This window comes from Melanostigma gelatinosum (assembly GCF_949748355.1).
Source record: "Melanostigma gelatinosum genome assembly, chromosome: 17".
Lineage (NCBI taxonomy): Eukaryota > Metazoa > Chordata > Actinopteri > Perciformes > Zoarcidae > Melanostigma > Melanostigma gelatinosum.
Genome location: NC_136650.1, coordinates 6,243,098 through 6,510,614, shown reverse-complemented (window position 1 = coordinate 6,510,614; position 267,517 = coordinate 6,243,098). Strand labels below are relative to the sequence as shown.

Below are 267,517 nucleotides of genomic sequence, written 5' to 3'. Positions count from 1 at the left end.
ACGCCATTAGAGACAGTGACAGCGAGGAGGAGGCCGCTGCGGAGAACAGCACCCACATGGCCGAAGCGCTGGTCTTATCCGCTTCCAGCGGGGAGGAGGGAGAGAAGGATGAGAGGAAAGAGAGTGGGGCGCCGAAGAAGATCAAGAGAATAAGCCGCGCTCCCATTGACAGCGACGACAGCGAGCCGGAGCAAAGTGGAGGCATTAAGGAGCAACAGGAGGAGGAGGTGAGGAAGGAGGTGAAATCGATGAAGGAACCGAAGAAGAGAGAGAAGAGCCAGAGGCACCGGGAGAAGAAGGAGAAGCGGAGCAAAGCTGTGGAAAAACTGAAGAAGAAGGAGAGGTTCTCTGACATGAATGAGGTGAGTGAAGCTCAACCTTTTTCTCTCAGTGGTGTTTTCTTCTTCTTATTATTATTATTATTATTATTATTATTATTATTATTATTATTATTATTATTATTGTTGTTATATTCTCGTCTGGAAATGTGTGGAGAAAAAAAGTGGAGACACTTTAACTCATGAGTTTAGAAACTGCACATACACCATGTCTTACATTATCTATTTATTTTTATATATATATATATATATATATATATATACACACACACACACATAATTACATACTGCTGTACATTTTTCTGCATATTTCACATTCTAATATTTGTATCTATTGGAATTATTCTTTGTGAAAATGGTGATATGGCAATGTGCGTTTAATATTGAAGTGGAGAACCCAAATTATCAAATCAAAAACTTAACATCGACACAAAGGAAATTAAATGTTAAACTAAGCAGAATCAAATAATTGTTAAAGAATAATAATCCTTGACGTGGATCATATTTAAAAAAAACAACAACAACATTTCCCCAGGACACGCCTCTCCCTCGGGCTCTGAATGACAGTGGGTGTCTGCTGGGCGACACAGACCTGTTTGACACCGGTCTGGGCGATGAGGAGGAGGAAGAGTCTCTGGAGGCCATCCGAGCTGCTGTCAAACAAAAGATGAACAAACACAAGGTACAAAAATAGATCACTGTTTGCAATATTAAGGGTCAGAACAAGCCCTTTGTTTATATGTAAAAGCTTTCAGCAGGAATGTGTAATCAGTGTTTTTAAATGTTGCTGCAGGATCCTTTCCTGGATGAGGAAGAAGAGGAAGATGCAACAGAGAAACCCCAGCGTGTGGTATGCAGCGACAAAATGCTTACATTTATTCTTTCACGTGAACCAAGAAAAAGCTGTTTGATTCTCAACGTGTGCTGTTTTCAGGAGAGGAAAGCTGCGCGCGCCAGCAAAGAGGCAATGAAGCAGCTCCACAGTGAGTCTCAGAGGCTGGTCAGAGGTCAGTTTACAACAAACTTTACAACTTATATTGATTCAACGTGTGAACTGTTTTTCTGATGACTATTCATAATTTGATACCTGCGATTCAGACTGTAAAAGGGGAGTCTCATGTCTTCCGTTGCTACTGAGACGCCATCTTTGACACGTCCGTCTGTCTTTGTCTTAGACTCCACACTTGGCCTGCCCTACCACGTCCCTGAGCCGAAGACCATCGACCAGTTCTTTAGGAAGAGAGCCAGGCCGAAGGTTCCTGCCATGGCACTGTTGAAGTAAAGACAAACGCAACGGATAACGCACGCACATGCGTCAGAGCAACAGTTAGCCACATTGGCCAAACATTTCCATCTGTAGTCACAATTTTACCTGAAAAAAAATCTGATTTTATAAAAGACAGGTGAACAACCGAAGTCACTATTTAATTGCTGGACATGTTTAATTTCACATTTAATTAAGTTAACGTTGAGTTTCCTGTCATATATGCACATAATCAACATTCTCAATCAAGTTTCAAGGCTGCCTTAATAAACAAATGAATAAATAAAGATGAATGATTATCTTATTTCCTTCAGATCCACAAAGTATTCAGCCATGATGTTGGAGACGCCGTCGGCTCCTCCTCCTCGACCCAGTGAGCCTCTGCAGCCATCCGCAGAGCAGGACTCTTCTCCCTCTCTAGATCTGTCTTCGACTCAGCTCCAGCCCCTACCTCACCCCGCCGCCACCTCGTCCCCGCAGCAGGAGAACCTCAGCCAGGCCAGAGAGGCAACAGCGAGCCCAGATCCCGACCAGGAATCGGGACCGATGCTTTACCTCTCCGAAAGTCTGCAGGAGTCCAACACAGCAGACGGAGGGTTGAAACCTGCTTCTGATTCTGGAGTGGAAAAGCCTCCTGCACCCTCGGAGCAAAACCAGACTGCTGTGTTGTCTGACTCTGAAGCCCTGCCGAAAGAGCCCGTGTCCGATCCGGCCGCAGCAGAGCCTGCAACACAGCGACCCACCAAACCCAGGGAGGACAAATTGGCCAGACTGAAGAGGCTCGGGCTGGACCCCCCGCCTGTCGCTAAATTGTGTTCAGATGACGGAGCCTTTGTTGAGCTCGAGCCTCCGCCGCTCAACCCAGGTGAGCGCCGATTCTTTTAGGATTTCAGCCGAGTTAGAGGATACTAAGCGGAGTAAATCAGAATTAACCCGTCTACGGTCACATTTATCGCCTCTCTTCTTCAACCAGGTGTGGAGGCCCTAAAGGAGCGTTACCTCCGTCACGTCAAGGCACCCGCACGCCCTCGGGGAGAGCGGACCATGCAGCTCAACATCGTCCGCAAAGACAGCGCCCCGTCTGGCCAGGAGGAGCTGCGCGCCGAGTCAATCACCGTCACCGTTAAAGACGGAGCAGAGGAGCCCGCGGCATCCAAACCAGGTGTGGATGCACTCGGGAGACTCGGGGAGACCAGATTGTTGACCTCTGTTAGCGGCATCGCTAACCTCCTCTGTCTCCCCGTTTCACAGGAGAGAAGCTGCTGACTCTGAAGCAGCGCCTGCAGCTGGCCATGGCCCAAAGGAGGCAGGAGGAGAGGGTGCGCAGGGCCGAGCTGAATCGCCTCGACAACGAAGACTGTGGGGAGGAGGAAGAGGAGGACGAGATGACCGATGAGTCTGAGGAGGAAGAGGTAGGGGGAGGTTTCCTGCTTTGGAGGAATCAAATTGCTTTGTACATTGTTCTCACGTCAAGCCCGATCTTCTCTTCCCTTCTTTTTTTTTTTTTAAACCAGAATTTAGATGACTTACTGGGAGGTGATGATGGTGAGGAAGAAGAGAAGGAGCATGAAGATGAGGAAGGCAGTGTCGCCCCGAGTATGAGGAGTCCTTCTCCCGTGGCACTGAACGAACCCTCTGACCTAATTAATACAGACAGTACACTCATGCTGTTCCCCAGCAACTCCTGCTCTCGTACCGGGTAAGTGCAGTTTGAGTTTATAATCGTGTGTGTGTGTCTTTTATGGTTTTCACATTGTATCTTTGTAAGTGACTAGAGAATGCACTAGAGAGCGGCCTTAAATTAGTTGACAAATGGTGAATTAGTGTCACTTACTTAAGCATTGCCGTATTGTCCTGTTTAGGGGGGGGAGGGACTGCTCGTAAAATACCTGAAATAGTGACGTATTGGCGTTTCTCAGCCACAAAAAAAACGTAACTATTTATAATTCTTGTAGTTTCATGTTTGTATGCACTGTATATCCATGCAGTAAAGCTTCACTTGCACTGTTCTCCTTCTCAGTGATGGCGTAAGGAGGTCTGGTCCTTCTGGACAGGACAGCAGCAGCAATAAGATGGGTGGGTAGAGTGAGACTGAAGCATAGTTACCATGAGTTATTCATGAGAGGTGATGCTTTAAATGGAGTGACAACAATAGTTTTGAATCCGCCTGAAAATGCTCCTCCTGTGGTCTTTTCTCACTCTCTCGTCGTCCCCGTCTCCAGAAGACGATGACTCTCTGTACCTGGTGAAGGACAACAGCCACAACAGCAGCTTTGAGCTGGCAGGATCCATGATAACCTCCTACCAGCCCGTCAGTCATCAGCGCTCCGCAGGGAGGAGCATCTCCAACTCATCCATTTTCCGCTCCCCCTCTCCCTGCCTCTTCAGGCCCAGCTTCCTCGGCTCTGCCTCCAAGGTAAGATATAGAAATGTAACACTTAGAGTACCCAAATGTTATCAGTAAGGGTTTGAGTTCTCATAAACTTCTTAAATCCACGTATGTGTCCACTTTTACTGTCACAATTTCATGTATTTATTTGTCTGTTCATTAAAAATGCAAGATGTGCACTCATAGACATTCTTGTAAGTGTACAGTCACACTTACACCGACTTATATTCACATTTGCGTGACTTAAAAAAAAGACGAGAGCCTGTGCAGGAACGGTAGGAAGCTATAAGTTTATAGAATAACTCATGGCAACATAAAATGCATGAAAAACAACTACAGAAATCTTTCTCCATTTAGACCAGGGGTCTCAAACTCATTTCACATCAGCATCACGGTTTCCCTCAAAGGGCCGGTTGTAACTGTAAGACTGTGTAAATGTAACTACTAACATATTGGGATATAACTGTCTCTGCATTTGATTGTTGTTTATTCAAGTGTTAAAATATTGTACATGCAGTTATATAAATGTAAAACTATATTTAAGCACATTTCTGTTATAACTTAAATCCTTTTAATTTGGGGTTAAGAAACCCACATTACTCTATCAAAGATCAAACTATGAAAGAAAATATCAAAGACAAGTTCATACAATAACTTTGTTCAATGCTTAAAATCCTTTCAAGGGTGTGTTTGCACAATCCCACATAAAGTATTTCATGTGTTTTTAAAGCCACGTTTAAAGTAGTCTTCAATGTACTCACAATAATATTTCCATTTCATGTGTACAGTAACTAGCCAAAGAGCTGCTTTTTTGTTTTGTGTTTAAGTATCTCATCATTATGACTTTCTATCTCAGAATTATGACTTTCTATCATAGTTATGACTTTTTATCTCATAACTTCGACTTTCTATCTCATAATTTCGACTATGGGGATATTTCCATTATCAAGTCTAACTTTAAAAAAGAAAAAAAAAATCTTTTTTTTTTGCTGGCGGGTTCGCGGGCCACATAAAATGACGTGGCGTGCCGGATTTGGCCCGCGGGCCGGGAGTTTGAGGCCCCTGATTTAGACAGTATGTTGTCATACAGTAACCCGTCATCTCTTTTCCCTCCATCAGAGCTCAGGCAAACTCTCCGAGCCGTCTCTCTGCCTCCCCGTCGAGGACTCCCAAGACCTGTATGCGCCTCCGTCCCCAGGAGCAGATTCGGGGCCCCTGGGCGGAGCGGCCTCCCAAGGTCGCTTCTCCCTGGAGTACGACACCCACTCGCAGCTACTGGACGCGGACGGCTTCCTGAACGTGGGGCCACGGTCCAGTGCGCCTCGCTCCCACAAGAGACAGCTGATCCTGGACAGCCTGGACGAGAATGCCATGGATGCCAACATGGGGGAGCTGTTTGGGCTGTGCTCGGGGGTTTTCGGGACAGCGGAGAGCGGCTCCGGCGGGGCGGGGCGAGGGGCCCTCGGAGCGTCGCAGGAGGACGAGCTGCTCGGGTTGTGCTCCGGAGCGTTTCCGCCGACACGGGCGGGAGGCGAGCGGAAGGAGACGGACAAGAGGGAGGGGAGAGGACGGGACGAGGAGTCTGATGATGCCATCGATCAGCTGCTGGGCCTGTGTTCAGGGAAGTTTCCGAGTCCAGGTAAACAACTGTTCGCTGCTCCACCTGTACACTGTATTTTATTTTAAATCACCTGCAGTGTAGAAAAGTAGATCTTATTGTGAAGGGAAACTATAGCTCCTCAATAAGAGCCTGATAAACTATGAGGAACTTGCATCGTAGGACCTACAGAGGTTTCCCATGAATGCAGAACGCAACATTCAACCAAACAACAAAAGCGTATTACAAACATATATCACTGTTTTTCCACTCTGTGGCGAAACATTCACATTTTGAGGTTTGAAAATGTTTTGACTTCCAGTTTCACAACATTAATATTTGTCTCCTTTGCTGTCAATTTTAGGTTTTGCTCACACAGCCTCGTCGGCACAAGACAGGTACAGTTCAGACCTGAAAGAACCCAAATCGGAGAGATTTATATTAATTTTGTTGTAAATGATAACTTATTTATTACTTCAGTCCCTTCTGATAAAGGATGAAGTGAATATTAATTGTAATATCAACATGCAACGTGTGGTTCTCATAGTGGTTTCTCTGTATAAAGTAAAAAGAAGCCGGAGGAAGAAGAGCAACAGGAGGAAGAGGACTGCGAATTCCGGCTTCTATCAGATGTGGAAAGTCTGAGTGAACAGGTAAGGTTGTCTCTGTAGTATAAATAACACGCTGGATGTATGTCTTTGTGATGGAAATGACAAGTGGATTGTGGGGTTTGTAGGAGGACGATGATGATGGTGAGGATGGTGCAGCGGGAAACGAGGAGGAGGAGGAGGAGGAGGCTGGTTCGGACGGAGACAATGACGTAGAAGAGGAGGAGATGCAGGGTGTCTTCGCATCTCAGCGGGTCAAGAAGAAGAAGAGGAAAATGTAAGTGTAGAATTAAACCTAGCACGTATGTAGCAACACACGCACACAAAGCTAATGTTTCACACGCTTCTCTTGGTGTTTGACAACATAGGAAAATCATTTTCATCACATAATCCACGCTGTAGCACAGATGTTAGCAGTTTTCTTGTCTGCTGCTCACAGGCGTTTGACCGACTACATGGAGTCGGAGGCTGAGCTGTCCGGCAGCGACCTGGGCAGCGACGACGAGGACGGCGACGATGAGAACGAGTACGAGGAGGAGGAGCTTCTCGAGGAGCTTCCCGCTGATGAAGAGCTGCAGGACCAGGTCAACAAGATCCACATGTGAGTGCAGCGTCCCGAGCTCCAGCCGCCTGAATGAAGGGTTGCTCCGATCGTATTGGGAAATACACTGTCGTAATAATGCCTCAGAAATCAAACGGAGGGATGAAAATGTCCCACCGGCGTTGTTCCTACAGGAAGCAGATCATGGACGATGACAAGCGAGCGCTGAGGTTCTACCAGGAGCGCTACCTCGCTGACGGAGACCTGCACTCTGACGGCCCGGGACGCGCTCGCCGCTTCCGTTGGAAAAACATCGGTGAGTTTGTGTCATAAACTGGTGATTTAAACTAGAATGTGATGGGGTTTTAGACAGTAATTGTTAAAAGAAGACGTAGCCCAAGTGTGTGAACACCAGGATTCATAGTTTTAGTTATTTTAATTAAATTCAGTCCACCGAGATCAACAGAAACGCACAAAGAGAATGTTTATAGTTCATGGAAAAGTTCATAAAATCTTCTGTTTTTAAATTCTACAAACTTAACGAAGCTTCCTTCAAAGTCGCTCCAACAAGCCATTTCATTTCTTTTTGTGTTCTTCCTCCCAGATGATGGTTTTAACGCGGACGGGACGGGAGCGGAGGGCGAGCAAGAGGACGATGAAGAGGTGGACCTGTCCGAGGTCCAGAGGAGGAAAGAGAGGCTGGAGAGAGAACAGTGGCTCAGAGAACAGGTAGCTTTAGAGTCCTTGCTCACAGGTAATAGTGAGGAGCCATTCACAAGAATACCTTTTGGAGTATCGACTGATTTCAGAATTCACCTTTTTGTAAATTCAGCGCAGTAAATGCACAAAAGGGAATGTTGTCATTCATACCTTTCGCTCTCTCTGCGTCTCCTCTCACAGTCTGAGCAGAAAGCCAAGAAAGGGGAAGATTTGGATGCGGAGGACGAGAAGATCGGAGAGGAAGACAGTCGCTTTATGAAGCTGGCCAAGAAGCTGACCGCCAAGACTCTGCAGAGAAAAGGTCGGTTTGAAGCGAGGCCTCGCAGGAAGACTCTGCGACCTCAAATAAAACACCCAGGCCTGCTGTTGTCCGATGATAACCACAGTCATAGGCTTCTGTAGTAAACAGATAGACGACACAATCACCAGATGGATGGTTGATGATCGTCGAAGGTGTGATTAACAGTTTCCTGATTTATTTAGCAAAGAGAAAACGTCGAATCTTAGTCTCAGTGAGGCGATTTTTGATCTGCTCAGCGAGTTGAAAAGACTGTCTAACTTCACCTGATGTGCTTTAGAGATGAAGTAGAAACACACACACACACACGTCTCCCAGCAAACTAAACTAACCCTGACAGAGGGGAAGCTGCTGCCGACACTGTCGTGGCTAAATGTCGACTTACTTCAGAACGTTCATTTCAATGTGGCATTCTTGAGTTCCTGGAAAAAAATAAATGTGACTCAAACTGAGTTTGTAATACAGTAATTATGAGATTGTGTGACTGGCCACTCTAGCTCAGATCCAAATGACAAGAATATATAAACAGGATATCAGTCTGATATACGTAAAGGTTATTCAGTCAACTGAAGACATCAATTAGCTTCTTTCTTTTTTACACAAAGCACAGTTCTAAAGTCTTTTCCATCGCTGTATCATGATGAAAACCTTTGAGGAATCTGAATATTTCGCTGTCTAACTTTCCCACTTTTCATACCAGAGCCCCCTGTGGCACCACAGCCAGAGAAGAAGACACCGGCTCTCAACCCCTTCCAGCCCTCGCAGCCCTCACAGGTAGACCACCGTCAGAATAGTCACTCTTGGTTTCATTTCATTTTCGTTTTGTGCAGATTGGATCTGTTCAGAGGTAGAGGTGTAAGTGGATGTCGGCGATGAGCCTTAAACATTAGTTTTCTTTCCACTTATGTCTGTCAAAGATCGATGTGAGACTTGTGTTTTATTGATCCGCCTCCAGGTGAGGAGAGGGTCACTGCTGAGTCAGCCTCAGTCCGTCCTCCAGAAGCTGGCTTCCATCTCAGACGGGAATCCTCTGGCGCCCAGAAACAGCAGAGGCTTCCTGTTCCAAACTCTGTCCCCCGAGAAGGACAAGTCCAAGTCGGACGCTCCCAAGAAGCAGGTGAGTCCTCGCACCCGTGCAGGTGTTGGAGCTGGGACAGAAGGATGCTCCACATGCTCTGGCACGCTCGTGCATGGATCCAAAGGATGACGAATGCTTTGTTTGTTTGATTGGATAAATGTTTCAAAATGAGTAAAAGGATAAATGATGATGTGTTTTTGCAAAACGGGTGAAACGTGGCCACAGGACAACAATTTTCCCCACTGCTGATCTTGAAAACAACGGGCTCATACAACTCTTCTCTGCTCTTTAAAAAGTCTGTTTTTCATGGAAATGCCACTTTGGTAGCTAATTTTAATAAATTCGGTGTCATATTTTCCAGCCGTTTCTTTTGAATGAAAAGAGTAATTTACTGCCCCTGACCATCACCCACTTTGATCTTCCCGATCCGTTCTGGTTTAGTGTTTTGATCTCGCTGTTCTAAAATCAGCCCAAAAACAATACTTTCCATAGATCGTGGCCAGAGATTGCTCAGTGTGAGTCATATGAGCGTGGTGGGGGAATTTATAGATTTGCATGTCTTCTGGATTCAGGACACTAGGTGGAGCCAAAGGCCACGGTTTCTTTTTGATCCTATTGAGCGCAATGCTTTTTCCAAGCATGTTTTACCACAAGATTCATCAATAACTACACTTTATTTAGTTGTTTTTATTTACAATTCACCTTTTGGCTGTGTTTGATCCTCAGACGGCGAAGAAGAGGGGGCCGGTGGAAGCGGCGAACCCAGCAGCAAAGAGGGTGTGCCGGGAGAACAGACCCACAGGACAGACGAAAGGCCCCCAGAGGAGCATCTTCAACTTCCTGGACCACTGAGGACGCGACACTACCGGCTGAATGATAATCTTCATCAGCAGACGAAAGGCCAGAATGGACAGGCCATATCCAGTATTTCACAAGCCAGCAAGACCTCAAAGATGAAGTAGGTGGTGAAAGGACGGTTGCGTGCCGAGGTGCCCGGTAGACGTCCTCTGCGTCGCTTGTGAAGCACGAATACAGATGTGTGTTTACATGTTTACATTGCCTTACAATGGCGAGCTAAAGCACACCACTGAGGCCCCTCTTCTTCCTCACTCTCACTTCTCTAGTTGGGCTTGTGGTTACGCCAACACACTCATTCATCCGTCACACCTTACTTGACTTAATCTGGATGTTTTGACGGAGGTCCATTTAAAAATGTTTTATCATGTGAATAGGATTGATTTGGTTTTTAATGGTTGGGGAGGGTTTTTTTTGTACGATGATTTAAATGAATTTGTTTTACATTGTAAATAAAAGTGTATTTTAAGACATTGCTTTTGTCTTCTGTTGTTGGACCGGAGGCAAAGTGCGTGTGTGTAACAGGTGTGATGTCCAACTCCTTGAGGGGCTGACATTAAATTTGGCCCAGATGTCCATGATCAGGATGACTTGTAATAAATGAGTTGATCCTCTTGACGTGTCATCCAGCGCCTCCATCCCATCAAAAATGTAACTTCATCCAATACTTTGGTTTATGATTTAATTGCTGCAAAACCAATAACATTCCCATCAGGCTCAGCTGTACTTATTATCAAATGTTAGCATGCTAATATGCTAGTAGAGGCTCACAGCAGCTAGCATGGCTGTAGACTCGGTCTTGCTTGTCATTCTCTCCTGCATTGTGTAAACGTGAACAATATAAACATGGTCCCTGTGTAAAGACAGTTTTCCGTGTGTTTGGGACTCGATAGGTTGTTACTATAATTTGAGGGTTTTCCTTTCGATCATTTTCACAGGGAAATGATCTATTTGTTTAAAACGACAGTAGTCCATGTTCTAAAGACTGCATGCCAAAAGCCACTGGTGACCAGTGTGAAAGACGAATTGAGATCATAATGCACAGAAGAAAACGGACAAACAGTTCCACGGCGTTCGTTCCTTATCGTCGGTGGGAGAACATCAAGGTTTTGACTGACGAGGGTCGCAGAGCTCCACTTCTCCACCTGCCCTTTGCTGTAAATCTTTCACTCTCTTTCACTTTGTCTTCCAGCTTTAAAGCATAATCGCAGTTTAGAGACTAATGATTTGGTAAGTGGCTAATAATAGGCCGGCATGAGAGGGAGGGTCCTCTAACGAGCCCTTTCATGTCTCTCCATCTCATTAGTAACCACGGTGATTAGGAGGAGGTCCCGGGGTTAGGAATGGGCGCAGGAGGCCCCTTTACACATCATTAGGGGCCAATGCCACGAGGCTCTGGGATGAACCCCGTGGTGGGCCCCGCCCACAGCGGGCATCTGTACCTGCAGGCAGGCCGGCTTAATCCCGGTGTTGTCAAAGGTCTACCTTTGACAACGTGTGTCCGCCTCGGCTCTGGTTGTTTGTTCCGAGTCGAAAAAGTCCCAGGAGCTTTGGGCAAATGAGTGATATGATTTGGTGTGGCGCTGCTTCGGTCTTTATTTTTGAGCCATTACAATGCAATTAACCAAGATAAAGACGTGATTCCAAATCCTGAGGGCCTGTTTGCCGGGTCAAGAAATCAATCCTAATTAGAATTTCATAGGAATAGTGTCTGCAAGTTTTTTATTTTAATTCCCTCTTCTTTTTCTCTTTACCCACTTCTCCAAACTCAATTCCACAACTTTGTCTAACCCCGGAGAGGAAATTATGAGGTCAACGCAGTAAAGCCAAGCCCACCCCCCCCTGAACTCCCTACTCTCCCCACTTGAAAGAGGAAGGTTACATGTTTTGGCACCGAGGCCCAGCTTCTAAATATCTAGAGGATACGGATCTGGCTTTATTCAGATTATGAGGAGGGCAGAGGGTGGAATAATTGAAGAGAAACATGAGCCGTAGCACCTTAGGGGCGTGTGTGTGTGTGTGTGTGTGTGTATGTGTGCGCGTGCAGCTTTGTGTCGTGACGTATGCACTGTACGCGTGTGTCTGCTCACATCTATGCCTCAAATAAAAGTGTATAATTAGTCCGCAAAGCCAACCGTGTGCTGGACTGGCGGTTGAATTTAGCGCGTCTCGGCTGATTTGGGTGATTGTTTTATTTATTTTGGTCGCTGTTGTTGTTGTGAGCTGGAGGTCCGGCAGGCCTTTTCTCTTTACAGTCTCTGTGCATCTCACTGGGGATCTGACAGCGTGGCCCGTGGGTGCTGCCGGCCGCCCTCGGCCGCTGTCACAGCCGGGTCTGGTGCCGGAGCAGATGTGGAGCTGAACTGAGGGAAGTGGGTCAGGGTGCTGCAGGCTGTGTACATTCCAAACAAGGTCTTATTATGCACAAGGTAAGTCATGCTCCCTGTTTTTTTTTTTTTTACTCTTTCGTGTGTGTGTGTGTGTGTGTGAGTGAAAGGGGGGGGAAGATGTGGTTAGTGTTAACATTACAATAATCTGTCTCCCCCCGTCCCCAGGAGGCCTCACAGGCGACCCTCAGTCCTCCGAGTTCAGTCTATCTCGCCTCCTATCAGTGTCCTCTGTAGTTGTCTTTTGTAACTTGGGTTTTTTCTTTTTAAGAGAGAGATGGAGGGAGAGATGATTTTGCGTGTGACGAGGCCTTGGGCGGACGGCTGTGTTTGATGTATTTTTTATGTGCTTAGGCTACTGGTGAATGATGGGGGGGGGGGGAGAGGGGGATAGGGAGGGAGGAAGGATGCCTGGAGCTGATGCACTTGAATGGGGATGTTGTTGAAGGAGGGGGGGGCGGTAGATAGGGATAGAAGTGTGTGTGTGTGTGTGTGTGTGTGTGTGTGTGTGTGTGTGTGTGTGTGTGTGTGTGTGTGTGTGTGTGTGTGTGTGTGTGTGTGTGTGTGTGTGTGTGTGTGTGTGTGTGTGTGTGCGCGCGCGCGCCCGTGGAAAAGAAGGACGCAAGTTTTTTTTTTCTCTGCCGCCAGCGACGACATGTCAGGGGGATGAGAGCAGGGTTGAGGGAGACAGTGAACACTTGTTAAGTCTGTCTGATGTAGCCCCCTCTATACCACACACACACACACACACACACACACACACACACACACACACACACACCTCTAGAAAACACACTCGCCTACCGTGCCCTTACAGCTGAGATTGACAACCACAAAAGCAATCAGGCACCGCCAGTTCGGAGAAACACCGCAACAGCCCTCGCAGATGTGACGTTGCCCCGTCAGTGTTGCATTGTGGGTAGCCGTTTCAAAGCCTCATACACAGCTGTGCTTGTAGATATATTGCGATAAGGTTTATAAAAGGAAAAAAACATCCCCCGACCGACACTGAGCTTGATGTCGATATATACTCAACGCCTACCAGAAAGTGTTGACATTTACTGTGATCTGTTAACCTCGAAGTCTCCTCCATTTCCCAGAATGCTGTTCGACGACCACCAGAGGACTGGCATGGCCTCGCTCGCCTTGTTGAGATCAATAAGAAGATGGTGGAGAGAGAAACGTTCATGGTATGAGCCCAGTAAAAAACAACAGATGGGGAGAGTGAGTTTCATCCCTACAAGTCGACTGAAGCTTGAAAACCTTTCACTGTTTCCTCTCGTATGATTGTTGGACGCTCCCATTGCAGACTGACTGCGTTACATAATGCACATCTCTACTATCTCCCCATGCACATATTGTACATAATAGTTCATTCATGCTGTGAATGTTTTGCGCATGCCCGGATCAGTATTTTTCGCTCATTCCTGCACAAAACCCCCCACTTTTAATAATGTTACTGTTGTAAATGTTTCCATTTCATATTATGTGTCCTGACTTTTGCACTGTGTGTTCAAACCTACTGGGCAGTTAACCTGATTCTGATGCTCGTCAGACTCCAACGTCTTCAACTGAGCTGGAAGCATCTGAATATATTACTTCATGTAAAAAGAATGATCAAACAACAAAAAGAAGCTGCCATCGCTAACCACATCTACTTTTAAAGTTGTTGTTTTTCTCCAAATAACTGCAATCCTCTGTGCATGTGGAAATGCAGCGGGATGTGTTTTACTTCTTGTTACTCCTCTTGAATGATGAATGTGCAGAGCTTGACACCAGAAGGCTTTTTCTCCACCGTCAGTATGTATGAGTATACATTTATGACAACACAACTATAGATCGGAAGCCAATCACGGTCCAATATGTATCTGAACAACATGAACTTATTAATATATTCTGAGGGAGAAGAATTTATAATTTGTTAATTGAACTATCATGTCGGAAAAAGCTTATCAGCCACACATTTCTATTTTAAGCACATGTTTGTTTGTATGTGTCTGGAAGGGATCGTTACCCTTTCAGACCCTTTGGGGACACTTGACTTGTAATGTGAAACACACAATTCATGCAGACTCGAACATACGATAAATAAAACAAATTCAAATACAGAAATCATGGAACAGAACACATGCTGAACATGTGCTAAAACCCACCACGCATGCTCACATAAAATACAAGTGACTATCACAAAACCCAGTTTAAAACTGGATTAAGGTTGAAAGTTAGTTATAAAACGCATAACTATTGGTGTAACATTTCAACCAATATTTTAACATGTATCTTGGGCTATACTTCAGATAGTTACTTAAAATCCCATTAAAACAAAGGCTATAACCTATAAATATGCTATGTAGCATTTTTAACGAGTTTGTCACAACTATAATCCCCACACTGTTAATACATGCTAAAAGGGAAGGAGTTACCACCCTCCAAAACAACTTGTCAACCATTTTTCTTTTGGTGTTCGTTGTCATAACACACAGGCTATAAACACTAAAAAGCTCAATTTAGAAGTGTTATACAACTGCCTGTGGGGTTTTTGCCACAGGGCTGAAGTATAGAACAAGACCTCACTGTAACTTTGCAATCAGGTCATCAGCATGATATCATGTGGCTGTTAGGGTTGTGACAGAGATATATATATATATCGTCAAACCTAGATGTGAAACAAGAAACCCCCTCACAGTGTCATGACAGCCATCTCTGTCCTCACATTGTTTCTATTCTCCACGGCTTCCTCTTTCCCGCAGCCCCAGCCCAGTGGAGGAAGTGCCATTAACCAGCCACTCCTGTGTTTTTCTTTTTTTTCTCCCCAGAATCGCATAGGCAGTGAGAGGATGGGAGGAGGAAGAGGAAAATAAACATCACATAGGAGGGTCGGAGGAGGAGGGGCAGCGTCCAGCTTCTCCACCGAAAAGCAAACCGGCAGAGAAAAGGTAAGAATGAAGCAGAACGCGGTGCTAATGTAGTCACACGGCTGTGTGTCGCTCATTTGACTTCAGCAGATGTGAGGAGGTTGTTTTTTTAAATATTTTTTGAGCCGCGCGAGGAGACAGCACTGATATGGGGTGAGCGTTACATAACGCCCAACGCACATCAAATATTCCTGTTTTTCTCTGCGTTTTCATCTCATTTGTATCAGGTTAAGAGGAGATACAGAGTCGTTTTTTTAGAACCACTATCGTGTTTCGTGTGTGTTTTTTTAAGCCTTACATTCATCACTAAGCCGTGAACATGCAGCCACTGAACGCCATTGGTCGCCTTTTCTGTGTTTTCTTCCGTCGTCCGTGCAAAGACGGGCACCTTTTAGCGCAGATAAGAAACACCCATCCGGCAGCAGGACGCCTTTGGTATTCATTTTCTCCTCTTTCTCATCGCGTGCTGAGGTTGTTGTTGTTGTGTAAAATACAGATATATTAAAGAAAATATTTTCCCAAACAGACTACGCATTCTTTTTTACCACATTATTGATTCATTTACATTTCAAATCCAGCTCTGTGCCGATGACAATGTTTTATTTTGTATACACGGAGAATCAGCTTTTTTTATCCGCGTGACCGGAAAGCATCAGTCGCTGTCCTTCAGCACCACGTGAACGCGCGTTCATAGAGCAGAGGAGAAGAGGGGGGATTGATTGACAGCAGCCTGAAGTCAGGATTAGAGTAATTTCCATTCGGAGGAGACATGTAAATATTTGATGCTAATAGAAGTGGAGTGTGCAGACCGGCCTGTATTTCTCGAAGTTATAAACAAGGAGTTTGGGGCGACCTATGTTTTATTGTTGTTTCGGCTCATCCATTTATGTCCAACGTTTTTTTTAATGCAGCTTTTTTTAGCAATTACTACATTTTCCAAACGTGTGTCATAGCTTTTTGGGGGGGGGGGGGGGCTGCCGATGATACGTTTGCGTATCTTCTATGCAGCTGCTGGTTTTGACTCATGCTTGTACACAAAATCAACTTCACTTTATCGTTGGCTGATTGTGCGGCGGAAGGCTTGGCTTGTTTTGGGAAGTCTTGAGATTTCCGAAAGTGCCGTCATCCCAGAGTTTACTCTGCAACGGTATTAGAAGAAAGATTACTTTATTCGTCCCACAGTGGGGAAATTATTCTCTGCATTGGACCCATCCCTGTATATAGGGAACAGTGGGCTGCCAATGAAAGGGCCGGGGAGCAGTTAGGGGTTCAGTGTCTTGCTCAGGGACACTTAGACACAGGACACGGTGCAGCCGAGGATCGAACCCGTGACCTTTCGGTTGGCGGACATCCCTCTCTACCCAGTAAGCCACGGTCGCCACGTATTAGTATCATAAGCTGTGTTTTGTCTGGATATTACACTTGTGAGACAAACAACAGCAAGACTTGAGATATCATTGGTTGTCTGGGCAACATTGGACATTGTTTGATACCTGAGTGACCTGATCAAAATCTTTATTTTTGACAAAAAAAAAACTTTTTTATACAACAAAACAAGCCAAACTTCTGCCAAACAAGCTAAGATGCAAGAACTTGTATAACAAAAAGTGAATCTGTGGTTCTTTAAGTGCTTTAATGTTCTGTCCCATGTCGTTCCAGCGAGGCTCAGTCGAGGTCAGCGATGCTTCACCATCGGGACCAACCTCTAAACTCGGCCTACGGAGGCAAAGGAGGCTCCGGCAATGGCTCCTCCTCCTCGCTGCAAAACAGGAAGTGTGACAAAGACGGCAACTTCAACTTCCTGCCGGGCAAAGACGACGTGGGCACCGGAGGAGGAGGGGACGAGAACCGAAACCCGGTGCGTCCCCGCAATTTGGGCCCCCTGGGTCGCGACCCTCCGAACTCCTCGTCCTCCGGTTATCACCACAACTCGGGGGTCCTGTCGCCACGCTCCCGCCAGCCCCCCTGGAGCCGCCTGGAGCCCCTGCCGGAAATCGAGTGCGGGGATGACGGTTACGGCCGTGTGCCCCCCGACGGAGCGGAGGAAGGTAGGATGCAGGAGGAGGAGAGGAGGGTGATGATGAGCCATGCTGAGGAGAAGGAGAAAATGGAGATGCAGGGGAGGAAAAGCAGCAGGGCAAGGGAGGAAGAGGAAGATGTGGCGTTGCTGGAGGATGGAGACGAATGGGGCGACAGCGACTCTGAGTCTGAGTTCAGCAACCGGTCCGGTGGCAGCATGTCCTCCCTCAACATGGACAGTGGAGGCGAAGGGATGCTCATGGGAGGCTGGGACCGCATCGGGGTCGGGGAACCAAAATCCAACCATCAGGAGTGCGACCCGACCAGAAACAGCAACCAAGAACCGTCCGGGAGACGCAGAAGCTCTGTCCTCAAGTCGCTGACAGCGAGCAACCTGGGAAATCTTCTGGAGGAAGGAGCCGAGGTGGAAGGCGACGACCGGTCTTCGGACTCGGACGGCGAGATGCCCGAGCTGATGGACGCTGTGTGGACGCTGCGAGACCGCGAGCGCTTCAAGGCCCAGGAGATGGAGAAGCACCAGGTGCAGCTGACCATGTACCGCCGGCTGGCGCTGATCCGCTGGGTCCGCACCCTGCAGGGCCGCATCCAGGAGCAGCAGAACCGCCTGCAGTCCAGCTTCGACGTCATCCTCACGCAGAGGAAGGAGCTGCTGCGCATGGGCGCCGCTGCCGCCATGGCCAACGCTGCACCCCCCGCTGCCGCCACCGTCGGCCAGTCGTAAAGAGAGAGAGAGACATGGGAGGATCTGAAACAGGAAGTGGATAAAGACAATGTTTTTTTCTTCTGTTTGCTTCCATCCTTCAGACATTTCGCCCAAATAAAAAAAAAAGACAGTCTCCCATCGTCTTGACAGACGTCTTTAAACTTCACACTGATGTTGCTGATTGTAATAGTTTTTCTTTACTGGTGTCCCACCCGGAGCATCAATACATACATGTATCAACACCAAAACCAGAACACTTTAATGTGAGAATGTTTTTTTTGAAAACTATTCTGTCTGTACGCTGTTCTTGTTTGTCTTGACCTGTGCGTGGAATAAAGTGGACCAAAAAAAGAACATTGTGTAGCTGTAACTGTTGGAGATGATTTGTACTCTGAGACCATGCTGTAGAGAGATGATCGGTACATTCAAAGAATAAAGTTATATGATATATCAGATTTGTTTGTGTTGTCTGTTTGTTTGCACGTTGATAAGATCTGACCTTATGAATGTCAGATTTAGATCTGAGGGGAAGTCCAATGAGTTGGCTGTATAGCACTTTAAGAGCCCAGAGCCTTCATTTCACAACAGCTCAGCATGTTGATTTCAAGGAGCAGGTCTATCAAAGCTCCCTCAGTGCAGATATGACTAAAGAAGGCCGGTTGTTATCTTCTGGAGCGGTACTTGCTGTTCTGGAGCCCTCCGGGCAAATGACCTTTCATCGAACAATTGCCTCTTTGTCAGCAGAACAAAGTTGGTTTGTATCAGCTCATCACACGAGGGAGTGTGTGTGTGTGCGCGTTCTGCGGGGAGTGTGATAGCCGTGTGAGGCTCGGGCGTCAATCTTTATGGGCATGGCTGGTTGCTGCCGCCGCGGGCACTCCGAGATCATCTCACCTCCTTCCATGTGCATGCGTGTGTGTGTGTGTGTGTGTGTGTGTGTGTGTGTGTGTGTGTGTGTGTGTGTGTGTGTGTGTGTGTGTGTGTGTGTGTGTGTGTGTGTGTGTGTGTGTGTGTGTGTGTGTCAGAGAGATACCAGCCGCATTGCCACCCTATAATCTCCATCCTGAGCGGGTCGTGGTGCCCCCCACCCCACCCCGGGGAGCCTGCCTGTCTGCGCCCCGGGGCCCTGCAGGTCCTACGGCCGCGGTGAACAGACGCCGGTCCGGTTGCGCGCAGGAGAGCCAAACCCCGGGGCGAGTTTGGGATAATCCCCGGCTATGCCTCCTAACTAACTAACTCCGGTTTATTTCTGAAGCTTATCGCCTCTCCTGGACGCAGGCGCCGCGGAGAAAGTCGGAGTGGATTTACATATTGATCCCGTGTTCGCTGGCTGAAGGTTGGAGGTTTGAGGGGCGTCGAAGCGCGAGGATAACATGTTGACACCGGAGCAGAGACTTGTAAGCAACGCGCAAGCAGCCATCTCTTTAAAAAAAAAAAGGAAAGAAGGACATTGAGGGGGAACAAACACGCCTTTGATGGAGGGTTTTGTAAACCACCGAGACGTGATTTCAGGGTAGTTAGGAGGAATTCATCCAAACAAAGCGCACGAAAAGATAAATTAGCCTTAAAGCTGCTTTAACGATGAATCTGATCGGTTTCACCTCAGGAGAAAGTGTCTGAGTATTTTAGAGCAAAGACAGTATTAATGTCAGTAATAAACCTCCCAGTATAAAAAAAAAAAAAAAAACACGAATAATGATGCTTCTTTCTAATAAGACACTCTTTACAGAGTTAAGGTGTTATTAATTGTTTCATTAATGGTTAATAAATTATTTCCAAATCGTTTATTGTTGAGTTATATTTCATGAATTAGATCAACTTTTATTTGCCCGTTTAATAAAATCTAAATAACGTCTTTCTGAAAACTCACTTTCTAATAACCTGACAGCATATAACAAGTCATGATGTGCATCTCTACAATAAGTTGCTGATTTTAAGATCAATAACTGGATTGTTCTCAGGGTGTTCTTTAGCAGCACTCTTCCAAAAGGTCAGAGGTCAAACGGAGCATGATCTGACGAACTTAAGAGCTAAAAACTAAACAAAGTCTTTCCTTTATGTTTATGTCTTTTTTACAACATGTAATCGTTTTTTTCTGATGAATGACTCATATCTGATCTACAAAGGATTATAATGAATTAGTCGATAATATAGCCATAAATTAGGCGGCAAACGAACGTATAAAGGATGCTTTATAAAAAAAAGAAACAGGAAGTCGACCCTCTACCATGTGATGTGAACAAACGGGGTGTGACCGTCGGAGCTCCTGCTGCTGGCGCACTGCGCTCATGGCTGCGCCTCTCTCCTTCTCTGCACACCTTTTTATTTTAGTCAGCAATAAAAAAACGAGAGGAAAACGACACATGGTAAATGACAGGTATGTACTTTTTTCTTCAATGTGAAAACTTCCTGCAGAGCAGAGATGTGCGCGCAGCTGCGCCTTGTGGCACCCCCATGGCGACATGGAGGGGTCAGAGGAGGGTCTGTATTTATCTCTGTTTCACCTTCTTCACAACATTCTTAGGTTTTAATGTCTGGAAATTATTTTAATGTGTGTGTTTTTTTATCCCGAAATAACTAAAACTTTGACATTCTTATATTGTATTACTTATTGTATTACTATTTACAGAGACATTTACCTGACCTCCTAAAAGGGGCATAATAATAAGTCTGCCGTTATACTTTTTTTTATACCAACAATTAAGAAGAGAAAGAAGTAGAAACGTAGAAACCTAATATATCTACTGAATGATTGCATTGAGGCTATTTGGTCATTTGAAATACACAATAATTCGGCACAGCCGTAGTTAATTAGGGATACAAACAAAAAAAAAGCATCCATTCGTTATACTTTCTTATTTTAATAGAATATTACAATAAACAAAAAACGTATTCCATGATAGAGAAGGAGCAGGAGCAGTTTATTGCCTTCCCCTTTAACATCAGTTCTAAACATCCATGCAGCGATGAAGCGGCAGAGCTGACATGTTCCAGGCTTTCTTCAAAATATAAATCAGGCTACAAATAACTGAAATATTCTTATTTAGAGAAAAGTGTTTTAACATAATTTAGAAAAGTCGTATTTTAAGATGAATTCATCTGTCACAGTTGACCTCCCATTACCACCTGTGACCTGACACGGCTGTTCTCACACTTCACGCGCTGTCTGCAACTAAACAATCCCTCGAACATTTCCTGCTGAAAACATAAAAAGAAAAAAATAACCATTCTCGAGAAAGTGTGTTGTTTTTTTTGTTTGTTTTTATAGACGCGCTCACATTCATTCATCTCTGACCCGGAGGACACACGCAGATGCTTCTTTGTGAGGGTAACAGCAGTGAACGGAGTCCACTAGGGGGAGACACTCCATCACAGACCCTGTCGGGTCAGAGCAGCTGCTGTAGTTCCTGTGTTCTGACGCCAGGGGGCGGCGGCGCGCGCACGGGTGGCTCATCCAGCAGTGGTGCACTTAACAGGGGGACCACCTGGGATCTGGGAGAGGGTTCCCACTGGGAGGTAATAGATTGTTTTTCACGACATGTTGAATGATATAATGCAGCGGTTCATGATCTGAGATCGGGACGTATTAAAAAAAAAACATATTCATATTCGTTGTTTTTTTTAAAGGTGTTCCTCATATTTCTGCTTCATTTTCTTTGGAATAAATATTCAGATGAAACGAAGGAAAAATATATTTTTTGTTTTGTTGAACTGGTCGCAACCTGTAGACTCAATATGCAATGACGTGGGGTCAGACGTAGATATGGCTTCGTTTGAAAGGTGTCACAACCATAACTATACTTAGATTAATACTTATTTTTTAAGTTTTGGCCAGCCTGCCTTTTTTCTGTCATTTTTACTGAGACTATACAGACAGATATTTCTGAGAAAGAAAGAAAAATCATTTAAATCATCCGGCAGGAAATTATAAATATATATTTTCCCCCATGTTTACAAAAACAAAAAGATTATTTGGGGGAGAGTTAGTCTGGTGTTTTGCTGCCCCTCTATGAACCCACTTTACCCTCTTTGAAATCCCCCACAGTATCTTTAAGGTTATAAAAACCTTCACCTTCCTCACCGCCTAATAGTGTCACATATTATAGGTTCTGGATCAGATTGTTCCAGCTCGAAATCGAAATAATGTTCACACTGAGAGAACGCCATACTGGGATAACATGGGAAAACAACCCATGTCAGATACTGTTACTTATCTAAACTCGCTCATTTTAAACTGACTTGGTGGATAAGCATTGTATCCTTTGTGGTTTTAAATGTGATTTTCACACCCTTTGGCACAACTAACATTTGTGGCAGTTTTCAGGTTGAGCTTGTTAACATAACTCAATGGGTCCAACAACACATTAAAGCTGGGTGAAAGTTTAAAAATACTTCTCCAATTAAAAAAAATAAATCGCAAAACTAACCCTTTGACTAAATTCACCTCACCTCTGCCCGGTAAAGCAGTCCTTGCTATTTGTGCACATCCGTGGCCTTGTAAAGCTTTAATTCCTCCTGTCACATTTACAGTTTTTTATATTTATCTCTCTCTCTCAGATTCAGATTCCTCGGGACACAGTCGTATAGCGCTGCGGCCTTGTATGTGGATGCCCTTGACATGGAAAAAGTTCGGGGAGCCCCGCCGAAAGCCTCGGCTTTAGCTGCTGTGTGGAGCTTTCTGAGCGCAGATACACATGTACACCCTATCATGCTCTCCCTCTCCCCCTTCCTGCCTCTGCCTGATGTAGTGTGACAGTGTGCTCGCCCGCAGCACTCTGCTGGCGTGGAAACAATCAGCTTTGACAGAAAGGGGGTGGTGGTGGGGAGGAGAGAGGGAGGTAGAGAGGAGTAGGGAGGGATGAAGGGTGGAGGGGGGAGGCTGCGGCCCCGAGGCCTGTGTATGATGAACTGGATAGAAAGACCTATCGTCAGAGGAGAAACAACACAACACATAGAGAGATAGAGAGATGGAGATGGATGGATGGATGGATATGGATAGATGGATGGATGGATAGATGGATGGATGGATGGATGGATGGATAGATGGATGGATGGATGGATGGATGGATGGATAGATAGATAGATAGATAGATAGATAGATAGATAGATGGATGGATGGATGGATGGATGGATGGATGGATGGATGGATGGATGGATGGATGGATGGATGGATGGATGGATGGATGGATGGATGGATGGATGGATGGATGGATGGATGGATGGATGGATGGATGGATGGATGGATGGATGGATGGATGGATGGATGGATGGATGGATGGATGGATGGATGGATGGATAGATGGATGGATGGATGGATGGATGGATGGATAGATAGATGGATGGATGGATGGATGGATGGATGGATGGATGGATGGATGGATGGATGGATGGATGGATGGATGGATGGATGGATGGATGGATGGATGGATGGATGGATAGATAGATGGATGGATGGATGGATGGATAGATAGATAGATAGATGGATGGATGGATAGATGGATGGATGGATGGATGGATGGATGGATACCTCAAATCACATTAAACAGCTTTATAAAGTCAAGATTTGCCAAAAGCAATCAAGAATAAACATTCATGTTAAAAATGTTATTTATCATTGTTACATTTATTTTTCGCTTTTTTCTTATTTACTGTTTTTCTGTGAAGTGAAAAAAACCTAGTTTTATCAAATCACTTTAAACAAAAAGGCAGAGGCATTTTAATGCTGGAAAGGACAAGTGTGGGCGTAAAACATGTATAGAAATTCAAGGATTGTTGCTTGTTTTGTTAAATGTTGTTACAGTGTTATTGTTGCTGTGTTTTTTTTTGGTAAGTGTTGTTAGTGTGTTGGTTTGTTTGAATAAAACAATGAAGTTGGTATTTTGGCTAAAACTCCTGAAAAAGAGAGTTCGATCTCAAGAAACCAAATTACAAAAAAAGTGTTGTGACAGTTCCCACATTAATAATGACACATCTCATTAAATGTTTCACTGTATTCAATAACGAGCATAATGTTTGCATTCTTTTTGGTCATCCCTGCTGAGCCCAGTTGTTGAATTTAAAAAAACAAAAGTCTCATTCGCTACAGATTTGGAAAATCTATTTAATCTCCATTGGCTTAATTTTAGCCTAAACTGAAAACCATGCAGAAGAAATGTTTCTCCAAACAGAAGAAGTACACGTCGTCACAGCTTTAATTGACAGAGAGGACACAAACAGGTCAAATCCTTCTTCAAAATGTGAAACTCTCATCAACCAAAACATCTAATATAGGGCTATAGCAACCTGTTGACTGAAACAGACCCACACAGCAGTGCAGGCCTCCGTGACCTCAGTGTCAGTCACCACTTGACTCTCTTCACAATGCAGTTAAAGCAATCAGTCCATTATGCCCCCCCCCTCTCAAAACGCAGTGTTTGATTCCAGGACTTGTGAGTGCGTCTGAGAAGTGGGAGGGTGTGTGTGTGCGCGCGCGCATGCGTGTGCTGATGGTTCAGCTGCCTCGGCCGCTATAACCAGCTAATAAATATGAAAACAGCAGGTTAAAACTTTTTTATTCGTCCCGTGCCTGAAAGGATTATACCCTTCTATAGAGTCCCGTGAAAAATCCCCCAAACCTCATAATGCCCAATGTTGTCCCATAAAACGGTGTTGGACAAAAGGCGGAGAAAGGGGGCTTTTTCACGCATAAGGGGTTTTCTCAAGAGCGCATTGAGGGGAGCCCCGGCCCCCGGACCCGCCCATAGATTATCTGGCTGTCGGTGAAAGCGAGGCTGGGAGCGGCAGGTGCGTGTGCCGGGCATTGGGGGGGATCGGGTCGGGAGGGGTGGGTTGGGGGTGGGGGGCGGTGACCATGCAGAGGGTGGTGAACTATGAAGAATTGCGATCGCAGCTGCCGGCAGGAATGTTTGCAGATTGTCACTTCCATTTAACTTGCTCTTTTTCTGTTTTCCTCTTAGATCCCCCGCTTGTCTCCCCCAATCCCCACCCGAGAGATGGAGCCTCTCTCCCCAGGTTACCCCCCCCCCCCCCCACACACACACACACACACACCCTCCCACCTCCGAGAACGCCGAGGTGGGGCTAAACGGTGACACCCTGTCCACAAAAGCGACGAGCGTCTCGGGTCGTCGCCCCCCCCCCCCCCCCCCCGCGCCTCAGCGCCGTGAAATCGCGGATTAAAACTGATAAGCAGCGAGAATGATACGGATCCCACCGTTGTTATGAGGGCTAAGTGCACGCCAAGTAACTGGTGAGGCAGGGTTAACACACTCTTTAACTCCCGTCTCCAAGTCGGTCCCCAGAGGCTTCTTTCATACAGGTGATTGGATTTCAGGTTTTTCTTCTCAGCATCAACATATGGGGGGGCAATAGATGAAGCTGGGGCTGCTTAATAACGCAGCTCGTGAATTTATCTCTCCAGATCTGCACGCCCCCCCCCCCCCCCCCCACAAAAAAAGAATCAAACAACACAAAGAATGCACATCGTATTTACGCCTTTCTTGTTCACGTTGGCCTCTCGTGGAGGCATCACCTCTCATCTTAATTTGTATGCCTTCACAAATAAAAGTAACCTGCACCACACAATTCATTTCTCGAAGCACAAAGTCGTCCTCCGTGTTGACCCACGCACGCGGGTGTCTTTGCCGGGAAAATGGCCTCCTTTCACCACACCGTGGTCTCTAATCTCCGCAGTCCAAACGGTGTTCCAATTTTTCTCCAAACTGTGGCCTAAGGCTATGTGAGGGTCCGCAGCATAATCCCCCCCCCCCCCCCCCCCTTAAAACTCCACAGTCCCCGTTATTCCGCTGGGGTTTGACAAAAGTGCGGCACGACGCTGCTTTTTCACACCATCTCCCAGCAAAAAGGGGATTAATGTCGGCCCCATTATGAATAATGAGAATGAATAGCAAACAGCCGTCTGTTTATCCCGCACGATTAAGTAAAGGAAAGAGTGTCCTTGTGCTTTTTCTTTTTTTATTGAACGGTCTTTAGGGCGTTCGAGGAGGTGACAGAATGGGAAGATAAGTCACCATCTGATGCTTTAAGCCGCAGCACTGGCACTGACTGTATCTCTTAATTAATGTCGAAACAGAGAAACGCAGCTCATGTGTTGCAAGGAAGGCAACAAAAGCTCTGATTTATACCACACAAATGAACTAATCATGGGACAATACGCATCATGGTCACAGTAGCTGATGACACTGAGGTCATGTCTTTTGTATTGTTGAATCTTTCTTATTTTGAGATATGTGAATTTGAACAATTTAGACTTTGTATGTTTACATTTAACTACTTTGTTTCAGATTTTATTCATTTATTCCTCGTGTGTTCTTCTTCTTATGCAATGTTGATTTCATCAGCAATAGAACACTAGATTCCAACACATATGTCCTTATGGGATCTGGTGCAGTAGATTATGATTAACGTTAGCGATATTAGACAGTGACTGATTTACTTCATGACTCTTCTGCTAAACTGCACTGTCTATATTTTAGCATTTAGCATCTTGTAATTGACATTTATGGTCACATCGTTTCGCTCTGAAAGGTTTGCTTTGTCTGACTGCTTTAGCATTTAACTTCTTCACATCGTTCCTTCTTTTACAGACTTTTCCAACACACGCAGGATTATAATTCAGTTCACATACAAACCGGTATCTATAACGATAAATGAGTATAATTGCTCTTTATGTAACCATATCAACATTAAAAAACCCACAATAATAAATAATAAATAATAATAAATTAAAGACACTCTCTAGTCCTAAGTGTTGATAAAATCTAATTTTTTCATCTTTCTTCATTGTGGCCTCAACATCTTTCTTCCAGACATCTTTTTGCTTTTCTGACCATATTTTTCGACTGCCAACATGAACAGTGCAGCTGCTGTAACATTTATTTTTGGACAATATATTGGTAAAAAACATTGTTCTTTGAGGAAACAAATGATAACACATAAAGAAGAAACAAATGATGATTATTGAGACCGATTCAACCTAAATAACACAAAATTGAGAAAGTAAAGACTCCCTCTGGCCCTATAGTGTTGACATGTGTCTCCTCTTTTTCGTGGCCTTAACAGTTCTTTTCTTTCTCAGTATTTTCCAACATTCAGAGGATCATAACTCAGAGCTGCCAAAATGGATGCAGCAACATGACAAATCCTCATGATCCAATTCATGGGACAATGTATGCGAACAACACTGCTCTTAGAAGAGAGAAATAGTGACTAATGTGACCAAATCAACATGACAGACAAACAAAACAAGACACTTTTGGTCCAAAGTTTTGACAGAACATCCCATCAACAGCTTGTTTGAATGTTTCGCTCAAACATCTGTCTTCTGTTTTACCTTTTCCCCATTTTTGCTGGTATTTGCCACCACACAACGGATCAAAACTCATATGATGGAATAAGCTATGCCTTTAGCAGAAATAAAGAGCTCTTGGACTTAAGCGTTGACAAAACGTCCCATCTAGACCTCCTTAAAGTGTCTCCTGTGTATCATGACCTCATGTCTCCCCCTCACACCCTCTCCGCTCCACTTTCCAAACACACGCTGGATCACAGCTCGCGACGAGGATGTGAAAATGAAATATGAAACAGTGGTGTGATAAACTGGTAGATAGTCATCTTTTCATTAAACTTTCATCCCCAGTGACTTAAATATTCAAGAGCCCAATTACAGAGCTTGTATCTCCCTCTTCTCGCTGCTCTTAACAAGAGCAGTGGGGGGGGGGGGGGGGTGAGTGGCTTAAGGGGTGAGTGAGAGCATCATTATGGAGCGGTCACGTAGAGGGGGGGAGAAGAAGAGATGACCCGTCGTCCCTCAACGAGGACGGGGAGCAGCAGGCCTGTCCAGAGAAGAAGAGGAGGATGTGGAGACAGGCAGACAGACAGACATACAGACAGACAGACAGGCAGGCAGACGGACAGACAGACAGACAGACAGGCAGGCAGGCAGGCAGACAGGCAGGCAGACAGACAGGCAGGCAGATAGACAGGCAGGCAGGCAGGCAGACAGGCAGGCAGACAGACAGACAGACATACAGACAGACAGGCAGGCAGACAGGCAGGCAGACAGACAGACAGGCAGGCAGACAGACAGGCAGGCAGGCAGGCAGGCAGACAGACAGGCAGACAAACAGACAGCAGCCGTGCAGGTCTGACGGAGGGACGGTGGGAGACGGACAAAGAGACAGAAGCAGAGCGGTATATAGATTTTCCAAGCAGATAGTGGAGAGATGTGCATCCTGATGAGTGCCACAAACAGGGCGCATGACTCTCTGTTGTCTGCCTGTTTCTGTGTGTGTGTGTGTGCGTGTGTGTGTGTGTGTGTGTGTGTGTGTGTGTGTGTGTGTGTGTGTGTGTGCGTGCGTGTGTGTGTGTGTGTGTGTGTAAGTGTGTGTCAGTGTATTAGCAGTCAGAGCACTGAGGCCCACGGGCGATTCCTGTGTGTGCTTGCGATAAAGGGAGAAAAAAAAAAGGGAAGGGAGGAAGTATAACGTGGGGGAAGCGGGGCGTGGGGGGAGGGGTGAGGGGTGGGTGAGAGGAGAGATGAGGAAGTTGGTTGGTTGGGGGGGATGCAGAGAGTGAGAGAGAAAGATAGTTTAAAAAAAAAGAAAAGAAGGGAGAGGTAAGAGCATCCAGCAGAGCAGGGAGCTTCCTCTGTGCTGTCAAAGCCTCTGGATCATGTCCCCATTGGTCTCTCTCTCTCTCTCTCTCTCTCTCTCTCTCTCACACACACACACACACACACACACACGCACACAAACAGACACTCACACGCGCGCTCCCTCACCCAATTGCTCCCGTTTCTCCCTCAAACCAGCCCCTTTCCCCCCTCCCTCTCATGAAAAGAGTGTCTTGGCAGGGTAATTAAGAATGGCCTCTAAACACAGGAGAATGGCAAGAACGCTCCAGATGAAAGTAAATGATTAAAATAATTACAGGCTGAGAGCTGACGAGCCGGAGTGTGGGGTGGCCGCCGGACATTTGTCGGTAATTAGATAATTAATCTGAATGCAAATGATGAGCCCTAACGAAGCAGTCAAGCTGAACCAGCGACAACTGCCGTGAGTGAAATGTAGGGGAGGGAGAGGGTGAGAGGGAGAGAGAGAAAGGGGGGGGGGGGGTAAGAAGAAGTACAAAAAACACATGAATATGAGTGTAAAATATCCAACCTTCCAAAAAAATTCAGCATGAACAGACTCAAACGCAGCAGCAGCAGCAGTGTTGTAAATCAATAAGTGTTTCTGGCAGTGGCAGCTCACAAAAACACTCCTGCTTCACTGTTTGGAAACTCCAGTCGAAGTGACAAGACAGACATGAGTAACTTGTTAAAAATATACACAAAGGCAAGCCATGTGTTGTGCTCTGCAAAAAAAAAAAAGTTAAAACATGTCTCCTCTCCCAGGGAGCTGAACATGAGCTGGCACATGAGGAAGAAAAACAGCGCACGCTCTGCACCCGCTAAAATGCGTGAGCAAATTGTGGATTTACTCGCTCGCTGCCACACGTTCATTATCTCGCTATGTCTCTCTCTCTTCCTTGCACACACACTCACAAAAAGTACCAGTGCGCGTGCACGCGCTCTCAGCAGATGTAAACAACCAGCTTCACAGTGTATTCAGAGATGAAGATGTACTTGTCAGCGTCCTCTGCATGCAGCGGCTGTGGATCACTTCTTTAAATTCGAATACAGATCTTCAGGGTTTATTTAATCCACCCTGATATTTTATTGCTGTGGCAGTATTTTTAATTAGGCATTATAAAAACAGCAAGGATTATGCACTAATAACTTGAGTACAGAGCATCTGGCAAGTAAACTTAACAGCTTGGATCAGGTGGCGCCCGAACATTGCTACAAGACAGCTGTGACTCCTTTATTGCTGTAAAGAGAATAAAATCCCGACATTTCATCGATTGACAGTAAATGGAATGGGGCTGGGAGTTTTTACCCCAACTATACTTTTTTTCTGACAGCTTACTTTGTGGAATATCACCTTCTTTCAATGTTTTGCAACAGAAAACCTTTTTAACATCTAACAGCAGAACATTTCCTCACGACATTAAAGTCTAAACAGTGGCAAATTGATATTTTTAGAATGTTACAGAATGGTACAAATCTTTGCATTTGGCACATTTACGATTAAACCTAACAGCCAACATTTTGAAGTTCAATACGCAGCCCTACAGTTGCTTCTATCCCCTAATAATCCATATGATTTTCATATAGAAGTGTCGACAAGATATTCACTGTAATCTTGAAATCCCTCAAAACAACTGTGATGAAGAATCAATTAATCTGGTTGGACGTGTAAGACTCACAGTTAATCTAAGGCAGAAGGTTGCACAGTCAGAGGCAGACATGACAGTTAACAACCCCCCCCCCCCCCACCCTCGTTAGTGCAAATTATGCAACCCACTTACACTTTTAAGAGACTCTAGAGGAAAACGTTTTACCTGTCCACCATTCTCATTAAATCCAGACAGATCGCCCACTCACTCATTCAGTCCGCCTCATCAGTCACTGGAGACGGACGCTGTGTATGGGAATGTGTTGTTAGTCAGCATGCTCGACGAGGACCTTATTAGGGCCCTGTGCAGGTTTACATGATCAGTAACTATAGCCTCCCCCAAACTCTCAGCATGTCCAACAGTCACATCTCATAGCTCAGAACTCTTTTGGATGATTATATAAGCAGATTTCTTCATGGCATTGTCTCTTAACGGGTGTTATATGGTTTGGATATTACTCTAGATTTTGCTTACATGTCAAAACAAACAATATATTGTTATTGAGGCCAGATTGGGAGGATAACCAACTCCTTTTTACAAAGACTGTGTGGAATTTAAAATACTGCAAAAATGTGTGTTGTGTGTATTAAGATTGACGTGACTAAAACCATCAACATTGACAAACATTGTCATGTGCATGAAAACACCTCTATGGCTCAAGTCTGGTGATTTCATTGGTTCAATATTTATATTAACAGGCAACCAAAAGTTTAAAAAAAGTTGTGTTTAATCATGGACAGGTGTAGCATAAAAAGAGAAGTGTACAACATTGACAGGTGCTGTCTTAGTCTTACTCTGAAATACCATACCAATTAAATGTACACATAGAACATTTTACAACTATCCTGGTTACAGAGCACTGAACTGCTGCCTACATCTCTGTGGTCTCCAGTGATATAAATATAAAAAATGCCAAGTCAGCCTGTTTATTTTGTGTCCTGATATCCTGCAAATAATGTTTCAAAGTTTACAAACTCCAGCTTCCACATGCGATTATGATCTCGATTAAACTGCCAAATAATTTCCCTCGATGTATCGTGTGCCCAATCTCCCAGTTTGAGACGGAACAATCGATTGAAACAGTCAGAGCCCATTTGAAAACATACTTGCAAAATTCTATTTTGTTTTTCCAAGTTGGACAAATATGACAAACATAATATATTTGATCACAGTAAACAAGCTCTGTATAATGTGTCAATAATGACCAAAAACAAAGAACATGTTTTACTCGTCTACGTAATACGGTCCCAAACAACCACATAAAGAGCCTTTAAACGAACAACCAAACATATGAAACTCCAAAGCATCAAAATGTACAATATCTAGAGCAGGAAATATACAGACACGTGAGTGTTTTGAGTTGGAGGCACACAGATGCGTGTTGTCCTTCCAGAGTCAGTGTTTTCCAGCATGACATGCTGTCAGAGATTCCTTCAGTCTTTCATTCACATTATTTACTCCACGAGCAACTCAAAGTCCTCCGCCTCCTCAAACTCTGCGTTCATCTGGGCGGCCAGTGCGTCCAGCTCAGTGGTGCCGATCTGCTGGACCTTCTTCCTCCTGCTCCTCTTCTCCTTCACCATAACCACTCCGGGGATGTTTAGGTCCGGCTCGGGGAAAGCAGAACCACCGTTTTCCGCCTCAAGCAAAGACGTGAATGAGTTCAGACCAGACAGGGATCCACACGAAACCCCCAGACCCGGCTTGGATCGCAGGACTCTCGGGCCCACATCGGGTGTGTTCATCTTCTCAAAGCCGAACAGGTTATCCCGGGAGTCCGGGCTGCTGAAGGACTTGTCGCTGAGCCTGCTGTAGGAGCGGCGCACCTTCTGCGACCACACCGCGTCCTCTGGATCCGCTGCCGGCTGTTGGGAGTGAGGCCGGGCCGGCGGTGACGAAGGGAGGATCGGTGACAGAATAGCGGCCTTCTTCTTCTTCTTCTTGGCCGAGGAGGAGCCCCCGCGGCCCGGGACAGGACCTGAGGAGGAGCCCTGCGGATTCTTCTGCTGGCTGCTTTCTGACACCGCCCGTCTCGACGTGTTCTCCTTGTTGTGCTCCGACGGTGCCACTGTTTTTCTGGGTGCTATTTTCCTCACAGTGATGGAGCGTTTAACAGCAACCGAGGTCAGCGCCATTTTGTTGTCCGTTTTAACGTGAGCATGAGGCGCTGAACTCAGACGCGGCGACCTTCTCCTCTGTGAGCTGTTCATATTATTAGATCCCGCCATTATGTTGTGGAGCGTCCCTTCGTTCATACTGACCCTTTTCCTGGTGAAATAAACGATTATCCGTGGAGTTCCTGGACAATCGGAAGGGGTAGTCGCCACACAAATAACAGCAGTCCGCTCAAATCTCAAATTGCCCGCCCGAGTCGCGTAGAAAGCACGAAACGTGGTTTTCCGGTGACGACAACAGCCCGCGCCACCAATCTCAAACTTCTGCTGTGTAATCTGTACAGTCGAGGTTAAGAGACGTCTGCTATCTCTGATTATTATATAAATCGTTCAGCTCATATCTGTTTGACAGAATGGAGTATTTAATTGGCATACAGGGACCAGATTTCGTCCTCGTCGCCGCCGATAATGTTGCAGCCAACAGCATCATTCAGATGAAACACGGTATGACAACGCGTTAGCTTAGCTTTAGCCACTCAGCCGGTTGCTTTAGCTAAACCTTCTAACAAGACCTGTAGTCATAGCTCTTGTTCACATTAAAACCAGCCTGTTGTACTGATGCATAGTGCGTAAAGTTCTTTCTTCTTTTTGCAAATTGATGTGTCGTATGAAACGTCCCCATTATTGAAACGTAACCACATATTCCGAATGTGACTTGAGCTAGCAAAGCTAATCAATGTTAGCTACGATAAACTTAAGTTGCGGATACACCTTTCTCATTGTGTTTTAGCAGTTTGTGTACTTTTCTTTAGATACCTCTAACTCACACAAGTATGCGTTGAATTATTGTCACGTACTACCCGGAGTTAACTCCATTTGATGCATTTTAATATCAAGCTACCGTTAGTATGAGCTGTTTACTGTGACAGTGAAAGTGAAAGAGATTAACGTTACTGATTTAACGTTGCTCACTCTGGCAAACAGTAAACGAGCACTTAGATAATTCGTAAACACAACGACGATGCTAAATTATGTTCCTTGTTTGTTTTTTCAGACTATGACAAGATGTTCAAACTGAGTGAGAAGATCTTGCTGCTGTGTGTTGGAGAAGCGGGGGACACAGCCCAGTTTGCAGAGTACATCCAGAAAAATGTTCAGCTCTATAAGATGAGGAACGGTGAGGATGATGATTGTGTCCTTCCTTCTCCTCGGAGGTCTCCACATGATCTCCAAAATTTGTAGTCATGATATCGCATAGAACCACACAGATACAACTTTGTGTCTCGATGACATCTCTTTGCCTCTTATTTTTGTTGTAGGTTATGAACTCAGTCCAGCAGCAGCAGCAAACTTCACAAGAAAGAATCTTGCCGACTACCTTCGGAGCAGGGTAACTATCACAACGCACACAACAATCAACAAAGTCTATAAGAGAACATATGTCACACAAATCCATATGAGCTTTAACATTGAACAATCAAGCTTGCCGAGCCAAATCATAAAATGACATTATTGCAAAGTGTAGAAAGCTATGTATTTATTTTAGCTTTCATTACTTGACACTTCCATTAAAGATTTGTCCATACATTTATTTGTTTTAGTTGAAATCATTTGTTCCTGTCGGCACTGGTCTTATCTAAACGCGGTGTTCAGCTTCCCATAAAGCAGAGGTAGCAATGTTTATGCTGTGTGATTTAGTCTGTTTAAGGGAGCAGTTTGAGAGATATGACAATAATCAAGTAATTGTTTGAGTTGATGGGCCACATTTTCTTGTTTGAACCTCATCGCTGCGCACAATCTCATAAGAGATGATGTCTTTTTGTGAGGTGACGTTTGCTCCTTTTTGGCTCTGCACAGGAGACCGACAATTCATTTATAGAATTGTGCTTCTGATCAAGAACAAAAAGCTCTTTGGTGAACAGTCAGTTGATATGCACCTATTTGTTTATTTAGCTACACACTTTTTAACTGAATATATGCACAGCCTTTAAAAGTTTGGAGTCACCTGCTCTATTAATGTTTTTCTTCTTTCCTTCAATAATAACTCTGAAAAGAGACACAAAAAAGTATAATTCAGCCACTAAATGTATTATTTACTTTTAAAATAGTTTCGACCCCAAAAGAAGAAGAATTGCGCGATATGATTCAAACGTAGCCACATTTAAGTGAACTTAAGTAACTAATACAAACAAACTAAAGGCAACCAGCCAACTAATGTAACACAATTTGTTTCACAGTCATTTTACACAATTACTTTTACTGCGCTGTCAGATAGGGTCGTGTGAAATTAGAAAATTGTCTTTGAAAACAAGAGCACACATTGATATTCACAGAAAACAAGCTGAACAGCCTTGTGGTGTCAACGCGGATGTAAATTTAACTTGCACCGTCTGCTGCTCTTTGAGTTGCCGCGTATCCTCTCACCTGCTCCTTCTTTTATGCTTCTGGTGTACATGTGGTGGTGTTGTTTTTCCTGTGCGCTTAAACAAACCTTTTCAAACCCACCTGTATCTGAGTATATTCCCTCGGTTAACACAACCGTAGCGAATTAATCCCCGGTACCAGTGGTCACCCTCTGAATTAAGCATTTTCATCTCGGAGTAATGAGTGAACATGCCTATAAATATTTTAATTTCAATTTTAACTTAATTACCTTCGTCTGTTGGCATTCACAATCTCATTTGGCTGTAGGGAACGAATGATAGAATCACTAATTAATTCATCAAAAGCAATACTCACTTCAAATGGCAGGGACGGGAACCATATGCGGTTTCCTCACCCTTGTCAGAAATATATTTCCTTATAATTCCTGCTTTAAATTATTATTTGTTTTCATTAAATTAACAACGCTCAAACCCAATTGCCTTGATGATGTCACTCTCCTGTGATGTTCTGGTGGGAATGAAGCCTCACCTGTAATTACACCTCCGTTTGTGCCTCTTATCAGCTTGAGCCATCTGAGCTGAACCAGTAGATGCATTTTGACAGAGCCGGGTACATTAGTCAGCTCGTTGTGAGCGGTGACGGAGGTTTCCCCTCCTTTGAGACTTTGTGACAACACCTGAGCCTGCAGCACCGGTCTCCCATCCCAACTGCACCGTTGGGTGGGTATATTATCCAAATATCACGGCGCTGACCTTCGACACTTCAATACCAAAATCTGACCAAACAGTCAAACAAAAATAAATGAAGATGCAGATTCTTTCCTCATTTCTAAGCGCAACCAGCTAATTCATCAGTTTGCATGTTTGTGAGTTGGCCGTGTTATTTATGCCAAACACGTCTTGAAAAAGTGCAGTGCTTTTAGTAATTATTATGTGTTTCCTGAAGGCCTTGCAGAGGCTTGGGAGCCCTGCAGAAGCAAAACACACTTTAAAGCAGGCAGTAGAGTGAAAGGCACACAAGCAAGAACTAGATGTACATGCATTTATACTGTAGAACAAGCATGGAGACTTACTCTCTGAATTCAATCCCTGTTTAGCTATTTTATTATTATACTCCACTTAATCTACACTTGAATGTTAATAGGTGAAGTTTTAAAGGTCACTGGAGTTTCAGTTACACTCCCAATTTGCAGGACAACACCAAATTCACTATGTAGCAATCAGTGTGTGTCGGTTTGGTAACTTAGTTTAGAGACAAAGTCAATTTTATTTATGTAGCCTAAACTCACTAAAGTGCCTCGAACACACAGAACCCTGTATGCTGAGAGGAACCCCCAAACTGCTCAATGCATCAGTGTTAAAGAGCTTAATGAACATGTAATCTGAAGTGAGAGAAGTGTCCTGATTTAGAACAGGAAATGTCGGTGCGTCTAAGAATCTGACCTACTTTGGATACTTTTCAACAGTTGTTTGGTTCCCAGCCCCAATGAGGCCCGTCATGCAGACTCTTTGCCCCTGCCACCCCCAAATCGGAGCGTCTGCTGACTAAGCGCATACCGTGTGTGCTTTTGAAAACATTAGGAAACATATTTGTACGGCCGCAGCTAACAACTACTGTCATCAATCAATCTGCCGATCATTTTTCTATCTTCATCTATTGTTTGGTTCAGAAAATGGTGGGCCGTCATAATTTCCCACAGCCCGAGATGACGTCCAAACGTGTTCAACTGTGTCACATAGAACTGGAAAAGCAGCAAATCCTCACGTTTGGGACGCTAAGAACAAGATGGTGTTTCACATCGTCGCTTAAAAATAATAATAATAATAATAATAACTTTAATTTATATAGCGCCTTTCAGGGGACCCAAAATGACACAAATCCATCACCAAAACAGTGACGTTATCATTTTCCATTGATCGACTAATTGTTTGAGCCCTGCATACATTTTACACTTGTTCCACCTTGTAGCACACGTTAGTGTGTGTGTGTGTGTGTGTGGGCGGCGGCGGCATACGTGCTTCTATATGCCAGGACGCGCTCCACTCAAGTCGGCTCTGCTTCTCCCGACCCGCCCGTTGAGCATCGCTCGCACTAATTTGTTAAGAGCAGTGCAGCCGCTGCCTGTCACAATAGCAGAAGGGTAAAAATAATTACAAAAAACAATTAGTGTGGCAGAGGAGGGAATGTGGGACACATCGAACGGGGGATAGGGGCAGAGCAGGGGGAGGGGGAGGTGTGGGGGTCCCACGGGGAGGCAACCAGGCCCAGTAGACAACACCGCGCAGACTTAGTGTGAGAACGAGTAGGAGTCAACAACATAACGCACAGACACAATGCACGGGGGGACCTATAGGATCGGGATGTGTGTTGGTTTCTCCCCCCCCCCACTTCTGTCAAGGTTGCACATGTTGTAGAGGATGACATTTATATTCATGTCTTGCCACGAGCGGCGAGTGTATCGTTATTTTTTTTTCCCCGTGCCTCACGGTGATGAATTTGGTTTTATGAGTGCAGGATTTACTAATGCTGCGTTCTCAGGAGTGCTCAGAAACTGAAGCAATAGCAGTTTCTCCTCTGCATCCCACACCTTCCTCCAGCTACGCTCCTCTCACATTCATCAACCTCCAGAGTGCATGGACATTTGCAAATTATGTTGTATAAACAGGGCTTTTTTTTTTTTTTTTTTTTCCCGTCTCCCGCCCCAAACCATCTTGAGTATGGAGAATATGGAATGTGTGTCGTCAGTTCAAAAGCCTCGGAACGTTTAATATCAACCAGAAGTAACGTTACTTTCACAAACATGCAGGAGATGCAATCTGACCTGTTTTTGTGTCTTATTTGGGTCAGAAATGATTCTCTCTGAAGCGTTAACAGTTTAGTACAATTGTTCCATTCCTACTTTGATGGTTTATTTACATTGTAATCAATAGATGCATCAAGATCAGTCGTTTGGTTTACAAAGTGCCACAAAATAGTTTCAAAATGGGCATTCAAATATCACAGAGCCCCAGGTAACGTCTTTAAAGTTCTTATTTAGTTCTACATCAGAAAGATAGTCAATCAACGGCATCAAATCCTCACAATTTCTTTTCTTCAATTTGGCTTTTTTTTAAAAATGACAAACGATTAATAACGTCAAGATGCATTATTTCTTGACGAATCATTTCATCTCGCACAATAACCGTCATCATTCTATAACATGTTAATAAGAACAAACTTCTATTAACACTTCTACTTTCATTAAATGAACTCTAGTAATGCAGTGTGCTTTAAGGACAAATGCATGCATTTAGAAAATGATTAAAACCATTGCTATGTTGCAAGTTTTAGAAACAAACAGTTTCAACAACATAGATTAAGCCCTTTCGTTGAATAAAACCAATTTGAATGTAGATGTATGTAGCTGAAAACCGCCTGTAGTCCAAGACTTCGCTCGGCTCTTGTCTGGGGAACGGGCTGCATGGAATCTATTTTAATTAATCAGATTAAATCATGGCAGATTAAAGTTTAGCCCAGACAGAAAGGAAAGATAATGATCTGCTTTTTTCCCCCTACCAGCCTTAAATCATCTTCTGACCCCCCCCACAAACAAAAAAGAAATCACCATGTGATCCCACTGGCACATCCAGACCCTCAGGTTAAAAGAAAACACTGGCTAATAAATGAATCAGTGGTATATTGTTAATTCTGATGGCCGTATTCCTGCAGGATAAATTACAGATGAGTCCTTTAGTCTGAGCGACGTCGTACCCCGGTGGCTGCAGACCTCCGGGAGGTGTAGTTAGCTAAAGCCAGCGGAGCATGTTGGCGCCGATCGAGCGAAACCCCCGTTCGCATACGACCGCGTGCTTCCTTATACCAGCCTGCCGTCCAGAAAAACAACCCCGCTAACCTCTGGAGTACTGCCTTCACTCAAGCTTTAGAGAGGAGACAAAGAACACGAGCGGTGAGCATAATCACCTGAGGCCTGGACTCTGCTGCATGCATCATATCGGTAATGATACACATGAAATTCACCACAGAGCGAAACAAAGTTTTAGGGACATAGAAGCTCGGCTTCTGCTCTGCCTCTGTTTGTTTGAGCTTCCTGTCTGATGTACTGCAATATTTGCAAAGAAAACGTGTGTGGAAGACAAATAGAGATTCTTTTGAAATTGAATAAAGGGTTTAGGAGGCTGAGACGTGAGGTTAGATGCAGCAAAACAGATGGTTTATAAATATCACATTTTTAGATCCCGTCTAAAAGCCTTACAGTCATCAGTTGTTGTATATATTTAGGTGTTTGCTCTGCAGAGTGCCGAACCAGTAAGATTATTGTCGACCCGTAAAGTTCGAGCTGTTTTTCGACTTTTCCGTGAGGCCGCAGCAACAGTTAGCCCCTGCGCGTCGGTGATCTACAGCCCCATATGGGTTTGTAAAATATTTTGTAGCGCGGGCACACAATGGGTACAAATAATTACTGCCACCATATTGCACGCGGCTCCCCTGCTCCTGCACAGATGAACAATTAATACAGCAGATTGAGGAGAAATGCCAATAAAGAGAACACGCCCCGGGGCAGGGTGCAAAAATAAGGGGGAGGGAGGGAGGAGGTGGTGGGAGGTAGGAGGAGGGGGGGGGGGTTAGTGCTGGAACGTGGAAGAGGGGAGTTTGGGTGACGAGTTTGGGATGATTGTTAGAGGCCTAACCTTAATTTGTGTCAACACTAAAGCATTTTTTTTTTTGCTCTTATCCTACACTGCCAATGTCTTAAAGGGACGGTGCAACATTTTGGGAAATTTGTCGTTTTGCCGAGAGTTCGATGAGAAGATGGACTGAAGGTGACGGTAGCAACGCACACATGAAGCTTTTGTTTCGTGGCACAATGGTCGCCTTGTTTGGCTGAGAGCAAGCGTCACAGCGGGAGGGGGGAGGGGGGGGGGTAAGGTATGGATAAAACATATGATGTGTATTGTTTGTATGTGAATTTGGGTGTGAGTTCAGGTGGCTGGGTTAACAAGGTGCCGGCTTCCCTCCGAGGTGACATGGGAAGGTTATTTTGATGCCAAGTCCATATTATTGTTACATTGTAACCAACGAGACAGGTGTCTAGTGGGGGGGGTGGTTGGGGGTTGTGGGGGGTTGACGCCACTGGGGCTTTCGCAGCCTCACGGAGGAGTTAAAGCACACACGCACACATAAACACACACACACACTAAGATATTCAACCTGAGATTCACGCCTGTTGTGTGCGCACAGACACGCGCACGCACACACACACACACACACAAACAAACGTGTGTGGATTCAAAACCATCGTTAACACATAGACGAGAGTCCGCTCCACAGGGAGCACAGCGATCATCATTGCCCTGGTGGCAAACACGGAGCGAACGCACAAGTCACAGAAATAAGCAGGTTGGCTCAGAGGTGAATTGAAACGAGAGGGCAGGTGTGCGGATCGCAAACTCGCCTGGCGTCACGTTTGTCGCACTGCGCGACCGCGGCATTATATCATTTCATTTGAACCCTGAAAACACTGCACTGCTTCTATCTCCGTCAGGAATTTAGGCCACAAGTTTTAAATGAGGAACAGTGGCTTGCAACAACGAGGAGAGAAAATTAGTGTTTTGGAGGAAGAGAAGAGGCTGGAAGCGTAAAAGATGTCATTTAAAAAGAGAAGAAGTGGAGGGGGGGGGGAGGGGCCAGAGAAACGACTTTAGAAGTTTTTAATGAGCCCTGGCGCTACTCCAGGGTGAAGGCGGGGGGATGAGGGGAGGGGAGGGAGGTAAAGAAGGGATGAAGAGGGAGGGAGGGAGGGCGCGATGGAGGGAGCAACATGGGGTGCTGACTCCCAGCAGATGTCACACTGCCAGTGACACCCTGATTCACCCCCCCCCCCCCTCCTCGCACACACTCACCTGCTCTGCCCTGTGACGCCCTTTCACCTCTCCCTCCCTCCGTCACTCTCCAGCTACCAGCTCTGGAGGAGCTTTCCTACAGCAGCATTGAACTCTGTTAGCGTCCATCTGTGATGTGAATCTTTCCTCTGGCTCCAGACTCCGTACCACGTGAACCTGTTGCTGGCGGGCTACGACGACACAGACGGGCCCGGCCTCTACTACATGGACTACCTGTCCTCTCTGGCCAAGGCCCCCTTCGCCGCCCACGGCTACGGAGCCTTCCTCACGCTCTCCATTCTCGACCAGCACTACAGACCAGGTCGGTGCTGAGAAATGCCTCGTGCATGGGTTTTTTCCTTCTCTTTGTTGTTCCAGTGAGACTGACTGGAAACACGAGAGAGAGAAGTAAAGAATGTAAGGCAGGTGTGTAGAGCGTTCACTGTGCAGTTGATGCACACTTTGTCATGGCACAGACTCGTGTCACTGTCTCATAGAAGGATTTCCCCGAATGGCAAACGGTTTGTCTACAAACAAGACAATAATTAGTGTGTTTATTCCACATTGGTTTTCAGTGAAAATATCCCTGATAAATCTTGACAAACTAGCATCAAGTGCTTTTAGCAATTTGAACTCGTTATCTTTCCTCACATCGCATCTCGGTCCCTCCTGTCGCCCCAACACCACACCGCAACAGCCACTTAATTTCCACTGGTAATAAAGGCTGTTTTCCCTCTTCATAATAATCTAATTTGTGTCTCGGTCATTCGCCCTCTTCTTCCTTTTCAGCGTTCTCATTTTCTTCTGTTTTTGTTGTTGTTTTGTTCTAGATCTGACCCGAGACGAGGCCGTGGATCTGCTGAAGAAGTGCATTGAGGAAGTGAGTTAGAGGGTTTTTACTCATTCAGTTTTTTCACAAGTATGAATAAGAACAATAAGCATCTTATTTAATTGTTAATTATGTTGCTCAGCCTCTTGGATAGCAACTTAGCTCTGCAAAAGCGTGGCCTCAGTGTACTCTCTAGACCAGAGGTCTTCAACAGGGGGTCCGCGGAGGTACTGCAGGGGGTCCGCAAAATTTTTGGTTAGACAATTAAAAAAAAAAAAAAAATCTCTAAACATGAATCTGTCCATTATTTGAATAGTTCAGTATTGTATCAAAGATAACTGGTATCTTTATGATCTTTATGCATGGCAGTGGTATTAATAGGCCATCACTCATTTTTTGTTTCCACGTTTAAAATGAAAACATCAATTTGAGTAGCCTCCCTACTCACTCCCTTGCACATGTTTAAAATAAAAACATGAATATATGAACCTGTGTATTATTTGAATAGCTTAGTATTGAATGCACAATAAAGAGGTATACACGGTACTAGGCCCATTTAATATAAAACAATTTTATACAATATATATAGTCGGGGGTCCCTGATCCATCTCTCTATCAGTTTGGGGGTCCATGGCCTGAAAAACGTTGAAGACCCCTGCACTAGACGGTTCCCTCTCACAAGGATTAAACTCTTATCACTGGGAGTCCACGTGACCTTAGTTCCGAGAGTGTCTTCACCGAGCTGAAATTTACTGAAGTAGTAGTTTTTTCACTTTGGCTCCACGGGAGGAAATCGTCAACGTTTTTATTTATTGATTCACAGATTTTAAAAATGTATTTCTTTTTTGAATCTGCAGGAATCTTTTCTCACAGTGAAACCGTCGAGCTGAATGATCTCGGATCAATGATTACAGATGACGCTCATAAGTTCACAACATATAACCAGCGGGAGATTTGTGTGATTTCTAAACGGCTGGTTGCGGACGCTTCACTAAGCACGCCAGAGGAAAATTTAAAAAATTTGAGGGCGGTCCTGTGGATTGTTGTCAATGTGGGTTGATGCATTTGATAAAATGGAAATGTATTTGTTTGTAGTCACAGGCAATTAGCCTTAAATAGTCCCACTTTGTTTAGTTTTTATCACTCTGCGGCTTCCTTATTTCTCTGCTTTATTTGATTCCACATCCAGTCTGCTTATTCGTGTCTCTATCTTAATGCTTCTTATCTCTTTTCTCTCTCTCCTCCAGCTGAACAAGCGCTTCATCATGCACCTCCCCTCCTTCACTGTCCGAGTGATTGACAAGGAGGGCATCCATGACCTGGAGACGCTCACGTCCGGCAAAAAGTGACCGCTCACTGCTTAACTACCAACCCTCACGCCCTCGTTTCTTTCTTTCCCTTTTTTTTTTTTTGTACCGTTGACCTCCTTGCTCTTTCTGTTCCAATAAAAAGTGACACACAGTTGAGATACAAGCTCTCTGTCCCTGTGGTGCTTTCTCGTTGCTCTCTAGTCTACTCATCTGCACATAGAAAGAGAACAGCCTCCTGGCTGTGTACTTTTGCACTTGTACTGAGTGTGCGTGTGTGTAATGTACACTTGCTCATGCTTGTACACGTGTAATAAAAGACGCATGCACATGGTTTAACTTAGAAATAGGAGAAGTAGTTTTCTCATCGAGTTTTTTTCCCTGAATGACCAAACTATATTGGTAGCATTTAAGTCAGAAGTAAAAACAATCATGTTTAGTTTAAATGGTGTTTTGAAACTCTTGTATTTATCATTGTATAATTTTCAAGCAATAAAAAGAAGAAGAAGAAAGCATACTTAATGAATCCGTCACGGGGAAATTACAAATTTCATTTAGCGTATGACTGAATAGATGCTATCTACATTTAAAACAAGCTAGCTGCTTTCTGACTTACCAGCATTGAGTGCTGAAGTTAATAACGGCAATATATCCATGTAGTCGATTAAACATCTCACAACATGGCCTGAAAAAATGACCGTAGAGCTTCATTAACACCTCTGTGACAGTAGAAGAAATGTAACCTGCACATAATTGTCACTGATTAGGGGGTGATAGTGACCAGGTGTTCTGATGCTGGTTGAGTCCGTTTAATTCACCACCAATGATACGCAACGCATTGTGACAGATGCAGATGGATAACAGTGATCCTGCGTGTTTTAATCCTGTAAATAATCTGAACTCAAGGTACGAGCTTTTTTTTCCTGGGGATTCCAATCGTATCTCAGTCTTCATCAGAAGATGGAGTTTAGTCTCAGTTGTCGTGGCTCATTTTTAGTCGTCGAGTATGATAAAGTATGATAAAAGTGCTGTTCATACACCGTCACCTGTAACTACTGAGGTTCACAGTTTGTACAGGAGGCGGGTCGACATAAAGAAGGAACATTTTCGTCTTCGATTGTTAACAGTTGCACTTTTGCCCTCACAGACACTTTGCTCCGAATATAACAGTAACAACTCTGGTGAAAAACAAAAGCCTGCCAAGTTAATGTACAGTCTTCATGAAAGCCGCTCCACATTATTTCAGTGCGTCTTTATTTCACAGGGTGAAGTGTCAGTAATCAGCCTGTTAAAATAATTAAAATTTACCATCAGGGTGCTATTGTATCAAAGATCAACCAAATCTTAAATGTCTGTTGCTAAATATTGTCCTGGTAGATATGACAATGAAATAATTTTAAGGAAAGCATTGAACTCCTGCACACTGTCAGCATTAATATTGAAAAATGCAACTTTTTAGTTGAAGAATTTTGTCAGGCATCAAATTCACAATGTGAAACATCGTGATGCTAAAGACAGTATGCAGCAGTTCAACACTGTATTTTAAATGTATTTGATTCTGTTATTGACTTTGAAAGATCAAGAATGGGCCTGTAGGATCATCTATAGGGAGACAAACATCAATGTTAATGATTTGCTTCAAAAACAGGAGCTGCTGAAATAGATTTTGACTGTATACAGCGAGTGTTACAGTAAACAAGTGTACTCATATACAGCTGTAAATGGAACAACCAGGCCGCGTTTGTAACATCACAGCATGTGTGTGTGTGTGTGTGTGTGTGTGTGTGTGTGTGTGGCGCTATCACCGTCTCCACCACAGACAGGTGATTAATAAACATAAAACAATCCCTCCTCTCTCAAACACACCGGAATCTGACGGGAAGAGCAGCATATGTTTTGCCTGGAGGCACAGGGAGAGATGGAGAGCGGCCCCGCTGAGTGTCAGATAGAGGGAGAGGATAGGGGGAAGGGGGGGAGGAGGAGTTAGGTTACAGAGTGGGAGATGAAGGGATGAGAGGGGGGGGGTTGACACAGGAGGGTAATGAGATGGGAGGAGAGAAAGGGAGACACAGGCAGGTACAAGTGAGTGATGTTTAAGAGTGAACGAGCAGACAACACGTGTACGTGTGCAGTCCCTGGAAAGCAGTAATTGCGTTGAGAATCTCGTCCTGGTTAAATAACGTGAAGGACTGTGGAGGGGAGGCGAGTGGTGGTCGGTGGGAGAAATGTGGAACAGATGGGTTGAGGGGGAAACCAAGGTGTGTGTGTGTGTGTGTGTGTTTGTAGCTTGTTGGACGCTGGGGTTCACACCGTTGCCTCCGCTCTCCCAGGTACAGCGTTCAGGGCTGCAGCTGCGACGCCGCCGTCTCACCGGGGCCCCTGCTGGAGCCCTTCGCCAATAGAAGGCCCTGACTTTCTTTTCGTTTTTTGTTTGAGTTGTCCCTTGGGGTGCACACAGAAAAATTGTCCTAAGCATGATGCATGTATGCCCACTAATTCAGGCTCATGTGTTAGCATGCCACAGCCCTGCGCTACGCAGGTACTAAAACAATTTGTCGATTCATTGTTAAATTGGTTGAGAGGACATTTATCAGCATGTTTGGCATATAGTCATTTATCAACACGACTTAAGAGTTTACAGCCATGCTAGTGGCTCTGTGAGGCTGTACCTAGCGTTGAGCTAAATGCTAACGTCAACGTGCTAACATGCTCACAATGACAATGCTAAAATGCTGACAATTAGCAGGTTTACCTCGTTCAGTGAGCGTGTCAGCATGCTAACATTTGCTAATTAGCACAAAACACAAAGTACAGCTGAGTTTTGCAGGTTTTCGGTCATAAACCAAAGTATTATTAGTTTGACCTAATGATGGCACTAGATTGAAAGCTATTACAATTCATCCTGCAGGGGCATGAATGTCTGGAACCAAATGTCATGGCAATCCATTCAAAAGTTGCGGAGATATTTCTCTCAGAACCACAAATGTCAAGCTTATGGTGGAGCTAGAGGAAAAATCACCCAAGTTATGAGGGTACTTCATCCAGGGAGCATGAATGTCTGTCAACACATTGACTTGCTGATGGCAGGTAGGATCAGTAGGATTCATGCTCTGGGGAACATGAATGTCATGAATGTCTCATAGTTCACAATACCTGTGTAATAGTTATGTAGAGATATTTTAGTCTGGACCAAAGTGGTGGACTGACAAAGATTTCCATCCCTGAAAATGAAATGCCACGTTTACATGTACTTTTCTTCTTTAAAATCATTATAAATTTTATATCTTTTGGTTTCGAACTGTTGGTCAGATAACGCAAGCAAATTGATGACATCACGTTGGGCTCTGGGAAGCTTTAACATGTTTCTCCATTTTAAGTAATTTTATAGACGAAGCAATTGACCGAAAAAGAATCAACACATCAATCAATAACGAAATGAAGTGTTAGTTGCAGTCCTCGCTGTGACCTTCCTGTTGAAGTCACAATAGACTCAGGCCTACAGGGATCAATACAAAATATCATTATTGGGACAAATGGAAAGAGGAAGCATTTACAATGGGAGCACAATAAAAGCACATCGTCACCTTTGGAAGTAAGTTGAAGTGGGCAGTTGTAATTTAAAGGTACCTGAAGGTGCCATTACTTTTCATTGTTCTAATGTCCCAGATGAAAAGATAAAAACACAGCCATGAAACTAAACCGATCAGTTAATTCTTTAATAATATATTACATTTATGCCGTAATACAATAATAATAACAACAGTAATAACATTAATAATAAACATACACAGAAAGTACAAAATGATTTGTGTTGTTTCCTTAAGTTACCAACTTACTTCAAAATAAAAGAAACCAAATCTCCTTTAGCTGCCTTTGACTCCTCCTTATCCCCCTGTTCGAGAACTCAATTTCCCATGACCACCCACTAAGAAGAACTACATGTGGAGGCTGTGCTTGTCCAATCAGGTGGAGTTTATCGTCTCCCAAAGTTCAAGAGGAGCAAAGAGCAGGTCGTGGTCTCGGATATGGCTTTACGACACTTCCCAGATGAGTTCAGTCCAAAACAATGTGTACGTGTGTGTGTGTGCGAGAGAGAGTGACTGATGGAGGCAGGGGTTTCTAAAACACAGATAAAGGTGACATGTTTACCAAAATAATTAAAAACCAAAAAAAAAGGGGGGGGGGGGATAAATAAATACAGCCACATGTAGGAACTCATCCTGAAGAGGTGTTTTGTAGACGCCATCATGACACAAACCAGCTAGAAGAGAGGTCCATGCGTCATGTTGAGTAAGGTGGTTGTGGACATACATTACAGTACAGATATCATCACGGCCCCCCGCCTCCTCGACGAGAGGGGCCGCAGAGGTTTTTCCGGGAGGTAAAAGTCTCAGTTTTTGTCCTGAGGGCGAAGGTGAAGACACAGAGGGGCAGCACTCAGTCACTTTTCCCTCCCCCCCACCTCTTTCTCTCCTCCTCTACGCCTCTCATCCATCCATCCATCCATCCGTGAGCTCGTCAGTCCTCCCCTCTATTTGCGGTGCTTCATCTCCTTGTCGTGGTGGCTCTTCCCTCCACCCTCTCCCTTGTCCAGCATTTTGATCGCCTCCATCAGGTAGCTCTGGAAGGCGGAGAGCGCGGCGCAGATGGCGGGAGTGCCGAAGCCGTGGGTGAGCATGCTGAAGTGGGTGAGGCTCCCCTGGACGCCGGGCTCCAGGCAGGGGGTGGGTCGACTGCCGCCCAGCGGAGAGCGGTCCTGGGACATCATGTCCACAAACTCCTTGCAGATCTCCCTGAGAAGAAAAGAAGACAAGACGATGGTTTTATATTGTGGCACTCTGAGATGGAAAACACCTTCACATGGAATACTTTGGGTCTTTACCGTGATTAAGACCAGATAGATGTGCCAAAGTAAGATTTGTACACCCTCAACAGAACAGCCACTGGAGTTTGGGGGGCTCTAAGGAGTCCAATCTGCCTTTTTATGATATTGTAAAACTAAAAATAGCACACATATATATTCCGCTACTGTTTGTTCACGTGAACCTTTATTACATTCTTCTAAAACAGATTCAGTTAGTATTTTCCAAAATCGCCAAAACACTGGATCCTACACCACCCATAATGCAGTTTAACAGCACCTTTTCTCTGAGCCTCTTTGTTGAACGCTCATAACGCTTGCAACGCATTTATTAGTAGTAACTCCCCAAAAAACCCGGCAGGGTGCTCTCCTTTCAAATGTGCAGCGGGGGATGAAGCACTCACTTGGTGGCGAGCAGCATGCTGCGCCGTGTTGGGAGCTGGTCCGGCTCGCTCTGCCTGCACAGATACTCGGCTGTGGCTCTGGCTGGAAACTCTGTCTCACACACATAACCAAAGTCCCGCGCCAGATGGACGGCCTCACCTGCAGGAGGAGGAGGAGGAGAGTGTGTCTGAGTGAGTCTTAGTGCAAAAAGGGAAAGGTCTTATGTATTCGTTCAGCAAAAGGTCAGATTTCAGGTCAGATAATTGTCCACGTACATATGCTTTTAAACGGCACACATTTAAAAGAGCGCTGCAGCGGCTCTCGGGGTCGGGTCAGGAGACGAGCTCTGCAGCCTTTTTTCTCACTTTCACCGCTCAAACAGTTCACTGCTCTTTGGCTTTTGCTGAAGCATCCGCAGCTTTTTTTCAAATGACACCATCCACGCATGCAGCCCCCCCCCCCCCCGTGCTATGACTTGTTTATTCATGCCTGCTCATGCGAGGATATTTCTATGTGAATATGTGTCTATCTGTCAGGATGTGCAGGTCACTGTATGTGTGTGTGTGTGTGTGTGTGTGTGTGTGTGTGTGTGTGTGTGTGTGTGTGTGTGTGCGTTTTCCCTACCCTCCACTAGAGATGTTAGGAGAGTGACGTTGGCTGCCTTGCGTCGCCCGGCGGGCAGGTTGAGGCCAATCTTCTCCAGACGCTCTCTCAGACAGCGGCCACCATTCTTTGACTTCGCCCTGAGGCGGGACAGGGAGACAGAGAGAGCAGTTTTTAGGAGATGGTCCTTGTGTGTGTGTGTGTGTGTGTTTATGAGTTCTGTAGCGGTGTGTTTCTGTGTGTCTATGGCTGAGTGTGTGTGTGTGTGTGTATGCGTGCCTTTATGTAAGTGAATGTGAGGCTCAAATCTCCCTACAGTATGTTCCCTGTCAACACTGATAGTGTCTTGAATTTCTTTCTCTGTTTTTAGTTGTTGCCTTACTTTCCTTTGCCTGTTCTCACCCCTTTTATTTATTCTTAAATATTTACATTTAAAGACATTTTAATAAATACTAGCACGGAAATAGTTTTATGTATTTATATGACAGGCACAGCTGGCAAAAGAAGTATTCAGAGAATAAAAGTAGCAGTAGTGTCAAAATATATCCTGCATTCAAAGCCTTACAGCATTAACAGAAAGATTTACTTTAACTATCAAAAATAAAAGCAGCTATTATGTAGGAAATGGCCCCTGCGAGTGTTATATTATTATATTAATGGATTATAGGGATTTTATTGTGTTAATGTGAGCATCTCTTCGCTGGTTGAGGAGGAGCACATTTTTACTTTACATACTGGGTGGTTAATCTATACGTATGAAGTAAAACAGAAATACTCAAGCACGAGTACGTGAAAATGACAGGCAGTGATGTAATATCAGTGGGGTCGCTGTACCTCTCTGATGAGGAGGTTCTCCATGTTTACTCCCCTTTAGATCTTTTAATCGTGTCCTCTTAAAGTATTTCAGCCTGTAACCCCCGACCATGAAGTTGTTCTCTGGCCCCGAGGCTGTGCTTCATTCAACCACATTGCCTCTCTCGTGATTTTGTCCCATGACCCATTTTGAGTATAAGCTCTGGCCCCATAGTTTAGTTAAAGTGCTCTTGTTCTGAAAAGCTTCAGGAAGATGGCGTACATGGTTGGTGTTGGTCATTTGCACCAAGAGGCCCTGTCTTGTGTTTAAAGCATTTTATTTAAACTAACAACTACAATCTAGACTCACAAATTCAATATGAGGGAGTAGTCTGTGTCCTATATAGAAAGGTGCGATGTGTCATATTTATGGACAGCGGATTTGTTAAGGTTGTTGTGAAATGCAACGTAAAGGCCGGCGGAGGGCCAAAAAAATCCTCTTTCTTTTGTTTTTTATTTGAATGGGAAAGTTTGGAATCACGATAGCTGCAGGTCAGCGAGTCTTTGGATCTGAATCACATCAGGCTCTTGCTTAACTTCTGAGGCTCACATTGATGCTTTGTCACAGTCACTGATTGCCTATTTCCCAGAGTGACTTTCAACAACATTCAGAGCAGCGTCACAACGTTAATGTGTGTGGATGAGCTAGTTTGGTGACACTAGAAAAAGCCTCAGTTGTGTTTCTTCCTCAAACTGTATTTTTTAGGCGACACGTTGATTGTGAGGCTGCTCTTTGTCCTCTTCTGTGATGGATTTCTTCTTCTACTTTTGTGGACACTGGGGCCAAAGAGCCACTGAAGACTTGCTAGATGGTAAATAAATAAAATGCAACATGTTCTGCCTGTTATTCAATTCAATTCAATTTATTTTGTATACCCCAAAATCACAAATCACAAATTTGCTTCAGGAATAAGAGAGATGCACCACCAAATAATAGAAATGGGCTTGCAAGTGCAACAGCTGTTTGGCGTAGGTGATCATTGCTGTTGCATATACGCTGTGACTGCTCAACCAAGGACAGATTTTCCACAGTCAAACTGTTGCATTTTGACTTTTGTACAGGTTTAATGAGGTAAAACTCCAAAATAAAAGCAAAGATTTAAGAAAAGTCAGACATGGTTGTCTTTACATGTAGGCTTAAAGGAATCTTTTAACCCCCCCCCCCCCCCCCCCCCCCCCCAAAAAACCCCAAACTGTCTAAAATGACACCACACCCTCTACCTTCCCCATCTCCCTCTCACCTGCGGAGGACTCCGCCCAGCAGGGAGGCGTTGAGGCACTCAGGCGGGGAGAGGCGTCGTTGCACCTCCCCGACCGTCACCTTGTACTTGGAGGTGGAGCTGAGCAGCGAGAGGCGGCCCGGGACCGAACAGAACACCTCGGCTGGGTTGGACACGCAGCCCATCCCCAGGCCGTCCTTACCCAGGGACAGGATGGACAGGGACGACCCGTTCAGCTTGGACGGGATGGGAACTGGTAGAAAGGAAGGATCAGGAGAGTTTACATGCTTTGTGGATATTTGTCTTATTTAAGTCTGACACAAATCTAGATGCAAGAGACCAAGGGTGAACAAAGATCATCAGTCTAAACACACATGTCTTCTGCGGGGACAACGGTGTTGTGTGAATGATCCCAATGAATGTATTCAGTGTGACGTTCTCCCCCGGGTCGACGGCTCTAATTCTGGAGCGCTGCTTGTTGATTCTCCCGTTCAAACTGCAGGTGGTCACGTGTTGACGGCGCATTCTCAAACAGCTCTGTTTCGCACCTTGAAGAGCTCCGTTCGCACTCACTTTTCTGCAGCGTGGTAAACTTTTACTGTGAGTTATTCCCTCTTGTTTTGGAGGAGGAGAAAGAGGAGGAGGAGGAGGAGGGCATCAAAGCCAACCACTTTAGGAGTTCAAGATTTGGACAGTGCAGCCTGGCCTTCAGGAGAAGCGTCTCCTTGATTTGCAAGGTGACTGATTTAAGTGTTGGCATTGAGACCAACGCCTGTTTGGCCCTTCAATCTTTGTTTTGTCATCTTTTTAAGGAGCTAATTGGTGTCGATGAAATTAGCTTTGGAGTCTTAATCTTAAATCCCAAATCCACTAAATCTGCAGTTGTGTCGGCAGAAATCCTCTGAATTGAGAGGATTGAAAGGAATCACCTCCTTTGTGTGTCTGCGGATCTACTTCCATGAGGACCACGTTTATTCACAAGGAGACAAAGAGAAAGTAGAGCTCCACCTCATTGTTTATGGGGGGGGGGGGGGGGGGGGGGGGCTTGAGGCCATGGAGATATGTTGGTTTATGTGCGCAGGTTTTGAGATGCCCATGTCTTACATTTCTGCCCTGCATTTTATTTGTTTTGCTCACAAAATTGACAAGTGTCTTTAAAAAAAATGACACGAATGTGACTTTAGAAACAATCCACAAAGTTTCTCTGTAAATAGTGTTTGTTGGAACAGCTGTCTGCTGAGGCAATAGTGCTGATATTAACTGTTGTCCAGAGTTAACTGGGAAACTGTATTTGGAAAACAAAAATGTATTGCATTACATATTTTGAAGTGGGATTTTGTTTTACAGTGCTGCCAAAAAACAACAACATCCCAATCACCTCCATTGGTTTAGGTGTGTTTAAATCTGGACAACCTATTTAAACTATCATGTTAGAATAAGAAAGAATATATGCTTTTTTAAGGTGAATTCTATACTTGTATTGTTACGTTTAATGTTGTTTAATTTGGGAGGGTCCTTTAGGTGTTTACAAGAACATGTAACATGCGCCCACCGCCTCTTTCTCTTTCATTGGTCTTCAGTCCTGATGGTTCTCTCTCTCTCTCTCTCCCGTGCTCTCTCTCTCTTTCTCCTCTGCCATCTCTCTGCCCCTCCCTCCCTCCTCCTCTCTCTTTCTCTTATCATCTTTGACTCTTTCTTGTGCCTCCCACTCTTCATCTTCCCCCTCTTTCTCTCCCATATTCTGTGTCGTTCCCGTCTCCCTGTTGGATTTTCTTATTCATGAGGGCTTTAGGTTTGCTCTGCTATCTGCTGTAAGTGCTTGCCGGGGAGAGTCTCGCTGTGGTAATTGATCAATTCGAAGCGTTTGGCAAACAAGTGGAATCGCTGTCACTTCATCAAATCACGGCTGGTTTGCAGCTGCTTGAATCGAGCTGGAAACCCACTAGTGGGAGCCTCCTCCTCTTCTTCGGGGGACTTGATTTGGGGAATGAAATCCTTGAATTTGTGAAAACTTTATGGCGTGAAGAGATTGAGGCCAGTGAGGCTTTGGGCATTTAGAATTAGGAGGGCAAAATATATTTGAAATGTAAAAGGAAATTCTCTAAAATACAAAGCATCCACAATGTATGTTATGTTTATATAACACACTGAGTGTCATCTATCTCTCTCTCTATCTATATTTCTTTGCTGCAGCTTTACAGGCCTGTCTATCATATCAGTTTTTTTTTTTTTTTTGGACTGAGCAAGGTTTTCCCAGTATCACGCTCCGCCAGCGACAAATCCAACTTGAGTTTTCTAATCGTGCCCCTTTGTCTCCTGAAACTCAGAGTCGGTAATATTACAGTGATCACACTCTGCAAATTCCCCCACAACTCCTCTTTTATCATGTTCCCCTCCCTTTTCTTCTTTGCCCCACTTCTCCTCTCCTCTTCACTCTAATCCCTCTCTCTCTCTCTCTCTCTCACACACACACACACACACACACACACACACACACACACACACACACACACACACACACACACACACACACACACACACACTCTCTCTCTCTCTCTCCCTCTCATATGACCATGAACAGTTCATTAAGAATGTGTGCCTTTGGGGTGAAGTCTGCAGCTGAGTATTAGAGGACTTCTTGACTTCAAATGAAATAGCAAAACAGAATTATTTATAGTGTGTGAGTGTGTGTGTGTGTGATAGTGAGAGAGAGAGAGAGAGAGAGAGAGAGAGAGAGACTGGTGTTGGAGTGCCCCTAAACACAAAACCCCCTTCAGCATGTATAGCACAATTATATAGGTGCACACTTAGACACAAATGTGCACACACACTCAATCTTTCGCTTCTCTCTGCCACACACACACACACACACACACACACACACACACACACACGCACACACACACACCCACATAGCTCTCTCCCCTTACCTTTTTTAATGACAGAGTGGTCGAGGATGCCCAGGGCTGATCCTTCCTCCATTCCCTGTGTCAGACAGACAGACAGTCACGATCATTTATCCACCGGCCTCACAGCCAACACACACACACGCACACACACTTATATATAAACACACAGTTATAGACACACACACATGGCTTTTTCTCTCAGGCCAAAGCAAGATGGACGGTCCAGTGTTATAGGTTTTCCCTTGCAGCACACATGAACAACTATCCATACCCGAGTAAATAATGAAATCTGTTGCTTATTGGATTCTGTTTCTTTGTGGATGGAGAGCAGGAGAGATGGTAAATCATGGAAGTTATGGCGGATGTTTTTAAACAATCCATTCATATTTCCACACAGCTTAAAACCAAAAAGGATTTTTTTTGTTGTATAAATATATACTTTATGTTATGAGTCACTAAGTTTGGTTTGAAAATATTTTGGGGAGACTAGAAAAGTTGCCTCTTTATTTTTCAGTGCAACAAATCTACTTATTTACAAACAAAATACCACTCAATGAAATAAATACTGTCTCCATCACTGTTTCAAATAACTAAAGAGCAGTTTGTTTTCATATACTATTTTTTTTTGCTTATAAATATAATAACTTCCAACATGTAAAGCCATGTAAAACCATGTTATGTTTCTTTGACTTTAGGCATATAAAGGGAAAAGGTGATATGAATAAGAAATTATTGAATAATGATCAAAAACAGCCACGTCGGTGCACACATTGAAATAATAAATTAAAGTCTTTGCAGATTGTTTGATCTTTTCATTCACTGAGGATGAAATCGTCTTGCAGGGCGATTCTCGGATGTCTCCTTTGTGGTGAATTTATAAGAGGATTCAAACGCGAAGGATATAATCCATTAATCAAATAAAGGTCCTTGTCAAGTGGGAGCGTTTAACAGCAACATGCCCGGGTTGACTCCTTGCCTGCGTGGCGCTCCTCTCAAACGTTTCTTTTCTATTAATGACCGCGCACATCAATTGGTCTCGGTGTGTTTCTTTTTTTCCCTGCGAGGAGGCAACAAACAGCGTCTGCAGCTGCACCTGCTGCAGGGAAGCTGCAACTGCTCAATAAACCATAGCAACTATTCTCCCCCCCCCCCCCTAAAAAAAAAAAACCTGCAGAAGGCAAAAGGCTACAGAATTACATTGTCTTCGTGCGAGACATCGGGTGATCCTGAATGTCCTGACTAATAATAAGACGGACAGATATGACAAGAAAACGTTTTTTTCTGGAATTCAAATTTCAGAAAAAGATTACACTTTTTTTCATATGAGGCTAAATACATTAACATTCTCCCTACTTTATATCTACCATAAACTATTAAGATCAACTTCAGCATACATTTTCAGATTAACTCGATGCATCTCTGTCTCAAAAACTCAAATCATCTTTGAGAAAAAAACCCGTAGCCGATACTCAACAGGCCATCTAAAATTCACACTTGACAAAATGGAGGACAGTTATCTAATATAATATTATTTATTCATCTATGAACGAATTTTGAAGAGAAAATAAACCATTTCGGCTAATATTGTTTCAACATTCCAACTCCAACAGCAGCCTACAGTTGAGTTTAGTTTTTTTGTCTGCGACCCACAACTGTTTATTTTCAAAACTGCTCATGTGATTTTTTTTGTGGGAAATTAATTCATGTAAAATACGCGGAGGGTCTGCAGGAGTTTTAATTTAAAATAAAAGTCAAATAACATCCCAAATTAATGAAAATGATTCATAGTGTCCGTTAATTAAAGGTGTTTATTAAAAATATATATTTGATTCATGTGAGCTGTTTTTCATGAATTATCGTTTGAAGGAAATGGAAGATAAATTGCCTTAATGGTCTTTTTCAGTATATTGTAAGTATGTGTAGAATAACAATAACGGCATTGGAATACAGAAAAATAAAATATCAATGAGGCCCAGTGTAGATTTCGTTCACAGAGAGTTAATGTCTGTGCGCACCGATTTGGAACTTTTACGCACGGTCTTCCCAGTGCGCAACGCCAACGCAACCACAGGATGGAAAGCCAAAACGTGTAAATAAAAAAAAAGTCACCTGAAGATCGTCCAGGCCGTGATGTCCCATGTGCATCCCGAGAGGACCGTCCCCGAGAGCGGTAGCGCCTTCTCCGAGACCGTGCAGCAGCCGGGGGACAGCTGCATACTCCCGCCGGGGGTCGAGGCTCAGAGCCCGGTGCGACTGTGAAAGGAGTCCCCCGTCGTCGGAGCGCGACCTCTGCGAGTGCCATGCCACTTGCTGATGCTGATGGAGGGAGTTGATGGAAGTGTAGGGGTCTGACAGGTGGGGATACGAGTCCTGGCTCTGGGAGTACTGCAGGGAGGACTGGGAGTAAGGGGGAGGAAAGTACGGAGGCTGGAAGTCAGAGGCCGGAGTGTGACAGAGCGGGGGAGCCGAGGAGTAGGCGGCCTGGTTGAGGGAGGAAAGCTGGGAGAGGCGCCCACTCGGCGAAGAGCCGCTTAGTCCGTCTGCGCGGTCCTGTGGAAAATTGAAACAAAGTTTGCTTCACAGCAGCAGCTCCAAGTCCTCCTCATCAAACTGTTCTCCCAAAGGTGCAACACGGCACTGACTATTATACCAAATGTCACATTCCAAAAGTGATCAGCTCCGGGAAATGTGTTTTTCTCTTTATTTTTTAACTGAGGCAAACTTAAAAATACATATTAAGCCAATTGTAAATTAAAGCAAAACAGATGTAACCCGTAAATAAATGTATCTCCATTTTTATTAGACAGATAGCAGTAACGCTTGAAGTGATGCGCACTGGCAGAAGACCCCCTTGGCATCGCTGCTGAACAGTGTCAGAAAGGTCACGGCCACCAAGAAGCTGCACAAAGGACAGGTAATGCACAACAACACGTTGCTCCGGGAATGGGGGGGGGGGGGGGGGTACATCTGTAAACAATCCGTCATCGTGGCAACAAAACACTGACCCCACAACTGAATATAAAGGAGGCTTTAATTCCGGCCGCTGAGGCGCAGCAAAACAAATGTGATTTTATACTCGACTTTACAAGTTTCACCCCATCGCGCAAACCGAGATGCCAGCATGCGCCAAACAGATGTAGTCCACTAGCCTACATTTCTGCTCACACATCCTGGTCAAATTGGATTTCTTTTTTTTGTTGTTGGGTCAGCCAGATCAATGCCGCTGTTGTGGAACAATGTCCATTATGTGCCAGGCAGCCAGCACACATAAAAGCACACATATCTGTCATCCATCACCGCGCGCAGGATGGTGTGATCGTCCTTTCAGTCGAACGCAGTTAATGTTAAAGGCTGTTGAACCTGGTAACACTCCTCCAGAAAGACCGGCCGCTGCTGTGTCTCGGCACGTCACAGTTTGTGCGGCGAGATGACAGTTTACTGTCAGCCGGCCTCACTTGCTGTGACACCGTGCAGACAAAGACCATCTCCGCGGACAGATGCGCGGCGCCGCGGCGCTAAACTGTGTGCCAGAGAGGCTCATTGGGGCGCACGGACACTTGATACTGGAGAGCAAAGAACAAAACACATGTATCCGAAATGTATTTAATTAACCAGCCAAAATAGTGTTAAAAAAATTCCCATGGGCCGTTATACTCTGCAAGCTGACAAAATGCAACATATTGATTAAATCATAACGTCTTCTTTTCTGGACATTTTTTACACGAACTGAGCTGTTTTTAAGTGAAAACACATTTTGCGTACAATCTTTCAGGCTCAGTCCGACACTTGGCACAGAAAATAAACTCTTTCCTAAAATTGAGTTCGTAACGAACAGACATCAACAGTAAAAACAAACAAAAAAAACAACTTAAAAAACGATGTCTCTTTCAAACTCACCATAGCCGAATATGTGTGGATTAACATCTGGACCACTCTGGCTAACCCCAAATGTAATATTCAACAGGATGCGCGAGCGTCCAACGACTGAAAGATGCCACCAAATGCTCCGAGATGTAATCCAGGCTGTTTTCACCGGTCCATTAAATTCAAAGGCGTTATTTACTTTTCCCTTCTCTCTCTCTGCGTTTGACGGAGCTCTTTACGCACGGATGAAACGCTGCTGTCAGATACACACACATGCACACACACACGCGCACATAACACACGGAGTCCTCCAGACTCTCCATGAGCGCACTACTTATAGGCTTTGCGCGCACTCGGCAGAATGAGGGGAGGGGTCGACAGGGTCCACTTCTCTTAAAGAGATATTTTCATTCAATTAGCCTCCGTTGATTCAAACACACACACACACTTTTACATTTATTGTTTTGTTTTTTTCGTTTTTAGAAATGGCAGCGAGTCATATATTTTGGATTTTACGCAGCGAGAAAGGACTATCAAATATCAGAGTTTTCATATGTTTATTAAAGAAGAAGCTTAACAAAAATCATATTTTAACAATAAAATCATATTTTCTCACGTTTAACGTCTAAATTATTCGCTTTTACGCACGGGTCTCCAGGTCCCTCTCGTCAGAAATATTATATTCAATAATGCGTTTTTCCTCCTAATATTTCACCCGGACTGAATCGTTCACACGACAAGTGGATTTTCTGGATTCAGCTTCCCTTAAAAAATAAGCCAGCAGGCCCACAACGTGCAGCCTTTTGCGCAATGATTATGGACTATGCGCGGTTTCTTTTACCTGCAGAAGGTCGGTCTTATTTCGGGATTTCCAGAGCATGGTGGTGGTGCCGGTGGCTCTCAGTGTGGCTGTCACGCTGCAGCTGAGGGGTTAATGCGGTGGATGGAGAGGAGACGGGCTGAAGGTGCGGAGAGGAGTGAGTTAGTTTGAGAGATGATGCAGGAGTTTGTATGGATGGATGTTGGGGAAAGGGGGGTGGCGGGCACAAAGAGAAAGAGGGCGGGAGGTGACAGGAGTCGCGAAGCGGGTAACACAACTTTTTTGTGCGTAGACTGTAGGATCGGGGACGAAGTGGTTAACAAGGAAGATAAAGACAAAAAGAAGTATTCCCGATATGAACAAAAACGTGATTTTCTTCCTTTGAAATGTATGTCAGTTTAAATCATTCTAAACTGAGAAAATAATCTATTTATCCAAATATCTGTTGAATAAATATGAAGCAATATCAAATGTTTTATTGAGATGAGTCACTTTTCTAAAACGTCATACTGCCCTTTAACGAAAGCACTGCATTAATAACTGGAACACTAACTTAAAAAAAAAATGCCTTTATCATCTACTTTCTCCAAAGTTTCAAAGCATAAAATGACCAAAGTTACTCTCCTGAATTTGAACCAGAAAGTAGAATTAAGAAGAAAACAAACGAGAGAAAAAACACTCTTTAAGTTTCCATGCAACTATACAGACATGTAGTGTGTCTAAAACTTCGAGGCGCATTAGAGCCAAACAAGTCTCACTGCGCCATCTTGTGGCGGTTCATGTAGAAGAGGACTGCTGTTTTTAACCACAGGCCCAGTTATCCACCTTAACAGAAGCCTGCTCAGACATCAACATGTATTATTGATTACATTTATACAAAACTTGGTAAAAACCTCCGGCCAGAACGGCAGACTTGATACTTGGACTCTAATAACTTTAGACTTACAGTATAAAACAAAACATCTTAAGTTGTGACATGATAAAATCCCAGAAAACTAAAAAAATAATGCGACTGCATAGCTACGCAGCTTCAATATTAAATGGTTGTGCCAATGACCTGATAGGACGAAGTCTCAGCTTTGTAAAAAACCCACTATTGACAGCATTAATAAGAAAGTGCAGAAATGGTCAGGAAGACCTTTACGACTCACATCTTGACTGACAAGTTGAAGTCTTGTGAATTAAAGGACGACGGGCTTTCTTTGTCCCACACAACAATCGGTCTCTTTGACGGCTTCTGTCATCCCCCTTTGTTCTTACTGAAGATGTAAACCCTTAAAATAAACGGTCAAAAATAAACTTCAGTGTTCAACTAGTTTGTGGGGAAGAAATATAACGTTCAAAGCAACAAGGAAAAAAAAGACGATTCATGAAAACATGAGCAAAAAGAGGCCGTGGTTGGTTTTCCAACAAAATACTTCTTTATTAAAGACATTAACGTTTCACACGTAAGAGACGGGTTACGCATTGTTCATGTCGGTTTGGTACAAGTCATAAACACATGTTTGGCTTCAGTAACGGCCCTCCATTATTATTTCATTTTTAAAAGCACTCAACACTTTCACTTCACTCCCACTGACTTCTTCAGGTTCCTCATGCACATCAGAGCTCCTTTATCAGTTCTCATCACGTCTCCAATCTCCTTTTTACAGACCGGGCACTGGTCAGCCATGGCGCACAGCGCTTCCTCAAGCACCTCCTGCGTGTGCCGGTCGGGCAGAGCGCTGCACTGACTCAGCATGGCCAGCGTGTGCTTGAGCCAGCCCTCCTCTCTGACCAGGGCGGCGATCCAAGGCTGAGCGTGGACGCAGCCTCCCAGAGCCTGCAGACACAACCTCCAGAGCTCCGCGGCCTCGTCCCAGCTCTCCTCCCAGCCGCGGCTCACCTTGACCGGGCCGGGGCCGGAGCCGGAGTCCAGGGCGCTGCGGAGGAACCGGAGAGCTGCGGAGAAGAGACGCTTCTGGCCGGCTTCAACCGAGCCTGGAAAATAAAATGTACAAAGTATGCATCATTAGTAGAGCCTTTTACAGGCTGTTAACAGTTACAATCTGCATCTTGTGTACAGCAGCCTCTCTCTCCAACCAAGAGCCTGCATTCCCATTGGCCTATTTTTTTTTATTTTTTTAAAGCAGTTACAGAAGGAAACGCAAGGGAAGCTAATAACATGAGTAAAGGCTAAACACAACTGGAAAACAAAGTGGTGCCAAGTGTGTGATTATCCCCCCAAAAAAGTAAAAGACAACATTTTCACCTGAAGGAGCCGCTTTGAGCCTGCCGATCATCAGTCCCAACGTGCAGTAATTTGCTGCTAGGACCAGCAGGCGGGGCTTGTGCACCAGAACAGGAAGCGCTTCACTCAGAAGGGCCTCCAGCGTTCTGAAACACGGGTCCTTCCTGGACAACAACAAAAAAACAAGTACGAGTGTTGATATCTCAGTATTAATATCAATGAAACAACAGATCATTAATCAGCAGGCTTCAGGTGAGTCTTTTCTCTTGTAAACCAGCTACCTGACTCTCTCCGGCTCCGTGACGGTGAAGTTGAGGAGCGCTGAGCAGGCTGTCTCCATGCTGGGATCCCTGGCCGACGCCCCCCCACTTTTCCCCTTGAGGTCAGTCCAGCACCGCGACAGGAAGTCCACCAGCAGGGCCGGGGTGTCGAGGGTGAGCAGCACCTTCCTGGGACCTTCCTCGGCCGACAGGTGACACAGAGCTGGGAGGAGGTACCTGGGGAGAGGGAGGAGGAGGTGAGGGAATAAAGAGCACGTGCTGTCAGATGACTGCAGAATCTGAGGGATTCAGCATATTGATTCCCTCTGAAATGCATCGTCATCTTTACCTCAGAGCTTCTCTGCCCGTCCACGCCTCCCTCTCCTCTCTGGCGGACACCTCGGCCATCCAGTCGGAGAGGCCCTGCTCTGGGCTCTCTCCCTGCAGGTGGCTCCGGGAGTAGCCGATGAGGAACGGCAACAGCCCGGTCACCTCCTCCTTCAGACAGGAAGTCTCCTCGGCCAGCCATGAGCACAGCGAGCGGAACGTGGCGAAGATAAAAGGGTCACCGTAGCAACTTGGGTCCACCTACGAGAACAGGAAGAGTCTTTTAGAAAAGGGCGTGGCAATAACAACAATAACATATAAACTGTGGTCGGACTGAAGAGAATATGAATCCCATCATAACACTACGCCATGAAAATATCACCTTTTCCCCAATTAATAGCCCAAAAGTTACAATCGAAGAGAACAAACAGCTGAGAGACTAAGCAGGGAATTGCTGGTATTTATATTTAGAATGAATGACTTCTTAAAAAGATTATTCATTTAATAAATAGTCTACAAGTAGCTTCTTGAGTATAAAATAGAAAAGAGCAGAGTACCGCTAACAGAAGCTTAAACGTCAGCCTCTCACCTGCTGCAGGTGATACATTAAAGCGGCGAAGGCCTCCTCCAGCACCCCGAGGACCTGCCTGCTCTGCTGCAGACTGATTGAGGGGATGGAGCTCTGGGGAGGTTCAGTGGTTTGGGACAGTTCCATACAGCAGGCCTGCTCTATGGCGGCCTCCATGATTCGGTAACAGCCTGTGAAGAAGAACACCGGGTTTAAGTAACGAGGGCGGTTCATCACGTTTAGTCGAATCCCAGCCCCACGGTGGATGTGATGTCCCCACCTGTGAGTGTTTGCTGCAGCTCCGGGCTCAGTTCATTACCAGGCGGTTCCTCCAAACCCATTCTGACCTCCACGCAGGCCCGGTTCACCAGCAAGCAGCAGAACTTTGGCGGCCCCACCGGCTCCCAGCCGTGCAAATCCAGCAGGCAGGCACTGAGGACCAGGATCGGCCCGATCTGTTTCGGCGTCAGCTTTGCCTGCAACATGGGTCTCAATGCCTCCCATACGCGGACCACGGCTCCCTTCAGCTCCTCACTCTCTACGGACACTCCCACCGGGGGGAGAAACTGCGCCAACTGGTTGCACATGTCCAGCTTGGTCTGGCCTGTGGCTTGGCAGAAGTCTTTGGAGAGCCCGACCAACAGAGTGAGGAGTTCCGCAGGGTTTTTACTCCACACTTTGTCCTTGGTTTTACCCGAGAGGAGGCGACCCAGCAGGGCAAGCCCCATCTCACGGCTGAAAGTCTGGTTTTGTTCCACTGCCTGGCACAGGGCAGGAATGGCACCCCTGCTCAGCAGCTGGTCGGGACCTCTGGATAAGGTACACACGGCTGTGAGAACCTGGTAGCAGTCAGAAGCCACGGCCTCATCCAGCTTGGAGGACGGGGAGGTTTCTTCAGCCGTTGAAGATCCGTTTGCTTCACTGCAGTCATCAGCCTTCTGCTTGCTGGTCTGGCCCTCTCCTGCGGATTTTGCCACATTGGCAGCAACACTTTCCGTGTTTGAACTCTCCTCTGACTGGACTCTGCTCTCTGGACCCCGCCCGACCTCTCCGTCTTGGCTCTGGTCCTGGGTTTCCTGCTTCTGCCGCGTCACAGGACCGTTTGACAATATGCCCAGCAGGAGCGGGATGGTGGTGAGGAGCTGGGGATGGCAGGCCATGTCTGGGTCCGTGCTCAGGGCAGCCAACAGAGCCGTACCCAGTGAGAGGAGCTCCTGTGGGGGCAAGGCGGAGTTCTCGCTCCCTTTGACCGCCGTCACTAAAAGCCGAGCCGGAAGGTTCAGGCCAACGGCCTCGAAGATGCGCCTCAAGGTGGGTTTGTCTAGCTGGCTTGCTGGGCACAAGCGAGTTATCTGACGACAGAAAACACCCACTGGTCAATGCTGAGGTCTGATACTTGGACTCTTTATACATACCCATATATATTTACACTTAGTTCCACCTAGCTATAGAAACAAATTATGCATTCATGCATTAATTCAACCCTTGTGAAAGTTGCAATGATCAGTTTTTTATTAAATCTTGTTTAGTGAGGTGTTGATTCATAGCTGCATTTATTAAGCAACTATTTCCTCCTCCTTGTTTGTGTCTTTTTAAGTGTGGATTCATAAATAATATGAATGCATATATTTTTCTAGATGCCAATGTATTAGTTTTAAAAGGCAACCCTTTGGTATAAACGATATCAATGCAAAGGACCAGTGAAATATGAGTACAGAGTATTCTTATTTCAGCAGGGAGACACTTACCAGCAGAAGAGCAGCCAGTGTGTGGCTGTCATTTTGAGCCTGCCTGAGTGCGTGAAGACATTTCTCCAACACCTCCATCTGGACATCAGTCAGACCACCTCCTGCATCCGTCTCTGAGCCTCCTCCATCTTCTCCTCCTCCTCCCTGCTCCTGTTTTACAGGAGGCTGGGTGATCACGGCAAGTGCAACGTCGGCGCCGTCCGCCATTATGACCTCAGCAACTGCGTAACCAAGAGAGGAATAAAAAAAAAAGTAAAGTAAGCAAAGTGATAGAAAATATAACTGAAAATTGGATCATTGGCTCCACACCGTTGAGGGCAACAATAGCAGCGTAATTTAATGATATTCATTTGGTTTGCCGAGTCATTGTAAGTTACGGTTGGCAAGAATGCAACAGATAATTGTAAACTGTTACAAAATAACTTACTTAGTTGACAGATCTATCACGCGTGCGGCGGCAGCAGCAGCTCGTGAACACTATCCGGAAGTGAAATGTCAATAGAGCTACGAGAAACCAATGGAAACGTTCTGAGAATGTCGAAGAACCAATCACAGGAGGGATAGTTGGAATGCGGAGACGCCATTTTGGCCGGTGCTGTAACGTCGGAGAAGCGACGCGGCATTACTTTTTCTAAGGTCACGGAAGACATTTCTATTTTACTTTTTAAAAATCTTTTTGGTTTCTAGCAGTAAGCAACCACGAACATTACTAAAGCTCCGCAGGTTAACGGTTCACGTTGATCCGAACGTTAACCATTCACAGACGGTCGGCAGGTGGTGCACAGCGGAAGCTTCATGTCAACCGTTCAGTTTAAGACGCAGCAGCACAGGCACAACTGAGATATCGGAGTAGCTAACGTTAGGTGTCTGTGTAATATAAGTATTACCTAGTTTGATTTAATACATATTCAGTCCCAGAAATATCACTGTTTTGAACCACTGTGCTTCGGCCGCAAAACGTTGCAGCGGCTGTGTCACTAAGAATTTTATTTTGAAAAACCAGCCACCGGAAATGTGACGAATCACTTATACTGGCTTGACAGCGGTTCCACAGGCACATCAGATGTACATGCGAGGGGAATGCTGACCTAATTAACTCTACAAGGGACGACGACACGCCGCAGCGACCTAAGTGAATGTCACTTTACTGTAAGTCCTTGTACACTTTCCTTTGGGTCTTAACTTGTGTCGCGCTAATTGCCATTGAACACGCATTGGACTCTGTGGTCCCGCACGGTGTGTAGTGAAGGAGATGCCAGCAGTTGTTCGCCTCAAGGTGCCTTAAACAGGAGTGATCACGGGTTTGCGCAGGTGATACTATCTCAACCTCTATGTTTGTACTAACACGTTGGCGTGACTTGAGACAACGACACGAAGACAACATATACGAACGAAGTGTCTTATTGTAGCACCTAGTTACCACAGAGATCCGGTTCACAACACCGTAAAGGCACATACACACAGGAAGCAGTGTTATAAAAATATAAATGCTTAATTGGTACAAACTATGTGGAGTAACCAGTGACAGCTGGTTTAGCAGGCAGGAGGAGTTCACAGACCAGGCGATAAGGTAGCTATCACAAACAATTTAAAGCCAAATAAACAAAACAAAAAGACCAAGGCAGCGTCCCACTAACTAGAAAAGAAATGAAAACAAAAACATAAGTACTCACCAATAACTGCCAATAACCAGAAAACCAACCCAAAAGATTATACTTCCACACACCTGTTCAGCAACCCAGCCACCCCCACTTGGATTCCCCCCCAGCTACCATTGGGTGCACTGCTCAGGAAACTCTAAAATAACACAAATACACCATTACATATTCCTTAATTATACTGAATTTCCCCAGCACATGAAACACATAAAATGGTATATACCTGAAACAGCCATCCCCCAAACACACGCTGTCCCCTCCGTAACTGACGCCTCTCAGACACTGCGCTACTGCCGCAACGTAGCGGCCTCACCATACGGCTCCGCTTGTTGTGGGAGAGAAAGCAGGTGGACCCCCCGTCAGTTCTACTTGGTTACACTATCGTTGACTCAGAAACGTCCCTCGTGTGTGATAGTGCAGTGGACTACACGTCGCTCTTCGCCTTTATTGAATTATCTGACAGCCAGAGGCATTTACGTCTCGAGTTAAAAAACCCCGACTGTTGTTGTCAGGCTGGTAAGATGCATAATGCACGAGTCCTCCATTTTGGATCAAATGTCTCGGAGATATCCCAGCAGTGGGTTTACTCATGCGTTTCATTTGAGTGACAGACCTCCAGTCATGCTGTCAGTCATGCACTTATTTGCGCTTTAATCAGTCAACCAATGCCTGCTCTGCAAGATTGAATCGTTCTTATTGAGTAAAGCTTAACTAACAATTGTTTTCTTTGTGTTACATTGTTTGATCAATTCATCATTTGCTTGATGAAGTGAGAGTGGTTATGGACTCATCCATCACTTCACATCACGAAAACCATCAATTAGAAAAAGTGTCAAAAAAAAGTGACAAAGAAATACATAACAAAAAAATGTAGAAATATATTTTGCCAACAGCTCATATACTGCTCATATACGCTAAGAAGTTGGCGACTGATGGCGTGTGTTTGTATATAATCTGAGGTTTTACTCAGTTGTAAGGCTGACCTCATTGTGCAATCATATCTTTTTATTTGAATATGCCTATGCATTTTTTTTGGTGATACTTTCATTGCATCCATTTAAATATTGTTCTACTGTCAGATAGTTTTTGCTGTAAGGATGTTTCTGTAGTTGTCACAGCAAAATGGGAGTTTTATTATTGTATTGTATACAGAATTTAAAACATAATTTTCCTTCCCTGCAGCAACAAGAAGAAACAGTGCGTGGGACTTGGCGTTATTACAGAGAACGCTCCACCAACCTGTCTGCCTAGAATCCAACACAGAGCTAACAAGCGTGCTATTGACTGCTGTGACCAAGAGAGAGGAAGAGGAGGAAGAAACAGCCAAATAGAGACAAACAGAGAGAGAGAGAGAGAGAGAGAGAGAGCTTGTCCTCTCTGGACATAAGGAGGGTTTTTGGTCACAGAGATCATTGTTTTGCAGAGACTTCTCAGGGGAAAAGTAGCCATTGAAATGTCTATAATGGCTGAGCTGTCATCAGCCCAGGTGACCAGGTGCACCTGAGCATTACTGGTGCGGCAAACGCTCAGTCACCACCAGGCTGTGGGCTTTTTGCTGCGCAGCAAATCTACCGTGTTGTAGATCGAGGAGGAAAGAACGTGAACAAATCCAACACATATTTGTTTTGTCTGGATTATCTTTACCTGGAGCTTTTTCCCCCTGGTTTGGTGGCTTACCTTGGAGAGAAAAAACAAGCGCAGGAGGACTAATGACTGTTTGTGAATTTGGGATTTACTGAGCCGTTCATTACGGCACTGACGGAGGCTGCTGGGGCTCGAGCGTCCATGTGCAGGAATGCAGATCCACATATGGAGGCAGACCTTACAGGTTGGTGTCAGAAGTTTATGTTACGAGAGACTGTGAGAGTGCCTGGTGATCACAACAGATGGAATATAGTTGTAACAGCTCTGCGTGTGTTTTCAGGTTCAACATTATGATCTGCTAGCATGAAATAACTGTGAAATGGTCCTGAAGTCATGTGTTTTCTCAAAATCCTTACTACAAAGAAGTAAAAGTACCTCCATCTGCATGTCTTTAAGAACATAGCATCCAGCTAACATCTACAGACTGTCTGCACAGCAGATGCTTGAGAGAGCTGCTTACATCATTGCTATACTGCCCCATAGTATTCTCCTGGTGGGACGTTGTGGTGGAAGACGCTCGCTCACGTCTTGAACACAGTGTCCCGGGACTTGTGCTGTTCACTCCTCTTTTTTTTTTTAAATATTTTTTTAGCCCATTCTGCTGGAATAATTTGCAAGGGGGGAATAAGTGCAGTGTGGCTCTTTTACTCCAAACAACTCCATGTGTTTATCATCAAATCACGCGTCTGTCTTCTTGAGGTGTTTCTTAACTTGAAAAGGACATTTTACTTTAGTACCTCAAGACAACAGATTACCATAAGCGGAAGAACATTATGTGAACGAGTGCTGGACAACAATCTGCATCTTGCTCCTTTTTTGTTTTTTTGTTTGACTCATTCGGCAAGGAAATTATTCTCCAGCATGACTTCATTATCATAACTAATTACTTTGAAATGAGAAACTTCCTCTTCACACTTCCTGTAGGAAGGGACGTTAAGCGTCCGGAACTTACCACAGGGGTCTGGATGGCCTGTGACTTTGTCTTGAGCACAATTTAACCTGTTTTACATTTTCTGCAGTGCTGTCAAATTGGATAAAGTAACTTTGCATGTGGCGGATACGTCAATGGGGGTTTACGTTCAACCCGTGGATCTCAGTGGGGCTGACCCGTGTCCGATCCTTTTGTTTTTCACCCAGAGAGACTTACAACAAGTGCCTCAAAGAAGTCACAGACTAGTACAGAGGAACAGTGAGATACAACTGCAGTGTATAGTCATGGCTGTGATGGTTGCACAGGAAAGAGATAAGAGCTTTTCTGCGTACAGCAATCCTCTGATGTGTAGTAACCACTACTAGTTTGTTATGAACATACAGACTGGGTAATAGGTTGTAATGCTGCAAGACAAGATGCAAATGACGGATAAGAGTGCACAGTTAAGATTTTTGTATAATGTGTTGCAAAATGCCTTTGGCGGAGAGGGACTAGACACCTGTCATCGAAGCATGTAAATGTCCTCATGCATTGCTGCTGTTATGCATGACATCAGTAACAATTGTAGTTAATTTTGAATGACAGTTTGTGTGTAATCATTCATTTACATGACAGAATCTTGCAAAACGATAACCCAATATGAGCATCATTGATCCGCTTGTTAACTCACTTCCTCTCTTGATCTTTGCGCTCTGGAGTGAGGTGTTTCAGCAGCTGAGCCTGTGAAGGCCCCGGAGGCGACCATGTTCCATCTCTTCCTCAGAGTGCTGGTGTTGACCCGTCTTCACCCGTCGCCTCGCAGCACCTGGCTGCCAACCTAACTCCTCGCTCCTCGCTCTCTTCACACATCTCTGTCTTCCAGCGCCTGGCCGGGAGAAAGGTAAACATGGCGTGTTTTCCAGGATGCATTTATTTATTTTTTTTGACTGTGTGCTTGATTACTTTTGGGCAAATATTTGGAGAAAAAGAAAAACAAACATCCGTAGATTCAGTTTGTTCAGTTGTTGTTTTTCCTGTGAGGGATGTGAGGCAGACCAGACTGTAATGGTCTGTGATGCTGTGAATAATAACTTGCAAGTCTTCATTTCCTCTTGTGCGTTCTCATTACGATACTGAAAGAATTAATGCTCCTCAAATATTTTAAATGAGTTAACTTAATGGTACTTCTGTCAGCATCTCAGTACGGGTTCTTGTACACCTTGCAATTTTAAAGGAATAGTTCCACATTATGGGAAACACGTTCATTTGCTTTGTGGCTAAGAGTTGGATGAGAAGATTGACTCCAGTCTCTTAAATAAATGGCTACAGTTAGCTTAGCTTAGCATAAAGACTGGAAACAGTGGGAAACAGCTAGCCTGGATCTGTCCAAAGATAACACAATTTACCTTCCATCACCTCTAAAATGTACCTTCCATCACTGATTAGCACGTGTTGATCTAGTTTGTTAAATCCGTACAAAAACTGAAGAAACAACGTGGTTTTTCCGGTCGGTTGGGCGGACTATTTCATGGCCAGGCCATGACTTCTGTTACCTCTGGACAGAGACAGACTGGCTGTTAACCTTTGTTTCCACTTCTTGTGCTATACGTGTGTTGAATGAATGTAGAGATAATATGAAAGCACACTAACCTAGTTCTATTTCCCTTTTTTTCTAGGTCCTTGTGTAAAATGTCCTATGCACACCACAAGCTGCTCACCTGGAGCTTACCTCACCTCGTCCTTCTACCGCTGACCTACCTCTTGCTCTTGGCGTCTCCCACAGGTAAAACAAACCGTCACCCTGTCCACAACCGGCAAACCCACAGCTGCTGACAGAGAACCGATAAGACATCGCACAACTGTGCCTCATCTCAGCGCTCATCTGCTCTGTAAATTCACACGCCTTTGATTACTCGGGGCCGGGCTTCATCCTCCTCAGTATGTGATACTGAGTGATAGAGGACAGATGGCACCCCCACTGTGTGTTTGTATGTGTGCCTTCTTTCTGATGCCACTCCGCTCAGTGGGTTACAATGTGAAGCGGGACAATAGGGGCTCTGTGAGTGGACATTGTTTGTGTGTTGAGGGGTGGAGGACAGAAGAAGATTGGAGAAGGGGCGGGATGTCTAAACAGAGGCCGACTGGTCCTTTCTCAAACAAACTATGCTGCTTTTGTGTGTGTGTTTTTGGAAGACCTGTTTTTTTTTTTTTCTCCAGACTTGAGTTACTTACACTAATACCCCATAAAGTCAACATTGTTGCCATGGTAGCAACAGCTACGGATATAGCACTGTCTGAGACGATGAACTGTGTTTTTCAGTTTTTGTTTTGAGATCACTGTTAGCTCGATCGTGTCTTTAACAGATCTAGAATATTGTTGCTACTCTGTTTTACCAGTGTCGAAATGCAGGTATTACATTTTTTTTATTCTTTTTGATTTTCATGAATTTAAGCTCTTTTTTTTCCCCACATTATTTGCTGCTGCCATTTTTCAGATTATAGCTATTCAATGTATTTGCATTCTGAATTACCTCTCTATGTATGTATCGTTCGTGGCAGAGTCCGCCTTTCCTGCGCAGGATCCACATTGCTGAGCTGACAACGCACGTAATCCAGTGTTACTGTCTGCGATTTAATCTCACTGATATCAGCCTCTCTGACGATTAGATCTGCTTCCCTGTGTCAGCCATTCGGAACCGCACGACAAAAAGCAAACAGTGTTCTTTCTCATTGCAACTGCAGTTTTTGTAATTCAGAGAGTGACTCAGCAGTTTCCCGCCGACCTGGACTGTTGTTCAAGGCTACTTTGGCTTCTGTGTCTGTGTGGACACGGTGAAATATAACCTCCCTGTTCTCCCCGTTGTTACTTTTACAGTCTGTGTTTATTGTAACTCGCTACACACTGACTTTCTTGTCTTGTGCTATGAATGGATTTAATTTAGCTTTTTCAACACTGCAAAAGCTTGAAGAAGAATATAGTTTTATTACCCAGAGCAATGCTCTTGGAGAGTAACACACACATGCATAGGTGCAGCAAACTGTACCAGCTCACCGCACTGCTGATATGGGTCTGATGTGGTCTGGCTCAGATGGTGGAGTTTCGTGCGTACTGCGCACTGTGCTTTGGGTTTTAATCAGTGTCTTGTTTTGTCAGGGAACAGCCTCACTTCCTCTCTCTGCTGTTGACTTGGCTGGCTGCTCAATTTGCGCCCGCATGTCTGCCTTTCTGAGAAAATGTCCAGTCAAAGCCTGATCCCAGAAAAGTCTCACTGTGGGTTTCACTTTGCCCGTTTGCCTGTGACAATGCCAAGAGCACCCAACAAGCCAACAATGCCCTGATTGATATCAACAAGTGAAATCTTGAAAAAGCCTGGGAAGCGCTGCCCGGTGGCGGATCATGATGTCTCCTTTGGCAGATCCTTTTGATCAAACTACACGATAAACAAAACTCTTTCTAGAATGTCTCTTCCAGGAAGCCAACTGTTATCCTCCCCTTCACCGCCTATTTCATAACCAGCTTCCATCCCTTTCTTTTAACTATGACCATGTTGCGAAAGGGCTCTCGCAGTGACTTTAAGTTTTCAGCATCAGTACACGATCGCTTTCTCTTTCCCTCTGTCTCCGTTCCAGGTGTGTCAGCAAATCTCTGCCGGGTGACCGGCGGGTTGCTGGGGATCCACTGGAGCAGCGTCATCACCCTGGGTTGGAACTCTCTGGCCAAGGGGAGAGGCGGGGCGACATGTTGGGAGTCCTGCTGCCTGAATCCGAGCTGCAACGCCGTGTGGAGCCTCGGTGGACAATGCGTGCTGCTTCACTGCACGCGGAGTACGGGCTGCCCAATCACCTTCCTGCCCCAGCCCCACCAGGAGTCCATCGGCCTCCTTCAGCTGCTCTCAAAGGTATAGAGAGCACTTGCATTGGATGGTATCGGCAGAGTTGTGTGTTTGTACACTAATATATCAAACATTTTTCCTGTCACTTTACTTTAAGAGTCCCGTCATCACAGCAAGACGTAGAAGAGCTGGTCCCGCACAGCAGGTGGGAAAACCAACCAGCACGGTAAATTCACAGGATATTGCTCATTTTTTAAACTTTATGTTGATCTTGTTTTCTTGAAGCAGCCAATTTTTGTTCCCCTTTCTTTGTCGTTCTTCCTTAAATGCTGCCCACCCTCATTCTTGCAATCACACTAATCGGTGGTAGATTCAGGGAGTGTACAAATAAAAAAACCTGCAAGTATGAAGGATTTGTCTCCTTGACGGTTCCCCAAATTCTGCCTCAAATCTGCTCTTTGCTTTTTGGCTCATTCGAACCTTCAATCTTTAACTGTTTCTACAGGAAAACCCCAAAGTGGAAACGGCTGACCCAACTCCGACAGCACCCAGCACCGTCGCGCTGCTTCAAACCGCCCAAAAGAACCAGGGCCAGCAAGCCAACGGGAGTGCAGACGTCGCTCCAGCTCCATCAAAGCAGAACTCAACGGACACCGTCGATTCTGCCGCGTCTTCCAACAGCAGTGATGTCGGCACACCCGCGACGCCTGCAACTGCAATCATCACGACGCCAACGCAGGCCGGTAAGGAAGCTGCTGTCTGCAGCAGTCGGTGTCGCCTATTTTCAGCCCGTTCAGCAATATGTCTTGTCTTCATTTATTAATTACGAACTGCTGAATAATTAATGTAGCAGCACTGTGGCTTCTGCAGCCTTGGAGGGAGATTTCACACGACTCAAGTCCTGTCTTGACTAAAATTGGTTCATTACATCCTCGTCCGTTTTTTAAGCGTGCACTTTTCTGTCACACGCACACAATTTGCAAATAGGCCGTCTTTGTTTTTGCTTGAGCCAATGTTGGATGAAATTAAGACGTACTTTGCCCACAAATGTACTGGCAGACTGCCCAGATGTTATTTTTCCAGATGAAAGCAACATGTGCTGCGGGTGTGACGACAGATAAGCAATCGGAATGTGCCGAGTCATGCCGTGCTTCTACAAACATGAATAATTCGAATGAGCCGTTTCTCCTTCCTGAAGGACAATACAGCGATTAAACTGACAATCATTCACCAAAAGACGAAACAGTGCGTGTCATTACAGATTCAATAGTTTTAGCCTTTTCAACAAGCAATATTGTTACAAAGGCAAACCAAAACAAGATGAGCTGGTTTGAATGGAAAGCTGAACGAAGGCCAGATGCATTTCATGAGAAGCTTAGACTTGTATAATCAGCAGGAGCTCACTATGCCGAAGGGGAACATCTCTCATTCCCAGTTAGATTGAAAGGGAACGTGATTATACACATTGTGATCAGTTTACCAGTCATGTGGAGGAGCACTCTGCCTGTGTGAACAGTCATTACATCTCTTGTGGCTCTGAAGGGAGTTTTGTCAAGTCTGAGAAAATAACCCAGACGATGCAATAAGTGGACTGGATGACATACGGCTGCTGTTTACAGGGAAAGGAGGGTTTGGTGAATATAAAACGCAAGGAGTTGCATCATGTAGCATTTTTGCAGCTTGATCCATACTAGGGACTACAAGTGAGGGTATGTCGGCCTCTGCTGCATACATTTTTTGTTTGCATTGTTTGTATTTTTCTAGATGCATAGCGGTAAAAGTGAAGATACCACGTACGGATGTGCTGAAAGACTGTATTACATCTCGCTGTAAATACTGTTGCACATCATTTCTCCGACCGCAGCCCCCTCACCCACTTAGACCCCCAAGTACATGCATCTGTGAGACCTGTTTTAATTTGTCTACCCAATAGATCATAATGACGTGATCATTTCATCTGTTACTATACACTTTATGTGTAAATGGACCCCAGGCGGTGTTATTTATTCCTCTCCTGTTGAATACTCTGCTCTCTGAGATGTTTGTGTCTGTCGCTTGTACTTCAAACCATCTGATCCTGTTATTTTTCCACGACAGTGAGGGAGCTGGTGGTGTCAGCAGGAGAGAGTGTGGAGGTCACGTTGCCCCGCAACGAGGTCGAGCTCAACGCCTTTGTGGTCTCAACGCCCCCACCAGGTGAAATCATGGAAATATTCGACAAACTGTTGAAGTTCATCACCTGCAGAAATGTCATTAATATGTAGCATAATTGTATTACACAATTTGACTTCAATGTATTCTAATTGCAGACTGGGTGTGGTTTAGCAGGTTGTGATATTTGTGTTGTTCAGCAATGGAGCAATGACGTAAAACCTGTTTGTGTTACTAAGTTGCCATCAGCTTCACACTGAACACTCGCCAGAGTATTCCAAATCCAGACTGGAAAAAGGAAGATTACACAGTTACCAAGAGGGTTGCACGTCATCGTTCTCTTGATCCCTTCTCGACACGCTCCGACGATCCCAAAAATCTCTCATCTGGAAATGATCCTTATCTGATAGGTTGTAATTAAATGCACAAGCAGTTTTGTTTATCGTTGCTGTTTCTTTACAGGGAAAACCTATGCATTTGACTGGCGTCTGATAACTCATCCCAAAGATTACAGTGGGGTGATGGAAGGGAAGCGCAGCCAGACACTAAAACTCAGCAAGGTACCGATCACAACTTATTCACACACACAACATATTCATGTCCTGCTAAAAATAGCATGCAGCTGGAGCTCTACTGAATGTGTAAACAGAAGGTTTCAGTTGTGTGGAAAGGACACGGATCGTCTCAAAAAAGATCACTTCCTCTTCCTGCTTGCTTGACTTCCTCTCTCTCTCTCTCTCTCTCTCTCTCTCGCTCTCTCTCCCCCAGCTGACTGTGGGCCTGTATGAGTTTGAGGTGATTGTGGACGGGGAGGGGGCTCATGGAGAAGGTTACGTCAATGTCACAGTCAAGCCAGGTGAGGTCGAACATGTCAAACCTCGTTCATATTGTGTCAGTCTCAGAAGTTGTTGGGGGGGGGGTGTTTGTGTCCCATTTCAAAACTAACCAAGGTCGGTCCCAAGATCTGGGCCACTTTCATATCTGGTCCTATATCCGATCACTGGCCGTACGACCGCTGTGAGAACGGTCATCTCGACATGAATGCGTGTGTGTCTGTCCACATTACACTTAACTATGCAGACGCAGATCACTCACCATACAGTGATGGAGCCGTTCTACAGAAGACGTATCTCTCTCCACAGAACTGAGCGGCAGTGCGTCATTGCTTATCAGACACTGATAACTGACCAAAAATACTTTTTCTCTATTGCCGAGTTCTTCTGCTACGTTGGGTGTCATGTTTCGCTCAGTAGAACTCAGATTTGAAACATCAGCAGTTATAAAAGACGGGGGAAACCCAGATCTGTTAAATTGAGCAGTATCTGGACTCCAACCGCTCCAGTGTGTGTTATCGGACCAATGAGCCGGTCAAGCGGCAGTCCCCCATGTGTGTTACGTTAATGGTTGCATGCGAGGCATTTCAGGGCAGAAGTCCGTTCAGATATGAGTCACTTCAAACATGGATGTGAACAGTTCATGAATTTTTTTTCCTTATCTGACTCGAGGGCCGAAGGACCGAGAGTCATATGCTGTACGGATTGTAAAACCCTGTGAGGCAAATTTGTGATTTGCAAAATCACAATGACATAAGGCAAACATGGGAAAGCATATGCAAAGCAAAACCGTCACAGGTGGCTCACACACACAAGAACGATTGAAATGTGACATTGTTATTTTAACCAGGGCCTGCATGTAGGTATCTGTGCGGTGCTTTCTTTTATGGATATTTGCAGATTGGTAATAACGGTGTCCAATAGTCCACATGCTGATTCTAATAAGATAATTAATATTATAGTGTGTGGCTCCTCTGCTGCAGTAGGCGTCCAGAGGGGCATGACTAACGTCGGATGGTATTGTCTTCCCTAAGTGTCGGATGTGAATGATCTGGAATCGGTCCACAGGTCTGCCTCATGTTGGTTAAATAAAGGTTACTGCAGCCTGCCTCAGTCCCACACGGCTCCAGTAGAGCAACTTCATTTCTTGCTTTCCACCTGACAGAGCCGCGGGTAAACAAGCCTCCTGTTGCCGTAGTTTCCCCAAAGTTCCAGGAGATCTCCTTGCCAACCAGCTCCACGGTCATCGACGGCAGCCGTGAGTGTCCCACACGGCGCACACAAACATATTAACCAGCAGCTAGAGAGAGAGAGAGAGCTTGTAGGTAGAAGGTTTCCCGTTGCAACATTTAATACATACGCCTCCTCCCCCTGTGTCCTCCTACCTTTTCTCCTCCTCACAGAGAGCACCGACGATGACAAGGTGGTGGCTTGGCACTGGGAAGACGGTAAAGGTCCCCTGTGGGGGGAGAAAGTCTCCACTGACAGCCCCGTCCTCACCCTCACCAACCTGGTGCCCGGGAACTACACATTCATGTACAGACGGCCTTGACATTGTTTAAACTTTACGAGGTCCAAAAGTTTCTCGTGTGTTTTTTTTTAGATAAACATCCGCTCAAGAATTTACAAAGATAAATACGTAGATAATAATAATAAGACATTTCTGTCAGGGTTTTTCATGCTGGGCCGCTTTTCTTTTCTCACATGTCTGTCAGTATATCTTTAAAAGCAGAAGCACAGCCGACTTAAAGACGCGTGTTTTTATTTAAGTCACGTGTGTAGTTATTAGTTTTTTGTTTGCTATACAGTTTTACTATTTAACCTAATGGATGTTCTTTCTCAGTTTGACAGTGACGGACTCAGACGGAGCCACAAACTCGACACAGGCCACCCTCTTGGTCAACAAAGCCAAGGACTACCGGCCTGTGGCCAACGCCGGCCCGAACCAGGTCAGAAGTTCTTTCCATCGTCATGGATCTGTCTTTTTAAAGCACCAAACCAACGTGTTTTTTTTTTTGTACTCTTATGAATCTGAAGTAGCTTACTTAAACTTGAAAAATGTAAAGATGTCAAAATGCATTTTTTTTTCAACCAAAGCAGTACCTTCCCGGTAACCAATTGCTGGTCTTTCCTCTTACTTCATCCAGGTCATCCAGTTGCCGCGCAACTCCATCACTCTGTACGGCAACCAAAGCACCGACGACCACGACTCCCTGTCCTACGAGTGGTCACTCAGCCCTGAGAGCAAAGACAAGGTGGTGGAGATGCAGGTGAGATACTGGCGGAGTACGCATATTATTAACTCCCATGTTACTTCAGTTTTCTGTTCTCCGGATAAACGAATCGTGGCTGACAGCGGCATCTTTTTGTGCTCTTTCAGGGCGTACGGACGCCGATCTTGCAGCTGTCGGCTATGCAGGAGGGAGACTACACCCTCCAGCTGACTGTGACGGACTCCTCCGGACAGCAGGAAACGGCGCAGGTCACCGTCATTGTGCAGCCAGGTAAACAGCTGGAAAGCAAGAAAAGAGCTCCTGTTTATGCCACCTCAGCACTTTTGAATATTGTCTTCATTGAAACGTTGAGAAATATATTTGGTTGTTCAGCTGCTGAGGACATTAATTACAGTTCCCTACAACTGTTACTCTTCTCTTACTTAATGTGACAGTCATTAACTCTTCTCTTTAAGCCTATTTGTTCAGCTGTGTGCAGTTAAGCTCTGGGTAAAGACAGACTAGTTAAACTCCTTATCTCAACGGTCCTCCTGCTCTCAATATGCCGTCTGTACCAGCTCCTGTTTGCTCTCCCTCTCTTCCACAGGTTACATACAAATATACACATCAAGTGTGAAGAGCATACTAAGCATCAGTACATAACGTAGCTTTATACATGGCCCACATAATGTGTGAAGCTGAGGTCAGTACTTAAGCTGCTGCGAGGGAATTCGATTTGCTTACGCTTTGGTCAATAGCATTTTGCCCTGGTGAATAGGATAAGCATGTACAGTTGACCTGATAAGCACCTGGTGTGAACTGTAAAATGCGAACACACACACTGGCCTGGCGCTCTTGTAGAGTTTGAACAGGAACTGTTGCGTGAACTCGCATCCACCTGCAAGGTGAGACTATGTCAACCATTTGAGTAATGATCTGTGAAAGAAACACTTTGACATTTTGTTTTTATATTATTTATGTCTGTGGGTTTTTTTTCTGGGATATTTGTTGTTTGTGTTTTTTAAGATGGAATTATCTTTTTCAACAATACATTCTCACTTTTGATTGAAATATTTCCGAAGACTTATTCGAGCCGTTGTAGGTCGGTGTTTGTCAAGGAACCGCATCTAGTCACTTTGCAAGGTTGGATAAACGTCATCGCACCACAGTCGCCAACATTAAACACTGCAGTAACACGAGCCGCAAAATATATGAATAATATCATTATTTATTTATCGTCATCAAAGAACACAGAAGGAACAGGAAAGGAAATGCGTACCGGTATATGTATCTTCCAGGACCTACACTTGGCCAGGGGCCAATTTACCATAAGAACACTACTCTAAGAGCAAGAGTTTTTCTCGTAAATTGATGACTTCATAATCTCAGAAAATATTTAATGAATTTATCGTGAATTAGTGAGGGTTTTTTCTCGTGAATTTGCCACTTTAATCCAGGGAATATCTGTACATTTACGACGTTAATCTTGGAAATTCTGAGTATTTTCTTGGAATACTACCCGACTCATTTGACTCTGTAATAGTTGGAATGCTGTTAAGCATTCCAACTATTGTTATCCTGTTTCTTTATTCCACTATTTCTTCCGTCCCCCGTTTGCGTCGCAACGCTTCTTCTTCTTCTTCATTTTTTAAGCTACAGAAACCGTTCAACTATCAAAATGTTCAGCTCCTTCAGCTCATCTCTGCTAGGACTATTTCTAACCTTTAAACTTTTTGAATTATTAAGCTTTTAGCAACTTTTTTTTGAATGGGTTTCTATGGAGAAGATTTTCAAACTTCTTCAACTTTCAAATCCTTCAACTTCCTCATACTTTCAGCTACAGACACCATTTCAACTTTCAAATGTTGAGAAAACCCTCAACTATTGCCAACATGATTCAGCTTTTTGATATCTTTTAAACTTTTTGAACTGCAGCAATTTAACTTTTATGATTTTTCAGCCCTTTTCTGACTTTATAATGGGTGTGTATTGCGCAGCTTAGAGTGCGTGATGTCACCGCTAGAGTGAAGAGCAGCTTGAGATTCTTGTGAAAAAAACATTTGTATTTTGCAAGTGTCCACAATCTTCACTCTTCATGCATAATTTCTGGATGTAGAAGTAGCTAATATTGTCCATGTCGTAGAAAAATTACTGTGGAATCCCACAGATTTCCACATTTGACACGGAAGCCGTTAATTGAGAGGAAAACCAACTTTCTGCTCCATAGAGCAGACCAATGTTAAATTTTGCTTCAAAAACATCTTCCACAGAACACGGTACCCCATTTCTAGATCACCAGTTAAGCCACATTCTTTCTTCTCTCTCTCTCTCTCTCACAAATTCTTTCTTCTCTCTCTCTCTCACAAATTCTTTCTTCTCTCTCTCTCTCACAAATTCTTTCTTCTCTCTCTCTCACACAAATTCTTTCTTCTCTCTCTCTCACAAATTCTTTCCTCTCTCTCTCACAAATTCTTTCCTCTCTCTCTCACAAATTCTTTCCTCTCTCTCTCACAAATTCTTTCCTCTCTCTCTCACAAATTCTTTCCTCTCTCTCTCACAAATTCTTTCTTCTCTCTCTCTCTCACAAATTCTTTCTTCTCTCTCTCTCTCACAAATTCTTTCTTCTCTCTCTCTCTCACAAATTCTTTCTTCTCTCTCTCTCTCACAAATTCTTTCTTCTCTCTCTCTCAAATTCTTTCTTCTCTCTCTCTCTGTCTATGTCTCTCTCTCATACAGTCATTCAGGTCTTAGAGACTTTTAGAGGACCCCCCCCCCCCCACACACACACACCCCATTTCAAAATAAAAGCCCCAAAGAGTGAATTCTAATTGAAATGCTTGTGATGAAGCCAGGCATTTAATAACCTCTGTTTATGTGTGTCAGACATTATGATTATGTCTCCTCTCCTCTCCCCCTCCCTCCCCCACCCAGTCTTACCCTTTCAAAATAAAAGCCTCATGGATTAACTGTATTTAAATGTTTCGCTCAAAATTAGGCTTTTTTGTTGAAATAATGAATGCTCTTACTAATACTGCGACAACTACTACTATTGCTAATATTTCTAGTATTACCACTACTACAACTTTTGCTGTTGCTACTATTACTACTACTGCTACTGCCATTACTGCTACCATAAATATTATTACTACCACTACTGCTATTACTACTGATACCACAACTGCTAATACTGCTATTCCTGCTACTACCAGTACTAATAACCAGTACTAATACTACTACAGCTATTAGTACGACTGCTGATACTACTACTTCTACTACTTCTTCTAATTACAAATACTTCGACGACAACTTCTACTGCTACTACAAATATCACTACTGCTACAACTAGTACTTATTCAAATGCTACTCATACTTATACTGCGAATAATACTTCTACTACTACTACAACAAATATCACTACTGCTGGAATTCTTTTAAGCTACAGAAACCGTTCGAATATCAAAATGTTCAGCTCTTTCAGGAGAGGGGTGATATAACTTCATATTTGTAATCTTTCAACTTTTTGAATTATTCAGCTTTTTGCAATTTTTTTTAAATTGGATATCTATTTTCAGCAATGTTTTTGAGATTCATTTCAGCTTTCAGCATTCCAACGCATTTTCAGCAGGAAATGCATTTTCTAGTTACTATTGATTTTTACCCACAATGGCCCTAATACGTCATCGTTAACATTGGTCCATATGCAAAACCATTGAGTTGCACTGTTGATGGAGGAGGATGTGCTTTGTCGGCTTGCATTAGTGATGGAAGAAGTACGTCATTGGTTTTCATTGAAGCATTTAAGGACAACCGGACACTTTTGACAGCCATTATCCCACTTACTACTGTATCTGTCATGTGGGTTGTACGATGGAGGTGTGTTTTTAATTTCATCTCACTCTCCGTCCTCCAGAAAACAATAAGCCACCAGTAGCAGATGCAGGACCGGAGAAAGAGCTGACGCTGCCTGTTGACCGAACCACGCTGGATGGCAGTAAGAGCAGCGACGACCAGAAGATTGTCTCCTTCCACTGGAAGCAATCCAAGTGAGTCAGACGCCCTTATGCACATAATTGCGCAGGCAGTTTGCATCGGCTGTGGGCTCCTAGTCGATGCAATAACTGAAACCTAGTCATTCAAATGTATTGTATGTATCCAAATGTACAAAAGAAACTGATTTCAAAACAAACTCTGCTACAGTGTCATCACGGTTTATCCGTCCTGCGGTACATTCTCTTCCTCACTCCTCCGTCCCGTTTCTGTCCATCTGTCCCTCCACCAGGGGTCCTGACGGTGTGAAGGTTGAGAATGCAGACACCGCCGTTGCCACAGTGACGGGTCTTGAGGTCGGCACGTACGAGTTCACCCTGACCGTAGCTGATGAGAGGAAGCTGCAGAGTAGCCACGCTGTGACGGTCATCGTCAGAGAAGGTCAGGAGATTGAAATACATAGTTAGCTGAGCTTCCAGTCGGACTGGTGGGAATTATATTAATTTATAAATAAGGAGGCATTGTAGATAGAGGTTCTTGTTCAGAAATACTGTACAACACACATACTGATCCTATAGACACATGATTATAAACACTTACTCACACAATCAGATGTCCATTATCACACATAGTTACATACACCCACAAACTCGCTGATAATAATTCAAAGCATGTTAACAGCCACAATAAGAACAGTCTTAAATCCATCTATTATTCATATCGTAATCCCGTTATTGTGTCTGAATTCGTGCATAATATTTTTTCCCGGTAGAACTGGACCAGCCGCCAGTGGCTCACGTTGTGTCGAGTCCACCCATCGCTCTGCCTGTCAGGACCGGCACTCTCGATGGATCTCACTCCACTGACGACAAAGGTGGAGTCGGCTACCTGTGGACCAGAGATGACAGCAGTCCTGCTGCGGGGGTGAGACTTGGCCTTTGACTGAATTTCACAAACGAGTGGACGGAATATAAAACTAGAGAAAATTCCACCTTAGAAAGACCTTACAACACATTCAAACAGAAACATTGTTACACTTCTTTGTGTCTTTGTTCTAGGAAGTACTGAACAACTCTGACCACCAGGCGGTGCTGTTTCTGGGAAACCTGGTGCAGGGGAAGTACAGGTTCACCCTGACTGTAACGGACAGTAAGGGACAGACCAGCACTGACAGCGGCACAGTGGAGGTCAAACCAGGTGAAGTGGAAAAACACAGAGAACACTGTTCTATTACTCTTTCTATATTATTGTGTTTGCTCTGTCCACTGCCATATACTGAACATGTTCAAAGTAGGTACATCATAAGGTACATTACAGCATTTCGTCACGGCCCTCTTAGGAGGATTTGGAGTTTATTTTTTCCATGCAAATGTTTTCCACACAGCAAGAGACTCAACAACCAGCATCAGAAGGTTGAGCAGGTCAGTGTGCAGCATACGGTGCACGGACACAAACGCAGCCAGAAGCTAATCCGTCACTTGGGGCTCTGGCCTCTTTCCCAGACTGCAGAGTGTCAGACCTGCAATCAGTCTCCTGTTTTCTCTTATTTGCGTTAATCTTACCTTTTTTTTTCTCTCTCTCTCTGTTTATCAGACCAATGGGAGCGTGACCTGGTGGAGTTGGTGCTGGAGGTCTCTGTCTCCCAGGTGTCCCACCGTCAGCGAGACATGCTGCTGCGCCAGGTGGGCGTTTTACTGGGCGTGCTCGACAGCGACATCACCGTGCGAGAGATCAGTGCGTTTAATGAGCACAGGTACTGCACCTTTTCTGATGCTTGACTTTAAGTTTTGTTTCTGGCCTGAAATCCCTTGATTTTTGTAAAAAACAAACAAACACTGGCAATGAAACTCATAGCTATAAACGCTGGAATAAGAGTTTGGCTCGATTAGTGGACATCACTATGTCGGTAAGAAAGCGTTTTTCTCTATTTCCTGCCTCTTCAGTACTCGTCTGATCTTCCTGGTGTCGGGCGGTCCGGGGCGTCCTCCTCTGTCAGGCCGCAGCGTTGCACTTAGCCTCGGCAACAAACTGCGCAAACAGAAGAATGACTTTCTGATCTACAAGGCCCGACGAGTGGATACAGTCAGTGAGTACTTGGCAAATATAGTTTGTAAGAAACACACACAACAATGAAAAAGGAGTATTGAGAATGATGAATGTATGTTGTAAGCAGAATTAAGTCCTACTTGTTCACCGTTCTCTCATCCAATGCCCCCGTTTATGTTCTATGATACGCACGAGTTATGCAGTTGCTCCTTAGTTCTCTGTTTCCTTATAGATAGAAGATAGTCTACCACTCTTGGGATATTAACGCTTTAGTTTATGTGACTGTACACTCTGCTGTGCCGCTCTCCTTCCTCAGTCTGCCAGATGAACTGCTCGAGTCACGGCGAGTGCGACACGTTCACACGCCGCTGTGTCTGCCAGCCGTTCTGGATGGAGAACTTCATCAGAGCTCAGCTTGGAGATGCAGAGAGCAATTGCGGTGAGATGAGATGAATCTTAGTTGAATAATTTTCGCTTGGTGCATCAGACAAACACTGCGATTGAGCTCATAAGACTTTAATCTCCTTCATGTTCTATGTATTCCGTGACTTGGTAATGACAAACTTTGCTTTTGAGTCAAACAAATGTTTATTTTTCAGAGTGGAGCATCCTCTATGTGACTATAGCATCCTTCATGATCGTGGTTGCTATTGCGACATTTGTCTGGGGGATGGTGTGTTGCTGCAACAGGTGAGCTAAACGCTGAGGACACATTCACTAAATTCATCATTTCCGTTCTCTTGCGACCGTGTTTTACCCACTTCTTATAACTACTGATTGATACAAAAATAGAGCCATGGGGATAGTAAACAACGTAGGAACACAAAAACACACTGTTTTTAAAGTCACACGCTGTCACTACACAAGTTATGTACGAGGAAGCAAGAAATAAGTTACTTCCTGGCAACATACGGAACATGTTCTCAGATGGAGACGGAGGTTAAAACCTAGAAGGTCTCAGTCCTGAGGTTGTCACTCTCAGGACTGAGACGATTGTTGATGTTGCGGTCGTTATTGCTTTTTTGTGTTTTATAAAATAAGAACCTTATTTATGTGTATATGTGATAAACGTTGAGTTCATCATTAAGTTATTTAAGTTATAGAAAGGGGCAGGACCTTCTGCCTACTCCTTTTCGAACATTATTGTTATTTATTTATTTAGAATTTGCTGTATATTTTTTACTGTTTCTATTGGTGGTTCTTGATTTCTTTTCTTATGTTAAATGTTCAAAATAGTTTTTATTTTATCTAATCTAATGATATTTGGTGTGTTTCTTTTTTTTTTCCTGGAAGGCGTAAGAGCAAAGTGCGCAGAAGCAAAAGCAGGTATAGAATGCTGGAAGCTGATGAGCGAGACAGTCTGGAGCTACAACCACCTAGAGCTGGTAAGACTCTCACTCACTCACTCACTCACTCACTCACTCACTCACTCACTCACTCACAAACTATCACCACCACTCATGTAGTTCACGAAATGAAGTATTCTGCTTTGATACAGCATCAATTTGACATCCTTTCGTTTCCTTCTGTCCTCCTTCCCCTCCACCACCTGCCTCCTGCCAGCCCGCATGAAGCCGGTGCCCGCTCCCACCTCCTCCGCCCTCATGCACTCAGACTCTGACCTGGACAGTGAGGACGGGCAGGGCGGGGTCCTGTGGACGGAGCAGGAGCGCGGGCATCTCCTGCGGCCCCAGAACGGCTCCCTGAGGAACGGCCAGGGGCCCGTGAGGGGCAAGAAGCAAAGAGAAGAGCTGCTATAGCAAGAGAGGAGGGGGGAGAACACCCCTCGTCCAGCCGTCACCCCCCCCCCCCCCCCTGTTCCTCACTCTTCCTGTTTCGCTTTTGTTGTTCGTCAACACAGAAACCTCACACCTCTCATCCATGAAGACAGACTGTGTGATACCTGGATTAAGGAAGGGAAAGAGGAGCAACATGTTGTCCTACTGTCACAAAAGAAAAACAAAAAACCCACCACTGTACTGACATTTCCCTGCTCCCACACTGAGCCACTATGGAAGGAAAACAAGCTACCATTTCACTGAGAAATAGGGGTGAGCACTGTCTTTTGAATGCTGTGAAAATCTAACATTGTACCCCTGTTATTTAACACGGCGACATAGAGAATGTATTGTCACCCCTCTAACTGATGGCTCACGAAGTAGCCTGAGTGATACCTGACTATCTTGATTGATAAAAAACAAAACTGCTTCGATGACACGAAAACCAGCCACTTGACACGCTCACACCTTGCCTCTTGTAGACACGCATGTATGCACACAAAGATGTCCTATTCACACTGCTCCAGGTCCACTTGATGCTACCAAACTGCCATGTAAGCGCCCACGGCTAACTCTGCACTGATTGTTTTTGTTCGTGGCCAACATGGTGACTCGTCTGAAAGAAAAAACGCAACCAAAATAAGAGCCAAGGACAGCAATGGACCCTCCTACAAATAGAAAAAAACATGTGCATGAAGAGATCGCCTGCATGTTTGTATGTCGGGTGTATGTGTGGATTTATTCTGGCTGATGTGTCAAAAGATGTTTCTTCGGAGCAGTTTGTATGCTTTTATTTCTATTAACACACGGTCAGAGGCAGAAGAGCCTTTAAAAAACAACACTGTGCTTTTATTCTGAAGGTTTCTCTGTGGATGAGGTCGCTGGGACAAACACTGGAATACACAACGTTAATGAGTTTGGTCTCGACGGACGGAGAAGATGACGAGGAGATGTTCACAACAAATGGGACTGCTTCCTCACTCACCTCAATCTTCATTAATGTAACGACTCCTTGAACCATGAAGACCGCTTAGTTTTTTTTTAAGTTTTTATTTTTTTAACCTCAAGGCTGTGATTAGATGTTGATGCACTTTGATTTCATGTCTGTCAGTTTCAGTCTTATTTTCTGTCATCTTGGTTGAAAAAGGGAGATCTGTGATGGTTAGAATTTGGGAAAAAATAACAACTTGACTGCATTCAAAATGTATCAAATATTTAGTTTCCTTGGCTTTAAAGATGAAAGGAAAGGTTATACTTGAGCCAACATGAATGCAGTTCAGGTCCAGAGGCGCCTCAGTAATTTAAACCTACCTGTTTCACAGAAATATGCATGAAAAATTTGACATTAAAACAAGCATCGCTCAACTTTAATTGGTGAGTTGTGCGTCCAGAATGACCTGAAACTGTGTTTAACAAACAAACTTCCCACAAATAAGATATGAGCAGAAGGTTAATCTGAGGGGGGAACACAGAAGATCTTCCATCTCCTGTGTGTCTGTGGTAGTGATCGGTGTTTCTGCACTCAGTGAACTTTAACTAAATGACTTCCATTGCTTTTGAAACTGACCTACATGTTGAGTCACTTTTATCTTTTGTTTTCGTTTTTCCTGCTGAATGTTCAAAGGGCTGTTGATTCACTTTAACTTGTGCTCTGTGTGGATTAGCAGTCGGTTAGATTGTTTTGCAAGAACTGTCTTATTTTGTACTGTTAAGTCCTCTCATGCTGATGGCTGTTCTGCTGCACTAGTTTGGTGCACATCAGGCCAGGGCAGAGATATTTAAACAAATCGTTTTTTGTCTTTTTGCCAATTTGTGTGAGGCAAACTAAAATCAAGTGCACCCAATAAGTAATGTCATATTCTTATGTTTTTGCACATCATAGGAGATGACTTTTGGAGTAATTGCCAAGTTTTTACTCTCATTCCGAAGATAATTCTTAACCTATTTGACCCAATTCAGCAGTTGTGGCCTTAACAGTCTCCAGGCCTCGACTGTCTACGATGGTTTGTGTGTTACTGCGCCTCTATGCACGTGCACCACCTTCAATATTTTCTCCATTCTGCTCACACTGTCAGGGCAGTGTAGTGTACGATACAAACAAACTTCCTCGGCTGCACAGTACACACCGGCTAATACCCTGCTAGCTGATACCACCCATTGACCCAGATCATTTGAATATTGGAATATATTGACAGTTTACTTGATTGTAATAGTAATAATTCAGTGCAGAATAAATGCATTTTTGGCATGGAAAGCCGTATTAATCATGCTTGGTTGCAGGTTTGCACTGTTACATGCATATGTTCTGTATATGTGACAGTTTTTTTTTAACATTACATTCATGTACAAAAAAAGATGCAGTGCCTGAAACTACTTGGGACTTTAGGCATAAGCATCCTTAAACGAGGGGTCGAGGACCGCCCAGCAAACATGACACCAAGATGCTCCCTATAGTAATTATGCAAACAGCACATGCCTGTAGATGGATGTACAGTATTTGTGATTATTTTTCCCCTTTATGTACTTTTTTAAAGGAAAATTGATACCTCAAAGACTTATATCTGCTGCATAGCCTTCTGTCATATCATGAGGAAGGAAAGCAGTAGTTTCGTCTTTTTTTCTAACATATAGCTGCCCTCTGCCTCTCACACTCCTTATATGGGAAAGGAATTAGTTGCGCGAACAAGGGCGGAAACGCGGCGCGGTGACAGCTGGGTAAATTTACCGATATACAGGAAGAAAAAGACGAAGCCCAGTCGTCTGCTCTGCAAGCCCGCACACTCCCACGGTGACATAAACGACCAAATCAGTGCTAGACCAGTTTAGCAGGTAAGTGTCATGCAGTTGTTTATGTGGGGTTTTTAGTGCGCATTTAAAGGTTTCGCTAAAGCGTGAAAAATAAGCGAAATAGAAGACAGCGCGCCGACGCTTCCTTGTTACCGCTGCATTGAACCATTCAGACACTAATGAAATCGGTGTGATGCTAACACACCCGGCTAGCCGGGCTGCTATGCTGTTAGCCGCAAAATACGACGCTTTACCGCTGACTGACATGTATTTAAATGTTTGAATAAATGTTTCCGTTCCGTTAACTTCTTTCTGTGATAAGAGACGTCGGCTCGCTGAAACGTGGAAACTTCTACTTTTTTTTTTCTTCTGCAGACTTACAATAGCGCGTGTGCGCGCGCGTGCGTGTGTGCGTGCGAATGAGAGGAAAATTAATCCAGGAAATGCCGAAAAACGACGGCAGACACTCTACAACAGTGAGGGTGAAATAACGGATCCCACTCGGGCTAACTAATATCTAATCGATATAACTGTTACATGTTTAAGCCTGACTTAATGTCTTGGTCGAACATAAACCGTAACATATCTCAGGAGTTCCGTCTCGTTATCGCCGATGGTTTTGTGACACATTGTGTAAGCCCCGCAGACTGCTTCCTCACCGAGGATGCGACCGTCTAGCACAAGATAGCGTTATTTAGGGAAACGTGTGTTTACTCAAGCTGTCAAACTGTCTCCTCTCCTTTTTGATAAAGGCTTGACTTGTAGGTGACTGTTTGTCTATTGGTGGTGGTCTACATTTACCAGGGTCACAGACTTCTGCACAACACCCACCCGGCTCTGCTCAGCTAGCTTTAGCCGAGTTAGCATCCGAGGCCGTCTGATTGGAAAAACCCAGTGATGTCATTAACACCAGCGGCTTTGAACGTGATTTGTTGGAGCCCTGAGCCCACCGAAGGAATGTTAGAGCTCACCAGCGTTGCATTGGTCGTCTTCTCTGCGACAAAGAAGATATGAACTGTGTGGTTTTGCTTTAATCCATGCAAATGGACAGACAGGCTACGCACCCTCCCTTCTTTATGTCTGAACGTCTGGCCCCCAGGCAGAGAAACCCTCACACATGCCTAACCTACTTCACTCTCCCTGCATGCGGATGGTGCTTTATTCAGAACGTTTGTGCCATATGGTTAAAAGTAGGTCTAAGAATACAGTTGACAGGGTTTTACATGTTGGAGGAAGACCAACAAGAGCTATAATGCAGAATAAGTAACTCTAGATGTCAGAAATTATAAATTCAAACTTCCTTTGGCCAGTTTTCAAAATGCAAAAGGCCGCACACGCCCTCTTGTAACACAAACTACGGATCTATACTTCGCATATCTATTATTACTTTGTTAGCTTATGCACATTAATCCCATTTTCTTAAATTCCACTTTAAAAGGCTGCCTTACTTTCATGCTCCTTCCCCTCTGAAGTTGCCGTTAAGCCCCAGTTTTGCCTTTTTATAGTGATTCCATCTAAGGAACATGTTATGAAAGAAAGGCATGATTCCCTGGCTTAAATTGTTGCTATCTCTGCCCTCGCGTCTCTGAAAGTTGTTTCTTCTTTTCTTGACAGTGGCATTTCCTCGATAGTCAGCACTTTGCTGGAACATATGCAGTCACTTTACTGAAGAGCACTTTATAACATGTTCTCTAGCTTCTGAACTGGTATGCAGTACATTTAGTGAAGCAAGTTGTCCATTTAGGTGCTTGTTTGTACTCTCACATAGCATACACCTTCAGGGGCCACTCCCTTCCTGTATTGCTTATGAGTCAGAAGCTGAATAAAGGAAGCATAACTCTGATACCTGCAGGTATACCGTTTAGGCTGTAGTGGCCCTGAACAATTGGGTCAAGGGTAGTAATGTTATGTGTCCGATGATCTAATTTGATCTCCACGCCTTGTGGAGAAGTTAATATACAGCATTGTCTGACTGAATGTGGCAGAAAAGGGGAAGTTGAGACATTTGGAAACTAACTGACTCGTGCTGTAAGAGCAGTACTTTGCTGGCCATCGTGAGTGATTTGCTCTTGTTTTTAAATGCGACAAGCCTCTCCTGCTCTGAGATACTGTTGATATGGCTTTAGGACTTATTTAATCTATAACCTGCTTCGACCAGTGATGCTTTAGGGCACCCTTACACAGCTTACAACATGATTAATACATCTGAGTCATATGATAAGGTTTTGCTCTCCTAACAACTTTAACCTGCCATAGCAAACATGGATCATGAACTTGATTGACTTCAATAAAGATATTAAACAATTTGATACTTGTGCTTTTTCAATACCTGAGATTTGCGAACCATACTTTCTTTTTGTTTGTTTATAACTTCTTCTGAGAAAGAGACTTTCTTTTCTCCAAGAACTTTCCCGAACACACAATTGAGTCATTTTCCATTCAAATCCAAAGATGTGTGATCCAACAATAAATAAACAAGATTCAGATTTTTGGTACTAAAAGCTTTTATTGAATGTCTGATAGTTTTTTTTTTTTTTTAATAACTATATTTGAGAACATACAAATATAACCAAGTAAAACTGTCATATTTCAGATTTTAAAGCAGGAACTATTTGATTGAGTATGAAAACAAAATTATGAATTTGACCAGACATTTCACCACCAAAAGAATATTGATGTTTGAAACCCAGCCCTACTTTTTACGTATCCAAAGTAAGTAGCAACTCATTTCTAGAGATACTCTCTTGTATTACAACCAGGAAAGAGTCTCCAGCTTCATCATCGATCACAGCCAAAGACGTTAAGCGCTCTTTCGGTCATTAGATATCTAAAGGCCTTAGTTCAGTCCCTCTGTAGTGAAAGTGACACTGTAGTGGCAGGTTTACCTCGTATGGACTCATTAGTGAGAGTGGTCTGTGTGCCTCGATTCACCGTCAGCCAGCTTTAAGTACCAGAGACTGGAGGCCCTCTCAGTCACACAGGTGAAGGCAGCGTCCGGTTACGGCCGTCTTATGTAATGCTAGCTTCTCTCATTAGTGTGTAAGTGTAGGATTATGCTGGACTTGGATTGAAGTTGGTTAATCATGTACTCAAAGGGGTTGGGATGATCAGTTTCCATGTTGGCACACATTCCCATTGTTGTTTATCACAATGTTTGCCGTCTTTCTTTCGTTCTGTAAGTGCCTCCTAAGTTTAGACTTCAGCTGCTGGCCTGAAAGCTTAAATTGATTGTGTTATGAAACATAAAAGTATCTGCAAATGCCATAGTTGGGGGAAACAGGCCAGGACTGCACTCTGCAGAGAGTCAGCAGTGACTTGTAATGATCTACATACCTCAGCAAGTCCTGACCTGCTTACCAACACACCCTTACGTCTTTTTTTCTGTTGCTCAACCACTCCAAAGGTGGAGCGTGACTCCTTTTCTGTCATTTTTAGTCATTTTTATTTGACAGATGACTGTGTAGGAATGTGGGAGAGAAATAGAGGTTACATGCAACGATGGTTCCATGGCCAGAAACGGTTCCATGACATACACAAAGTTCTGCAAAATTGCAAATTCATATGTTAACGTTTTGTGGATCTTAATATTCTGGAGGACTTGATCTGTGCGGGTAATGCCGGATAATAACTTCCGTTATAAACAGACTGTTAAAGTGAGTTCCATTGTGCGTGTAGTTTGTTATACATCGCAAGATGAACAAGTTTAAAAAGCAGAGAGAAGTATTTTTGTAGGACTTACTGGACCTTTTCGGACCTCTAAAAAGAAGTCAGTAGATATCTGGTGAAAAGCTGTGTGACCGACACCGCTGCAACGATTAGTCGAGCGATCAATAACTGTGTGCTGTAACTGGAAAGAATAAAATCTCAATCTGCCGTCACTGGATGTAAGATCACTGTGTTGGAGTGATGACCCAATGCTTCACCATGTTTCTCTCAAAAATGTCAGCTTTTATCTGAAGCAGCCTGACACCGTATTGCAGGTATTTCCACCGCGCCTCGTAGGACTAAATCAAGGCTCCAGAGCACAGCTGTTTGTTACCCTACCAAAGCAGCTCATTGTTAATTGCAGTATTTGCCTTCACCGTGTGTCCCAGGAGCAATCCAGTCCCCAATCAGAGGACTACTGGAACAGAAAGTACCACTGTGACTTGATGATGATTTAAATATAAACACGGGGAGAAACGCAAAAAGAAGCTTGTGGAGTTGCAGTTAACAATGTTGCTATTGTCTTCTCATTTCACGACAAAAGCCTAAACAAGGTGTCAGCCAGCCATTATATTATGTGTTACAATCAACACTGAATCTGTGATTGTTTTTTTTACTATCTGAATACATGTTTTGAATATTTATTGCTCTACCCCCCCCCCCCCCCCCCCCCAAGGTATGGCTGAGTTGGCGAGTCTGGTGCAGCGGCTGGAGGTGGCGGTGGGTCGCCTGGAGTCCATCTCAGGACCCGAAGGCGGAGGTGGTGGAGATTGTACTGGAGGAGGTAAATGATCAACTATCATTATTATATGATTATTTCACTTATGAGGGAGATATGATGGAGTACGTTAAGGATGCATTAGTCCGATAAATCAAGTATTTACATGTAGGTACCAAAGCTGAGTCTAAAGGGAGCTTTTAGTTTATATTTTAGTCTTTTTTTCTTTTCACAAAGTTCAGAAATCGGATAAACTTGTTGATGCAACTCTCACATTAGTGCAGCCACAGCCTCCTCAAACTATTTTTTATTTCATTTGAACCTGTTTATTTTACAGTGTTGTGGTCTTTCAATATGTTTAAGTGCGCTTCTTTTCTCTGCAGCTGTGTCGGTGTTCGTGGAGGCCTATGACGAGATTATCAGCGGCCCCGTGGCTCAGTACGTCTCCCTCAGCCAGAAGATCGGGGGCGATGTCAAGACGCATGTAAGTTGCAGTTTAAAAGTGACCGTGAGGCCTTATTATTAACATCAGCGTGCTGGCTGATTCTCTCATTGGCGGGCAGCTCCGACCCTTCTGTTCATAGCTGGCATTAGAATACGTTTCCAGTATCCGCTTCTTATCGGATGTCAATTCCTCGCTCTAAATGCAAATAAACACGTACATGATTTCCGTTTGCCAAGACCAAATGCATTGTTGTTCCATCACCGGTGGCTGATAGCAGCAGCAGTAGTAATATTAGGTACATTTTTACCGACCTAAACACATGATGTTGTTGTCTACCACCAGTCCCAGAGGACCGCCCCAGTAGAGAACTTCAGAGAGCCGGGGATGAGGGCGGGCAGGTATATAATCTGGGCAGAACACCGGAACAACCTACACACTATGAAGCCATAGAAATGATTGAGTGAAGCTGTTATGCGCTGCTGTGGACAATGTGGTAGTAATAAAAGTGTTTCCAGGTATTTTATTACCTTCATGAAGTATCGGCGCAATGTTAACCTCTGCTACACAAACTGTTGTGGATCAGCGCTCGCGGTGAGTAACGCAACCATACGCAGCCCAAACCACCTCCTGAATGTGGTCTGAGGGCTCGGATCTCGATGGGCGCAGAAACACCTGTACTTGGAGCTGTCCGCTTGTGATCGGAACACCCAAGATGCACGTTAACGCCAGGCCTGAACAGGGCACGAAATACAGTTGTCACTGCACATCAAGTTATCGCACTCCGACACTCGGCACCAAAAAGATCAGTCGGTCACAAATGACACGTAACTTGGATTGCTGCTGACGATTTATTCTTTTTTCAATTATGAAACTTGCCGGTAAAAAGTCAAAAGCATGCACCAGGTTGAAGGTTTGTTCTTGATTTCAGGCATGACATGATGACCTCTGTCTTCTCTTCTAGGCGGACATGATGAAGCATGCGTTCTCCAGTCAGAGACAACTCCTCGCAACCGCCTCCTCCTCCCAGAAGCCCTCTGACGTGAGTTAAACACACTTGGTAATTGCTCGGTCGCTTAATTGTCGTAGTTGGCAAAATAACATTGACGAATCAATTTGAATAATTCATTATGCTCATTTCTTGTCTCTTAGCCTGCGGCCCCTTCACTCTTTTGTCTATCGTGTTGTTACTTCTTGTTTCCTGCCAGAACCCTAAATGGTCCTAGTCACTGAAGACTTTGATTGCGCTCAGTCTTCCTTTAAACAGAATTAAAACAGACTGAGGTGATTTTGCTTATCTTTGTAGAGCCCGAAACTCTCATTCTGCTGCCTGCAGCTTTGATTTTGGCAGTTGCGCTGCTTCCTTCTCAGGGCGGAAATAGGTTTAGAACCCGCAATTGCCGCTTGGGGCTTTATTTACATTTAAAGTTCTGCCCACTTACTGTTGAATATTCCAGCTAGATTCATGCAAAGGATTAAGGGGAGCCCTGCCACAGATATGTGGACTTGTTCCGTTGGTAGCACCGCTGCAACACTCGATGGATGTATTGTACGTGATCAGGCGGCATCACATTTAAATTAATGTCCTCTATGGTAATGCATTCTTTCATCTACTGTTGCATAGGCGCAGTGGAAGCACAGGTCTATTTGTTTCCATCCCTGAGTGACAGCGCTGTGTTAGCACTCATTAAGAAAAGAAGAAAACCAATCAAATGTATATCTTGTGTGTTGTCCGTCTCCTGTTCAGGCAGTTCTGGCGACTCTCATGCAGCCGGTATCCAAAGCCATCCAGCAGGTGCAGGACTTCCGCGAGCAGAACCGCAGGTCGCCACAGTTCACCCACCTTTCTGCTGTGAGCGAGAGCGTGCCTGCCCTCGGATGGGTCGCCATGGTGAGACTGGGGATGGTAGTGGTTCACGGGCAGGAAGGGAAGCTGTTCGGAGCTGCTGTTTGTGTGTTACAGAGAGTGACTCTCTGTGTTTGTGTGTGTGTGTGGGGGGGGGGGGGGGGTAAATGAGTGTGTAATGGCCGGAGACAAGCCGCTCTTTGATTCTGACTGTCATCACTGTCTGGTGAGCGACAGTTTGTTGGCTGAAACATGGCAGCCAGCAACAGAGCATTCATTCTTTGGAGTTGAGAAGATACAATACTACTCATGTTTGTATGCTAAATATGAAGCTCGAGACAGCTGCTGGTTCGCTTAGCTTAGCATAAAGACTGCATACCGAGGGAAATGGGCTCTCATGACTAGATACTCATCTCGCTCTCTTTTTGTATTTCCCAAAAAGTCAAGCATTTCAATGAATGTCAGTTCAGACACGGTGACATTGTGTTTACCTTTTCTCTTTTTGTCCCAGGCTCCTAAACCAGGCCCCCATGTTAGGGACATGCTGGAGGCGGCCATGTTCTACACCAACCGTGTGCTCAAGGATTACAAGGAAACGTAAGTAAAGCTATATCATCTTCTGCAGTTAAGTTGGCCACGCATTCATTTTTTATGTAACATTAAAATGGTCAGATGGATTTTCTTATGCTGCCAAGCAACGTGCTCAACCCATCTGTCTTCCATCTTGCCTTCCCCCAGTCCTTTTCTTTTAAGTTCTTTTAAGTTCTCTGGAGTCAGCAGTGACATGCTGACGCATGCTACTGCCAGACTTCCTGTATTTTGACCTGAAATCCCAGCTCCTGTGTTGATGAGCAGTGTTAGTCAAGTTAGATCGTAGAAGTTAATGAGACTAAAATCAGTTACACAGAAACCGCTTTTATTCAAGTGAGTCTAATGCTGAATACAAATGCAAGACAAACGTTTATACAGTGTGAGATCTGGACTTGGTGGTTAATGTTCTCTTTGAAGTCGTTAATCTCTGGTTTTGTTTCTGTGTGTTGAGCTTCTCATGCATCGTTTTCCTCTGGGACACTGAACAGTAAATTGCTGGAAGAGGAGAAAGAAACAAAATGCTGAGATTTGAATAGACCGTCTCCGTCTCGTCCTCACAGGGACAAGACTCATTTGGAGTGGGTGAAGGCTTACGTCTCCATCTGGACTGAGCTGCAAAACTACATCAAACAGCACCACACCACCGGGCTGACCTGGAGCAAGAGCGTGAGTCTCATAAGATAATCCTCTAAAGAGCCAACGTCAATAAAAAGTTTGATCAGGGAGGACAAATTTATCGAGCCTCTTACTCCCACTTACAGTGTAAGAGTAACCTTTTTAAAAGCTGCTGTAAAAGTGCTCAAATTATTAATCACGTATGCTCTTGGCATTTGTAAGTCCCGCCCCTCTTCGCTCTGTGCTCCAGTAAGAGTTGAGCAAGCTTGAAACTTGTCAGAACCTCGGTCAACGTTCCCCTTTCCTCTTATACTTGGATATGCTACGTCTGTTCAAAGGTAACATTGCAATGGAAGTCGCATTATGGTTTATAGTCACAGCTACTTTGTGTTGATTTTGGCGGCCCCTGTGAACAAAAAGCAGTGGCGTTTCTGACTCACTTTAAAAAGAGAGCACAAATTGTACTGCAGCAGGACCTGACGCTAGTAGAGGAGCTACGGCAGAGAAATCCTCTCAGGAGATTAGCACGTAGAATGCAAACGATGAAGAAGTAAAAATCAAAGCCAGCTCTATATTTCAATTTTTTGCCCCCCGATTAAATGTTAAATTCAATCAGTAAGCTAAATCTACACCATTCTGAGTTGTAAATCAGCGAACGTACTATCCAGTGAGAAGTTTCATTATTACGTGTAACATTTAGGTTTGCTAACCTCTCTTTGCTGCAGACATCCAGGATCTACTCGTCACCAACTAAGAGTGTTTTTAAGTCGTAGAACCATTAACAGCATTTATTCTTATGTTTCCAAGGAGAACAAGTGGAGAATCTTTACTTATTTCATGATGTCTGGTTATGATTTCTTTTAATTGTTACTTTTTCTAAGCACAAAACATGTCTGTTGAATTGCATGCTGTGACGTTAGAGGGCCCCAGTTGCAGCATTTCTGATGTTCTGTCCACCTCAGGGTCCCGTAGCCTCCGCCTCTGCAGCGCCTCCCAGGGCTCCTGCTGGTGGATGTGCTCCCCCACCTCCCCCTGGACCTCCTCCTCCCCCCATGGACTTGAGCGGATCATCTGGCGGCGGTGGCGATGACAACCGTAACGCTTTGTTCGCCTCCATCAACCTGGGCTCGGACATCACCAGCGGTAGGTGACGAGCGTCGGATGAGCTGCTGCTCTTTTCTGTCGGTTCATAGTTTTGATGCACCAGATTTTAGTTTAATCTTTAGCGATTCATATCAAATTGTTGTTCAATTTCCGTTTTCTTAAAGGTGTTAAGTAATTGAAGTGTAGTGTGGAGTTAGAGGTAATACATTTCCTCTTTGAATTTTAGTGATGTACAAATAAAATTGAACTGAAATGCACTTAGTGGCCCAGAAACCAAATATTACAGACAAATTCATAACTGAGGATGTCGAGACGTGTCGTGCTGCAGGATTTACAATGCGGTTCCCCTCTTTTCTTGACTTATCAAGGCCTGAAGCATGTGAGCGACAAAGAGAAGACTCACAAGAATCCTACGCTGAGGAGTAATGCTCCAGTACGTACTGGACCAAAGCCTTTCGCCTCCGCCCCTCCCCGACCTGCCGCGTTTGCCACCCCGACCCCGAAGCAGCCCCCTGTGTTTGAGCTGGAAGGGAAGAAGTGGAAAGTGGTACGTTGTTGGTTCACTCTCGCTTAATAGGAATGGATAGATTTGTTTATGCAGCAGGCTGTCGGACTACCAGAGTGAGTCATTGAACCAGAATTAGCTTTGGTTTTTAATAGCTCGCCTTTTATAGTAACTTCATCTCGTATCAACTCTTTTTCTCTTCTTGCCGTCTGCAGGAGAACCAAGAGGGAGCGCAGGACCTGGTGATCAGCGACACTGAGCTGAAGCAAGTGGTTTATGCTTACAAGTGTAACAAGAGCTGCCTGCAGGTCAAGAACAAACTCAACTCCATCACTATAGGTGAGAAGAACACGCTGTGTTGGAGGTTTAGCGGCGGTAACCTCACCGGTCACAATCTTCTCAGCCAGAGAGAGAGAGAGAGAGAGAGATATTTGTACTGCGTTGGAAATGATATCTTATAAATTCAGCTGCTTTGGATTATAAAATTATATTTTGTTTAATACAGAATATCTTTTTTTGATCGTAATCGTTTGTGAAGACAAATCATAAAAGTATATTTCTCAAAATGGTTTATTTAATTAAGACTATGATATGAACACTCAGAATAATAATAATCAAAGGTGTAACCAATCACACATCTTTGAATGGCTTTGTTTCGTCATAAACATTTGTCAACCTGCTCATTTTGCTTGAAAATGCCAAAAATAGTAAAAATTTAGGGAGTACGTTTTCAAAAAGGCCAGTGCGGGCGGCTGACCTCTAACTGTTTCTCTCCATCAGACAACTGTAAGAAACTGGGCCTGGTGTTTGACGATGTCGTGGGCATCGTAGAGATCATCAACTGCAGGGACATCAAGATCCAGGTGTGTTGCTGTGTAATAGCAAAATGCTGTATGTATTTATTTATTTATTTATATTTTAAAAGCTTATAACGGGCACAAGGAATCGTCTTTGGCAGACTCGCTCAGCAGACTGTAGTGTGATGAGGATGTTTGAGTTCTGCCTGCTGGTTTTGTTGCGTTTCACATCATTTCTATCGTCCTGTCAGTCTTCAGCTGTTTTAGTTTTTTGCTAAACATTGATGCATTTTCACCATGAACGCCCTGCTTTGTCAGATACAGCAGAACCGGATACTACTTTTACCAACATACCGCTAATCAGCAGCTATTACATGAGTTTTTGTTGCCGTTCTGTATCCAGGTCATGGGTAAGGTCCCCACTATCTCCATCAACAAGACTGACGGCTGCCATGTCTACCTGAGCAAAGACTCGCTGAGCTGCGAAATCGTCAGCGCCAAGAGCTCGGAGATGAACGTCCTGGTGCCCAAAGGAGACGGAGATTTTGTGAGTATCCCATCAGGACGGAAATTAGACGAATAATTAAAAGGATCAGTCTGGTGATGGTCTAGATGTGTTTGTTACAGTCTACAAATCCCACGAAAAGACCAAAACCAACAATGAATTGATCGACTTCGGATCCAACGCCTTTCATTCTCATAAGTTCACTTGATTCATATGAAAAAATAAATCTCCAGGTTTCTACTAGAGCGTGCTCATTAGTCGCTCTTCAGCCAAGCCAGCTGCCCTCCTGTTGGCTCCCTGCACATCGTCTTCAAGGCTTAAAAATATTTCATCATACGTCTTTTGTAGACTAATTGTATTGAATGGATCACGTTCTGTTTTAAAGTAATTTCCGGTGTTTGTGACTCTAAAATAGTTTTACAGCCTTTCTTATGATTTTTGTAGACTCTCTCCGGCCGTATCCTTGATGTAGCTAAAGCAAATGTATAACATGGATTTAAACGTGACTTCTCTCCCATCTCTTAGACGGAGCTCCCTGTTCCTGAGCAGTTCAAGACCGTCTGGGACGGCAACAAGCTTGTTACCACGTCAACGGAGATCTCCGGATAGACGCGGGCAGCAAATATAATGGCCGCCCCGTCCTCTGTACCATCCCCACCCCTTTTTTGAAAAACGCCTTCCTGACTGATCGACCCCCCCCCCCCCCCCCCCCCCCCACCAGCTAACTCTCACACTGTAGACTTGAGATTTGGACCCTCATGTGTTATACCTCCCCTCCCTCCTTTTTAATCAGCCAATCGCATCTTCGCAGCTGTCCCCTTCCATCAGCCAATGAGAGGACTGCTCACTTTTATCTGGAGCAAAATCCTCCAGCCAATCAGCAGGGAGCGGCTTGTTTTTTTCCTGTGAGCCAGAGAGCACTTCTCCAAAACATTCACGAGTTTTCCCAATAGCTGCGATGCTCTGTACAATGTTTCTTGTCTATCTGGATAATGCTAAGCTAAATTTAACATGTAGAATAGCCAACATGAGAACAGGCATATTGATTCCTCTGCAAGCCAATCAGGCGCTACTATCAGGAGGCTTCAGGCTGTCGTTTCTCCTCTTCCTGGTTCGGAGGGGCTGGTAGGTTTCTGTTCCATTATATGCAATCGTCAAACAAAGGATAATTGCATCCATATCACCTCCGCTGATGTTGACTATAATAATGACATTCATGGTGGATAATAATGTGAAGAAAAGTCAGCACATAAATAGGAGTAAAAACATCATGAAACTCCATCTAGATGACGTTTGAACAGTTAGAATAGCAGGAAGAAGTTCATTCCATGTAAAAGGAGGCATGTAAGAAAATGTTTGCGATAAAGAGCAAAGAGTCGTCGAATAGTCTTAAAATATTAGCCATCGACGTCTCCACGGTTATCTTCAGCTCTTGAAGCTCTTCGCTGAATTTTCTTTTGTTGACTTTTTCTTTTTACCTCTTAATTCTTTTTGGGTCCAAAAATCTGAATTCTGCTCATTAGTACTGGAGACATCATTAAAAAATGTTGCAATACAAATAAAGTCTGTTTGCCTTTATTGGATTAAAAATGTAACATGTACAGAGGCATTTAAATGATGTACATTAGAACAACCATTTATTAAAAAAAAAAAAGTCTCAATTAAACATTTCTGACAATTTGACCTCATAACACCCAACAGTGGAAATAGCCGTGTTAGCAATGCAATTCAACAAATTAGCTGCTAAAGTTACCATCACCAAACACCCACGTGCTACAAGTGATCAGTGCGAAAGGAATGAATTATGTGCGTTCTGCATCCCATCACAAGTTGTCAAGCTTTTATTATTGACTGACACTATATTGCTCCTGAAACAATAGTTGTAGTCTGATATATTTACTCCGAGATGACTGACTAAAATGTTTTAGTGCAAATAAGGCAGCAGGTTTGCCTTGAACCACTCTCTACCGAACTGCAGGTGATCTCCGTCGCATTCCAGAAAAGCTAGCTTTCCAGCTTTTTCCATGGCTGCCAGACCCAGACGGTCCTGTGTGTGTGTGGAGACATGACATTCAGGTTTACATCCTCAGAAACTAACAGTTTACAGCACACACATTGTTCGCTCACTTTAAGACCTTTTAACTGTGAACGAGCAAGAATTAAATGACAAACGATAAGTTATGAGTATAGACAGCAGTTCAACTAGCCCCACCGTTACCAGCTGCACCATTACAGTGATGTACACTTTAATGCATCAATTATAAATCTTATATAATCTAAAAAAATGTGAGAGTCTAAACACTGTTACCTCTTTGTAGAGCGCGCTCTCCTGCAGAGTTTCAGTCTCTTTGGCCTGGCCAGTTTTCAGGAAGCCGAACCACTACAGCAAAAAAAAGACTGATGCAGCTTTTTCATATTCAGTGAAACCGTCAAATAGAGTAGATCATTTAGAGCGAGAGTGTGTGTGTGTGTGTGTGTTTGTTCGGTACCTCTGTAGCGACGGGATCTACTACAGTGTCCTGCAGGAACTTGACCATGACGAACTTGTCCAGCAACTGAAGATTCTTCCTGTACGTCTCATTTACAGCCTTTAAAAAAAAAAGAAAATTACAATCATGAGAAATCTGATCATGGCCAACTAGATTCAGACTACAAAAATAGAAATATATGATTGTGCAGCAACGTTTACAGGGAGTTTGTACAATGTAATGTATGAACCTGAAAATGAGCATGTTATGTCCCCTTTATTAAACAAACAATGGATTTTAACAGGTGCTTATTTTGTCAAACTACACCTATTATTCCCCCACAATAGCAAGCTAACTGTAGTGAATTGTGCATCAATGCAAACTGTATTTGCTCTCAGACCTTCTGAAGTGCATACTGACCCTCTCCTGGTTGACGTCGGCCAGGAAGAGGCTGTGCTTCTTGTACAGGTCGTCGTTTAAGGGGTCGTGCCAGTACTGGGCCTGCACCAGGCTGATAACCACAGACACAACATCCAGTCAGCGGTGACACTAGCCACACAATAGCAAGGCTACTGAACACATCGGCATCACAGGGCGATCGACATTCGTTCAGAGAGGGAAGGGAAGAAACTCACTGTTTTTGAACCAAGTCGGTGTAAGCGCCGCTGTTCAGAGCATGGCGTATCATGTCACAGATGTGGGAGCTCTCTCCGGGACACTTGGGCAGCCCGTACACTCCTGCGGGTTTAAAACACACACACAGTACTTGTCAAGACAGTTTGTAATGATTCATAATCTTATAAGTGTTATTGCCAACAAGTCTCACGAAAAGACCAAAACCATCTCTTCCAGACGATGCTTTGTGTCTATGTCCCTCAAAACCAAGCCCATTCGTTACAAGTGAAGATGAAAATATTTTAAAAACTAGTCGCAGATAGTTTCATTTCTAAAAAAGGCACGAAAGAATTCCTGAAACAGTTGGGCGCTGTAGTGTCTCCACAAACGTTATTAAAATTAGAGTAAATCGTGCATTTGCCAGGGACTATTTTCACCCGCGGAATAATACACATTATGGCGCTCCAGTGAGTATTTACGGCAGCAGGGCAGTGTATGTGGAATTAACAAACCACAGTGCCCACGTTCATGATGATGAAGGAACATGTCATCCAGTGCAACAGTGAGGCTCATTGATGCGTTTTTAATCGTGGGCGTTTCGGTGTTCCATAACGTTACCTTGGTGCTGGCCCCCAACGGAGATCAGGTTTTTCATTGGTGGAGCGGGACAGCGCTGCGCCACAGCTCTTCTGTGGAGAGAGGAAGCAGAGAGAATCAACACATGCTTACTCATTCTCGTCAGGAGACAAACTTACATCTCAAATCACACTATTCTCTGAGACATTGGAATAAAAATAAAAAAATCATTCACTGCAGGAAAATCAGGCAAGAAGGGAAACTACACAAGCACAGAATTTGTCCAATTTCTACCACATGCACATAACAAAACCATTCAGCGTCCAGAACAGCAGTTACATACAGAAATTGTGCTCCCTGTGAGAAGCCCATGGCATTGTATCCTCCCTTCAACTTTGGGTCCTGGGCCAGCTGACTGCACACCATGGACACCTGCTCATTCACATCCATGAAAAAGCCATTTTTTGTGTCCTGCAGGAGGAGAAACATGAAAAGCTCAAAGCATGACAGGCAGATTAAAAGAAGCAAAACGAGCACCGTCTTCAAGGAGAAGAGCGCAGAGATAAAGTCACGGTGTTACGAGGGATCAAAGCAGAGTCGCGCTGGTTTGCTATGAATATTAACACTGGGAAATGACATAGTGGAGTTGTAAAAGAGCTACTCCACTGATGTAACTCGTGCCACCGGCACTGCAAATATCACAGAATAGGAATCCTTGTGCCTCATGTGGATGTATCGCTCGCAGCTGCTGTATGACTGTGTGGTTCACATGTCAACATGTCGTATTTTCACACGTATTTGACATTACAAATGACATGCGCAGAACAGAAAGATAATAGAAAAGTCTATGTAATATTAAAGAGTCATTGCAATGATGAAAATTGCCTAATATAATTTATTCTCACAATTAATAAACATTTTAAAATAATTATTTATTTTTCCTTTATTTTATTTTTTTGTTGCATCACCGTGACTGTGTGCGACGGTGCAATTATGTCAGAGTATATCATGTGCTCTGTACGGCATGGATCCAAGTCGGAGGTTAAGTTCTTGTGGCCACTATTGTTGGTGTTGTTGAAGCTTTGTCTAAGAGCTCTGGCACTGGCTGGAAATATGCAAGTCTTTCTGTGTAAAAGCACCTCAATGACAGTCTTCCCGATCTCCAGCGAGAGCACGTAAATGCCAGAGATCTCCTCCTCGATCATCTTCTTTATCGCCCCCATGCTGATCGGGTTACAACAGCTGTCGCCTGGTGGACACATGAACATTTACTTTGTTTTCATTTAAACCATTTTGTTCAAACTTGGCTCGCTTCACGATGCTGATGTGTGTCTGTGTAGCCAAAGCCTGATACAGTCAGGGCCGTAAGTATTTGGACTGAGACACAATTTTCCCTCTTTACACGGCTCCAGTGGATTTGAAACGAATCAGTCAATATGTGGTTGAAGTGTAGACTTTCAGCTTTAATTCAATGGATATAACAAAAATATCACAATAACCGTTTACGAATTACAGCCATTTCTACACAGTCGTCCACATTTTCAGAGGCTCAAAAGTAATTGGACAAACTAACATAATTGTGAATATAATCATTATTTTTTAATACTTGGAGGAAAATCTCTCTTCTCATCATTCTGGTACAAGTTCATCTTGGTTTCATCCGTCCAAAGAATCTTGTTCCAAAACTGGTCGGTCTTTTTCAGATGTTTTCTGTTCAAGTCTAATCGGGCCTTCCTGTTCTTCAGTGTACAGTGGTTTGCACCTTGTTGTGAAGCTTCTGTATGTAGATTCATGAAGGCATCTCTAGACTGTAGACTTTGACAATGACACGCCGACCTCCTCCAGAGTGTTCCTGACTTCGGTAGATGTTATGAAGGGATTTTTCTTCACCAAGGAAAGAATTCTGCGATCATCCATGTCTTCCGTGGTCTTCAGGGCCTGTTGGTGTTGGTGAGCTTGCCAGTGCATTCCTTCTTTTTAAGAATGTACTAAATTGTTGCTTGGGTCAATCCTAATGTTTCTGCTATCTTTCTGATGGCTTGTTAAGTGTTTTCAGCATAATAACGGTCTCCTTCACTTGCATCGACACCTTTTTGGTTTCATGCTGAGAGTTCCAAGGACCAGCTACCAAATGCTAATTTAACATTTTGAATCCTGTTATCTGTATCATTTGTCATGAAATAGTGACAGAACTGACCACATCTGGCCATGGAACCGTTCGTCACACAATTTGTCCAATTACTTTTGAGCCGCTGAAAATGTGGGGGACTGTGTAAAAATGGCTGTAATTCGTAAACGGTTAAAGTGATATTTTAGTTTTATCCATTGAATTAAAGCTGAAAGTCTACACTTCAACCACATATTGACTGCTTCCTTTCAAATCCACTGGAGTCGTGTAAAGAGGCAAAATTGAAAAAATTGTGTCACAGTCCAAATACTTACGGCCCTGACTGTGGTTTCATCTGTGCCTTTATACTAAACGTATGAAATGAGCCACACTGCTGCACTGGGTGACGTGTCATTACCATGTACATACATCCTTCTGCTGTCGGCACAAGAGCAACAAGTGTATTAATACGCCGCTGAAAATAGTCCCCCCCCATAATGCACTATTTATTCCTGTTTGAATAATTGTTTGCGTTTGTCTTTTCATTGGATTTATTGACAGGAATAAAATACATAGAACAACAGCAGTCTAATAAAAGGAGGATGTGCATGAACACAAGCTGGTTTTCTGAAATGTATGGCTTACAATAACATCTGCGAAACATTTCAAACACAGACACCTGGTTGTTGAAGGAGAAGAGAAAGTGCTTCGGGGTTTTTTTCCACTTCCCCTGACTGTATTTCCATTGCCAGTACGCAACAAACATGAGCATCCTTCCAGTTATAAGTGTAACGTGTGCATTATACAGTGCAGAAAATGTCATCACAGTTAACGATGTTAAAGTTATAAATAGTTCCAGTCCTCAAAAACGGGTTTGTTCATAATTTCCATTCGATAACTCCCTAGAGGTGAATGTAATGACTTTTCCCCCCAGTAGGACAGGCCACACTGTCACTCACCCATCCCATGCCACATCACCAGTGGTACGGTCCCGTTGTTGGAGTTATAAACCGGGCTGCCAGCGACCAGCACCACTGGACCAGCCAGGAGGAAACACAGGAGGGCCGCTGTCATCCTGGATCCTGAAACAAACACACAGGGGGTCAAAGTGTGCATTGTTGTGTTGCGAAATACACATTCACCTTTTCTCCTTCTTCACTTTGTACTATTTTATCAAGACATAACTCTGCAAGACTTGAACAACTAGAGCCATCACAGATTGACTCAACCACACTTACCCAGGTGGTTTATGGTTTATATTCTGTGCTATTGAAACCCAATAGCACATTATAAACACGCTATCCCTCGTTCAATTTAAACATTTATACAGATTGTTATCTTATTTATATTGCTACCTTTCATCTTATAAAATATCTTAAGTCACATACATGCATTATATTCTATTTTACAAATATATCTCTGTATTAATACAGACAAGCACAAAGCACCATTATTTAATGAATGTATCAGTGTGGTATACACTGTTAACAGTGCTGCTATTAACCACAACACTTTCACTTCACCTTGCAAATTCATATGCTCTGCATATAGTTTCTATTCTTATTTTAGTTATTTAATATACAGCGGGTAAAATAAGTATTGAACACGTCACCATTTTTCTCAGTAAATATATTTCTAAAGGTGCTATTGCCATTTCACCAGATGTCGGTAACAACCCAAGAAATCCACACATACAAAGAAATCCAAACAAATAAGTTCAGAAATTAAGTTATGTGTAATAAAATGGAATGACACAGGGAAGGAGTATTGAACACGCTTACTGAAATATATTTATTACTTCGTATCAAGCCTTTGTTGGTAACGACAGCTTCAAGACGCCTCCTATATGGAGAAACTAGGCGCATGCATTGCTCAGGTGTGGTTTTGACCCATTCTTCCACACAAACAGTCTTCAAATCTTGAGGGTTTCCGTGGGCCTCTTCTATGAACTCTGATCTTTAGTTCTTTCCATAGATTTTATATTGGATTCAAGTCAGCTGATTGGCTGGGTCAGAGAAAGAAGATAAAGCTGCTAGAATGGCCCAGACAATCACCTGACTTGAATCCAATAGAAAATCGATGGAAAGAACTAAAGATCAGAGTGACATGTTCAATACTTATTTTACCTGCTGTACATCTTATTATTTAATTATTTTTCTTTGTATCTGTATTGCTGTCCTTGTGCTGCTTCTGCAACAACCAAATTATCCTCATGGAGATCAATCAAAGTTTAACTTATCGTATAATTAAAAGAGCCTATCAATCAGCATTCGATCAAAATCAATATTTTTTGCTGATTTTAGTTTAATGCTTCATACTGTTTATTAAGCATTCGCCTAAAAATAGGCTGGTGTCTGCAGTTTTTGTCAACCGTGTCACTTGTATTGGTCTCTGTTTGTCCTAATAATATAGATCAAAATAAAGTTAGACGCATACATACAATAACAATGGCAGTCAGACTGCGCTGCATCAGAAACAGTCACGTGAAAAACAGACAAAGCTGAATCACTTCCTGCTATCTACAATGGCTTCAAGTCAGTGCGACTGTACAGAGAATGTCTCTGATGTATCAGCAAAACAACAAAGATGAAAAAAATGAATTACCCCAAAAACAGTGCTCACACAAATATACTTTTAACCAGCGCAGTCAGGGGAGAAGTTAGCTCGAACAAGCTAACTAACGTTAACTAATGAAGTAGGTTCACATGAAATTAATCAATTAATAGATGCATTCTGAAACATGCAGTTGTAGATTTAAACTATGGATAATGTTGAAATCAAACTACGATTTAAAAAAGCTTAAACAGCCTAATTAATGTTCAAAAACAGGATACCGGTAACGTTGAATGTCCAAAAACATTACTCACTGTTTGTGTTCTTCCTGCTTCTGTTGCATTGTCGGTTTGTCACGTGACTTTGCTTTGCGCGAACAGCCAATCAGATTTCAGAGGCGGAAATGTCTAACTTGTGAGTCGTCTAGTTGTAGTAATCCTGTCTGTTTTCTAGTCTGAATTAATTATATATTTTCCGATATTATGGTTATTTAACCTCTTGGTAACGTTTGTCTTCAATCCCGGGCGGTGACGTTACGGCCTGACGTGGCATTTTAACGTATAAACACCGCGCTTACAGCTGCTAGCTAATTAGCTAGCTATGCTAGCTCGTTGTGAAAATCAACAACATTCCTGTAGGGATTGTTAAGCCACTGAGAGAAAATATTAAAAAAACAAAGACGGACGGCTTTAAAGGAGAGTGTAACTAAATAACAGCGACAGCAGGCGTGGTAGTAAAGTACAGGATGTCAATTGAGTACGAGGAGCCTGCGTTACCGGGGAGTTACGATGTTGTGGGGTCATTTCCTAAAAGTTTCGGCTACGGGGTGGAGGAGGCAGACATGGAGGAGAGCTCCACTTCAGCTGACAAACCGAGGATACTGCTGATGGGACTGAGGCGGAGTGGCAAGTCTTCTATTCAGAAGGTAAACGACCTAAAACACACCACCACCACCACAGACGTAGCGTAATCACACCTCTTAAGACAGTAACATTGAATCACCTTTAAAGCTGAGCTTGATAACCTTAAATCAGGATTTATTGCAGGACTGTTGCATTAGTTGTTGTTTAGCCGTACTCGATTAGCTGGCAACTGACTGTAATCGTGACTAAAATACTTTTCTTCTTTATGCTCTGTGAACAGCATGCATTGTCAACAGAAATGTCTCTTTCCACTTCCTACATGAAACTGCTCACATCTGTGGATTATCTTCAGTAACCGCTTCATGATTTCTGGAGAGAGACATTACTGTTAAGATTTTCAAATGTTTTTTTTCTTTTTGGTGCTTTGAGCACCGCAAGCCGAGTGCCATATAGTTCCATTGTATTGGAGAGAAGGCAGAGATCACTATGGTTGATATCTCCGATGCTCTGCAACAATCTAGATTGATAAAAAGCACTGCAGGCAAGAGGAAAGGTGCTTCTTTTTATTTTGGGAAGAACTGTTCCGTTAAAGAAACAGGTAAACACATGGGGGGGAACAGCATGGATGGACAGACAGACATGAAACAGGTGTAACGATAATCCTCCTGCTCCTCCGACCAGGTTGTTTTCCACAAGATGTCGCCCAATGAAACGCTGTTTCTCGAGAGCACCAACAAGATCTACAAGGACGACATCTCCGCCACCTCCTTCGTCAACTTCCAGATCTGGGACTTTCCTGGCCAGGTGGACTTCTTCGACCCCTCGTTTGACAGCGAGATGATCTTCAACGGGGCCGGCGCTTTGATCTTTGTCATCGATGCTCAGGTAGGATGACATCAGTTAAAACTCAGGAAGAAGAAGACCGTCATTTTTAAAACGCTTTCCTGTGTGAGATGAAGTAACGCGTGACCCTTGCCTTCTTGTTAGGACGACTACGTCGAGGCCCTCGGGCGGTTACACCTCACCGTATCCAGAGCCTACAAAGTGAATCCAGACATCAACTTTGAGGTGTTCATCCACAAAGTCGACGGTCTGTCAGACGACCACAAAATAGAGACACAAAGGGACATTCATCAGAGGGCCAACGACGATCTGGCAGACGCCAGCCTGGAGAAGCTTCACCTCAGGTGAGTCTCTGACACGTCTGCACAGGTTAGATACTCAAGCTGCAAGATTTAGGGGCCGATCACCCCTAGAAACATTACGTTTTATGATTGTAGTCTAACAGGATAGAAGTTGTATGTGCTCCACTAAAACACTAGAGACATGGTGATTTTGCTATCAGCATATCTATTGCCTCCACACGGCTCTCAATATGGCGACGACCGAGCCGGCAGCTATCAGCTAACAGTGCTAACAGTGCAAATAACGGCAACAGCGTTGACGGATCTAACGGTGTTTACCAGAGGGGGAATTGAAAGGTGGGCGCTGCGCTTTTGTGACGAAGCGGCAGGTCGGTGCAGCGTCATCACCTGCAACCATATGAGAGCGGTGCATGAGGCCATGAGCTAACCTGTGTGGGCCGCTCACATGCACTTCAAGGCATGCGCAGCCAGCCACACTATGTCAACAAAGCAGAGAGAAGCTCAGAGGGAGAGCAACTTCCTTCTCTACTAAGGTAGAAATTACTCCACTTCATCTTTACATTGATGATAGTTATTTTATGCTATGCTAATGCTCTGAATATCGTATAGAGAACCTTTTAAAGCTGCACTTTTTATGTTTTATATCGTGTGTGAAAACCGTGTGTAATGAAAAGTGTTACTCATTGTTATTAACACCCAACTCCTCCTTTTCCCTCGCTTTGTGGTAACAACTCTCCCTTCCCTCAAGTGGTCAAAAATGAGCCTCGATATTGTATAACTTATACATACAAACCAAGCTGTTTCTTGTCGTCGTTGTTTTGAGTCTATTGGTGAGGTCAGACATTTCAGGGATAGCGTCAAGTTCCTATTCTATCAGCGTGAACCGGTCGGATTAGTATATTGTTTCGTCTTGCAGTGTTGTAGCCGGGACTCATTTGTTGACGCGGTTTTTTTTGCAGTGTGCTAACTCTGCTCTCCTACTTTCCCTCCTCAGCTTCTACCTGACCAGCATCTACGACCACTCCATATTCGAGGCCTTCAGTAAAGTCGTCCAGAAGCTCCTTCCTCAGTTACCAACGTTGGAGAACCTTTTGAACATTTTCATATCGGTATGTTTCTGTTACGTTCAATAAAATATAGTCTCTACAGCGTATCCTTCTTTTAGTACCGTCTCTTATGAACGTCCTTCGTGTTTTGCAGCACTCTGGGATCGAGAAAGCCTTCCTGTTTGACGTCGTTAGCAAGATTTACATCGCCACAGACAGCTCTCCTGTGGACATGCAGTCCTACGAGCTCTGCTGTGATATGATCGACGTTGTCATCGATGTCTCCTGCATTTACGGGTGAGAATAATTTTATTTGTTTGAAGTGTTGGCAGTGGTCGCATCCTTTGGTTGAAAGGCTTTGAAGGTGGCTCTCCGTCTTCTCCTCCGTGGCAGGCTGATGGAGGACGGCAGTGCCTATGACAAGGAGTCTATGGCTATCATCAAGCTCAACAACACCACAGTGCTTTATTTGAAAGAGGTCACAAAGTTCCTCGCGCTCGTCTGCATCCTCAGAGAGGAGAGCTTTGAGAGGAAAGGTGGGTAGCTTTTGTTTCTATAAACAGTTGAGTTGGCACCAGTAGACCGGGGTTTAAATACACACGATGTCCTCAATGTGTGATTAAAGCGCGAAGCTGCCAAATGACTTCTTTGTCCCCTTCACAGGTTTGATAGAGTACAACTTCCATTGTTTCCGAAAAGCCATCCACGAAGTGTTTGAAGTTGGCTCCCCACCACAAGACGTCCGCTCCTCCAGAAACCACCGGATGGGCCTAAAGTACGCCGGGATGAATGGCAGTGCTGTAAATTAGGGCAGGAGGTGTGTGTGTCTGTGTGTGTGTGTGTGTGTGTGTGTGTGCGTGCGTGCGTCTGTGTGTGTGTTTACCTTAAGAGCAGCGAGGCTGCGTGACGTGGAGAGATCACATGAGAGCACACACGCCTCCTGTCAAACACGCTTTGCCTTACTGTGTGCAGCTGAATGTGAATCAGTTAGAACTGATGAACTGAGCTTAAGCCAAAAAACAAACAAAATAGTGGTTCTTTCTTTCTGCACATTTATCAGTATTGAAATGTCAGCTGTGTTTACCTTCTTGGCCAGTTACTTGTGTGTACTCTGCAACATTGAAATATACGCCTATCTGATCCAATATAAGCACTTATAGTCAATATGAACAAAGAGCTCCGTTGACTGAAGCTCTAACTAGAATGAATTCATTTAACCTTGAACTGTTGGGGTGTGTAAGTGGATCGAACAGCCAGTATGGAAAGGAAAGCACAGTGTTTGTTCTGCCGTGTTTTCTGTTGATAATGAATCATGTGACCAGCGGCCGGAGCTCTGCTCAGGATCCCCGTCAGACCAGCGCTGTGCCAGTTCCACCATTAGAGCCGTGGTGTAATGACAGCATGTTGGTCCTGATGGAGTCTGGGAATAACGGATGATGCTTTTCACTCGGACGAACCTGCCGCGTCTGACGCTCAACTTTGTTTTGTAGCTTGTGATGAATGTTTTGACCAAATTTACTCCACAGGGATTCTGTTTTGCTTTTTGCTTTTTTCAGAGATTTGTAATTATTGTACATATTTCATTAATAAAATATGTTTCCTATTTTCTCTGACTCACAGTTATGACCTTTTTTTGTTCATAATTAGTGTCTCACAAGTTAAGAAAGTTGTTAATATAATAAGATAAATGTAAACCAAATAACATGTCATAGTTTGAGTTTTTTTTAAAAGATTTTATATATTTAGATATGTGTATATACTTGGTCATAGCTATGAGATACTTTGTCATAAATATTAGATATGGTAGTTAAATATGAACGTTTTATTAATTATTATTTCTTTATTTCTGGCAATTATAATGTATTATCTCACAGCTGTCATACTTATTTAGTGAAAGTATGATATATATATGAGATCCAAAGAATTGTGAGAAACTAAATAGATTTGACATTTATTAAATATGAGGAAATATAATCTCATAATCATTACGGTTTGGCTCAGTGTCTCATTTTTGAGAGTTTCTTAAATTCATGAGATACAAAGTCATATTTGTAAGGCACTATCACAATTATGAGATACAAAATCATGAAACAAATTACACATTTTATCATGAAGCGTCATAATTCTGAGACAGCTTGTCATAAGGTGTGTAATAATTACGAGGTTATAGATAAAAGTCAATCACGTGTTTTTATCACAATGATGCAAACCCTTCTGACAATTACAAAACGTTCATAATAGCTATAATATTTTGAGGGTTTCTCATAATTACTACCTTACTTTTTCCTTATGAAATATTTTCTCATGACTAAATATGTCATTATTATGAGAAACAAATAGCCTCATTATTACTACAGCTATATAAAGCTTTTACATTATGAAGTGTTTTATCCTCACATAATGTGCCATGTTATGTCAAAACAGCATAATTATGACATATTAACAACTATCATAGTTTTGAGATTCTAAGCCCTAATATTAAGGCATTAACTACTTAACTTCCTTATAATTATTGTCTCATAATTATGACAAAACTCTTAATAGAGTAACTGGGCGTCCATAGTATGGACAGGTTTAAAGAGTCAAAAAGTAATCACATTACATATTTAGTTTAATATTGTGATCATAAAAGTTATTTCATAGACTTTTAGCTTCATGTCTGTTTAAACCTGTCTCTGTGTTTCAGCAGCCACTCAGCTTTTACCAGCAGGCGGCAGCATATTCACATTTAAATGTTTGACATTTCAGGATGACGTAGAAAAAGTTTCACCTATACTCTCAAAATTGTGTTGTAGTTCAAATAAATCAATATTTTCAACAAGTCCGTCCCCATGAACTCTGAGATCTAACAGCCCATCAAGTTGTCCCGTTAATAAGCTCAGAAAGTGCCTGACGTGAATGAAAAGGCTTCATCACTTCATGTGTGGACATCCGGACTTAGTGGGTCGTGGCAGATGGAGCCACAGCTGAAGCCTCTAATCGTCCCCAGACCTCCTGCTCACCGCTGTGGAAAACAGAGGTCAATGAGGGAGAAAATGATTTCTCCTTTTTATGTTTTTTTCCGGGACCCTGCAGTTTGCTCCTCACCACAGAAGATGTCACTCCTATTTTCAAGATTTTATATGTGTATAAACAGTTGGATATATAACATCTATAGACAGCCAGTAAATCATTTATAACACGTATACACTTGGTAAGTGCTTTATAACACTATATAACTGTGTGTAAAGGGCCATGTTGTGTTATCAATCATTCATCAACTACACACACGTTATATTTGTTGATGAATACATTAATAAGCATGTTATAACGTCTTGGTTACAACTACATTACGGTATAGTGTGTTTTAATTGAACCCATGTATTGAGTGCACTGCTGAAGAATAATAGCCTACATTGGAGTGGGGGTGTTGTGGTAGCTAAGTGAAGGAAACCCTTTAAAACGTCAATTTCAAAGTCCCCAAATTACCTTTATTGTGATATTAGCTGTATGACATAACTCCTAAATGAGATTATTATCAGGAGTTTCCATTTGGAGAGGTAAAAAATTGGTTTACAGCAGCAGCTGGAAGCCAAAAGTCTACTGTGTATTTAAAATATTGAATTACATCCAAGAAACACACGGAGTACCTTCTTTCGGCTCCAACTCCCCACAAGGTGAAAGACAGACAGGAGGGAGTGCAGAGGAGAAAGGGGCGGTGTTTGGGGGAATGGGTTTTACGTCCCAGATGCTTCAGTCAGTGGAAAGCCGTCAGTTTGCAGCTCGCGGGAGTTTCACGGAGGATTTAATTATCTGTCATTATCTACTCCAGAGCAGCGCGAGCGGACGATCGGCTCGGATCCTGCAGAGATTCCCGTGAGCATCTCCAGAGGCTGCTGGTGCGCAAAGAGAGGTACGTTTTAAATGTGGGCTCTTTATATGTGCTGCTTATAGCTTTGTAGCGTAAAGATACGTACGTGATACGTACATTTAAAGTGTGCTGTGGTGAGTTTGCATTGTTGTAATCTCCTGATGCTTTGACGTCTGCTCCGCGGAGGCGCGCACATATCTCATCACCAGACCTCACCTTGCGCAAAAAAAGATGCGTTAATGAAGCATCGGAACATTTAGAATCTCTTTTCACGTTTTAACAGGTAGAAAAGTGTTCTGCAGATAATCAAAAATCAATGTAATAATGAGTTAATAACGTTTATAGACTCGATTGATAATTAGAAACTGATTATCTCGAGCATTTATTAACATTACCGACATGTATCATTACATCATTACCGAATCGATAGGACAAATACGTACCAGTGGCATTTTTCACAACCTGGCAACCCAGAATGTTCTATTATTTATGATAAATAACTTATCTCTAAAGCATCAGTAAATGATTCCTTACCAATAAAGACATAAAGGATGACATAGCAGTGCGTAATTGTAAGCCAAATATTTGACCCCCCACATCCAGGATGAGCCAGAAAGGAAGTCCTTTCTTCAGTGAGGAAACAGTGGGTGTTATCGGGGGCCTGAACGGGGTCCAAAGTGAGTAACTGATACTTTGAATAAGTGCTGCGGCCCCCGGTTTTCGAGGAGGATTCATGAGGAGAAGAACAAGGAGACCTTTGAGGAAACAATCCTTTGCTTTAATGTTTCTTAAATTGACTTGGATGCACAAAATACGGCTCCACGCCTGGACAATGAGAGCGCAATATGTCAAGCAATCGTTGCTTTTATTCATTTTGAATGTTACCACGGCATTTAGTCTTGTTGAGTGAGAGTGATGTCACGTCTCCTTCAGATTACACATTTTCTGGAGACTCAGCAACCCCCCCCCCCCCCCCCCCCACACTCACCCCCTGCTCCAGCACTGCTCATAGTTTCCATCACCACACGCCATACCATCATGTTCCAATCCATTTGTGTGAAATTAATACATTCATTGAAACAATGCAGCTCTAGTTGCATGTGAATGTGTTTGGGAGGGGAGGGGGGGGGGGATTATTTTGTTTCCCACAGAAAGGAATTCTTGACTTTTGTCTTTTTTTTAGAAAACAGAGGGCGAAAGAAAAAATGCTTTCCTTGTTTGCTTTTCTTCTTCCTCTTCTTCTTCTCAACCACGACATTTTGCCACGTTTTGTCCAGTCGTCACATTCCTCTGAGATTCCTGCGTTGGGTGAAGGTTGGGCCTGCTCGTGTACAATCAGTGGAGACGAGCCAGACACAAAATAAAACAGTTGAAGGGAGATGATTCTTTTGGGATTGTCAAAGCGACAGTTGGTCATAAAATCCGACAGAGAGTCTCATCATGAGTCAGTCCCACTCACGCCTCGGCCTTTTACATTTCCTGTTTCTACAGCTAGCGGTCGGTTAGCTTAGCATAAAGACTGGAAACAGGGGGAAACAGCTAGCCTGGCTCTGACCAAAGGCAGCAGCACTATAGCACACTGGCCAACATCTTAAACATTTAGTTTTTAAGTACAAAAAAGACATTTTGTTTTAGGGCTGGACGATTTCAAGCTGGAAGCTTATTAATGAATCTATCTTGTATGTTTAATCCAAACACAAACGGAAAGGTAAAAATAGCAATTGTGTTACATGCTGAAACAATTTCTGGCAAACAACAGCTAGGACCAGTGACTTCCCACATCTCCTCAACTCCCTCGAAAAACAGAAGATTGTCGTTTTCACATTTCTGTTTTGGTTCTGATTAAACAAAGGAGATGCGTTTTATTTACTGTGCTTTAGAGATTCTGGTTGGTGGATTTTGTTGCCTTGGTTCAGAGCCAGGCTAGCTGTTTCCCCCTGCTTCCAGTCTCCATGCTAAGCTAAGCTAACTGGCTGTTGGCCGTGGCTTCATTTGTACCATACAGACGTAAGAGAGACGTGTTCATCTTCTCCTATAACTCAGGGCAAGAAAGCAGATGAGCCATTTCCTCAAATGTCTACCGGATCCTTAATGAGTCAGACAAAAGTACATGGTTTCCACTTCAGTTTGGAGTAAATGTCCTTTTTAAAGTCTGCTTTTATATTTACACCTCCAGTTGCTCAAAACCATCATCTGTCCGTATGTTCTGCAAGTGTAAGAGTTTGAAACCAATCCTCTGCCTTTCCAAAGTCAAATGAATCCATCAGCAGACATGAAACAGAGACAGCAGGCCCAGCCTCCCAGAAAACAAACGTCTGTTCCCATTATCACCCACCTCTTGAACTGTCCAGTGCCAGCTGGCAGCTGATGGGAAAATATGTTTGCTGTGTGTTTGTTTTGGATGATCGTTGTCATTTTTTAAAGACCATAAGGCCGACTGTTTATTTGCTTCGGTCAGCGTTTGCCTGCATCCAAGGGCAACAACTATGCTAAGTAACTTCAACTGAAGGTACTTCATTTTAAGAGACCCCATGACCAAAAATACATTCATGTTCCCCAGAGGATGAATTCTAATGATCCTGGGCTTTCACTCTAGCGCCAACACCGGGTCAAAACGTGTCCATGCTTTTGATTATGACCAAATACTTGCAAACGCAAAAGCATTTTAGAAGTCAGAGGAAGCAAAACTATACGGTATTAAAAAATAAATTTGGGAAAAGTTCCACAAGCTTAGTTTTTTCCTAAGTTGTACCTCAGTAATCATCTCGCGACCCCCCCCCCCCCCCCCCTCCCAAGGACCTGTGTCAGGTCACTGTGGGATGAAGACTTGGCGTGGTGGTGACTTGTTTACTTGTTGACTGACTGAGATCTGTTTGTCAGTTCTGTCGACAGCATCAGAGGACAAACTGCAGCTGCAGCCCACATTGTTTCACTGGATAAACAAGCAGCCGCCTGGAGACTCATAAACAAAACCAGACACGTATTCTGTCTTTATTCCCTAAAGTTACAGGCTTAATGAGAGTGGTTATGTGTCATTAATATCCAGGGATACTGATCATGTTATGGTCTCGTGCAATTGAGATCAATCAATGACATGATGGTGTAAAATGAAGCACAGCCTCATTGTTAAACAATTGAGTCTTTGACACTAATTTGACCTTATAAGGAAGCGATTTTTCATGTTCAAGCGACCGAAATATGTTACACATCAGAACATCGTCATTGTTTAAAAATGGCAAGAAGGAGCAAATTATCCCGATGAGATCTTTAATCAGCGACAACAAAATGTACAACGTGTGTTCATTTGAGCCTTCTGATCCGCAGGAAGCCGAAACCACATGGAGCGTCTTTGTACTGGGGATGAAAGGGAGTGCAGTCGTCTGACAGCCATAAGAGACCAGCCTTGTTGTTCTTTTCTTTCTTTTTTCTGCGACAGTTTTACAGCTGCAGCCATGAGAGTGTCCCGTTCCCTCCGATGCTGCAGGGCTCCTCTGTTGTTGCCATGTTCCACACAGTATTGTCAATATTCCCATTCACCTCCCACGAAATCCATATCATGCAACCCAGGGAGTCGCACAATATGAGGACTGTTCTGAGCTTCAGTAGCCTAATCTATTTCAGGGGGAATAAACAGTAAAGTGGGGTGGTAATTAAAAAGCTAACTTTGTTACACGCTTTCCTGTTTTAACTGAGTGCACGCACAGTTTGGTCATTTAATGAGTTTAACGGCAAAATAGAAAGCAGTGATTGTAAGTTAAGGCCTTGAAAAAAACAGGACTCAGAGCCTGTAAGGCTGCACTTATCGTTTACGAGCAACTGAGCAAAAAACGTTTGCCTGCGAGTGGTATTTCACAGTCAGCGATATTGAGAATAACAATAATAAAAAAGAAGCGATACATAGTTTCTATCTGATTTCACAAATAGTTGAAGTAACTAACGCTGTAGTGTCACAGCAAAGGGTCTGAGTAGTTATGTCAATGAGCTATTTCAGTTATGCATAGCGGGGTACGAAGCGTAGATATGAGGGGAAATAGATTTAGTTTACCATGAGGCTGCAACATAATAAAACGTTGAAGCGAAAGGGTCGGAATACTTTCCGAATGCCTCGTCTGGCCAAATACCTGAAAAACGGACATTCTGATCAACCTCAGCTTTACTTTCTGTTAAATGCGAATCAGAAAAAGTCAGAGGATCTCCAAAGTCATTAGGATACATCATCTGGAGACCATGAATGTCTTTAAAATATTTCATGATAATCAATCCAATAGTTGTTGAGATATTTCAGTCTGGACTTAAGGAGAACACCGTGTTTTTGTACATTTAATAATATATGAAAACAGTCACAAAAACAAGAGTCGCGTGTACAGGGAATATGCCATTTTCCCTCCCAAAAAGGCACTGAGGCTGTTTTATATTGCATGAATTAGTATTTTGTGTGTCTGACAGATTTAAAACTTACTTACACATTTTGTTCCACTGGACTTTATAACGTGCGACAGAGGTTTTCATCATGGAATAATCTGGTTTGTAAACCTCAGACATGAAGTCTAAATTCCTCCCCGGGGGAAAATAAACAGTAACACCCAGCGGCAGCAGCTCCCATGGCCTGCAGAGAGCTTCTGGCTGCGGTCGTAAGAAACTGTCCAGGTTGTTGAGGTGTAAAATAACAGCAGCGAGCCATGAAGGGACATGAGGCAGGAGGCCTGATCCTGGGAGACAGTTGCCATTTGGCCGCCACTACAAAGGGCTCCTGTAAATCTCTCACCGGGACGGTCAGTGTATCGGTTCAGGAATTCAACATGTCCACTCATCAAGGTGAATTGTGGGCTGAAATAGTTTCAGCAGCTGTGCTACTAGAGAGAGAGAGTACTTAGACAGGATGGATGAGTGTTTGGTTGGATGTCACGCTCTGAAGAGAAGAAGAACAGGGGAGACAAGTAGTCTTGGGTGTGATCCAAGAGGACACCTGTTGAGTAACGTGAATGCCTCGTAAACAGGGCGCTGACTATGAGTCAGTCATTCAGACAGCTAGTGTCAGACAGTGTTGCGGGTGTGAAATGAGGAGATTCCTAACAGATACGCAGTCAGTTGTAACCTTAAAGCGAGATAATCAATTTGTATGCGGTGCAATTTAAAAGACTTTATACACTCTCACCTGCCACTGTTTTAGGTCCACCTGTTCAGCAGCTCTTTCACCCAAATGTCATATCAACACGTCACGTGGCAGCAACTCAATGCATTTAGGTTCTCAACCTTTTTGTCGAACTTAAGGCTCTCGGCCCACTTCTGATAAATTCTTAAAGTAATTCTGAGGACCACCCTCCCAAATGAATGAGAAAACAACGGCGGTATACAGAAGAGCATCTGGTAACACGTCGGACCTTGAAGCAGATGGGCTCGAGCAGCAGAAGAACTCACCGAGTGTCAGCTAACGACAGGAAACTGAGGCTGCAATTGGCGCGGCCTCTCCAAAATTGAACAATAGAAGATTGGGAAAAAAACGTGACTTTGTCTGACGGGTCTCGATTTCTGCTGCGACATTCAGACGATAGTGTCTGAATGTGATGTGAACAACATGAAAGTAGAGATTCATCCTGCCACCGCCCTCAAAAAGCTCACTAATTAACACATGTTAATGTTTCACCAACAGAAATAAAACAACACTGACTGTTTGGATTAAAGATACAACATTTTAAAAGAAATAAGCTTTAGGCTTTTTTTTTTAATACTTTGGGAAAAGCTTTCAGTCTTTATGCTAAGCTAAGCTAATGCTGCTCCATGCCTAATGCTCAGTTTCGACAGTAAGAGTCCCACCGTATTTCCCTATTTTACAGCTGACTATAAAGTTATAATGGACCGCCCTTTAGGAACCATAAAACATTGGTTTCAACATGGGTGGATTTTTAATTACGTGCCTTTGTGTTTTGGCTCAAGTCCCATAAGAATTCCCTGTTGGATGCCTAAAGGAGAATTTGATGACAGACAACAGCTGGAGACCACAGAATGTGTTCGCAGATGTTGTGGCCCAGGAAGAGAAACATAAAGCTCAAAACTGGGAAGACTATGTCCGGAAGGAAAAGCTGATTTCCCCCCCCCCGTCCAGACAGCAATCAGACAGAAAGCAGACATAGGATGTGATGTCTTCTCTCAGTTCGGTATGCTCCTCGTTGTTTTGTTGACCCAGCTTGATGCCCTGCAAGAGGAGGCGGGGATGCATCAGGGATGTCCTCTGTGTTGTGCCAACATGGCATTGGGAGAAAAAGTCTCCAGACTTCGGGAGAGAGGGAGTTTCTGCTTCTGGCATCGACTTCAGGACATGACCGAGAGCAGACTGTGTTTATCCTTTTGATGTTTATCTGACATTGCTGCATCATTGGTTATTAGAAACAAAATGTGTGATAGCAGTCAAGACACGAGGAATGTAAACTGCACTTTGGCGACGACTCCTTCAGCGGGCCAGATAAAAATACTTGGAGGTTGGCGACCGTGAAGCGCAGTACCTGTAAATGTTTGGAGCGGGAAACCATCGCCATGAGCGATGTGATTCAATTCTATAACCAGCTTCATAACAAAACCACAAAAAAATATGTGTTTCTGAGATGTGGCCTTCATTAGTTTGCACCGAGCCCTGGGTCCTCTCAGCGTTTACACCGAGCCGGTGACGTCTTCCAGGGGTGGGGGTAGTGCTGGTGGTGTGTGTGTGTGTGTGGGGGGGGGGGGGGGGGGAGCTCATTCCTCGATCCCTCAGGGAGATTTCAAAGCCACACGGTTTCTCGGCTGCACTTTGTTGAACCCACCTCCCATTTTCTGACACTATAAATGATGCAGGGCTTATCTACACTTCGAAATATAGTAGACAAACTTTACAAATGTAACTAAACTGGACCCATCAACATCTTTTGACCCTCAAATTATGATAAAACATTGCTGAGTGTTGCCATTTTGGAGCCTGTATTTTCTCTTTTTTATTTCTTCAGCAAAAACAACCAAAAGCATCTCCCTCCTTTGAGTTACGTTTATCTTAAAATCTGTTTCAAAGCATGTCTGTAAAATTTTTACGCAGTATCTTCAGGGTCAATATGATGACAAAACACATATTTGGAGTTAAATTGGACTTCAATTTTGGCAATCAACCCTATTTCCAATCACAATAACTATTTGGACATAGCAGAAAGCTAAAGTTGCGGCAATAAAACCTCTACAAGTTTGTTTTCTGCTTTTGAGAGAGAGTTGTGGACAAAATGAGTTAGTAAAAGGAGTAACTTGATGAACGAGTGTATTTCCCTTTAGGCCAAACAAAGATGAAAAAGCCTTTGAAATAGAGAGCGCTGCTTCAATTCAGGTCCCAACAATTAATATTGTTTAGTTGTTCTTTCTCGATGCCAAACCGCCGCTGGGGGTTTCGTGCAAAAATGGGGAGGGGGGGGAGGAAGAGCCAGAGCCTCATAAGCTTTCACTTATTATAGAGTAATGATGAAACAGGAGAAGTGCTTATATACAGGCCTGATTTACAAGAAATCAAATCTGAGTTAGTGTTCATTCAACCCTTCAACTGCTTGCAGGAAACGTTTTTCAGATGTGAAACATGTTTTAACAATACTTACCTGTTAACTGCAGTATGTCATCTTTTGGTCAACCATACATTTTTTGCATGTTGAAGGTTCATCTAATTCGTATTCACCACGTTGTTAAAGTCACCGACAGCCTCCTCTCAGGCTCAAGTCATCTCAACGTTTTCATTCTCCTCAAGCCCCCACTGCTGCTTTTGTCACCATCATCAACATTCTTTTTCAAAAACTTTACGACCTCCCTACTATATCCCCTTCCTACTTTAACAAAGGAAGATGGGTACATATAGAATATCAATGAACCGATATCCAAAATATCCGCCTCCGGCGTCCCCCAGGGCTCATTGCCTGGTCCTCTACCGTTCATTGCCCTAAAATGCTCCCCTTTGTTAACACCATCCGTCTTCATGGTCTCCTGCAGATGATGTCCGACTCCACATCTCCACAATCACTGCAACTCACTCCACCCTGACCAACTGCGCTGCCAAAATGTAACTGTGGATGCTGGCCAACTCTCACATTTAACTGATTTTCAAAAGCAGACTCTCTTTTTGACCACCATGCCAATATCATTAACCAAAAAAGCTTTTTTACACTTCAAACATGTCGCTTCATTCCACCCCTCCCGGAAAGTGTTTTTCATCACATCCAGACTCGACCACTGCCATAGCATTATTAACTTCAGTTGTTTATAATTTATAATTGTTTATGCTCAAGACTCTCCTTTTTAGTGTACGTTGCTTTTAATGTCCTGTACTACACTTTGCCTTTAGTGTTTTTTTAGTTCTATCATCTTTTTAACTTGTGGGTTGAGTGTCTTTAAGCACTCTCTACAGTGCTCTAAAATGTTTGTTTATTTTACTCCCACTTTTTGACATGACCGTTGGTCTTTATTTCCCAGCTGTATCTCCAAAGACTGTCTGCCTCCCTTCTTCCTTTTCTCTCTCTCTCTATCTCTCTCTCTTAATAATCTTTACTCCTCCTTCCTGCGCTGTCTTCCCGCCGACAGCGAATGCTAAAAACTGTGCCTGTGAATTCTCTCAGCCAGAAGAAAGACATCATGAGTGAGCGGTTCGACTGCAAGAACTGCAACGAGTCCCTGTGCGGACGCAAATACATCCAGGTGGAGGACAACCCTCACTGCATCCCCTGCTACGACCGCTTGTACGCCAACACCTGCCAGGAGTGCAAAGAAACCATCGGCCACAATGCCAAGGTAAGCTCTACTTGTACAAGGGCTGGAATCTACTGCTGTACTTAAGTACAATCATGAAGTACTTTTTTTGCTTCTACTTTCTACTCCACCACAGTTCAGAGGGTCTATTAAACTTCTATAATGGTGAAGAATGCCAAACACAGTTTCCCAAAGTCCAAGGTGATGTCTTCAAATGTCTTCTTTTGTTCAAGTTCAAAACCCAACGATTTTAAAATACCTTTAAACAGAGAAAAGCAACAAATCCTCAGCTGAAACTGGAGTTGCCATTTCATCAATATCATGTATTGCTTAAAAGATAACTCCAGAAGAGTATATGAAATAGTCCAAGTTAACCACTAAAATGCCGCTAGATGATAATGCATCACTAATAACGATCTAATTATATTTAAGAATATCATGACATTATCTGGGACTGTACTGCCTCAACAACTACTTTAGTTTTTTGATACTTTGATACATTTAAATAACAACAACACTTTGAATGCTGAGTACTTCTTCCACTGCTTACGCTGTAACTGTCCGACTGCATTATGATACATTTTCTAACTTCTTTAGCAAACCAGCTGGCGTTCCAAATCGTCTGTAATCCCCTTTAAGTTCGGTAGAAACCTTAGTGAGTGAAAATTGGAAACCCTGTCCATAAGAAAGCACCCACAGACGCCATGAGGCCACCGGTGTGCTGTGTGTTATGGACTCCCTGTGAAGGAGCTGCAGTGAGTTACGCCGCTGCTTGCTTTGGCCGTCCCTCCCTTTGCACAAGACATAACAACAGTCATCTTTCTTCCTTCTCCGCTCCTCTGCGTTCGTCGTTTCTATTCCTGTGAAACTCCACGCCTCAAAAATAAGTTTTTCACCCACCGTTCAATGAGGCCATTTATCACAGAGCTCGCCTGAACTGCAGATGAACTGGAACACAAAGCAGCTGTTGGAAGAAAAACACAAAGACACAGAAAGTTGCGTTTCCAGATTTTTTGAAGTTAAAAAAAAAAGAAAAACCCCACTTCTCTCATGCTGAACTGTTTGGAGGACGGCGGGATGTCGTGGAAAGTAGGAAACTTTCGGGTTGACTGAGGCTCCCATGTCGGTAAGCATCCAAGATACAGGGAACCTGTGGTCAACCGTGACCTCTGACCTCCAAGCGGATGGGGGAGCAGCGAATAGAGAATCTCCTTGTGAGAAACAAGAACACATCAAGTGTTTTTATTAACTTACAGTTTGGGGTAAAATTACTGAATGTTTGTTTAAGGATTAAGATGTTTGTCTTATCGTCAACAAATGCTATAAGAGGACCAACAATGCAATATGATATCAATATCTGACTTCTCTGTCCTGTCTGTGCACATTAATTCCTACTGAAGATAGAAATCTTTTGAAATTAGTCATCAATAAACTTACTTTTTTATAAATGCTAAGGGCTATCCTTGAACTGCTGGGCACTGTAGTTGAGTTGTGAGCGTAGATTAGTAGATGGGGCACTTTCGGGGGGGGGGGGGGGGGGGGGGGTTAACACGCATTTGATGACAATTTATGGCAACAGGAAGTAGGTGAGACTGACAGTGCCCATTTACTAACATCAGCCACTATGACACAGTAGCCACAACACCTTATGGTATATTTGGTTGAGCAAGGATATATTTAACTCTGTGAATTTTAGGACAATTGTGATATTTTGTCTTCACAATGCTACAAAGTCTCACTTTAAATTTGTAAATATTTAAATAGTCAGGGTGACGGTTTTACCCCGATGGGAAGCTGTTCTCTCTCTTTGTACCTCGGCTTGTTCACCCCCTCATTATGATTATTAATTATTAATATAAATTAGACATAATGACGTATTTCAATAACTTTTTGAAGGGTATGTGAGCTCTTTGATATTTTTGCTGGCAGTCCACACCATAATATGTCAGAGAGTACTGGCCATGTGTGGTTTTATTTTCAGCTAATTCTTCATTTAAACTTTGATAAAAGTTGAATCAAAATGAACATGTTTCAAACATCCAGGTGTTCGATTAAAGGTTAAATGTGTTAAGATGAACAAAAAGAACTGAGCATAGCATGAACAGTGATATAACAGAGTACCTCCCACTTAAACTGATCACAAAGAGCCATCGGAGACTTTCACATCAGTAACAACTTTGTACCAAAATGTAAAGAGGTGAGTGTGAAGGTTTCACCCCGATGGGAAGCTGTTCTCTCTCTGTCCCTTGGCTTGGTCTTCCCCCTCTGGTTGCATCTTTCAGTCTTTCTTCAAAGGACAAAGGGTTCAATAGCCTTCTGATCATCTTCTCATGACATCCAGGTGATTACATTGTGCATGATCAGAGTCAGTTACATCCTTCTCCTCCTCTTCCTGCAGGAGCTCTTCTATGAGAACAGACATTACCACGCGCACTGTTTCCGCTGCTTCCGCTGCGACCGCTCTCTGGCGGACGAGCCCTTCACCAGCCAGGAGGATGCGCTGGTGTGCAGCGACTGCTACTGCAGCGAGTATTCCTCCAAGTGCGTGTCCTGCGACAAGACGGTCATGCCGGGTAGGGACGACAAAGACCGGCTGCATCACTTTTATTCCTCCAGCACCAAGTTCACAAACCTCCCCTGAGGACAGGTCATTGAGTAATCGCTCAAATAGTTAGAAAGTTCACACCCTGTCTCTGCACGGATAAACAGGCTGATGAGGTTTTGTGTTCCGGGGTGTGACAGCTTAGATGTGACAGGATGATTGTTTTCCTTGCTCTGCTGAAAATACCTCCCAGCAGGGGTTTTTTCCGGCTCCGGCCGCTGCGACGACACGAGTGCAGCGGTGGTGTCGGATGACTTAAAATGACCCGGGCCTGTGGGTAGTGTGGGATCTCATAACTCACCAGTTATTTTCTGAGCCGAGCAGTCGTTTTCTTCAGTTTCCGCTCAGCCAGGAATGCCTTTCAAAGCTCAGGCCAAGTTCAAGTTCAGAACGCCGTCATGCATTTGGTCTGCAGTTCAGGTCCCTCGAGTCGTAAAACAGGCCTAATGATTAAAAGGAGCCCAGAGGCATGACCGGCTCCCGAACCGTTTTTTTAAACGTCCGCAGTGAAGCTTTCTTAGGAAAGAAAACAAGCTGAAGTAATTGTACGGAGCAGGAGGGCTGTGTAAAAACAGGTTTAGCCGTCACACTCAATCATCACTTTTGGTCTTCTCAGTGTGTCACTGCACCGCTATCAGACTCCATTCCTGCTCATTGGGTACAGCACAGTAGGGCAGAGATCAGAGGAATGTTTCAAGTGACACGCAAGGTTGCAAATGTCAGGGAACACAACAAACAATCACAGACATCTCAGTTCATATTCTCATCTGTGCCTTTCACCTCCTCTGACAGGATCAAAGCTGTTGGAGTACGGCGGCTCCACGTGGCACGAGGACTGTTTTGTGTGTCACGGCTGCGAGAAGCCGATGGGCGCGGCGGCCTTCATCCCGGACGACAACAACTACTACTGTGTGCCGTGCTACGAGGGCAGGGTTGCTCCTCAGTGCAGCCACTGCAAAAAGGTGAACTGGGATCTTGATTCATCTGTGGAGAACATTTCCAATTCATCATTTCGTCGATAAAATCCATCCGCCGCTGTTTCCCAGAGCCCACGGTGACATCTTCAAATGTCTTGTTTATCAGTTCAAAGATACGGACACAGATATAGATATTCCATTTTAAACGCTATAAATCCCAGAGAAGCAGCAACCTGTGACTAAGTGACTTTAACAATCAATTATGTCGATCGACGAATTGAATAGTCAACTGATCCTTTCAGCAGATCAGCACCATACCAACGAGTGGTTAAAAGTCATCATCCACTCCTGATTTTTGCCTTTCTTTCTTTTGTCTTTCAAAATAAGATAAATAAATGTGAAAGGACAGGTCAAGATGCCACAATATAGAAAAACATAAATTGGTCAAATGGATGATCATAAAAGTTAAGGACAGAGTTGTATTGATTAGACATTATAAATATACATTACATTTTTCATCTAATTTCTTTTTACTGTTAAAGGGTTTGTGAGCTCTTTTACAATATTTTAGCTGGCAGTGCACACCATAATATGTCAGGGAATACTAGCCATGTGTGGTTTTATTTTCAAATTTTCCATTTCAGTTGATAAAAGTGAACATGTTTTAAACATTCAGGTGTTAGATTGGAGGATAACCGTGTTAAAATGAAGAAGAAGAACTGAGTAGTAAGCATGAAGAGTAAAAGTAAAAGAGCCCCATCAGAGACGTCACATCAGCAACAACTTTGTGCCAAAGTGTATCACTAAAAGACCTTTAAATGGTCTCGTTTTACTGATACAGCTTGTGCTCTGCAGGCTCTGACTAAAGGAGGCGTGACCTACAAGGACGAGGTGTGGCACAGAGAGTGCTTCCTCTGCACGGGCTGCAAGGCTCCGCTGGCCGGCCAACCTTTTACCTCGCAGGGGGAGAGTCCGTACTGTGTCAAGTGTTTCAGCAGCCTGTATGCCAAAAAGTGTGCCGGGTGCAATACAGCCATCACAGGTCAGTGGAAAGTAGAGGAGCCACGGGGTTTTGTTTTCGGCACAATCCCCGTTTCAATTCTGTCCGGGGTTGCTCATCATCTTCCATTGTCTCCAACTGTCCACCGTCAATACAATGTCAACACAATTATCTTCGACAAACAGGTGTGGGCAGTAAGGTGAGTCAGGTTGTAAACATTGACTCTGATCTGTAGTTTGTGATTTGCATGTTTCCTCCTATTTCCAAAAGAAAGGACTTCACAATAAAAGCCACGCCGTCAAGCTTTCATTGTGGAAAATGCTTTTTGTTATTATCAGTAAATGAATACAGTTCTGATACTGTGTTACATGTGTCCTGTCAATCTTTTACGTGTATGAAGACAGTTTGATTTCATAGCTGAACAACGAGCTGAAACTCACATGAGGCTCCATAGAGGCTTTAAAGCCGCTTGTGTGTCGACAGGCTTCCTGAAAACAAACCTGTGACTCAACCGGTATTTAACCAGGATTGTCTCATTTTCCTACGAACAAAAACTTGATGTTCTAATCACGTGCAAACTGTACACACACACACACACACACACACACACACACACACACACACACACACACACACACACACACACGGTTAAAGGGGACATATCATGCACATTTTCAGGTCCATACTTTTCATATTTGGGATTTCTACTAGAACGCATTTACATGCTTTAATGTTCAAACACATCATTTCTCTCATCCAGTCTGTCTGATGATACCTGTATTCACCCTCTCACTGAACCGCTCCGTTTCAGCGCCTGTCTCTTTAAACCACCTACCGACTCTGATTGGCAAAAAATATATAGTAAAGAAAAGAAAATTCAGCAAAGCAGGAACAACAAGTGAGATCCATTATCCTCTCTCTCATAGTGGCAAAGAAACGTAACATGCCAGAGTTAAATGAGGACTTTCATTAGATGCCTTCGACCGCAGCTATGAACTGGAATAGGAGCAGGATGACAGAACTGGCAGTGCTTTCTTATTGTTACTGCCAACGTGCCGATGTTATCGTGAATGCATTTATTTCAGCGATGCTGCAAGGCTCTTATTACATGTTCCTAGCCTGGTGGTTCATTCCTTCATCAGTTGCTCATGTTTTGTGCCTCACAGGGTTTGGAGATGGGAAGTACGTGTCTTTTGAGGAGCGGCAGTGGCACCAGCCGTGCTTTAAGTGTTCGCGCTGCTCGGTGTCGCTGGTGGGCTCCGGCTTCTTCCCCGACCGCGACCAGATTCTGTGTACAGACTGCAACAACGATGACTGACCGCCACGAACCACACCGGTCAAACACCAGCAGAAAAACATGATTCTAAACCTCGGCCTTCAACACGAACACTGCAATATTACTCATTCACTCACAGTGTACATCTGATGCAACGCTCAGTATTTACAACCCGAAACTCTCATCGGCCTTGAGCACATTGACATGTTTGTATGAATTCTGCAGAAATGTCCTGTGATGTACGTGTATGACTTTGTTTTTCGGTATTTTTAATGTTTTGCACACCAACGACTAAATGAAATATACAACACATATGTATCTAAACCTTTACGTTTGTTGAACACTTGTTTTCATCACTGCTCGGCAGAAACACAAATTTGAATGTTATGATTAAACGCTTGGCAAACGTATTTCTACTTTTTAAAAGATATTCCACCTTATATAAAACTGCCCTCCCACTACTCCCTGTATGTAAACTCATTTGTGGAGAATGTTCTGTATATTTAGTTTTCTTTTCAGCTTAAAACAGTCTTTACTGGCGTACTTATAATAATAATAATACATGTAATAAAATCAAGGGCATTGTATAAATGAAGTATTTCTCTCTATGAACGTGGACATGCACAATGCATCTCATGAAGTGCAGTAGGTGTCAGTTAGCCTACAAAATTGGTTCCCTGCTTCACACAGTTGTGCTTCTAAAAAATTAAATTGGTAGAAAACCAAGATGGTGTAGGTTAGGACATAGTTGAACGGGACACATTTTTCAACAACAATGATTTTGGCTGTGGTACTTTTGTTCCCGTGGTCTGGATGCTGATTGAAACACCTTGGACCCGCTTCTTTCTCGCTTTAAGTGTCCTGAAAATATTGTAATTCAACAGAAATATTGGAGCACAACATATTAATAAAAGAGTTAATTTTTAACCTTGAAAAAAAAAAAACTAGTCCAGGAAGTTCCACAACACCAGACAAAGCTAGTATGTGGACATTAGAGTTCAGATTAGTAAAACGTTGATACTATTTGTATTAATTTAGTAAGAAAATCATATGAAAAAGATGGAAATACATGGATTTGGCCCCGACAGGTGCTAATGTGAATACACGGCTGCTCGTCTCTCTCCTGGTGCTCCCTCATAAACTGAAACGTGCTGTCAAGAAGAGAAATACTCTGTTACTTCCTGCTTATGATCCTCTTTCATCACTCAGTGTAAAAGTGTTGACTTGGTGCAACAAGCATGTTCTTGATGCCCCGTTAAAATCTCATCACAAGATCAACTCCAGATGAAAACTAAAAGCGCCATGTGGTGCTGTTGTTTCTTTGAGCTTTTCCCATGACTCTTCCTGAAATACGTTTGACCTTGTTTGCGGGGATGTCGGCGAACAAGTCTTGTTTGGTCCCAGGAGGAGGAGGAGGAGGAGGAGGAGGAGGAGGAGGAGGAGGAGGACAAAGCTCCTCAGTGAATATTTAGGATTTCACATCATCCCGCTCAGTGACCAGGGACTCGGACTCAGCTGCATCCTGCTGGGGGAGGCTGTTAAAGCAATTAGACCACATTACTCTGACTGACTGACCACAGAAGAACGAGCGCTTTAGAGCCTGCAGCTTCCACAGTATTGTTTTCTGCATATTTCCTGAAGTCCTTAGATGACCGTGTGCAGCATCAACCGGGATTCACTCAAAACAGTCTCCGTTTCTAAAGGGATTCACCCGGTTCTACCGTTTGAATGAGGACCATTTCAGTTCACATGTAGACGATTTGTTTGGACATTTGAAATGAAAACTTGACAGGGACGTCAGTGGATCATCATATTCTTTTTTTTGTATTCTTTCAAAGCTGTAATCCTCACAAAAGGAAAATTGCAATATAAAATCCTCTAACACGGCATATGACATTTTAAATATCAAGGTTCGCATATTTTAATTTAGTAACGTTTCTGGAAAAACAATCACGACAGAAAGTTCATTATTGACCTTGGAAACTGCAGCCGGACTGCTTTATTACAATGTTGTTATTATTCAGCAGGTATTAAATTGACTGGATCAGTCAAAAACAGACATTTCTGTCTATTTATTCAAAAACAGTCTCACTCTGTCCATCTGGATCTGGAGCTGATATCAATGACAATATTCAGCATGACAGGAGTATTGGGATGATAATCAAACTGGAAGACATCTATAATATGGCTGTTGGGCTGGAAACAGAGGGGGGAAAATATCATCCCTCGTGTGAGAATAGGTCAGGATAGGTCGTTATAAAACAAACTGTTTTAGCGAGAATAATATATTTTCTTCCTACTTATTTATTTTCCTGTGTCATTTTTTGTTCCACGATCTGGTCCAGTCGGTGGCGGTAAGAATCACCCCTTCTCTCCTCCAGTGGGGTCAGTCAGAAGGATTCAGTCATGCAGACTTTATTCGAATATACTATATTAATACTTTTAAATTATGAAAATATATGAAATGATCTGAAAAACGAAGGTCCTTTTGAGGATTTGTGCCTGTACTAATAACGGTGCTGTGCTGCCCCCCCCCCCCCTGTCCTGACAGGTGACAGGAAATGAAATAAAGATTTTCTGTTAAGTGGAAAAAAACACGCAGTGAACACGCACGCCTCATTACTCACACACCCCGAGGTCAAACGTGTGGAATGTATTCTGGTGTGAGCGAGAGTTTCCAACCAGATTGCATTACGTAGTTGGCGATGTTGAATGTGACTTGTGGGTGAGTCATGGGCTGACAGGAGACCTGGTCTCAGTCCCACTCTGCACTATCTGGATGGCTGAAGGAGACGAGGAAAAGGACACTACTGGGAGACAAATGTGCAGCGCGTCTCCAAACCTGCGTAAATGTCATAAGTTATGAATCACCAACCTAGTTAAAGAAGTGAAACCTACATTCACATCTGTTGAGCAACACAGTAGAGAAAAGGGCCAAATACAGTATTAATGTGCACTTTTGCTGACATGCTCTTAATTGACAATGCTAACAGGGGGTAAGCCAAATAGTTCAACTTCTTGGTGATGCTGAAAAGGGAATGAAGTCTTTAAGATTGGCTTGAAACCAACCATGTCTCCATAGAGGAGTAAAAACAGTCATTGTGTCATTCGTACCAGATGAAATGAGACTCTGGGATGGAGCCTGAAACCGACGAGTGCATTCCAGGGATGAACTGTTGCCAGTCGGCCCCTCCATCAGACGTGTTTGTCAGCAGCTCTGGTTCCTCTCCATCCCTCCACGTGGTGATACTGTGGGACCGGTTGTGACTAATGTGCTAGTCACTGCAAGATTCGACAACTTCCAAGTTTCGGGTTACTCTAAGGGAAAACGTCCAAACAAACAGAGAGAAGGCGAGCTGGAAGCCGATCGCCATTTAGTCCCACTGCATTCAAGAGAAGGCTGACATCTCTATGGCCTGACACACAAAAACATTCTCGATCTTTAAGTGGCACTACAGGTAAGATCAAAAGTAGTATCTTATGTATTAAACTCTCCCCGACTGTGTATTTCAATGGTATTTACAGATGTACTCCGTGTTTTTGGTGCAGCCTAGTGAAAAATGTGGGTACTTCATGCCGACTACATGTTAAAAGTTTTAACTTTTATAAACATTTGTTGGCCAAACACTATAAAAATACAACTTCCATGTGTGTGAATGACCCGTTTGTTAAAGTAGCAGTGTGTTCTTAAACTTCTGAATGACAGAACCCAGGGACCGTTGTGTAGACAGCACGATGCTGTCGACAGTTTGTGCTCCGTGTTTACCTTTGTAATTATTTCATAAAACAAACAGACAGAAAAGAATGTGCTGGCTATTTTCCACATTAGCTAGGCAAACACTGATTCTATTTGGACTAAGCTATTCCATAATACAACTTTTTATGGACCACGTGTGGGAACTCCATCCAACAATTGGTCAATTTAGATTCTTCACAGGCCTGCATCTGCCAGTGATTGACAGAAGAAACAAAGATTTAGGGTTATTACAGCACTTACTCCAGTGATTCTTTAACTGCTGTGATGAGTGAGTACGTCTTCATATAAACAACCAAAACATACTCTTTACTTGTATTTGATTTTATTTTTTGCAAAACAACCATGTAATAAAAGAATCCGGGTTATTCAGGAGTTATACGTCTATGATGTGATGCTTTAAAAAAACAAAAAACATAACTTTCTTACAATGGGAAATTAACCACATAATAAATACAATCTTTTTTGACACTATACAAAATGGTGTGTTACTAGCGGTGGGCCTCGTCAGGCCTCAAGTAACATGCAACACCATATTTCTACTTGGTAGGTTAAAATCGTAACCTTGACCAAAGGTAGGTGACGGGAGGCGGGGGGGGGGGGGGGGGGGGGCAAGCAATACACGCAGTACAGGCTGAAATATGACAACAGAAGAAAAAAATTAAAAAAGGTATACAAAGTTCATGAAGTCCAGAATTCTTGAGTTTCTCTACAGGTGTCCTCCTCATGTGTGTCCAGGTGTTCCAGTCGTCTTTGCTAAGTCGAATAGTCCTGCAGGACGACAGGAGACGAATAACGGCAACGGTTATTGAAATAAAGGCAGCGAGCCTCACAGCTGCAATGATAGGTCGATTAATCGCCTGCCAGGAAATTGATCAGCAACTGATTACGTAATAATGCTTTAAGTCAGAACAGATGATTTTTAAGCAAAAACGAAACCATTTGAAGATGCCATCTTGGTCTGCTTTAGATTATAAAGGCCGTTTTCACTATTTTCTGACATTGTAGAGACAAAACAATTCATCTAGAAAATAATCGCCAGTTGCGAGGCTAATAAATACAATCATTCGTTTCTGACCAAATAACAGTCTTACTGTACAAACAAAACAATAAGAACTCAACTTACAGCTCGTGGTTTCTTGTTAACCTTCATGTCAAATCTGCAACAAAAACGAAGAAAGGCTGCATTATATATCGATCATAAAGCTGGTTTTGATGGGAATTATGGTAAGAAGCGATACCACTACTACACCACGAAGAAGCCCAAAGGCAAGCTTATAACAAGAACACTAAATTACCATGTGTTTGTTCTTGTTCGTGCACAAATCTGAAGCCAGCCAAACATCTGACAAAACCAGCAATGTTTTCTTCAATTGCTGGAGCTGGGGAAGCGCATTCTGGGGTCGGAAAGATATGGAAATACCCAAATAACAAGCAGGAAAATCGAATGGAGATCAGAGTGCTGGATGTTGATTTGCATTCAAATGATGGAAGTGTTGGACATGCAGTATGACTGAATAACTAGCAGGCTTAAACTCAAAGTGTAGGTCAACAGAAGCAGACAGAGAGCAGAGGGTTCACAGCAGGCAGGATGTAAAGACCACAGGAGCAGGAAGTAAAATTCAGACTTACTCAAAGTCATAATCAAACATGGCAGAAGGACTGGGGGGGCGGCATTAGGGAAAGGAAGAGAGCAGCAACTGTTAATTCACCCACCTGAGTCTACAGCCCTACATAACAGTGCAGTCCGGACTTTACAGAGTGAGAGAACCACTCCGTCACAGTGAGTTCAGTGGAGCACCTGCTGTGTTAATATGTGGTTAGAACAGTGAGGCCTGAGTCAGGGAAAACCGGTTGACATGAAGTAGTAGTGGTGTATCGAACCATTGACGATCCGTACGGAGTAATTACAGTTTAACGTTAACCAGCAGTGTGAAAAAAAAAGAAGGTTTTACTGATAATCGTTATCCGCCAATATTCAGTAAAATAAGCTTTCAGGACATCAGCATTTAAGCTTCTCTATTCGCCGATGATGTTACATTATAAACGTGTTTCAATTGATAGGAGAGCTGGTAACGGTCTCATATACCTCTAATTGCAAACGTACAAAGGCTTCGTTCAGTTACATTGTGATGCGTTCAGGCTCTGTTTGGTGAAAATGAGTATTGGGTGAAGGTAAATGACGACGTTATCGTGATGTGTTCACATGTGATCTCGTAAAATGTAGTTTTGATGAGAAACTTGAATAAAACCAGTGGTTTGAAGGAGAAGTTTTCACAACATAGACAGACACTAGAGATGAATTATGAGCCGTTTACACTGGCTAGAAGCTGCTTATAATACATCATTAGAACTACTAATGGCAAGATTTGTTTTGATCAATAAAATTACAATCTTTTACACTGAATTTGGAGGAGTTTAAATGATTTTTGGGACGTGACAAAAAAAAAGAAGTCTGGAGCCTTGTAAATAAAATCGTGATCAAGGATCCCTAAAAGTTATATTTGCTCCCTTTTTTCTTTAGTGCTGATCCGAACCGTGAGTTTTATGATCTGTTGCACCACTAGTAAGTAGGTTGGTGACACACAGCCAACGTAATCATTCAAACAACAATTCTGCTGAACAGACCTATCAGTGAACAGTTTATTCAACTGACAACATTGACTCTTAAATCACTAAAACTAGACTTACCAATAACACTCAGTGCGTTTACAGGCTCTTAAGTTGGAGTTATTAAGAGTTGGATCCCCCAAAATAGGAAAGTTTCCCAAGATCACAAGGTAGGACATAGAAGAAAATACCACAATGTCCCGAAAATAATATTGTTTTCCCTACAAATTACATTTGAACAAATATTACATTTGAGTACACTGAAAAAGATTTAAATATTCACAACAGCAGATATTGCCATTCAAAGAGTCCGGCATAAACCCTGGTCACAAGTAGACACAGCTAAATGTCAGGAGGTCACTGCCTTAAAGTCGCCGGCTTATTATCTGATTTCTTTCTACAGAACATTCAGTCTGAATTTGAATCAGAGACTACGCCATGTTAACAAAATAAGATCCGGTAGGGAGGAAATCTTAGCCGGCCTGCTTAGGGATGGGTACCGAAACCCAGTATCACACTAAATCATTATAGACCACAGTATTGAAGCTATGACGTTATCAGTTATTTATGAACATTTTGGTGTGACTTGTTTCAACTAAACAAAACCACAAGCTAACAAGGAGCGGAGCAGAAAGGCCGCGGTAGAGACGGTGAAGTGAACCGGGTTAAGTGACGGTAACTACGACGACAACGCTCGTTCCTGTAAGCTCAATGAAATCTTTGCGTGTAAAAAGACAAATACTTCATCAAAACACATGTTCGACAAGCATGAACGTGTGGAATCTGCTCTGTCAGCAGTCTCATCCATCGCCGCTATGTCTACATAAGCGCAGGGTGCTCGCTCAGCTAATAGCGAACTACAGACAAACTGAAACAAGAGCCGTCTATATTCTGTCAAACTGTTTAGCTTTTGTTTGTTCTTGTAAATGTGTCTGCTGAGACAAAGCAGCACTCCTCTTTCTACCAGTGAATCACATCAGCAGAGGGGGAACCGGCAAAAAGAGAGACACTGACGGGTACCAGCGTTTGTCACGATTGATTTTACTGCAATTTTATATTTGTTGTGAGATATTATGAGGGTATACTGTGACTTCGGTGGTGTAAAAATCACTGTTAAAGCTCTACAAACAACATTTATTTTCTTAATAGTAGTGTTATCGATAAACTCCTAACGAGGCCTGCTGTATTGTAAACATGGATTTACATAAACAACTTTCTCCCAGTAACCTGGTTTCTTGTGTGCATGTAAACACACTGATTTACTTTAATTGGGTGTCAATTAACAGCACAATCAGAAGGCAAAAACCGCTGAGATCAATCGGCATGATGACACACTGCTTCTTGGATCTTCATAGTGTACCTGTGTCTGTTTTTGTTCTTCCTCTTCTTGTGGCTCCCGTGATGGCTGCCTGAGGAGGAAGAGGAGGCAGCTTTCTGAGGCTTTAGGTCCTGCAGCGTTGAGTCCACATCCTCTGTGTCCTCCTGGCTGGGCTCGTTCTCTTGGTTCTGAAGATCTGGAGAGGCGTCGCTTTCCGTGCCGCTGCCCGCATCACCTGACGGGACGCAAACGGCAGCACAAATTCAGTGTCAGAAAGACGCCAAAGACTATGACGGAGGAACTGGCTACTTGGCTTGAGAACATTTTTTTTAACTCACGTTTCTCATTCATGTGATCGGGTATCCCACCGAGTGCACAAACTGCCTGAAAAATCAAAACAGAGAGAGCAGTGCATTAGTAGTTATTTTCTTGTCATGCCACAAATGAGTAGCTACGGTATTGTGTGAAAAAGTCCAGCGAGAGGAACTTACTGCAACTGATGTGACGGATGACTTGCTGAATAAACGCTCGGCTTCCTTGAATTTCCTATTCCTTCTATCAGTCTTACTATTGGAGTTCCTGTTAGAAGATCAGAAATATGGTTAATGGTGCTTTTGATTAAGGGTGCTCCGATCAATACGCTAATATTCATTCTGAATGGTTTGATCGGTGGTCTCTATGAAGGCTGATCAGAGGATTCATCGCTTCTGAATGGAAACATTTTCAATACTCATTTGCCTGCTTTTTCTTGCCTGCTCCTTCAATAACTCTGAAAGGAACTCGGCCACACACGCACACACACACGTCAGAGCTCCTCGACCGGCTCACCATCTGCTGAATATAATTTCCTCGCCTGTTTGATCTAGTTCTTCCACAAGCAAATCTGGCAAAAAAACAACAACACACCGACTCTACTAAAAACAAAAGGATACATTATGATATGAATTAGATTGTGATACACAATATTAATGTGGCTGAAATTCAATTTGCACACATCCCTCTGCATATTTGTTGTGAATTTTGGAAATATTTTTCCAATACATTTTTACTTTTGGACTTCACAACACCCTGGAGTTATTGGAAATGTTCAGATCACACAAGTCTGAAACAATCTGAAGGCAGCCTCCACTGGAATCCACACACATAATAATTATAATGTCCAATTGATATATATGAATTATTCTCCACCTAAAAATGTCATGAATCGGGCCTTGAAGCAGTGGGATAGCACTACGTTCCCACCACCCACCTGCTCATTAATTTTGTGACATTTAGACAGTGATCATTTTATAACAAAGCTGAAGAGAAAATGTGTGTGGTTTCCAGTTACGTAATGAAAAGCAATTACACAAACACTTGTGTATATTGAGATGATTGTGATTGCTGTAAAATTGACTAATTTCTTCTACATATACACTTCATGAAGACTTATGCAGACAGTGCGACAGTAATGTATCTGATATACTTACTTTTGGTTGGTGAGGTATCGGTCCCATCCTCTGATGATGTTGCCATACATCTGAGTGTCTTCTAGATAGCTGCCTTCAAATGCATATATTTGTCTTTCTAAGTTCACCAGTGTCTCCTATAAAAAGATGCAAACTTGAATTAACTGTGAGAAATTACTGGTACTGTGCACAGATGATCAGACAAATGTGTTAGAATGTTTGTCAGACTCTTGATTTTATGTCAAGGGTCCAGAGACAGATGAGTTATCTGAACTGCAAGAAGAGTAAAGCTGCCGGGGGAGACAAGTCTGACTACGACAATTAGTAGTTAACTCACTGCTCTTGTTTCTGCATGACTTGTGTTGTCACCATGCATGTTCCTTGTGAATGAACGCTAGCCGAACGTAACTATAGGTGTACAATGCGCCCATAAAGCCAACGTATCGCGAGAACTTTGCCAACCGGGCGGCGGCTAAATTGAAGCTATGCTAACAAGTTAGCATATTCGCTGCAGTATAAACGGTATTATTTACAAATATAATGTATTTTTTTTAAATTAGCAACACTTGAGTGTAACTAAATATTCCCACAATATTCCACGTGTGATGGGTGGATAACAGTTAGTAACGCTACGCTCCCTACAGTATTGTCGTAACGGTAACGCTAGCTAGCTAGCCAAGTTAGCAAGAGCTACTATTTAGCACTACTCTAATGAACGGCCCAGAGATAGCTAACGGCATTAGCTTAGCAGTTAGCAAGGCCTCAGCTAGCAACCGCTGAGATTAAAGTTAAGAGTTACCTGTAATTCTACATGGTTAAACAACACATTTAATGCAGCATTAATTTTTGAGGGAATAGCGGTTCCGTGGACTCACAGCGAGTTCTTGTTTCCTCTTCACCAGCTCTGCGAGCTCCCGGCGGGTGTCCGGGATCTGTGGTGGAGTCGCCTTCGCATGCATCGCCATGATGGATAGAGCTAACTGAAGAAACAAAACAGAGGCGGGTTGGTATAAAGCGCCTGTTGGACGACCGTATGACCGACAGATGGCGCTAAAGGACCGCGTCAGCGGGAAACACGCTCTGTTTTTACGTTTCCATAACAACGATAAATGTGAGTTTATAACTTATAACTTCATAACTTAAAATAAGAACAGATTTACTGACTTTCTACGTGATAACCAACTGAAGCATGGCCAAGAACCGAGGAGTCAACGTTAATAAACGTGAGTCTAAGTGAAAACTTTATTTCATTTTTTAGCGAATGAAGACTATATCATAATTATTTTTTTGATTTAAATGCAGATGCGATTCCGGCCTACAACGTTTCATCCTCAATTCCAACAAAATACCAATGTGTGGTGATATCAAATGAAGAAAAGAAGGGGTTTTCATCTCAAACTAGGAGATTCCCTTCACAAGTCTGTCTGGTAGGGACTCACCCAACATCAGTTTAAGTATTAGCCAACAAACAACGCAATCTAAACACGATGATGTGTGTTTGTTTCAGAGTGAAAATCCAGGACCAGGCAGCTATGAATTAATGTCCAGCCCTGAAGTCGAAAGTCCTTCCTTCTCAAAGAAAGGCACCACAGGTTTTGTTGCATCAAAGGTCAGGCTCCCCAAGTCATGTGCACAGATTTCAGGTGCGCTCAGCAGGGCCGTAGCCAGGATTATAAAGACACGGAGGTCAAGTCAAAGACAATGTCACACTTATTTGAAACCTTCATATTTTACAAAATATGTTATTCATTTAAGTGTTAACTTAATTTAACATACATTTCTATAAATCCTATTTCCCACATGACAGTCTAAAATATGTCCCATGACTACTAAAACCCCCAAAAGTTTAGATTCAGCTGATTGCCTGTCAATACACCAAATATGCTGTTGCAAAATGGAGAATTATTTGTCATATCATCCTCTCCAATAGACTGCCAGGGCTTCCAGTGACCCGCGGAGAGGCTTCCCAGGACCAAATGCATACAACCTGCAGAGCACCTTCATAAACAAGAATAACTTCAGCATTGGACTCTCCAGGGTGTTCAGGTTGCCTGTGGCTGTGCAGCTGGATGGTCCGAAGCACGAAACTCCAGCCCCGAATCAATACGATGTATGTATGTGGATTGTGCAAGTGTTTAAATCCTGTGCTGTGCATCCTGTAGTTAATGTGCAGCCTTTTTTTATTGACAGGTCAGTTGTGATAGAAGAAAGAGCTTTTCCTCAGTGGCTGGTACATCAACTTTCCTGTCAAAAACTGAACGCGACACTTTTTCCCCAAACAAAAGTGTGCCATCACCATGTAATTACCTCTAAGTTCTCTATGAAAAGTCAAGTATAATGTCATTTTAATGTATGAATTTTATGTATCTTAATCTTGCATCCTAAATATGTTAAAGGCCACTATGAGGTGAGCGGCCACTTTATCCAGAACGGCTCCAAGGCAGTCTCGTCCCCCTTCAAATCAAAAACTCAGAGATTCCCTCCTCTGATTGACCACCGTGTACCAGGCCCAGGAGCCTACAGTCCCCATCAGACCCCTGCACCGGTGAAGAGGGCCGCCCTGCCGTAAGTAAACGCATAATATGTATCGCTTTGGTTAAGTTTTCCCCGCAGCTATTCCTTTTCAATTGTCTAAAAGTGTAAATCCTGTGAACTGTGTTTGTAGGAGGGGATTCTATTTGGCAATATCAGCTCCTGCTAAGATAGTGCCCAAGGACCCTCCCTGGCCAGGCCCTGGGCACTACGACATCAGGGATTCTAATGGCCTGTCTAAGCATCCCATGCCCACAGCTGCATTTGCATCCAGATCTGAAAGGACACCACAAAACTCACGGGCCGACATGATGCCAGCTCCAGGTATTCAACAACTGGATGTGCCAGAATTTTCTTCAATTAATCAAAGATAAAACAGAAGTAATTGTTTTTGGTACCAAGGACGAACAATTGAAAATCACCGCTCAGCTTCAGTCACTGATGTTAAAACCCACAAACCAAGCCAGAAATCTTGGTGTAGTTATGGATTCAGACCTCAACCTGAACAGCCATATCAAGACAATTACAAAATCAGCCTACTATCACCTGAAGAATATATCAAGGATTAGAGGATTTATGTCTCAACAGGATTTGTAAAAACTTGTCCACGCATTTATCTTCAGCAGACTGGACTACTGTAACGGTGTGTTTACAGGTCTCTGTAAAAAGTCCATCAGAAAGCTGCAGCTGATTCAGAACGCTGCAGCTCGAGTCCTCACTAAGACCAGGAGGGTGGACCACATCACTCCAGTTCTGAGGTCTTTGCACTGGCTTCCTGTCCAACAAAGAATTGACTTTAAAATCCTGCTGTTGGTTTACAAAGCACTGAATGCTTTAGGGCCAAAATACATCTCTGATCTGCTACTACCTTATGAACCATCCCGACCCCTTAGGTCGTCTGGGACCGGTCTACTTTCTGTTCCCAGAGTCAGAACTAAACATGGAGAAGCAGCGTTCACTTTTTCTGCTCCACATATCTGGAACAAAGTCCCAGAAAGCTGCAGGTCTGCTGAGACCCTCAGCTCATTTAAATCAAGATTGAAGACTTTTCTGTTTGCTGCTGCCTTTAATTGAACCACATTCAATTCATATATTAATCAATTTCCTGCATTTCTGCATTTTACTGCTGAATTTTATTTCTTACACTGTTTCTTTAATTGTTTCTTTTCCCTTATGTTTTGATGCTTTTAATGGTTTTATGTGAAGCACTTTGAATTACCTTGTTGTTGAAATGTGCTATACAAATAAACTTGCCTTGCCTATTGCCTGCCCACGACATAAAGCTCTATGTATTTGACAAGAAATGATTGTCTGTTGGCATTTAAGTATATTCTTGTGCTACATAAGCTGAGATTCTGCAGTGAGGTGGTTGTGGTGTGAAATGCCATCATTTTCATGCACTAATTTGCTCCTTGTAGTCACATGCTAATTTGTACAGCTTTAAATTTGCATTACATTTGCATCCCTACTCTGAGAGCTGTTCAAATTTAGTGGGAAATGTAGGAAACTGCTGACTTAAGTATATGTAAATGAGGCAGGGTGAGGAAAAGTAGGAGCAGATGAAATTTGAATGACAACATTTTACCATGAAGTAACTACATTCTGGGTTATGCCGCTCGACACATACAGTCAGAAAGTTTAGTGAGGGTTGACTGGGGTTAAGTTTTGTTGTCGCACTTTCACCTGTTATTTATCGGTTATGATGATGTGCTACTAAGCCCACAACCTCACAGATGATGTCACTGATAAACTGGATTCCTGTTTTATTCACATCGGTTTTTTTAATAGCCATGGTTATCCCCCCCAAAAATACATTTTTCTAAGCCAAGGTGTGACCTAGAGAAGGAGATTGACACAAGCGGCACAAACAATGCGTTCTTTTTGGCCTGGAGCTGAATGGGTAATTTCACCACCTACTTCAAGCTGTGACACATTTAAAGAAGGAATGCCCCTCATGGGCTTCAGGGGATTTGTGCAGGAGACCAGAGCTCTCGCTCATTGAACATTCATCTCTGTCTCTTTTCGCCTGGAGCAAGAGAGAAGAGCAACTCCCCTGCAACTGGTCGCTGTCCTGTTATATAAAGGTCAACTTGATTTTAAAGTTCCAGGCAAAATTAGAAATCATGCACAACTCTGGTGGGAGTGGCTCAGGTTGCCCATTTGTCTGACATCACGTTCTCTGGCTGTGTGTAGTCTTAGTTGTTTGATATGATTGCAAGTATGACAGCATTAAGTTATGCTTCCTCTCTTTTTGTCCAGGTTTCTATGATCCACAGATTCCACAGAAGCAGTCCTTCTTCTACAACGACTCCAGAGTCTGGCTTCCCATGTAAAGCTTTCAGGGAAACCTGCACTGCAGATATGTACAATTCTCACACACATGAACTATCTGTATTAAAAAGTAAACCATCAACTTGATTTCTCCAGAGTGGTGATATAAGGGAAGGCAAATCTTTTGAAAGGCCGTATGTTTTATCCTCACCTCGATATCCTGATGCTCTTATCTGTAGATGACATAGAAGTAGGTGTTGCTGGGTAACCGACAGCTGCTGGTCCGGTCAGTGGTGCGCCATGGTAACAGCTGAGAGCTTGAGATGACACCACTGTGCCAACTGCTAGAGGGCAGACAGAGGGGTGGAGTGTGACTGTATGTGAGCAATGTGACTGACCGGGCCTGAGGCAGCAGGGTGGTGTTTAACCCCCGAAGAACATATGGACACATCGGTCATCAGCCTTTATCGGATGTTGCATTGTTGGAACAGCGGCTACAACACTTTTCTGACTCCACAATGAGTTAGCTGTGAGTTGTAGCTCATTGTTTAGCGGTGCACAACTTTACTGTTTTGATTTACTCTCACAGCACTGATGGCGTCATTGTCATAGAAAAAGGCTTTCAAATTCCTACTGCACACTACCTGCTCAGCAGCAAAGAGCAGACAGACAGTTCGAGAGCTGGTGAGAATATTAGCAGCTCAAGAAACAGATATTTCCCTCAGGAGACGGGGACAAAAGAAAAATAGAGCTAAAAGAGTTACATTCATCAGGTGTACACAAACACAATGTGAATAATAATATCACTCTGTAACTGCTGGATGATATGTCGATGTTGCATCCACAACTTGTTTCCACTCATCCCAAATGGCCAAAAAAATGTCTATTATTGCAGGTTTGAACAGCAGCCGGTTTGCGAAGCTTGGCTTAAAGACTGGACACAACAGTAATACATATAGTAATATAAATAAGCCTACCAGCCACCAGGTCCACATGTACTACCTTTTTTGTTTAATCTGTACAAAAAACAGTGTTAAAATATATATATATATTTTTGCAAAAGGTTGTTTCTTGACCAGGCACAGTAACTTGGCAACCGCAACCGCAAATTGTAATTAGTAAGGCAGGTCACACATGCCCAAATGCAGTTTAACGTAAAGATGCAAATTGCTTCGCCACCAGAGGCAAATGTATGTTTTTCCCCCTTTGACTAGAAGGGACGCGCGCCTTTAAACTTCAGTTTTACCACGTAACAAACAAACAAGGTCTAACTTTTTAATTAGTGAATTTCAGGTGACGCTATTACCGGTATGTGTGTTTTTGTTATTTGTAGACTGAGCCAGGCTAGCTGTTTCCAGTATTTATGCTAAGCTAACCAACTGCTAGCTGTAGCTTCAAGTGGTATCTCATCTCAAATCTCTGCCGCAAAGCAAAAGCCCTGAAGATGTATAAACAGTGGCGTGGCATTTTAGTGTTCATCAGACGCAGCTGTTGACATGGAAATGAATCTCAGGGAGAGGTATCTGCTCTCTGGAAATTACAGATTTAAACAACAACATGGTGCTAAAGAGTTGTTTATTTATACCTCAAGCCTTTTTTTTGTTCCATCCGCTAAGACAGAGGATGCTAGCCAGTTAAGCCACAGTGTCATCTGCTCGCGAGGAGGAAATCAGTTGGCCATTTTTCTCCCGCTCTGCACTCGATAACCGCAGCAACTGCAGACTTGCTTGACTCCCACGCTGTGGCAGCTGGAGTTATATTCAGACTCTGACTTCAGCAGTGTGCTCTCCAAATATGTCTGCTCACCCTGTAAAACCAAACCATTGTGAACGTGGTGGTTTTTACAATGAGGCACATTTCATAACTCTCTTTTGCAGACATAAATGTCTTCTCCCCGCCTGGTCAAACACGCAGGGAGGATCCAGACCAATGTTTTAAGTGTAACTGCAGGCTTTTCAGGCCTTTGTGGTCGTGTGTAGGAGGGGCAATTAACTACATGCCTCTCTGGGTTTATGGGAGGCGCTCTGAACCTCCCTATGTTTCAATCAGGTGCGGGCGAGTGTGGACATGTACTCCCTCAGAGGAGTGTATAGAGAGTCTCATTGAGAAAGCACTTTGTTGTAGGAAAAGTTGAAGGATACATGCGGATTGAATCAGTTCCTCGTGGATCTTCGCTGATTAAAAACTGTACTGTCTTCGTGTATTTAAGTGCTCTTATCTGGTATGTTAGCTTAGATTTGGCTCTAAATGATACCAATAATAGTCTGAGAGATACGATTAAACTAATTTGACTTGCTAAAGTGACGCTGCCTGCCTCAGCCATGTGTTGCTTGGCAGCGCATCAGTGGATTGCAGGCACAATTTGTTCTGCCATCATTTTATGAGCCTTGCATGAAACAGTGTATTTATGGAATCCCTGAGAATCTGAAGTATGAGAAAAACCACGTATGGCGCTTGAGGATTTTCCTCTCATGTTTGTCCATCACAATTTAATTTTCAAGCCATGCTTGTGGCGAAGGGGATGTCAATGTGGACCAAATGAACTCAATGACTAACGGATAGATTGCCATCAAAATTTGCACAGGCATTCATGGTCCCCAGAGGAGTACTCTTCATGACTTTGCTGACCCCCTGATTTTTAGTCGAGTGCCATCAACAGATTGACAATTTTTGGCTTTTATTGACATGTTTCGACAATTACTGGATGGATTACGATGGTACAGATATTCATGGTGCCGAGACAATTAATAATAATGACGTTGGTGAACCCTGAATATTTGATCAATCACCATCATAAGGTCAAAAATGTTTTTAGTCCAGCCGACTTTTGTTTATGATAAAATACCTGCAAAACCAATTCCCATCACATTCCCATCAGCCTCAGCTGTACGTCATGTTTAGAGCTAATTAGCAAATGTTTGCATGATAGCACGCTAGAGTAACATTCTACCGGCTGAACATCAACAACCGATTCATACTGCTGCAATGGAGGGAGGATGAGACCTGAGGGGAACTTAAAGGATTAGCTGAAGTCTGTTCATCGTTTCATTGCAATCTTTGTCTGAATACGGTCACCAGTGCCACAACGAATCCCTTCAACGAACAAGATTTGCCCAGATGAATAAGGTAATTTATTTATTTTGAGGTTATAGAATATGACAACATCTCATCCCCTCTCCCATCTAACACATGACTTACAGTAGCAGATAAACAACACAAGTTTACAGTGTGACCGGTGTCATCAAGTGCCTCTCAACCCGCCTGCTGTCGGATTTTTCTGGCAGATGTGAACATTTAGCAACAAATACTGTGGAATGTTTCTGGTGGTCTATTGGTCCAGTGTGTCCATGTACAATGTGTGTGTGTGCGTTCAGAAGGAGACATATTTTTATGCAGATGAACAAGATATGTAAGGTTTATTGAGCACTTCCTGCCTTTCCTCTGCCGCTGTATTGCATTTCCTGCACTTGCAAATCCCAGAATCAACAGATCTTTTGTCTTTTTTACCAGACACTCCAGACTCAGCAACAGAGCCGTCTGCTCCTTCACAGGCAGTTCAGATTCCATTAGACCTGATGTAGCTGCTTCTCTTCCCCTCTCATGTGTCGCCAGTGGATTGATTAGCAGTGTTTTTAACACATCACAGGCTATCTTTAGCATCCCTGCCATGTTTATAGGAATACTTCAAAATAAAAGAAGCTATAGGTCAACTAAAAAATGTTTCGGATTGATAGTTTTTGATCATGTGAAAGAGTTTTTAACAGGCAATATTGGAATGTAGGCTGAACTATGAGGAAAAATAAATAAGTCTCTAGCGTCAGCCGCAATAATCAAGGAGTCCGGAGGTCTATGAAGTCCTTATGTCTTCACCAAGCTAAGTGGGTCATGCATATTTTATCTCTCTGGTAAAACCCACATTGGATTTTTAGCATAAAGCAGAGCTCTAACATCATGTTGTATCTATGCTCTAAGGAGTCTCAAAATTAGGTGTTGGGGAAACATTTTATTCTTTGAATATGTTGGTCATCAGGGCCATCCTTTATGTCCTGCAGATTCAAGAAGAAAAAAAAAACCAGAATGTACACAGATGACCTCATCGATATTTAATCTGAATTTCTTGATTCAAATTACCAAAAAAAGCAACTTTTTTCTGGTAAGAATATTTATAAAATGCCTCTTTTTAAAAATGAATGACTCTCCTCCTCAACTCTGTAGAAGTCACGTATGAAGATGAACTGACTGTTATTTTGGCAAATATGTTTTTTTTTCTGCAGTGTATATAGGATTGTATATCCATGCATTGGAAGGTTTTGCAGAGACATTTGGATGTTACTTTGTATCATTCTTTCTTTATTAGTATTCCAGTGAGGTTTTAGTTTTCATGTGCTGGTCAAGGCCAATTGCAAAGCAATAATATCAGCATTTTTCCTCATATATATCTTGTCCGTAGCGTAAATAATACCATTGACTGTTACAACCCGTTAATTAATTACTTTAATCACACATACAGTCCGTGTTATACGGTGTTATGTCAATTCACCTCGTTCCAGGCAGCAGGGCTGTTTTCAGCTGCTGAAAATCATCTGATGGATCAAACCATTCGTGGTGTCCAATGGGACACTTTCTGTCCCGTTACTGCGGCCAAACCCGATGAGAGAGTTCTAACTGTAAATTAAATGAATTGTTTCGCGTTTTTAATTTGTATTCGATGGATTATTTGTGATGGTGTTTTGGTAAATGAGTTGTGTCCCTTACGAAAAAGTTGGTACAGTCTAGTTGTCCAGCATGCGGTTTTTCGTTGCGATCGGCGGCGTCAAAATATCATGAGGGAGAACGAGACATATACCGGAAATTGAGCAATGCTGCTTTCAGAATAAAACACGGTTGTTTTTGCGGTACCTGAAACATTTAAAGTAATTGTTCAAAATCGATATGTGTTAATGAATCATTAATTACAACCATAGTAGTAGTTTCAATGGAATTACATTGGGGCTGTTCCACTTTGTAGTGAGGAAGATTCTGGGATAACAGCTGTATGGATATATCATGCAAAATTCCTACTAATACTTTCGTATTATTTGTCCTGTCGGTTTAGTGTTGTATGCCTAAATCATTGTTTGTATTTTCTAACTGTGACCTACCAAAGGACTGCAAATCAAATTAGGCTTTCAGCTAAATCTTGTACAATACAGTGAAGAGCCGCATTTGTGTTTGATATATACACCTATAGGCTATATCATGCTGCAACAAATAGTTCTCAGATCTTTTGAATATAATGACCATACTTTGGAAATCTGTTTCAGTATTCTTCCAATCTGTCTTCTAATAGCCTCCTGTTGAAATGCATTGTTTGTGTTTAATTCGTTTTTTAGACATATTGAATGGTCATGGTTTGCTACTTATTGTATGTGAAAATCAGAAAGATTTATTTGAAAATAAGTTTACAGTTACCTAATTCTTAACTTTGGAAATAATTGAAAAAGTAAATCTCAGAACCCATCGAACCCATGTGAACGGATATGCCTCTGGGAACAAGCGGTTATATTTCTGGGGTTTCCGGTAAAAAAAACATTGATAAGAAGTGAAAACGAGCTGGTCGTTCAGCAACTTGAAATACTATGGCATCATTTTATTCTAAAACATCTGACCGGAAGTAGTTTTTATCAGTCTTTGCAACTTGACTCTGGTCCTCACAGGACTCGCTGAAGCTTTTTATTCTCACACTGTAAATTTTCCACTAACGACTCGCTGGATTGGACCGAGTCTCTAATTTTAACAAGACACTGACATCTGTTTATTCCAATTCAGCATTTCTGACATTCCCAGTCGTTTCTTTTTTTTTTGTTGGATCCTGTTTTTATTTCCACATTATTGTTTTGGTCACTTTTTCTTTCTATTCCGGTTGGATTTACAAAGGGCGTGTTTGGGGCGATCTGTACTGGGAGTTTCATCTCATGTACTTCTGCGACTCTGAGGAATGACAGCGAACGGGAATCGGTCCGCCTGAATGGAAACAATGGATTATAAAGAGCTTGGACATCATTTCGGAGAGAAGCTGACGCTAACAGACAAATGTGAGTATAATAGGTTACGGTCAATAACGTCGCTGTAGAATTAAAGAGGGTGGTGGTTGTGATTGTGATTATTATGTGTTCTTTCCCCCTTAATCTTTTTATCCTACCAATCATAATTAAAGTGTGTCGGTATTTTCCAGCCCTTCTGGGCACTCAACACTCAAGATGCAACAGCTGCAGCACTACAACACATCCGATTCCTCCCACTTCAAATCTTAAAAGATGGGATGTTTGTCCGTCCTGCTGTAATTTCCCCCCACACTCAAACAGCGGGCTGTGTGCACCTCTCTCTATCAGGAGGGTCCTAACCAGCAAGAGATCCTGGAAATGCTGCACTGAGCTGTGGTCTCCATTACCAAACACGTCAGTGGTGCACAGGGGTGAAAAATGGCCCACACACATAAATACAATGAGGCAAGCTGGCGCAGCTGAAAACACTGCAAAAAAAGAGAAGAAAATCACTCTTAGCACACAGTATTAGTGAGATACTAAACAGATTCCATGCAGGGAAAACTCCTCTTTAATCTCGGTCAGTGTCTTGCTCAAGAGCACATCAGCGGCTGATGTTAACATCTGCATCTCTAACTGATGGTTCCTCACACTGACCAGAATCTTTGTGGCTGATCCAGTAGCCCTGTGAAGATTTTATTTCAGTGAAATCCTCATAATTATAAGCCAATATTAGTGAGTCCGATTTCCTCTTACACTTACATGCTATAATGATTTAATTATGTTAATATTACATGAAATAGACCAGCAAAACCCAAAACATGTTATTCCAAAAGCCTGGAAAAGAAGGATATATGCACAATTTATTTATCTAGTATTCCTGTTTTAATATATATACATATAACATATATATATATATATATATATATATATATATATATATATATATATATATATATATATATATGTGTATATTGGCTTATATCAATTTGTGGTGTCTTGTATCCTTCACACATCTCCCTTTGACCCCCCCCCCCCCCCCGCTCTATTTCCACTGGATGTGGAGAGCATTGGATGGAGGGAGAAACGTTTGCTGCAGCTTTTCATCACCGCAAAGGCAGGCTGTCATGGTGCTGGCTCCCTGCATGTGTGGGTGTCTATAGGCTGCTGCATGTGCATCGGCTGTTGCAAGGCGAAGAATAGCAACAGATACTGGAAATTCTGGGGCCAACACTGATTCATATTTGCGAGTTCGATAACGATATATGGGTCATCGTAATTGTTTTTTCTTACATGAACACATAACATAAGCAAACTATCTTGATATGGGTCCCTTGGATTTTGTTTTGTAATACTTGGACCAAGACCGCCGGCTCTCTGGAAGTCAAACTTTGTAACGGTGCCACTGGCTGGAAGTTTCTGTGGTGCAATGTCTTGTTAATTATCGGCCGACACACCTCGATACAGATATCTATATATACGTGCAGTAATCTGGTTAATTTATCGTTTCAAGCTCGATTAGACACCTGTCAACAAGCACAGGTCTCCTTTTGGTTACAGTCCTGATTCTGGTCTCTTCTGAGAAGGACTCCTTGGCGTTCACAATCAAAGAGTCATAATTAGTCTGAAGCGATCCTGAGTAAAGGCACAAAGATGACATTTAAAGGTATTTCTCTTTTTCTTTCTGTTTTTTATCCACTCGTGTTAAAAAAATACACCTATTGCTGCATTGATATTGGGACGTTAAAATGGTTTACAGTCGTAGAATTGTGATGCTTTGTTTGTCGACTTTGAGTATACATTGAACCGGAGGCTGCTTGTTCAGTGGTCAAAAGAAGGGAAATAACATCCTGTGTGTGTGTTTGAGGGATGCTTGTCAACTTTGAAGCTGTTTTTAGGGGCTCGATCGTGTAACCTTTGTATTAATTCTTCTTCAGAGGGGTGATTTCTGCTGGAAACAGTGCGTTTATTGAAATACTCAAAGAGCTCGTATTGTTCTTGAGCAGGTTCGCCCATGGAAAAGTGATCTGAGGTGGAAAACAAAGCGTGTTTTGGTTGTAGTCAGAGCCGCAGCATGCAGCAGGGCTGTTCAACATGTGACGTTATTCGGAATGCTGGACGCCGAAAAAGGCAGTGGCGTTAGATAAACAGAAACATTCTTTTTCTCTGACGACTTGAGAGCCGTAAGTCTCATTCTCTGATAGAAAGAAAGAAAAGCCAACCTGGGGTTGTTTGCTTTTCACGGCCTATAGTGTGCCTGCAGAGCTGTGAGAGGGGGATCATAAGCCCATTTCAAAGTGATTTATTCAGGTCTGAGGTTGGCAGACGTTTGGTTCAGCCCTTTAATGCATGTCGACCATCCAAATCCCTAACACATAGATGCATGCATTCATCTCTCCTGACCTCATATATCTCCTGTCATCCCCCCCACACGCCATGAAACCAGTCAGCCAGCAGCATTACGACACTCAAACAGAGCCTGTGTTCCCGTCTGCTGGTGTTTCAGAGTCGATGTCATAGAAGCAGAATAGAGGTTTGTTTTCTGAGAGGAAACGCAGCTTGCGGCGGCCTTTCTCACTAACTCGGCAAGCGCTGGAGCCAAACCAAGACTCTCCAAGACACGACATGTTCAAAGAGTCTTTGTTTACGGCCCACAATAGGAGTGGCACCGGCTTTTTGTGACACGGAAAATGCCCTGCAACTCGCCTGTAAAGGAGTTTGAATTGTACCGTTGTTAAATGCTCTGCAGTTGCCACCGCGCCCGCTCTTCCAGCAGCCTTGCAGTCAGAGTCTCAGTGTGGAGTTGAATGCTCCTCTGTGGAAGTGATCATGAGACGTGGCCTCCCTTTGGCCCCGCGAGCTTCCCAGTCGTGCTGACGTTATGTTCTTGGCACACGCTCAACATCATACAGCCAGGCTGGAAATGTGGATTCTGGCCTAGAAACCTTCCTTCCGACGCCTTTTAATTTGCCGCTATCATCAGTCACCCTCCACAGTTGAACTCCGGGAAGAAGTAACCTCGGAGAGTAAATACAGTTGAGTTACGGACATGTAGAGCTGCAGCTAAGAATTATTTTCACAATTGTCTTATAATTGCTTATTTTTGTCTGACCAGCAGTCCAAAACCCCAAAGATATTGAATTAAGAAACATATATAAGCAGCGAGCCATCACATTTGAGAAGCTAGAAGCAGAGAATGTTTGTCATTTGTGCTTCGATGTTCACTTGACCGTCACCTTGGCAACCGTTAGCGAACAAGCTAACAGCAGGAGGGGGTTCCTTCACTCAGTTAGCAACCAAAACTGATGCTGTAGCAAGAGTGAACAAAATAAATGCTTTGGTGGTTGGTGTCTGTTGTAGCATTTCTAAAACCAAAAAAATACAACAGCAAAAATGTAAAGAATGGATTAAACAGTCAAACATTAGCGTGTCTAGCTTAGAGTGAAAAGAGAAAAACTAAAGATGGGTGAGCGGCCAATCGACTAATCGTCAAAATAGTTGCAGATGAATCTGTCTCTTGATCGTCTACGAGACTACTTGTTACACTTTAGATTGTTCAATCAAGATTACAGCATCAACACAGTTTCTTTGATACAGTCTCTGTTAGCATCAGAGGGCCCAGGGGTTTCTGTGAAACTGGACGGGGAGTCGAGGTTTGAGTTGATCCTCGAGGAAGAAGGGAGGAGGATGAAGAGAGCAGAGCGTCCCCCTCCCTGTACACTCCACGTCAGCGGCCCCTGTGACCAGATGCTATAAATCACAGCCGTGAGGCCAACCACTCGCACGGGAGAGGAGAGGAAGTGCTCCATTCCACTATGAAGAGGGAGAAGGACGCAGCCTCCTGAGCACTGCACATATTTCCCATGTTTCTCTTGAATTCATGAATCGGATGTCGATCCTGTTTGCTGCATAATCCTGTTAGGGAACGGTGTGAGGCAGAGCTTAGTCATAAAATGAACTGTCATATCACATTTTATAGATTCGAGTCATTGCAGCAACACCTACACGCCTCTGACTATTTTAGAGCTAATGTGGAGGCAGTAATGAGAGAAATCAGAGCGCTGATCTCTTTAGGATTCAACAATATGTACACATACTCCAGACGCTTCACAGTCAAGACAAAATTACCCAACTTTTAATGTTTTTGAGGTGCACTTCCCAAATACCACTTTAGTGCTCTTCATAGCTGTTGGAGCTTCTTCCTCTGTTTATGCCACATGGTCCGCTGCTGCGTCAGGAAAAGCAAAACACATCACTTCCTGATTGTGCACCAGAGGATGTTTTAGGTTTGCACAGTCAAAGCTTCTATGACTGATTCAGACTTAGGTCACCGTGGACTCGAGTCACCGGTCGGATGACTTTAGACTTTAGACTTGATTTGACGAAAAATCAAAAAAGACTTGAAGCACTTAAAAACAACAACAACAAAAATGTGTGTTTGGTACAGCAGACGAGCTGACAGACAAACAATGACTCGTTTAGGACTCGGCAACAAAGTAGGACATTAAATTACACGCACAGGACCTGTAGACTTGCATTATTGTTGTGGAGAGACGGAGGAATGGGGCTGCCATGGTCAGGCACTCCTAGCAGTTGGGGGGGTTTGGTGCTTTGCGCAAGGGCACCTCGGCAGTACCCAGGAGGTGAACTGGCAGCTCTCCAGCTATCAGTCCAAAAACAAAGACTTTGTGTCACCGGATTATCAGATTATCATCTTTACAATCATGTTTTGGTAGATTAAGTGTTTACCAGTCACATTTCTAGGTAAAGAAGGAAACAGGTGCTACAAAAGAGCCAGGGGATATATTAACAAACAAAACTCCATAAGACAATAAAATCATAGAAATATTTTGTCGCAATCTACTGTATGTTTGCATACATTACTTCCTAATTTTGTTTAATTTAAAAACAATTTGGTGTTCTGGTATGACATAAAGTTGTACGCCTTATCCTCGAGTGATCGTTTATTTTTATTTTTTGCACATCTGTTGATTGTCTGTCTTTTGAAAAATTGGTTGATTTATGGTTACAGGTAGGGTTGGATAGCTGGATATTATTTACATTTTTCAGCGCCAATAACACAGGGATCATTTATTCAATACCTTGCTTTGAGACGTATATAAAATGTATTATGTGAATATGTTTAGGTTTTGGACTGCTGGTCTGATAGAACTAGTAATTTGAAGATGTCACATTGGATTCTGGAAAAATTGTGATCAACCACAATTTTCATAAAAACTGAAAATGATTGACCTGGTGCTGCAGCCACATTTCGGTCAGAGGCTTCACTCTACTCTTCAGCTATAAGCAACTCTGCTCTTGAATGTAGCTTGAATATTCAAGATGACGACTTTGATGTATTACACAGAGTACTACAGTACTGCTTGTGTCCTCAGGGCCTTTCCATCCTCCCTCCTTTTTAAAAAATTCTGCATCACACTCAGATTTGACTTCCCTCGGCGTTGGGCTGTTCAATTCAAGTGTAATTGATCAATATTAATGCAGCTGAATTCATCTCATAAGTGATAAATAGGAGCTTGTTTTTGCTGTGCTGGCTGCAAAGGAGACCTCGGAAGCTTAGATTTCTTTCCTCGAAGGACATGACACATGAAGATGTTGATTCTTTTAGAAAACAACGCCCTCTAATAGCAAGATGTATGTATCGGCAACGCGGCTCTATCCGTTTGGTTCCTGTCCTGTGCTTGTCCCCCGTTACCCATGATGCCTTGCAGTATGCACTGGATGTTTTTGTTGATGTCTTACTCAAACCTCAGGGGAATCACTAACAGATGTACCCCCCCCCCCCTTCTTCCTGCTTTGAAGTGTATGTGTGTTTAAGTGTGTGTGTGTGTGTGTGTGTGTGTGAGTGTGTAGATAACAGCCCTGATGTAGCTACGTCTATGCCCACTTAAACTCACACACACTCACACACACCCTCACACACACACACACACGTCACTCACCATCTCACAGTCACAGGACCCACAGGCTCTAATACTAGGGCGCTGATGATGGCTGATGACTGCAACCTAAGACAGGACAACAAACCTTATAATAACACAAAAAATAACCATATCTCTGTGATCAGCCATCTTGACTTGAGACAGATGTGACAATGGTGCATGGTGCCCACACGCGCTGCAACGAGGAAATCTTTTGGTTGTGTAAGGTTGCGTCGTCACGTGGTGTTGTCAGATGTTTTCTCTCCTTTTCAAACCGCCTCCATGTGTTGTTTCTGCTCTCGGCACAGCTATTTTTGAACGGCAGATGAGCAGCGTCGAACCAGTTCACAAATGCAGCGGCCAGTCAATTGATCACCTCCGCAGTCTTCTTCGATGACGCCACTCTGCTTCTTCCATTACCCACGCAGGAGTCGCGGTGACGCAGCGCGCTGTGCCCTTTTTAATGCTCCTGAAATGATCCTTGAAAAGTCTCGTCTCCAGGATGGAGGGTGAAGACCAGGCTGCAGCAAGATGCCGGCGGCACATTTTGGCTGCATCTGGTCAGGTTTTCCTCAAGTCTGGCAGACCATCACAAACCCTTCTCGGTTGCCAGATTTCTATTGACAGAGCTGCAGCAGATCACGTCTGTCCTCCAGCATGTTGATTTTCTCTCCAACACAATTGAACATATCACGTCTTTGAAGCAAAACACCACAGAGCTGATGCTGCAGCACCCTGGTCCCGTTGAATTTAGTTATCTCGAACCCTTGTCCTCCTGGCGTTTAGGTAATAAAAGAAGATTCATATTTTACGGTCGCCTCATGAATTGGAAGGGTCTGCTTGTCAATATCGGAAGCAAAAGGTGCTTTAAAAATGAAACACTTCAATTTTTTTATTGAATAGCATCGAATGATAACATTCAAAAGAAATGCATGCTTGGGAAATATATCTACAGCAGTATATTATTCATACAGAGTTCAAATGCACTTTTATTTTGTGCATGTTGTGATTTACTCCATTTTTTACACATATTTCACACTTGCCCGTTCATCATAGCTTCTCAGCTTGCTATTAAAAGTATAGCATTTTACAAAATATCAGCCTCTTCCTGAGAAATGTTACCCAGTGAAACGACAAAGGTTCAGCTCAAATGGAGCTGGAGCATGATATAAACCTTTTTTTCCAGCTGTCTCAGCGTTGTTTGCTGACCTGCCGTGACGCAGCACTGAAACCAGACCTCAGCTGAGATTAAATTTAGTCCGTCATCACACCTCACCACGCTGCCAGGTCAACGTTAGTCAGCCAGATAACATTATGTGGTGGGGCAGCTGTGGGCTATAAACACTCGATTCTGATGTTTCCATCACAAAAAGGCCAACCAAGACTTTCCTCTTTGTCATCTGTCTGTTTGTTATCCTACGACCTCGAATGTTGCTGCTTTATTGTTAAAACTTCCTTCCGTGTGCCTTAAAGTGCCATAAAGACCATGTGGTAACAATGGTGGTTATTTACGTCACGTGTCTTGGTTATTGTTGCTATGTCTTCAAGATGATGACCTAATGATGAAGTCATGGCTGAAGAAGTGGAACTCCTAGACGACAGCCTCAGTTACAACAAACCACGCCTGAGCTATTTTCTCCACGTGTTGAAGAAAAGCTCTTCTCAGCACATCGCCATTTAAAATGGTTTAGAAATCTTTCCTTTCTCGCTGCATCACCTTTGACTTTATGATTTAGTATCAACCCTGAGCTAGTGAATAGAGAAGGAGGAAGAAGGAGTGAATAATACATTTTCTATATATGATTCATGCCTGGCTCTGTTTGTGACTGGGTCACCCACTTCTTTGTGGTTAAAAGCATCTGGAGATCCCTTGTGTTTGCGGTGGAGTAACATCCTGTCGCCATTCTGACTGAATCAATTTGAGCTCTCATGTTCAGACCAATACAGGCTCGAGTACCTTTTTTAGTACTGTTAACTTTTAATAGGTTGTCGTGTTTTTCCACCGTATTCAGAGACGGGGGAGGGGTTGAGATAACGAGAAAATGGTCCTTCACACTGATGTCTGCTATTATACACCAGCATCTTCTGTCATGATCAGTCACATGTTTGGTTGTTTGGAGGCAGAAAATGTCAAATGTCAGGCAGAGTCATATGGGTCAGTATTGAAGAGACTGTTAAATTACAATAAAAGAGCATGTTTTAATGTAAATCTAAGATAATATTTGATTTATTTCCATACGTTTTTAACATATTTGTTTCTGAGATGTCTATAGCCACTCAAATACAATCTGTGTGAAGTATGGAACCACAAAATGTTATTTAATGTTAATAAAATAAAGACATTTCTTCTAAATAATCTCATGAATGAAATGCATAAATTCACCCGTAATTTGTGAAATGACTGAAGAAATTATTCAAACTCAACTTATTATTATGAACTGTATTTTCATCAATTATTTTCCTGATGACACATTTCCTGTCAAGTTTTATTTCTGAACATGTCATTTCATGACCGTCAGCTGTCAGCCAATCACACACTCCCTGCCTCGCAAGGCCAACAACTGCTACCAAAGTTAGCCAGTTAGCTCCTGTAAGCTAGAGCAACAACACATGTTACTCTGAAACCAAATAAATCAACTATAAAACACAGTACAAAGACACAAACTAAACTGTAGCTTTTAAGCCTCATCTTAACAAGTCTACTCAAGCTGATTTACTTCTGTTTATCTAAGTAAGCTGCAGTCTTATCACATCATATCACGTATGGAGCAATTATTTAGGACCGTATTAAAACAAGCTGATTGAAAACGTTAAAAAGTCAGCTGGAGACCAACTCACTGAGTTTTAGCCTGAGCATTAGCTTATGCTAGCTAGCGGTCGTCATTTCAGGTGACTAAGTCCTTGTTGGGTAGAAATGAAGAGCCTTATTTTGTCTTCATGTGAAGTCTCGTAGTTTTTAAGAACAAAAGGGAAAACTCGACAGGCGTAGCCCAGTCGCGAACGGTGGCGTGACTTAGCGAAACCGTCAGCTATGTTCACTTCTAACCAGACTCCAAAGAGAAAACACAGCATTGTGCATTACAGCTGACACACAGGGGTCTGGAATTCAAACCTAGCCGTAAAAATGAAGGTTTCTCTTCTGTCATCAGCACAGAAAGCCACATTTCGTCTTCTGTGATGGTGATTAGTAGCTGTGCATGGTTGGTTGTTGTTGCGCATTGCTGCGACATGAAACTCGTTGCAAACACAGCTGTTGGTTCTGGTGACCTCTCACAGCGCAACGGGAGAATCTGAGGGCTTCAAAGGTTCGTGCAGCATTTGTTTTGTGATTCCTGAAGTTTTCCTTTCCCCTCAGAGGAAGTTGGGTGTTTGACATTTTGTTTTGGGGGCTTCTTTACATCATGCATGCTTGAGATTTGACTCAGTGACCTTTCGGCTTACTCTGTGCTTCTTGTTTGTCATGAGATGGAACTGGGGGCTTTTCAGTTCACTGCAATGGACAATAGATACATTAGTTCCAGCTTAAAAAGTGTAAGACCTGAATATGTTCTAGGTAATTGAATTTCATGAACATTTCACACGCACTCAATGGTTATAGCTCTACAGACATACAAACTGGAGGCGTGTGTTTTGGCTCTTGTTGCTCTCAGCACCACCAACGTCCCAGGAATGTTCTTCCTCTGCTTTTCCCTGGGGCGTGGATGCTTGTTGCCCAAGAGTGTTTCCGTTTTTTATCCGCAGAGGAAGAGGTTGTGTAGGCGTCCATCAAGGCCAAATGTGCTCTTTGACAACATGTAAGCAGTCAGATATGTCCTGCAGAAGGTTGTGAAATGAGAATTCATGTCTCAAGATGTCTGTTTTTAGTTGGAATATTACAAATTCCTCGAGTCACTCAATCCGAGTTTGTGCAGTTTGTGGGAGCGAAAGCTTTGACTACACGCACACTATTTAATCTCTACTTTATTTCGGATGATTTTACTCCGTTGAGTCTTTGGCACATGCAGAACATGTAGACACATACAAAAGATAGACATTTGTGTTATGAAACACATGCAAGGGGAATGTGGATGCCAGGGATTCCTGAGGTTGGCCTGAACCAGATCCAACATGGCCCGCTCATCACAAAGACCCACACACACACACACACACATGTGTGTTCACATGGCTCTCTCATGCACATAACTCCAAACAATAGAGTCTGACCTGCTTCTCACAACATGGGTTCAGCTCCCCTCCACCTCTAAAAAGGTCTGATTAAAGAGATGCTTCATTTTAAATATCTTTCATATTTACTGTCACTACAATCAGAACAAACTCATACTAGCTCTTTAGTATAGTAGAGTAAACTGCACTAATGCAGTCTAACCACAACAGTTTATCAAGGTTATTATATCATTTAGCTCATACCCTCAATGACATAAATGAGTTGGACAAAATTATCGAAATGCATTGGAGCTTTCAGAAAGATCCCATTTTTTCCGGTGGTAATAACAACTTATGTGTTGATGTAAACAGCACAAGTCCAAAAGAGTGATAACAAACCTTTCTCCCAGAAGTTTCGAAAGTAGACAGTGGAGTGTTGAAAGGAAATGAGCGGGGAAAGAGGTTTAATGTCGTGCAAAAAAAGGTCCCCAATTGGAATTGAACCAGGAACATCGATATCGCAGTACAGTCAGCTATATGATAATTAAGGTGCATTTTTTTCCCTTTTTGGAAGAGCTGTTGCCTCTAAAAACGGAGCTCAATGAGGTTTATCTTGACCACCCGAAATGCTTTTAAACTGTGTCGAAACAAGTCAAAAATATGACTTTCCCCCAAAGTTTCTTCTCGTAATAATGTCCATGCTATAGCGGTAAAAGCCAGACTGAATGCAGAGAGAAAATGAGAGCATATGTGATTGGCTGGCCTACTGCCCCACTTATATGTCCCATCTTTATTTCCATCGTGCTCATTGTGAGGGATACCCCTCTTTCAAACTCGTCGTGTTTGATCTGCTTGTAATGTACCGGTAAGTTCTCTTAAAACACAACCTCTTATGACATCACAGTTTTCTGTCAGTTCTACATGCACATACAACCCACAGCTGTCTCACATGTTCTCAGAAGCCTTTCATCAAAAAGGAATTCTGGGAAATGCAGTGAACTAGAACTAGAATTATAAGCATCCACACTCCCTCATCCGTCTGAGGGGAAACAATGTCAAAGGGTTTTTTCCTGACGATTGCTGGTAAATTTCAGTCAAGTCTGGCAGGTTACCAACTTTCATTTGGACGTCTGCCTCTGTTTTATTTTGTTATTGGTTGCAACAGTTTTTTCTAAATGCCAGATGGAGTAGGATTTTACCAGCCAATGTGTCCCGCACACAAACACAATTAACCTGTGTGGTGAATCTGGTGTACCACATGCTGCAGTTTGTGGTCGCTATACCGTCCCAAGGTGCCTCGACAGAAGCCAGCCCCTTTTATGGCCGACATTCTCAGTATGGTGCTTATCGCTATTTATAAACCCAGAGTCTGTCACAGTGGCACAGAAACCTGAGACTGGCTGTGGAGGGACGTGGAGCTCTGAGGGAGGGAGGGGGGAGTGACCGGTCGACATCATGCTGAATTTGTGTTTCTGTGTTAAATGGAGCTCGTCACATGAATGGCTGATCGTGTGCGATAAGACATGTGTTTCTGCAAGGCTGTATGGATTGTCATGTTGTTGCACGGACACCACTGAAGCCATGTGTTTTAATATTATGGATGCATGTTTATATTACGGTATTATCATCATTTTTCATAGTTTTCACGAGTAAGAAGTAGCTACTATTATATTGGAGGCAGTTGTGATTTTTTGCCATTTAATTTCCCTGCTAATGACCAGGAGCTTTCTTAAAAAAACTTGCCGACAAACATGGAAAAAGTTAATATCCATAGATTATGTTACTATTGTTATTATCATTCTTGGTCTTTCTTCTTTTTAGGGGTAATCATTTCATAACTTTTGGAAGTACATTTCCCATAATTCTTTGGGGGGGGATGTAAACAGGAAGTAAGATGTTGCCATGTGTTAGGAAGCTAAATGCTGCTACATCTTGAGCCCTGTTTTTTAGCCTGTATTTAGTTACCAAGCCACCAAAAGTATGCCGAATTAGCTATTCATTCACTCATGGATGTACAGACAACTATCGCTGGATTGCTTTGATACTGAAGCAAACTTTAAAGCGCCATGATTCTCATGCAGGTTCTGGATTTGTAAGTGTGTAAGTCATTTTCATGTTTTCTGAGAGGATTTATGGATGTTTATTGGCTAAGAAAGCACAAGTAAAGCTGAATATAGTTATGTGTGGCAGCATGTCTTTGAGTTCACATTTTATCAAGTTGTGACTCCGAGAAGGAGTGAGATGTTTTTACGCAAATTGCTGGAAAAGTGTTTTAAAGTGCCTTAACTTACATAGTGTAGTTTAACAGTAGCACAAGCAGAGAAGTGAGTCATAAAGAAAGACTGACAGGGTCAGTGAACAGTATGTCCGTCTCAAGATGTCCAACATTAGCTCGCCACCATAAGCTACTGGTGAGACTGTAGCAGTAAAGCTGTGTTTTATGCTCCTGAGTTTATACTGTAGTTTTGCTTTGACATAACTCTTGTCATCACTCCTGTTTTTCAGTCAGAAAACACACAACAGCCACACCCATGCTGTGCTTATGGTAATAACTAGTTAAAGTCAACTCTGCAACGTAAACTAGAGTCTTACGAGAGATCCCGCCCTCTTTTTTTTTGTGCATGTCATCACAGTGAGATCTGGTTTACACATGCATATAATCATCAGAGGTATTTGCCGATAATCCACAGCAATCAAGTCACAGTAAAATAAGGTTTATTTCCTACATTTTTATTTGGCACTCACATTCACTTCTTTTGTTTAGTACATAAACAATTAAGGTTCAAAGCTGATTAATAAAACAGGAAATAATAACCCAGGAAATTTAAAAAAAGCATCAATAAAAACTACAAAAAAACATCTAAATCAAAAACAAACAAAGCAGCTCAAATCTCTGATTCTATCTGTTTTTTCATGTATGCGTTTGTTCATCCTGACAGTGTTACGGTGGCAGAATAATCAGCACCACTAGTTGCCTTATATCCTTTTATGAATACGTTTGACTAAAGCCATATGAAGCTGGTAAACTGTTCAAATGCAAAAGAGTAATCTTCTCAAGTGAGGAGGAGCACTGCGATCCTCTTTTTACCAAATTCTTTAGATCTTTCAGCATCAGGTAGAAGCGGTGCCGTCCTGCATCTTTTCTTTCTCACTCTCTTGTGTAAACACACGCGGGGCTCTACTTCACGTCCTCTCATTCCTCCTTTAGTATTCTATAATGCAGCCTGTGCATATTAAGCTCTGTGTTTGAAGTACAGTGGGGGTAGCTGGAGAGGAGCCCAGTGTTAATCTGTGATTTATGTGGTTCGGTGAGCGTTTGGACCATCTGCCCGTCGCTGGCCCGGAGCCTGCAGCCTCTCACCTTATACCTCTGAGCTCATGTCTCATTATTTTCCCAGCTCTGGGCCTAGCTGTTACTGTCTTTATCTCTCCCCTCCTTTCTTTGTATTTTTAAATCCTGAGCTGTCTTTTTCCTCCTCCGTCGCAATAAAAACAGCCTGCCGCATCATTTTTTCCACTCTCTCATTGTCCTCCAGCGCTCCTTTCTCTATGAATCTCTTTTCCCACTCTCCGTGTGTTCTTGTAGAAGTGCACAAATTGTCCCTTCTCCTTCTTCTTCCTGCTCCACTCCACCCCCCCCCCCCCAACACACACACCTTCCGCCATGCGTCATAGTGGCTCTGCTCAGTTTGTCCCCGACTTCTCCAGTGTGACAGCCAGCGAGGGACAAAGGGGGGGGGTCCAGCAAGCAGCAGCCGATCTCAGTGCCGGTACCGGCAGGAGTGTGAAAACAAACTCAGCCGGGATTAAGACAGGATGTGTTTTGTGGCTTTTTGTTTTTGCTGCCTCTTTGTCGCCCTCCGTGAGGGTCAGAGGTCAGGAAGTCTGGCCTCGTGACCGGATCTGTGTGGAGCCGTCAATGGTGCTCATAGTTAGGAGGCCCAGAGGCCTTTGTGTTACATAAAACATGATATTGAAAGTAGAGCTGCAAGTGCTGGGCATTTTCATTTTCGATTAATCTGCAGGTCAAAGGGGAACTCGACAATCTTTACATGTCAAAGTCAGTTTTCAAGTCATGCAGAGAACCACACAGCCACGTTTTTACCACTGTTACTATAAAATGTTCTTTAAAATGTGCCAGAATCTAAGTCAACATCTTCAAATTGCTTGTTTTGTCCGACCAACAGTCCAACACCCCAAATATCAGAGAAAAGCAACAAATCATTAATTGAGAAGCTTAAACCACCATGTGTTTGGCATTTTTACTTCAAAAAAATGACTGATAAAACTATTATTTGATGATTCAACTTTCTTTGATTCATTTTCAGCTTTTTGCCCCACAGTGAAGTCGGGGGATTCATATTCCGTTTTTGTGGCTCTGTGGGGATAATGAAATGAATTGTCTTCCATTCTCCCCATGGTACCCACTATGAGCGAGCTGAAACAGACTTACACAACAACCTCCAGTGGTTTCTTCCGCCCCTACGGGAAAAATCAATGTGTATCTAGTTGTCTTTTAAATACTGCGAACAGTTGCTTCGGAAGACAACCTTAAGAGATGTATTCCCACGCTCGTGTCTCACCTACTGATGGTGCGCTTAACGCTGCTGACAGGAGGCCTTTTTCTCTGCAGGACTGAAAACCTTCTGAGACCTTCTGCGTCTCGCAGCGGAGCGACTGATGCGCGTGAATTGCGTGTGAAAGAGCTGTTAATGATTTCTAATGAGGCGAGAGTTAATTAAGTCACAAAGGGATTTCTAGGTTTGCTGTGATGGCGTGTCGGCAAAGGATGGAGGAAGCAGGTCGCTCACGTTTACTGGAAACGTCACCTCGGGGACTGTCCAACGGTGATGCAACAATACGTCAGACATTGGACAAAAAGCATCAGCGACTGCAAAAAGAAAACTACACGTACATTGCTTATCATTGAGATTTAACGTTATGAAATATCGGGTAACGAAACAAAACATCTGTGGTATCCTGTCAATCATTCAATTGGTCTTTTTTTCCCTGTCGTCCAGCTCTTCCTCTGCAGACGGCGTTGCAGTCCATCCAGAATGGGGACAAGTCTTTGGGGAAGGACACTCCGATCTCAGACGACTCGGCCGTCACAGACCTCTCCCCCAAAACAGACTCCAGCCCCATAACAGAGACCCCCACCAAGACAGATGCCTCCTCCAAGACGGACGGGAGGCCCCCCACCCCGGGCAGCAGCCCGCAGCCCAAGAAAGGTTGTTCAATATCTGAGCCATTGAGTCCGTGCCTGACTTTAAATCATCACATTGATTAGATTAAGGCAGGGAAACATCAGTCTCCGCTCTTCTGGTAAGACTTTCCACAGGATTCTTTTGAGCCCGGCTTTGCAGGGATTTACTCCCATTCAGCCATCAGAGCGGAAAAGATTTCGGGGCAATAAAGTCTGGCTCGTTCCAGTTAATGGAATCCCAAAGGTGTACAAGCTTTGCTTTGTGGCATTATTCGATTCGCTGTCTAAAATATAATTGTAAGCTGCCGCATTAACCTCCACAGGCGCGTCCACGCACCTTTGGCCGGATGATGAATGTTTTTAGAAAAGGGCAGCGCGCCGTTTTTTCGATCGACAAAATTCTGGCTTTGTCTGTTTATATGCTAATATTTTTCAGCAGCACTTGTGTTGATATTTTAAACGATAAGCTACTTTTTTTTTTGCCACATATAGGGAATAACACACGAGAGAAGCTGCCGTATTGTACAGAACCGGCAGCTGTGTGCTTAATTTGCAGGCATCAGGCAGAGAGCTGGATCAGATAGGATGCTGGCACAAAACGGTAATTAAGGCAGAGCGAGGCAGCAGGGAGACGACGGTGCTCATTTGAACGACGCAATGCAAGGTCATAGTTGTTGCTGTAATGGCAAATAAACAACAGCTACAATTACAACTGTTGGAAATTGGAAGCAGGAAAAAAATGATGAGGAAAAAAACACTTTAAAAGGCATTAAAAGTATGAAACTGTGCGGTGTTTTGTTTTCCTCCATGTTTCATTTCTGACCTTCAAAGACAAAGTCCATCACATGTAAAACCTGAAAGCATTCATGCATAGTTTTCGCATACCGTTTGCCCGAATGGAGGTTTTAATGTATATTGAGTCACTCCTGCCAGACAGGTGGTAGTGGCTGAGTGGCAAATCGCCATTAGCTATGGGGGAGACGGGATGTACACTGTGGAGGAAGACTGATGGTGGTGGTGGAGGGAAGGGGGACGAGACCTCCACGTCGATAAGATTTTGTTTTTCTTCGCACTCCATAGCGTACTGCCATCAGTCGGACTGAAGTGTGCAGTCACGTAGGAAACTCTGTGAAAGGCGGGGAGGAAATGCAGGTTGCCATGGAGACGGTGCTGAAGTGCTGCAGGGCTGTGATTGGTTGAGGACGCGTGGCATACATATCACATAGCACGGAGGAGAGCCACAAAAGGAGACGGGCACCCCGGGGGTCCTGGTTTTCCATCGGTGTGTTACGGCTCTTCAGTCGTGGCTTTTCACAGACTGTTTCGAGGGACGGACAAATCCTCGTGCTCCACCGCTGCGTCTGTTGAAGCGTATCAGGATTCACGCTGATTATCGCTGAAGATGAGAACGGCCGAGAAGCAGTTGTTCATCACAGCTGAGCTGCAAAAAGTTTTCACATCGTCAGTGTACAAAGAGATGGAAAAAAACCACAACTGAATCATTTTCTGTATGAAATCTATCCGTGCAAATAATGGAAGGCAATCAAATCTTGTTGTTGGTGCTCACAGCTTTGAAAAAGGACACGTGAAAATGTCTGAAGCAGCACGGAAACAGTGTCCCTGTTACTCGGGATAATCCACAGAACATGCTGCCAGCTGCTTTCAATGACACCATGTCTCAGTTCCACGAACAACTGTTCGCAGGATTGTAGACAAATCTAAAATAACGCGGACATTGTTTCAGAAATGATGCATTTCTGATGGGATATGTAATCCCCCCTCAGCGTGTTCTGGGGTCTCCTCTCAGTCTGAGACTTTCCTGGAAAACCTCAAGAGTGCTTCCTACTGGCTCGCTTTGATGCAAATGACCAGAGGTTCTGCTCCAAGCTCCTTCAGGATGTCTGAAGCAGTTCTACTCAGCTCTACTGAGCGTTTTGTTGTTTTTTTGTGATACCTGCTCAGCAGCAAACAGCAGAGAGACACAGTTAGCTCGCTGGTGAACATAGTGGAGCATTTAGCAGCTAAAGAGACCGATATTTCCCTCAGGAGTTGGTGGAAACCAAAAACAGAGCTGAAAGGAGAGTTAATATTGGACTCATGCATTCATCAGGTGGACAAACCAGACTCCAAATGAATGACATTGTTACTCCTAAAGCGAGGGTTGGACATGAAGGGAAACCAACAAGAGTAAGCTCGATATTAAAAAATGATCAAACTTGGCTATTGTTAGCACTGTTAGCACGTCGTTACCATGACGTCACCTATTGGTTTTGCAGACTACGATTTTGAAGCCTCGAGTTTGGCCGTCGCCGTCTTGTTTTTTTGCAACCATAAGTGACACAAGCGGGTGGAGCTAAGTACAACTGAGAGCTGAATTAGACATTTTTAGGCAACCACAAAGCTCCCAAGTTTTCATAAACACACACTGTGAAAGGGTTAAAGTTCTAAGACAGAAAAACACAGACAACGCCCAGACCGGACAACGCCGTGTTGGCAGCCTATCAATCATAAGGGAGCCACACCCTAAAGTATACCCTACCTAATGGTCTATTTGACTCGAAATGGGAGGTTGTCCCATGTTACAGTCCTGGCTGCGAGAGCCACAGACACCAGACAGATTGATTGCTGTCGGGATGGAAAGAAAATTTCAACAAATATAACAAAACATGTTTCTGAAGAAGATGACCAACCCTAGCTTTAACTGCTCAACGTCGAAATAAGCAACTGCAAAACTTGCAGTTTGTTTACTCTGCTCTCTCTGTGATGAAAGCTTCAACTGAAAGCTTTATCTTTTCTTTTTTCCCTGTAGATTCGGTGAGCTCAGAGCAACGACAGAAACTCGCCAAGGAGCGGAGGGAGGAGAGAGCCAGATATATCGGTAAGAAATGATAAAACAATCAAATATGTTGAGCTTTTTCTTAACTTCGAATAAATTGGATTTTCCCAAAAAGAACTCTGCTGGTGATGCATGAAGCTGGAATTTGTTGTAACCAACTTGATGCATGCAGATCTTCTATTCTTGACGTAGTGTGAACATTCCTCTTTCCTCTGTCACTCTCCTCTGACGTGACTGACTGTTGTTGTCGTCTCTTACTGTTTCTCCTCGCGCGGCTTTCAGAACAGCAAACTCAGCTGCAAGGTAAGGGGCTTCACTAAAAAACCCTCGGCGTCCGCAGCCGTCATGCCATTTGGGAATAATCAAACTTGTGATGGGAATCATAGTCGCGCCCTTTATTCTTTCCTCCATGAACCGCTTGTGCTTTTTATTTGGGTTGTCTGTCTCGTTGGAAAGTCTTAAAACGTTGAATGTTTGAATGGTTCTGCTCATGTTTTGTTTAAATTTACTTTTTATTTTGGCATGTCCCACACCTGAAGTCATGGTTGTACTTTGTGGCTGCAGAATGAAACGTTTCTCTTATGAAAATATTTCTCCAGCCCCAAAACATTTAAGACAAAATCTACTATTCAAACACAGCGTCTTCTCCCTGTGGATGAAGGCAGCCAATCAGAGCAGAGCTCGGCGGGCGTTTCCCTGCAGAGACGTCTCTCGGAGCCCGGGGCATGAAAAATGAGCAGTCATTACCATAAACTGAGACCAGGCCTCTCAGACAGATTAGATTTAATTACTACTTTCATTAGCATCAATAATGTGGTCTTGCCGCAGCACTGTTAAAGCAGAGTTCTGCTGCCTTTTTATCGATAAAATCTGAGGTTCACTTGGCTTCAGCTGCTCCGAGATAAGTTTCCTGCAGTCTGCTTTTTTTCTGTAAATATATGGTACACGCTCTTTCCCATGTGGAGCATGGAATTTGTTCAGAACCGTGTGCACACAATGGCATGTGGGTCACAAAACACGATGTTTACTTTACATTTGCAGCAAATCTGAGTATCTGAAGATATTGTGAAGAACTGAGCATTGTTATGTAACAGCAATGGTGCACTTCATACTTTGTGCAAACTCAGACATTATACCGACATATCTTTGTCAATCCTGCTGCACAGAGTGCAGACATAAATTCAATTTGTTTTCAGGAATTGGATTTATGGAGGAGTGAAAATGCTTTTTCATTGTAGAAAGGCTCAGACTTGTGTGACTCATTAGTGAAGATGAGCTGCAGAATTCTGAACGAAATACAAAACATGTGTTTGCCTCACAACACTGCTGCATCCTCGCAGAGCTTAATCCACTAAAATGTATTTCTAATGCCGTCTAACTCCCAGCAATACGAGATAACATTGAAACATGCCATTCATTTGGTTGGATGCAGCATGTAACCCACCCTCATTGTCATCATCCATTGTTTAAACTCTTCGCCGGGCTTTAAAAACAACAGTTGTGTAAACAGGCTTATATGCAAGTGATAAGAAGGAAATAAATCTAAGAGAGCCAGCAGCTGTCCAGCATACAGAAGGTTTAATTTAGGAGGATTGATTGCTGCTTAATTGTTCCACCAATAAATGAGCCACAGCAGCAAATGTGCAAAGAGAAACATCTGCTCGAGGGTGCTGTATAACACAGCGGGACACCTCTGCTTATTTACAGTTATCAGGATTATAGTGTTGAACACAGTGTCTTCCATCTGCTTCACCCATTGTGTTTGAGAATCAAGAGTTTAAGTTATTACCACTGTCGGAGTTAAAGGATCCACTTTGGAATAACCTGCGTAAGAAGGTTTCTGTAGATCCCTGTTGAATAACTATATTTCACACAGATTAGCTTATAGCATCAGATCATTGTCCCTTTTAATACTGTTGATGTTTTAGCCACTGTAGCGACGTGGCTCAAGTGACAATGACTTATTTTGATGAAATCGATCGCCATGAAATTAGTTTCAGATATTCATGGTCTTTAGGGGCTGAATCCTACTTTAAGTGGTTCCCTGACTCCTCTCTAGTGGCTAAGTTTTGATTTATCAAGTTAAATTGCTCCAAATTTACCAGATGGATTGGCCCAAACTTTAGTACGTATTCATGGTTCCCAGAGGATGAATTATAATGACTTAGGTGTTCTCCTACATTTTCCTCCTGCACCACCATGAGAGTTGCGGGTTTGAGTAGACTCTTAGTCTTTTTATCCTGCAAAGCACTTTCTAAACATTGTTTAAGAAAGGTGCCATGTAGAATAAGTTTATTATTATTCGGATCATTTTATCATCATCGTAGGAAAAGAAATCGGCCGGGCTTTTCTTAGAAAACCCTATTCAGATAACCACAGAATTTAAAAGATCTCAGACAAATGTGATTCTCAGCAACCTTTTGGTTTCGAACTCTCTTGTGTAACTCGTATTACTGTCTCTCCGGCTTTTCTTTCTGGATGTTAACCCCTCTCTCTGGTGACCCTGTAGCAGTGAAGAAGGTCCAGTGGCTGGAGAAGGAGGAGAAGGCCCGACGTCTGAGGGAGAGCCAGTTGGAGGATCGCAGGAAGAAGCTAGAAGAGCAGAGGCTGAAGACTGAGAAACGCAGAGCTCTGCTGGAGGAAAAACAGAGACAGAAACTAGAAAAAAACAAGGTGAGAAAATACAATAAATCAGGATGTACTAGCTCAAAACCATCCAAACATGGGTTCATGAACAAATTATGGTTAAACCAATTAATGCAATTTCAAAGCTTGTTTTAAATTATCAACACTGAGCTAATGTGGTTGTCATCGATAACGCAGACAGATTTCTTTTGTAGCCTGAGACAGAAGTGTGTCCTCTCCAAAATAGTTCCTCTTAATTGAAGTCAGAGTGGAAAAGTCAACACTATGCCAGCGTTTATGCAAGCCCAGTGCTGAGTACAGGTTTTTTCCACTGGAAAATTGCCAGTGTAACAGGGATTTGATCACATCGTGAATATCAGTTGTGATGCCAAGTGTTGGCTGATTACAGCAAATGTTCCGTTGTTTAATTTTCATTGGCTGTATTTGGAGTTATCAGTTATTGATCACAGCAGTGGTTCCTGATCCTTTTGGCTTCTATTTGACATCTAAAACTGAAACTGAAACTTCCTGTGTCTCCTTGTCACAAGTTGCTCATGCCAAAGAGTCGGGAGCATTTACACCAGACAGTTACTTTCCCTTCCAGCTGCAGATTGTAAAATTTCAGGAATTGTTGAAGGAATTATTCTCTTTGTTGTCAAAAGTTAAATGAGAAGATCAATACCAATCTCATGTCTGGAGCTACAGCCAGCAAGAGATTAGCCTAGCTTAGCATTAAGTGTGGAAGTAGGCAGCAGCAGTTTAGTCTGGCTCTGTTCAAACTTCAGAAATACACCTACCTCCTCTAAAACGTATCATTAAACATGATTTATCTCTTTAGCTTTAGAGGTCCTAAAACATTTTTTAAACTTTGGACAAAGCCAGAGAAGCACTCTCCCCTGCTTCTGGTGTTCACGCTCAACTAAGCTAATCACCTCCTCTTAAATGACCAGATTGATACCCCATAAAACCACAACATGTTGTTTTTGTACGGATTAAACAAACGTTATATGTTAATTAGCAAGCTTTAAAGTTGCTGGTAGGTGGAATTTGATACCATTGACCAATGCCAGGCTAGCTGGTTCTCCCTATAGTCTTTATGCTAAGCTAACCGGCTGCTGGCTGTAGCTTCACATTTACAGTGGTCGCCACAAGAAAGCCAGTCAGCGTATTTCCCAAGATGTCTTTACTGTTCCTTTACACTGTCCAACGAACTTATGAGTGTGAGTTTGTGACTCTGTTTTGACTGCGTGGTCCCTCCAGGCGAGATATGAGTCAGCAATCAAGAGGTCGACAAAGAAGACGTGGGCCGAGATCCGCCAGCAGAGGTGGTCCTGGGCGGGCGGACTCAACCAGACCTCCCGCAGAGAAAGTGAGTTTCAAATAGACCACAATCCCATGGAAACTCTGGCGAAGAAAAGAATATATCACATCCTCACTGTAACTCCAAACTTCACATTGAGCAACGCTGCACAGACTGTGACTCACTGGTCCAACTGATGCAATTCAAGGAAATAACTTCTGAACGGTCATAAAAAGGTGGGGTACCAGTGGCAGATGGCCTTATTCAGTAACTTAAACCTTTGTAATTCCTCAGTAGAATGTCTCTGTTTTCTTTGAGGCAGAAATGGGTTTTGAGTTCCAGTTTAAACGTGATCGCAGAGGCGGAGAGCTGAGCAGCAAGGTAGCTGTCATGAACGTGTTTCATTAGATCAGCAGTGTGAACGGCGTTTTTCAGAGAGCTGTGAGCTTCTTCCCCTTTTTTAGACCGTAGAAACACGTGACGGGCGGCCTCTTTTGGACCCGTGACACGGAGGTCAAGACAAGTTTCTCTCCTTCAGAGTGTGAAAGAATCTGAATGTGTGTGTGAACGTGTGTGTGTGTGTGCGATGCTGATTTCTTGCAGCGGGTAAAGTAGTTATGTGATTTCTGACTTTACCACACCCTTCCCACGCTTTCCTCAAAGTTCCTCCCCATTTCCCCCCCTCCAAGTCTGAGTCCAGATTAATCTCTTCCTTGATGTTCTTAATGAGAACCTCAGAGAATGGTGAGTCCCTGATCTCCTCCAGATCCAGACCGAGGGGAGTCGGCAGCCCCCCCCCATCTCTTATCAGTCCTCAGCCGGGCCCGCCTGCACCCCAGCCGCCTTGTGAACAGTTGTTGTCTGTTGCGTTCTCTCCGGTGCAGGCAGATGCTCGGCCTCCACGGTCAACTTGCCGAGACAGGTGGACCCTGTCATTAACAGCAGGCTGTCCAAGTCCTCTGCCACGCTCTGGAACTCCCCCAACAGAAGTAAGGACGACCCGGCGTCAATGTCCACCAGGCCTCTTCCTCTCCCCTCTCCCCTCCTATTCATCCCCCTCTCTGACCCCCCCCCCACTCCTCTTACCCTAATCTGTTTTTTTTTTGGTTTTCTTCTTTTACTATTATAACTGTCGTCTCTGGTGGCCTGCCTGCCTGCCTGTGCTTGGTGACTGGTCATTTACCACCTACTCCCCCCCTCGCTTGTCACGCTCTCGGTCTCGTATGCATCGTGGTTTTTGATTTCAGTTGATGGTTGTCATTGATTTGAGTCTCCTCTGCATTTTTGATCAGCCTCCCTTTCACCACGACATCACCATATTTTGTGATATGTGTGTTTCTGTTCACATCTTGTCTTTATTGGTTGCACCCCTCCACTTTACTGTTGGTGGTTTGGTGTGGTGGTGGTGGATATTATAGTGCGACTGTTGCAAATGAAAGAAGAGCAACTAAATGCACATGTATTGTATTATATTTTGGTGGTTTTATGTAGACATACAGCCTGTTTCCATGGAGATTAAACCTCTTTTGCTTCAGTAGTTATTTACAGCAGCGCATTGCTGCCGCCATGACAAAAGCATATTTGCTCAGTTTCTTGTTAAATCTTTCTTTGTAACACAATCCTTTAATAAGATCATTTTTATGTGACACATTTGTTTTTAAATTCCAAAAGTAATTTTGCTTTTCCAAGAAACTTGTTGAATCATGAACTTTCCGTAATTACACAAAAGCAACATTGGTTTAAAATTAGGTTTATCATCATAACAGAATAAGTTGGCATGTTGTTATGACAAGTTAAAGTGTGTACAGCCATGCTAACGGCTACTTTGTTCTAAATGCTAACGTCAGCGTGCTAAAAGACTCTAACTATGCTAACATGTTGATTTTAGGTCGGCATGATGTTCACCATCTTAGTCTATTGTGTTAACAAGCCAACTGTAGCCGAGACGCTGTAACTATTGCTGAACACCAGTGGTCACTGTGGTCACATGCCACATAGTTACAGGATAATGTGATGCGTTTTATCACGTATGAATTTATCATTTCATTTGTAAGAGAATAATTGTATCATTGCTTCTTTCCAAAATTGCACAGTCTTGCTTTCAGTTATAAACCAAAGTACTTAACAAACTATCCAATTTTGAGACATTTACTCAAAACGGCGAATGTTAACCTCATGGTGGCGCTAGAGGTAGAGGATCAACCAAAGTCATTAGGATTCATCCTCTGGGGAACCTGAAGGTTTTTACAACATTTCATGACAATTGACCGACGAACCTACATCCTTAGAGCCGCACCGCTAAAAGCGTGGCTAAAAACTTCCATATGTTATTTTAACAGGTTATGTATATATGTAAGATACAATAAATAAGATACGGTATATAAGATAAAGTGAAATGTCTTGTAAGACCAGAAAAATGTGGTATGTACTCAGTAGGCAACATTTTTCATTTTTAACAGGTGAGACGGAAAGTCGTAAGTCCCAATTACAAATCCGTCTGCTGCTTCAGCACCACGGACAGCGCCATGGATTTATCAATACACAGCACACTTCTGAAACACAAGTCTGGTGGAATCACAAGCATTTTATACAGTGATCTGTGGAGGCTGCTGATCTTTCAGTGCCTTTGGCGACAAAGATTCTAACTTGTGCAAACCTCAGTCAGGTAAAGGATCAATGAGTCGAGCTGCGAAGACTTACGTATTTAACTTAACAAACCATCTGCCCTCGCCAGCCTACTGTATGTACTAAAGACGAAAAAAAAAAGTCAAAACAACATGAAAAATATCTTGTTATTTCACAAAAAGGATTTCGTCAAAACAAAAACCTTCTCACATTATACCAAGAAACTGAGCGGATGTTTTTTTGTTGTCATGGCGGCCGCAGCGCTCTGTCGTGCTGTGATACATATTTAAATGATCTTGTTACATTAAACTCATTGTATCAGACTCCCGAGTTTCCACATGTACACAAGCAGCACTGTCTTCATCACAGATTCGTCACGCCTCATAACGTGTGCCATTACCGATCGTATCACCCACAGTGCAATCAGCAGTTCGGCTCTCGGAGATTCAGATTTCCATGCTTGATAAATCACTAATAACACGGATGCTCCGATACTGCTGGAAGATGAACGGACAATTTGGAGCTGAATCGATTGAGTCGATATCGGAGCTCGTGTTTCTGGCCTTTGTTGGAGGTGCTCTGCAACAGAGTACCAGTAATATTGTGGTGGTGGTGGTGGGGGGGGGGGGGGGGCATCAATCTACCTGCCGGTGAACAGTCCATCACCAGGCAGCAGCACAGCTCAGCCTCCTCTTGCCGCATTGGAGGAAGACGTGGGGGAGGAGGGGGAAACCACTGTTGCCTAGCGACGGGAGGTAGTCGAGTTATCAGTTAGTCATAAAACATGTTGTGAAAATGACCGGCCCAACGTACAGCAGAGGTGAATGCTGCGTAAGAAGGGCCAGTCTGCGACATGTTCATGTAAAGCACGTAAAAAAGATAAAACTCGTGCTGGTGTGATTGCACGACTCTCATGTGTTTTCTGTGGTACGTGTTTGTAGGTGTCATGCATACCAACAGAGTGCTACGCCGCAATAGAGCGTTGAGAAGAAGCAGTACACACGGTTCGAGTTGTCACTAAAAATACATCTTTGCACAGCATGTTGTCTGCTTTTGTCACGAGAGACAGGGAAACCGTGATGATCTGCTGTCATGCATCAGCTCTCATGTTGAGGCGGTGCATTCTGTGTCCACCTCTAAGTTGTTGTCTCATGCGCACTCGCGTGGTTTCTGTTGTTTCTGCACTGTTTTAAAGGAGCAGGACAGTCAAAGAGAACAAAACCTACAGGCTGTTTACTCAGGATCAAACGTAACACTTACTAATGTCACGTTACCGAGCGGTGGTGGAAAAAGAAGAACTTTTACTGAAAGGAATAGTTCAACATGTTGGGGAGAGGATTGATACCACTCTCATGTTTGTACGGCAGCAACCAGTTAGCTTAGCTTAGCATAAAGACTGGAAACAGCTAGCCCTGTCTTCGTCAAAAACGTAACCAAATCTGTCCTCCAGCACCTCTGAAGCTCACCAATTAACTCGTTAATCGTTTGTTTAATGTGCATAAAAGAGAAGTGTTAAAAGGACAAGTTGTTGTTTCTCAGCAGCAAATTCCTGGAGTCTGTGTCCAGTGTTAGCTTAGCATAAACACTAGCTTGCTACTTGTAGCTTAATATTTACAGTAGCGATATGACAAATTTAATTTACATTTCTTAACTCTTGGCAAGAAAGCAAATGAGGGAATTTCCCCAAAAGTCAAATCATATATATATATGGTGGAGCTTCTATATAAGTCAAATACTCTCAAGTAAAAGACCTTTGTATCATTTCAATATGTACATAAGTATAAAAAGTAAAAAATACTTGTGCAGCCTAATTACAGCTGTCAGTGTTATTATGCTATTAGAATATTATTACTCATTTAAACTAAAATGGATCTTATTTTAGAAACATATGTTCAGCATGTTAATTCTTAATCAGCAACACAACGAGTAACTAAAGCTTTTAAAGAAATAAAATAAGAATAAATCAAGTACAAAGTAGATTTAAATGATAAATACTGGAGCAAAGTACCTCAAACTCAAAACAGTACTACAAATGTACTACTTCCCTGTGCTGTCTGCAGGTTCTAAGTTTAAATTATTCGAGGGAAAGTGCTTCAAACGTTTGTTTCTTTATTTCAGTTTCTGCTGAAGGAGTTTTGAGCGTCGCTACGTGATATTCTGTGTGAAGAGTCTCTAAATCTGAACTGTCACTCTGCGTCATTCATCGTCTCTTTCTCCGTCTGCTCCCTTTTGGGGGTTTTCTAGTATTTGCGCTTTATAAAAGTCACACACAGGCATCTCTGGTTTCCAACAAGACTGATTTGATTCCGCCGGAATAAAAGATGGTGCCAACCTCCGACTAAAAGCAACTTGATTCTCTGACATTAAGTTTGCTTTACTCATGAGAGAATGATGTATTGGTCTGTGTGTTTCCACCCGTCATTACAACACATTTGACTATAAATTGACATCACATGACACTCACTAAAAGTTAGATTAACACGATTACACCATGATGGTGTTAAAGTCAGAGCAGTGTGTGTTGTGCTAATGCTGAACTCACAGTCAGAAACTGACTTTGCACTGCATCGGGTTTGACTGGGGTCGAGGCTTTTACGTGATTGTGATTTTGAGTGGTAAGTAATGAAATTAACTTGGGTTTGTTCCGCTGTGTGTTGTTATCTGATGTCTGGTACTGTGTGGCGTGAGGGCCAACGTTCACTCATTCATCGTATCTTTGAGTCTGAGAGTCTCTGATTGGCAGACTGGAGTTTGAGTTGTGCGTAAAAGTCTTTACTTACTTACGTAACGTTATTGGAACCTAAACCTTGATCTTTTCCTAAACGTAATAACCGACATTTAATGGTCAAGCGAGGCCTGCTAGCCTCTGGCAAGTACATTACTCCTGTATGTAAGATAGATCGTTTTCTGCCAACCTTCATATAAATAGAAACAAATAATGTCCTAGCTTTTTCTGCCTCTCAAGTTTGCCACTTGGTTCACTTCTAAAAAAACATTTTGGCTGCTTGGCTCCACCTCCTGATGTCTGAATCACAAATCAAGATCTATGTATTCCAAGCAATTCTGCTTTTTAATCAATTTTGACAAAAAAGAAAAATCAAAACCCAGAAGACACGTGCAGTTTATCGCCTTTTTCCTTCTTTTTTTTTAAGTGCAGGTGTGTTTGGCTAGATAAACATAAGTAATACGAGTGTTCATTTGCCACTATCAAAGATTAAATTAGATGCTTTAGTCATAACCTGGCAACATTTCCTCAGACTTACCAACTTCCAGCAGCACATGAATGCAGCGTAAAACTTCCCTCTGCCTCAGATGAAGACAGTGTGTGTTCAGTGTGTGTGTGTGTGTGTGTGTGTGTGTGAAGAGAGGATGTGCTGCAGTGTCATCAATGAGGAGCGCCACACGTCAAGGTTGTGTTCACCCCTGCGGCAGTGTGCCGGAGATGTGTTTTAGTGGCGAGTACCTATGTGGTGCAGCTCCGGCAGTAACCGACACTGACGGCGTCCTCTTATGTCAGCCCGCAGCCTGCGTCTGAGCCCCTGGGAGAGCCGGATCGTGGAGCGGCTCATGACGCCGACGCTGTCCTTCCTGGCCCGCAGTCGCAGCGCCGCCACCCTCCTCAACAACAGCGACTCCTGTGAGTGTGAGACCACATCTGGATGTTTCTACTCAATGTACCCCGCCCTCCCGTTTTTGTCTTTCTGCACATCACTGGAGTGTGCAGGGAGGGAGGAATGCTGCTCTGTTTTAGGATGTTTTATGTAAAGGAAAAGTTAATTTGACCCAAAACGTCCAGATCTAAATCTTTCATCACTCTTCTCGCTTTTTCTTTTACCCCCCCCCCCCCCCCCCCGCTCTATCCTGCTATTTCTGTCTTTATCTGTGAGTACATTTGGCTCGATTGAAAAACACCACGAGGTCCATGTAGTAGCTGTTCTGGAGCTTTCCATCACATCACATGACCTTCATCAGCAGCCATTTGTACAGTTATCATGAAATCTTGAAATTTTTACTTTCTTTCCGAGCACTTCTCTGGACTTTGAAGTCCTTAAAATGTTGAGGAAGAACTGTTAAAATGAACTCGCAGTGGTATTTATACTTAAATGTAAGAAAATCCGAGAAATGCTCACCAGACTTTTTCAGATCCCGCCTTGAAATTGCTTGGAAATTCAACAATCCCGATCAAAGTTTCACGTTGTAGAAGCTTCTCCGCTCCCTCTTGTGGATAACTTGTTTCAGTCTTTGTCCTCTCTCCTCTATCTTACTCTGTCTCTCTTTATCTATATGAATTCATATGTGTACATGACACCCTGTGGTGATATTTGGTTTGCGTGAAGATAAAGCTGGTATTAACAATTATCATCGATTTAAGTTAATCTGTCACTTATTTGCTGGATTAATCGATTTATTGTTTTGGCTAAAACGGTTAAAAACATGGTGAAAAAGCAAGAGTCCAAAACGTAAAGATATTCAGAATAAAGCTACAAAAGGCTAACAATAAATAATCAGTCATTGTCTCATAGCCTGGTGTGTCCTCACTGAGAGGCTTTTTATTATCCCTCTGCATGGGGTATGACTGTGTGTGTGTGTGTGTGTGTGTGTGTGTGTATGTATGTGTGTGGGTGTGGGGCCCCTGACAATCGGCCCCCGCTGCCGCTCTCTGCATGTTCATGTGTTACTCAGACTCTCACCACTGCTCCCATTCAGTCTCCGCCAGCCCGCTGAACGCCAGCTCCCATCACCACCCGCACCAGAACGCCGAGCGCTGGAGGCTCTCCTCCGCCAGCACGCCGGACATCACCCAGCGCCAACGCCGGCGAAACTCCACGCCGGTAGGCAAACATGTTGACCTCTCACGTACATCATGTTTGGATCTTTCAGGCCCCCAAAAACAAACAGTCAGGACACATTTAACATTTTCTGGTGAAATCATGATCGTGAAATAGTGTTTAGACGGACATAGAAACCTAAATGAATGTAATCAATGCTTCACATAAACAGTGGGTCATATGAGTTTAATGTGAAAGGTGTCGCTCGGAGTGACAAACGCACAGAGAATTATCACCCGATATTTTAGCATCTTTTCGCTCATTGTTTTGGTTTTTTCACAACTTCACTGTTTCACTCTCACCGCTTTCATGGGAGCCGTTTACAGAGAAAGACATCTTTAAAAAGACGCCGTACACTATAGTCCCCAACCTTTTTTGCACCACGGACCGGTTTCATGTAAGACAATATTTTCACGGACCGGCCTTCAAGGTGTGGCGGGAAAACACGACGAAATAAAATGATACGATCGGCATGAAAACAAATATAAAATGCATAAATAAATGCAACTCACAATAACGCTGAATCAGTGGAGCCCTGAGCTTGTTTCTCTGCAACGAGACGGTCCCATCTGGAGTAATGGAGACACTGACACCCGAAGTCTGTTCCTGATGTCCAGTCTACTCCGTTTTATTTTGATTGCCGTCACTGCAGAACATCCCGCTTCACAAAGAGGATGTGTGAAATGGAAGCAGGGTTTTCAGTGCTTTAGTGGCGATCTCAGGATATTCAGCCTTGATAACACCAGCAGAGTTGTTGTCTCAAACATACTTTTAAGGCCACCGTCATTTACAATCTCCAGCAGCTGATCTTCCAATGTCTCCACATATTCTGCAGAGCAGGTTTAGCGCGTCAGAATTACTCCTGATATTTAATTAGAGTCCTGATATTGTCTGTTAAATGAAGCCTTCTTGGAAGTTGTAGCTCTTCTTCTGTCTCCTTAGTGACCTTTTCTCTTTGCAAAGAAGCTCTCCAAAAGTGTTTTACTCATTTTCACGAGCTTGCGGGCTTAATTTTTGAGGTAACGTATCACGTTACAGAGACAAGCGTCTTGTCAAGAGACACAGGCGGATGAAATTGCGAGAGAATCCGGTAATTTTTCAAAATAAAACTTCTTTCAGACTCTGATAATCAATAAAACGGAAATAATATAATATTTATTCTTTCTGTGCGGCCCGGTACCAAATGATCCACGGCCCGGTACCGGTCCGCGGCCCGGTGGTTGGGGACCACTGCACTATAGCACCAAACAGCAGAGAGACACCGGTCGAGACTAGCTGGCGAACACAGTTGAGCATTTAGCAACTACAGAGACAAATATGTCCCTCAGGAGGTGGTGGAGACCAAAAACAGAGCTGAAACAGAGTGAATGTTGGACTTACATATGTGGACACAAATACAATTCTAAGAATAAGAATGAGAATGTCCCTCTGTTTGCTGCAGTAACACGTTCACCATCTTTAGATGGTTATATGTCAATGAAGGTTTAAGGGCTTGTCAGACTGCCACCACGTGGAGAAAAAAAAGGCAGATTTAAATGAACATAACTTCACCATTCATTGATGAAATAGCACGTGCAATGGAAACAAGCTGCCAGTCTGAAATGTTGTTTTTGAAGGAGCCTCTATACAGACATTTAACAAAAGGCCTTCGTCTCAGACACAGTGTATAGATCCGCCTCGGCCTGAGGTGATGACTGCTTAATTGTGTAACGTCTTCCTTCAAGGCGGACAAAAAGAAGAAAGAGAAGAAAGACAAGGAGAGGGAGAATGAAAAAGAGAAGAACTCGCTCACAAAAGACAAAGTGCCAAAGAAGAGACAGACGACGTCACTTACCACCACGAGCCAGAGATCCAGGCCGGAGATCAGGTATCGTACAAGCTGCCTTGTGCCAGCTCTGAAGACCAATGGATCCCATAATTCAACTGGAAAATGTTTGCTGTACTGTGGACTTAGTTAAAGCAGGAGAGAGGCTGAGAGAGAGAGGGAGCTCATGTGTTCTGGTGTTTTATCCTCGGAGCAGGTTAATGTCTCACAGATGGTCCAGGGTGCTATAATCGAACTACCGGTACTGAAAGGGACTCTGCCGGACTCTGTTCAGTCAGCCAACAGCAGGTCTGTTAGTGTTAGACCGATGCACAGGGGAGAAAAGACGTCTCCCTGCCTCCCTTCCTCTCAGGTTACACTCCCCTGCAGCCAAAGAATCGTGGAGTTTCAGATGGAGTCACTCATATCTTCCACATGACCTAGTTATGAGCTTTATCTGGTGCACTGGCAACCTCATTACCTTTCGCTACACTGCCATGAAAGCTGATCGCCTATGCCGCCAGCTCTCTCTTTGACTAATGTTTCACCTCCTTCTCCACCTCCTCTCTTCTCATCAGCACCCCGAAGCCCAAAAACAGACCTCCGTCACCCGCCGCCCCCAAAAGTCGGCCCCTGTCCCCCCTGGTGCCGGCAGTGGCCTCCAAGACCCCGACGTGCAAGAAGACTCCTCCCTCTGGCACCAAGACCCGACCCAAACGAGACCAGACGCCCGCCAGGGTGCAGCCCCAGACGGTCGGCGCGGTCGCCGTGGAAACGCGCCACGAACCCCAGCATCCCGGCGCTCCAGAGGAGAAAAAGAGTAAGTCTGGTTGCCACGGAGACCATATCCAGGCTTCAAGGTGACCTCGAGGTATCCATCCAAAGAGCAGGATAACATGGGGAATATCTGCAGGCGTCACCTGGAGCGTCGCTTTTTCAGTTACAGTACAGGCAGACGTGCGGTCGTGATCATCAGCATCATCCAGGTTGAACTTTATAGTTCCCAGAAACAAAAACATGTCTTTTCTTATTATTACAAGTCCCAATTTAGTTCTGGATTATTAGCAGGATCACGTTTATGTCACAGTATATAGATTAAGCAGGTAACTATTATGTTCCCTGATATTGAGCAATTCTTTTTTTCCATATAAAACAGTGAAATCGAACAGAATTTTTAAAAAAATAAAGAAAATAAAAATACAGCATGACAAAAATCAGACCACCACAGTGGTATTGATGGTTACTGTATGAATCATTGTGATGTCAAGTAAAACTTGACATGACTGTAGGATCTGGAAAAGTCATCTGTTCTTCCTGCCAAAATATATGAGTTGCTTTATTCATATTTCTCTCATATTTCACAAGTTTCCACTGCGGAAAAACTCTCCACAGGTTTTACCAAACTGTCAGTGTGTCATGACGGGCAGGGCCTCTCTTTTCTTTTCTCTTTTTTTTATAAATTTCATTTCATTTTATTTAAAATAAAAAGTCTATGTTGAATCAAAGCTCCGTAATGAACAGTGACTTTCCCGTCATCTCATTCTTCAGATGATTTATAAACAGATGTTTGCTTTCTTACTATTGTGTTTTTAGAAACATAATCACCAGCTGCCCTCTCTTCGTCCTCCCTCTCATAGACTCCAGTAGTCTTCCTGCCATCGTGGTGTCCTCTGCACCGCTTACACCTCCTTCCCTCAGCCCGGCGGTTGCATCTGAGGCAACTCCAGCTGCTCCAAACGTAGAGCCGGCTGCAGCCGCCACCGGTAAGCCTGCTTCTTCTGTTGCACCCGTCGCCGCAGCTGCTGCCTCCGCCACCGGCTCGGCCGCACCGGCCAGCAGGCCGTCGGCTGGCACCAACGACCCGGAGAAGGCTGCTCGCATCCTGGCGGAGAAACGCAGGCAAGCCCGGGAGCAGCGGGAGAGAGAGGAGCAGGAGCGTCTGGAGCAGGAGCACAGGAACAGGTCAGTTACATTCTGACTTTGAGTTCTTATGAAATGAAACGTTATCTTGAGACAGAACGTTCAAAATGACACCTTCCAACATGATGTAATTCAACACAACAGTATTGCAATACAAAAAAACACACCTTCTAAACTTGCATTGCATTGCGTGACATTGTGAGGGAAGTAGTTACCTTGCTACAATATTTCTGACAAACAAATTGTCGATTTTAGTCCTTAAATTCCGAATTATTTCTATGTAATTTGGCAGCGATTGCAGGGGAAAAAAGCTAACTTCCGTTCAAGAATTGCTCCATTTGAACCCAAATAAATAAACAAATAAAATGAATGCTCACCACTCATTACTTTGAATCTTTGTTGTCGTCATTTATTATATAAGAGACCATTTGATCCATTTTTTAATGTTCAGCCGACCTGCTGCTAAAGAAAAGTTAAAAATAAGTTGTATTTTAGTACCTATGAATATACTTGTATCATTACTGTATTTATGACCAAATGACATCGCTCCTACAAAATTATTAGATCCAAAAATAAATAAATCAAAGCGTTACCAACGTGTTTTTGCTTAAAAGTTCAAAGAAGGACAATTTTTGATGTTTTTAATCAGTTTAGTGGCCTCGGGCGTGCGACTGTATGTGTCACACCACGGGATGACTGTACGCTTGTCTTAGCCTCAGGTTCTGAAGAATGACTTCTCAGAAATATGGGAGAAACTGAGGATTTATAACCCTGCAGACAGCTGATCTTTGTCCGGATACATAACATGTGTGCACGCTGTATATGTAACACGGACACGTCTTCTCAGGATCCTCCGGGAGGAGGCGATGGTCCGGGATGCAGAGGAGAGGAAGCGCAGGGAGGAGGAGGCCCGATTCATGGCTGAGCAGCAGCGTATCAGGGACGAAGCCCAGCAAGCTCAGGAGGTGAAGGAGGCGCAGGAGAGAGCCGTGGCCGAGCAGGAGGAGAACGAGAGGCTGCAGAAACAGGTCAGTGACCAGGGAGCACACTGCAGACTTCTCTACATCTTACAAGCATGTTATTCCTCATCTGATTTTTACCCATGTGCACTAAAACTGCCTTCTTACTTGGCCTAAATAATAATAAAACATCTACCTGCATTTAAAGGTATAATATGTAACTTTTCCACGCCAAAATGTCTGAAAACGACTAGACCTATGTCATATATTTAGTTGAGTTGTGTACTTACATTATCCCAAATATTTCCAACAATTTTCAAACTTAGAGATATCCGTAATTTTATTCAAGGTAGCGATCCTTTTAATTTGGTCCCATGTCAATTGCGTCTCATACCCTCCAGCTATGGGGTTGTCTGACAGAAAATGGCAAAAATTGACGTTTCTTTTAGATCTTGGTACTTTTAAACTACAGGTATATATTTTAACCAGAGGAAGAATTTTAGTCATCAGACGTCTGGATCTTAAGTTATCAGAGAAACAACCTGAGCAAGTGTTAGCAGTGCGGCTCGCAGCCCCGCCGGGACGTCCTCTGTCCACTAAACAGCGTCGGAGAAACGTTGATTTTTGCGTTTTTTTCTGACCGCAATGAAGACAACAATTCCCATGATCCCACGTTGCTTCACGACGTCACATATAGAGAGAATGACAACAAATATAAACCTGCGCTTAGCCCACCTGTAATCCACGATTTAGAAAATTTCAATTTAAAAATCTTTAACAGCCGGATGTGTAAAAAATCAACAGTTTGCTAAAAGGTTCACCATTTTTGACTGGATAAGATCGTGAATAAACAGAACGCCTCAGAACCCCATGACTTCAGTCAAAGATTACTTTAAAATCCTCAATTCCTCAGTTTCCTTGAGCCAACTTTGTGGTGTCTTGTGGGAATCAAACCCTCAACCCAAGCTAACCAGGCCCGACACTTCATCACTGAGGCAAATGATGGGTTCAGGTTTACTGTAAATACTGAATGCACTGAAACCCCTCTAATTTTCCACATCCCCCGCATACACTAAACCCATTTACCATCTGGGCAGATTAATGCATACGAGGATGCCTGAGCTGTCGGGGGGGTGGGGGGTTGATACTGTACGTGAGCCCAAACATCGGGCATCACCCCCTGACTGACTGACTGACTCGCTGTCTGGCATCTGGGCAGATTAAAGGAGGAGAATATGTGCTGCTGTCACGGACGATTCGTGCGCCCAGTTAGTCAGAGGCCCCTCGTCTGGCCCGGGCAGATGCCAGCTGGTGACCTCCATAATGGTGATGAGCGCAGGCTGAGGGGAGCCATTGTGATCGGGGAGATAGTGACAGGCCTGTGTTGCCCCCGTTTCGTACACTTGGCTCTGCAGTGGGCTGATAGTCGGATAAGCAGCGGCTCGGCCCGCTCCGCTCCTTCGCCTTCAATCGGACCGTTGTTCCACCCTGACAGCTCCAGACCAGAGTGGCCTCGTATCTTTTAAGAGCTCTCTCTCTCTCCAACGGAATCGAAAAAATGTGCGTGACTATTTAAGATTTTGTGTCCACAGCTCAATTGCTGCAGTCAAAAGTCAGTCATCAGTTTAAAGGGTGTGAAAATAGCACATTTTAAAAACGGTTTTAAAAGTCGACGTACGTGATTTATGCACACATCATAACTCTTGTTTTCATTGCTCACTTCAATACATCTGTTTGTTTGGTGCTGAATCTAAATACCCAGTGGAGCAAGTAATGGATTTGCTCATATAATACCAACTCTGGCCTGAACACACTGAGCATGTGCTGCCCCCCGGTGGTCAGGAGTTGTTCTACGTGGCAGTACACACACACACACACACACACACACACACACACACACACACACACACACACACACACTCACACACACACACGATGTGATCACCAGTGGTGTTTTAAAACATATTCAGATCCTTTACTTAAAGGGTAACTTTGGTATTTGGTCCAGTATTGTCAATGTACGGCCACTTCTTTTTGCCACTGACAAGATTATGGAAAGGACTCATTTACACATGCATTTCTATGATACAGACAGATAGACTTCATTGTCCCTGGAGGGAAAATGTGTTTGCACAATCTGTACTTGTTCATGTCTCACAAGAAAAACATGAAAATACACGACAACGAATACAGTGGAACTGTGGTTGACACTGACATTGAAGGCCATTGATGCTCTATTTACATCTCTAACCACAAACCACAGAAATACAACTGAAATAAGATCTATAAAAATGCAGTTTTAGGTGCTTTTGGGGACATTTGCACCATTGAGCTCGTCATTTACATATTCAGCTGTGATTCTCTGCGGGAATCAACACCAGAGCATCTGACGTGTCACAGAACATTTCCATAAAGTGGTGTCAATATGATGAACAGCCTGCTGCTTCTTGTGTTTTTGTAGCTGCACGTGGGACTTTTTTTCCGTAGCTAATAGATCTTTTGTATTTAGTCTGAATGTGTTACTTTCCTCAGCTTCACGTTCGTGTTTTTGTCGTCTTCTTTATTTCAGAGGGAGGAGGCTGATGCCAAAGCTCGCGAGGAGGCCGAGCGTCAGCGCCTGGAGAGGGAGAAACACTTCCAGAAAGAGGAGCAGGAGCGGCTGGAGAGGAAGAAGGTGAGGAGGAAAAAACAACAACTTCGCAGTACTGGAGTTCATCCCAGGACAAAAAACACATCTAACTAACTGACCTCTCTGTCTGATCTGCACAGCGCCTTGAGGAGATCATGAAGAGGACTCGGAAGAGCGACGCAGGAGAAAAGGTTCGTGTGATCCCCTTTCAACGAGCGTGCAAAAATAAAATCGAAACTTCCTCTGTGACTTTTTGAAATAACAAAAGTCTTTTTGTTCTCTGTCATCTCAGAAGGATGTCAAAGCTTCTCCGCAGGCCAACGGCAAGGACCCGGAGCTCAGTAAGGGTGAGCGTCACAGTCGCTATGCCATATAGGGCTCAATATCTCATGTTATTAATCTGCTCATTAATATTATATCTCTGCAGCAGCTGGAAACCTGCAGAGTCCCGGCGCAGCCGTGTCCGACCCCGTCGCAAACGGCGTCCAGCCCGCCGCTCACCAGAACGGCGTCTCGGCCAACGGAGAGGCGGCCGACTTCGGGGGGATCATCCAGCTGAACAGCGGCGGAAACCCTCCGCCGCCGCAGAGCGGGCTGGTGGGCGAGCCCATCCTGGTGTTCGAGGGCGGAGAGCCCTTCCTGATGAAAACAGGCCCTATGAAGCCTCAGCATGTCGCAGGTACAGTGAGGAGACCCCGGATGAGAGTGTGATCATTCAGCAGAGTCTTACATACATTAAACGGTGCGTTAACATTACTGCATGCGTGGTGAGAGGGGGGGGGGTCCAGACTTTGTGGACATAAAGGAGGTTAAATATTCAAATTTCTCTGGAATCAATGAATCCTGAGGTCCATAAAATACTTTTTAAATACTTTTCATGGAATATTTCTGCCCACATCCAATCTTAAGGTCCAATCCTACATCGGTGTTCCTTAAAATAATAAGTCTGAATGAAGTTTGAAGGACTTTTGAGTTCATCCAGCCTAAACAGATGAACATATTCAGTATTTCACAACAAGATAAATCAATGGCAGACCTGAGACAATACAAATATTTAACATGGTTTTGTGTCAACCTGTGACACATGTGGCCCCTCATATTAATCTTAGGGACCGCTTTGAGGGTCCTGAACCCAAAGTTGGGAATCACTGTCTGTAGATCAAATAAGTCAAGCTCGGCAGTCTTTCTCGGAGTGTGCCACGAGAAAGTCGTCCCTCAAATTTGATCAAGGTTAGACAGGCTGTGTCGCATTGAAAGTTTCCTTCTAATGTAGAATCCCCTCGTCTCGCCTCTGTTGTTCTGTCCCTGCAGAGGTCCTGTGAGTCCCCACACATCTCCACGGAGACGCGCGCCTTATGGCCCTGCTCGAAGCTATGAGATTCATGCCCCACCGCAGCGGCTTATGAAAAAAATCGTGTGCCAAAACAAACAATGAACCGTGCTGAATTCCCGTCATACAGTCTGTCGCAGGAGGACGAGGAGGAGCTCTCATCTGAAACATACAAAACATGCAACAACAAGTATTCTCTGTCTCCACCGCGTGTATGGTGCAGCATCTGTCAAGTTTTATTGAAATGTCACATACAGATTTCATGGTGCACCTTAAAAATGACTGACTGTGTAACAAATTTTAGAAAATACATAATATTTGACAATGGTTGTTATTATTACCGTCGTTGCGATATTGTTATTGTTATCTTAAGTTGAACTGTGTGTGTGTGTGTGTGTGTGTGTTTTCTGTTGTTGTTGTTTTCGTCTTGAACTATTGAGTTATTTAACATGGGGAGCGTTGTAAGGACTGGCCACAGACAGTGTATGTAAATGTATAATGAGCCTGGCTGCCTAGGCCTCCTGTTACAGGGGATCTGTGAAATAAAGCTTTATGAAAGGGACTATGTGTATTATTATTATTATTATTATTATTAATGGCAAACATTAGATATTCTCTCCTTCTGCAGTGATTTGAAGCAACTAATGCTGCAAATTCATATTAAAGTCAGATTTTATAATAAAGCTGCACAATTACAGTATAATAACAAACTGTAAAGACACTTTTGCATCACACGGACATGAGACGGTACTACATTTACTCAAGTATTAAGTAGAGTTTACAGGTTCGATTTTGTGCCACTTAAGTACTTCTACTCCTCTACATCTCCGAAAGAAGGATTGTACTTCTTATTCCACTGCATTTATTTGACAGCTTTAGTTACTAGTTACTTTACAGATTCAATTTCCACCAAACATTTAGCCCATGACTTCATTTTTATAGCAGCATTTTAGAAAGAAAAAGTAGTCTTGGTTTTTTTTACACAGTAATCTTAATCTGGCCAATTAATTCTTCAGTTTATTGTGGTTAATTTTGAACATGCGTCTTTGTTTCCAGAAGAACTCTTGGCTGATTATGTATCGTGAACTGTGGCATAAGATCAGACAGTCTGTGTTTTTTTAACAGGAAATTCAGAAAAGGTTCATTTTAGAGCGACTGAATAAAGATTACAACTAATTGAATTGAAAATGTTTATTGTTGCCAGTTCAATTTGAATTCAGCCGGTAATCCAAAGTAATACATGTGATATCAGCCTCCTTTGCATTGTCTCAGGTCTCGTCTTGTTTGACTTTATGGGGAAACAAATGAACACACATCAGCATTAAGTGCAGGTCCAGAGCTCGCTGTCCCAGTTACAATCTTCAGAGGGACCAGAAGATGGCAGCACAGATGATTTCAAAGAGATGTAAATAACTGCACCTGTGAGCGCCACGACCAGTAATCAGACACGTTTACAACCATTGTACTCCATCTGTTCCATCATGGGTGCTTATGATGGGGGAATATTTTAATACATTGAAAGTAAAATGTCTTTTCTCACATACTCTTTTTTTGACTAAATGTATGTGAATATGTATGAAAATGTATGTGAATTTAGTATTGCTTTTACTTACTTCAAGTTCGTGGAATTTTGAGAGACACATTAATTAATTAATTAATAAAAGATTAAAGCAGCCGAGGCCGAGCTATCCTGACTCTTACCTCTAGTTTTGATCAAGCTTCAAAAACACTCGAGCCTACATTTCCCATAATGCAATTGCACCTCTTCGTTCGACCCTCCATGCCTCCCACAGTGAATTCCATCTCTTTAAAACTCAATGCCACAGTATTAATGCAAGCTTTCTGTTATTTCCCCACACTTCAAACAACTGTTTTCATCAGCTGATTCCCAATGAAGAGTCAATCTGACATTTTTCTTTTGTGAAATTTGGGGCAGTTCTCTTAAGATTTAGATGATTAAACTTGTTCCCGGAAGTAATGTGAACACATTACAAAAATATTTTGGAAACATTATGGGATAGGATGGCAATCTAATATGAAGAACTATTATAAAACAGCAAGACCCCAAAACAAAAGGCAAACATGAGAGTGGCTGTTCCAACAAATATGTAAATGGTCAAATGGTCACTTCACTGAGAAACCAAGAAATGAAGCCATGACACCTGAAATACTCTGCAGGTTTTTGTTGTGTCTTCACTCAATTTGATGAATCGCATTTCCTGTGGTCGTGACTAGAGCTATGTGTGAACCCTATTTCACCTGATTTGCATAAAGTAACAAACAGTGTTTTAGATGTTAAATGAGACACAGAGTGTCCGCATTTCAATTCTGATTTGAAAGCAACTACATTTTTATTTTATTCTTTTATTTTATTTGACAGTTGAAAGTGTAGAGAGACAGGAAATTGTCTCTGGGAAATGGGATTTTATGTATGAAATAGAGAAAACAAAGGGGGCTATATTTCAACAGGGTGCCTCTGTTTTCAGCCTGTTTGTGTTTGGCTGTGGCTTTATGTTACACAGAGCAGAGAACTGACCCGGTCCAGCTCTGAGGGGAACTCCAGCCAAGGGATCAAAGGTGTGTGCATAAGACTTGCTGTCCACTTGCTATAATGCACTCCAGCAATCAAATATTAGAAGCCTTGTGGTCGCTGCTCTTTTCCCCTCAGCTCCAGGTAACGTTGTCCTCAAACAGGACTTTCTCATTGCTGCAGCGGCCGACGGGTTTGGGGTCACAGTGCATCTGTCACAGGGTCGCTATAGCATATCGAATGACTCACAGAATACACTGGAGCTGGGTTCAATGCGACCATGCCACCGCTGGGCACAGAGATGTGATTCTGGACAGAAACCCGCAGGGGGGAGGACATGTTTGTCTGTCTCTGTTTGCTCTGGTTTGGGTGGAGACTGTGTAAGTGGAAAGCTTTCTCACCAAACAATGCAGCGCCGCATACAAAGAGTCGCTCCACGTTGTGCATAATGAGACCCCATCTACTTCTCTGTCTCTGCAATTCATGGTTCTATTGTGTTTCCATTGTTTGTCCAATCAGTGGATGTTAACGTTACTCCGGTTACACGAGACAGGTGCAACACTGCGGTCGTCCTTTACTTATTGACGGCAATGACTGTCGGTCGGCACACCACTTTGGTTGAGACTGAACTATCTCAACAACTATCGGATGGATTGTCATAAAATATTGTACACACATTCGTGTTCCCCAGAGGATGAATCATACAAAAAACCAGCAAAAGTACTGACATTCCCCTCAGCTGAACTTTGTGCTTCGTGCTAATTAGCAAATGATAGCATGGTTACCAGCTCTGGGTAAGATCATCCAAATAGAGTTATGTTATCCTGTTGCTCTTCAGGGATTCTGAACAGTTTGTTTTTTGCAAGACCTCTTTATGACTGTGATACGACAAGCATCCGTGTTTGAACACCACAATGTGACGTCGTGTAGGGCTTCTTTAGCTTCTGTCAGGATGCTATCTCTAAACCCACATTGATCCTGTTGGTTTATTGCCCAATCAAAGTGGAAGCACAGATATCAGCCTGAGTGTCAGTGTCTCTCTATTTCCCTTCATATAACATTCATTAAACCAGAAAGTAAGGCGACACGCAACATCCAACCCATGACAGGACAACGACATCAAATCACAGCAGCGACTATAGATTCAGAAAAGAATACATTACATGCAGTGCATTGACATGACAGAATTTTGGTCAGGTTGGCTAAAAACGTCTGTGATCTGAGAAGAGGGCTGAGGCTGAAGCGTGGCTACTCGCCGCTTACGTTTACACTGGACTTTCAGCCAAAAGCAACAGGATACACAGTTCAAAATGTCTGTCATGTAGCTGAGTGTTTCAACCTGTCCATCCCTCACACGACAAATGAGATGGGATCAGCGTCGAGTATAAACGATGATGCACCTTTAATCCGTCTGTGTGTTCCTGAGGAATCAGCAGCAGACCCCTGCAGGGCATCTCAACGTGTGGAAGCGAAGGCATACTGGAACTCCCCAGATCATCACTTCAAACAACAGCAACATCACTGAAAAACGCTTCCAGAGGGTCAACTATTTATATTTGAGATGTGATTTTACCAAGTGCTTGTCAGACAGTGGCGGGTGCTTCGTTCCCAACAACCACCACTGAGGTTTCTTCCTCACACGTTTCTATAGACGAGGAGGCAGAGAGACGTCTCGCTCTCACTCTCCCCTGCAAGGTGAGCCTTTTACTTGCTTTTCTATCTCTCTCACAGGTGTTTACAGATCTTACATTCTTTGTGCTGCTAGGTTTTTTTGTAAGTGGAGTTGAAGGTTCATGCTTCTACTCCACTACATCTCAGAGGGAAATACTGTACTTTTTACTCCAATACACTTATTTGACACTACTAGTTACTTTATCTAAACACGTCATATGTTTGTATGATGTGATGCAGTACTATTGCAGTATTTAAAGTATCTAAACATGTCTCCATATTGAAGAACTATACAACATTAAAGTTGCACAGACAGAATGTTCTAATGTTCTATAACACTTTTGAAGGAGCCATTCTCAATAATGAGTACTTTTATTTTTGATACTTTAAGTACATTTAAAGTATCAAAATACTCGTATTTTTATTAAAGTCATATTTTGAATTGATGACTTTTACTCATGTAATGGAATATTTATGTTTCAATATTTCTACTTTTACTTAAGTAAAGGAATAGATTACTTCCTCCACCACAGAACGCAGTACACTCATTTACAGCCTTCACAGCTTTCTTATGAGTGCAAGATGTAATGGTCTCTAAGTTGTAATGGTCTCTAAGTAAGTTCTTTGTGTTTTACTTTTGATGCAATTTTGCTTCAATTAGAGGAAAAAGTCACTTGTTCTACTTCAGAGAAATAAATAAGTTCATCAAGATATCCTATCACTAAATGAAAGATAATATTTCAGGACTTGTTTGTGCTCCATTGCTGTCGTTGTATTCTTGCTCGTTGCTTGTTTTCTCTGTTCTATTTTGAATGATGACACAAAATGCTCCACACGCTTCATGTTGCTGCCACAATCCCCTTTAATCCCACTGACTCTTATTTCACTTTTCATCTCGGGAGCTCACTGGTCAGAGTTGCCCTCTGCCACTTGTAATTCAGAGCTTCGGGCGATGCCACATAAACAGCTTCTAACAGTGAGTGACAGACAAGGAGCCATGTCTGCCCGTCATATTGTGGCCAACGGAGGGAAGGGGGGGGGGGGGGGGGTAATTTTAATTTTGGCTCATCCAAGTGTCCAGCACCTGTGCTGCGACTGTTTGCATGTCTTAGCCAAAGGTCAACGAGGAGCGACATGATCACAGAGTGCCATGCGGGGTTGTAGGAATTCAAACCAGGTCTTTTATGCGGACTGTGGACCAGATGACGTGTTGTTATCACAGGGAGCGACAGACAGACAGTTGGGTTTTGAGGCTGCAGCTGCACTTCATCCCAGTGCATGAACTGGGATGACAGTCTTTAGTGGTGCACCTGATTTTCAAGTTTTGGATTAAATTCAACTAGCATCCAATACAGTATGAATATATATATATATATATATATATATATATATATATATATATATATATATATATATATATATATATATATATATATATATATATAATATTACTGTACTACATCAATTACTTGTTCTACATGTATTAACATATTTTGTACACATTTTTTCTATATTTTGATTCAAAACATCTCACCAAAATTCGCCACACATCACTCAGCCTTGAATATACACTGACGTAACGGTCGTCCCTATTGGAAGAAATGACTAAAGATGATTCTAACTCTCTAACAGGAAAGATGTCAGTGAGATGAGACAGACTGTAACTTTAGTAACTAAGTGTATTTGCGTTTTTGGCCGAGGCCGAGTGGGCCCTGGTGTCCCGGGTGAAATCTGTCTCTGTGATAGGAGGAGTAACGTGGCTTTTAGTCTGATAAAAATAGTGCAGCACAGACTCTATGGACACCAACGCCAAGCTAAAAGACAGCTGTGTGTTTGACACACAAAAGACATTTCTAAAAAAAGTCAAAGGGTCTTTTGTTTCAATGAAGTAATTAACCCAAAAAGGAAAAGTCAGTGTGAGAGGATCCTGACAATTATTATCATTTCACTTGTTTATTTACAGGAACAAACCACATTGATATATTTCTGTAAATGTGTCACTGGTGTTCTAAGAAAAACAGCTTGAAACTGTTTTTCCTATCAGAAAACCACAAAGGAGGTTCTGAAAACCATGACGACATAAATAATGTGCCCTTACCATATATGAGTATAGAATATATTCATGCATGGCGGTATGAAAGTGGAAAACCAAAGTAATTTTGTCACATAAGTGCGCAGGAAGTTCTTAATTCTTTGATTACCAGGAACCAAATCTGAGATGTTAGCTGGTAATTTGGCACTTTGTTTGGGAAAATGCGAATATCTGTCACTAATAAACAATACAAACTGACCTTATGGATGTTGATCCGGTAATAATCAAAGCAAAGTCTCTTTCCGCAACAAGAAAACACTTCTGTGCTGCCCCACTGATGTAAACTCTATAGGGATCCATCGAGGGAAACCTATGATGCAGGTTATAAATACTTAAAGCAGAGCTTTCGCTCCTACATTTCAGTAGCAAATATTGCACTTTTCACTCCACCAGATTTATCTGACTTACTTTGCAGATTGAGATTATTAATACAAAATGTAAATATTGTTCTAGGTTAGGCTGCCTTGCCGTATATACACTAAGTAGTTAAAATGAGCTCCATCTTTACCGGCTGCAACATTAAAGTGATGAACACATTAATTCATCAATAATTATAACCCAGTAATAATATGATTCTGAAATGGGCCATTCTGCATAATGAGAAGACTACTTCTACTTTTGATATTTTAAATATAATTTGATGTCAACACTTTTGCTGATCTGCTTCAGTAAAATGTTGAATGCAGTACTTTTACTTGTAACAGAGTGTTTTTACAAACAGATCTAAGTAGCGTAGCCTACTTCTTCCACTAGCACTGCATATTCCTAAAGTAGGGCATTTGTGTTTAATCAGTTACACAGAGAGGGGAGGAGAACGGGGAGCGTCAGGCATATTAACCCAGCCACGTACCTGTGCAACAGGTGTTACAGCGAGAACAACACTGCACCAGATACTCTACTCCATCACACCCTCAGAGGAAAGTTGACCCTGCCTTTGCCCCATAGCTTCGCCTCCCGGACATCAACACTTCACGACACACAAACTCTCGCGCGATTAGGGCGTAGCAAATGTAGCATCGCGAGCTAACTGTGTCTCTCGATCGTTAGAGCGTAATGCCGCCAAAAACTTCCATTTAGCACATTTTAAAAACACATAGAAGCATCCGCAGGTACATATAATGGCGCATGTCGCAGCAGTCCGGGCGCCTACCCTGTTCTAAGGGCGCAGTGCGTCTGTTTTGGTGGCCTAGTTGGCAACGATCCCGCTGCTAAACAAGCTAGGTTGCTAACATCAGCTTACACTCGTAACGTTACAGTGAAACCACGGAGTAGAACCAGGAAGGAGGACCAGACGAGCAGCCTCCACAGTTAGCTACTCTAACGTTACTTATACTAACATTTATTCATAAACACGAGCCTTGACCAGTCTTGTGAAAACGGGGGAAAGGTAATTGTAACTTCATTTTGTAGCTAAGTTGATAGTTGAAGTCAGGAGCGTCCACTGCTTCGGTCACTGCTTCGCTAATGGTAACGTTAAGCATGTTAACGGTGGCCCGTCTGTATCGATAGCTCTAGTCAGTGATATTGGACTTCAGTGTTGATTACGGTGCCGTGTGGCCCCGCAGCTGCACGTTTAGCGAAGCTAGCTTCATGTAGTTTACATTGTTTTGTTTGTTGTTAGTTATATTTGCTGTTGATGTGGTGGACAGGTAATCTTATACGACGTCGTAGCCTGAAATGGTGATTATTAACGCAGTTAACTAACGTCAGCTAAACCTACAACCAAAAGGATCGATGAACCATTGAACCCAGGGGCTTGTGTTCGTGACTTGTATATCCAGTGGCGGAAGAAGTATTCAGATGTTTTTATTTCATCAAAAGTAGCAATACTATACTGTAAGAAATACTCTGTTACAAGTAGCGTGGCGTTAAAAGGCACGCCTTCATAATCGTACTCCAATTGAAGTACCAAAAGTAAAAGTACTCATTGTGCATAATGGATATTTCAGCATCATATATATTATCGTTTTCTGACTAGATTATAATTATTGATGTACATTACTTCAATATTTCAGCTGGTAGATGAGGGTTTTTAATATACTACAGGGTAGCTAAATCCATAATAATACACCATAATTTATTCATTTGTACTGATGATTAGAATCTGCAAAGTAGTTAGTCTCCTTTGTTTTGAAATGCATGCAGTGGAGTCACAGGCACAATGTTGGCTTCCAAAATGTGTAGAAGTACCATGAAATGCAACTACTCAAGTAAATTACAAGCAGCTCAACAGTGTAATCAAAGGCTACTGCCCTGGACCTTTCCAGTTCACAAGTCTCACATATATTTCTTCCACAATTACAGAACACAACCAGTCCAGCTACTTCTCAGCTTTTTTTAAAGCATACATTATTTGATAGATAATGAGTTAGAGCTACAGAAACAAGAAAGTAAAGTGTTGCATATTTAAAATGATGCTTTATTCTAATAGATGATAACCGGACTTGAAGCGGTACAGACTGTCAAAGATCTTTGCCAGTGATGAAATGGAAAAACCTGAAATTCTTCATGCTACCTTTTATGTCTATTTTTTGTTTTGATGTCAAGGGGAGAGCTGTGCTTTGGTCGCACACCGTAGATAATGCGGTGAAAGTCAACTCACTCATGCACCTCCTTGTAATTATCATTCAGGGCGCCATACATGAGGTCTGCAGGGAAGAACCGATTCAGAGAGGATGCTATGAATATAAACTGTTAAAAATACCTAATTGTCACCCATATTGCCTTGGCTATCATACTTATAATCATAATAATAATAATAATATCATAATAATTTATATCATAATTCTCTGTGTGCTTTTAGGCTACTATCTTAGTTTTCACAGCTCTTGCATATTAACCTTGCTCGTTGAAACCTGCTTGTTGAGAATTTCAGCCGTACAACTCGCAACTATAACTTTACGTTTGAAATGATTAGCATGCATGTCGTTTCTTGATGCGAGAGGGGGGTTTCCCTTATTTAACATGGGACTAATGTGATTGAGGTAGCCTAAGCAGGGCATGCAAAGAGGTACCTTAATTATGTGTATTGAATGTTTGAGGTTCAGCAGAAGAGCAACGAGAGCCTTTGGTGGTCGATAGTACCCTTGAGTGGCCTGCTTCAGATTTCTAGAAGCAGGGGAAACCTTGTAGCAACTATTCTTTTACACGTAGCCACTGTTGTCTTTTCATACATAGAAAAAAAGAGCCATAGCATTCAGTGCATTTCATTGGGCTCTCAAAGGGAATCTTGAATAAGACGCAAGCGCTTCAGACTTTGATTTAACCAATGGAATAGCAGATTGACGTCATTAGTACACTGCCTTTTCCTTTTTTTTTTTTAGCACTAAGGAGTCCCTGTTGTAGTAACAGCAGCACTACCTGCTCCAGACCAAGGCCGCTGCTGTGCAAGAGACTCTGATCTCCATTTTATAGAAAAGATGCATGAAGAGAAAACATATTTTCGGTAATTTGGAACATCTTGGCAAATAGGCATCAAGATAGACACATGCTGCAATTCTTTTTAGTATTTATATTTTTCTCCTTGCTAACTAGCATATATATGCATTTTTTTCTTAACGTATGTACACATAAAGAATATATTTTTTCTTTATCTCAAGGGTTGGGATGAAATAAGTGATGCCATGTTGCACATGGGGTTGTCATTTTCGGTTAGTGTTGATTCAATAGTTTGGTAAGGGGACAATGTCACTTAACTCAAGCACTGTTTGTTTACGTCAAAGTTAGGGCTGGGCCATCAACGGAAAGCATCCCGTGTTTGTTCTTCTTTTGTGGTGACAAAACAAACATCGTACTTCACGGATCTAAGTTTAAACATTTTATAACGGCATCTTGAATCTTTTTACCTGAGATTTTATGCCTTTTATTACATCGCAGTAGTAGAGAGACAATGATAAATGAGGGAGGGAGATTACTGAAAGTCTGGCCAGATTGCATCCAGAGATGTTGTGGTTCAGCGTCTTAACCCCTTCGCCCCCAACGAAGGACTGTATATATACTTGTAGATTGCAGACCACATTACAACTATATTTTGGCCCTAGTAAAACCTGGGCCGCCTCGATCTCGTGCGGCGCGTGTGCATGACATCAGAGCAAGTATGAGCGATGTGGAACAGGTTGAGCTTCTGTGCAGCACGATGTGAAGGCTGCTGCTGAAGAGAAGCGAGGACTTATGTATATATATGTATGTGTATATATATGTATGTGTATATATGTATATGTGTATATATGTATGTATATATATGTATGTATATATATGTATGTATATGTATGTGTGTATATGTATATGTATATGTATATATGTATATATATATGTATATGTGTGTATATGTATATATATATATATATATGTATATGTGTGTGTATATGTATATATGTATATATATATGTATATGTGTGTATATGTATATATATATATATATATATATGTATATGTGTGTGTATATATATATATATATATATATATATATATATATATATATATATATATATATATATATATATATATATATATATATATATGTGTGTGTAAGTATCACACGCAGCGCAAGCTCCTCACCATAGCCTTACTTCAATACAGTTACCCACAGAGCTGATTGTTGGTCGTAGGCTGTATCCTGTCATTGGAAGGGTCGTGCTTTTGTACAGCTGCACTGTTCAGGATGATTTGTTCTTGACGTTGAGCCAGACCTCGCTTCTCTTCAGCAGCAGCCTTCACATCGTGCTGCACAGAAGCTCAACCTGTTCCACATCGCTCATACTTGCTCTGATGTCATGCACACGCGCCGCACGAGATCGAGGCGGCCCAGGTTTTACTAGGGCCAAAATATAGTTGTAATGTGGTCTGCAATCTACAAGTGTCTTACATATAGATAGAACAGGATGTGACTATCTGTAACTTCCTGTATGTTCTTAGAACCCCCCCGGATTTGTTTGAATTATTATTTATTTTTTTGAAGGGCACAATTGCTTAACGTTGTATTGGTTTCATTCCCCTTGTGAACATTAAGTAAAACCAATCAAATTAACTTGTTTTCTCATTTTGTTTTTAAGGAGAAGAACAGTTTGACTGGTCTGAGTGCAAAGATGTCGAAGGCTCCGGATTCCCCAGCTCGGTCCCGCTCCAGATCGAGGTCCAAATCCAGGTCTTACTCCAGGTCTCACTCTCGGAGCCGCTCCCGCTCAAGATCCAGAAAACGTCGCTATAGGTAAATCCAGTTTTTGAGTTTCTGACATTAACCTCCACCATTATCTTTTTTTAAGTGTTTGTGGTTCATATTCAGCAGCGCTCCACTCACTATTTAAAACGTAGTTTTTAAACAACATTTTGCACAGTGATGACAGCTACTATTACAGTTTTGTTTCATGAATGTAATTAACTACTGTTAGTATTTATATACGTTTACTTCGTGAAAGTGGGGGCTATTTTTGGGGGTTTGAATTGATATTACAAATGGGTGTCTTCATAGATTGTATGATATGCAGGATGTGGTTCAGAATCATCAGCTATAGTGCACTGGTGTAAAAATATCTGGCTCTGTTTGTAGGACAGTACAGAGCAATAAGGAAACGGCCTGCTCAAGTTTCAGTTGTGTGTTTACTCACCATTTATTTGTCAATGACACTGAAGTGAAATCACTTCAGTGTCATTGAGAAATGCAACAAATGGAACAAAACAGATGACATGTCTGGTTCTGCTGCATCAATTTTAATTCTTTATTTAAAACTGTCCACCGTGAGTCCGCCCATGTCTATATGTCCATCAAGGACGTACCAGATGCACACTTGATATTGTGAACTCGAAGTAATTTCCTTATTGCTCTTCTGTTACCGGGCCTCACTCGTTCTATGTTTGCGCTCAATTTGCATAAATGTGTTTCCTATGTGAGAGAAAAGGCCGACAGAGCCTCAAGCTGTTTGCATCGGCTCGGCTTCTTTCTTCTGCAGATAACTGCAATCTGCAGTCATCTATATTTGTGAGATGTGCTACAGTTTTAAGATGGCAACCCATATTCCCAATATGATGTATTTATTTATGTAGTGTTTCAAGTGAGGGAGTGCTTCCCACGCTGGCTGCCTTCTTGTTGTTGTCGGTCCATGTTTGTGTTTGGAGGTCGGGGGTTAACGCGCTTTCACAGACGCTGAGCTGTTGGACTGGATGTTTTTTCTTTGAAAAGAGCATTGCTACGCCGCAGGTCAATGATTGGCAAACGGAAAAAGGAGTCGAGAGCGAGTGCTCTTGGCCTTGTTGTTCCTCCCTCCCCCTCCACTGCCTCCTCCCTCAGTGGATTAGAGCAGGTTGCGTCCTGGGTGTCTATCACATAAATTAAAGCCACACAGACTGTCCTGCTTGTGGGACGACACCGTCTTTTGTCCAGGACTGCTCTGCTCCGATGAAAAGGTACACGGGATAAATATGTAGCTGGCATGTAGTTGTAAACGTAATGTTTTTGTCTGTGGCTTTACAAGCCATCGTGACAGGTGCGGTGTTAACAGTGTGTCAGTCATCGTCACATTTCTCATATCCCTGAATTTACAATTTACATTCTGTCTGTCATCATGTGTTTTGTCTTTTCCTCTGTTGTATTATTCCCACTTCAGGGTTATGCTAAAAGCAGTTTAAGAAGTGATTCTTGGCACAGGAGACCGTTGTGTGATATTCTGTATGCAAGTTAAGTTTTTGTTTACATTTGTGCCTCTTGGAGGGAATGACGGGAGACCACGCGGTGCTCATTGGAGCTACTTCCCTGCCATCACTGAGCTTACATCGCCCCCTGTTGACAGTGGGCAGTAGTAGGCCTCTGTCTCCTGTCAAGGTTACCCAGTACACAGCTTTGGGGGCCACTGTGTACACCTGGGGCTCTATAAAACAGGAGGAATCGTTTTTATGATACTTTTTGAATCTCAGATAAATGAGTTTTGAGAAGTTGTCATAGTATAAGTGTTATCGGTCAAACCCGGTCAAACCCGAAAGCGAAGTCCTCAAATTGCTTAATTTACCCAAGCAACAGTTAAACACATAGGTGTTGCAGCTTTATTAATATGGAAGACAAAGAATACAAATAAATGCTTACATTTTAAACGTTGGAACCAGTGAATTTCTGACATTTTTGCTTAATGACAAACAATAAATCGATCATTTAAGTAGTTGCCTGATACATTTTCTGTCAATAGACTAATCACATTATTTATTTCAGGTTTAATAACGGGAGAGAAACTGGACAATACATCTTCTAAATCACATTTATTTTTTGAATTTTTGCATAAATAAATCCTTTGGGATCATGTCAGGTTGGTGTGGATGGTAGTAGAATGATTTAAACCATGCACTGATGTTCCGTTTGACTACTGTTGTACAGCTAAACTCCTTTTTGTCTTTTACAGCTGGCTCTGAATTTCGCAATTGCATTTTATTTTCAAAAGGCAATGAAAAAGTCAAGAACGTTTTTTGGTAGGGAACACAAAAGTAAAAAAAAAAGAAGGTCCAAGGCCCTCTTCTGGTAAAAAGTTAAGAAGCCTTTCATCAGATCTATTTCATGGCGAACTTCAAAAAACAAACAGAGACAACGATCGTACACGTTCAGATAGAGCTGGGTTATTAAACACGCTTGGCGGCACAAACAACCTTCTCCAGGGTGCAGCCCTCAACACACAGGAAATACAAGACGATCTCAAACACCTGAGCAAGAAGCCAATAAACCCTCAGGTGACAATACGAAGTATAACCACCGGGTGCATCACATGCCTCAGAGCAGCTAAGATCACTTTCAAGAGGGCCGGTTCACTGCAGGCGACATCCTGAAGGAGGCTGTTTGTGCCACCATGTGTAGGTTGTACCCTGGCATGTTAACATTTTTTGGAGTTTAGAACTCCACCATGAAATCAGTTTCAAGGCTTTTAAATGCACAGCTTTTAAATGTGTGCCTTAAATGTGCGGACTGCGTGGCTTTTGACTTGCAAGGTTGATCTTTGTGTTCGGCTACAACACATGCTATTCCCCGAATAACATACATTGTCTTCTGTCTTTCTCTCCCTCTTCCAGCTCCAGGTCTCGCTCCCGCTCTCGCTCACACTCTCCGTCCTACAGAAACTATCCTTCCAGGGACTATCAGAACAACAGAGGAGGGTTCCGAGGCTACAACCGAGGCTTCCGGAGGCCCTACCACTACCGTGCCAGAAACCGAGGCTATTACCCACGCAGCCATTACCAGAACAGGGGAGGAGGCGGCTACGGCTATAAGTCCAACTGGCAGGGCGGTGGTGGTGGTGGCGGCGGTGGTGGTGGCGGTGGCGGCGGCGGTGGCGGCAGCGGTGGTGGCGGCGGAGGCTGGCACGATCGCCACCACGACCAGGACCACCATGCGCACAGCCCCAGGAGGGGCCGCTCACGCTCCCGCACGCCCAAGAAGCGATCTGGCAGCCGGAGCCGCTCCCACTACTCCGACCGCTCGTCCTCGCGGGGATCTCGGCGCTCCAAGCACTCCAGCTACTCGTCGCGGTCCCGGTCCTCGTCGCCGCATCATCGCGGCAGCAAGGGCAAGCCCGGCTCCAAGGATGCTACGGACAAGCTAGAAAGTCAGGGAGAGAAATCGGGTCTGGCAGCAGACGGCAGTGCCATCGAGAAGGCATCCGGAGGTAAATGGATTGACTATGACACCAGTCCTAAACGAATCAGCCCAGACACTAAGAAAGAAGGTGGCCCCACTGGTCCTGACAGCAAAGGGCCCACGACTGGCGGTCCTATGTGGAAAACCATCGGCACCGTGTCCCCTCCAGCAAAGAGCCCCACGAAGTCCGGACAAACGGCGTCCTTCAGCGGCTTTGGGTTCTTCTCGAAGGAAGAGGCCAAATGTGAAGATAAGACTGTGATCTCTGCTGCCTTCAAAAAGTAGGTCTAGTCCGTTTGTAGTTCTTTGAATGTAGTTACATGGTGTTCTTTTCTAGTCTTACCTTATTTTTCTTTCAAACACGTCTAGCCTTTTTTTCAAAGTTCCCTGGAGGAATACAGGTTAAAAAGGAAAACGTAAAACTCCAGATTTTAAGTGCGTTGAGAATGTAGCCGGCCGTTGATGAAGTTGTGTGAAATCCCACTTACCGGTAATTAGGACGGTGGTGGTTACGTGAGTATGCTTATCTCAATGTGAGTCCTACAACGAGCGTCGCAGGTACTAAAGCGCCGTCTGGTTCTCTGTTTCAGGTTCTTGGCCGAGAACAAAAACAAAAAGCAGGCTGCTGAAAAGGAGAACGGTCGCGATAAAGAGAGCACCGCAGAGCGCGAGCGAGAGCTGGAGAAAGGAGGCATGTCTGGAGACCTTTTCAACATCTCGTCCGCTTCTTTGAGCGACTCCAAGGAGGACAAGACCCTGCCTTTCTTCGACGCCGGAGAAGAGGAGTTCCTCAAGTCGCACGGGCTGAAAGAGAGGGACATTGATGAGGACGGGGAGGCCAAAACCACCCTCACCGCTCGGGACATTTTCGGGAAGTGGGGGGACGAGCCGAGCTATTCCACGTCCTACCCGCCGGTTAAGGAGAAGAGCCGCAGAGATGCTGAAGAGGCAGAGCCCCTTGAACACACGGAGGAGGAGTTATACCGAGGCCGCAAGCACAGCTCCAAGAAGGAGGAGAAGTCCAAGAAGAAGGAGAAGAAAGACAAGGAGAAGTCCAGAAGGAGTCTGTCCCCTCCCGCAACCTCCAGAGAGAAGGAGCGCCCGCTGTTTCCTGGAGCTTTCCCTCGCCGCGAGGAGTCACCTGTGCGACACCCGTCTGCATCAAGGGACGACTTTGAACACAAAATCGGTTCTGTACAAGAAATGCCCAGGTATTTATAACCGTTCATGCAATATTAGCATGTTGGCCGGAACATAAGACCTCTCCTTTTCCAACAAACAGAGGGGACAATTTCAACAGATCCTCGTCTTTGCAGCCATTTGTCTCATACAAGGGAAACGTGACGCACTCCAAATATCATAGAATGTCAAGCCCACATGTGAAGAGCTTTACATGAATCACATCCTCCCACAGCGGTCAGGATGATTTGCTGCAGCTTTAGTCTGAGTTTGCCATCATGACCTTGTGTTGCTCTGGTAATTCTTGGCTTTACAGATGATTCAATTCAATTTTTGAATGTGCAAATTACAATTTTCATACTAAAACAGGTGTTTGGGGAAAAGGACTTTGTATGTTCGAACTGCGGCCGGCTCATCCTGTATTTGGGCCGATGCTGTAGATGTTTTTACGTCTCAATGTTCCTCTTCTGTTCCCTCAGCTCCTCCCTGTCTAAAGAGCGCCTCGTGGCCCGAGAGCTGCAGAATCCCACTAAGAAAGATCCGGAGTTTCGTTCCATTTTCCAGCACGTTCAGTCGCCACAGCTCCGTCGCAGCCCCTCTGAGCTGTTTGCTCAGCACATAGTCTCAATCGTGCACTACATCAAAGGTAAAGTGGGATCTCTGCTGCCTTGTGTCCCTGCAGACTCGAGATGACAAGACGACGGGAGTTTGGACAGTCCATGAGATCCACCGGACATTTCGTTACTCGATTATATGTTCAATCAGCCGGCGCTGCTGTGTCTTGGATTAACAGTTTGTTGTTCTTTATTCGCAGCGCAACACTTCCAATCGTCAGACATGACTTTAAGTGAGCGGTTTGCCATGTACCAAAGAAAAGCTGCAGAGGTAGAAATGATGAAGCCAAGGAAGAGCCCAGAAATCCACAGGTACCTCAACGTCTATCTGATCCGAGGTGGTTTCAGCTTCTAAAAATGCTAATCTGTTCTTGACATCAGCGGTTTCTCCTCCTCTCCCAGGAGAATCGATGTTTCCCCCAGTGCTTTTAAGAGGCACTCTCACCTGTTTGAGGATATGGAGGAGACCAGCTACAAGGTGACCCGCCATTTTGAAATTTGACGTATTTGGAACAAGCAACATTTTGAGACGACCCAAAATCAGCAGTGTTCAGCTTTGTGCTTTTCTTTCAAAGGATGCATTTTTCTAAATCAAAAGAGCCCAATTGTGTTTTGTAAGTGCCGAGCAAGCCCCCCCAGCCTATGAGATATGGTTATTGATTGGGTATGTACGAGCCCGAGCAAAGGCTAAAAGGAAGTGAATTAAGATCCGAGTCCAAGCCTCTCAAGGGATGCTTATCAGTGCCTTTACCTTGTAAGTATTCTTCTTGAAAGACAAAAAATCAAGCTACAAAAAAACCCTGTAAAATTCTATTTGTTTTTTTGAGCGACATGCATGCTGCTGGTTTCCACCAATACTTTGATATTATATTGTGAAAAGTCGTTTTAACCACTAGAGGGAACACAACACTTAACACATGTTCATTTTTACTTGTAATGCAGTCATTTCATTTCAGTTTTGTAGCATTCATGAATCTGTCCACACGTCTTACAAACAGCTGGTTTCTTGGCTAATAAACACGCATTCCTGCAGGATCCAATTAAAAAGTTCAAAGGCGACGTGATGGACCTTCGCCTGGATATTGAAAGGCGTAAGAGGTTTGCTGGGAAGGACTCCAAGCGCGAGGGAGGCAGGAGCCCCGGAGGCTCCCGAGGGGCGAGCAGAGAGAAGTCCTCTGAGAAATCTGGGAAACACCACAAGAAATCCAAGTAGGTTCAGTCTGTTGTCTCCGCCCGTCCCCCTGCAGAGTCCTGCACATCAGCAGCAAGGCCACAGGGAACCCAACGGTTGGAGAAGTGGTTGCTATTGTTGCCATGTTGGGGGATTTACAGCAGCAGAGCAGGACAAACAATTGCCGCCTTCTTTTTTTCACCCACGCTCATAATTCAATTTGAACACCGCACCACGAATATGTGGGCATAGTCTGCTTTGTTCTCATCCATTACATTTCTTAACTGGTCCAAAATAGTCAGGCGCTGTGATTTGAGACGACTGCCATTGCTTTCCTCTAACTACCTCAGAATTACAGCCTTCTTGGTGTTTTGAGAAAAGGGAAAACTGTAAAAATCGAGTCATTAATCAGAAGTAGGAAATGTGTAAAATATATCTTTTTTAAGATGAAAAGAGCTTCAGAGTGTTTAGAGAATGGAATGAGCAAATAATAGACTTAAGATTGTGCAAATGTTCAAGCTTAATATGAAGCAGCAGGAAAGGTTGAATAAGCGTTCATTTAATGTCGAACATCCGGCACTTTAAAAAAAACAAATCGAAGTACTGCTTGAGGCTGTTTTTTCCTTAAAACATTTGCTGCATGTGTTCACAGTGCTGCTTCAGTTAAATATTAGGGGAGGGGCTTGTGCAAAAATGTAATGCACATCTTTCTGAACTGAAACTGTAGGCGGTTGTGTTTTGTTGTGAAAACGTGAGTCATGTCAACCACTCTCCAAACCTTCCACAACCTGCTCATCTTACCTCCAAACTGGTTTTGACACATTCTTTCCTTTAAACGAGACTCTCATCCAACCTTGACGTTCTGTGCTCGCAGGAAGGGTAAGAAGAAGCGTGAGCGCTCTCCGTCCTCCTCCTCGTCCTCCTCCTCCTCTCCGTCCCCCTACCCTCCGCCTTACAGGGGCAAGGAGTTCATGGGAGGGGAAGGGATGGAGCACTCGGAGGAGGGCTACGGTCGCTACCCTCCACGCGACTACAGCGGGCCCGGAGACAGAGGCCACTATGAAGGCCACAGCGCGGAGAGAGGCCGAGGCCGTGGATTTGTAAGTTCCTGTCTTCGCTGGTCTCTCTTGCTGCATTGGTGTTCTTTTGTCACTGACGTACTGACATCTCATCTTCTTGCAATTCTTTGTCCTAATGGCGTCACAGTAGACTACGCTTCTCTGCTCTGTTCCTTCCTCCTAATGCTAAGGAACATAATGTGGATGATGATGATAATGATGATGACACTCTCTCATACATATTCCATGCACGACCTGATTTTTATTAAGGTAAAGTGGCGTAAATCAGTGGAACTTCACCTCATCACTAAAACAAATGCCTGATTTCCATCAGTATGGCTTTTTATCTGTGTTCTGTCGTTCGCATCGTCCCTGGGTCGATTTCTTTTACTTATTTTTACTCTGACTTGGGCCAAAAATATCAAATATTAATAATAATAAAAAATTCGTCCATCTTATTGTAGAAAATGTGTCTGTCCCTTGACTGCAAGTTTGAATCCACCTTGTTGTTTTGATTTCAGTTCCCCAGAGTCAGAGGGAGAGGGTGGAGCAGGGGAAATTATCCAGGCAACAACAACAACAACAGCAGCAGCAGCAATGGAAACCCTGCAAATGTAAATCCCGCAGTGCGCCCTCCAGAGGAGGAATGGGACCCTGAATACACTCCCAAGAGCAGGAAGTATTACCTGGTGAGCCTTTGGAGCTGCTAATTGATTTAGTGGCATGACGAGGCTCTCACAGCGTGGCCCTTTTTCACAGACATCATGGCATGTCAGAGTAGAAATAATGTCATTAAATGGTAGAATGAATAATGGCTAAATTTAGCAAGGCTGCTGTACACGCTGCAGTTTTGGGGTTGAGTTGAGTTTTGGGGGAGGCGGGGCTAGACCAGCCCGCCGGTTTTAATATTCCTGCTGTGTAAAGGACGTCCGAGTTGACCTTTTTAACGTTGCCTGTGTGCACTTCCAGCATGATGACCGTGACGGCGAGAAAACCTGGGTGGACAGCCGCGGAAGAGGCCGGGGTTCCTTCCCGCCCCGCCGGGGGCGCTTCGTCTACCGCAAGGGGGGCAGCAGCCCGAAGTGGACCCACGACATGTTCCAGGGAGGACAGGAGGGGGAGCTGGGAGACGACTCCGCGGAAGTGGAACGTAAAGACACCAAGGGCCCGGGAGACGCTGCCGCCCAGAAGCAGTAGAGCAGCTCGCGCCGTCATCCTGCATCTTCAGCGGCGTAGCGGTCACGGGGGCGTTCTTCTTTATTTTCCCCTCCAGGTCATGTCGTCATTGATAGTTAAAACAAAAAAAAAGTGTTGAGTGAGTTTGAGCCTTCTCACGGTTTAAGTGAAGAAAGAACTGACTTGAATGAGGAGCAGCACTCTGTTATGTTTTGTATGTGAGGTTAGCTTCATTTCAGAGTGTTTTTATGTAAAGGTTTTGTTTATTTTTTCCGCAGCCAGTTGACTCAATTGTATCGTTTTAAGGGAGAAAATACTGAGGCAACAAAGATCCTTTGAAAATATGACAAAATGCATTTGTGCCTTAGAAATGACATATAGCTAATACTACGTGTGTAATCTGTTAGAGGGTACAGCCCCGGCTACGAGAGGTGCAACTCCACCTGTTTCAGTGTAGGAAGGTATTCGATGATTGACACCTTCTCGTTCTCTTTCTTTCTCTGTTTTTTTTTGGGGCTGTGATAAATCTTTGATGTTACTGCATGACGCGTTCGATTCATACCTCGCTCCTCGGGACCAATCGGTGGTGGGCTCAGGGCTCACAATCGTCAAATTATCAGCCATGAAAACAATTTTGATTAACCCCCCCCCCCCCAATCCGAACGATCGATGTTTGTCATTTATATTATCCAGGCTTTTTCATGTAGTGCCACTTCACCTGTATTTCTCATTAGGAAGTGAAGACATTTTTATGTGTGTGTGTGTTCCAGTATATTCTCATTTATTGTGGGTGTTTTCTGTTTAAAAGAAGTGTAACTTGTAAAGAATTTGGCACCAAAATCCCCTGATTTTTGCTTTAGACAGAAACATGTAGTTTTTCTGCCTCTGTCATATCGATTTAGGTAAGTGGCTACCTCTTATTTAGATTTTTAATCAAAGAATAGTTATTACAGAAAGTTAAGTGTATAGAATTATAAGACCTACCGGTAAATTATATTGTAATCAACATCCGGGGGAAAGGAGAACATACAAACTGAAAACGGCAAATTGTTTTAATGCAACAGTTGCAGTAAATCCTCTCATCAAAAAAGAAAAAAAAAAACTGTTTAGACTCCAGTCAGTGTGTTTTTAAGAGGAATTGACGTGACCTAGTTTCTCACTGCTGCTTCGTCCCACTTTTGACTGTACATACTGCATGTACTAAACACAACTCTAGGACTTTTTTCTTTTTGTTTAATCTGAAGCTAAATACTTTTGTACTGTTCTCAAGAGCTTTGGAGTTCTTTGTCTTTTAATTTTCAATAAATTTTTCTTTGATTCAGGGCAACTCTGAGTGTGATTGTTGAGGTCTACGACTGAACCGTCTGTAGAAACGTCGGACAGCTCACTGTGTTAAGTGGTTTGTGGTTTACCTCCTGAGTTGCTGGGATCTCACATACTCTACTGCAATAAAAATATGAATTGCAAAATCATCCAATTATATTGTATGAAAGTAGTGAAGCGGTAACTTTTAGCCACAAAGTTGGTTGTACAGTTGAGTAAAAGTGAGAAAATAACCATAAAGCATCGTAACGATTGCTTTCATAATCAATAAATCTGTCAATTGTGTTTTACTCTTTGTCTATGAAATATCAGCAAGTAGTTCAAAGAAGCCTATTATAATTTTCCAGGATAACATACTGTATATTTCTTTGTGAATGGCGTTGGGAAATGTGTGGAAATTGTGGTATTTCTACTTTAACTTAGGAGGTAAAACAATGTTAAATATGTTTTTGGAGCTGTTATAGACGGCTCAGGACCACAAACAAGTGTGAATAAACAATTTGTCCCAGAATGAGCACAACCCATCAGGTCTTGAGTGTCTCATTTTGTCAGTCTCGAGAGTTGTTTTCTCTAAAACCATACAACAATCTCCATTCAGTGCCACTTAACGGACACTGGACACAAGCTACTGCAGTTCTAACAGAGTGAGCCTTTTCATTGACGGAAGAGGAAAATCCAGCGAACAGAAAATAGACCGTCTGCTGGGACACCGCTTGGGGAAGCTCAGCATTGGTAATATCTACGGCTGAGGTGAATGGCTCTTTCATAGCCACTAAACATCCATGTCTTCAGCAGAGAGAGCTGCAGTGTTGTAGCTGAAACTAGGGGGCTGGGTACTGGGAATTCTGGGAAGGGAAACACAGGAAGTAATGGGGTCAGAGACACAAGTCCAATTTAAAGGCTGGGAAAAAGACTGGAGGGTTTCTGTGGGAATCTGACTTCTCTGCTAAGATTAGCCCACCGTGAAGCTGCCTCTGTGGGAGCAGTAACACCAGGGCTGGAGCTAAGCACTAGTTTCCTTCTGGATTAATATACAGGCTGTTTTATTGAACAAAAAAACATTTCAGACAATTTTTAAATGCCCATCAGAATTTCCCAGAGCCCAAGATAATGTGTTTACATTGCTTAAATGATTAGTTGATTCAATCAATCCTCATTTTTTGATAACTGATATTCTGTTTTGATGATTGTTTAAGCCTTATTCATCAAATTAGAATCTAAACGATCTTGATTCAAGTGTATAAGATATGAAGATATGCTGTTTTTCCTCCTTTATATCGCTGTAAAGCGAATATTTTGGTCAAACAACTTTAAGAATTGAAAACAATCAACTGAACACTCAAAAACATGAATGGAAGAATTAGTACGGTCCAAAACATAAACGTGAAATTTGCTATCATACAAGACAACGAAAGCAGCTAATATTCACATGTGAGAGGCTGGAACCATGGCTGGAACAGCATTGTTTGGAGCCGGACTATGTTTTGAGCAGGACCGGTAAGTCTCCCCATGGTGACGTCACGGTCAACGTCGTTACCACTGGAGGTGAATTGCCTTTAAACAGAGACAGCAGTCTCTACCAGGCTGTGCTAAGCTAAGCTAGCTAGCTAACCGTTTCTCGGCTCCAGCTAAAGCTACATAGTTAGCATACAGATACTAACTATTTTCTCCTCTTAATTAACGCTAAAAAAAGGCAAATAAACGTATTGTTTGACACATAAATAATCACAAATAGACACTGCTACACCAGATGATAAATATATTTTGTTGTTGATTGAAAAAAAGTGGTTAAACTTTAAATGTGAAACATTGCAGAGATATGGTAAAATACAGATGAAGCTAAATTATGCTGCATACAAAATCTGCATTATGTCAATATAATAGAAGAGCTATGGAGACCAGACATGTTGAATATTGTATTCAGGAGTCAAATTAAGAAATATATGAACAAATGCAGACTAAATGTATAATATACCGAGAATGATTAAATACCTTTTCTTTTAAACTCATCTCATTGTTTTATTTTATCCGCCAGAGAACATTTTGACTTTTATTTCAACTAAATTTTTTCCCCAGATTTCCCCCCAAAGACCGATAATGCTTTAAATCAGGAAAAACTATTTTTTTGTTGTTGCTCAATTAACATTAAATAACATTTCATAACTTTAAGTGGAGTTTTAAAACACAGTCCTTCACTTTAATATTGACCACTTTGGGTTGCCACACAAATCAAAATGTCTCCATCAATGTACTGTGTTTGTCCTGCTATTTACAGTCAGCGAGGTGGATCTTTAGGGCACAGTCAAAGTGTCTGTTAGTGGTAATGCACTCGTCCAACAGTCCCCGTCCCTGTAACCAGAATGTCCGGCTGTCCGTTCCTCCAGATCTCCCTGACGATTCGTTCCCTCTCCTCCAGACGCCGGGCCTTCTCCAGCTCCTCAGCCGACGCGAACACGTTCACGCTCCTCAGAGTCCCGTTGGACTGGCTGCTGCGATCGCTCATGGGCCCCATTGTCACTTTAGGGATGTCCATCTCCTCCCCATCGTCCTCCGCGGTGCTGTCCTCCTCCTCTTCCTCCTCTTCCCCGCTGGACTCCTTCAGCTGTCTCCTCTCGGGGGATGGGGGAGGTCTGCTGTGGCGGCGAGTCCTGCAGGCGATGCCGGCCACCAGGAGGCACAGCGCCATGAGCAGGCCGAGACAGACGCCCATCATGAAGTAGAGGGCGAAGGTCTCTGGGTTGGCTGTGAGGGCGGAGAAACACAATGGACGAGTTCGTAAGTACTAAATACTTTTGTAATTTACTTATTGAGGTACTTGTACATTACTTGAATAATTCCATTTTATGCTACTTCTACTCCACTACATTTCAGAGGTAAATATACCTTTTCACTCCATTAAATGTGTCTGACGGCTCTTAATATTTACGATTGATTTGTCAGGTTAACAAAAGTAACAAAATCCGACGAACAGCATCTTTGAATCTCACTAATTAACACATTGTGTATTGTTTGTTTAACTTGTACAGAAACCAAAGTGTAAAAAGGTTCAACTTGTGGTCTTGTCGTTACTGTGACTTTGCCAGACTCCAGTAAGTTGCTGATCCAAGAAATAGTCTGGCCCTTGTAAAACCGCAAGTTGTCATTTTTTTTAGCACAATTTGTTTTTTTGTGAACATAAAAAAAGGAACTTTATCTCAAACCAGTGGTGCTTTTGGGGGCGCTATGGAGCCAGCTTGCCACGCCCCAAGCTAAATTTGCAAAACTCTGCAATTATTTGCCGTTTCTAATGTGTGTGCCAAATTTTGTGAGTTTTCAAGCAAGAAATAGAGACATTTTGAAAACAACTATTTTGTTTTTGTCAACACTGGTATTTATCTTGTGACACCACAGATTTAACGCCTGACCCATTGATGGAGCCTCAGGTTGAAAAGCACAGTTAAAGACTCACCTTTGATGTGAGCGTAGGTCGCCATGCTGTTGCTGAGCAGCTCCATGTCTCTCTTTACAGGCTCCATCCTGGTTCTCAGTGGGTTCAGATATCTACCATCTCCAGGACTTTCTGTTACACACTGAACTCCAACAGCAGCAGGATCCTGTCAAAAACACACAAGCAGACAGTTCGTGCGTTCATGTTTAAATCTGATATGACACATAATATAGTGTGTCGCTATAAACCCAAGTCTGAGCTCATCCAAAAAGTTCTCCGCCCGTCATTCCTGTGATCTGAACTGGTGTCAGAGGTCAGCAGACGAGGACACTGTGTTCCTCGTTAGTGTTTTACACTCAGGCCTGCGGTGAGGACAGCAGCATGAGGCCCCCTGTGTCCGATGGGGATGTTTATATTTATGACATCAGAGCCTGAGGAGGCTCTTTTCCGGCGTCACGCAAATGTGGTTTTTTTCTTTCTTTCTTTTTTTTCCCACAGAAAACAAGTCACATGAGATTTCCATGGAAACTGCAGATATTAACAAAACGTGTACTTTCGTTTGGTTTATTTTGCATTTATTTTTTAAATATCTGTCTCTGAGTTTTTATTGATGGTGAGGCACCTTTTATGAAGGGTTTAAAACTAATGGCTTTATTAATGAGCTATCATATGCTTTATAGATTTGATTTATTAGCCATTCATTCAGATCCATTTTTGCCATAATGCCGTTTGTCATTTCTATTTGGTCGTAATGCAGTCCGTGCTCTTTGGTTTTTTTGCTTGTGTATTAAGTCATTAAGTTTTGCATCGTATGTATTTACATGTTAGAAATGTTAGCAAGACAAGAACTAATGGTGAGTTGTTTCAATAATCCATCACGTTTGGAGTTATACATTAATGAATGGATGAATTATGATCCATTAATGGATTATGATCCAGGCGTCCTGCTGCCTGTTTCCATAAAGTCAGTGATCCTGTCCTCTGTTGGAGCCCTCTTGCTAAATTGATATCTTAAAAAAGCTTTGTTATTCACAACCTGGCAACCCGAAAGCTGTTTTTAATGGTTTATTACTGATCTATAAAGCATTGGCAAACGCTTACGTGTTGATGTTCAGCAGGGATAATGTTTACCATGTTAAACATCTTAACGTGTAGTTACTTTTACAGGTGTTGGACAAATTTATATTCAGGGAAATTCTTTATTTCTCCTGTGGTCAAAATGCAGAAGTCTGAACCAAATTTCGTGGTAACAGGCTAACTCTTGAGATATTTCAGTCGGCACCGTTGTCGTCCCTAAAATTTCAACAGAAACATGTCTGTCCTGCTAATCCTTTCAAATCTAAAGACCTCATTGGAGCTGAACATAGTCCCTAAATGTTATTTTCCTCATAATGTGGGTGAACTGTTGCTTTAAGAGAGTGATCCACTGAGGGTTGGATGAGGTTGAAGTTGTCACAGATGGTCTCAACGTTACAGTAAAGCTTGATCTAAACATGATGAGTGATATTTCCCACCCCCTCACATTCCCTGTCATTACAACAACAGAGTGCGTGGGAGCCAAATGTTTTTCTTTCTGCTGCTTTCTCTCCAGGGAGAAAATGAAATCACGCCCAATCGCTGCTATTTAGAGGGAGGGGGTCGAGTCACTTTCCCACCCTGATCTTTATCCTGGTGAGTCTTGGCAGACCCCGAGCACTCTCAAAGTCTTTCTTCTTGACTGGGCAGTTACAGTGGTCTCTATGGTGGCAGCTGACTCATGGGAACCGGTGGGTCTCCACCAGCGCTGCCTTCTGTTCGACATTCAGCTCGCAGACAGAAGAAGCATGACTCCATCTGCACCCTCAATTTGCGGCCCACAGACCTTAACAACATAAGTGGGCAATTTCGAGTCCGCTTCAGCTCGCGTAAAGTCAAACAGTGTTTGTTTTTTCATTTAAAAACTGGCCTTTGCACCCAGTACTTCTGCATGCTCACAGATCAGGACGTTTATCAAACTTGTGGCATTTATCACACTACAGATACGGCCTTCTTATCAACTCATTGTTTCTGTAATTTGAGTTTTTAAAGGAACAGGTTGACATTTTGAAATACTTCTTTCGTGGTCAGTTAGATGAGAAGATTGACACCACTCTCACGTCCGTACGCCAAATATGAAGCTACAGCCAGCAGCCAGTTAGCTTAGCTTAGCATAAAGACTGGAAGCAGGGGGAAGCAGCTGCTCCTGACGAAGAAATAGTTAAAACAGCTAAATATTGTTTGTACGCTTCGGTTTTTGTACAAATTAAAAAAATATGATATGTGTTAATTCGTGAGATTTGTGCAGATTTTGTTACCGTTCGATAGGCTTCCTTTTTTTCCCTGTTTCCAGTCTTTATGCTAAGCTAATTAGCTGCTGGCTAAAGCTTCACGTGTGGAGAAAAGTATCGATCTTCCCGTCTAACTCTCTGTAAAACACCGCAAACATCATTTTGTTTCAAAGAGGCGTGCAGTACGAATACTTTCTTTACTTTGTTTGATTGCAAAATGAAGTCGAGTTTTCCTTGATTCTAGTGCAGTGACCGGTCGTATCATGTCATGTTTTATGCTCTCCTTTCCACAAACTTCTTAAAACAGGGTGAAAATCATCTCACTGCACTGGCAGATTTCTTTCTTTTTTTATTTTAAGAAAAGATTTTTAGGACTAATTAAAGACAGGATAAGCTGGAGTTGCAACACCACAGTCAACTATTTGTACAAACAACACGATTGTGGTACGCTCATACTCTTCTTCTGTTGTCTCACTAACATTAACACTAAAAGACACTCATCATGACAGCCTGAGGTGGGCACTTGTGGTGAAGTTTGCCTGAGCTGGAAGCACAACAGAAATACCAGAGGGAGACAAATGTCCATTTTATACAGCCGCAGTCCTCGGGCAGACCGATTTAACACACTAACATTTCCAGACAAGGCCAATAACCTCCCGACTTAACCATACACATGTAAAGGCCCGGCAGCTGTAGCTGTTTATGTAACCCTATAAAATGCACTTCCGTTCAACCCTCCCACACTTCCTGTTTAGATAATCCTATTTGAGTCAAAAGATGAAACCTGAAACCATTGAAAATGAGACTTGTTATTTTACTGTAGTCCACCGAATGTCTCCTGTCTCTGATAGGGAATGTTTCCATCTGTTGGAGTAGAAAGCAATTAAAAGTGGGCTAAATTAAGTATAAAAACACACAAAACGAGCTGCAAAACAAATGTTTTCTCTTCAAATGTATGTTCAAACTGTGGTTTGAGCACATTGTAGCTACTGCATCGATAAAGGCTTTTATGGTCTGCGGTATTGTAAAGAACATGGTGCAGACCCTACAAATAAACTAGTTTGTTGCCCTGTTTATGGCCTGACACCAGTAACTGCAATATATGTCAAACCAAAAAAAGGTTTGTAGAAGGGTCCAACAAGAGAGCCCCAACAAGAGAGCCCCAACAGGAGAGCCCCAACAGGAGAGCCCCAACAGGAGAGCCCCAACAAGAGAGCTCCAACCACAGAGCCCCAACAAGAGAGCCCCAACAAGAGAGCCCCAACAGGAGAGCCCCAACAGGAGAGCCCCAACAGGAGAGCCCCAACAGGAGAGCCCCAACAAGAGAGCTCCAACCACAGAGCCCCAACAAGAGAGCCCCAACAAGAGAGCCCCAACAGGAGAGCCCCAACAGGAGAGCCCCAACAGGAGAGCCCCAACAAGAGAGCTCCAACCACAGAGCCCCAACAAGAGAGCCCCAACAGGAGAGCCCCAACAGGAGAGCCCCAACAAGAGAGCCCCAACAAGAGAGCCCCAACAAGAGAGCCCCAACAAGAGAGCCCCAACAGGAGAGCCCCAACAGGAGAGCCCCAACAAGAGAGCCCCAACAGGAGAGCCCCAACAGGAGAGCCCCAACAGGAGAGCCCCAACAGGAGAGCCCCAACAAGAGAGCCCCAACAAGAGAGCCCCAACAAGAGAGCCCCAACAGGAGAGCCCCAACAGGAGAGCCCCAACAAGAGAGCTCCAACCACAGAGCCCCAACAAGAGAGCCCCAACAAGAGAGCCCCAACAGGAGAGCCCCAACAGGAGAGCCCCAACAGGAGAGCCCCAACAAGAGAGCTCCAACCACAGAGCCCCAACAAGAGAGCCCCAACAGGAGAGCCCCAACAGGAGAGCCCCAACAGGAGAGCCCCAACAAGAGAGCCCCAACAAGAGAGCCCCAACAAGAGAGCCCCAACAGGAGAGCCCCAACAGGAGAGCCCCAACAGGAGAGCCCCAACAAGAGAGCCCCAACAAGAGAGCCCCAACAGGAGAGCCCCAACAGGAGAGCCCCAACAGGAGAGCCCCAACAAGAGAGCCCCAACAGGAGAGCCCCAACAGGAGAGCCCCAACAAGAGAGCCCCAACAGGAGAGCCCCAACAAGAGAGCCCCAACAGGAGAGCCCCCAACAGCAGAGCCCCAGTAATGTGCGATAAAAGGCTGATTAACATGAGTTAAATATGGAGGAAGACAAGTGAAGGGTAAACATCATCACTCACCGTAGTCCTGGATGAGAGCTGCACAGCTTGACTAACAAAAACACTTTCCACTGGAGAAACAAAAGAATTTGGATCCAAATTTGGAGCTGGTCCGTCAGCCAACACTTAGATAAGATCCCATCATTAAGATGGAGGAGCAGTGCGAGTGTGTTGTTCACTCAGTGTTTGTGACAGAGGAGCTGATGTAGCTGAGAGGGAGCAGCCCTCCACTATGATCCACTCCCTGTCATCCTCCACAGGAGGAGGACCAGCCAGCAACGCTCCTCAAGTGCACAGGAGGTGTTTCCTCTTTCCTGAGAGATAAGTGAAACGTACGCGTGTGGCACTGGCATCGGACTCCAAAAATAAAAGCGTCCGAAAATGCAGGTGGACTACTCCAGCTTGTCTAGAAATCCCCCTTTTACTGTGAGTTGCTCTGGCTTCTGTGCAGATTTGGGCCCCACCACTGACCAGAGGGAGGTGGTCTCTCCTCTGCTGGCCACCAACGCACCACAGTGAGGTCTGTTCACTGTGAAGCCAGGAGGGTGGGACAGGAAATAGCAAATCGGCCGCGGTGCCTTCGGGGGGGGGGGGCCTCGCGGATTAATTGAACTCTTTGTGTTTTAATCTCAGCGTCGAGCGAGTTTGGAGGAAAAGACCTCGGCAGTTTGTGCCTCTAACTCAAGCAAACAGTGGAGCCAGCTGGTGCTGCTGTTTGGTGGAGGTTGAAAGTAATTAAGTACATTTACCCTTCGTTTTGTAGTAAGGATTTCCATTTTCTGCTAATTTATAGTTCTACTCCACTACATTTTGTGGTGGAAGAGGCACCTTCAGTGCAGAAATACTCATATTGGATTGAAAATCGTGTAAAAAATACAAAAGTCTCGGTATCGAATTGTACTTAAAAGTACCAAAAGTAAAAGTACTCGTTCCCATTTCAGAATCATCAAGCAATCACAAACAATTACACCTTGAGGTGGACGGCCAGTCCGCGCCTTTACTTGAAGAGTTTACCAACTTTTATTGTGTAAACGGTGCAAATACATGTAGTGTAGTAAAAAGTACAATATTCCCCTCTAAAATGTAGTGGAGTAGAAGTAAACCACAAATACTCAAGTGAAGTACCTCAAAATTTGTACTTATGTGCAGTGCTTGAGTGAAGTACATTTATCTTTTAATGCTTTAAGTACATTTTAGTGATAATATTTCTGTTCTTTTACTGAAGAAAGAAAATGAAAGCAGGGATTTTATTGGTATGGATTATTTGTACTTTGTTGTATTGGTACTTGTATTGGTACAAGAACTGAGTACTCCTTTGACCACAGGTGGAGTCTGTGGCAGCGGACCGAGCCGTGTTACGTCCTGTAAAAGAATTGTCGTTGAGCCTCTGTAAAGTGCTATTCTGAGTTCAGCGAGTGTTGATGTGGCGCTCGGCCGTGTTTTTCAGCCAAGCAGTCATTATGTGGGCTGCTGTCATTCAGATGCTCTCCATGTCGGTTTTAGAGCAGTCAAGAGAAAAATGTCCCTAAAAACACACCGAGGCCGCAGCCAAAACAATGACCCACCCACCGAGGGACATTCCTGTGTGCATATTCCTTAATTTAATGCACTGCCATCTTTCTACAGCGCCGGGTTTATCTGCACCAGCTGCCTCCGCCTGTGTTATGTCAGGCCTGTCCTCTTCCTGACACAGAGTAGGAAAAACATACCCCGTTGCAAATTCCTCAAATTCCCAATCGTATTTTTCTATCGGGAGCACACTGCGACGGCAGTTTCCAAGCGAAACACTCTCTTCCTTTGACCCCGCTCCGCTCGTCTCCATTGGTTAACCGGTGTCCCGTCCTGCCAGGCTTGGGATGGAACGCCACCAAATCACCGGAGAGAGCCACGGCTCACTAATGCGTGCAGCAGAGATGTTTTTGAGGTGGACGCCGTGGAAACATATGCCCGCTTGTTTTTCCCTCCACCAGACTGGCATCGATGGTGACGAATGTTTTCCTGCACGCGGGCAGTTATTAACTTTCATGTCCGACAGATATTGTTGTGCTCAAGAGAAAACACACTGGGCCACTCCCGCGCTCGCTGTGAATTGTAATATGTTCCATTTAATTTGAATAAAGCAGTGGTGCGCTGAAACAGATGTTTTCGAGGGGACAAGTCCATTGTAAGCGTCTTTATTCATAATTCTTGTATGTATTTAAAAAGAAACTGCTATTTTGTGTCAATTACAAACTTTAAACTCAATTACCAAAACACAAGGAGAGCGTTCCACTCATTAGCTAGTCCAGCGGTTCATCAAAGATGCTCATGTTGTGTGTAGAGCTGCAACAATCAGCTGATTTATCGATTGAAAGAAAATGAATTTGCAAATGTTATGATAATCGATTAATCGGAAATTCCAAAAACATTCTCCAGCCTCACAAAATGTCACAATTTGCTGCTTTTGTCTGTTTGCATGTCACTGAACTCCATATCATTGTGTTTTGGTCTGATAACAAGACATCAGAAGATGTCATTGGGCTCTGGGAAGTTGTCACTTTTCACAGTTTCGTGACATACTGGAGCCCAAAGATTAATAAATGAATCAAGAAAATGTAATGATGAAAACAATTGCGAGTTGGTCAGCCTATATCGCCAACTGTTTCATCTCATGACCCGACGTCATCACAGGTGGAGGTCTCGGTGTGCACATGAGTTGAGAGCAGTTCAAACACAGAGGGTGACGGTATCCCATATTTATAAACCACAGAATAGGAAAAATGTCAAAGAAAGTATTTTTGTATTGCTGACATATTGTTTTCATTCTTATCCCTTTAATCATAGTCTGACCCCTCTGGTCGGAAACTGCTGATCGAGTGCAATGCTTGTTGTCCCAAAGTATTATTGTTGTAGTCTTGCCCAAGTAGTACTCAACTGAGTTTCTTTTATTTTTAATCCTTCCACGAAAAAGAGAAGAAGTTATTTGGTTTTCTTTGCGTACTCTTTTCTGCCTCCTCCATGACTGGCAAAGTTGCGGACGCGGTGGATCTTGGCCAGCTGGCTCTCTATGGTCTTCATTATGTCCACGTGGTCCGGGATGTGGACGTAGCGAACGTTCCTGCCCGTGATGAACATGTCCTGCAGCTTGGTGAGCTTGCCCCATCTGTCCCTGTACAGCACGTCCTCCAGACGCACGTTCATGAAGGCGTCCACGTTGACCACGCGGCCGCGCGCCGTGCTCTCGTTCCTCAGGTCCACCGTGGTCACCTCTCCCTGCAGACCCTGCAGCAGGACCACCATGCTGTTCTCCGCGATTGCACGCTCCCGGATGGAGTTGAAGACTTCAGCTACAGGCGCCGGGGATTCAGTCCTTTCTGACTCCATGGAGGCTGATGAAGGGGATCTCCAGAGGTCGGGGGATACCTGCAGACAAGCAGAAGATTAGCTGCCATTCAATTCATTAGCAAAACCTAATTACAGTGTTTAGGGCTATTTGTCCACAGTGCGTATGTTATCTGTATACATATGACCATGATACATTGAAAACTAATTCCACTAAATCTAAACCAAAAACTGAAAATATGAAAACTTCTAATCAAAACAGCCAGAGCTAAAAAGAGCTATAAAACTGCAGTAGTAATTCGCCTGTCAGTGAAAGGCTTCAAAACATCCTTCCTTTGTAGACTGTTAAAATTCCAAACAATGTATATTAGAAAATAGGAGCAAGGCCTTGGTTTAAGTTTAATATCACAAAAAATCTACGCTTTTATCTCGCTAATTAAGCACTTGCTTTGTATTGTAACTGATAATAGTGCTGTCTTTTTTTATTTTACATGTGGTCACAGACTTAAGCACACCTGCATTTAATGCAGCACTAATTAAGAATCAGCAGAGACACAGTTACTGGTTGAACATTTATTAAGTGACTGAACGGCCACTGTTTGAGTACAGGAAAGAAAACAAGGTACGATATTAATACTCAGAGGCGAAATAGCGTTACTAAAGACTCTTATAATTACTTGGAGGATATTTGTATTTTTTTAGTGCGTCAAAGGAGGTTTCCAAGCAGGAATTGACATCTCTATTAACACATACACTGTCGTTACTCACATGGGCTAATACCCAAAATACGACACAACGGTTTCTGTCTTCTATATGATATTGGTACATTGTATAAAGGTTACTACAGCGGATACAGCTAATATATTCATGCATCTTTACCTAAAACTGAGCTGTTTTATTGTGAGACAGAAACTCTATTGATGCTGAATTAGCTAACGTTAGCTTTAGCAGGGACCAAAATAAGTACATCAGCGCCTCCAGAGAGTAACGTTAAATGTTACATATTATACTCCAGGATATATTGTGTGTTGGACATACCTGAATTAGTTAAATACTTATTTCCTGTTAAACCCCTCACCACAATATTTGCAAGTGGCGATAAACCGTTCAAACATGTAAACAAGTTGTTTTTCCCGCAACAAGTCAGAACCAGGAAGCGCAGCGTGATGACGTTTCATTGTGCGTCAACATAGAACAACACCGCCCTCTTCAGGCAGCTTCAGAAATCACCAATACACGGTTCAATAGGATTTGTTTTCCTGTTTACAATATGTTTACAAATATAAGCGGTTACAAAACATAAGACAGAATTATGAAAATGAAATAAGCTATGAACAGAGTAAACAAGGTTCTTAATTATGATCAGAAGGATCATGTATAAACAGCATTAGATATTCTACGTCAAAGAAAAAGCAGACAGAACACTCAAATTCCTAATAAATACATACAAGGGATAAATAAATCATGTTTCCGACAGCATATTTGATGATATTTCTGCAAGTGATTTATAATGCATCAAATGTATTTCAGATATCATTTGGGAACATTCATATGAATGCACCACATTTCCCTTAATTGCCAGATCCTAAGTCAATTTAGTCAATAAATAAATAATCTAATCATCTTAAAAAATGAATGAAAAATATAAATAGTTTCTCTGTCTCATCTTTCAATCACGATCCCTGCATCAGTCTTATTTATTCTTATATCGTATTTAAAAAACAGAAACAAAACAAATATGGATCCATTTATTGAAAATGTATAATTATTGTATAGAAAATTCATATCAAATGTAGCAGGTCTTACAATGTTCACTACATTCATGGAGCACTTTTCAAAGTAATTTAAAATAAAGTATTTTTTCAGTCATAGGATATTTATTTTACTCTAATCTTCCTCAATGTTAAACAACAAGGTGTAGAGCAGAATACACCAACAAATGCATATTTTACAGGTTAAATCGAAGCTCACAGTGAGAGTTAAAGTGATTTGACCTGAGGTGAAGAGTTAGGCAGTAAAGTTGAAACGATATTTAAAAGTCGTTTTTAAAAAAACGACACAACTGGGTCAGAGGTCGTCCATCATGGCCAGCAGGTCGTCTCCTTTGCTGCTGCTGAGATCTTCAGGCAGCTCGTCTCCTTCGGCAAACTGTCCCGCAATTCGTGCCAGCTGTGTCGCAGCCGGTTCATCCTGAATCAAACACAAACCCAGACGTATAATCAACAAACCAATGAGGTAACCGTTGTGAAGGAGGTGGTTCGTAAATATTTAACTGCAGTCTAGGAAAGTGGGTGTATTTATATAAGATAAGATAAGATAAGATAATCCTTTATTAGTCCCTCAGTGGGGAAATTACAGGACTATAGCAGCATTGCTCACAAGTAAATAAAATAAAAGATAAAAATCAAGTAATATAACTAAAGTAAACAGTAAAACAGTAATAAAATAAGACAGTAAAGAAGAATATTAAATATACCAGTATATACAGAATATACAGACGGAATAAAAATATAAGATAATACTTAAACGTATTGGATATTGGATATTGCACCAGGTGAATGAGTTAAAGTGATCAGAAGTGTTCAAAGTGTTCAAGTGTTCGTGGTCTACCAAGAGCAGTTTGTTGTGCAGCCTGACAGCAGCGGGGAGAAAGGACTTGCGGTACCTCTCCCTCAGACACCGGGGGTGAATCAGCCGGTGACTGAAGGAGCTGTGCAGAGCTGCCAGAGTGTCCTGCATGGGGTGGGAGGCGTGGCTCATCAGGGATGAGAGCTTCGCCATCATCCTCCTGTCTCCCACCACCTCCACAGTATCCAGTGGACACCCCAGCACGCTGCTGGCCTTCCTCACCAGTTTGTCCAGTCTCCTCCTGTCAGCTGCCGCGATGCTGCTGCTCCAGAAGACCACTCCATAGAAGATGGCTGATGCCACCACGGAGTCGAAGAAGGTCTTCAGGAGTGCTCCCTGCACCCCAAAAGACCTCAGTCTCCTCAGCAGAAAGAGTCTGCTCTGTCCTTTTTTATAAAGAGCGTGAGCGTGGTCAGTCCAGTCCAGTTTATTGTTCAAGTGAACACCCAGGTACTTATACGACTTCACAACCTCAATGTCCAGTCCCTGGATGCTCACCGGTGTCGGAGGAGGGCGTTTACCCCGGCGGAAGTCCACCACCAGCTCCTTGGTCTTGCTGGAGTTGATGTGGAGGCGGTTCCACATCAACTCCAGCAATATATATATATCTACATATGTGGTATGTAAAGAAGTATTCGACACTTGCAGACAGTTTATAAGTGAAAGCTGGCTTGTTGACAGTCTACAGTATTACATCACCCTACCTGCATTGCTTGAATATGTATCACTCCGAACAAGGACTGCTCAGCTCCCCCTGAAGCTCCCCTGTTAACCAAAATAAAAGTCATAATCGTGGGAATCATTGTTATTTTAACAGCAGAGAATGAGTAAAGCAAGAAAAAAAAGAAAGCACTCACGCATCCTCCTCCTCTTGGTATGTTGTAAACAGGTTGATCCGAAAGCCAGTTTCGGTTTCGGGCGTGTTCTCGGCCTTCATGCTTCCCATCAGACGAGCCAGCAGATTCAGCTCCTCTTTGGCCAGCAGGTTGGGAGCGTCGTCCTTCTGCAGCAGGGTGGTGGGGGCGTACAGGAAAGTTATACATGAATGGAGAGATGGTCTCAAGTCTCTGATGCATCATCAAAAGCAAAATATGAGACGATGGAGAGAATTGTGCTGTGAAGGAAAAGGTTTCCAGATCCTAGTAGAGATACCACGTTAGTGAAAGTCTTGCATTCTAAATCTTATTTAAGTGAAACTACACAACATTTTCAGCAAAATGTACTTGCAGTATCAAAATGTACTCGTGCAGAAAAATACCCCCATTTGAGTGTTATAAAATTTCAATATTATTAATATGTATGTAAAGCAACTAGTAACTATAGCTCATACAAATGTGGTGAAGGATTAGAATATTTGTTTTGTTGAAATGTAGGAGTATATTTCGTAAAGTACTACAAATACCTCAACATTGTACTTTAAGTATTTGAATACATGCACTTCATTATGTTGCATCACTGGCATTGCACTTCTACATTTATGTAAAGAATTTACTCGAGGACTTTAGAGTAGCTTGCTGCCATCTATGAAGGTAATTTGGCATCACAGAACACCATCATCGGGAGCATGTGGTGACGGTTATACTTTCTTAAAGCAGAGCCATTCTTCTGTAAAATGTATTTAAATACATTTTAATGTAGGTGAAATGTTGCCTAAGGAACTGTGCTGCTTTGGAAAAATGTAATAAACAGAATATAATATGCATGAAATTGATATCAATATGAAAACGTATGTTGCTTAACTACAGTTCTGTGTTTTTGCTGCTATGGTAATGTCAGAAATAGGGTTGTTACCTTGACAGAAGAAGCCTTGGATGTGTGCGTCTCCTCTGGATTGTTCCCAGTGTACCTTTTTTTTTTTTTTTTAATTCAAGAAACACAAGATACAGCAGTGTCGTCTCCTAATCCACTATTTTACTATCCATATAAACTATGTGGTGTAGTACCAATGCAGTTCACACATACATGGTCATGCCCAGTCGCATGACTCTGTCTCCATGCAGTTCAAAGCATCCCTCTCTGATGGGGCTGGTGTAACTTCCTCCTGTGGGGAACTCTCTACGACTCACTTCTTTGCCCTTTCTGTCAAACATCCTGTGGAAACGGGAAGCAGATGATGACACTCTGGAATATTGAGATGTTTCTTATAAGCAGTTCTAACTTATAAGAGACTCAACTCAAGAAAATCTAAAATGAAGACATGTCCGCTTGTCGTCACTAGCCTCATCGGGTGCCACTGATGGAAGTGAGCCGTTAAATTGTCTGCTGCCCAACAATCAGGCTAGAACGTAGGCTATACTTTAGCTTGTAGGCCTGTGCAAATCAAAGACGATGTTAACAGTTGCAAGTTCATAATTTGCCACATACATTAGATCAAGTTGAAAAATAACAGATGCAAGAGAAATGTAATGATACATTTTCCATGTAAAGAAGCACAGAAATTGTAGAGGCCAGCCTTAACTTGAGAAGCACACATTTGCTTTCCTAGCTAGCCTCTGTTAGGCTCTGCTCAGTAACTCTGTTCTTTTTCTGAGAAACTGAATGTTAACAATTCTGTGCCTTTTCAATGCTAAATGGATTGTAACGGTGGTGCTTTGAGCTAAATGCTGAATGTTAGCATGCTAACAGAGAACCCTTTGACCATTTTGTAAATGAAATGGGTATCTGCTGTTTACCATTCAAGTAACAAAGATCTACAGCCAAATCCAAACGTGTGTGTGCTAACATGCGTGCAGTGATAATGAGTTTAAGTTTGGAAGGTATAATCTGAACCATGTTCACTCTCTTAGTTTAGCGTGTTAGTATGCTAACATTAGCTAATTGGTGCCAAACAAAGTACAACTGAGGCTGATGGGATCATCATTGGACAAATGGCAACGAATGTAAAGTTAAAGGATCATCAGAGGGTAACATGAAGGTCTATGCCCAATTTAGTTCTATCCTGGATAATTGAACACTTTGAATTCTTGGTGGTGCTTGATGAAAAGTCAGAGGATCCCAAAAGGCATTAGGATTCATCCTCTGGGGACTTTAAAGTCTGCATCAAATATCAAGGCAATTCATATTTGTCACACAATTTCAGCAGTTGTTAAATGCTAGTGGAAAATATGCTAGATGCAAGTTTAAAACCATGTACATACGTAACTATCAGAACACAGTCGATGCCATGTTCGTCAGCTGCCTACCTAATAAGCCCTGGAACATCTATCCCATGAGGCACCGGGCCAGATGCCGACAGCGCAAAACGTCCGTTGGGATTCTGGACTTTGTTTTTGAGGAAAAGTGACACCTAAGAGGAGGGAATAATAATAACAAAAAAAATGCAAATTGTTTTCGTTTCACTTGTATGGAGGGATGAGTAAAAAACAGTAGAGTACTCACGCGAACATGCATGTCTTGAAAAAATAAGAGCAATGTTTGTCGGAGAAGTTGGAATTCACCCTCTGGCAAAGATGAGTATACCTAGCAAGGAAAACAAGAACGGGTCACACAAGAGACAGGTGATTAAAAACTGACATATGGAATCCAGAGAGTATGCACTAACTTATTGGATGGACTGTATAGACATAGGCTACTGTATCCTGGGGCAATGGGTTTGAAGGATTCAGTAATGGAATATGGTAATTAAAGTGCATTATAGTAACCGCTCTCAATATACCTCAATGATCTTCCTATGTGTCTCGTCCACTTGGTTCACAACCACAGGAGTGTGTCTTACAAATTCCCTGATGGTATCTATGTGATTGTATGTGATGAGCAGCAAGTCTTTAGGCCGTGGACAAAGGAAGACCTGATACTTGAACGCCATGACCATCAGCTCGTAAAGCTACAGGGGAAGAACAGAAAGAAGGTATCAACTTTAAGGACGCACCACTTCTTCAAACAAAAGTACTACGACAATTTTCTTTTTTTTTCAAATTGCAACTAGACACAAAAATGAATGAATTAAATGAATAATTCATTTAAACCATTAAAACCTTAACATGTGACCTGGTATTAACCTGGAAACATAAACCAAAAATGCAACAGTGCTGGGCAGGCCTTGAAATTGATCTTCTTTGACATGTAAAAACTTGACTTGGATGTTCCACCACTCAAAAACATGTCTTTTTTTATTTTCATGTACATACCTTGTCCATGCTGGCCTGGTTCAGCCTCATGATGGAGGCGTGTGCTAACCGAGTTAGCACTGTTTTCAGTGTCCTGTGAGAATACAGCTGCTGGGGTTTAAGAAGTTCATCCATAAAGTCTTTACTAAACATGGCCCCAACAATGTCATTCATCACTTTGAGTGGGGAAGAGACAGAAACAGAAAGGTGGTTAGAATTGGCTATTTTGGGTCATGGAATGAAAACGGCACCGAAGAGCTTGTTTTGATGGTCATCCAACTATAATGCAGTGTTTCTATACACGGTTGTCCTCAGTGGGTTATACTGCTTTACTAAAGAAAAGTTTTGTGAAAAGATCCAAGAAATTACTGCATGCAGCCTTTGGACAGTCTTCAGGGCAGGTATGCCACATAGACTAATAAAGGTTCTTTGATTTTTAAGAAAGTACATTTCATTAAAAATTAACATTTACAGTATATGGGAATCAGTGATAACCTAGAAGTTTAGTAGTAGCTTAATCCCACCAAATAACACTGGAGTTAAAAGCTGAGTTACTCTGCTAAAACAGTTACCAATGAGTTAAGCTAGGTGTTTCTCCATCATGATTGGATTAGCTACTGCCTCATTTAGTTACGTGGAATAAAACAAAGGATTACCAATATGTTGATTCATCAATGTATTTTTTTTCTATACAGTATTACAATTACAGTAAAATCAGTTAGCAAATTTAGCTTTAGCTAGACCACATGTGTCAAACTCAAGGCCCGCGGGCCGAATCCGGCCCGCCACGTCATTTTATGTGGCCCGCGAATCCGCCAGCAAAATAAATTATTTTATTATTATTTTTTTTTCTGGAAAAATAATTAAAAGTTAGACTTGAAAATAAAAGTATCCCTATGGTCAAAATTATGAGATAGAAAGTTGAAATTATGAGACAGCATGTTGTCTGTGTACCGACATTAAAACTATCACAACAGGTGGACAGGAGAGGCAACAGCCCGAAAAGCGGTTTTCCAACGATTGAAAAAGATCGACAAATAATCCCAAAATGTCCACGAAGAGAACAATTGATGCAGAGGGAAGAAAATGTAATGAAAGATGGGAAAGCGAATACATGTTTGTGCTTCAAGGAGAAAAACGTGTCTGTCTTCTGTGTTATGAGGCGTGTCGGTGATGAAGGATACAATTCACGTCGGCAATTTGACACCAAACACGGAGCTAAATTTAGCCTCCAAGAAAAACATCAAACTGTCCAAGAATTAAAAGGCAGACTGCAATCACAGCAGAATATATCTACACAGCTACAGCCCAGTGCATGCTGAAGGTATGTGAGCAGAGCTCCGACCAGATACAGACTTTTACAAATGTCAGTTTGTGAAGAAACACCATCGCAGACCGAGTTCATGAACTAGCAGCAATCTAACAACACAGCTAGCTAAGAGACGAGCAGGTACTTGTGTTTTTAATTATCTGTTGATGAAAGCACAGACAACACGGATACATCATCTATCATGTTCATCAGACCTGACTCTCAGTGAGCAGCTCTTGGATGAAGCTGCCATGCACAGGACGACGACAGGGAGGAACATTAGTGATGCAGAGAGGTGACACAAACAGCTTTGAACAAAGTTATTGTAATAACTTGTGTTTGATATTTGTCTTTGTTATTTTCTTTAATAGTTTGATCTCTGATAGAGTAATGTGGGTTTCTTAACCCTAAATTAAAATGATTTATGTTATAATAACAGAAATGTGTTTAAATATCATTATTCATTTATATAACTGCATGTACAATATGTTTACACTTGAATAAACAATCATCAAATGCAGAGAGAGTTATTTCACAACATGTTAGGGAGAAGTTAGTTACACAGTCTTACAGTTACAACCGGCCCTTTGAGGGCGACCGTGATGCTGATGTGGCCCAGAGTGGAAATGAGTTTGACACCCCTGAGCGACACGTAGCAAGCTAGGTAACACTTGATATAGTTTTCCTGCTAGTTAGCTGTCTCGTTGTTTGTCTCTCTACAACAATTTGACATTCCCTTTTTTACAAAATGATTACATTTACATGGCATAATAATGTTCATATGAAAGAGATACCAAAGAGTCAGATTCCTGTCTTAACTGACTTTTAACCAAAGATGTAGTCACTGTGTTTTGGTTGATTTAGGGTTTACTCTAGAGACTATAGGCCGACTACTGTATCATACAACTGACCTCAACTCATTACAGCTAATAGCAGACACTACAGGGCAATAGTGGAAAGTAACTAACTATATATACTTGCTAAAGATCTAAAGGAAGTACTTCTTCCACCACTGCTACAGGACCACAATGAACTGACGATACAATAGTATGCCAAAGTACAACATGGATACCTCTTCTTCTGTCATTTTCTGACCAGACTCCTGCATCCAAGTACCAAGTAAGAAAAGAAAGAAAATAGACTTGTCATTTTGGAGTTGTTGAGCTGCACATTTTCAGTTTTTGAACATCTGACAGCAAGGATTCAGCTTGTCAGCAGGAGGGGTGGCTGGGAACACACGTAACACAACTACCAAGCTGTCAGTTCTCTAGCTACCTCTACCTCGACCTCAACAAAGTCCCAGAAAGCTGCAGGTCTGCTGAGACCCTCAGCTCCTTTAACTCAAGATTGAAGACTTTTCTGTTTGCTGCTGCCTTTAATTGAACCAGATTCAATTAATATATTAATACGTTTCCTGCATTTCTGCATTTTACGACTGCATTTGATTTCTTACACTGTTTTTTAATGTTTTAATGACTGTTTTTATTGTTTCAATGAATGTTCTTAATTGTTTTAAAATCTCCTTTTCTTTTGCCTTATGTTTTGATGCTTTTAATGGTTTTATGTGAAGCACTTTGAATTACCTTGTTGTTGAAATGTGCTGTACAAATAAACTTGCCTTGTCTTGCCTTACCTTTCTGTGAATTGTCCTCAGATGTGTTGAGAGCTTGTAGGCGTTGGTCCAGTATGTAAAGCATCTCTCCACCCAGATTAATGAAAACCAGGGGGAGAGTTCTCACAGACATCTTGCCAAGATAAAGAAGGGATAAACTCACAGGCAAAAGCTGGTGCAGAAGTAGCCGTTGGAAGCGGTTGAGCCCCTGTCAAATCAAACGCACTCGTCACTTAAAAGGCATTATCTGATGGTTCCCGTTTTGAATTGCCACTGTCAAAACATTGTCCATGTAAAGTATTATGGGATCATGCCTCTGCAGATAACATGTCCACTAAGATGCAACAGGTGGTGAGGGAGAGGATCAGCATGCGCCAGACACAAGCTTATTGGCCAGGATAAGGATGACGTAACAGCAAAGCACAACCAATCACAGAAGGTGAATGGGTCTGTGTAGATGTTCAATTTCTGTACATCACAAGAGCGTGTGCTTTATAGACTTGTTGACAAAAATGTACAGCACGATGCAAACATGAAAGTAACTCCGAAGAAACCAAATACTCTCGTCTTCATTTGCCCAGGTAGTGTTTAATAAAATAAACACAAATGAAGAGGTAACCTGAATAAAGTACAGTATGTGCTTGTTATACCTATCATTCCAAAACCACGAGTGTTAGTTTACTGCTATAACGTCCTCCGCACTTCTGAGAAAGCGATTATGCACACTTTTTTTCTATAATATCACTGTATGGTTGTAGCATTAAAAGAATAGTTCAAAATTTGGGAAAGTACACTTTTTTCAAGTTAAACGAGAAAGACAGTAACATACTTGTATCTGTGCAATAAATATTAAGATACAGCCAGAGACCAAACCAAATATACACAAAAGTATGTGGACAAGTGTGTCATCATAGTTTTGGCTGTCCACACAGATGTTGCATACTAATAGTTGTTCCAATACAAGTGAATTTCTTAAATTCTTACATTAAATTAATTGAATTTAGGTCAAAAATGGGTTCTGCATGCAATGCATGTAAAGGATATCTAAACTGACTGTTCCCTGAAGTCACATTTTACTAACTAAATTGTTATATGATCTGTTCACCACTTTTACGATGCCCACACATCATTGTCTCTTTCTCTCTCCCTCTCCCTGCTATTCAAAATAAAAGATTAGAGAGTAGTATCATGCAAATGAAAGTTTATCTTTATGCTCACTGTTACGGCTGCTCGCTCACAAGGGAGCAATTGCCTTTTTGTCCGAGTCATGTCCGCGGGTAAGAGCGTTTCTTGTAAAACATTTTACAAATTGTCAGTTGAGACAAATTGTAAACATCTGGGAAAGAGAGCTGAATAAATCCTGAATGAGCTCACCGGATTATAATTTAGCCAACAAACCAATTATGGGGATCCATCTTTGCCTCTGGCTTCTCTGTATGTAAGTCAAACCTAACATTGGTAATTGTATTGTGTTGTAATTCTTTCTCACCATATCTCCCTATTCTGCATAAAATAACGTGCTTTATCACATCACTCAGCTACATATTCTGCAAATATATGTGTCATATTTTAACAGTTTTCCTGTTTTATTTGACTGTTGTTAAAGAACTATTGAAACTTTTTTCTGCTGTTGAATTATTTAAATTAGCGAATATCATGTTTCATGTGTCTTCTTCCCACCAGAATAACCTCCTGTTCAAGCTCATGGACCGGTTTCAATGATAACCCAACCCTAGATCGCAAATTGTATAACCTGAACTGGATGAAGGATATACCTGAGAATACTTCAGTGTCTACTATCTCCATTCCAGGAACACATGAAAGCTTATCATTATATGGAGGACCACTTGTTAAATCTCAAATTTGGACCTTAAAAGACCAACTTAATGTAGGAATACGGTATTTTGATATGCATGCTGGGATTTGGCTGCCCAACCAAAAACATGTTTATATCCAGGATAGACACTGGATGTTCTGGCAATACATTCGATTGGACGAAGTCCTCAAGATCATTTTAGATTTCTTAAAAGATAGTACTGACACTGTGCTGTTGAAAGTGACACTACATCGGTTATACAAAAGCAAAGCTGAAGTACTAATGAAGCAATTGATTGAAAAGAACAAAGATAAAATATGGAATATGTTTTTGGCACCAAACATGCAACAGGTGGCACCAAACATGCAACAGGCAAGGGGAAAGATTGTTTTTCTGAAAAGTAACACCGTCATTGCTGGAACAGAAAACCATGAATCTTTTTTCTTTGAACATCAAAAGCTAAACAATGTTGAAGGGAAAATAAAGCGAATCAAGTCACACCTATGTGACCATCACATTGTACTGACTGACAGTTCAGCATCAAGGCTTGAAAGTCCTAAAACATTGGCCAAAAAAGTTAACAAGCATCTTTATGACTTTGTGGTGCAGCATGAGAAAAGCTCCTTAAACCAAGGTTGCTTAGGTGTCTTGAGCATGAACTTCCCCAGTGCTGATCTTATTGAAAACATCAGTCAACTCAAAACATGCAGTTGTAGTAAAGCGGCAGAAACGGGACATAGACATGAAGGAGAGATTCCTCAAACAACTATCAAGCCTCAAACTGTAGAGGACATAGTGACAACACCTGAAGCTGGCAATAGACCTGAAGCATTAACAAAATATGGGCAGGTTTCAGAACTATCTTCTAAACCCGCACCTGCAACAGAATCACCAACATCTGGGCAGGATTCTGAACCAAAACCTGAACCACCATCTGTTACAGAATCAACCACATCTGGGCAGGTTTCTGAAGCATCATCTGAACCAGAGACATCACCAGAATTGCCAACATCTGGAAACGATCCTGAACCATCCTCTGAACCAGCAGCTGTTACAGAATCACCAACATCTGGGCAGGATTCTGAACCATCCTCTGAACCAGCACCTGTAACAGAATTACCAACATCTGGGCAGGATTCTAAGACAACACCTGAACCAGAGCCTGCAACAGAATTACCAGCATCTGGACAGGATCCTAAACCATCATCTGACCCAACAAATTCACCAACATCTGGGCAGGATTCAGTACCAACACCCAAACCAGAACCTGCAACAGAATTGCCAACATCTGGGCAGGATTTAGAACCAGCATCTGTTAAAGAATCACCAGCATCTGGGCAGGTTTCTGAACAAACAGTTGAACCGGATCCGGCAACAGAATTACCAACATCTGAAGTGGATCCTGAACCATCCTCTGAACCAGCACCTCCACCAGAATCCACCACATCAGGGCAATATTCAGAACCATCCTCTGAACCAGCACCTGTTACAGAATCACCAACATCTGGGCAGGATTCTGAACCATCCTCTGAACAAGCACCTGTAACAGAATTACCAACATCTGGGCAGGATTCTGAGCCAACACCTGAACCAGAGCCTGCAACAGAATTACCAGCATCTGGACAGGATCCTAAACCATCATCTGACCCAACAAATTCACCAACATCTGGGCAGGATTCAGTACCAACACCCAAACCAGAACCTGCAACAGATTTACCAACATCTGGGCAGGATTTAGAACCAACATCTGAACCAGTTTTGCCAACATCTGGACATGATGCTGAACCAGCATCTGTTGAAGAATCACAAACATCTGGACAGAATTCTGAACCAACACCAGAGCCAGTACCAGAATTGCCAACATCTGGACAGGATCCTAAACCAGCACCTGCAACAGATTCACCAACATCTGGGCAGGATTCTGAACCAACACTGGAACCGGATCCTGCAACAGAATTACCAACATCTGAACTGGATCCTGAACCATCTTCAGAACCAGCACCTCCACCAGCATCGCCGACATCTGGATATGATCCTGAACCAGCACCTGTTCCAGAGTCACCAACATCTCGGCAGGATTCTGAATCGACACTTGAGACAGCAACAGAATCACCAACATCTGGGCAGGATTCTAAACTATCACCTGAACCAGAGCCTGTACCAGAATTACCAACATCTGGACACAATCCTGAACCTTCCTCTGAATCAACACCTGTTACAGAATCACCAACATCTGTGCAGGATTCTGAATCAACACTTCAACCAGAGCCAGAACCAGAATCGCCAACATCTGGACATGATCCTGAACCATCATCTGAACCAACATCTGTTGCAGAATTACCAACATCTGGACAGAATTCTGACCCAACACCTGAACCAGAGCCTGCAACAGAATTACCAACATCTGGACTAGATCCTGAACCATCGTCTGAACCAACATCTGTTACAGAACCACCCACATCTGGGCAGGATTCTGAGCCAACACCTGAACCAGAGCCTGCAACAGAATTACCAACATCTGAACTGGATCCTGAACCATCCTCTGAACCAGCACCTCCACCAGAATCTACAACATCAGGGCAAGATTCAGAACCATCATCTGAACCAGCACCTGTTTCAGAGTCACCAACATCTGGACAGGATTCTGAATCAACACCTGAACCAGAGCCAGCAACAGAATTGCCAACATCTGGACATGATTTTGAACCATCGTCTGAACCAACACCTGCAACAGAATCACAAACATCTGGACAGAATTCTGAACCAACACCAGAGCCAGTACCAGAATCGCCAACATCTGGACAGGATCCTAAACCAGCACCTGCAACAGATTCACCAACAACTGGGCAGGATTCTGAATCAACACCTAAACCAGAGCCAGCAACACAATTACCAACAGCTGGACATGATCCTGAACCATTGTCTGAACCAACATCTGTTGCGGAATCACCCACATCTGGGCAGGATTCTGTGCCAACACCTGAACCAGAGCCTGCAACAGAATCACCAACATCTGGGCAGGATTCTGAATCGACACTTGAGACAGCAACAGAATCATCAACATCTGGGCAGGATTCTACACTAACACCTGAACCAGAGCCAGTACCAGAATTACCAACATCTGGACACAATCCTGAACCTTCCTCTGAATCAACACCTGTTACAGAATCACCAACATCTGTGCAGGATTCTGAATCAACACCTCAACCAGAGCCAGTACCAGAATCACCAACATCTGGACATGATCCTGAACCATCATCTGAACCAACATCTGTTGCAGAATTACCAACATCTGGACAGAATTCTGACCCAACACCTGAACCAGAACCTGCAACAGAATTACCAACATCTGGACTACATCCTGAACCATTGTCTGAACCAACATCTGTTACAGAACCACCCACATCTGGGCAGGATTCTGAGCCAACACCTGAACCAGAGCCTGCAACAGAATTACCAACATCTGAACTGGATCCTGAACCATCCTCTGAACCAGCACCTCCACCAGAATCTACAACATCAGGGCAAGATTCAGAACCATCATCTGAACCAGAGCCAGCACCGGAATCGCCAACATCTGGACATGATCCTGAACCATCCTCTGAACCAGCACCTATTTCAGAGTCACCAACATCTGGACAGGATTCTGAATCAACACCTGAACCAGAGCCAGCAACAGAATTGCCAACATCTGGACATGATCCTGAACCATCGTCTGAACCAACACCTGCAACAGAATCACAAACATCTGGACAGAATTCTGAACCAACACCAGAGCCAGTACCAGAATTGCCAACATCTGGACAGGATCCTAAACCAGCACCTGCAACAGATTCACCAACAACTGGGAAGGATTCTGAATCAACACCTAAACCAGAGCCAGCAACAGAATTACCAACAGCTGGACATGATCCTGAACCATTGTCTGAACCAACATCTGTTACAGAATCACCCACATCTGGGCAGGATTCTGTGCCAACACCTGAACCAGAGCCTGCAACAGAATCACCAATATCTGGGCAGGATTCTAAACTAACACCTGAACCAGAGCCGGTACCAGAATTACCAACATCTGGACACAATCCTGAACCTTCCTCTGAATCAACACCTGTTACAGAATCACCAACATCTGTGCAGGATTCTGAATCAACACCTCAACCGGAGCCAGTACCAGAATCACCAACATCTGGACAGGATCCTAAACCAGCACCTGCAACAGATTCACCAACAACTGGGCAGGATTCTGAATCAACACCTAAACCAGAGCCAGCAACACAATTACCAACAGCTGGACATGATCCTGAACCATTGTCTGAACCAACATCTGTTGCGGAATCACCCACATCTGGGCAGGATTCTGTGCCAACGCCTGCAACAGAATCACCAACATCTGGGCAGGATTCTGAATCGACACTTGAGACAGCAACAGAATCATCAACATCTGGGCAGGATTCTACACTAACACCTGAACCAGAGCCAGTACCAGAATTACCAACATCTGGACACAATCCTGAACCTTCCTCTGAATCAACACCTGTTACAGAATCACCAACATCTGTGCAGGATTCTGAATCAACACCTCAACCAGAGCCAGTACCACAATCACCAACATCTGGACATGATCCTGAACCATCATCTGAACCAACATCTGTTGCAGAATTACCAACATCTGGACAGAATTCTGACCCAACACCTGAACCAGAACCTGCAACAGAATTACCAACATCTGGACTACATCCTGAACCATTGTCTGAACCAACATCTGTTACAGAACCACCCACATCTGGGCAGGATTCTGAGCCAACACCTGAACCAGAGCCTGCAACAGAATTACCAACATCTGAACTGGATCCTGAACCATCCTCTGAACCAGCACCTCCACCAGAATCTACAACATCAGGGCAAGATTCAGAACCATCATCTGAACCAGAGCCAGCACCGGAATCGCCAACATCTGGACATGATCCTGAACCATCCTCTGAACCAGCACCTATTTCAGAGTCACCAACATCTGGACAGGATTCTGAATCAACACCTAAACCAGAGCCAGCAACACAATTACCAACAGCTGGACATGATCCTGAACCATTGTCTGAACCAACATCTGTTGCGGAATCACCCACATCTGGGCAGGATTCTGTGCCAACACCTGAACCAGAGCCTGCAACAGAATCACCAACATCTGGGCAGGATTCTGAATCGACACTTGAGACAGCAACAGAATCATCAACATCTGGGCAGGATTCTACACTAACACCTGAACCAGAGCCAGTACCAGAATTACCAACATCTGGACACAATCCTGAACCTTCCTCTGAATCAACACCTGTTACAGAATCACCAACATCTGTGCAGGATTCTGAATCAACACCTCAACCAGAGCCAGTACCAGAATCACCAACATCTGGACATGATCCTGAACCATCATCTGAACCAACATCTGTTGCAGAATTACCAACATCTGGACAGAATTCTGACCCAACACCTGAACCAGAACCTGCAACAGAATTACCAACATCTGGACTACATCCTGAACCATTGTCTGAACCAACATCTGTTACAGAACCACCCACATCTGGGCAGGATTCTGAGCCAACACCTGAACCAGAGCCTGCAACAGAATTACCAACATCTGAACTGGATCCTGAACCATCCTCTGAACCAGCACCTCCACCAGAATCTACAACATCAGGGCAAGATTCAGAACCATCATCTGAACCAGAGCCAGCACCGGAATCGCCAACATCTGGACATGATCCTGAACCATCCTCTGAACCAGCACCTATTTCAGAGTCACCAACATCTGGACAGGATTCTGAATCAACACCTGAACCAGAGCCAGCAACAGAATTGCCAACATCTGGACATGATCCTGAACCATCGTCTGAACCAACACCTGCAACAGAATCACAAACATCTGGACAGAATTCTGAACCAACACCAGAGCCAGTACCAGAATTGCCAACATCTGGACAGGATCCTAAACCAGCACCTGCAACAGATTCACCAACAACTGGGCAGGATTCTGAATCAACACCTAAACCAGAGCCAGCAACAGAATTACCAACAGCTGGACATGATCCTGAACCATTGTCTGAACCAACATCTGTTACAGAATCACCCACATCTGGGCAGGATTCTGTGCCAACACCTGAACCAGAGCCTGCAACAGAATCACCAAAATCTGTGCAGGATTCTGAATCGACACTTGAGACAGCAACAGAATCACCAATATCTGGGCAGGATTCTAAACTAACACCTGAACCAGAGCCGGTACCAGAATTACCAACATCTGGACACAATCCTGAACCTTCCTCTGAATCAACACCTGTTACAGAATCACCAACATCTGTGCAGGATTCTGAATCAACACCTCAACCGGAGCCAGTACCAGAATCACCAACATCTGGACAGGATCCTAAACCAGCACCTGCAACAGATTCACCAACAACTGGGCAGGATTCTGAATCAACACCTAAACCAGAGCCAGCAACACAATTACCAACAGCTGGACATGATCCTGAACCATTGTCTGAACCAACATCTGTTGCGGAATCACCCACATCTGGGCAGGATTCTGTGCCAACACCTGAACCAGAGCCTGCAACAGAATCACCAACATCTGGGCAGGATTCTGAATCGACACTTGAGACAGCAACAGAATCATCAACATCTGGGCAGGATTCTACACTAACACCTGAACCAGAGCCAGTACCAGAATTACCAACATCTGGACACAATCCTGAACCTTCCTCTGAATCAACACCTGTTACAGAATCACCAACATCTGTGCAGGATTCTGAATCAACACCTCAACCAGAGCCAGTACCAGAATCACCAACATCTGGACATGATCCTGAACCATCATCTGAACCAACATCTGTTGCAGAATTACCAACATCTGGACAGAATTCTGACCCAACACCTGAACCAGAACCTGCAACAGAATTACCAACATCTGGACTACATCCTGAACCATTGTCTGAACCAACATCTGTTACAGAACCACCCACATCTGGGCAGGATTCTGAGCCAACACCTGAACCAGAGCCTGCAACAGAATTACCAACATCTGAACTGGATCCTGAACCATCCTCTGAACCAGCACCTCCACCAGAATCTACAACATCAGCGCAAGATTCAGAACCATCATCTGAACCAGAGCCAGCACCGGAATCGCCAACATCTGGACATGATCCTGAACCATCCTCTGAACCAGCACCTATTTCAGAGTCACCAACATCTGGACAGGATTCTGAATCAACACCTAAACCAGAGCCAGCAACACAATTACCAACAGCTGGACATGATCCTGAACCATTGTCTGAACCAACATCTGTTACAGAATCACCCACATCTGGGCAGGATTCTGTGCCAACACCTGAACCAGAGCCTGCAACAGAATCACCAACATCTGGGCAGGATTCTGAATCGACACTTGAGACAGCAACAGAATCACCAATATCTGGGCAGGATTCTAAACTAACACCTGAACCAGAGCCGGTACCAGAATTACCAACATCTGGACACAATCCTGAACCTTCCTCTGAATCAACACCTGTTACAGAATCACCAACATCTGTGCAGGATTCTGAATCAACACCTCAACCGGAGCCAGTACCAGAATCGCCAACATCTGGACATAATCCTGAACTATCGCCTGAACCAACACCTCCACCAGAATCGCCAACATCTGGACATGATCCTGAACCAGCACCTGTTACAGAGTCACCAACATCTGGGCAGGATTCTGAATCGACACCTGAACCAGAGACTGCAACAGAATCAGCAACATCTGGACAGGATCCTGAACCATCCCTAAAACCAGGACCTCTTACAGATTCCACAACATCTGGGCAAGATTCTGAACCAACACCTGAACCAGGACCTCTTACAGAATCACCAATGTTTGGGCAAGACTCACAACCAACACCCGGTTCACACATCACACCTGCAGCAGGACCTGAAGCTGAATCACCAGCAATCAATCCTCAATCACCTGCGCATGACTTGAATGTCACACCTAAGTCAGACACCACGAATAAAGATGATTACTCAAAGCACAGACCACAGTTTCAAACTCCACCAGCCACTCTGCCTGCAATAGTACCTGAGCCATATCCAGCTGTGCTCCCTAGCATCCCTCTTAAAATAGGGCACAAACTAGGACCACAGTGGAGAAGGCGTAACTGTTATAGGGTAAATTGAGGAGGAAATCTAACATGAAATGAAATAATAATATTTTCTAAACTTCTGGAAAAGAAATCCAGAGAATTGTGCTTTGTCCTGAACACTTTAATAAAGACTTTTATTTTGTCATGTAATTTGCTGGCTTTGTCTGACATTCTCATGCAGTCATAGACACAATAATGCATGTATTATGAAATCTTCAAATCAAGTTTTAAAAATAAATATTGTAAGAAATGTAGAATAATGAGTTCAAATTTAAAAATGTGTCTTCCTCAGAATCTTAATTTTGAATAATGACATCAAACAATTTTTTTCTTCAATATTTTCCTCACTTATTTTCCTTATTGTCTTGCATAAATACATTATTCCGTTTTTATCATTAATAAATACATGTGTGAGTATTTTAATGGTCATCAATGTGGAGTACATTTTTAGATTTGTTCCATACCACTAGGTAAATTGGTAGTATAGTCCTGCATAATATAAGCACATGTTTTACATGTAAAAAGTACAAAAAATACTTTGTATTTTCATTCAATGGTACTTCATGCTTCAACTCCATGACAAGCCAATATTGTACTTTTTACTTCGCAGAATTTGTTAGTTACTCTGCATGTTCAGATTATTAATAGGCCTAGAGATGCCATTACTAACTAATATTATTATTAATACATCAGGTTATAAATTGTGATACATTATTGTGCCTTGAGATAAAGTTATTGAAATTACCTCGACCTTGCAACTGCAACATCAGTGAGTCTTGCATCGTGTTAGGAATATATTATTTTAAAATGGGCCATTTTTCACAGTGAGTGCTTTCATTTTCATGCTTTTTTGAACTTTTACTTAAGTGGGATACTTTTACTTGCAACAGCATATTTCTACCCGATTGTTGGTTTTAAGTCAAATAAATTCATTTTTTGCAACACTTCTTCTAAATGTAAGCCCAGTTTGTTCTTAATTGTCCTCATCTGCGTGTGTAATCGATGGCAGTGAACAGGATTGAACTCGGAGGGAGCCAGATCACATTTGTAATGGAGTATCAGCACATGTCACTCCCCCAAACCTCCACGTTGTTGCTTCGCTGTTTGCTGATGTCAAGAAAAGGGAAAACCCAACTTCCTGGTTACCGGCTCTCCACTCAGACAAAAAACGCCCCGTGGCCGCATTTCAGCAGCGGTGACAAGACGCTTCACATGGAAGTATCAGCGGAGAGACTCATTCAACCGCTCGTTTGAGGCTTTTAAAGGTACGTTTGTGTCTATTGCTAAGTTTGAACTTATATGCGGAAGCAGAAGGGGCGACTTTTGAAACTCAAATTGCACGAGTAACAACAGTTAGTGTTTACAACGAGTCCAGATTAATCTGAATCTGTAAAGTAACTATTAACGAAAGTTACCATATACATGTAACGTTAGTGGATATAGTAGTATTGAGCAGGAGAAAATAGAACCACTCAAGTAAAGTACAAGTACCTCAAACTTGGTTACTGAGTTATGTTCCATCAATAAGTTTCACTGTTCATTTCATTTATTTCGATAGTGAGAGGATGCCATAAGAATCTATTTATTTCCCCTCTCAATTCTCCTCTTATATCAAATTAAACATGTTGTCAGTTGGGGTGATGAAGCAAAGATATAGTTTACCGGATTGATAGATTAAGTAGATTTATCGAGTATCTGCAACTAGTTTGATAATCTATTAATCATTCATCATGCAGATGTTCACTGGTCTGATCAAATGTGAGGATTTGCTGCTTTTTCTCCATTTTAAATCATTGTAAAGTGATATTCTTTTCTGGGTTTTGGACTGCTGATTAGACAAAACAAGACATTTTAAAGAATCTACAAAATAATATGCAGATTAATCAATAATGAAAATAATCTGTATTTGCAGCCCTGAAAATAAGTAATACAGTTTTTCTCAATTGCTAAAACACTAAAACCCATTGGCTGAACAAAGTTCTCAGTTGCCTGAACTCATTTAGCTAATTGTGCAGTCTGTTGTCAATACCTTAAACTGTGTCACATGGTAAAACACAATTTGCAGATCTCACTTAGATTTTTCAGCAAAACTCTAAACACATTCTCAGTCTCAAAACACATTCTGCACTCTAATGCACATGTCATCCATACTGGTAAACACAAGTGGCAACAATCAAATACAAATAGAGAACACATGTCATTGATTCAACACAATCACTCAAAATTGATTTCACTTGTATCAAATGATGTGACACAACCAATATAAGCCAGTTTAGAGAGCAAACAGGTGGTTGAAGGTGATGTCGACGAAGTGCTCTGGCCTGACCCAGCCCAAAGACAAGAGGAAGCACATTGATGATATGTTGACTCCTTTGATTTTTGTCCCTTTTACTGTAGTATTGTATACTGTAGTAGGCCTACAGTGCATTGTAGGCTGTATAATGTACAATACGTAAACAAATTGTATGGCCTTGAACATGGTGCTTTCTATTTGTTACAGTAACAGCACTGACTGCTCAATAGATTTTGACTGGTTGCAGGTTCATATCAACAAAGAACAAGAATTACAGTATCACAGAGACAAAGGACACGTTTGTGAGCTGCAGGGTACAGTACTGTACAAATAGGGGTACAAGGAGGAGGAAGAACAAAAGAAATTGCAAAGAGCAAAGAACAGTTGTCATTTCTGATCAATTTTGAGTTACTGTAAACGAACAGTTTCATTTTGCAAGAGGATTCAGAGGTTTTGTAAATAGTGCTTGAAGATGAGGTTTTGTGTTTACAGTTTTGAGAGAATGGGTGACCGTTTCAAGAAATGTGTCTTAGCAATCGAGAAAAACTGTAATCTGATTTAGTACAAAATATAAGGTGTTTTAAGATAGAATGACGAAAACAAGTTCTACAGAAAATAGCAAAGTAAGTTTAAGAGAAAGAAATAAGTCTATAAAAGACAGAATTATGCAATGATTCTTTTAATTAACAGTTTATTTGCATGTTATTAATTGAGCTTTCTTTATGAAATATTGATAAATAGTATAATTTTGCAGAGCACAAGGGGTTCTTGTATCCAACAAACAACTGATTATTGAAATATTAGCATATTCATTTACTGTCAACTGACATGATGATTAATCGACTAATCGTTCGTTAATTACTATAATCAAGTGCATCAATGTAGTCATCACTTTAATGTTGCAGCTGGTAGTAATAGTAATAGTAGTAATAGTTGGAATGCTGTTAAGCATTCCAACTATTGTTATCCTGTTTATTTATTGTTGGAATGCTGTTAAGCATTCCAACTATTGTTATCCTGTTTCTTTATTGTCGGAATGCTGTTAAGCATTCCAACTATTGTTATCCTGTTTCTTTATTGTTGGAATGCTGTTAAGCATTCCAACTATTGTTATCCTGTTTCTTTATTGTTGGAATGCTTAACAGCATTCCAACTATTGTTATCCTGTTTCTTTATTCAACTTCTATTTCTTCCGTCGCACCTCTTCTCCTCCTTCATTTTTTAAGCTACAGAAACCGTTCAACTATTAAAATATTCAGCTCTTTCACCAGAGGGGTGCTATGACTTTGCATATTTCTAACCTTTAAACTTTTTGAATTATTAAGCTTTTTATTTTCAATTGGATCTCTATGGAGAATATTTTCAAATGGCTTCAGGCACACAGGTGTTCGCGATTGAGCCAATTAGTCTTTCTAATTAATTCTTTCTTCTCTCTCTCTCTCACAAGTTCTTTCTTCTCTCTCGGTCTCACAAATTCTTTCTTCTCTCTCTCTCTCTCTCTCTCTCTCTCTCTCTCACAAATTCTTTCTTCTCTCTCTCACAAATTCTTTCTTCTCTCTCACACAAATTCTTTCTTCTCTCTCTCTCACAAATTCTTTCTTCTCTCTCTCTCACAAATTCTTTCTTCTCTCTCTCACACAAATTCTTTCTTCTCTCTCTCTCTCACAAATTCTTTCTTCTCTCTCTCTCTCACAAATTCTTTCTTCTCTCTCTCTCACACAAATTCTTTCTTCTCTCTCTCTCTCACAAATTCTTTCTTCTCTCTCTCTCACAAATTCTTTCTTCTCTCTCTCTCTCACTAATTCTTTCTTCTCTCTCCCTGTCTGTCTCTCTCTCATACAGTCATTCAGGTCTTAGAGACTTTTAGAGGACCCCCCCACACACACACCCCATTTCAAAATAAAAGCCCCAAAGAGTGAATTCTAATTGAAATGCTTGTGATGAAGCCAGGCATTTAATAACCTTTGTTTATGTGTGTCAGACATTATGATTATGTCTCCTCTCCCCCACCCAGCACCACCCTTTCAAAATAAAAGCCCCATGGAGTAACTGTATTTAAACTAGCTCAAAATTAGGCTTTTTTGTTAAAAAATGAATGCTCTTACTAATACTGCGACAACTACTACTGCTGCTGCTAATATAGTATTACTACTTCGACTATAACTTTTGCTGTTGCTACTATTACTGCTACTACTGCTACCATCAATATTATTACTACCACTACTGCTATTACTACCACTACTACTATTACTTATACGACAACTGCTACTACTACTACTGCTATTCATGCTACTAAAAGTAGTAATACTACTACAGCTATTAGTACGACTGCTACTAGTACTACTGCTACATCTTCTACTGCCATTACTATTACTACTACTACTACTACTGTGATATTAAATACTACGACCAATACTACAGCTGTTACTATGACTACTGATACTACGTCTTCTACTACTTCTTCTAATTACTAATACTTCTAATAATACTTATACTACAACTACAACTTCTACTATGACTACAAATAGCACTACTACTAGTACTTATTCAAATGCTACTAATACTTCTACGAATAATACTTATACTAAAACTTATACTGCTACAAATATCACCACTGATGAATTTTTTTAAGCCACAGAAACTGTTCAAATATCAAAATGTTCAGCTCTTTCAGGAGAGGTGTGATATGACTTTTCATATTTGTAATCTTTAAACTCTTTGAATTATTAAGGTTTTTGCAATTTGTTTTTGAATTGGATATCTATTTTCAGCAATGTTTTTGCGATTAATTTCAGTTTTCAGCATTCCAATGCATTTTCAGCAGGAAATGCTTTTTCTAGTTCAACTTCTATTTCTTCTGTCGCACCGCTTCTCCTCCTTCATTTTTTAAGCTACAGAAACCATTCAACTATTAAAATGTTCAGCTCTTTCACCAGAGGGGTGCTATGACTTTTCATATTTCTAACCTGTAAACTTTTTGAATTATTAAGCTTTTTATTTTCAATGGGATCTCTATGTAGAATATTTTCAAATGGCTTCAGGCACACAGGTGTTCGCGATTGAGCCAATTAGTGATGTTGATAAACACACAGACTCACAGACACACACGCACATACACTCCTCTCCCTCTCTCTCTCTGTCTCTCTCATACAGTCATTCAGGTCTTAGGGATCTTCAGAGGTCTTTCCCTCCTCCTCCTCCCCCACACACACACACCCACACACACACACACACACACCCTATTTTAAAATAAAAGCCGCACACACATGATTTGTTGCAGCTGTTACGTGTTGCATCTCGGCCAATCAGACATGAGTGTTCTGATAAGTTTCCTGATTCGAGTGACATTTACACACACCGCGACACAAGAGGGAGAGGTGAGGAAAGACATGGCAGAGCAGGACAACAGTCATGTAAGCTGTAAAAGATACAACATCAGACAATCTCCAAATGAGAAAGTTTGCCAGAGATATCAGAGCCTCCCTCCCTCTCTCTCTCTCTCTCTCGCTCTCTCTCTCTCTCTCTCTCACAAATTCTTTCTTCTCTCTCTCACAAATTCTTTCTTCTCTCTCTCTCTCTCTCTCTCACAAATTCTTTCTTCTCTCTCTCTCTCTCTCTCTCTCTCTCTCTCACAAATTCTTTCTTCTCTCTCTCTCTCTCTCTCTCTCTCACAAATTCTTTCTTCTGTCTCTCTCTCCCTGTCTATGTCTCTCTCTCATACAGTCATTCAGGTCTTAGAGACTTTTAGAGGACCCCCCCCCCCACACACACACCCCATTTCAAAATAAAAGCATGAAAGAGTGAATTCTAATTGAAATGCTTGTGATGAAGCCAGGCATTTAATAACCTCTGTTTATGTGTCAAACATGATGCTTATGTCTCCTCTCCCCCACCCAGTCCCACCCTTTCAAAATAAAAGCCTCATGGATTAACTGTATTTAAACGTTTCGCTCAAAATTAGGCTTTTTTGTTGAAATAATGAATGCTCTTACTAATACTGCAACAACTACTACTACTGCTAATATTTCTAGTATTACCACTACTACTACAACTGTTGCTGTTGCTACTATTACTACTACTGCTACTGCTATTACTGCTACCATAAATATTATTACTACCACTACTGCTATTACGACCACTACCACTACTATTATTACTGATACCACAACTGCTAATACTGCTATTCCTGCTACTACCAGTACTAATAACCAGTACTAATACTACTACAGCTATTAGTGCGACTGCTGATACTACTACTTCTACTACTTCTTCTAATTACAAATACTTCGACGACAACTTCTACTACAAATATCACTACTGCTACAACTAGTACTTATTCAAATGCTACTCATACTTATACTGCGAATAATACTTCTACTACTACTACAACAAATATCACTACTGCTGGAATTCTTTTAAGCTACAGAAACCGTTCGAATATCAAAATGTTCAGCTCTTTCAGGAGAGGGGTGATATAACTTCATATTTGTAATCTTTTTGGATTATTCAGCTTTTTGCAATTTTTTTTAAATTGGATATCTATTTTCAGCAATGTTTTTGAGATTCATTTCAGCTTTCAGCATTCCAACGCATTTTCAGCAGGAAATGCATTTTCTAGTTTTAACTACTTTACATTCTGCTGGGTGGCTTAATCCATAATAATACATCACAATGTACTTGTTGGTTTATATTCTGTATTAATAATCTGAATCTGCAAAGTATCTCGTAACTATTCAAACAAATGTAGTGGAGTAAAAAGTAAAATACTGGCTTCTAAAACAGAGTGAAATAGAAGTATAATGTATTATGAAATGGAAATACTCAAGTAAAGTAAAGTACCTCTGAATAGTACTTCAGCGCAGTCCTTTATAATGTGTTTTTCCTCAGTAGGTGGAAGCTGAAGAGATGAATCCTGATGTTGCTCTCTTCACATCTGTTCACCCATGGAGTAAAATCCCCAACACCACCCGTCTGAACCTCCCAGACTCTGATGCTTCTGCATGGATCTTCCCTCCACTCCTCACGGCTCCAAACTGCTCCCGTTCCCCCTCTGAGAGAATGTACCCCTGCGAACCCGACTCCTCCCCGGGCCCCCAGCATCCGGAGGCCCAGCTGGACTTCTTCCACAAGCTCGGGTACTCCACGGCTCAGGTTCTGGCCGTTCGGCAGATGTTCGGCCCCAACATGGACACAGATAAACTCCTGGGGGAGCTGGTGAGGATCGAGACCGGCCGGGGGGCCGAGCAGGGGCCCGTGACCACGATGTCGGTGTTGGTGCCCAGAGGGGACTTCCAGGCTGTGGGCCCCACCATGCAGCTGCCTCTTACCATGTCGTCTCCTCAAGGCAGAGAGGAGGGCAGCGAGGATGACGACGCTCTGAGACCCGTTGTTATAGATGGAAGCAACGTGGCCATGAGGTGAGAAACTACAGTTGAAATGATTGATTCGTCCATCGGCAGAAAATTAACCAGCAGCTATTTTGCTCATCGATAACAATTGCTCAAAATTTACTGATTCATAGCTTGTCAAATAGGACAATTCGCTGTTTTTCTCTGTTTTACATAACTGACTGTTGGACCGATTTAGTCAATTGATTGACTCGTCAATTGACAGAAAAATCAGCAAGAATTTCCGCCTCTGAAATGTGAATATTTATCGGTACGTCTTTGAGTGTAAGATTTTTGGTTGGACAAAAGAAGACATTTGAAGACGTCAACAGGCATTTTTCATTTCAAAGACGAAACTATTCCTCAGTTCATTTAGAAAATAATCAACAGATTAATCAGCAATGAAAATAAGGATTAGTTGCAGCTCTATTATAAGTGTAAACCGAATATATTTGGGTTTTTGACTTGTGGTATTTTGTTCTTTGGTTTTATAGACCAATTTTCTGATAATTGAGGAAATAACCGTCGGATGAATTGATGATAAAAATAATTAGCTGTGATGAATATATGTCTTCTGCTTAAAGTTTCCCACACCTGCTTCCTAATCGAGGACAGGGAGGAGTAGAGCCATTGTCTTACTTTGTTTGATTAAGGAAAGCTCTTACTACTTTTTATTTCCTTTTAATTTTTGTTTGATTATTTTTGGCGGGGGGGGGGGGGGGGGTGAGTGGTGGGCACACACACTGAGAACAAAGTCTCTTTTACACACACGAGCCCCTGGTAGGAGCGTCACCAGTGAAAGTAACACAAGAAGTCTTTCGACATTTGATTTGGCCTCAAGTCAGCCGGTGATTCACCGTCATTCAGCCGGTGATTCACCGTGATTCATTCATTGTTTTGTTCCCTCTAAATTGGCACGTATTTGATCGTAAACCAAAGACGAGCTCCCGAGGGAGGAACTTAAAAAATTTGTACCAAATTGAATTAAGATCCCCAACAGTTATCAACATGTTTCGCTCAAAACTACAAATGTGGAGCTCATGTTGCCTCTAGCGACAGCTAATAACAATAAACCTTAAGGCCGCTCAAGTGACCGCAGAGGTCCCATTGTCCGATGATGGACACTGTTCCGAGCTCATCACGAGCAGCAACACGTGCTCGCTGCTGTCGCCTCCATTTGCATTGCACATCGCCTGCAGGCTCCATTCAACACAAGTGACTGTTACTTCACTCGGAGAGACAATGCACCAGTTTTGCAAACACACCAACATTTGTCCTTTTTACGGAGAAAATATGTGAAAGAGTACACAGACACACACACACACACACAGAATTTACACACTACATTTCCTGCAAAGTCAGAGTATACACACCCCTCTTTTCTTTATTTTTCGTTTCCCCGTCGGGCACGCCCGTTCAGGCACGCTCTCGACGGACTGCTCGAGTATGCAAATCAGAGTGTGTATATCAGCACCTTCCTGGCTGCTCATATGGGAGGACGTAAGGTCAACAGGAACAGGCTCGACAGCATTTCACAGCCGAGCTCCCATAAAAGCTTTTCCTTGTTCCTCTCATTTGTCTTGGCTTCTTTGACACTTCTAAAAACTCCCCCGAGGGCTCCAAGCACCGTCGTGTTTTCAGTGTAGAGCTACCGTAAATGAGAGTGCAAATATTTACACATACCTCATACCAAGGAATAGTTACAGGTCTTACTGTAACTATTCCTCAGGTTAGAGGCTTTGTTTTCACTGTTTGCTGCTGGTACAGTTGTCTATGGGTCAAAAGATGAACAGTTTCTCTAGTTTTTGTGCTTTTATTGTAAAATACCGGACAATTTGACCTAATTTGACCTCTTCAGGCCTAAAAATAAAAACAAAACTTAGAGGGGAACATCACTCTTTGGTTAAGCTGCTTGACAGATGCAACATTTTGGGAAATACGCTTGGCTTACTTTTAACAGTCTCTGCCAGCAACGGCATCGTGACGACATTCCAGGAAGTCACTGCTCTCAGCGAATTCAGAGGCCGCTTTTGTCCCCTTCGAGGTGAGCCAGGCTAGCTGTTTCCCTCTGTTTCCAGTCTTTGTGCTAAGCTAAGCTAATTTAGGGGGGGGGGGGGGTCAAAGGTTCAATAAAGCAAGTATGTGGTCCCTTAAATGTTATACTCTTGTAATGGGTCACAAGCCACAAAGTTGGGATCCAGTGGGTCACTGGATGAGATAGAACTGTATTCATCCCGAGGGAAATTGTTGCGCATGCAGTCGCAGAACAAAGTAGGATGCAAATATAAGATATTAAGGTAAGGTACTGTAAAGGCAAAAACATAAACCGGTCAACGTAACGGGAAGGATCATGAAAATATAAACAAACTGAAACGCATTAATTTCTCTTAAATGGAAATCAATCAATGTTGGTTTTTGAGAGCTTGCAGTAGACATTTGTTCCCACATTTCCTGACGTGTTACAGGCCAAACAGTTGATCCAACTATCAACAATGAAAACAGTTGTTCTTTAGGTAAGGCAAGGCAAGGCAAGTTTATTTGTATAGCACATTTTAACAACAAGGTAATTCAAAGTGCTTCACATAAAACCATTAAAAGCATCAAAACACAAGGCAAAAGAAAAGGAGATTTCAAAAACAATTAAGAAACAGTGTAAGAAATAAAATGCAGTAGTAAAATGCAGAAATGCAGGAAATTGATTAATATATTAATTGAACGTGGGTCAATTAAAGGCAGCAGCAAACAGAAAGGTCTTCAATCTTGATTTAAATGAGCTGAGGGTCTCAGCAGACCTGCAGCTTTCTGGGACTTTGTTCCAGATATGTGGAGCAGAAAAACTGAATGCTGCTTCTCCATGTTTAGTTCTGACTCTGGGAACAGAAAGTAGACCGGTCCCAGACGACCTGAGGGGTCGGGATGGTTCATAAGGTAGTAGCAGATCGGAGATGTATTTTGGTCCCAAACCATTCAGTGCTTTGTAAACCAACAGCAGGATTTTAAAGTCAATTCTTTGTTGGACAGGAAGCCAGTGCAAAGACCTCAGAACTGGAGTGATGTGGTCCACCCTCCTGGTCTTAGTGAGCACTTCAGCTGCAGCTTTCTGACAGATTTTTTACAGAGACCTGTAAACACACCGTTACAGTAGTCCAGTCTGCTGAAGATAAATGCATGGACAAGTTTTTCCAAATCCTGTTGAGACATAAGTCCTCTAATCCTTGATATATTCTTCAGGTGATAGTAGGCTGATTTTGTAATTGTCTTGATATGGCTGTTCAGGTTGAGGTCTGAATCCATAACTACACCTAGATTTCTGGCTTGGTTTGTGGGTTTTAACATCAGTGACTGAAGCTGAGCGGTGATTTTCAATTATTCGTCCTTGGTACCAAAAACAATTACTTCTGTTTTATCTTTGTTTAATTGAAGACAATTCTGGCACATCCAGTTGTTGATTTGTTCAATGCAGTTACCCAGCCCTTGTATGGGATTATAGTCCCCTGGTGACATAGTTATGTAGATTTGTGTGTCGTCTGCATAATTATGATAACACACTTTGTTGTTTTCCATAATCTGAGCTAGTGGAAGCATGTAGATGTTGAACAGAAGAGGCCCCAGTATTGAACCTTGGGGAACACCACATGTCATTTTAGTCAGCTCTGATGTGTAATCAGCTACAGACACAAAGTATTCTCGGCCCTTCAAGTAGGATTCAAACCAGTTAAGTGCTGTGCCAGAGAGTCCCACCCAGATTTTTAGTCTTTCTAGGAGTATGGCATGGTCGACCATGTCGAATGCAGCACTGAGATCTAGTAACACTAAGACTGAACTTCTGCCATTGTCTATGTTCAAGTGGATGTCGTTGAAGACCTTAACAAGAGCAGTTTCAGTGCTGTAGTGCTGTCGAAAGCCTGACTGGAAAATATCAAAGCAGTTATTTACGGCCAAGAAGTCGGTCAGCTGTTGGAAAACCGCTTTTTCAATTATTTTACTTAAAAATGGGAGGTTTGATATTGGCCTATACTTTTTCATCGTTGCGGTTTTTAGGGCTTGTGGGAAGACACCTGAGAGAAGGGATGTGTTTACAATTTGTAAAAGATCAGTGCTCATGCAGTTTGAAATATTTTTGAAAAAGTGTGTTGGTAGAATATCCAAGCAGCAGGAGGATGACTTCAGATGTTGTATGATGTCTTCTAGGCTTCTAAGGTTGATTGAATGAAATTGTGTCATGATATTTGAATGGATGTTAGATCGGGACAACACATATCCTGTGGTTGATGTGGAGGCACTGACTGCTTGTCTAATTTTCTGAATTTTGTCAGTAAAAAAGGTGGCAAATTGATTGCATGCCCAGCTTTAGCAGTTACAATATCCATATCTAGATCATCAAGCTCAACCTGTTTGAGACAAGTGAGTTTGTTCTATTGTGATCCTCACATTTAAATTTAAAATGGTGTGTGTATTCATATCAGAGCTGTGGTGTAGTTTGACCATCAAAGAGGGGAATCATAAAGGACTCTTCGGGTCTTTGTTCTGAACTGGCTCAGAGACACCTCAACGTTTTCTCATCCCTGTGTTCTCTGGTTTGTGTTTATTCATTCAGCCACGGGAACAAGGAAGTTTTCTCTTGTCTGGGAATCCAGCTGGCAGTGAACTTCTTTGTGGACAGAGGCCACAGTGAAATCACCGTGTTCGTTCCCTCGTGGAGGAAGGAGCAGCCCCGCCCAGATGTTCCCATTACAGGTAGAATTACGGGAATTTCACGGCACGTTTGAATGTTTTCTACCGACCGCAAGAGATTGTCGCCGGTGATGAGAGAAGCGACCGTAATGCGCGTGATGCGGTATTGTTTTCACCTTGTGAATGTGTGATTCATCGGAGTGGTTCTGGAGACACCTACTGCAGAGGGAGCTACCACAGAGGCGGCTTTGAGTATTTTTCCGGGTGTGTTACAACCGTGCAAAAATGCAGTCATAAAACTTTACAGGAGTGTACATGAGAACAAAGTGAAGGCTCAGTTTGAAGATGGGTGTGGTCCGAGCAAGGTTTCGCCAAAAGTAGGGGGGTAGGAATTGGGGAAGGGGGCCATTGTCTCCTATGTTACACCCGACTTGATTCTGCGTCATGGTGTGGTCCCATCGCATGCGTATCGCCATGCTCATTTGTCATGATTAGAAAAGTAGGTTGTGCCTCCTTTTATTGTCATGTTTGAAATTAGAGGTGAAGGTTTAAATGTTTGTAATTATTCAAGCAAATAAAAAGAGAGAGACTGTGCTTATTTCTTTTTTGTTTTATATCACTGTAATATATTTGTGTTTCAGGCTGTTTCACATATTTTTATATTTTGTGTTCTGGGAGGTTTTAAACGTCATTTCTCACAATTTCTTTGTATATTTTATCAAAATAAAATAAGTGTGAGTGCAAGAAAAAAATCTAAAATGAAAATAATTGCAGCCTCATTTCAAATAGTCTTTGATTTGCGAAGACCTTAAAAGCCAGAGGCAAAATTAAAAGCAGCGAAAGAGCAAGATTTTTTCTCTGATGCAACAGAGTGAGCTCTATTTCTCAAAATGGGAAATACCCCATGTAGGTTTTTATTTCTCCCTGAATGCTCGGTACATGAGCTTCATCTGTAATCTGAATGCAGGGTTTTTCCATTAGTTTGTGATATCAATTCATAACAGTTTCAGCTGTGAGTGATTCTAACAGCTTTTGGTTAACCTACATCTGGAAGCCGCTTCTGACGCCGTTCTGCTCGTTTGCTTTTTGTAGATGAACCGATTGCTCTGATGAATTGTTTTGTCGCAGGAAGCACTTTTAGGGCCTTTTGTTAATATTTAACCAGGTCAAATCTGTCTGCTGGGAAAGAACCCAAATTCAAATGCAACAGTGGCTTCCTGAAAAATGATTACTCAGATTATTAAGTGAGGTGTAAGGATTTCGTTAAAGTAGCTGTCGTCAATCATTTTTCAGAATGTGAAAACAACGTGGCAATGTCAAATGGATCTCTCTTGGAAGAGAGATCCAAAAGAGGGTGCATAAGAAACACGACTCCAAATGAATGATGACGCTGCTCCATAACGGCTGAATGTGCAAATAAGCTTGGTAACGAGTTGAAGTTGATAGGAAATCAACTTAAAAGGTGATTGTTTCTGCTGCCCCAAAGTGGTCAAAAATTCAGTAAATGCAAGTTTAACTGTGCGTTCCTGTTTGGTTTACAGATCAGCACATTCTGCGAGACCTGGAGAGGAGCAAGATACTTGTGTTCACACCGTCGAGACGCGTCGCGGGCAAACGGGTGGTCTGTAATGACGACTGCTTCATCGTCAAACTGGGCTACGAGTCTGACGGCATCATCGTGTCCAACGACATGTACCGGGACCTGCAGGGAGAGAAGCCGGAGTGGAAACGCTTCATCGAGGACAGGCTGCTCATGTACTCCTTCGTCAATAACAAGTGAGTTCTGCCTTCGTGATACAGAGGCTTCCCTTACATGTGTGTGAAGTTGTACTTTTCAGCTAATGTTTGAACTTCACCCTAACGCAGGTTTATGCCTCCTGATGATCCTCTGGGCCGCCACGGACCGACCCTGGAGAACTTCCTGCGGAGGTTTCCAAAGACTATGAAAAAACAGCCATGTCCTTATGGTGAGAGAACATCTGTAGTACAGTATTTGTGCCGCATGGCATTGTTTTTGTGAAGGAAAGGCTGTCCCTTTTTCAGATAATATATTACATGTAAGCTAACATGCTAAATGAACACTGTGAACATTATAAACATTATAGTTACCAAACATCAACATGCTAGCATTGTCATTGTGAGAATGTTAGCATGCTACGTTAGCTCAAGTGCACCCTGTGCTGCAGGAAAGATGTATCTTTGTAGGCTAACAGCTAGTTAGCATCACACTAGTTTCCTCAACAAAAGGCCAATGGGATTTTCCATTGGATTTTGGACTATTGCAGAGAATAAGCTCTGTGGCAAACACATGATTATTTTATTCAGCATTTGTTGTAAAAAGCTGGACATTAATGTGGCTAAAGTTAGCATGTAGCTCAAAGTGCCGCTGTGCCGTCATCCCAAAGCGGCTATAAGCGCCTAGTTTTGCATGAAAATTATCATAATATTACAATTGTATGACTAAAATATTGTGTTTTCTTCTTCTTTCAGGAAAGAAATGTACTTTCGGAATCAAATGTAAATTCCACCATCCTGAGCGAGCCAAACAGTCCAACCGCTTGGTTGCCGATGAGCTTCGGGAGAACGCCAAGCACCCGTCTACCGCTCAGAAACAATCCTCGGCTCGCTCCAGTCCCGTTCCTGGACAGAGCCTCTCGCTGCTGGAGGACATGGCAAAGAAACTGACTCTGGGACATGAGAGCGGCTCCTTAAAGAGAGACCATAAACACGAACAGTTGAAGGCCAGTCACCGATCCAGCAAGAAGGCCACACCTAGAAAGGAGAAGACCGGCCAGAGCCCGTCTTCTGACCACGGTTCAGGATGGCAGAGTGGCTCTCCGGAGCAGCTGGACTCTGGTTTAGGCTCCATAGACAGTCAGCCAACAGAGGCCCCTTGGAGTGTGTGTGATCACCAGCATGGGGCGACGTACTGGAGCTCCCAGCACACCCACAGTGTGAGACAACAGTACTGCCCTCCGTGCAGCTGCTGCTCACATGGGCCTTCCTCTCGGTGGACCACGCCAACTTTCCAGCACCCCAACCAGCATTACAGCCTTGGGCATGTCAGCAGCCACAACTGTGATATGATTCCCTACCCGCCTCATTACGCCAGCTACGGTGCATACCCAGTCGGCGTGTCTGCATACAGTCAGCCGACTGATTTCCAGCGCAGCAGAGTCCACGCCCACCAGCAGCAGCAGTGGCAGCACTGGTCCGATCCGTTTGGGGTTCACCCCCCAGGGGTCCGCAGCCTGCCGGGGGAGCGCTCTCAATGGGAGCCTCCTCCGGGGACGAGTCCCGGCGGCGAGGAGAGAGAGGTCGTCCGGAAGAAGCTCCTCGCTATCTTCAGCGTCCACTTGGTGGACGCAGCCATGGACACATTTCCTCAGCTGATGGATCCACAGATGCTGGTCGCTGAGATCCTCAAGCTGCAGAGTCAGAACAGGTCGCAGAGATGAGACGACGTCCAGCGGCCGGTCGGAACCCACGTCTTTCAGTGGAAAGACTCAAAAAGATAAACATGAGTTTGTGTATTTATGTATTGTGGTATCCACCTTGCTGTATTTGAGTGCCTTATTTTAAACTATGTTGCATTGTAAGTTGCTTCAGTGATGAAATGAGAGGAGACGTATGTCGTTGATACAAATTGTATCTTTATTTAAAAATGTAAAAGGGAATAAAAGGTTAACACTCTGTTACTCTTATGGTACACTCAGAATCCACGTTACTGGGTACACCTGTACAGTCTAATGCATTCCAGTATAACTGTTCTGCATCAAATCTACTTTTATTGTGCCTGTAATGTATTTTTGTGTCATATTGGCACCGTGCAAGTTTATGCTTTTACTGCCATGATAAGTTATTGTTTGTGATTATTAGGGGCAATACTTTCCATAAAGAAATAATTCATCTCACAGAAAACAAGATTTAACGCTGGTTTTATAACGCTTTATATTCCCAGTTTTGTTTAGTTTGTGTATGTTTGCGTATTTCTGTTTGTAGAATTAGAGGTGTATTTTTTCTGTGACCTAAATGATGCTCTCTGAGATCAGACCCAAGATAAAACTACAACTGTCAGAGCTGTATGGGACAAAAACGTGTTTAATTTATGATGACATTTGTTTGATACTTCAAGGCAAATTGAGCAACAAACATGTTGCGCAATAAACATTGACGTGTCACGCTGATTGATGACAAACTGTTTGTTGACTGTGCATGCTTGAGCTGTGAAGTCCTGAACTGCTGATTATGCAAATGGTATTTTGTTTTCACAAGTTTATCAGTAATTTCATATGCGATATGAAAACCTATATACATTATTATATATGTATTATATAATTATTTACGGTGGCGGAGGGCGAATTCAGATCCTAGAAGTAGCAATACTGCGATGTCACTTCAGAGTACTTCACCAATTTACAGCTATGACGTTGTCAGATCACGATGGTCCGTAAAAAAAAGAGGAAGATCGAATTGGCAATGTCTGTTTTTTTCTCATGCATTTTTCTTGTCAGAACCTGCCGCCTACCTCCCCCACAATGCAACTCCAGCGCTGACTGCTTGGTCTGGGATTCAGGTGTGTTATGCTACAGGCGGCTAACCCCCCCCCCCAGATATTCTTTATTTTTAAACATTTGGTCTTCAGCCTTAACTGACGCTGACTCAAGTGACATCACTAGAGGTCATTTCCTTTTACACAACTTTTTCACAAGTCTGCCCAGGTGTATCAATAAGTTTAAAAGGTAAATACATTTACTTTACAGCTACGGCAGTGGGGAAAGCATTTGGATCAACACTGCAATGTAAAAAGTCCTTCACTGTGTGATAACATTGTAAAGTGTTGTAAAGGCTTTATAGTTTCAGGTGATGACACTGATGAACACATGGTTATGAATATCATATTCAATTTAAATAAATCCCATCTCATCTTACACAATGGCCCTTTAAGTAGAGTACAACAACTCAAATTTGCATGTAAGCACAGTGAGTAAACACAGTAGAGGAGGATATATGCAAAACAGTAGTTGTCTTCGCAGCACTGATGTGTACAAACCGTATTTTCTGTAAAACACCTCTGTGCAGCTGGAACACAGGGTCAAAAGGTCATCAGTGGTGCAGTTAAAACAAACAGTATGAGGAACGTTGAGCAGGTATGATACAACAAGATTAAATGAGGTCGAATGATTTTGCAGGAGGATCAGATAATGATCAGTCTTGTAGGGACTAGAAATGATCAAAAGAACAAAAAACACTTCCAAGAACTCATCCACAGATAACACAAACTGTTCACATGAGGCAGGAGTTGAACATGATGAAGTGTTTGCTTCATATGTTGCTACACAGTGAGTATGTTAAGCCACATGACAAACATCAACATGCTACTGGAGGGAAACAACAATAAACCTCTTTCAGTGAGATTCACGACTTAAACAGGGAAACAGGTTTATTTTAATATGCTCTTTCTGTACTTTCCCTGCTTATGTTGCAATTTGATATTGACTTACAGCATATTAATGCACTCGCATACGGTGTGCATTATCGGCACACACGTACAAGAGTCAGGATTTGGAATGAAGAAATGTTTCAGCCCACTGTACTGTAAGATAAAAAAAATAAATAAAACCCACTCATTGCTGTGTATAGATTAGACCACTAAAGCAACATGTACTTACAGTGTAAATACTTATATTAATAATGAAAATATAGTATAAGAGGGCCACATAAACATGCACTTTTAACGTGTTCAATAAAAATGTATGAGTGCATAGAGGCCCAAGTTGAAAACACCACTACATTTTAAAAAAAAGTGAAAATGAACTTCTTTAACGGAAATGGAACAGTGGAAAGCCCCTATGTTTAATCTTATTGAGGTTCCAGCTGAACTTTGTGGAGATACTAATCTGTAGCACTTTTTGTTTTTTAAACAGGACGCCAACTCTTTCTGTTTTCAAACAACAATAACTGATTGTTAAGTCACTTCACATGGGCAGCAGAACGTTGTGAACAGAACATTCTTTAAGTTGATATCGCAAAAATTGTTTATTTGCTCATCCAGCAGTTACGGTGCAACATTATCATTCATTTGGAGTCATGTTTGTGTGTTCACCTGATGAATGTAAGTCCCATATTCACTCTCCTTTTAGCTCTGCATTTGGTCTCCACCAACTCCTGCGGGAAATACCCGACTCTTTCTTTAGCTGCTAAATGCTCCACTATGTTCACACAACTAGTCTCTAACTGTGTCTGTGTGCTGTTTGGTGCGATGAGAGCGGGGAGAATGAGCCAAAACAGTCAAGTTGACAGATAAACAACGAGCTGATATTCACTTTTAAGCTTTCTAAACCGGAGAGGAGCTGCAAGTGATAATTATTAATTTGCATACCGAGTGCGGTTCGAACTGTTGTGAAATCCCTGAGAATAATCACCTAGTAGGTCAAATCCTTTATACCAAACAGAGAAAAGACATATTTGGGCTTTCAGTAATCTGGGCTGGACTCACATGCTTTGTTTAGACACACTGTTCTAAGTACACAGGTTTAAAATGACATCTTGAAGAGTGACTCGTGTTCTCACTGAGCTGTAGCATAATATGCAAAATACTGAGGCTGGTTTACGTGGAAGGCTCCACTCCACTGCAAAAGGACACGGGTTCTGACTTACTGGTCCTGGAGTTCAGAAGAGGAATGAGCGTGAATGACAGGGTGAACCTGAAAAAACTGGATTTACATTTACTGATCAATCTTGAAACATAAAGTTCTCCCTAAAGTTCTTCCTATAATTCCTCAGCAGTGGAAAGGCCGTATTCAGCACAGCGACAAATTTGACATCCACAGCTGACTCTCTGCTCTACCATTGAAACACACAGTGATGGAAATGAACAAGTACATGTACTCAGTACTGTACTTAAGTATAGATATATACATTTTGAGTCAACACTCAATTAGATGGAGTTTTTTTCTGATTAAGTTAAGTCACACTGGTTTCAACAAACGTGTACATCAATTTCCCAAAACAATTCACATTTTGGGGGAATTTCATATATCCTTACTCTGTTGTTGTGAAGAAAACATTCAGGACTTGACACTTGACTTGGGACTTGCAAAACAATGTGCTGGTCCCACCTCTGCCCAGTGGTATATAAAGTATCTCAAATATATCTATATATACATAGAGTAATTTAATACTTTAACACTTCTGCATTAGAGTCATTTTACTTTTGATACGTTGAGTACATTGTGATGACAATCTGTACTTTTACTTCAGTAACATTTTCAATTCAGGACTTTTACTTGTAGTGGAGTATTTGTAATACTTCTTGACTACTTTATCCACTTTGAAGCCTCATTCAAATGCTGTTCAAATGCAGAGAGTGTAACAACAAAGGTGGGAGCGTCTTGTGTGACTTCTCACACTGCAGTTTAATATGTGAGAAGTGTCAGAACACAGGAAAACATCAGCTGCACCTACAAAACAGCTTTGCTAGAAAAGGGACGTTCTATTTGGAATCTACTCACGAGGTTACAGATGTTTGATGATGACTCCTCCTGCTGGATTTTTGAATGAATGCAATGGTGCTTTCATGCATTTTACAGTAAAGTTGATATGTAAAGCACTTTGTATTGCCTTGCTGTTGAAAGGCGCTACACACATAAACTTGCATTGCCTAAGATTTTACTTCTTTATGTTTTTATTATTCTCTTATCTTACCTACCTGCTGTCATGCTAAGAATTCTACTATACCATATATTTATCAAAAGGCAGAGGTAATATTTGGAAGTCAGATATCAGATCAGTTTTGTTTGTTAAAAAAATAAAACATTTAAAAATAATGCCAAATAAAGTGGTGACAATCCCATATGAAACGTGTCCTCTGAAGGATAATAATGTGATTAATGTTTTAAATACAGTTCTCTGAACATTACTGTTTGCACTCTGATTACTCTACAACAGGGGTCTCAAACTCCCGGCCCACGGGCCAAATCCGGCCCGCCACGGCATTTTATGTCCGCCAGCAAAACAAAAGATTTTTTTTTTTTCTTTTTTAAAGTTAGACTTGATAATAGAAATATCCCCATAATCGAAATTATGAGATAGAAAGTCGAAGTTATGAGATAGAAAGTCATAACTATGATAGAAAGTCATAATTATGAGATAGAAAGTCATAATGATGAGATACTTAAACACAAAACAAAAAAGCAGCTCTTTGGCTAGTTACTGTACACTTGAAATGGAAATATTATTGTGAGTACATTGAAGACTACTTTAAACGTGGCTTTACAACAGATGAAATACTTCACGTGGGATTGTGCAAACACACCCTTGAAAGGATTTTAAGCTTTGAACAAAGTTATTGTAATAACTTGTCTTTGATATTTTCTTTAACAGTTTGATCTTTGATAGAGTAATGTGGGTTTCTTAACCCTAAATTAAAAGGATTTAAGTTATAATAACATAAATGTGCTTAAATATAGTTTTACATTTATATAACTGCATGTACAATATTTTAACACTTGAATAAACAATAATCAAATGCAGAGACAGTTATTTACCAATATGTTAGGAGTAGTTACATTTACACAGTCTTACAGTTACAACCGGCCCTTTGAGGGAAACCGTGATGCTGATGTGGCCCAGAGTGAAAATGAGTTTGAGACCCCTGCTCTAAAAGGAGAAGATAGTGAGGACACAGAGTTAAAACTACAGGTTAAATCTCAAATAAACTCCACCACCCAAGAGTCAAATGCAACTTGCGCACGCGCAGTTTGAATCGGTTTCATGACGCTGATTTGTTGTCTTAACCTAGTTACTGTTTCTGCTGCTCTGTCTCATAACTATCAAATACATGTGCAGTTATGTAGCACACCGAAGAAGGCCTTTACCCTGCTGTGACAAGCTAACGTTAGCTAACGTTAATGCTACAGCCCGTCTGTGAAACTACTGCGGCTCCGTTTGTTAACCAGCTAGCTAACTAACTTGGCTAGCCCGACGCTAGCAGCCGAGCTGGTGTGCGATGTGTTTGTTTTTCTCTCTCTCTCGTCTAAGGCTAGCTATCTAACGCAGCTGCCAGGCGGCTAACCGAGCTAGCCAGCTAGCTACGTGTTTGTGTTTGTGTGTGAAGCAGAAAACACACCGCAGCCACCTCCATATGCTGTTGTTGCCTTCAAGCGTCCAACAAAGATGTGGCAAAGTGTCGGGCTCACACTGCTGGTCATTGTGGCCACACTGGTCTGTGCGCTGCTCTTCATGCTGTTTGGTGAGTTTAAAGAACACATCTACTTACACGTAACAAGCTAACCCCCTAAGCCATATTCTAGCCGATTGACCTGTTGTCATCAGTTGATTTAGTTGTTTAGGCACACATCTGCTAGCTTATCAGAGGCTACAATAGCTGGTAAATTGGCTGAACTCGTATAAGAATAGAACATTTTCGCCCTAAATGTCTAACTATTCCTTGTATGACAGGGCTGAGTGTATTGAATGTCTTTGACCGGCAAGTTTCGATTTCAGTAAGGAGTTGCTATTTTTATCCTGCGCAGAGGAGAAATCAGAACATAACCATGACTGCTCCTCTTACGCCTCCAGCGCTGCTTGTTTTCCATCTCTCCCTCCTCTGCCTGATCCTGGTCATCTTTAACAGGGTAGACCGGCTCCAGATGACCAGGTGGAGCCGGGAGAGACGAGACCTATGACATGTGGGGGGCTCCCCTAGCTCCAGTTTGTGCCTCTTATGTAAAACCATTGCCGGTACCAGTTCTGGAGCAAAGTAGCTGTTTGTGTTCTTTGAAAAACTTAACATTGTTTTTGAAGGTATTTCCAGACTTCTGAAAGACTCTTTATCAACTGTGGAAGATATGTTCAAATGATTTACTTAAGTTAAAGTAGCAATACCACACTGTAGAAATAATACCAGCAAATGTAGTTAAAGTATCAAAAGTAAAAGTACATCTTTAGCAGATTGGCCCCAGATTGTTATATAATTGTGTCATTGACGTAATAATATACACTCATCAGTGGGACTCCTTGTAGTTGGTCAGGGTGGAGCTAACGTTAACTACTTTACATACTGTTTGGTTGTTTAATCTATTACATTTGCTTCACGTTGTACAAGTTCAGTAAGGAGGCTGCCATCTTTGTTTGGATTAAGACAAATCTTGTTTCTAGCGAAAGGCTAATATTCAACACCTGTCAATAGGAGGCCTTTTAAAAAGAATGAAAAGAAAATAGAAACGGTATACATCAACAAATGCATACACAAGGTACAAAATACATCATTTTAAGATTCTTGAAATACCTTCAAAACAGCAGTTATTGTTAAATTACCTTTTTTGATTTTGAAAGATTGGAGGATATTTAGCAGAAAACACATGCTTACCTCTGTGACTACATGTAATGTGTGGTTTATAGAGTGCCTTTATTACGCCTGTAAATATCTATTTTGTTTCCCTTCTCTGCCTCCCAGGTTGGTATGTAGTCTGGCAGCTCTTCTTGTCCAAGTTCAAGTTCCTGCGTGAACTCGTCGGGGACGGCAGCACCCCTCAGGCCGAACCGCAGCCGTCCGAAACCAAGAGCGAACGCTCAGCGAGCGCCCAGACGCGAAGCCGGCCCAGGACCGCACGCCAAAGAGTCACCTTCACGGAAAGCACCTCATAGATCACCTACTGCGTATTCAATCATAACCCCCGTCTCACCGCGACCGCCCGTCGGCCCTCTACAAACGTGATCATCAGAAGGTATTTCCCACGGACCCCCCTGCGCACTCTACACTACACAAGGACCTTGTGTACACTCGGTAGTCAGCCCTCCTCTTCACCAAGACACTTTAAACTGGCCAGGAAGATCTCCTGGGATCAAAAGGGAAAAGCCATTACTGTCACCTGTTCACATGTTTAATTATATACTGAGCAGCGAGTCTGGTCCTCCTGTTTTCCTGCAATAGTGACAAGCCGGCTCTCACGAGCGACCACGAGCGACCACGCTGCTTCCTGCCTCCCACGTGGAGTGTGAAGATGCTCCATCACACAAAGAGAGATGTGTTAACTCTCTTTAACGTACGTGTTTTTAATCTTGTGTTTTCAACAGAATGAAGTCCTACTTTGTACGTTAAGAAGATAAATGTAAAAAAAAAGAAGAAAAACAATGAGCTCAACAAGAACAACCGAAGACAAACTGAAACGGGGATTTGTACAACTGACAGTTTTCTTTTCTTGAACAAAAGTGCAATGAAATGAATGTTTACGCTGTCATTTTGTTGTTTCTCGCACAGTAGGCTCTGCGTATCCACGAGGTGAAAAACTGCCTCGCCCAGTAGATAACGGCCAAAGCCTCCAAGACGAAGAGGGCGAATAACTTTATTCCAGTTGTGTAAAATGTGACCTTTTTCTTGCAACTTCTCCTTCACCCTTTTTAAATTTTATTTTATAGATTTATACTTGAAGAGGAGACGGGAGAACGTTTCAAGGAACTGTTGGTGTATAATACACAATGTTGGCTTGTCTCCAGGAGCAGCCCTCCCCCGTTCCCCCGTCTGCACCAGTGCCTGTCTAGATGGCATCTGCTGTTTGTTACATGGCCTCCTTTTTGTACAGCCCACGGTAGCTTGTTTTATCACTACAGGGCAAAATCAATGCTGACCTAATCAATATGTATGTATTATCCTCCCTCCAAATAAAACTCATGTAACTTGCATTTTTTTTAAATCAGCAGTGATTTCTTTTCTTCTTCAGTGGAGCAGGAGCTTCAAATAAATATTGTCACGAATATGAGTCTGTTTGTTGGGAAATGGGATTCATGGTTTTAAATATTGGCTGTACATTCTCTGTGTAATAAACATACGCAAAAAATAGTTGATAAACTGCCTCAAACTACACTAAGTATCCAGACACATCAACATTTTTGTTTTGTTGCAGTCCTGTGCTAAAAAAGAAAGAAAATAAGTGAATTCATTGTTTCACAACAATCGACACTCAATACAATGTCACAGTGAAAACAGAATTTGATGCAAATATTTATGAAAAATGTAAAATTCAGCTAAATAAGTTTTCCATTTCTCTTCTTCATTGGAGTCCACCTGTGATCAACTAAAGATAGATAGATAGATATGTACTTTATTTATCCCCTGGGGGAAATTTTTTAAAACTGATTAGACGTGATTTATAAAGGCAAACGCGCGCGCACACACACCTGTTGCTGTAACGGTCGGCTGACGATGCAAGTCAGAGCATAAGTGAGCCGTGAGGGGAGATACGGGTCGTGTCGAGGAGGCACAGACTGGGTGAAGGTTCTCAAGTACACAGTGGCCTCCATATTGTTTTATTTTTTTGATGGAAGAAGTTCGGAAGAACCACGAGTCCTTTCTAGAGCGGACCGCCCGGCGAAACTGGCCGAGAAACCTCCAGAAGGACACGGTTCCTCAGTGTCCCAGCCGGAAGCCGGGCCTTGAACCCAATCGACCATCTCTGGAGAGATCTGAAAATGGCCGCCCAACCTGACGGAGCCAGAGAGGATCTGCAGAGGAAAGAAACTCTAAATCCAGGTGTGTAATCGCTGCCGACGCCAATGCTTCACTAAACTACATTAAGGGTCTGAATACTTAATAGAAAAGGAGAAATATCACCAATGCTTATGTCAATGTGATATTTAAATTTTTCTTTTAAATTAATTTGCAAAAATCCTCTGACATTAGGAAGTAGTGAGTGTAGATTGACGAGGGGAGGGGGAAATAAAATGAACGATGTTAGCATAACGCTGCAACGGAGTGGAGTAAAAGTATAAAGTAGCAGAAGATGGAAATATACTCAGTAAAGTATGAGAACCTCAAAGTAACATAAAGTGCAACATAACTTTATCAGACATAATTTGGTGCACGCTGTAACGGTAGTCTTGAGTTTTTCTTGACGTCCTAGAGTTTAAACACGAGGTGGCAGTGTAGCACTGCTGGAAAACAGCTGCCTGACAAACCATAACAGCACTGAACGACTGAGCAAGAAGGTACATGTCCTATCATGAGTATATTATGGTCTGTAGTCTCTTCAAAGAATACGTCCTTACCCCTGGATCTGTTTTATTTGTTTTCACTCAAAACCAGTTTGAAAATAAAACTATTTTGACCTTTTTATGACCCACAGGTGTAAAGAGACTAAATGAATAATGAATATTTATTTTAGCTTTTATCAGTGTAGGGTTCAGGAAGTTGCTTTAATATTCTGGAACACATTTTTGTTTTTTAGTAAAAAAAAATCATAGACTGAAACGGATGCTAAAACATCCCAAAAATATAATGCTAAAAGACACAAAGGCTGTGATTCCTCTGCTAACTTGTCTCTGTGCCCTTTAAGCTCCGCTGGCTCTGCTTGCCCCCCCCCCCCCCCCCCCCCACAGACGTCAATGCAGTGAGTTAATCTACTGTATGTATAATGTAATTTGAGCCCGTCTAGCTTTTGAAAAGACCGTTTTAGTCTTTGATGAGGCTTAATCCATTTCAGCCCCGAGGGTCATTAGCCAAAAAGTGCTGGTAGCCAGGATGCAATGATTGTGACTGCAAACATGCAGCACAGTGAGAGTAGAGGAATACATTGAGCTACCTTATCCATCTGGACCCTTTTTAAAGTTCAGATGTCGTTAATTTCCCCAGAGATTGTTTGTGTTTGTTTTAAAGACCCTTTTCTGCGTCAGTCAGCTCTTTTGAAACTCAAATGATCATTTCACTCACAACTACAACGACAAACGTATCCTCTCCATGCAGTTTTAACTTTAGATTTGCAGTTAAATAACATGGAAAACCCCTAAAACACAGCAGCTAAATATATTTACTCAAGTACTGTACTTAAGTACAATTCTGGTGTACTGTATTTTTTTGCTATACTTCTACTCTACTACAATGAATGCATAAGTAATTACAATCCAATAATATGTCGTTCTGATCCAGGCCATTTGTCACGAGGAATACTTTTAGTTTTGGTACTTTAGGTATATTTTGATGATACTTTTTTTTAATGCAGGACTTTTCACTTGAGTCCTTCTACTGCAGTACTTCATCCACCAGTGCAAGAACATCAAATCTAATCACGCGCCAAGTAGACATGCATCGTCATCATCTTGAAGTGCGGTAATTGATACATTTCACTGTGGTGTGAGTCGAATGCTGAGAATGCACTCGACCCCCGTCTGCTGGAAACGCGTGCAGAAAATTAAGAAACCGCCCTTTTTATACAGTTAATCGACTTTGAGGGCGAGTCTTCCCTGCTAGTTTATATTCGTCCGAATGATGCTTCGTCTCTGCCTGCAGCTGGGGCAGCAGCTTCTTCAGGAAGGAGAAAAAGGAGGCCCTGCTGAGCTACCAAGCTGTAATTTCAGAGCCTGCAAATACTTTACAGGAAATGATTGTGGTGCACCAAGGAAATGACATCGACTCTGCAGTGCTCTAACTCTCTCACTGTGTGTGTGTGTGTGTGTGTGTGTGTGTGTGTGTGTGTGTGTGTAAACAACAGGAGTCAAGCTTTGCTCCTGTTGCTGGCTGCAGGTATTACACATTACCTCTCCGATGACCTTTCGCCTGTTTGTTCACTCGACAAACAGGTGAGCAGCTGCAACACTCTTGGATCTCTTCACTGCTAAACTTCCACCTCAGCAGTACCCCCCCCCCCCCCCCCCCCCCACACACACACACCTGTTGGCTGTCTCTCAGCCCGGGCGAGACTGTATCTCATCGGGGAGCAACCGCTCCAGGGGATTCAGCGGAAAAAACGCAGCCTCAGCTCTCGCGCAGTACCTCGTGCAATTGTGGTAAACCGAAGACGATTTATTGTGTGGCACGCTGCCCCCGGTGACAAAAACGCACACAGAAGCCACACAGGACCAGGAGTGGATCCATTAGAGCTGCCAGGTCTAGAATAAGTCGTCAATCCAGCATTAATCAGCCAAAAGCTGTTCCTCTCCCTTGTTGAGAGCCACACTGTGTCCTGAGATGCAGTGGAGTATTCAGGTCTTTGTGCTTTTTATAACACTGAGGTAGAAGTCCTGCATTCGCAATCTTACTCGACTAAAAGTATTAGAGTAGAAATGTATACTAAAAGTACTCATTATACAGACTGGGCCATTTCTGAATACTATGTTGCTGGATTATAGTCATTAATGGATTAATGTGTTTGTCACTTTCATTTTGGGATAAAAATAATCGGCCTAAAAAAAATAGTAGTTCCTGTTCTCCTTGTGGAGCAGATGAGCAGAGAATATGTCAAAAACAGATTTGTAAAACGGACCTGACGTCTCCTGATTTACCGTCTCTGTCTGCACTTTGTGTTTTTGAAAGTCGCTGCGAATTCCTTTCCTTCTCATCTCCCCGGAGAGCTCCGAGTGGGATGCAGCCAACAATAAAAACAGTTGGGTTGCTTCGTAAGTGCCGGCCTGTGACGATTGTGTTTTTTAGTCCTTTTTTGTTTTTAATGGGATTTTCTGATTGGGAGCTGAAGTCTCACTGCGGTCGCCTCTTCTTCACACAATCAATCTGTCTATAAAGCCGCCTCTTCTCCACAGGGAGAGACGATATATTTCGCTCAGGTTATAATGAAAGAGGGGCAAGTGAACACTGTTTTTTTTTAGGTTTTTCTTAAGTTGTGTCCTACAGTCACCATGGCTGCTAACAGCACTTTATGTTCCCATGAGGCTGATTGTGTGCATTCGATCAATTCTCTCCACTTTGAAGCAGAGAGAATGCGTTGTTGCAGCTGATCGGAGTCACTCTGACGATGTTTCTCACGGTCCAGAGAACGCATGTACCGCGGCCTCTTGTCCCTCATTATTCTCCATGTGTCATAACGAATGTTCCCCAAGCAAAGGGAAGAATTATTTCTTTGGCACAGGCACTGTTTTACTGATCCTCTTCTTAAAAAATACCCTTGTGACCGTACAAAAGTTTTCAGTTACATGGATTGCTGCACCAGAGCTCCCAAACAAAATGTTTTTAAAGAATATTAACTCCAATATATTTGGTACACGTCATCTTTAAGGAGTCTAACGTTGATATGTGCATTTGTAATCACTCAACTTTATTCGTTGTGGTCATAGACTGAGTAAATATCTTAATGATGGCGACTGGCGTGATAACAGTGCATCGAGGGGATATGATTGATTTTGACAAGTTGTTTGGCTTCCATGGTTACATGAAAAGCCTAAAACCTGCAATGTATTACCTGCTGAGTCATGCTTTGGATAAATTGACTCAAATGTTGCACTCAAACTGGAAAAAAAAGCTAACTCAAGGACCACTTGAGTCTTTAATGATCAAATACAAATAGCTGTTTTCATTTTTCTGGAGCTTTTAGCAGCTTCTCATAGTCTTAATCCACAGACAAATTTCTATTTCCATATTTCAGTTCAGTTTTTCCAGGGCTTTTAACCGTAACTTGTGATCTTTATCAGCGAATGAAGTTTGGCGAAGACCACTAGCATTTAAAGTTCATTCTTGACCTTGGAAATCATAGCGTGACAACGGAGTAAACTCCATTCGCTGATGAAGACCATGAGATGTGGTTGAAAGCCCCACGAAAACTAAAGGTTTTAGTTTAGTTTGTTTTTCTCTGGAGCTTGACATGACACTAAGCAAACTATCTGTGGATGAAGACCACAATTTGACAAAAGATCTCAACTCAAGGGTCCACTTACTAGGTTTTTCCAACAGCTTGATATGACAACCGAGCAAATGCTGCACATACAAAATGTACATTTCAGTGTGAAAGTTCATACTTGATTTGAGAGTAGTTGCTAACTATTTTTCGTTGGTGTAACTTGATAAGGCAACTGGGCAAACTCCATCCACTGAAGATCATGAGATGCAGTTGAAAGCTGAGGGTAAGAAAGTTCGTTGACCTTGAGTGTTTTTTGTGTTTGTCGGACTACCATTTCCACTTTCATTCTCAATATAAATCTCATGTGATTTGTTTTTCCAGAGCTTTCAGCTGCATTGCATGGTCTTCATCACACTAGCAAAATAAAAAGCTTATGACTTTCAATTTCAGTGTTCCATAATTGCCTCTATGGTGATGTAAAAAAAGTGTTCAGCCTGACATGAATACATTTCTGTGAATGAACATTAAATGTTAGCATGTTA

General features: G+C 42.9%; 20 protein-coding genes across 34 annotated transcripts in view; 12 read left to right on the top strand and 8 right to left on the bottom strand.

Moving 5' to 3' along the window:
* The window catches only part of clspn (claspin), a 14,755-nt gene extending 4,664 nt beyond the window's left edge, over positions 1-10,091 (top strand). For both annotated transcript variants that reach the window (XM_079288336.1, XM_079288337.1), the window contains exons 3-24: positions 1-362; positions 874-1,020; positions 1,132-1,188; positions 1,273-1,345; positions 1,514-1,616; positions 1,917-2,467; positions 2,576-2,764; positions 2,854-3,014; positions 3,117-3,301; positions 3,623-3,678; positions 3,825-4,018; positions 5,111-5,630; positions 5,953-5,986; positions 6,154-6,241; positions 6,325-6,473; positions 6,636-6,797; positions 6,932-7,053; positions 7,342-7,466; positions 7,638-7,758; positions 8,456-8,529; positions 8,711-8,872; positions 9,560-10,091. The exon at positions 1-362 is cut by the window's left edge and continues 48 nt beyond it. In XM_079288336.1, coding sequence (XP_079144462.1) covers positions 1-362; positions 874-1,020; positions 1,132-1,188; positions 1,273-1,345; positions 1,514-1,616; positions 1,917-2,467; positions 2,576-2,764; positions 2,854-3,014; positions 3,117-3,301; positions 3,623-3,678; positions 3,825-4,018; positions 5,111-5,630; positions 5,953-5,986; positions 6,154-6,241; positions 6,325-6,473; positions 6,636-6,797; positions 6,932-7,053; positions 7,342-7,466; positions 7,638-7,758; positions 8,456-8,529; positions 8,711-8,872; positions 9,560-9,685 — 3,761 coding nt within the window. In that variant the 3' untranslated portion in view covers positions 9,686-10,091. The remainder of the gene's footprint in view (positions 363-873; positions 1,021-1,131; positions 1,189-1,272; positions 1,346-1,513; positions 1,617-1,916; positions 2,468-2,575; positions 2,765-2,853; positions 3,015-3,116; positions 3,302-3,622; positions 3,679-3,824; positions 4,019-5,110; positions 5,631-5,952; positions 5,987-6,153; positions 6,242-6,324; positions 6,474-6,635; positions 6,798-6,931; positions 7,054-7,341; positions 7,467-7,637; positions 7,759-8,455; positions 8,530-8,710; positions 8,873-9,559) is intronic.
* Positions 10,092-14,870: 4,779 nt separating this feature from the next.
* On the top strand, positions 14,871-18,186 carry c19h1orf216 (chromosome 19 C1orf216 homolog). 2 transcript variants are annotated; one of them, XM_079287718.1, is made up of 2 exons: positions 14,871-15,011; positions 16,650-18,186. In XM_079287718.1, the coding sequence occupies exon 2, from the start codon at positions 16,672-16,674 to the stop codon at positions 17,749-17,751; it is 1,080 nt and encodes a 359-aa protein (XP_079143844.1). In that variant the 5' UTR covers positions 14,871-15,011; positions 16,650-16,671; the 3' UTR covers positions 17,752-18,186. The 2 variants fall into 2 exon arrangements, with proteins under 2 accessions (XP_079143844.1, XP_079143843.1); XM_079287717.1 differs by lacking the exon at positions 14,871-15,011 and adding an exon at positions 15,017-15,143.
* Positions 18,187-30,815: 12,629 nt separating this feature from the next.
* Positions 30,816-32,340, bottom strand: cdca5 (cell division cycle associated 5). The gene has a single exon (XM_079287503.1). The coding sequence runs from the start codon at positions 32,286-32,288 to the stop codon at positions 31,488-31,490; it is 801 nt and encodes a 266-aa protein (XP_079143629.1). The 5' UTR covers positions 32,289-32,340; the 3' UTR covers positions 30,816-31,487.
* Positions 32,341-32,445: 105 nt separating this feature from the next.
* Positions 32,446-42,713, top strand: psmb2 (proteasome 20S subunit beta 2). Its single transcript, XM_079287504.1, has 6 exons — positions 32,446-32,651; positions 33,202-33,324; positions 33,467-33,537; positions 40,571-40,733; positions 41,242-41,291; positions 42,488-42,713. Exons 1-6 carry the CDS (start codon positions 32,561-32,563, stop codon positions 42,587-42,589), a joined length of 600 nt encoding a protein of 199 aa, XP_079143630.1. The 5' UTR covers positions 32,446-32,560; the 3' UTR covers positions 42,590-42,713.
* Positions 42,714-46,370: 3,657 nt separating this feature from the next.
* On the bottom strand, positions 46,371-57,450 carry tfap2e (transcription factor AP-2 epsilon). The gene is made up of 7 exons (XM_079287886.1): positions 57,274-57,450; positions 55,486-55,926; positions 53,398-53,452; positions 50,489-50,720; positions 48,417-48,535; positions 47,813-47,951; positions 46,371-47,340 (listed from the first exon to the last, which is right to left on the bottom strand). The coding sequence occupies exons 1-7, from the start codon at positions 57,298-57,300 to the stop codon at positions 47,079-47,081; spliced, it is 1,275 nt and encodes a 424-aa protein (XP_079144012.1). The 5' UTR covers positions 57,301-57,450; the 3' UTR covers positions 46,371-47,078.
* A 2,014-nt stretch (positions 57,451-59,464) lies between these two features.
* Positions 59,465-63,670, bottom strand: ncdn (neurochondrin). Its single transcript, XM_079288756.1, has 8 exons — positions 63,621-63,670; positions 63,194-63,414; positions 61,726-62,797; positions 61,467-61,636; positions 60,900-61,138; positions 60,572-60,787; positions 60,312-60,454; positions 59,465-60,040 (listed from the first exon to the last, which is right to left on the bottom strand). The coding sequence occupies exons 2-8, from the start codon at positions 63,398-63,400 to the stop codon at positions 59,622-59,624; spliced, it is 2,466 nt and encodes an 821-aa protein (XP_079144882.1). The 5' UTR covers positions 63,401-63,414; positions 63,621-63,670; the 3' UTR covers positions 59,465-59,621.
* A 470-nt stretch (positions 63,671-64,140) lies between these two features.
* On the top strand, positions 64,141-86,556 carry kiaa0319l (KIAA0319-like). Of its 3 annotated transcripts, XR_013772777.1 has the most exons (26): positions 64,141-64,342; positions 66,034-66,679; positions 68,125-68,306; positions 69,082-69,188; positions 71,036-71,304; positions 71,396-71,464; positions 71,744-71,981; positions 73,336-73,434; positions 73,852-73,949; positions 74,158-74,245; positions 75,388-75,480; positions 75,626-75,758; positions 76,066-76,171; positions 76,370-76,492; positions 76,603-76,726; positions 80,346-80,478; positions 80,715-80,863; positions 81,195-81,346; positions 81,481-81,619; positions 82,016-82,175; positions 82,366-82,508; positions 82,785-82,907; positions 83,068-83,158; positions 83,762-83,853; positions 84,032-84,519; positions 85,107-86,556. XR_013772777.1 is itself a non-coding variant. In XM_079288749.1 (25 exons), exons 4-25 carry the CDS (start codon positions 69,095-69,097, stop codon positions 84,226-84,228), a joined length of 2,892 nt encoding a protein of 963 aa, XP_079144875.1. In that variant the 5' UTR covers positions 64,141-64,342; positions 66,034-66,679; positions 68,125-68,306; positions 69,082-69,094; the 3' UTR covers positions 84,229-86,556. The 3 variants fall into 3 exon arrangements, 2 of the variants coding, with proteins under 2 accessions (XP_079144875.1, XP_079144874.1); XM_079288749.1 differs by having other exon boundaries at positions 71,396-71,443; positions 84,032-86,556; XM_079288748.1 differs by having other exon boundaries at positions 84,032-86,556.
* Positions 86,557-86,965: 409 nt separating this feature from the next.
* Positions 86,966-99,413, top strand: cap1 (CAP, adenylate cyclase-associated protein 1 (yeast)). The gene is made up of 13 exons (XM_079288236.1): positions 86,966-87,075; positions 91,415-91,522; positions 91,840-91,940; positions 92,863-92,940; positions 93,646-93,789; positions 94,256-94,341; positions 94,896-95,001; positions 95,913-96,093; positions 96,423-96,601; positions 96,775-96,898; positions 97,340-97,422; positions 97,760-97,903; positions 98,387-99,413. The coding sequence occupies exons 2-13, from the start codon at positions 91,417-91,419 to the stop codon at positions 98,468-98,470; spliced, it is 1,416 nt and encodes a 471-aa protein (XP_079144362.1). The 5' UTR covers positions 86,966-87,075; positions 91,415-91,416; the 3' UTR covers positions 98,471-99,413.
* Positions 99,414-99,420: 7 nt separating this feature from the next.
* ppt1 (palmitoyl-protein thioesterase 1 (ceroid-lipofuscinosis, neuronal 1, infantile)) lies at positions 99,421-106,528 on the bottom strand. 3 transcript variants are annotated; one of them, XM_079288238.1, is made up of 10 exons: positions 106,495-106,528; positions 104,587-104,709; positions 102,660-102,769; positions 101,864-101,991; positions 101,563-101,633; positions 100,965-101,067; positions 100,750-100,840; positions 100,351-100,449; positions 100,170-100,241; positions 99,421-99,908 (listed from the first exon to the last, which is right to left on the bottom strand). In XM_079288238.1, exons 2-10 carry the CDS (start codon positions 104,699-104,701, stop codon positions 99,786-99,788), a joined length of 912 nt encoding a protein of 303 aa, XP_079144364.1. In that variant the 5' UTR covers positions 104,702-104,709; positions 106,495-106,528; the 3' UTR covers positions 99,421-99,785. The 3 variants fall into 3 exon arrangements, with proteins under 3 accessions (XP_079144364.1, XP_079144365.1, XP_079144366.1); XM_079288239.1 differs by lacking the exon at positions 106,495-106,528 and adding an exon at positions 106,250-106,270; XM_079288240.1 differs by lacking the exon at positions 106,495-106,528 and adding an exon at positions 106,232-106,250.
* Positions 106,529-106,564: 36 nt separating this feature from the next.
* rragcb (Ras-related GTP binding Cb) lies at positions 106,565-110,834 on the top strand. Its single transcript, XM_079288237.1, has 7 exons — positions 106,565-107,105; positions 107,725-107,928; positions 108,031-108,230; positions 109,183-109,297; positions 109,389-109,531; positions 109,628-109,770; positions 109,898-110,834. The coding sequence occupies exons 1-7, from the start codon at positions 106,926-106,928 to the stop codon at positions 110,041-110,043; spliced, it is 1,131 nt and encodes a 376-aa protein (XP_079144363.1). The 5' UTR covers positions 106,565-106,925; the 3' UTR covers positions 110,044-110,834.
* A 2,157-nt stretch (positions 110,835-112,991) lies between these two features.
* On the top strand, positions 112,992-128,205 carry fhl3b (four and a half LIM domains 3b). Of its 2 annotated transcripts, XM_079288572.1 has the most exons (6): positions 112,992-113,126; positions 121,697-121,868; positions 124,225-124,399; positions 125,221-125,390; positions 126,201-126,387; positions 127,512-128,205. In XM_079288572.1, exons 2-6 carry the CDS (start codon positions 121,713-121,715, stop codon positions 127,661-127,663), a joined length of 840 nt encoding a protein of 279 aa, XP_079144698.1. In that variant the 5' UTR covers positions 112,992-113,126; positions 121,697-121,712; the 3' UTR covers positions 127,664-128,205. The 2 variants fall into 2 exon arrangements, with proteins under 2 accessions (XP_079144698.1, XP_079144699.1); XM_079288573.1 differs by lacking the exons at positions 112,992-113,126; positions 121,697-121,868 and adding an exon at positions 122,909-122,952.
* A 3,519-nt stretch (positions 128,206-131,724) lies between these two features.
* meaf6 (MYST/Esa1-associated factor 6) lies at positions 131,725-137,716 on the bottom strand (the record flags this gene model as incomplete). 2 transcript variants are annotated; one of them, XM_079287612.1, is made up of 8 exons in its annotated part: positions 131,725-132,146; positions 132,502-132,535; positions 133,008-133,037; positions 135,346-135,538; positions 135,642-135,687; positions 135,795-135,882; positions 136,773-136,888; positions 137,627-137,716. In XM_079287612.1, 8 exons carry the CDS (start codon positions 137,714-137,716, stop codon positions 132,132-132,134), a joined length of 612 nt encoding a protein of 203 aa, XP_079143738.1. In that variant the 3' UTR covers positions 131,725-132,131. The 2 variants fall into 2 exon arrangements, with proteins under 2 accessions (XP_079143738.1, XP_079143739.1); XM_079287613.1 differs by lacking the exon at positions 133,008-133,037.
* Positions 137,717-137,940: 224 nt separating this feature from the next.
* stpg1 (sperm-tail PG-rich repeat containing 1) lies at positions 137,941-141,616 on the top strand (the record flags this gene model as incomplete). Its single annotated transcript, XM_079287749.1, has 8 exons — positions 137,941-137,974; positions 138,054-138,178; positions 138,259-138,379; positions 138,713-138,861; positions 138,942-139,050; positions 139,148-139,316; positions 139,417-139,607; positions 141,543-141,616. 8 exons carry the CDS (start codon positions 137,941-137,943, stop codon positions 141,614-141,616), a joined length of 972 nt encoding a protein of 323 aa, XP_079143875.1.
* A 5,651-nt stretch (positions 141,617-147,267) lies between these two features.
* On the top strand, positions 147,268-187,053 carry LOC306791515 (uncharacterized protein). 5 transcript variants are annotated; one of them, XM_079288273.1, is made up of 18 exons: positions 147,268-147,628; positions 162,684-162,893; positions 165,678-165,746; positions 165,987-166,007; positions 168,214-168,377; positions 169,590-169,698; positions 170,514-170,618; positions 175,772-175,891; positions 176,962-177,086; positions 178,808-178,950; positions 179,466-179,707; positions 180,525-180,849; positions 181,655-181,835; positions 184,336-184,440; positions 184,536-184,586; positions 184,688-184,736; positions 184,823-185,074; positions 185,707-187,053. In XM_079288273.1, exons 1-18 carry the CDS (start codon positions 147,562-147,564, stop codon positions 185,715-185,717), a joined length of 2,349 nt encoding a protein of 782 aa, XP_079144399.1. In that variant the 5' UTR covers positions 147,268-147,561; the 3' UTR covers positions 185,718-187,053. The 5 variants fall into 5 exon arrangements, with proteins under 5 accessions (XP_079144399.1, XP_079144398.1, XP_079144400.1 ...); XM_079288272.1 differs by having other exon boundaries at positions 184,688-184,742; positions 185,707-187,050; XM_079288274.1 differs by lacking the exon at positions 165,987-166,007 and having other exon boundaries at positions 184,688-184,742; positions 185,707-187,048.
* Positions 187,054-193,032: 5,979 nt separating this feature from the next.
* thrap3b (thyroid hormone receptor associated protein 3b) lies at positions 193,033-207,142 on the top strand. 2 transcript variants are annotated; one of them, XM_079288322.1, is made up of 11 exons: positions 193,033-193,405; positions 197,070-197,224; positions 200,059-200,904; positions 201,214-201,834; positions 202,282-202,448; positions 202,617-202,728; positions 202,819-202,894; positions 203,450-203,625; positions 204,462-204,687; positions 205,167-205,334; positions 205,615-207,142. In XM_079288322.1, exons 2-11 carry the CDS (start codon positions 197,103-197,105, stop codon positions 205,840-205,842), a joined length of 2,742 nt encoding a protein of 913 aa, XP_079144448.1. In that variant the 5' UTR covers positions 193,033-193,405; positions 197,070-197,102; the 3' UTR covers positions 205,843-207,142. The 2 variants fall into 2 exon arrangements, with proteins under 2 accessions (XP_079144448.1, XP_079144449.1); XM_079288323.1 differs by lacking the exon at positions 205,167-205,334.
* A 1,744-nt stretch (positions 207,143-208,886) lies between these two features.
* eva1bb (eva-1 homolog Bb (C. elegans)) lies at positions 208,887-216,873 on the bottom strand. 2 transcript variants are annotated; one of them, XM_079287608.1, is made up of 3 exons: positions 216,803-216,873; positions 210,593-210,737; positions 208,887-209,886 (listed from the first exon to the last, which is right to left on the bottom strand). In XM_079287608.1, exons 2-3 carry the CDS (start codon positions 210,657-210,659, stop codon positions 209,459-209,461), a joined length of 495 nt encoding a protein of 164 aa, XP_079143734.1. In that variant the 5' UTR covers positions 210,660-210,737; positions 216,803-216,873; the 3' UTR covers positions 208,887-209,458. The 2 variants fall into 2 exon arrangements, with proteins under 2 accessions (XP_079143734.1, XP_079143733.1); XM_079287607.1 differs by lacking the exon at positions 216,803-216,873 and adding an exon at positions 215,115-215,564.
* A 374-nt stretch (positions 216,874-217,247) lies between these two features.
* Positions 217,248-219,561, bottom strand: lsm10 (LSM10, U7 small nuclear RNA associated). Its single transcript, XM_079287609.1, has 2 exons — positions 219,453-219,561; positions 217,248-218,495 (listed from the first exon to the last, which is right to left on the bottom strand). The coding sequence occupies exon 2, from the start codon at positions 218,454-218,456 to the stop codon at positions 218,052-218,054; it is 405 nt and encodes a 134-aa protein (XP_079143735.1). The 5' UTR covers positions 218,457-218,495; positions 219,453-219,561; the 3' UTR covers positions 217,248-218,051.
* A 920-nt stretch (positions 219,562-220,481) lies between these two features.
* On the bottom strand, positions 220,482-228,202 carry oscp1a (organic solute carrier partner 1a; the record flags this gene model as incomplete). The annotated part of the gene is made up of 11 exons (XM_079288638.1): positions 220,482-220,604; positions 221,747-221,807; positions 221,900-222,045; positions 222,834-222,888; positions 223,005-223,133; positions 224,225-224,328; positions 224,421-224,501; positions 224,698-224,865; positions 225,170-225,324; positions 227,530-227,559; positions 228,091-228,202. 11 exons carry the CDS (start codon positions 228,200-228,202, stop codon positions 220,482-220,484), a joined length of 1,164 nt encoding a protein of 387 aa, XP_079144764.1.
* A 17,055-nt stretch (positions 228,203-245,257) lies between these two features.
* zc3h12ab (zinc finger CCCH-type containing 12Ab) lies at positions 245,258-254,378 on the top strand (the record flags this gene model as incomplete). The annotated part of the gene is made up of 5 exons (XM_079287920.1): positions 245,258-245,769; positions 250,337-250,476; positions 251,955-252,189; positions 252,280-252,380; positions 252,904-254,378. The coding sequence occupies 5 exons, from the start codon at positions 245,258-245,260 to the stop codon at positions 253,869-253,871; spliced, it is 1,956 nt and encodes a 651-aa protein (XP_079144046.1). The 3' UTR covers positions 253,872-254,378.
* Positions 254,379-259,219: 4,841 nt separating this feature from the next.
* On the top strand, positions 259,220-262,241 carry smim13 (small integral membrane protein 13). Its single transcript, XM_079288393.1, has 2 exons — positions 259,220-259,666; positions 260,873-262,241. Exons 1-2 carry the CDS (start codon positions 259,591-259,593, stop codon positions 261,061-261,063), a joined length of 267 nt encoding a protein of 88 aa, XP_079144519.1. The 5' UTR covers positions 259,220-259,590; the 3' UTR covers positions 261,064-262,241.
* Positions 262,242-267,517: the final 5,276 nt, after the last annotated feature.

Coding starts and splice junctions, on each gene's coding strand:
- cdca5 (XM_079287503.1), bottom strand. CDS start 32,288: ATGAACGAAGGGACGCTCCACAACATAATGGCGGGATCTAATAATATG.
- psmb2 (XM_079287504.1), top strand. CDS start 32,561: ATGGAGTATTTAATTGGCATACAGGGACCAGATTTCGTCCTCGTCGCC. Junction 32,652..33,201: donor CATCATTCAGATGAAACACG/GTATGACAACGC, acceptor TTGTTTTTTCAG/ACTATGACAAGATGTTCAAA. Junction 33,538..40,570: donor CCGACTACCTTCGGAGCAGG/GTAACTATCACA, acceptor CTCTGGCTCCAG/ACTCCGTACCACGTGAACCT.
- tfap2e (XM_079287886.1), bottom strand. CDS start 57,300: ATGTTAATCCACACATATTCGGCTATG. Junction 55,927..57,273: donor TCCACACATATTCGGCTATG/GTGAGTTTGAAA, acceptor AATTTTCCACAG/GACCGCGCAGACGGACTAAG. Junction 50,721..53,397: donor CCACTCTGTCATTAAAAAAG/GTAAGGGGAGAG, acceptor CCTTTCTACCAG/TTCCCATCCCGTCCAAGCTG.
- ncdn (XM_079288756.1), bottom strand. CDS start 63,400: ATGGCGGACGGCGCCGACGTTGCACTTGCCGTGATCACCCAGCCTCCT. Junction 62,798..63,193: donor CACTGGCTGCTCTTCTGCTG/GTAAGTGTCTCC, acceptor TTCTGTCGTCAG/ATAACTCGCTTGTGCCCAGC. Junction 60,455..60,571: donor ACGGAGCCGGAGAGAGTCAG/GTAGCTGGTTTA, acceptor GTTGTTGTCCAG/GAAGGACCCGTGTTTCAGAA.
- kiaa0319l (XM_079288748.1), top strand. CDS start 69,095: ATGTCCTATGCACACCACAAGCTGCTCACCTGGAGCTTACCTCACCTC. Junction 74,246..75,387: donor CAATGTCACAGTCAAGCCAG/GTGAGGTCGAAC, acceptor TCCACCTGACAG/AGCCGCGGGTAAACAAGCCT. Junction 76,727..80,345: donor CACCGTCATTGTGCAGCCAG/GTAAACAGCTGG, acceptor TCCGTCCTCCAG/AAAACAATAAGCCACCAGTA.
- cap1 (XM_079288236.1), top strand. CDS start 91,417: ATGGCTGAGTTGGCGAGTCTGGTGCAGCGGCTGGAGGTGGCGGTGGGT. Junction 91,523..91,839: donor TGGAGATTGTACTGGAGGAG/GTAAATGATCAA, acceptor TTTTCTCTGCAG/CTGTGTCGGTGTTCGTGGAG. Junction 97,904..98,386: donor CCAAAGGAGACGGAGATTTT/GTGAGTATCCCA, acceptor CCCATCTCTTAG/ACGGAGCTCCCTGTTCCTGA.
- ppt1 (XM_079288238.1), bottom strand. CDS start 104,701: ATGACAGCGGCCCTCCTGTGTTTCCTCCTGGCTGGTCCAGTGGTGCTG. Junction 101,068..101,562: donor CGTTGGGGGCCAGCACCAAG/GTAACGTTATGG, acceptor TTAAACCCGCAG/GAGTGTACGGGCTGCCCAAG. Junction 99,909..100,169: donor AGAGCGCGCTCTACAAAGAG/GTAACAGTGTTT, acceptor ACACACACACAG/GACCGTCTGGGTCTGGCAGC.
- rragcb (XM_079288237.1), top strand. CDS start 106,926: ATGTCAATTGAGTACGAGGAGCCTGCGTTACCGGGGAGTTACGATGTT. Junction 109,298..109,388: donor TTTTGAACATTTTCATATCG/GTATGTTTCTGT, acceptor CGTGTTTTGCAG/CACTCTGGGATCGAGAAAGC. Junction 109,771..109,897: donor GGAGAGCTTTGAGAGGAAAG/GTGGGTAGCTTT, acceptor TCCCCTTCACAG/GTTTGATAGAGTACAACTTC.
- fhl3b (XM_079288572.1), top strand. CDS start 121,713: ATGAGTGAGCGGTTCGACTGCAAGAACTGCAACGAGTCCCTGTGCGGA. Junction 124,400..125,220: donor CGACAAGACGGTCATGCCGG/GTAGGGACGACA, acceptor CTCCTCTGACAG/GATCAAAGCTGTTGGAGTAC. Junction 126,388..127,511: donor GTGCAATACAGCCATCACAG/GTCAGTGGAAAG, acceptor TGTGCCTCACAG/GGTTTGGAGATGGGAAGTAC.
- LOC306791515 (XM_079288272.1), top strand. CDS start 147,562: ATGGAAACAATGGATTATAAAGAGCTTGGACATCATTTCGGAGAGAAG. Junction 170,619..175,771: donor CTGGAACTCCCCCAACAGAA/GTAAGGACGACC, acceptor CTCTTATGTCAG/CCCGCAGCCTGCGTCTGAGC. Junction 177,087..178,807: donor GCCGGCGAAACTCCACGCCG/GTAGGCAAACAT, acceptor TCTTCCTTCAAG/GCGGACAAAAAGAAGAAAGA.
- thrap3b (XM_079288322.1), top strand. CDS start 197,103: ATGTCGAAGGCTCCGGATTCCCCAGCTCGGTCCCGCTCCAGATCGAGG. Junction 200,905..201,213: donor ATCTCTGCTGCCTTCAAAAA/GTAGGTCTAGTC, acceptor TCTCTGTTTCAG/GTTCTTGGCCGAGAACAAAA. Junction 202,449..202,616: donor AATCGTGCACTACATCAAAG/GTAAAGTGGGAT, acceptor CTTTATTCGCAG/CGCAACACTTCCAATCGTCA.
- eva1bb (XM_079287608.1), bottom strand. CDS start 210,659: ATGGAGCCTGTAAAGAGAGACATGGAGCTGCTCAGCAACAGCATGGCG. Junction 209,887..210,592: donor GACCTACGCTCACATCAAAG/GTGAGTCTTTAA, acceptor CCGCCCTCACAG/CCAACCCAGAGACCTTCGCC.
- lsm10 (XM_079287609.1), bottom strand. CDS start 218,456: ATGGAGTCAGAAAGGACTGAATCCCCGGCGCCTGTAGCTGAAGTCTTC.
- smim13 (XM_079288393.1), top strand. CDS start 259,591: ATGTGGCAAAGTGTCGGGCTCACACTGCTGGTCATTGTGGCCACACTG. Junction 259,667..260,872: donor GCTGCTCTTCATGCTGTTTG/GTGAGTTTAAAG, acceptor TCTGCCTCCCAG/GTTGGTATGTAGTCTGGCAG.